Source organism: Stegodyphus dumicola, chromosome 7 (assembly GCF_044657685.1).
Source record: "Stegodyphus dumicola isolate Sdum_Otavi_A_Nest chromosome 7, ASM4465768v1".
Lineage (NCBI taxonomy): Eukaryota > Metazoa > Arthropoda > Arachnida > Araneae > Eresidae > Stegodyphus > Stegodyphus dumicola.
Window position 1 is genome coordinate 73,835,917 of NC_140774.1, and position 288,358 is coordinate 74,124,274.

The window sequence follows — 288,358 nt, forward strand, 5'->3', positions numbered from 1 at the left end:
GTCAGCAGAAATCCGTTTTAGTTTAAATTATTTTTCATTTCCGTGCTTTCCTTCTTTTTCCACTGGCCTTGAGACTTTTTTCCTGGATTGCTATTGAACTGTCGACGTTCGCCGGCTTTTTTTGAATGCTCGGGTTTCCTTGCCCACTGATTCGCTTTGCTTCCGTAGCCGTGTGCTTGAGTTTGCTGTAGTCTTGGCGCACCAAATTGGTTTCGCTGTTGATATTGGCATCTTCTTTCAATGTCCGCCGTTCTTCTACTTTCAAACTGGATTGCTGGCTCAAATAACTTTTCCAGTGTAGTCGGATTTCTTAATTCAATAAAGTCTTGCACTTGGGGCAGTAACCTCGGCAAAATCACTTGAATTATCTCAGGATCCGGACGGTTTCCATACAAGAGTTTGAAGACGTGAATTTTTCTTAAAATAAAGCTTGAGAGATTTTCGATTCTTTGCTGATACATGCTGAAAAGTTCCGTTTCTAATTTCGCACGATCCCTTACAACAGGGAAGGCTTTTACTAGGGCAGTCTTGAAATTTTCGTAAGTATAGGTGGGACTTCCTGCTTGACCCAAGAGACTTCTGCCTATACATTTGAGCCAGTTAAGCGCTTGGCCCCTCAAAGCGCTGGTAGCTAAGTTAACTTTTTGAAACTCGTGCACGGGGTAGAGCATGAAGTGGTCATCCAATTTTTCCAAAAAACTGGTTACCGGTGAGTTTCCATTAAATGTTGCTTCTGGTTTCATCGAAGTGCGCATGGTCTGGACGATGTAACCAAATCCTTCCAGGGCGGCAGCTGGCATTTCTGGATTCTGAGCCGCTTCTGCAGGCAGCACAGGTTCTTCTTGAAACTCGGCCATGGTTATTCTTCTTCGTTGGGCGCCACTATCAGGTTCAATGTTCCGTCTTACTTTCTTTGGGAACATGCAAGGACCTGACTCGGAACAGAGAGCTTACTAAAGCTATGTTCAATAACTGTGGGAAGTAGACAGGATACACAAGAAGGGTATAAAAAACCCTTTATTTTTCTCTTTTTACAATAATTTCCTTACTTCGGAATACAAAGAACCACTACTTGTGGTCTAACCGTAAGAATACAAAAATATAACTAAACTCTTAACTTTGAAATAATAAACGTGGAGGATTGGCCTTATATTAACAGGAAGCCGTATGTAGTCCAGAGAACTGTTAACACTACAATACGTTTAAAATTATCAAGAGGATTAAACCTCTGGCCTGGAAGGCAACCAGCAACTGAGTAAAACGTCTAAGATAAGCGGCCTGCTTCGACTAACTCCTTCCCCTCTCTCGCTTGGCAAAAAGCCACCACTTAAGTACTTGGCGTTCGCCAGACAAATTTTGCATAAATAAGTTAACGCTTTTAATTCTGGCCGGAAGTAGAAAATAAGAAGTGATAGTAAAGATTTAAAGTAAAATAAACGTTAATAAAACTTAAGATCCTTACAGACCTGTAGAACTTCGTTGATTTCTGGTTGCATTTTTTACGTCTTAAAAATTTTCTCCTTAAATACTCCTTCCTCTTATTAAGTAATTATAACAGAAAATGTATATTCTCTTGCAAAAGCTACTGTAAAAGTGTAAACAAAAAGTGACTGAAAACATATGTATTTCTATTTATAACCAATAATTAAAATAATAACGAACGATTTTAATAAATGAATAAATGCAATCAAGTAAGGTTTTGTACTCATCTAATCGTTCATTATTTTACATTTTCTTTCCAAGAATCCATCATCTGAGAACTCCGATAATTGCATTTTAAAATTTTGAAGAAATTGCTTTTAAATTCTGAATTTCACTGAATCTTTAAATAGCGCTGCGTGGACTAATATCGTAATAATTTGCATATTTGAATTTCTTATATTTACAATTCCTACAATAAATATTTTTATCATCATGTAATTTAAATAACCATATAGAAGTTTTTAAATACTGTGAAGTTGGCTTTGTAATCTAGGTGTATTTCACTAATTCTAAACTGCTCTTGTAACCTTATCGATTTATCTTTTGGAATGGGTTTGTAGAGACATTAGGTTATTTCGAGCCAGAGAGATGAAAAATGAGTAAACGCCTTCCCCGGGAATCGAACCACGGACCTCTGGAAATACGCGCTCAGCGTGCAGACCATCACACCATGAAGGCATGCTGGGATGACGGGAGAAATACCTTATAGATTAAACGGAAAGATGAAAGTAAAGGAAACATTAATCAGTTAAATAAACCAGTTAATAAATTAAAATCTTGCAACTTTAAAAAACAAGTGATTTCTATGTTTTGAAAAATATATCCTCTCGCAGTTATCTCGGCCAACTTTCCCAAATTTTGTTCCGCAAATATGCTCTAAGTGTTTCGCAAAAATTTATGAAACTGAGGTTAGAAAACGAAGACACAATATCTGCTTTTATATATTTTACGCAATTAAAAAAATCTTGAAAGACATTTAAAGAGAAAACATAAATTTTGCATCCGTTTGAGATAACGTATTTGTACAAGACAAGTTTTTGCATAACACTGAAACAAAATCCGAAAAATAGAAACTCACTCTCTGCTGCATTTAATATAAAAAATCAGGTTTCTAACATTATACCTGAAGTTAAATGGATTAGCAATTCGAAGACTCAAACACAACCAAGTCATTAAAGAATCTTTTTTTAATTCTAATTTTGTGTTCCTATTATTTGCTTTATTTATTCACTTTCATATCTAACATTTTAAAAAATAAAAAATGCAAATTTTATTACTTCCTAAAACATTATTCTACAAGTATGATATAAAAGTGGAATAAACGTTCGTTTTGTTCATCTAATACGTCTGCGTTATTGTTTCTTTTAACTAAAAGACCAAATTTATTCTTGTGTTCCTTAGGAATTTTAGAATTTAAAAAGTGTTCCTAATGAGAAAAGTTGGGAAACACTGGTCTAGACTATGGCAATGTAGCTGAAATATAGGTGAGGGATTTCATTAAGATAATTCTATAATTAAATCAACACATAGTCACGTGATGGGATACTGTTGTTGTCTGATGAAAAATTTAGTCCATTTTGCTACTTCAATAAATGGGCGTGGTTCCATTCCGATTTAACTTCGAACTCATTAAGCGTTTCCTTTCCTCCCAACGCAATTCAAAAGTTACTTGGTGTTAATATGTAATGAATTGCATTTATTGCATTTCGAAAAAGAAATGGCTCTGCCTATATTTTTGCTGGAAAAAAAAAATCCCGGTCTTTTTTTTTTTTTTTTTTTTTTTTCCCCTCCCCTCGAAATATAATGATTCTTTTAATTTCAATATAAGGTCAAAGAAATCTCAAATTCTGCAATCTGTTAACAACCAATAGAGGAACAGAGATTGCTAAATATTCGGAAAATTTAGGGAATGAAATTTAGGATGGGAGAAATAAATAAATTAAAATAAAAAGTATAAAAGACTGAAAACTATTTTTAAAATTTTCGCAAAATTTCATTTACTTAAGACATTTTTTCTCTTTTTTTGCTTTTTAACCCAAAGGGCCGTTAGCCCAGAAAGACTACTAATCTCGAAACCGCATTTTGCATTAAATCACTAAAAGCGTTCTATCACATTTTAAATTGTTGCCACCAAATATTATCGCCCTGTAGTGTATTGAAAGAAATTTAATGAAGAATCTGCCTGAATGTTTTATGTTTCGAGTACTGTAAAAAAAAAGGTACCTAGAGCCATCTAATTCTGAATAACCTAGTCCTCCACCCAAACATGAGCAGCTGGAATTGTTTTATTGTCTATTTCATATTCTGTAAAACTTTAAAACCAATTTTTGATTAACAAACTCAAGGATCTCAAAGCGAGCAATGGCAACACTGTATGGAAAAAAATATTTTATCTCCAGAGCACGAGACTGTCTATCGGAAATTCAAATATATGCTGTTTTTATATTTTTAGTCCAAAGGGATATTAGCCTATACCCTCGAAACTTGTATTTGCCTGTAAATGGAGAAAACGCCCTTTTTGAACATAATATAAAATCTGAAAGCATTCAGATTTTTTTTTGTTATCTTTGGATTCAGATAAATTTAAAGGGCCACCCCTGGTCAAGCAGTCGAAACCACAAAGCATCATCAGTATTTTATCCCTGATAGAAAGTACAGGCTGTATTGTTCTTTGCATGAGGTTTCGTTTTAAAAACTTTTAGTTTCTACCTTTGTAGAGCCTTTAAGTTATTTATTATTATTATTTTTTTAAAGCAGGTCCGAATTAAGACATTTAGAACCCTAAGCACTTAAAAGATTTTGGTGCCCTCAAGTATGATTACTCCAGTTTTTCCCTCATTCCTTCTCTCTCTCTCGGTTTTGGTTTATCTGCATCATTCATTTCATGGTAAAACGATAACAGAAAATTTTTCGGTATCCTATGCGTATGCTTATGCTTAATGCAGCCCTGCTTTGAAGTGAAAAATCAGCAAGGCCCTGGCCGATACTCGAACCACGGATATCCTATTTGGCAGCTAGACGTTTCTGCCTGTAACGCCGTGGTAGCACAGAAGATTACCTTATATTTCCATTTAAATATTCCTGCAGATATTTTTTGTAGTTAACCAACTGCATTCCGAGGTGTTTTTTAAAGACGTGTGATTATTAAACTCCGAGTCCGAGACATTTTGTCTGATTACTTTTAGCAATAATACAAATACTATTTTAACATCTTTGGATATTCTCCCCTCATTCAAAGAAGCAGAAATCATTCTGTGTTTGATTAATTATTTATGAAATTTTTGCACTCTATTGAGACCAAAAGTAATTACATAGCACACTGCAACAAAAGTTGCTATCGTCTCACTTCTGTTATTTCTCTTTCTGATCCCTCAAGGGGTACACAAAATAAAAGTATTCTTTCAGGCTGCTGATGCTTTCTGTTTCTATGCATAATCATTAACATTATAATCTTTTCCTGGATTTCTTATTTTCAGGCAAACAACACCTTTTATGATTTGTTCACGGAGTTTAAACTGTCAGTAATTTCTTTCCAAGGTCTATTTCTGTGACGGCTGGAGCTATGGCAATGGGCGTAGACAGCGGGGTGCGGGGAAGTGCAATTGCAGCCCTCCCAAAGAAGTTATCTCCCCTGCTTTTAAATATTAACCAACAGAAGGCTGTCCAAAAATTTGCTCTTTTTCTTGCTATTCTGTTAAGCTACTTCTCTATCTATGGAAAAGCTAGTGGACATGAAGTTTTAATCTTTTCTTAACTTCAAAGACTCTTTACAGCTTGCGTGCGAGTAACCAACAGATGGCCTATCATCTGGAGGCTAGATAAAGGGTAATTAGTTTAATTTCAATGTTTTCTATAGACAGCCTTGTCGACTTTTCACATCAACTGACAAATAAGTCAACACCCTTGAGGCCTAAAACAGCACCCCTCCTGGATTCTTTGTGAAAAACTAGTTATCCCCCTCTTGCATAGTGAGAAGAGGAAAGAAAATTCTTACACGACCAGTGTCCAGTGTCACCTGAACGTAGCGACTGGCACAGTGCTGCTTCCCAAGGACCGAGGCATTTTATTTATGGAATAAATTTGTAATAAAATTATGATTACCTTCACATCATCGAAATTAAAAATTGAAATAAATAAGTGAAGCGTTGGCTGAAGAGCTAGGCGAAAACCTTTAAGGGTTAAATATAGAATTAGATAAGTGGTAGTTAAAATATTCGCCTTGCAAACCACTGATCTGTTCATCCATTACCGGTCACCACGTTTGTATTTTTCAATGAGGATTTTACACGTATTCTTTAAGTTTCTACATTTTTGAAGCTTTTGTAAACTAATGCTCATTATTTCTGTTTTTCAATCAATCTAAAACAATCTTATTTATAATGCAGCTCACAACAATTTAGTATAATTAATGATTTTTGGCACTGCAAATGATCCGATAAATGTAGAAAATTTTTGGAGATGCTCTAATGCACGTTATTACTGTACTTCACTAAAGCCGGCGTAGTGCAAAAGACATCTGAGCGTTGTCCAGAATCACGCAGAATAATTTTCGCCAAGGCGCTAATAGAGGGTCAAGTGTCATAAATGGAGTATCCTTTAATAGGCCATCAATGTCCCTTTCTCTTATTCTTCGCGAAGCAGTGTCATGAAGGGTTACGGCATTGAGGCCCCTTAATATATGGGCCCATAGGCCTACGCTATAACGAAGACTTGCTGTTCGATTTGTTAAATTAGAGTTGAGCCTAAGTAAGGGAATAGTTCCAGAACTCTGTAATTTTGGCATAATTTTAAATGATTATGCATCCACAGCCATTTGTTGTTGTTATTATTAGTCTCACTTGCCTGACAAAGATCAGTACAAGCCCACGACATTCATCGTGGCAAGGCATCAAATGCGCCTGTCGTTGGCAAAAGCTCTGTTTCACCCCTAGTTTCGAGAGAGAGCATCCCAGGGGGGGGGGGTGAGCGTCCAAGGATCACCTTCTTCTCCTACCACTAACCTCTCGATTTTGGAAGGATATGGCTGGGTTGTTGGATATTCTCGTTTGTGGTTTTATTCATGGCAAGCCATATTTCATTTAAAATTTATATTTTGATAGAAATTTAAACGAAAATCCTAAATAATTAGAACATGATTTGAGAGGGAAAAAAAGAGAGATAATCAATAAACAAATGTTAATAAATTTATCGGTAAATTTTTTTTAAATATCAAATAAATACAGGAAGTTTATTATTAATATAGGAATGCTTAAATTTTTTATTTTTCCTAATTTTTCGTACTCTTTAAATTAAAAATTTTTGAAAATTAATTTTGTATTCTTAAAAAAGTTAGTTACAGCTGAGCCTTGCCCCACATGCTTTCTTAACTAATTAATTTACCCTAATTATTATAAATATCAATATTACAAAGGCATGTTCATCTTTTCACCCTCGGAATATTACTGTAACATAATTATTCGCTTGTGAATCATTGAATAAATGAAACTGTATTTACATTATTTTCTGTCGGATAGTAGTAGTCGCAAGTAGACGGAAAGTGTCATAAGTATACATGTACAGTAGTCACAATTAGAATTATGAGTTATCATAATTCTAACTATGAGTACATGTCATAAGTATGCATGCACAGTACTCATAGTTAGAATTATTATCATTTACACATAGTTCACACTTACAATGGTACAGTATGTAGCCTGTGTCCGATTTTATTACGAGACATTTATTTGGGTTATTAAAAAGTAACATTAATTTTCTACATTATTAAAGCTATTAAAAAAACATTTATTTATTAGTCCAAAGGGGCAATTTAACCAGAAGGAATATTAATTTCGTTTTGGCATTTTGCATTGAATCACGATAAGCATTGTTTCGCTTTTCAAATTGATGCCACCAAATATTATCGCCCTGTATTGCATTTAAAGAAATTAAATAATGAAGAAACTGCATGAATGTATGTATGTTTCTAGTAATGTTAATGATAAAAAAACGGTACCTAGAGCCATCAACATTTGAATAACGTAATCTTCCATAGAATATGGGCATGTGGAAGCCCTAATTTAAATTTGAAATTTGTTTTATTTTCGATTTCGTATTTTGTAACAATTCAACGAATTTTTGACTGACAAACTAAATGATTTCAAAGCGAGCAATGGCAACACTGCGCGAAAAAAAAAAAAAAAAAAAAATATCTCCAGCGTGCGAGACTCTGTATCGGAAATTCTAAATTCATGCTCATTTAAAAATTATTTTGCGATATTGCTGTTAAATTGAATTTTTTGGTTTAATTGCGAAGAACATGATATTTAATAAATAAAGGTAACACACAAAACGTTAAAAAAAACGCCATTTTGGACTTTCTTTTTTAATTTTAATTATTTTAATTAATATTTGTCTATATCGTAGCTAGGTCTCATTACGGGCCTTACTGTCTTATTTAGACATCTGTCAATTCCGCAATGTGTGACGAAATCTAAATAACACTTAAAACACAGAGGCAAAACTCAGGTCAGTAAACACCCATTTGGCAACTTTTCTCTCAATGAGACTTGGCGAAGCTTCGGATTACAACAACCCTGCCTCCGAGCTGTGCGAAGAAGCATCCGTTCATCATTTCAGTTACCGTTTCACCCTCATCATTCTTTCATTTCTGGCTTAAATTATTCCGCCGTCTGCGGTAATTCGCGTTAAAGAGACGGTGATTTCGGTGTTTTGAGACAGTTGCGATCCTGAGACTAGACTACTGTTTGTGTCTTTCTTTTATATATTAGGAGAGAGTTCTCATTTCATGTTCTAGCTCGAGGTACGTAATATTTATTTATTTCCTTAATGAATTTTAATCAAATTACCCGGGTAAAGTCGATGTTGAAGTCCTTTTATTATGCTGTAGAAATATTTTCATAGAAATAGAATTTTTTGACACTTGTGTATTTATTGCGAGGTTTCTATTTTGCTTATTTACTCTTATTATTATTCTATAAAAAAATAAATAATAAATACGAGTATGTATATTAATTTATTTAATTTTATTATTAAATACAGAATAAGATTTGTTGTTATTTATCGAAGTTTTATTTTCAAGCTGAAATGTTACTTTTGGATTTCTAAATCTTAATAGAATGCGGTGAGTGAGAAAATGTGGGCTTATTTATTTATCTGTTTTTGCATGTTCTGAGAGCTAGATGACAATAATTTTTATTTTTAGGCTAGCAGAATAAGTTTAAAACTTGAGAGCAATATTTTTTTTCCTTTGTGCGTTCTTGTTGCAAAAGAAAAAAAAAGATATTCGGTATTCAGGTTCTTTATATTCGTACATAGGCTTCCGCAAAATTTCAGAATTTTTTCAAAATTATTTTAAATATAACCAAAATCTCGGGATACCAATAACTGATGAATTATTTCAAAATGAAATGTACTAAAATTTACTTATAAGATGTATTCATATTTTAATTAATGATAAAATTGCCATCGTGAATAGTCCATGGACAGTCGAGGTCCTGCGGATAAAATAACAAACACGGGGAAACACCTCGGGTTCCAGTTTTCCGGTAACCTAATGGCTGTTTGTCTGTGTGTGATATAAAACCACTTCTCTTAAAAATCTTCCACGAAAGTATTCTTTTTTAAACGAGATAGCAATAATAATCTACTTTAAATTAACAACACCTGTTAATAAATTTGTCTCATTTTGCTTCTTAATTTTAAATTCGTTTCTTAAATGATTCTCATTTCTTTAAAAGGGTAAGCGATCTAATATTACCTTGAAATGCCATCAATATGATAGGACCTGATTAAAACGCATTCAGGCCTTGGAGCGCAGTTTTCTTTCGTTATTTGGAGCGCCTACTTTTCGTATTTTATGAGAAAAAAAAATCAGAGCTATGAAGAATAAAAATACGGTTTGGTGAACCTTTAAAATCTGATGCCTTAATAAAAATAGGTACGAAGTCTGATGGTCCCTGTTGAGGTCTTTTCATGTATTTTAGTTTTTCTCTTTATTTTATATTATTATTAAGGAACAGAAAATAAAGGAAGGAACGAATTAATTTTTATCTGTTAGAAAAGCCAAAGAAGTGTACAGTTCGCTAAACCTATTTCCAAAAGCGCGTTCTTGAAACCCCTGAGACATTCCCTTTCCTGTCTGACAGCTTTCTGTATGTGTTTAGGTGATCTCGCGCATTCGCACTTCATATGGTGGATAACTTCATGTTGTTCATCATATGATCTGTGCTTGGTGGTTGAGCTACATGGAGTTTCCGTGGTTTGTTTCATAAGTAATGTAAATACGAGTCGATTTCCTTTGGAAAACTTTTCATAAAAGGATCCGCCTTCCCTTAAAATGTCCTCCCTTTTCCGTTTGTCATGATTTCTTAATAGAATTCAGTGCTTTGTAATATTACCTTGAAAACCGAAGCAGGAAGTAAGAAAAATCTGCTATGCCCACAACGGCATTCGAAATCTGGATTTTTTAATTCCTAGCCAGACGTGTTATTAATTACACTACAGGATCGTTAATTTAGTGGGGAAAGAGATAATTCCTTATTATGTTTCTTGTATTTTTAAAAACTATGTTAATAATTTTGCTAATTGAAATGTCATGTAAATGATCCAAATAGAATAAAATTTAATATATTATGTAATTTAAAGCACTATATGACGTTACATAATGCAACGTGACAAAGATAAAAATACTGGACTGTGGACACTTAAATATACCTCCTTCCAAATCTGTAGAAAATAGCATTTCTTTGCGAACTTCAAAGCATTTTAAATAAACATCGTGTTACTTAAAAATTACACGTTTATTTACATGACCGTTTACAAGACAAGGTGTCATAATAAAGAAGAAGAATATTTTTCTACTCTTCTTCTTCACCTCTAATAGCTATTAATCCCTCATTTTGAATCATGAAAAAAACCATAGTAATGCCTTAGTAAAAGAATAGCAGTTTTGTAAGACTCGAAATATTTTGTCTAACTATAGCCACAGATTTTTTTACTTGTAGAGGAAAAAATGCATTCCGATACCTAAATATTTAAGTCGATGCAAAGTGAAAGACAACTATATATAGTCAGAATACAAAATGAAAAAAATGTTCTGATCTGGACACCAGATGACTTCCTTATAAGGCCTATTAAATTACACATATATGTTGCTGCACTTCATTTAAACTTATTTCCTCGAATTATTCGAATTTCATTAATCGATCCCTCAAGACAAGTTGAAAATTTCAAATTTTGAAATTATTTGAAATTTTGAAATCCCGGTCAATTTTTGTGGTACGGAAGTCAAATTTCCTATCATTTTATTTCTTCATGGCGAGTGTAAAACTTTCTCAGATATAAGAACCGGGAGGTCGCATTAAAAGTTATATTTTGCTATTTGTGGAAACTGATATTTTTAATTTGATTAATTCAAAAATATGAATATTTTCATCATTTAAAGCACTTTTGTAATTGGAAAGTACACTGACGAACCAAAAATTATGAGAATTCCCACATTTTTCAATGAACTCGTCTGGATGACGTAGAAGGCACGTTATAATGTATTTCTCTTGCCTTCTTGGTGCCTTCGTGGTGTAGTGGTCTGCACGCTGGGCGCGTAATCCAGAGGTTCGCGGTTCGATTCCCGTCGAAGACGTTGCTCATTTCACTTTCTCCTGCTTCCAAAAAAATATCTAATGTCTCTACAGTGGTGCCCAAACTAAAATTGTGGTGGATGTTGATTCTCCACACCCAGGATTTGGCGATTCGTCCCCTAAAAACCCCAGTCGCCCTTTAAAAGAGAGAGTATATAAAGTTTTTTTCCCCGCCTCCTTGGCATGCTTTCGTGGTGTGGTGGTCTGCACGCTGGGCGCGTATTCCAGAGGTCCGTGGTTCGATTCCCTGCGAAGGCGTTGCTCATTTTTCATCTCTACTGCTTCGAAATAACCTAATGTCGCTACAGCGTGATTAAGTGGGAATGGTATTTAACTGCTGCTGGAGAAGGTAAGGAATTATTCTTTCACTTTCTTTTGCTAGTAATGGGAAAGGCTGCTGATCTAAGCGAATTTGATAAAGGGCCTGGACACTCGGAACGAGTATCTTCGAAACTGTTTTTCACGATCGGCGGTTGTTAGTATTTATGTAAAGTGGATAAATGACAGTGAAATCAGAAATAGACGCCAAGACGTTGGACGTCGACGCGTCATCAAAGAAATAGGGCGTCAGGGATTGTCGCAGCTTGGTACAGCAAAACTGGCGCCAGATAGTAGCTCAACTGACAGTGCAATACAGTGCAAGTGCAAACAGGTCAACGTACACTGTTGGATATGGGACTGCACAGCAGACATCCCACTCGTGTGCCTCTTTTGGCGAACTATCATTGTCAACTACATCTACAGTGGGCCCTGAAACATCGAGACTGGACCATTGATAAGTGGAAGATAGTTACTGGCGCATGAATCACGATTTCTCATTCATCACTTCGATGGTCGTGTCATGGTATCGCGTCTTTTAAGCGAACTGTTACTCCCCTCCTCCACTGCAGGTGGTTGCGGCATTCTGCTTTGGGGGACGTTCTCATGGGCGGCTCTGGGACCCTTAGTTGTAATAGAACAGACCTTGAAAGGTGCGACAATCTGAACATAACTGTGGATCAGTTGCACCTTGACATGGCGCCTGTCTTCCGAAATGCAGGCGGAGTCTTTAAGCAGGGGAACCCCGTATGTCACCAAGCTCGAACTGTGTTGGAGTCGTTCGAGGAACATAAGGATGAAATCCGATTAATCTCTGCCCGCCTAACTCGCCGGATCTTAACTCGATAGAGCACATTTGGGATGTCATGGAGTGGCAGCTCAAACACCACATGTCAGAATATCTCGACTTTGCCTGACCGCTACTTAAACGTTTGGTACTATCTATCTCCAGTCATCTAGAAAGAACTTGTGACATCCATGCCAAGGCGAGTTGCAGCGAGTTTTTGCAAGCCAAAAGTCGCGCAACGCATTACTGAATGGGTGGTCATAATGTTTTGGCTCTTCAGTGTATATGATTATGATAATGATTGTGTAAATAAAGCCGGGTAAGGGCTTTTAGACAAAGTAAGGGGGCGATCATATGTATAGAGAAAGACATTCGGTACTGCCGATTGCCATAAAAAAGGGAGGTGCAGAGCTATATATTAAAGCAGTCCCGCGTTCTACAACTAATCTTTTTTGAGTTCTGCGAGGTACCTACATACACATGCATACGTTCATACAGACGTGACGAAAAACTCCCTTCTGAATCCATTTTAGAATTCGTTTTGGAAAAAGAGTCTTTTATTCTGTCCGTATGTACTTCCATCACGTGAAAAAAAAGAAACTTTCCAAATGGATTCGGGAACGGTCAAAATAAATATTTCCATTGAAATGTGATACCCGAAATTGTTCGCAATTACAATACTTCCTTTACTTCGTATAAGGAAGTAATAAAATGCTTTTGGGGGGGGGCTATGAAAACAAAATAGAAAGAACATATTTTCTCCTCCAAAGTAAAAGAAGTAAAACACTTAGTTGACGACATACTTACTATTTTACTTAACTCAAAAGGAGCAGTGGATTCGGAGTTCCGCATATTTAAATTTCGGGACATTTTAAGTCTCATCTGTTAAGTTACAAATATTGTTATCTAGGTGAAGATGAGAATAAAGAGTTGTAATAAATTATAAATTATTTTCAGTTGTATAAATGCCGCCGTATTGACCAAGGCTGCTCACATTCTTTTTCGTTCTGTTACAATAAAATTATCAATATAAAAGAGACCAAATTTTCTGCTGTTGTAACTCATATAGGATTCTGAGTGTTGCTTCCTCCTTGACATTTGTTTCAAATCGTTTTTGCACACATTTGAATGAAATGTGATTTATGCCTTGAATGAATTTAATGAATAATTTTTAAAGAACGCTTCTCCCAGACATCAAGTGCCCACAGAAATGCCTTACCACAGAAGAGGATTGTGTCAAAAAATAAAACTTTTTTTCATCTAACATTGCTTTTTACACCCCATTTTACGAAGTTTTATTGCCCGTTGCATTTTCTTTATGTAGCTGAGAATAAAGAATTTATAAATTACTCATCTGCTCATACCATACTCAAATGAAGCTCAAGGAGAATTATTTCAATTTAATGACACTTTGCGAGATAAGATTTTTTTTCCCGTCGCAATACAACACGCTTTGTCTCACAGACTATTCCAACTGAAAAGTTTTGGGCTACTTTTATTATAAAAATATGCAAAAACAAACATTTAAGAACTTTGCTTAACATAATTACTTGACGACATTACAGATGGGAAGTTCCTCTTCTTCGAGAAGAAAGAAGCATCTTCATCAAAATGTATACAATCCACATGTATTTCCATCAAAATGCGTAGAATTTATGAAAGCACCACCAATCTAAATTTGAATTTAGTTTACCTCAGGTAATTGTCCAAGAGATTTTCTCGAAAAGATAAGCTATTTTAGATTACCTTATTTTTAGAAAGCATTGTGTAAATAATGAAAGACGTTCCCGTTGTCATGTATAATGCATTACGGCTGTCTGGATGCGTTAACAACTATGTTGGCTAATAGGAGTTTTGCATTTTCTACGTTGCGTCTCCACGCAGGACAGTTATCTTTAATTAATTCCTACATCAAGCACTATAATTGTTACCGGTACTGTTTGGATGCGTCTTTGGATATGTATTCGAATTTCGAAGAGGCATGGATATTTGAAACTATAGAATCTTTGTGAACTGGAGACACTTAAAATCTATCCCTCAGAATGCCCTCTTGTGAAGTTGATGTTAAGGATGGAGGAAAGATAACCTTCGGATTTCATCTTTTTTCGTGCTCTCGGTTAAACTAGGCATGGGGTTTAGACAGATAGTCCGTATGCGATTGCCCAAGCTAAATTATAGAAGAAATTTTTGAGAAAGTTACACATAATCTCCTAAGGCAAATAAATAATAATAATATTATAATTCTTTCTCCTAGTAAACAACCTCACCTAAAATATTACCATGGCTCAATGATCGTTTAGGGGTTTTTTAGTAACGAATTATATATGATTTCAGTAATAGGAGTAGCCATGTGAGATTTACTAAAACATCTAGTTTTTGTATATAAAATATAGATTCTCCGTTCAACTTAGGTTATTTCTTCGGGAAAAGGGAGGGTTAATTTTCTTCTGTAATAAAAATGGTGACGAAATATGGAATGAAATACGAGTGCCTAAATTCAACTTCTATAAAACATTTTCATTGCCATATCGTCGCTGAAAATGAGATCTTCGTTATTTTTACTTAACCTTAGCTTAGTTTGTTTGAGCGCTCCACTGGGCGGGACGTAAGGCAACGCCTATTACGGAGAAGAGGCACGCGCTCAAAGCTGAAAATGCATTTGGGAACCGCATATTTTTTAATCTGAAATCGTCCTCAGAAGAAAAGCAATTCAGTGAAATATTTAAATAGCGACGAAAGGGGAGACAATGCGATTTAGGATTCAGTCTAACACCAGAAAGTGATTTTTCTTAATTATCTTTAGCACTGTATTTTATATTTTTACTCCCTTCTGTAATGCTGATTTCCAGCAACTAAAAAAGAACCAGAAAAACTGCCTAAAAATCAGGTAATCAGGAAACTGCCCACATAAATTTGAGATTTTTGTAAAACCCTTATGTACACCATAAAACAGATCAAAACATGTACCTCGAATTCCAAGTGTTTCCTACCTCTCTTCCTCTACCACCAAAACACTCGAGAGGACATTCGAATAGTCAATATTTTGAGTGACCTCATGCCACATAGACACTATACAGTTATAAAAATCTGTGCCTTTCTTTCTATTCGAACCTAGGGTCATCGGCACGGCAGTCAGCGTCGCTAACCGCTATACCGATTAGGGTGGCAATATCAGGTGTTGTTGTTGTCGAGTTCATATTTCATGGAAGATTGGTTGCCAGAGCCTCAAGGAAGTTAGACTTCTACTTCCACTCCAGTTTTGAGGAAGAGCACACTGAGGGGTGGTCCAGGGATCTCACACCCGTCTCTCCTACCAATAAACCACACGAGAGGACTGGCTCGCCATATGTTTAGATTTCCCTCTTGACGCAAAGACACTATACATTTACAAACATCCATGCCTTCCCCGGGATTCGAACCCAGGCCCTTCAGTGCCGCAGTAGACTTTCTTAACCACTCTACCGAATGGGCGGCGGCCACCTCATATAGCAGGAAAGAGTAATTCAATTAAATATGCAATCCCGTGAAATGGATATCAAAACAATGGATATGCATAGCAGATATTTGCTAAACAGCATTACTAAGCATTATGTGATGTGGTGAAAATCAGACACGGATATTACTCAGTACTTAGAAACATTACAAATGTGTAAAAGGTTTATATATTTGTTTGTACTGCATTCCTTTCCGTAGATGCACAAAGCTTTATACGCTGGTAGATAGGAATTTCAGAACTTTTATATGTAGGTGACATCTTGATTTTTGCGATTTGCGTATTTAAATCTTATTTCAATGTGACACCTCTCATTCATACTGAGCTAGAGGAACAATGTCTTCAGGATGGAAAGATTGTGCATGTAGCATGAGTAACTCGATTTAATTTTCTTAACAAGTCAAAATTTGATTTTTTTGAATAATTTTTTCAGCCCCAAGAAATTCGTGGTGCTGCAAGTTTACTGCATAGTATAAATAAAAATTTGTAACTATATTATACGTAAAACCGAAAAGCAATATCGAAAGTTCGTTTAACGCAGTAAAATAGAGAAAACTTTGAAACTACAATTTTGGATTTTTAAAAAATGAGAAATCTAAAGAACGAATGAAATTTGCAGCTGGTTTTCTGTTCACAAAAAAAAAAAAAAAAAAAAAAAAAAAAAAAAAAGGGGGGTGCAATCTGCATTCTCCCACTTCTTCTTTCCTCTGTTGTTTTATCCCGCGGGGGGAAAAGACGCTTAAGTTTGATGATGAATGACAAAAAGGATGTTCTTTGATAAGAAACAACCATTATTCACAACTTCTTCGGCGATGCAGAATTAGGCTAATCTAGCAGTCTCAGGATCTCGGCGTCGCCATGTGACGTCACAGATCAGAAACATTTGCTCGGCTTTTGCGCAATGGGTTTTTGAATAAACCTACTAGGCAGGTAAACAATTTTTCTAAGCGTTCATACATCATTTAATTGACTGATGACGAAAGGTGCAGCTCAAGGACGTCAAGACAAACGATGGCAATGTCTGGGGCAGACGATTTTCTCGTTTCTCTGAAAGAGGCATTGAAAAGAAGTCAGGTTACAGGACGGGTCAATGATTACACTAGTTCTTACCCCCCCCCTCACACAACCATAGGCCTTTAGAAACTATTTTCGATTTTTTTATACTCAATTAAAACTGGATGTCAAAAAAATTTTTTTAATCGAAAGAGACTTTAGGCACCAAAATTTTCTTTTGCCCTTCATGGAAAGTAACTTTTGTCCTTTCGCCTAACAGATAAATTGACCAGATCTCTTAATGCGGGACACTAAAAATAGAAATGAGAAAACTAAAAATTTTAAATTTAATTCAAATGATATTTCTAAGGTATTGGACTCATTTCGACTATTATGTTATAATAAAACTTGATAGCTGGCGGTTCTATTCCCAGTCAGGGCACAATTAACGTTTCATATCCCCATTTTGTTGCATAATAATCCTTAAAAGGAAATAACCCCTTACCACAGGAAAAAATAGGCGCTCAATCCCACTGGAAATTGAAATATATCAATATATATTTGGTTACATAATGTGTTTCAGGAATATATGTCCTTGTACTGAGGTGAAAATAAAAGGTTAGAAATAATAATGATAAGTGGTAGAAGAAATTCTAAGCAGATAAATAAAATCTTTTTTAATCGGCTTATACGAGAGTCTGGTAAAATTAAACACAATAATTTATTTGTTTTCACCGACATCTGGAAAATGGAAAAATCACAGAATGCAAATATGAAAATTGTTCAAAGGACTGTAACATAACCTGTTACCGATGCTTTTGGCCGTCATGACCAAAAGCATCGGTAACAGGTAGTTTCTGATGAATATTGTCTTAAATGCTGAATATCCCTACATTGCCACAAGTATTGGTAGTAGACAGCAGAAACATTGTAAAACTACCTAATCGATAGATTAACCTTAAGAAAACCTAAGCCTTCGCTAATCTGCATGCTTAAAATATCGAAACGCCCGTCTTCGTCCATCTCCCGTGCCGTCCGTTTCCACCCCTCCCCGTCCATTAACTCACAAAGAGGTGAGAAGATTTCAAATGAAATTGTTTCTAACATAGAAGCTTCCATTAGCCTTTTAGGACAAACTGTCTGCAATAAACTAATACAATGCATTATTTAGGAAACTGCACTGCTGCTGCATACCTTAGGGAGAAGAAAAAACATTACAATCTCGGCCGTTCGGGCGCTTGTGGTCGTCTGAATGAAAGGGCGTCTCGGGCGTTTTAGCCTTCAAAAGATTAAAGGAGCATCCGAATGTTGTGTTGATTGTTCTTCATTTGTGTCTCCTATCTCCCAACTTGTGTAAGTCAGTGATATCAGCGTTGGGAAGATCCTAACCTTGTTTGTATACTGACCTTAGGTCTTAAGTGTGTTGTGTGTGAGAACAGTTCCTATCCGACGAACTCTAAATCATCAGTTTACAGTATAGAGAAATTATTTAGTGTAACGCGATGAGATACTTATGTGGAGGAGCTGTATAAAAACATTTTTTTTATTTAATAAATAAAATCAAAATTATCATGATGCAAAAATAAATGAATAAATAAAACTATCAAAGAGCTGTATAATGATACATCGATAACAGATTTAGCATTTCTAATTAACTTGATCGAACATTTAAATGTTCTCATTTAAGAGCGGCAAAGAATAAACCTATCATTGACAGGAATTAAAATTTTTTATTGTTGAATTGGAATTACGCAAGTATTGCTTGAATCAAAATAACAAATGCTAGTAACTCGTTAGAAAATATACAAACGAAGCTAATCCCCTATCCATTATTATACAAATCTTATTCAAGGATTTGAAGATATAGATTTGATTAACTTTTTATCCATATTGTCAAAAGATAAATGCCCTAAGTTGAGAATTTTTGAAATAAGGATAATCGCTTTATTTGGGAATATATTTATATGTGAACAGTAATTTTCGCAGTTGAAAATTAATAATTCTGGAAAAAGATCCTGTCTGATGGATGAATATGTAGAATCCACGCTGAAGAGAGTTTCTAGTAGTTTTTTTTCCAAGGCTACAAATTTTATCAGAATCGAAATGCCATCAACGGTCAAACTGCAGTAAGAAATGAAGAAATTTATGGTTATTTAAGTATAAATATATGCATTTTATTTTCGCATTCGTCGAAGAAAAGTTTAATAAGTAAAACAAGGAGGGTTGACATTATTTATTATCACGTTTTGTCACACTTCGAAAGTTTTATCTGTAAATTTGGAAAATTTTCATAAAATTTGTTTATTTTTAGTTTAAAAATGTTGTTTAGCAACGTAAAATTGCAACGTGTTATTAAGTAAATATCGAATAACATGCTGCGAATGCCAGATAATATGTTCAAATAATTAGAATTATTTGAAATAAATGTCATTTTCAAAATTTAACATTTAGCTATTTGAACTGCGCAGCGTAACCAGAGAAATTTCTTACAAGTACCAAAATTTAGATTTCAGACAGAAAATAATTATAAATTTGTATTTCTTCCTTTGCGTTATTGTTATTATTGTTTATTATGATAAATATCTGTAAAGAATTAGGCAACTAAAAAAGTGAAAAAAGAATTTAACAGAAAGGAAGAATCTCATAAATTTAGCTAGGGAGAGGGGAAAAATAATTATGAGTTTCAGAAATAAAAAGCAAGTATAGAAAAAATTATTGTAGAAAACACATCTAAATCTTAATGAAATAAATTTTCAGTTAAACCCTATTTGAGAAAACGTAAATTTAAAAAATATAATTTTCAAACATATTATAGATTTACTGGCAGAATACCACACACACGCGTTACGCAAAACATCAGGTTATAAAGGGGTGATATCTATACATTAGGTGTATCTATGGCGCAATCTTTACATACACACACATATATATTCAATCTGATTTTGCGCGAAAAATTGCGACCTGTAAGCAAAAGTGCGACTGTCCAAAGCAATGAAATTTCGTTGATAGTGTAAATACAGTAAAAATATAAAAATAAATTGTTTAAATAACGTTAAATATATTGTACAATAAGATGACACAAGAGCGTAACATAAATTTGAATATATTTCACTTGTGGAATGTTCGACGTATAAAAAAACTTCGTATGATCAAGGTTTTTTAAATTTTTGAACTGAGTGTTGGAACGGTCGCCAATAGCCATCTTCCTTATAGGAAGTTCGCATCCTTACTTACCATAATGGCGTAGGCAACGATAACCTCTGACCTTCAAGCAAGGATTAAAACATCGTAAAAAATAAATTAACAAATGGGATATTATCGCTTGAAAAATGAACAGTGAAAAAAATAGTAATAAAAAAACCGTAAGCTTTCAGATTTTATATTACGCCCAAAGGGACTTTTTCAACGTTTTGTATGTTACCTATATTTATTAAATATTATATTCTTCGCAATTAACCACATAAAATTCAATTCAAGAGCAAGATCACAAAATCTTTGAAAACAACATACCTTTAGAATTTCCGATAGACAGTCTCGCGCGCTGAAGATAATTTTTTTCCCCGTGCAGTGTTACCACTATTCGCTTTGAAATCGTTGAGTTTGTTAATCAAAAATTCGTTAAAGGTTTACAAAATATGAAATCGATAATAAAACAAATTCCCAATTTCAAATTTGGGCTTCAGATGCCCATATTCGCAGCAGGATTAAGCCATTCAAAATTGAATGGCTCTAGGTACCGTCCTTCACAATGCGAGAAACATACATACATTCATGCAGGTTGTTCATTATTTAATTCCTTTAAATATAATCAGGGCGATAATATTTGGCGGCAACAATTTAAAAAGTGATTCGCCGTTTATAGTGAAACCTCAGAAAATGCCGTTTTGAGATAAATAACCCTTCTGTGCTACCTCCCCTTTGGGCTAATAAAGTACAAATAAAACTTACTCTTAAGTATTGTACTTAATAATAATCATGATTTCCTTCCTGCATATAATAAAAATTTGGAAAAAACGAAAGCGAAAAAAAAAATTTATTTTGTTTTGAAAAGTATCATCTTGTTGTGTTAAAATATTTCACTAAGAACTTCTGTTCTCGTATCTTTGGAGAAAATCGGTACGAATTAGCAGCACTAAAATGCAAAACTTATTATTTGTTATTTTTTAAGAATTATAACATTTTAATACATGAAATAAAACCGTTGCATGTAAAAAAAAAAAAAAAAAAAAACCACTTTAAAAAAATTAATGCAGATTTTATAACTCATATTTTAAATCTTGTTACGAAACTATAAATATACTCTTTAAAATTAATAATATAGTAACGCAGAGGCTAAAACTACAAAATCCTGGTGTCTTGCCACGGGTTTTTTTTTTTTCGGCGATTGAACGAAATAGCTGAAGCTTTTATAACTTTTCTCATCTGTAAGGGTCAAGTTCCCTTAAATGATCCTCCACGAAGGTATCCTTTTCTATACACGATCCTAGAACGCTTTACAGTAATTACTTATTCCAATTCAGTCTCAATTAATTAAAGATACGTTAAATTATCAAAAGGCTTCTCAGAAAGATAAAGAATAGACATTCAATTACAATAGTGAACAATGAGCTTTAGAACTCAAAATGGAAACCGATAATAAGAATAATCATAGAACTTATTATAAAATATATATATGTGTTAATAGATTAACTAGAAAATTCATAACCACCATTTTTATCCAGGATTGATTCTTTTAGGTGTTATTGTTTCAATTTCATTAACAATTAAGTTCCAGACTTAAACGTGAAACCGTTGCCTATCCACGCATTATAAAATTTTTCATTTACTTCCTGAATTATAAAAGCAGATTGTTTTACAGTGTAGAATAAAATGAATCATTAAAAAATATATCGGTAACGACGAAATTCTGTGGAGACATATTATTTATTTATTTAATCTCAGGATGTTAACCTTTTTGAAGCTTTTAAATCACGTATAGCTCAACAGAGATACGCCAGTGGGCTCACCGCTCGGCAAAAGTATGTCAACTATATAACTTATATTTAGATTACATCTATTTCTATATCTGGTTTAAGAGGCGAGGTAGCAATTGTGAAGTGCACATTCAAAATGTTCTTCTGAAATGTTGGTTCTTACCTTATTTTCGGGTGCTTCTTACGGGGGAAAATTTTATCTGATATATAGTACATGCTCTGAAACGAGATGTCAGTATCCAACAAGAAATAGAAATTTTTCTTTAGTTACCTACGAGTTTTTAAAGCTTCTTTGGCTTACTAATAGCCGTATAGAATAAACCGCTGAATACTGGTGTTTTGATCTGGTCTGGGATTGGGATTGGGATTATTCAATTGTGGCAAAGCACACCAGGGCTATCTGCCTAAAGGGAGGGAAGCCTTCGTGGAGGACTTTCTAAGGGAAACTGGCTCGTATACACATTACACATGGGGAAAACCACATTGATATGGTCTGGAATTAATATTTTTAATCAAAGTAATGAACTTAAGTAAATTTTCTTTTCGTCGCATATTTGATGGCAACTGTATACACACTTACGCGTAAGTAAGGTTGATGCCAACTAAGCAGAGCTTAAATTGCGCCTGAGCGCGCCAGAGCTCAACTCTGGTACTTCACATTTTTTGAGATAAATCGTAATTCCGGGCTTTTATGTAACTGAACTATAATTTCAATAGAAAATGTTTTCGATTTCGGAAATTTTGTTTTGGTAATAAATTAACCTTAAAAATCGATTTTTTCTCACCTCCAATATGTTTTATAACTAGAATTCTGTCGGTGGGGGATAGAGTTTTGAGAATGTTGGTCTCTTCTTCATTTGTTTTCATACCTACAAATCTCCTTTAAAATTTCCTTCCATAATGTCGTACTGTTTGTATCATTCTCTCTATTCTCTTTAAAGACGTTTAAAACTGTTTTAACTGTTTTCAATTGTGTGCAGGAAGAAAACGATCTTTGTTTAATAACACATTATACTGTATATTCAGGGCTTAAATTCAGCCGAAGCCTTAGTAAGCTATTTCTTAGCTTTTCAGTGAAATTATAACTTCAGCCGGATTTCCCAAAGAAGTCGAGGTCCAGTGTTTTATATTAATTTTTAACAATTTATCATTGATTTAATAATTTTTAAAATTGTTGTTTATTTCTTTAAACTTTATTCGATTTTAATTTTAATTTAATTATTTTACTTACTATATGATTCATTTATTTTTGTTCCCTTCTTCTGACTGCCTTTCACAAAGCTCCAGTATTTTTAATTTTAGAAATGAAGAAGCTTTGGATAAGAATAGAATAGCAGATACAATACCGTATTATCTCTTGATGACCACTTCCTTAAGATCATCTTCGAAAGTTGTAGGATTATTACTATTATTTTTCACTAACCAGTCATTTTATGTTTTTGGATATTTATTGTTACTAACCGTTTCCATACCAGAATGTATATGAGGTAACTTTTAATGGAAGGTTTCGGGAGTTGAATTCAGATATTCTTCTATTTCTCGAGGCCACATTACAAGGTTAGCTAGCTGAGATAAGGTTGTATTATTCGGCTTTGCATTGTAGTTGCCGATATTTAAATTGTTACACCGGTAAGAAGTTTCAGCCAACTTCGCGTTAAATCCTTTGTGTAGCCCTCGGCTACAAGATTTAGTTTTGATATGAAATTTGAATTTACGATTTCTTTAAGTTACATCGCCACGAGTGGTTGGCTGATTTGTAAGCACGAATCGTGCTCAAGTTCTGATTTAATAAAAAGGTTTTTTAAACCCTTTTAAGTCTCTGTCGTTAAGCTCAGTCGCAGCGATAATTCGCTCAGTCTGACAAAAATTCTGGATTTAGTTTATGCTACCAAAGCAAGTCGAACTTTAGAAAGTTTTCGTTATTTCTTACATCCTTAGTAATCATTGATGGGTACTGTTCGGTTTCGAGGGCCGTAAAAAAATTGCAACGAAAATGTATGCGTAAAAGCTCCAAATCTATTAAACGTGCCCATTTAACAGCGCGCCAAATCTAGCGTACGCGCTGATTTCAGATTGCGTAAGTTTATATAGTTCTATATTTCTTAAGACGCCATTGAAATACTAGTTTAATTTTTAAACCCTTTTTTTTGATTTTAAATGCTTTTTTGATATCCTATGGATTTAACAATTTGGGAATTGCCCACGACGAAAAGTCGGCAATAGAATTTTGGGTAAAGTGCAGAATCACCCACTGCTTGAGGCGTTTTTAAAAATTGCACATACTCGGTATCCATGTGCACATCGACCTATTTTCACTTAAAAAAAATCCTACAATTGCACAAAAATGGCACTGCGCACACCCTTGACTTTATCTATGTACACATCAACCTATTTTCACTTAAAAAGTAAAAGAAAATTAACAAAAATCCAATTGTTTTTACCCTTCTAAAAAGCGGCAAACAAATAAGGGAGCGATTCTGAACTTTACCGAGAATATTTTCAAAGAAAAGGCATCGTTCAATATAGAAAATTACGTTCGAACAACCAACGAGATGAAATTATGCTTTAGCGATAAGTCGGTAGCGAAATAGCGATGAAGGCATCCATTCAGTTATGCTTAGCAATTTTTACATAAATTATAATAATGATCTGAAATAGTTATTTACTCTTATGCTTCCATTCAGTCATGTTTAGCCTTTTTCATATAAATTATAATAATAAAAAAGCATTATATGAAATTAACCTTTCATCTAAATTAAAACATCAATATTAGATAGTTATTTACTATTATACTTCCTTTCTTGCCGCAATTATTAGGGTTACCGCAATTATTTTTGACAGCATTGGCATCAACAATAGTTTGGCGATTTTTTACAGCCCTCGAAACCGAATAGTACCCATTGATGTTGACCATCACCTCTTTAAGATGACCTCCTCTATAGAAAACTAAAATCTTTTGGAGCCACGAATTTCATTTTAAAGGCGGAATCATCTTGTATTCGGAAATACGGCTGGTGTTTTTAAAATCTTGAAATAGGCCCATTTATATTGTTACATAACAGTAACTTTGAAGTATGTAATTTTTCTTACTGTAACACTGGCACAATTTTGATTTAAATTCATATTCTGTCATTTTTTGAAACATTTTCACAAGACTGACTGACATCAACAAATTGACTTGCACAAGGATTCGCAGAAAGGCTGTATTGTTTAATAATATTTTGTACGCCAAAAAATATTGCATAATTATATGTTTTAAACCTTTTATTCCAAGTGATGTAAGTTTCCTCAAAGAAAAAAAAATCGTTCGTTTATTTTACCCTAGAAAATGCATCGAATTGTAATAGCTGATTATCTACGTTGACTCTATCAACTATGTAGAATCTAGTATTATTTAAATATGTTCCATAAATGAAAGAAGAGTTTGAAATTCATCTCTTCGACAGATTTTGCAGTCCGTTGTTTTGTATAATATGCTCTAATTCCTTGTTACTTTATCAAATATGCATTACGAAAATTTAAGTGTATTTCTAAGTTACGACAGACTGAAAAATAAGTTCTTTTTTTAATTGGAAGTGGTTCAATTTCATTTTCCTCCAACCTTTTGTAAGTTAATCGGGATTTGATTAGGTCTGGTTTTTAAATCTAACGAGTTAAATTTAAATTGCATTCGTTATACATAAATATCTTAATTTAAAATCTTAAATTCCTGGGTATTACATTTCCCCGCCTTTTCTCTGGTATAATCCCTTTTCCTTTAGCCAAAGTATGTCTAATAAACCCGCAAGGTCAGTTAATTTCTGTGGCGAGAGCTGCTCTAATTACATGCTACAGGTCGCGACCTCACGCAAGAGTGTGATGCCCACGGTGGAGGGAAAAAGCAAAAAAGGGGAGAGGAAATACAATCTTGGTGACTGAGCAAACCTGCTAATGTCTTCTGGCTATTCGCAACCTGTAATTTCTCAAAGATATGCTCCAGACCACAAAGCCTATTATTATCTCTAAGGGTCTTTTGTTTTTTTGGGGGAAAGGGGATGGGTTACCTCCTCTCCCCCGTTTTGATGGTGCAGTAGAGGTCACGAAAGGGACCTCAGAGGTTCAGCAGATAACATTAGTTACGCGTATTTACCATAAATTACGCTTATCAGCATGAAAGGGTAACGTGCTATAAAGGATATGATAAGAAATATTAATGTCTTGCTGATTAATAATAATATTATTAAATACCAAAAGAATGTAGCAGACTTTTAAAGATAGATTTTTTTAGAGATAACCATTGATTTATTGCCATATTTGTACGGGGTTTTTATTCGCTTATATTCATTTATTTTGTTTTCCTGAACAGTAGCTTTATAAACTAGTAAAGCGAGAATGAAGATGTAAATTTTGTTAATATTGGAAAATTTCTTTAAACGTTGGGTATCAGATAACCAAGATGTACTCAATGACACGATTCGTTTTAATAGTGGCTACGTAGTTGTTATAATTTAAATATATTTCTCGAAATTTTTTAAATGAATGTGTTGAAATCTAAGGGACAAGATATAATTTACCACTTCATTTGATTTAAATACGTTCAAATAGTATACTTTCTCTTTTACAGCGCTATAGCTGCGTAATATTTGTTTTGTTTGGGAATGACTCCAAAAGGAGCGTGAATTTAAGCAAATTTTATGATGTTACTTATTATGAATGTAAGTAGAATTTTGGTTTTCTCAATAAAATTGTTAAATCTGGACTTCCGAAGAGAGCGTATCATTCTTTGTTTGCGAAGAAATATGCTGTAATTAACCTAGTCATTGCGTACTTAACGTATGGTTTCTGTTTGAAGGCCCAGTGAGCATAAAAACTCAGAAAATAATAAACACTGTATCTTAGTAAAATTGTAAAGTTTGAGCTTTTAAACAGAAACAGCATTCCTGTATGGTGGACAGATATGCTATAGTTGCCATCTTAATATACAGGCACTGTCGGGGGTCCGCGAAAATAGAACTCTATATTCGGTAATAATGAATATGGGTTTGTATATCATTCATAACTTGTAATCGATTGATAACGACTATGGCTTGAATATCTACACCAACTTTTGGTGTATATAAGAGCTTCAGAGTACTGCAAAAGGTCGGGAAACATAATTCGTAAGTGCACATTGGATGGGAACCGAGGGAGGAGTTTCTAGAATTGACCATTGGGCCTCTAGTGGTATTCTCTCTAGTGTCATATGACTTTTAAAGCAAGTTCGTTGAAAATATTTTGCTACTGGGCTTCCTACATCTTGCATTTCTTGTGAACATTTATAGCGCTAAATTAGATTAAGTAATTGCGAAGATTTCATTGTCCGATTGAAGAAATTTGAAAAGAATGCATATACAGGCTACTGACTGCGGATAACTATACATACGAAATAAAATGTAAACAGCTTCAAAGTTGCAATATTAGTAAATGCCCATTGGACCGTACTCGAAGCCGCTCCTCTGATTGCGATACTGGATGTGCATTTAAGAATTATGCAGCGTTGGAACCCCAAAACTTACTAAAATGTATCTGGATGTACAGGAACCATGTAGTATGATTCTTAAAACTTCTTCTTTTTATCTTACATTCGATGTGTAAAACTTATATTCTTCCAAGCGAAAGAGCTGAACTTACCTTTCTGAAATCAATAGTATTTTTCCTTTCCTTTCAGGCTATTGACGGCTATCGAGTAATCTAAAAGCTTTTTACCACTGATCAGGAGAGGAGAAAAAAATGATAACTCGGCTATGAAATATAGTGCTGTTCTTGTCGAAGACTGCAATCCGTCTAGAACCTATAGAATCCACCCGAGGTAAGTGGAACATAAACAAGCCTACTCTTTATTTATCCAAATTCAGTGTTTCGAAATTTATGCCGAGCCCACCAGCGGCCGAGCGGTAAAGTCGCTGAACACTGGTAGTTCGGTCCGAGGTTCGAATCCCGCGAACGGGCTGGCTGCATGGGCGTTTTCGTGGTTTTCCCCATGTGTAATGTGTATACGAGCCAGTTTCCCTTAGAAAGTCCTCCACGAAGGCATCCCTCCCCTTAGGCAGATAGCCCTCGTGTACTTTGCCATAATTAAATACACCAACACCGAAATTTATGCCACCGGGAAATGTGTTCAATTAATTTATAAGTTATCAGCAAAATGTGTACAAGTTCTTTTAATAATGGATATTTAGCATAAGTAGTATAATTACATATAAATTCAGATAATGTATGGTGTAATGTTATGTGTAATATTGTAGGTAATATTGTAAATAAACTAAAAATTTTACATATGTGGGAGCATTCAAAAGGCCCTTTGGAATGCTCTGCCGTAATCTGAAGCAAAAGGTCGTTTAATGTCACTTGGAAACATTTTGATATCTATTTCCTTTAGTTTTTTTTTTTTCCATCTGCCTTCCTTATGAAAGCTTAATTAGTCATTTATTATTTGTTTAGCAACTGCCACATGTTTAGATGATATTCTTCTACATTACTTTAGCCCTAGCTGAAATTTAATTTTTTTCAAACAACGATGTTACGATTTTGTCTTTCCCTGATTGCTCAAAGCGATGCGTGTGATGCTGAATTCTTCTGCAAAGTACCCTACCATTGTTATCCAAATTCGAAGCTACATCCTGTTTAACTGACAACATAACACATACTCATCACACTGTCATAACCCTAGCATCTTCCGAAGAGTTCGCAGCTAAACTCCATATAGCTAATATCCCGGTCGGAGGCCAACCTGAGCGGTGACCAGTCATTGCTAATATCAAAAGATAAGGCATCTGCTATTGCAACATTTGTAGAAGTTATAGGTACTTGCGTGTTAACGGAGAAAAAGCCCAAACTGGGAAATAAAATATCTGAAAGGTTTCAGATTTTGAATTACGTCCAAAGGGCGGTTTTTTTTTTTTTTTTTTTTTTTTTTTAAATATTACTTTTATTAGTTCAAAGGGGTTTTGTCCCTGAGGGACTACTGTTGTCCTTTTGCGATTCTGCGTCTAATCACTCTGAATGTCCGTTTCACTTTTCAAACTGTTGCCACCAAGTATTATCGCCCTGTATTATATTTGAAGAAATTAAATATTGAAGAATCTGCATAAATGTATGTATGTTTCTTGCATTGTGATAAAACAACGCAGAGTCGTAGTAGGGTTTTCAGCGCCCAGGGACAACTGAAGATTTCGCGCCCCCTACTGCTTGCCAAGAATGGAAAACATTTAATTCTAAAATGTCGTAACATCAGTTTGGCGCCCCTTGGATTCTGCGCCCGGGAACAGATGCCCCCTCTAGTTACGCCCCTGAAACAACGGTAGCTAGAGCCATCAAATTATGAATAACGTAATCCTACTGAGAATATGGGCTTGTGGAAGCCCAAATTAGAAATTTGGAATTTGTTTTATTATCGATTTCATATTTTGTCAAACTTTGTAAACTTTTTCTATAAATTCAGAATAATAGACTAATTACCTGTGGAAACAATTCCCGAAATTTTCAATAATTATATAGAAAAGTGTTGAATAATGAAACTATCAGAAGGGCATGATTACTGAGAACTCTAACTGGCTTTTTCAAAAAGAACCCGTTTTTGTGCAAAGAAGGTTCCTTTTTCCTGACAAAAAAATCCTCGCCATCAATGAATAGAACACCTTAGCATTCAAATATATAAGTTCTGTATTCCACTGTCTTAAATATCGCGGCCCAGGCGGTATAATGGTAGTAACGCTGACTGCCGTACTGATGCGCACGAGTTCGATTCTCGGAGAAAGCATGGCTGTTTGTATGTGCATAGTGTCTATCTGAAAAGAGGCACTCGACCAGCCGAAAGTCTTCTAGGGTGGTTAGTGGTAGGGAGAAGGGTTTTGAAGATCCTCGGTCTGCCTCCGGGGAGTTCTCCATCAAAACTGGGGTGGAGCTTAACAGTTAGCAAGGCCCGAAGATGCCTAATATACCTTCGAGAGTGCATCAGTCTATACTTGTCGTCAAGTGAGACACGAAGCTCATTCACGCGGAGCTTATGTTTATGAAAACCGCTCCATTCGCACTGAGAATTTCTATGCCCACAGCAGTTCTAAGGTATTCTGACGATGGCTGAAAAGACCATTGGATTGTATTGCTTAGATTATGACACAGCATTCGCAAGCTATCTTACCTAAGGTTTAAGGGAAACTGGCTCGTATACACGTTACACATGGGGTAAACCATGAAAACACCCATGCAGCCAGCCGTTCGCGGGATTCGAACCTCGGACCAAACTACCAGTGTTCAGCGACGTTACCGCTCGGCCCCTGTGGGCTCCTTACCTAAGGGAAGGATTGCTTTCATGGAAGACTTTTTTAAGAGTATCTGGCTCGTTTTCACCTTACACAAGGGGTGAAAAACACGAAGACTCCTGCACAGTCAATCCCTTCGCCATGATTTGAATCTGAATACGATCATATAGTGTTCAGCGGCTGGTGGTAACTTAAAACGAGCAAGTTTCGTTTTCTATCCTCTATTTTTCTGTTGGACATTGGTTCCCGTATTTTTAAAAATGATTTCGCAGTTTTCAAATAAAACTTCTTCTAGGATCTGCAGTGATTTATTACTGACCCAACTTGCAACCTTGCTATGGTCCATCTACTTTCGTAATGTTACAAATCATATTAAAGGTGCATTGCTAAACACTACGCAAAGTAGAAATAATACCTATATGCAATACTGACAAGCCACCGAGAGTTAAAAATAAGCTTTACCAATTTACCTTTACCTAAAATAACCGTCTGCACAAGCAAAACTCGTTATAAACATAAATTTGTTTATTAACTGTAGCTTATCTTGTTTATTAACTGTTATTATATTTTCATTTTCATTAAGTTTTTTATGGTATTTCGATCTGTATTCCAGTTTAAGAGAATGAAGCAAGAGAGTATTTGTGGTTTTCCTCATGTGTAACGTGAAGACGAGCTACTTTCCTGCAAAAAGTTATAAAGGCATCCCTTCCTTTAGGCAGATAGTCCTCAAGTGCTTTTCCTACATGTCAATAACATAACTTAGTGGGCATGAGTAACGAAAAGTCAACTTTGCTTTCACAGGGAAACGAACCTGACTTTCTAAACGTTTGTTGTATATGCTGACCTTATCCAAGGTCATAAGGAAGAAATACCTCTTTGCATGTTTCCTTCATGGCTTTCTGTTTGTAATGCATTATCTCCTAATTTATAGAGAATGTATAATATTTAGTGTCTTAAAGATATGCGGGGTACGTTATTTTCGCGCTAAATTTGTGTTAAGTAATTTTGAGCGTTTTTCTTCTGCTTGTGCTCTTAACTACAAATTCCATTTGATTTTTTGAGTATTTCAATGGAATTTGAGACTACCTCGGCCGTGATGCCAACAAGAATAAAAACGTTGGTTGCGGTTTATCCTTGAAATATTTTGCGACTTTCTTTTACACCATTCATGAGTCAGAGTTAAGTCATTAATAAGCAAACTAAATCCAGACTATGGCGGATTCCAAGAATTATGGACGACCGCAGATGATGATTAAATACTGTAAGTCTATATCGCCAAAAGATTGCATTACTTTGAAAACAGCAAGAAGCAATGTTTAATGAGTTACAGATATGTAAACATTCTTTTTTCTCACTGCTTAAAGTTACATTTTAACGGAAATGTTTAAAAAAATCATCTCATTTAAAATAATTGCAGTATAAAACAGAAGTATACTTTTCTCCCCCTATTTAAAAACTGTAAAGTATAATTAGCAGTAATGCCGCGGATTCTAAAAATGCACTATTGAGCTTTCCCAGGAGTATTTTAAAAATCGGTATAATCGCACGCCAGAAAGGTAAAAGGAATTTTTTTAGTGAGGAACTAAGTGATAATAGAAATTTCTTATCATATGCTAATTCTATTTTACTACCCTAAATGGACCTTGGCCCAGAAGGGCTATTAGTCTGGAAACGGCATTTTGCGTCGAATCACTGTAAACGGCTGTATCATTTTTCAGATTGTTGCCACCAAATATTATCGTCCTGTATTATGTTTAAAGAAACTAAATAATAAAGAATCTACATGAATGTATGCATGTTTCTCGCATTGTGAAAAAACAAAGGTACCTAAAATCGTCAAATTTTGAATAGAAATTTTGAATAGAATCTTCCACACGAACATGGCACGAGGAAGCCCGAATTTGGAATTTGTTTTATTTTTATATTATTTTTATTCAATATAACACGGAACACATTACTAGGTTCAAACTGTTTGACTTGAAGTAGCAAAAGCGAACTTAATACAAAGTATAAATTTATTAAATTATTATTTTAAATTTATTAAAAAGTATTATTTTTTTAACTCGTTACTCAGGCTTTCTTGTAAAGGCTTTTAATAAAGTAACCAGTAGTGCCCCCTAATAACCTTATTGCGTCAATAAATCCAGCAGTTTTAAGGGTACTTACGGAAAATCCCGTCGACCGTTTTTGCCTATTAAAGAAAAGATGCTAAACTACGCGATTTTTCGCCAAAAATGGAAAAATGTTCTTCAAACACACTGGGTTTGGTGTAACCTTGATTACACGTGTTAGTTATTATTTCTTGAGTAAACACTCCTTTTTTCCTCCCCTCTATCACGCATTTCCGAAAAAAAAAAAAAAAAAAATGATTAAAATTTGGGACCTGTCTACTACAGAAGAACATGCTGTTGAATATTTCCAAAGTTTTGGAATCTTACCGGCCTCAAAAAAAATGTGTTAATGGCCACGAAATGGCGCCTAGCAAAAATAATTGCTTTTACAGTATATCTCCTTAATAAAAATTAATGGAAATTTTTAATGAAAAATTAAATATAAATAAATGATAATATAATAAATTTGAAAGAAAAATAAGAATAGAACGTTTTTTATTGTATTTAGTAAATGCGATTTTTTTTTTTTTTTTTTTTTTTTTTTTTGTTTGGCGCGATTGGCGCCGTCTTTTGTGGTCGACGGGATTTTCTGTAAGCACCGTTTTAAGAACTTTTGATATGAAAATTAATTTATGAAAAAAACAATTGATAAATTTCGATACAATGATTTAGTTTTGGGTAAAAATGTGATTAATTAGCAAAGATTTAAAATAAAGGGCTCAATTGCTTTCCTACCTGCTTCTTGTAAAACCATAGAAATATATTAAAGTACCTTAGTAATGCGTGAGTAAACCTTGAAGTGAGAAGACAATATTCCTACTGCACTAGAATGGCCTTGCAACAAAAAGGGGGAAATCATCTTTTTTCCCTAAAATTGGTGGGGCTCAATGTCAGAAAAACTGTTACCATTTCTATAATTCTTAAGTGGCTCCATTATTAGGAGTTTTATCTTACAATCTTCCAATTACAGTCAGCTGGTAGAAGTAATAAAGACGTCATAGATTGTGTAACTTCTAATTAATTATTTTTGTTGGATTTAATTATTTTTTTATGTTTAAATTACACTAACGAATGTAGCAAAAGTATAAAATGTTGCTTATCAATTAAGCAAAGCACGTTTCAGTGGTTTCAGTATCTGAGTTCTATTTTATAATGATTTTTTAAATATTTATCTTTCTTCTTTTATACCTTCTTCTGAACAAATTTTCTTTTTGAATATAATTACTCGAAACTTTAAAAATTCGTTCAGACATCTTTCTGCGCGGTAATGGCTTTTAAAATATTTGATAATTTTAACGCCTTGCTTTCCTTGCACTGGTTAATAGCTTCTTAAGTTAAGGATTATAATTTTTAACACCAAAATTTCTTTTTAATATTTTAAATCAAACTTACAAGAAAAACAAATTTCAGTCATTGTTTTTCTGTACCCAAAATAAGAAAATTTTTTAAATTAGCAAAGCAGAAAATCTTACTTTTGGCAAAGATTTGAATAAATCTCTATGAATTTTAAAGGCGATCCGACACAGCCCCCGACGGTTTTATTCAAAATCTAAGCCAAAATAAAGTTACCTTTTTGTCTAATTTTAAATTTTACATTAGCGCGTTTCTCTCCCAATTAGAAGGAAATATTTGTTTGAGTATTAGATACATATAATATAATCTAATTAAATTATGAATAATAATTTTTCTTGTTTTAAAGGAAAATCCGACTAATTTATTCTCAAAAATGGGCTGAAATCGAGGAGCGCAGTAGGGGCCTAATTGTTGTTCACATGCATAAATTAATTTTAATGCTGTTGAAAGTCGTTTCACAAATCATGTTTCTTTTGACCTAATCAATAAAATTCTGGAGAATCCAAATGCAGAAGCTGTTTGCAATTTTTTTTTTTTTTTTAGGATTTTCATTATATTGGCAGAAGTATTTTGCCTAAAATTTCTGTGTTTCAAATGTTTATTTGAAAACCCTTATTCTTTGTTATCTTTCTACACAGTAATTTTCAAGACAATAAAGCCTTTTGTAGTGTCAGAAGAGGTGTTTTATCCCACTCCTCTTGAATAGCTTTCCAAAGTCCAAGGAGGGTTATAGGTCGACGTTTGGACAATCTGCTATTTAGATGTCCAAAAGCACAAAATTCCATGAATGATACATCAGGAAATTTAGTTAGTTATTTTAACTGTTAAATATTTTATATGAAAACATTGACTCACTTCTATCGCTCATTTTGGGAAAATACTGGAAAAAATCGTGTTAAGGTGAAGGTTGCCTTGTTTTCTTTTTTCCTCATATTATTAAGACGTAGATTACAAAAACATTAATTTTTCTACTGGCGCCTTATAAAACTAATTAAAGTTCATAAATATTCAAACAATCAAGACTACAAAGCATATGCACTGAATCCAAATTTTTACAAACGATAAGCTTTTAACAAATCAATGAGGAAAAAAATTAAATAATAATAGTAAATAGTAAAATAAAAGTTATATGTATAACTAATTATATAATTTTCAATTCGTCATTTCCTCATTTAAACAAAAAATACTTAAGCTCAAATTTTTAGTCTATAACAGCAGTTTTTTTGCGTATTTTTAAAAAAGATTACGAGATTTTAAATGAACTGGAATCACAGAAATGAGCTGGAATAAATGCGGGCCGCAGAACAACTTAATATGGCCCGTGAAGACATTTCAATTATGGTGTTGTAAAGATATCATGATTTTAGTTATTTGCAGTCCGAGTTTACATTACTTTCATTTCCATTCAAAACGACTATGAATAGCGTACCAGAAAATCTATAAATAGAACTAACTACTTTACGTCGTGATATAAATATTATTCAAAGATGTGAAGATACAGGTTTTGTTACCTTTTATTCTTACCTGTCAAAAAATAAATAAGCTCAGTTATGAATTTTTGCGCTAAGAATAATCGCTTTGCTCGGGAATACATTTACATGTGAACAGCTTTTTTTCACAGTTGCAAAGCATATGCACTAATTAAATTTTAATTGAAAATTAATGGGAACAAAACCAGATGGACCGATGAGCATCTATAATTCGCGATGAAGATAATTTCTAGTAATTTCTTTCCAAGTTAATTCTAGTAATTTCTCACGTCATCAAAATCGAAATACTATCAAGTATCAAGATGTAGTAAGAAATAAAGTTTATAATTATCTACATACAAATTTTTGTATTTTTATTTATGCATGAAATAAAAATTTAATGAATAAGAGAAGAGATTAGGTTGTTATTATTTATTCTAAATTTTTGTCTCCGTTGGTACATTTTCTAAAAAGAACTTAAGAAAAAAATCTTTAAAATATTACATATGGATAACAAAAAGCAATTTTTCCCGAAGGAGAGCCTTGGTAAATTTTACAACGTATGAGCACTATAAGAAATTATTACTTGCACAGTTGAAAACTCTGGTTAGTCAAATATTTGAAGAATATAAAATTTTCAGTCTCAAAGTCTTTCGCGTGATCTCTTACCGGATCGTGACCTGTACTTTAATAAATTCTGCTTTGCGTCATTTAAAAATTTTGGCTTAATGGGGAGGGGAATATAGTATATCTGATAAGGAAGAATATATCTATAATTATATTGAGTGGCTAAGTAACTAAAAACTGCAAAACATAGATATTTCGTCTCAAATTGAATATCTGATTGTAGAACAAGCTGCTGGTGCGGAATTTTCATGGTTTTCCTTGTGTGTAATTTAAACAAAAATCAATATCCCTTAGCAAGTCGCCCATGAAGGTACAATTTCTGTTATAAGGACAGCCCTCTGGATCTTTACCGTTATAAAATAATCTAACGTTACCTCCAGTGAAAAAATCATTTTAAACTAAAAACGCTCGACAGAATCTCGATTATCTCAGATCTGGAGAGATTTCTGACTATCTCCGGTAACTAGAACAGCGTGTAAATTGGAAAGTAAAAGTAGTGTATATAAAACATTCCGTCCATTTGACTGGGTCTCCTTTCAAAATTTTACTGAATTAACTTTAGTGTTTAAAAACAAAGAAAAGTCCACCTCATTTTATACATCATTTACTATGCATATACTATTTCTAATAATAATAATAATAATAATAATTAAAGCCTTCCTCTTGGCAGGGTAGTAAGACAGTTGGCTGCCGTTGTTCTGGACCCAGAGAATATAGCCCTGGATCCTGAGTTTCAATGTCTGAGAAGAAAAGGATATTTATAAGTGTATAACACCTTTGCAGCCTGGGGGTACTTAAAATAGTGTCGAGCCGAAAGTTCTCTCGAAAGGTTTGGTGGGAAAGGAAAATGTATAGTAGACCCTCGGATGTCCCATTTCCTCCCAGGATGTATTGCCACAAAACTGAAATGGAGCTTCCTTTTCTCAAGGGTTTATGCGTTATATGCATATACAAGAAGAAATAATTGCAGTTATTTGAGGAATTCTGAAACAACGTACAATATCTTTTTAATCATCATAATAATCATAATTCAATTTTTATCATGACTAATTGATAAAATAAAAATATTTTGCTAACAATCAGTTAATTGGAAACCAAAGAAAATTTTTTAAAAAATGCTGAAAAGGTTATTTTTCGAAAGATCGAACTATTACAGATCAGAAGCAAAAGCAGAATTGTTCTTAACATTCAGTTTTGTTAAGTGGCGAGCGTGAACATGCTCGCTCTAAAATAACAGCTTGGCTGTCTGGTTCGTGATGACGGCAATCCTTGGGGCTGGCAGCGATTGGTCATTGCTCCTAGATGGAGATCAACAAATGCTCGTGCGCAAATTAATCATTGTCATTGGACAATGAAATGATGATTGCACACGGCTTGGGAATATTTTCCGGCATTTTTTGGTCTGGGAAAACTTGTTGTAATGCCGTTGCCGTCTTCAAACTTCACAAATGAAAGATAAAATTAATGTTTCATTGTATCTACTCAGCAAATTCAATGAAGCAGTGAATTTTTAATCAGAAAAATATGTAAGCAACTATCGAAATAAAAAAAGCAAATATATACCTTAAATGCTTATTTACTAAATTCAAGTGTAACGTATTAAATTTTATAAAATAAATTAATTTTTATGAAATTTTATTATAAAAATAATTAAAATTCGGAAATATTTTCGAAAATTGTAAATGTAGTTGAGATTTCGTAATTTTTTTTAATCAAAATTAAGTATGTGATCCCGAATTACTATACGAATCAAATGAAATACATTTTCTTAATTTTGATACAGATAGCTGTGTTTCTTCACCGCTGCATTATTCATAGGAATACCCCTTCTGGTTCTTAAAGAATTACTGTTTTGTTGACAGGAATTTATTACTGTTTCGGAACCGAATTATGTGTATGAGTTTTCGGGCGAGATAATAACTGAAACTATTGCACATCAAGGATTGTAAGCATGAGGAAGTATTTATAAGAAAGGGTAGTTAAACGTTTTGGAAAGAGTACCATTATCTGAAAAAAAAAAAGGAGTTATGCGTGCCATTTCCAACTTTCCATCTAATTAAAAAATGAAAAAAAAAGGTGAAAAATATTATTTATAATAATTATGGGATTTTTATGCAAACAGCATACTTTTTTACGAAAGTTAGTAGTGGACATTTAAAAAATAATAATAAAATGTAATAAATAAAATAAACGTACAAACTAGGGTTTTATTGTTAATAAAGATTTTAAAGGTTCAGTCAGTTAGGTGAAGTATTAAATAAAAAAGAATAATTTGGAACATTTAATTTCAAATAGCTATTAAACAGTCAGTATTTAATTAATGTGGTTTTTCTATATGTAATTTTTTTTACCATGTCATCTATATTAGGATTAATTCTTGAATATACTAACAAAATTTCTTATTTTAGGTGCACACCAGTTAATCTTAAACGATATTTTGATTTTATCATGTTCATAATAGAAAACATTTGTTCACAAACATATGATGATCCAAACCTATAACAGCGGTGTGACGAAGGGTCGCTATAGTGAAATACACCTAAACCACAGTTCAAAGAGTTAAAAAAATATTTATTCTAATGTGTTCATGTGTGTATCTATCGACGGAGTTAATACGGGGGATATTATTGTTTTTTCAGACTTTTTAATAAGTCTTCGCTTCCCACTCTTAAAATTCCGTGGCACCTGTGCCGCGGAGTGGCCATTCCTGGTTTATAAACATGTTTTTTTCGTAATGCTTATTATTTTCCTCTTTAACTGAAGTAATGAAATCGAAAAAGAATATTAATAGTGTTAATAAAAAATTACAATCTGATCTTCATATTCAGATTCCAGTTTATCACAAATACAGCTGTTACAATAGAGCTACTATGAATTTATGCCCAGAAATTCAGGATATAAAACAGATATGTTCAAAAAAATAATTATAGACAGTATGGTGAAAATTTATCCTCAGAAATTCAGGATATAAAACAGATCTGTTAAAAAAAATAATTATAGACAGTATGGTGAAACATTCTGTTGTATTATTCCATCATGAATTAATGCCACATAGAAAATTTTACATTTATTTAATAAAACAAAGAAAATTATTAAAAAGAGTTACTAAACATTTTCCACCAAGGGAATCAGTTATATTTTGCTAGGAATTCGCATAATGAAAAAGTTTCAGTTCTTCAAGTAATAGTTGTTAGATTTATTCAAATTCAGTTGCTATAAAAATTATCAAAATTCTTACTGCAATCGAAGTTAGGATACGTTTAATTAATTTTGAGTCCCCTTAGTTGTTTTCTATCAAATGTTCAAGAATTTGAGAAAAATCTGTCGAACAGTTCAAAGTAAAGAATCACTTTACTTTAAATTCTCCAGCATTGAAACTAGAAATAAAATTCTGTATGCGTCTATATATTCGTTTTTTTTTTTTTTTTTTCTTTCTTTCTTTTCTTTACTTCTGTTTCTAGATATCTACGTTAGGGCTCTGGAGTGTCATTGCACGCTATAACAACAGGCGGTTGCGACGCGTGTCGCTGCGCTGTCAAAAAAGGAGGGAGGTTGAGGCGATACATATTTTAAAAGCCATGTCTGCGGGTGGCAGTTCTACAGTCAGGCACTAGAAAGGGTGTGTAGGAAGACCGCGTTACTTATGTCACTTTCTTCCCACTCAGCTAATGCTTTATATGGCTTGCGGGAAGTTGCAACTTGTTTGGTGAAGTACTTGACAGCGATTTGGGGCCCTCAAGCACGCCCAGCCGAGTATTTCACAGGCACGGTTTTGGTGATAGCGGACAGAAGATGCGTAGCCTAATTGGATGGGATGTCTCATACGAAGATACATCATAAGCGCTCCTGAGCGATTCTCCGATAACATCTTAGCATCCATGTACTCCATCTTGTTGGACTTCTTGCTTGCGTTTGTAAATCGCAAGGACACCTCCTGGTGAGTGAAATGTAGGGCAACTTTGAACATGAATGGAATAAAATTATTGAAAATATTGTCTTCTGAAAATGTTGTGTGAAATTATATCAATGTCTCTCTTCATCTACTGACATTCAGAATTTTTCTAAAATAAATTTAAATATCTTAATTTTCGCGAATAGCAGTCAAATAGCTCATCAACGCATGTATCAGGCAATTTACTTAAATCAAATAATTAAACAAACTAAAACAAATTTTAACGTGCTAGGTACCTTTATGTAAAATTATCTTAATTGTAATTCATAACAATTTAAGGTAGTTAATATGTAAGGAATTAAATGTATTCCTCTCATACGTCTTTTAGATGCAGTGGTCTATACCACCAGCTAGTAACTGTGAAGAAAATGTGTGAAGATTTACTAAACCAGTCTGGATCGCGAGTAGTTATAAACAGAGAGCGTTTTCGATGCAACATTTATTAATGAACACACAAAGCCAGCTGGTCTAGAAACAACATATGACGTACAAAATTTCACAAATTGGTATCTATTAACAAGCTTAGAATGCAGAATCATTTATTTAAGACTCTTCCCATGCATCTGTAAGCAGATACATAATTGTTTTTCCAAGATTATAAAATCTTTCAACTGGTCTTCTATCAACAACTTTCTCCAATTTAATCTCACAAGATCTAATTATACCATCGTTTCCAGGAAATGATTCTTTAATCTGTTACAAATTTTGTATATATGTAAATAATTTTAGTGAAATTATATGTGAAATTGTAGTATCTTTTGTATAATGTAACATGAAAAGTTTGAAGAAAGCGAAGTTCTACCGAAAAGATAAGATTACAAGGGCAAGTCTATTTAACACAGAGGTATGTCTCTCTCTCACTAAATTGGCAAGATATCGTCAAGACGGCGATGGTTTCGGCGACTAATTTATTTATTTTTTTTTTTTCTTTTTTTTTTTTTTTTTTTTTTCAAATTTCGCGAGAAATTGTCCAAAGTCGCTAAACTTGAAATTTTGTTTCGATCCTTGTGTAACTGTAATTGATACTGCAATTGATCCCTATCTGTAACTGTAGCCGTATCCGACCCTTATATACCTTCCAAGTTGCTCTAGAACTTCTAAAGCTCCGAAATTTCGAAAGTACAGCTCCATCGTAGGTATTTTGAGATGAATTTCGAAATTAATGTAGTTCCAGTGCATTAGGTATTTCATTAATATGACAAAAATGCCAAACGCGATACTTGGATATTCAGCAAATCACGTAGCTTTATGCACCATTTGTTCTAATTTTCTTATTATTCCGCAGGAATAATTTCATCCCATTGAATGCCGTAAGCCGTAAATCGAAGTAGAATGTTTGCATGAAAAGTATGAAAATTCAAGAGGAAAGTTTTAGAAGCAGCTTTCAGAACAGCGTTTTGCTTGACCAAGTTGTAGGATAAAATTTACTATAATTTTTAACTATTAAAACAGAAAATATTCATATCTATAACCTACTGAAGTTCAAGAATCTTTGAGGAGGAATTCCAGTCAAGTAGTTAAAGGTGACAAAGTTGTTATTTGAATTTATATTGGTCCTTTAAATTGTTCAAATTAGAATTCCTCTCAGTCAGAATCATTGATACTTTTTTCATTATATCGTTTACTTCATGATATATCTGTACAACAACATCTTCTATGTCTGATCCGCAAATAAAGTCATCAGCGCATATGAAATTCGTCAACATTTCTAGAATTCTAAAACAGATATTTCTCAATTTCTTCAAATGATGCTTGATGCAAGCGCTCATTAAAATGGACTGACTTGATTTCACTTCAAAAATTACTGCAATATCCGATAAATTAGAATTTTACAATTCGTCAATCTTGAATTATCACAGATCCAAAAAAATTCACATAGCATCTCGATCTTCAGAAGGAACAGAAATTTTCAAAAACGTCTTCCGAATATCGGATGTAAATGTAATTCTATCGAATTGGCAGACTTTCAAAAGTTCAAGAAGTAGATTTAGTCTTTGAAGTGAATTATAATTTAGAAACTCATAATTCTTCCCTTGAGAAGAAACATTGTAAAATAACGCAAACGTTTTGTTGAATTGTGATCTTCACGGATGACAGCACGATAAAGAATATAATAAATTCATTTCTCAGAAGTATCAGGATTGGCTCTTTTTAATTACGCTTTCATTAATTTGACTGTCCATTACTTCTTTATGTTATATGTAAAAGCTCAAATTGGATTTAAGTCGTCCGATTATATTCAAAAATAGTGTAATTATCATATAGACAGATTTTCATGTTTCCACGAAGGTCTAACTTCATACTGATCTCCCTTTTGAGTTATTGAGTTTTGTAGTAGTTGTAAAGTCGTTTCCTTTTGTTCCTGATCAGAAATATTTTTATTTCCAATGAATTCTATCTCTCAACGATTCAACATATTTTAAACGTTTCTGTACTATTATTTAAATTTAAGCACATACTACGTAAAAAGAATGTCTTCCTTATATACACCTGCCAAACATTGTGTTCATCGCTATTTGGATTATTAAATCGTTGTTATTTAATCTTTTTAATTTCTCACTTGCAATATTCCATATATTATCCAGGCCAATTAAAAACCTAAATTCCATCGACACCACTTGGAGTCTGTCAGAATAATGCGAGTTAAAACTTTTATTTCCGTATCTGGTATCTTTATGTCCGTATTTGCCATGACTAGTGTTTCGTTAATTTTTAGAAATGTGCAGTTTTGTAGCGTAAAATCAAATACTCTTACCAGAACACAGATCCAAATATCTGCAAAATAAGGAGAAGGCGGTTTTTTTTTTTTTTTTTTTTTTTTTTTTTTTTTTTTGAGTAAGTTGTTTGGATTCTATGCAATAGATCCCAGTTTGACCTCAGGGTCATTCGACAAGACACTGGTGCTTCATACCTTAGATGGCCCTTTGAGAAAACTACAACACCGGACAACACCAGAAAGAAAGCAAACACCGGGACTGCCATGCAACTTCAGGATCATTAATATTTCTTAAATCAGTTTTCTTTTGTTACCACTGTTTCCGGTTCTTTTGACCAAAATCATGCAGATTTAAAATAACTTTCACTGATAATTTTAATTTTTTTTTGATAAACCTTGTTCTAGAAATGCTGAAGTTTGGCTACCTCCATCAACAAGACACTATGCGATTATTATTTTTACCTTCTACTGCAGGTATCGTTTGAAGCATAACATTTAGATCCCGTTTAAAAATTTTTAGCCATTATATCAGTGTTTCGATTTTTTTAATTCCTTACGCTGAAAATTTTGTGTGCAAGATTTACACAAACATTTTCATGGTATCTACTGTGGAAATTTATGTAGGAAATTTCGTTGCTCTTACAACTGATCGCTAAATGATTACATCAAAAGCATAAATTAACATTCCAGTACGGTTAAAAAAAACTCATTTTTTCCTGGGTTCACTTCTGTGTATTTGTATTTCTCATTGTTTTCTTTATCACAAAATATGCCTTTAGGCCGTTGTTCATGTTTAGACTCTCTGGTCAGTGATTTTCGCACATGACTTCTCTGGTGAGTGATTTTCGCATAGTTCCTTAAACTTTTTATGTAGCTCTCTGATGCTACTTAAAAATAGCATAGCTTTCAATAATTTTTAAGCTTCAGATCTGGATTTCGCGTTCATCTGATTCTGATACTTAAAATGAAACCAGAAATAGCAGTTAAAGCGTTACCGCTCTGTAAGGATTTGAGACTTTTTGAATAGATTTTAGAAATCATTTATATACATATATCTCAGCAATAAGTTCCGATCTGGTGACGTGGTAATTTGACTATTTCTGTCTCGTCTGTAGCTGTAAAACTCATCGTTCCAGTTTAGTGTATTGCATTCGAAAATTTGTTTCAAAAATCGCTGCATCTTTCTTCTCCATGTAAGTATTTCGTGACTGTAGATGACTTCATTCCAATGTCCTTCGAAGTAAATTCTTTCGATTTTTGATACAGGGCTTTCAGGTCCTTCATTTTCTCCTGTTCATATAAAATTTGGATTGTTTCAATTTTTTCATTTTGCGGAATATCATTTGCTCAATTGCGTTTAGTTAGTAGTTCAATAATCAACTGCTCTATAAAGAAGCGTTTCTTTATCAGATATTTAAGTACGCTCACCATTTTTGAAATTAAAGTTTAGTCTGACGATTAATAGTATATAGGGAGAGTTTTTAATACAATATTTATTAACGAATATTCAGAGATAGCTGATCTAGAAACAAAACATGACGAGGTCTGGAGACAGATTTCCGACGGCATTGATGTTTCCCTCTCCAAAGTAAAGCCCAATAAATAATTTGACAGACTGAAAATGTTAATCTAAAAGTAATTGTCATTGGTCGGTTTCTGTAGTTCAGGCTTATTTTGCCTATTTCGAGGAGACATATAAATAAAACTTTGTACGAAGAGAAAATTTTTAAATTTCACTTCTTTAATTTCCTTTTCGATTTTTTTAAAATTTATTTATTTCCTTTTTCTCTCGCTTTCAGGTAGATGCTTGAGTTTGCCTTCTATGATAAAATTTGGATTGTTTCAATTTTTTCATTTTGCGGAATATCATTTGCTCAATTGCGTTTAGTTAGTAGTTCAATAATCAACTGCTCTATAAAGAAGCGTTTCTTTATCAGATATTTAAGTACGCTCACCATTTTTGAAATTAAAGTTTAGTCTGACGATTAATAGTATATAGGGAGAGTTTTTAATACAATATTTATTAACGAATATTCAGAGATAGCTGATCTAGAAACAAAACATGACGAGGTCTGGAGACAGATTTCCGACGGCATTGATGTTTCCCTCTCCAAAGTAAAGCCCAATAAATAATTTGACAGACTGAAAATGTTAATCTAAAAGTAATTGTCATTGGTCGGTTTCTGTAGTTCAGGCTTATTTTGCCTATTTCGAGGAGACATATAAATAAAACTTTGTACGAAGAGAAAATTTTTAAATTTCACTTCTTTAATTTCCTTTTCGATTTTTTTAAAATTTATTTATTTCCTTTTTCTCTCGCTTTCAGGTAGATGCTTGAGTTTGCCTTCTATGATAAAATAGTCAAATCAAAACTTCTCTCTCGCTTTCTTTGTTGTTTTAACTTGCCCATGAAATCTTTAAGAAATTGAAGGAATTTGTAAAAGAAAGAGGTACTTTAAAAAAAGAAAATATAAGTAACTTTCTGTAAAACTGCTCTCAATTTTTCCATTAGCAAGGAAGATCTCTGATCTCGCAATTTTTTCTGAAATGTATGTATAAAAATCTACTCATCTTAACATATATAATAAGAACATATATAATAAGAAAAAATAAATGTTAATATTCTATAAATGGAGAGTTACAAAATCATAAAAAATAGCGAGATGATTTAGCGATACAGCGCTATTTGTTGACTTTCAAAATTTTCAAAATGCAGTTTTGACAATTTGGAGAAAGTCGCCAAGCTTATCGATTCACGCAACTGAAACATAAAATAATGAATGAAGAGTTAAAAATTGAAAGTAAACAAGTAGCCGTGTGGTTCAAGGGGAGGAGGATTAATACACACCAAAATCGCACGCGGTGCGGGATGCAACATGCAGCCACTTAACCGATAAGAGAAAGGACAACGATAGCGACATAAGAGAGACTTCACATCACAATTTAATAAAAGATCATCTTTTATTGTTTAAGAGGTAATTTCTTTTATTATCTTTATTTTAAATTTTAGAACTTTTAGCCTTTATATTTTTCTTCCTATTCCTACTATATTATTCTGTAATTTTTATTTATATTTTAGTTTCAAACTTTTAGTGCGCATTCGCAAGACCTTTACTTAATTTTACGAAGAGATGTAAAGCTTTAATTTCCTCTGCACAATTTAAACATTTTTAGTTTCGTATGTACTCTTTAATTTTAACTTATTTCGTGTATTTTCAGTTCAATATGACATATTTATTTTCCTTAATCTTAATACTTAACGTTACTTCGTTTTATTTCATTTTACTTAGAATATGTTTTCATATCTTTTTATTAATACCCAACAAACATTTAAACAAACAAATTATATTTTCTGACCTTATAAGACATTTATTTAATTTTAGATGTAATTTTTACCCCTTTTTTTTTTTTTTTTTTTTTTTTTTTTTTTTTTGCCTTTTTTAACGTTTAAAAAATTCTGAATTTTAGTTAATTTATTATATTTTCCGATCGTATGTATGAACTTTATCGCATTATTTAAAAGAAGTAATTTTCAAATCCTTTTATACGTTTAATATCTGTAAATTTTCTACACATTCTGATATTTTGTTACCATTTTAATTCTTTTTACTTTCTTGTACGAAGTAAAAGAAGTACTGTGATCGCGAAAATTTTCGAGTATCATATTTCAACTAAAATACCCATTGTGACCGCTATCGAATGCAATTTAACGATGTTTTATAGTGTAATGTGTACATAAGAACATAATAAAGGACTCTTTTTCTCAAAACAGGTTGCAAAAAAGATTTAAAATGGATTAAGAAAAGATTTTGTTTTCGTGACATCTGTACTTACCTTCGTATATGTATGTATGTATCTCGAATAATTCAAAAACGAGTAGCCTCAGAACGTTGAATTTTATATATAGGACTGCTATAACATGTAGTTGCGCACCTCTTTTTTTTGTTGCAATCAGCTGCACCAAAAGTATATGAGCTTGGTTTTTTTTTTTTATTCTTATATGTTGGTTAGTTGTTCATTTTTGCTTTAAAAATGATTGAATTACGTTGTTCATATCTTCCGGTTAAGGCTTTATGCCTTTAGTTAATCTACATGCAATAGTTGTAGAATTATCAAGAATTTAAAAGTTGTTAAATGCGGCTAAGCCTAATTTTTTTGTCATAGCAGCCATATTTGTTTACATTTGAAACTCAGCATTATAGTAAATTAAGTCAGTTTCTGCTTCGGTGTCTTTTTGCCGCATGGAACCAAAAGTGAACTTTCAATTTTGTGCACTGAAAAATCTGCCTTGTTGCCTGCTGGCTGAATTGCTTATTTTTACCTAGAAGCTCCAAGTAATTGTAAATTTTTTTAATTGTTTTAACTGTATTTGGTGTTTCATATTTTCATATATTCTTCAGTTTTTAATAAAGATAGTTTGGGGTTTTGTGTATTTTTGCGTTGCTGCGAAGTGAGAATTGTATCTCTAATGAAATTCGAGGCAATAAGTTTAAATGAAATGCAGCAAAAACGTGTAAATTTTAATATTCCGTACAAGGAACTCATGCGGTGTTATGTTAAGGCTATTACGAAATGAAAAATTGCTGAACATGAAAATTAAAATAGAACTACAAGATAAAGACTAAGTAGGGGTTTATATGAATAGTAATTAACGGCTGTAAAATAAAATGTTTAATTTAAAAATCTCGATATGCGGAAATCTCGGTGTCCGCCGAAAGATTTGTTTATAATTTTCGATCGTGATAATGCTTTTGATTTTATTATTTCAGTTAATTTTCCATGAGTGTTTTTCACATGTGTAAATTTCTTATAGCAAGGTTTTGGTTACAGCCGAAAACATCACGGAAGAAAATGCCGGGGAGAAAACAACGGAAGGCGAAAACGTCGCGGTAACAAAACATCGTGGGAGAAAAAAGCAAAGAGCAAAAAGAAAAAAAGTCGCAGTTCTAAAACATTGTGATACAATTTATCGTCGCCGAAAATAAAGCGGAAATCGAAGTTTAAAAATATAGCAGCCTTCGAAAATATCGTGGTAAAAAATAAAGCACCTACAAATCATCGCATGACGATAACATCGCACACATGCGTTTTTCAGGTTTTAAAAGTTGTAAATGCATATTTTCATAAAGATTTGGAAGCGCAAGAAATGTTAACGCTACTTTAAGAATAAAGGGAAGCAAAACAAGATATAATTTTCACCAATATAATATCAGATAAATAATCGTGAAAGAAAGTAATTTTGGTAATTAACTAAGCAATTTTTCATGCAATTATTTATCTTTCTTTTTCTAAACATTGATAGCCTGGATTTTTAATAAAAAATTATGAGTAAAACTTTATAAAAAAACATTAATTTATTAATGACCTTTGTAAGTTTACTATGTAAATTTAAAAAATTTATTAAGTGCTGTAAGTTGTATTAATTAATCGTTTTCAAATTTTAAATGCTTGAATTTCCTTCTTACTTTTCAGTAAAAATTTATTACTTCATTCAAAAATATGAAATATAAAAAAAATATCCCTCTTTTCTTCTTGCGTTCCCAATCATTATGCAAAAATGCATTTACAACTTTTAAAACCAGAAAAACGCATGTGTGCGATGTTATCGGCATGCTATGATTTGTAGATACTTTATTTTTTACTACGATATTTTCGACGACGATGTTTCTAAACTGCGAAGTTTTTTAATTGCTTTATTTTCGAGACGATATTTTGTACCATGATGTTTTAGGACTGCAATGTTTTCTCTGTGCTTTCTTTTCTCCAACGATGTTTTATAGCACGACGTTTTCGTCTTGCGTTGTTTTCTTCGCGACGTTTCGTCCCCAATGTTTTCGGCGGACACCGAGATTTTTGCATATCGAGATTTTTAAATTAAACATTTTATTTTACAGCGGTTAATTACTATTCATATAAACCCCTACTTAGTCTTTATTTTGTAGTTCTATTTTAATTTTCATGTTCAACGATTTTTCATTTCGTAATAGCCTTAATGTTACTGATTCTAGTATTTTACATCACATTCTTCATTCGCATTTTCAGCTTATATAATTTCATGCGTATTCATTCCTTATAATTTTTAATTTACTTATTATATTTTACCACTAAAACTAACCACCTACCTGATTTTATTTGATTTAACTATATACACAAGATTTCTTCTGCAATTTTAACGATAAGGTTTAATATCATTCACATTTAAATGCATATTTTTAAGGTCTTTGATGTTAGCAATGAATGTCGAAAACAAAAAAATGAATAAGATTTACAGAATGGCATAGTCAAAATACGAAGTAAAATATAAAGACTAAAAATCCTAAAATTTCACTTGAAGATAAAGGAATTCCTAGAAAGATAAAGGAAAATAAAGGACCTCTGAAAAATAAATAAAAGAAAATATCGAATTCTGACGTCAAATCTCTCTTCTGTCGCTCACGCTGTCCTTCCCCTTAGTTAACTGGCTGCGTGTTACACAGCATATCGCCTGCGGACTTGTCGCACATTGCGTCTCCCGCCCTTGAGCCCTCTGTTTCATACTATAGCAGCTTGAAAAAATAAAAACATTAAAAAAAAGGCAGTAATTTTAGTTTAAGTAGTGAATATATATAAAGAAAGCGTAAAGAATTTGATTATAATTAACCTCAAAGAACAAACTGCAATGTTTTGCAAGGCCATCGCCTAGCGGATGATCTCCTGACGTAATAAGAAAAATTCTTAACCCTCTGCGGCAAGCAATACATACGTAACACGAGTTCGGTAGCAATTTGTATATCACATTTCTTCATTTAAATTTGAAATAACGTGTAATTGTGCGTTTAATTTATTTAGAATAAAATTTTACTTGTAACGCGCTTTATTCTTTAGAGAAGTGAAATACAAAACTTCAACAACACACAAAATCAAAAATTAAAACAGAATTTATCGATAAATAGATGCAATGAATGCGTCGGATTGAATGTAAAATAAAGTATCTAATTAATAAGTTCCAAGGCTAAAATTATGCTTAGATTTATTTCCGGAATGTCTGAAGAGACAGCATTATACGGGGATGGGGGTTTTTTGAATACTATTGCAACGAATTATGTGAGAAAGTTTGCCTTTGGACAATAGAAGCCATTGTTTCTTTTTTGACACTTTATTTTTGTTACCATCTGTACGAATTTAGCACTTAATTTTATAGCTTTCTTTCTGAAGATGTAAAATTAACTATATTTTCTTTCTCTCGAAATCGAGTTTAGAGATGAAGTAAGTGCAGAATACAATTTTATTGAAAAACTGATTAAGCGTTTACAATTAAACATCAAAATTGCTGAAGAACAGCAAATGACAACAACAAAAACAATAACAAATTTAATATTTATTATTTTTGCTAATTTAGAAGAACATAATATTATAAAAATTAATTTCTACTTCAGTGTGAACGGGATATTGGAAAATGTACAAATCTCCTATACTTGGCGATGCTGCGCTGTATTGGAGATTTCACAAAAGCTTAAAATTTCGTCAGAAGTTTTGCCATAGGCGATGAAATTCGTCAGGAAGTTCGCTGTGGCGATCAAAAACTCTTTTAATATTTTTTTTGATTATCTATAAAATATTAGAAGCTAATATTTTTACTATTATGTATTTCTAGAAGAGTAAATTCACACATATACTATATAGTATATGTTACCGTTAAATATGAAACGCCGGCACTCTATATAATACCTTGGCATTTTATAGAATACCTAGGCTTCTCATAGAATGCCTGGCATTTTGAGGCAAAGTATGAAATATGAGAAGGCCTTGATAAAGGCTGCCACTCGACAGGCATAGATTCAGTGAGTTTGCGGATACACGGCAGTGGTTTGCCAGACATCGGCTAGAGCTGCTCATAATTCAGAAAAGTCGCTAATGTTGTGGGATGAGCTTTCATACCTTTCTTCGAAACATCCCAAAGATGCTCAACAGGCTATTTAAGTCAGGGCTTCTAGGGATCAAATTCAAGTCATAGAAGTCAGAGGAATGCTCATCCAACCAGGTAGTAACCAACCGGGACCTGTGAGAGGTGTAGTTATCTTGCTAGAATACTCTATTTCCGTATGAATGACAAGACAACGTAAATGGAAGGAGATAATCGACCAACAACTATACGCACCGAACCGCATTGAGAGAGGTTGGTATACAAATACAAAAGATCCAAACATCGTCAAGAGAAAACACCCCAGGCCATGATTCAGCCGCCATGGCCTTGTATAATTCCAACCTGACACGCAGGATCCATGGCTTCATGAACCTGATGTCATATTCTCAGCCTCCTGTCTGCATTTAAGTAGTCGGAATCCGGATTCATCACTCCATACTCCTCGTTTCCAGTCTTCTACAATCTCAGTGTTCTCTTGCCCAGGCAAGACGCGCAGCTCGATGGTATGCATTGAGCAATGGGGCTCTTGTGGGTCTACTGCTCCCTAAGCCCCTTACGGTGAGGCGAGCGTTGTGCGGTCTGTTTACTGAATGTACGACTAGTGTCTTGATTCCGCTTGGTGGTAATTTGAGCTAAAGTTTGGCTTCGATCACCACGCTCATTCAAGGCTAATTGCCCTATCGCTAGTTTTTTCCCATCGTTCAAGTATTCTCGGTGTACTCTTGATGCTGTCGCTCTTGCAAATCCCAGCTCTCTGACGCATAGCTTTGGAAAGCTTTTGGTTATTGAATGGCCCATGCTTCGAGCTCCTACTATTTGTCCGCTACCGAAGGCGTCTAAATCAGAGGTTTTATCTATACTGACAATTAAAACGACTGATTAACAATCCATACAATGGATTGTGGTTGACTAATTAATAATCCATTGTATGGATTGTTAATTAGTCAACCACAGTAGCTATACAAATATCATAGCTTTCTCTCGTGAACATAAATACGGCGCAGCACTACACAATTTTCAATGGCACTTAAATGTATATGTATTTGAGAAACACTATTCAAGCTTGGAAGACCTTCTTGTAAGTAGTGATATATACTCCTTTACGCTGCCTAAACGGGATAGTGGTTAGTGACTGTCGTACCGAACGGTCCGCTTTTGGGTCCTGGAGAAGGCATGGATGTTTGTAGATGTATAGTATCTTTGCGGTACGGGAGCATTCTAATTGTATGGCGAGCCGAAAGTCTTCTGGTGTAGTTTTGTGGAAGGGAAGAGGGGTTGTGATACCCCAAGACCCCCCTCTGAGGTGCTGTCCCTCAACATTCGGATGGAACTGGGTAAAATCGTACTGTCTCCTATATGATGCCCGGGGCTCTTGCCGACGACAGGCATAATATTGTATTCCTTGTCACGATGAATTTCGTGAGCTTGTTCTGATTCAGACAAGAGAGAATAATCATAACAGCAACAACTCCTTTAATGAGAAGTGTCCTGGTAATGATATGTGAAATCTCACCAAAAGAAGATCTTTTATTGGAAAACTCTGTGAATTAACCTACCAGGCGGTAGTTAGGTATGAAAGTTAAAAGTGTCAATGACTAACTTCTTAACACTTGGCAAAGTGACAGTTCTTTTCCCTTGGTGCGGTGCAAGCTTACTTGGAACAAAATGTTTGTACGAAAATTATCTAATTCGATCAGTCTAGTAAGAAAGGAGGATTCATTAACCTACGAAAAGAATTTCTGTACCTTACGATTTTACGTACCTTACGTAACGAATTTTCGTTTAAAGCCGTAATAACGTTTGTAAAATTAGTTTATTTAAATGCAGCAGAGGAATTAGATGTAGCAAATTAAAAGTACCAAAGAAAACGTGTATTATTAATTTTTATACTTATTCCGTTTTAGTTAGAAATGAGAACACAATCACGATTTACAGGAAATATGAATTATGAATTCCTTGCAAAATTAAAAATTCGTTAAACTAGCTTTCAGACTAAAAGAACCGTCATCCTCAGAACTCATTTGCATTTCGTATTTTATTTAATATTTCATGAAAATCGAAAGAAAAACCCCTGACTATATTATACATTTTTCGAGAAATCCTTTTTTTCCCCTGCATGGCTTTTATTACTGGCTATTTATAATCCATATCCCGGTGTATTACTTCTCTCTTCGTTTTTGATTCGTTTTATCAAACACAAATTTATGTACTTTACTGAAATTTAAATAATTCTGTGCTTTATTTTATACTAGAAAAGCTGTTAATTATTTAATTTCAAATAAGTTAATTTGGGTTTTCGGATTTTCTTTTATGGGAACTATTAGTCCATCACTTTATACAACAATAGAAAAAACTTCCTATGGAATAGAAATAAAATTAGCTGCGTACGGCTATATTTTAAACAAATAAATCTTTATTATAAAATAATTGTAGAAATCTTTACTTATTTAATAAAGGCGCCAATTTAGATTGGAATAATGTCATAAAAATTCCTCACCCCCTTCCTTCCGTTTGGAATTGCTATTTTGAAGATCTCAATTTGAAGTTCTCATTTCTGGATATTTGCTAAACTAGTAGCCTATTATAAGTACTTAGCTTAAAAGTATTTAACACGTTAAGTTGGTAATTATGTACGAATATCACATTGCAATTCCATGTAATATTTTTTTAATTTTAGCTGTTTAGTGGTCTTTTTGAGATGTTATCCTATAATCCGAAGTTTTCAGATTGTAGTAATTTCCTCTTCTCCATCCTTTAAAATTTTTTAGATGAAATTGAAAATTAAGATTCAGAGGAAAATATAAGAATTTGTTCCACTCGATGATTGACATAATACTTAGTCTTGCACGTGGCATTGAAAATACGGGAATAATAACTTTTCCTTTGCGCGAGTTCTGTCTTTTGTTCTCTGTTTGGAATAACTCCAATGAGGAAATGCTTATATTCTGAGAAGAAGGATGTTTGGCAGCTAAGCAAAGACTGTCGTAACACATCCAGAGTCTTTATCTGCAAATAAGCTCCAATTATCAAAAGCGTTTTCAGTTGAATAACATGGAGGGCAATTTATGAAACAGTTAAACATTTGGTAACACGTGAAGAACGAACTGGTAGCAGCTAAACAACATATAATATGATATCGAAGTCATGCAAAAGAAATATAATATAGTACCTGCATACTATATCTAGGTATTTGAATAAAACTTTAAAGTTTATCATGATGCTCATACGAAAGCGGCAAAAGTGCATGCATATGGAATGTGATCGATTCGCCAAAGATAAAATCGAATATCGATATGTATTTAAAAATGATCTCCAGAAATAATTTTTATACATTTCAGTTAATAAATATGGTGTAAATAAAAGTCGTACCATGTAAGTTTTGTAAAATTATTTTATAAAATTATTTTTTAAAATAAGTTTCCGAAATTTTCAATCGTCTTTTATCTACATACATTTTTTATATAAAATTAAATTTTTGAATGGGAGTAATTGCATGGTTTTAATTGATTCCATATTTAATTGAGCATTCAACACACGTATTTAGAGCTTCCAATGTTTGTTGGTTTGAAATATCATACTTTTGTGCGATTTCTTATTCTTTCTTTATTTTTAATTTCATTGGTCACTAAGACATTTCTAATGATGATTTAATGTATTTTGCTACTTGACGCGCTATTTCGGAATCGCATTATATACCTCTAGTTTCGAACAATACGCCAGGATAGGAGCGGTGCAGTCAGAAACGGATTAATTGGGATTAACTGTTCATTTAATCTGTTGAAAAGAAATTATACATAATAAAGAATATATAGAAGGTGAAACTGAAAAATTAAGTGTCCACCGAAAATATCACGAACCAAAACGGCATCGAAAATATTATGGTAAAAAATACAGCACCGACAAATCATCACATTAACAACGCAGAGATGCGTCTTCAGGCCTTAAAAAGAAAGCGCAAGAAGAATTGAGAAATATTTTTAATTTTATAATTCATATTTTTGAATTAACTAACCAATTTTTGCTGAAGATATAAGTATATTTAATGATTCAAAAACTGAAAATAAATAGAAAAATAATGCTAGGTACAGCAGTTAATAGAATTTTAATATATTTAGCTAATAAAGGTAATTAATTAATGAATCTCTTTTATAAAATTTTACTAGTAATTGTTTATGAAAAATATAATTAAAAAAGATTTAAAAAAAAGAAAGATGAGTAACTGGTTATCTCTAATAAAATTGTTTAATTAATTATCAGATTATAAAATTCTGTTAATTCCTACAAGTAACATGAATTTTCTACTCATTTTCAGTTTTTGAATGCTTAAATATACTTTTTAATTTATTAGCAAAAATTTATTAGTGAATTCAAAAATATAAGGTAAAATTTTCCTCATTCATCCGTGCTTTCAAATCATTATGCGAATGTGCATTTACAACTTTTAAAGCCTGAAAAAGACATGTCTGCGATGTTATCGTCATGCGACGATTTGCGGGTGCTTTATTTACCGCGATATTTTCAAAAACGATGTTTTTAAACTGAAAAGTTTTGATCCGCTTTATTTTCGACGATGATGCTTTAGAACTGCGATGTTTTCTCCTTGCTTTCTTTTCTACCACGATGTTTTGTACGACAACGTTTTACCTTGCGTTGCTTCCTTCGCAACGTTTTCGTATGATGGTTCCGCCTGTAACCAAAAAAATTAACTCTTTAAAAAAGATTTACCCGCAAGCGGAGGGGGGGGGGAACTAGGAATAATACGTATTTTTACGTAATAAATTTTATTTGCAACATTTTATGAAAAATAGTTATGAAAACAAATTTAAGATTTTATTAAATCTTATTTTTAGTTACAATATAAAATTATTGTTTAGCATATGTAAAACACAACAAAACAACTATCCAAGCAATGCGCAACCTTTCAATATACCCAACCATATTGTTAACAAACATTGATTTTTCTCATCTTTGCTAAGTACAGAAATCTATGCCTGTTCATTTTTCTTTCTTCCTACCGTCAAAAATGATTATTATCTTTCTGTACGAACATAATAGCACTTGACCAATCCCAAATGAATGAATCAGCTGAAACTCTTTGAAGTGCTTCCCTTTCATTTTTTTTTCATCACCATCACTATCATTTAGCAATCTACTCTGAAAGTTTCTTTTTTGTTTTTCAAGTTATCTACGAAAACTAAGTTAAGAGGAAATGTTTTAGCAGCTGAGTTCGAAGGAGTTGGTATGAGGAATCTTACTTAAATGCATAAAACAACATATATATATAAGTTAGAATTAAAACTTACTACACTCATGTCCAGAAATTAAGAGTTAGAAGCAAAACAAATTTGACTTACCGTATTTATGCGAATCTAATGCGCATTGTTTTTGGCCAAATGTAGTATTCAAAATTGGGGTGTGCATTAGATTCGATGGCGCATTAGATTCAAGTGCAAAGTTCGCCGATGACGTCAACCAAATTTCTCGACTACATATACCGTTACATTTATCGTTGACACATTATTGCATAGAGGATACAAACTGCAGAGTACGTAGTCACGAAATGGAGGTCAAACAGAGAAGAATGTCATATGACGCTACTTTCAAACGTAAAGTAATTCTTCATGCTGAAAAAAATGGCAATAGAAAGGCAGGGAGAGAGTTCAACGTAGCTGAGAGCAATGTTCGCTTGTGGCGGCAACAGAAATTGGCACTGTTTGCAACTAAAGCTAGTAGAAAGAAATTCACTAGCCCTCGCAAAGGAAGACACCCTAAAATTGAAGAAAAAGTTTTGTAATTTGTACGTGAAAGGAGGAAGAATGGACAACCTGTGACTAGTGACACCATAAGAAATAAAGCAAAAGAGGAGGCTGAAGTTCTTGGAATACCGAAACAAGAGTTTAGGATAGCCGTGGATGGGTGGATCGGTTTATGAAGAGGATGGGTTTATCTCTAAGACGCCGTACAACAATATGCCAAAAGCTTCCTGCAGATTTTGAGGGAAAACTACTAACATTTCAGCGGTATGTCATCACACTTTGGAAGGAAAAGAATTTTTCAATGGGGCAAATTGGCAACGCTGACGAGACGGCAATTTGGTTTGATATGCCTCGTAACTACACCATTACGGAGAAGGGGACTAAGGAAGTTATCATCAAAACTTCGGGATGTGAAAAACAACGCGTAACAGTGATGCTGGCAATAACAACAGACGGGTGCAAGCTTACCCCTTTCTTAATCTTCAAACGGAAAACATGCCCTAAAACCCCTAAGAATGAAAGGCTGTTCCCAGATGATGTCCTGATTCGAAACCAAGAGAAGGGGTGGATGACGGAATCATTAATGCTTGATTCGCTCCGAAATGTATGGAAACGCCGTCCCGGTGGGCTCTCTAATCCACCATCAATGCTTTGTTTGGACGCATTTCGTGGTCATCTCACCGAAGACGTAAAAAAGAAGATGCACAGCCTAGGCAGTGATCTTGTTATCATTCCTGGAGGGATGACGTCTGTGTTACAACCCCTGGACGTTAGTATAAATAAACCTTTTAAGGGGTACGTTCAGGCGGAGTACGAAAAATGGTTTTGTGAGCCAAACCGTGTATTGACCCCGACAGGAAAAATTAAGCGTGCTGCACCGCACATTGTTGCACACTGGGTTTCTGCTGCCTGGAAAAGCATCGAAGCACCAATGATTGTGAAATCTTTCAAGAAATGCTGCATTTCAAATTCATTGAATGGCAGTGACGATGACGTGCTCTGGAACGCCGAGGATGACGATGACCAGGGTTCGTAGCGGTCCTTATAAGTGCTTATAAGTCCTTATATTTGAAAATAAAATATAAAGGCCCTTATAGATGCTTACATTTTCTTTAAAGCCCTTATTTTTTTGCTTTTAGTGCTTATTTTTTGCTTTTAGTGCTTTTTTTTTTTAAATGAACGCGCAATTTCTCCCCGTACCAAAGCCGAAACTAAATAAACAACTTTTCTTCCTAATATGGAATATCAGATGGTGAATCATACTCCCGGAAATAGCTTTTCCCTCTTTCTCTGAATTAACATAACCTTTGGTGTGCGCGGAGAGTACAGACAGGTAGGTGCCCGTCGTTCTGTTGGTCAAAGAATTGCGAAAGCAATAGAAAACTCCGGTACATTCGGCGTTCTTTTCCTCACACCCAAATACTACACACTTTTGAATTTCTATCAAGATCTTAATAATTTGCATTCTCGTTCCGCTTGGTCAGTTCATATTCATGTTTATTATGATCGTTATACTTATATTATACTTATATTATGAGCATATGTATGAATGTTTATAATAACATAGTAGTTGCAGTAACTGTTGAAGTATAGTAAACTTCCAAAAATGGTTGTGTTTTAACACAGATTAGCTTTCTAAGGAATAATATTCGGAATGGCTTAAATAAAGGGAAAGTAATCGAATAGTCAAAATAATTTCATTTTTTTGGCCAATACATTATACAGTACGAAGGTTGGGAGGTTCTCCCCTTTCTCCGCAAAATCTCGAATAGTGAAACTGTTACAGTTCGCGTCAAAACAAGCAACGGACCTTTTTTTTTTTTTTTTTTTTCCTTTTTTTTGGTCACTTTCCAATCTGGATTGAATAGGACTAAAAGTTCTGCGGTCTACCAACCCAAGCGAAGAATGATTCTATTCCGGAAATTTACCGCAGTCTGTTGAAAATTAGAATGAAAAACACCCCAGGTTGGTAAGTCTCTTTCTTTTCCTTTATTTAGTTCTTTATTCTCCCAATACCGGCAGCAGCTGTTGAATCCGATTGCGTAATATCATGTAGGGAAGAATTACCGCGCACGTATTGCGCAATAACGTTTGCGATATTTTGCAGAGATAATTTTGATGTTCGGTCCGAGATTTGTTTATGTCTGTTCCGTTGGTTTGTTTTCATATGATGCACATATCAAAATGTCAAAAGCATTTATTTAGCAGAAAAATCTAAAGAACGGCTACAGTCTATCCCCCCTCCGCTCCTCTTTTTCAAGTTACGCTCGACTGTCCGAATGTTCGCCAATTTTCAAGTATGCGGGTAGTTAAGCTTTTACTGTTAAAGGATGACTGCATGAAGCAAATTTCTGTCTTCTGATTTCAGAAATGTTCCTCTTTTTACTTAAATTACTTTGCTTGCAATATCTGTTAAGGAAAAACTGATATACGATGGAAATTTAGAAAATGTTCAGAATTTAGATTTAAATTAGTTAAATATCAATATGAGTGGAAAAATAAATTGTATTAATTATTAAGTTCCAAGCGAATAGAATAAATATGCCTTATTATTATTTATTTCCTCTATTTTGAAGTGAAATTTCATCATTAAATCTTGTAATATAGTTTAGTTCTGCATAGTTTTTTTTTCTCTCATTGTAAACTAGTCCTGTAAATTGAACTGTTATTTAAAATTTAAAAAAAGTAATTATTTTCCATGGTTGAGGTAATACTTATTCTCTCTTAATAAATACTGCATTTCTCATATTTTAAATTACGAGTCTAATTTTTAAGGTTATGCATTTGTGTATAATGTAATTAGACAGGTGCTTATTTTTTTTTTCTTAAAATGTGCTTGAAAAGTGCTTATAGGTGCTTATTTTTTTAACTAAAATGTGGCTATGAACCCTGGATGACGATGATGAGGAAAGAAGAAATGAATCTGCTTCTGACGAAGAGAGCTGCGAGGATTCCAGTGATGAAAACATTAGTGAATAAAGACGTTTACTATTAATCACTGATTGTAGAAACTGTTAGCTAGATAGAAATGTTACGATTTATTTCATGTTCATATTTTACGATAGGTACCGTATATACGGTAGCGCTAATTAACAATGATTGTTTCACATGACAATAGCCCACTAATAGGTTAATTCTATGTTCTGCTACTTTATGTATAAATCCATTGTTGTATAAAATATGGTATCTAAATTTAAATAAAATTATCATACCATTAATTGATAGTTTATATACAAATCCATTTTTGTATAAAATAAGATTCAATAAATTCCTCATATCATTGATGCGCATTACATTCGCCGACAAATAATTTTTTTATTATTTAAAGTTTTAAAATGGTGATGTGCATTAGATTCGATGGCGCATTAGATTCGCATAAATACGGTATTTGTAAAGCTTATTTATTAAACAAAAGGTAAAGAGCAAAAAAAGATGCTATATGTTTGATATTATTAAAAAAATTAGCTATTTTTTCTCCCTGGAGGAAATTACAAAAAAAAAAAAAAAAAAAAACCTATTTACAAAAAAACCAATATTACATGGTTGGTATGATTGTTAATACATTGTATGTCTCCCAGACTATGCAATACAGTCCGTGCAACAACTAGGCATGCTGAGTATCAAATTATCGATCTGATCTTGGGAGATATTACACCACTCAAAAAGCAATGCTCACCGAAGTTCCAGTAGATATGTAGGAGGAGGTTTACGGGCTGCAACTCGTCGGCCAAGCATGTCCCACACGTGCTCTACTGGATTAAAGTCCGGTGAGAATGCTGGCCAGTCCATACGGGTGATATCCTCCGATTGAAGGCATTCGCTTACGATGTTTGCACGGTGAGGACGGGCGTTGTCATTCATAAACACAAATTGTGCGCCTATGGCGCCCCGAAACAAACGTACATGTTATTCTAGAATGACGTCCAATAGATTTGGCTTGTCATGGTTCCAATTTGAACATGCAGATCAGTTCTGGAACCTAGAATAATTCCACCCCAAACGAGCCCTCCTGCACCGTAACGGTGTCGTTAAATGATGTTTTCTTGGTGGTAACGGGTACCTGGAGTTCTCCATATGAAAGTCTGGCGAGAATCAGACTGCAAGCTAAACCTGGACTCGTCGGAAAACATCACACAAGCCCACTGTTGCGGTGTCCACAATACATGCTCTCTACTCCAGGCTAACCGCAGGCGACAGTGAGTTGCAGTAAGTGGAACGCATCTGACAGTCTACGAGCATATAGACCAATCTGCCCTAAGCGTCTGTACACGGTCTGCCTTGAAATTGTCGTACCAGTGGCTGAAGAGAGCTGACGAGACAGGTCTGAGGCTGTGCTCCGCCTGTTTCTTTTGGCAGTAACTGCCATATACCGGTCCTCATTCGGCGTTGTAACTCTGGGGCGACCTGTGCTGTAACGTCTACTCACATTACTCACTCACTTGGAATCGTTGCCAAAGCCTGGAGATGACACTCTGGGCAATTCCATGTTCGTCTGATACATCCAGTTGGGTACGCCCACATTCCAGACGGCCGATAATTCTACCACGTAAAAAATCATCCAAATGCGTCCTTTTTGTCATAACTATTCGGTTATTGCACTGAAATGCTTATAAAGCGCCTGCGAACAATTTTACTTCTTTGCCTGTATTCCTTATATATCACTCTCTTACACTTTCGTCATTGTGACGTACCATCGGTGTCATTTAGTTACTTCCTGAAATTTGCATATGATTCTTGAAGATGTGTGTAGTGATTTACAGGTGATATATTTATTTTAGAGTTCGATTTCCGCGTGACTCCGAATTATCCTTAATTTATGGACATGAGTGTATTTACTTGCTTTAAGTATTTTTTAAAATTTTTTATGTAGTATTTAAGTATTTTCTAAATATGAAAATATATTTTTTAAGTATATATTTGTTTTTTAAAAATTGTAAATTAGTTCTTTTTGTTTCTTATTGGATTTTATGGATTATGTCTAGTTCTTTTTTAGTTTCTTTTTATTGATATGCATATTCGTGTCGGGGAGGTTTCTGTAGACAAGGGTTTCTAAAATACATTGGTTTCTAGATTTTTTATTTTTTTTTAAATTAATTTTTTTAAATTTAATTTTTTAAAAAATTAAATTTTTTTTAAATTTAATTTTTTAAAAAAAGTTTAATTTAATACTTGACTTTACTTGTTTCTCAAAAGACTTCATTAGTATTTTCCTTTTAGAACTTTAATTCTTAAATGGTAATTTCTAAGGGTACCACTTTATTGGTATTTCTTTTTGGACATTCTTCAGCTTTTACTTTTGGTTTTGACTTTTACCCTTGCCTGCATGAATGTCGAAACACGAATTGAATGATTGGAGAGTTAGGTTTGGAGGCAACTTCCCCCTGATAAGTCTGTCTCCTGCCTACTCAACAGTTATTCTCTTATGCATTTTTGAAAAAACTGTTTGGATTAATTTTAATTTGCTAAATTAGTGAATTTGTTTTCATGGATTGTTTTAGCACTTGTTTTGCTTATGCTTCTGAATTTAAATGATATTGTAGATTAGTTCGAGAATTAAATCTTTTATATGTTTGCACATTTTTAAAAAAAATTATTTTGGCTTTTTTTTTCTTTAAATTTGCTTTTTTATTTTATACGTGTTTGTTAAAATTAAAATTAAAATTTGTTTAAATTTTTATATATATATATATATATATATATCAATACTCTGGAACACTTTTTCTCTCTTTATTTCTCGTATAAATATCTCTAAAATGGAATTTGCTTTAATACAGCAATGTTTTTCTCCTCAGATTTCCGCTTGTTCTTTTTGCGTGAACCAGTGTTTAGTGTTTTATGCACACGACTCCAGGTTTGATCCCTGTGACATTTTCAGTCCCTATTACAAAAGTAATGCAAGAATTTTCAACGCCTTCCAACCATGAAACAATCGTTATTTTAATGTAATTTAGAAATCTCTCATCGCAGTTCATCTTTAGACGTTTTGGTTTATCTTCAGAAATGAGAAGTTCATTTTCAATATTTTATTCACATTACATCTTTATATTGTTGCTTCCTACCGGTTCGTTGATTTAGAGTGATTGATGACAACACTTGATGAAGAATCAAAAAACACAATGTATTCGTCAGTGTTACACAGGAGAGTTCCAAAGACACATTTACAGCCGCCGAAAACTGCGATAAACACATTGAAACAATCAGCAACACAGCCTTCAGGCTATCAGACTATAACGGTGAAGACAGCTTCGCGGCAAAGCACTAAAGTACATCTTCCGACTCGGTCGACCGCTCTCGAGCTAATCTTAATCTCCGAAATCAAAGCACTGCTACTGAACTCAACGCAATCAAGATAGTGTTCACGGTAAACTGCTATTCTGCGTGCAGGCATATTTTATCTTTTCACTAGGCTTAGAGAATATTCTCGGGAAGACCGGTAAGAATTCATTCTAGAATGTTCTCGCTCCGTCTATGGCATATCGCCTATTTTGTCGCCGAACGGGTGATTTCGCACCAAATCAGGCAACCCAGCCTCTCCTTGCTATTTTCTGGCAACCCTAAACCCGCTTTGCGGGAAAGCTATCTTCTCGCAGCTGGGCATTTCCTAACACCAGTGACGCAGTGGGTACAGCAATCAGTACTGGCAGCTGACCTCGCTTGGGTTCGATCCCAGGCGAACGGGGCTGGCTGCATGGTTGGTTTTTGTGGTGTTTTCCATGCGTAAGGTGAATACGAGCCAGTTTTCTCAGAAGGTCCTCTACGAAGGCATCTTTCCTCTCAAACAAATCGCCGTTGTGACTTTGCCATTTTCAATTAACCTAACGGAACCAAAACTTACCTTTTTGCAGATCAAAATATCATCGAAAAGGTCGCGCTGCCCATCTGTTTTGAAACAAAAAATTTTAGCCGTATACAAAAGAACATGAAAACAGAGTTGCGTATGATTACCAAAGTAATGTTCATCGTTCGAGAAATGATCACAATTCGACGATTTCGAGGAAAGTAATAACCACATAACTGCTTCACAGAGCTAATAGCCAGAAATTGGCATAACATTTAATTTAACGAAGAAGGGGGGGAAAAAAAGAAAAAAGAAAAGAAAAGTTTATTGTTAAGTACCCAAAAATATTATACACTGGCAAAGCTTATGGAAGGTTGTTTAAATATTGTGGAGCATCTACATATTAGGTATCTTATTAGGCATTTCGAAGTTATTTTAGTTTAAAAATGTAAAGAAGAGTTTAAAAAAGATGGCATCATCAGTGCTGTCGGTACATTATGGTATTGCAAACATTTTCCGTAATCGCAGCTTTTAGCGCATTTTAATAAAAAAAATAATGGGTAATATTAATCTCTTAAATATTGTGATGCTGTTTATATAATAAAAATCAAAGAAAGAAATTGTGGTAACGGATTACACTTACCGATCATTCATGTAGGAAAGGCAAGGGCACGGAATGTCTACAGAACTGTATTTCATCTACAACCGCAGTTACACAATGAATTTCAGACAACGGTTACTAACGTATATTCAAGCGTATAAAACGCACCGGTGTATAACGTGCACCTATAATTTCAAACTACATTTTTTTAATTTCTAGGTATATTCGCCGTATAACGTTCACTCATTTCTTTACGAAGAAACGTGAAAGATACATGCGTGATGCTCTTATCTTTTGAAGTCATTCATTCGAAAAGTTTTACCAGGTTTTCGAGCAATGGTATACTGAATTGATAAGAGATAAGGGGAGCAATATATGTGTGGGGTAAATGCTTGATGGAGTAAATAAATCTGCAAAGAGAGTGGGTTGTATTCAGTGCAGGTGTGTACAAGAGTGTTATTCTAGGGTTTCGAGAAAAGGGGGCCATAATTTGGGATAAGACTACCGATTAGAATGAATTCGCGGTATTAGGAGTAAGACGCTTTCTCTTTCAGTAGTCGTTTGAAACCATAATTTTGAAGTGAACATCGAAAGCTTTAGTAAATCGCATTTGCTTTAGTTGAAATGTGTTTCTTTTAGTACTAAATAATGAAAAAAAACACATATTTTCAAATGCAGAGTCATTCAGTTTGAAAAAGAAAATGGAAATCGTACTTCAGCAAAGATGTTTGGTGTTTTTGATTGCTCCATACGTGAGTGGAAATCAAACTAATTATTATGCCAAAGAATAAAGGAATAACGAAATGCCCTATCCTAGAAGAAAGTGCTGCGAGGCGGGTCCTAGAAAATCACCAGAATGTATTAATTGTAAAAAGAAACAATGTACGTTTATTTGCCTTAAAAAGGGTATATGGTATTTCTCCCGCCTTCTTAACATACCTTCGTAGTGTAGTGGTCAGTACACTCGACGCGTATTGGAGAAGTCCGTGGTTTGAGTCCCGGCGGGGGCGTTGCTCATTTTTCATCTTTCCTGCTTCGAAAAAAATCCTAATGTCTCTGCAGTGGTGCCCGAACTAAAAGGTAGCGAATGATGATTCTTTTTGGCGATTGGGTTCCCTAAAATTCCAGTTGCCTTTTAAAAGGAGGAGTATATAAGGTATTTCTCCCGCCTCCTTATCATGCCTTCGTGGTGTTGTGGTCAGCACGCTCGACGCATATTCTAGAGGTCCGTGTTCGAGTCCCGGCGAGGACATTGTTCATTTTGCATTTTTCCTGTTTCGAAAAAAATCCTAATGACTCTACAAGGGCAAAAAAGAATGCAAGTAAAAGTGGAAACTATAAAATAGCTTTGAGTTGGTGTAGCCGATTTATGGTACAGAAAAATTTAGCTTTACGACAAAAAAACAAAAGTTTCGCAAAGGCTTGCGAAAGATTTATATAACAAATTGATATGTTTCCAGACGTATATTACTGACCTACGAAGGGGAAAAGATTATTTACTATCGTATATTATAAATATGGATGAAACTTCAGTAATGTTTTATATGGTAAGAAATAACATATTTGATGTGAAAGGAACAAAAACAACAGGCAAGAAAATTTTCACCTCACCATAGTGCTCTCCTCTTTAGCATACGGTAGAAAATTAAAACCAGTGGTTATTTTTAAAAGAAAGTTGATGCCGAGACGTAATTTTTAAATCGTGTATTAATTCACGTTCACGAGAAAGAGTGGATGGATGAAAAGGAAAACGAGATATTGGATAAGAAATGTGTTGTCAAAAAAGTTCTGTTACCTTAAAGAATCCAGAAAGTCTTTTAGTTTTCAGGCGGATTAGTTCAGTCTTTAGATGTGTGTTTCAGTAAAAGATTCAAAGAAAATTTAAAACAACCAGGTGAAATACGTAGATCTTAGAAGACGAAAAAACATTTAAAAATGGAAGCCAAATACGTCATGCCAGTCTAGAAATAGTGTGTGAGTGGTTAATAAAAGCATGGAATAAAGTTAACCCCGACATAATTCAAAGTCATTTAAAAATGTAGTATGTCTAACAATCTGGATGGAACAGAAGGTGATTATTTATTTGTGGATCAGCGTAACAGTGAGGCTGAAGATGAAACAGAACTCAACGATGTGCCTCAAGATATAAGGGAAGACGAATATGGCAAACTTTTCATATGATCCGATAATTAACATTTTTAAATTCATACGTTATGTCATTTCTCTTAAATAAATAACATTGAGGTATATCTAGAAATCTAATATTTGTATGTTCATCTTTTCGTTATTTTTAAATCTATCATTTTTATATCCGACGTATAACACGCACCTGTAAATTTCGGTCTTTTTTTGTTTGTTTGTTTGTTTGTTTTTGTTTACTAAAAGTGCGCTGTATAAGCCATAACATACTGTATATTGCTTTGAAATGGTTTATCTATTTACAGAAATGTAAAAAGAGAATTTTGCATTGCAAAACAAAGAGAAGGATGATTTCCTAGCATACAAACTTGCAAACTCTTAATGCTATTAAAACTGAAAACTTGTGGTGTATGTTTGCAAAAAGATATGAAAATAAAAGGAAGACATATATACATTACAGTAAGCAGAAAATAACAACAGCGAGTATGAAGTTTAATTTAACGCAAAACGTTTTGTAGATCTTTCCCAAACATTAAATAACTGCGTTCAAACAATTGCAGAGATGCTGCGTTTTCGCAATAGCCCAAAGCTTACATTTGTTTTTTTACAGAATAGGTACACTGCGTTATTTGGACATACAGTAAAACACAAAATCAGTTTCATGTTAATTTTTCAGTTATTTCATTTTGGCAGAAAATGGTTTAAACACATGCATATGCAATGTGCTGAAATTATGGGTTCTCGTCCAATGACCTAAGTCAGAGCTATATCCTATGTGATAGGACGGAATACTTCGGAGCGCCATTCGATACTAAACGCTGTCTTTCCCCTTGCAAATGTGTGTTCACACATTCGTAATTGCGGTTTTATATGGGCTACTTTGTTTAAAAATGAGCAATCTAAAGGAAAAGAATTGTTCAGACATGAATGATTTTTCATTTTCTTATTCTTGTCTACTTTCTTATATGCCATATAGAGATTAATTTTTCGTTTATCGGGGTTATTTTGCGACCAATTGGGCAAGAGAAAAAATGAGAACCAGGTTAGAGTTCATCTCTGCGTACACTTCATTCAGCAGCAATTAAGTAATTATGCATACTGGATTATCTCTTGATCCCTATTTAAAAGTATTGGATATTTTAACACGTTTAGATTTACTTTACATAGCTGTCTACTGTATATCTGGAGGAAGTTGTAACGTCAATAAATGAGTGTTTAAATTCTTAAAAAAGATCAGTGCAGATCTTGAATGGAGGAAGTGAAGCATACCGGGAGTTAAAAACTAGAATGATTACACTGTATTCAGAATGAAATATTAAGGAAGAATAAAAAATTAATATAACCCTGAACACGCGTATGGGCTCATGTTTCAAGTTTTCTGTAATGAACCGGACCATTTATATCGGGGTTTAAAAAATATCGAGTATGGTTTATCACAAACATTCGGTGAAATAACATGAATCTTCTCCCAATCAAAGCGTGCTCTGTTAGGCAAATCATCCGCATGCCTCCATTTTTGTTGACCGTTCCTGGAAGGACATCTTAATCGCACGAATATGTCATCCGGCTCGTAAAACTTTCTGCGGTTCTCCTTCTTGAATTAATATTTACATTTTGGTTTCTTTTCAGATGTGTCATTTTGGCCTTCACCGTTGGAATTGTGTTCTATTGCGTCTACACTGTCTCCAGAGCCCCAGTCAGTGGAATTACATCCGGCCATTTGGAATCTGGCAACGCACGTGAGTAGCATTCTGTTGACTCCGCCCATCGTCGACGGCATCCATCATTCCGTTGTTATAAAGTTATTTTTCTTTTCCTTTCACAATATCTGCTAAATTCTTATTTTTTTTCCTTTTTTGGCTTGCCGTACCACATCTGGGCATTATTTTCGTGAAGTCTCAACTCAAGTGGTATTTTTTTATCTGGAGCGACTTTTTCGCATGTATCTCAAGACAAGTTCCATGAGCCTTGATTTACTCATATTTTATTTGTTTTAAGCATTTTCTTGAGAAATGTTTTCCGTAACTAGCAGTTCAAACCCAGTACATCAGAAGATTTGGAAAGAAATCTAGAATTAAGATACAGGTGTGACGAGCGAAATTCTTCGAAATTTTCCAACATTTCTTACCTTGATACTTGATTTTGCAATCACAGTTCCTTCATTCACCTATCCTACTCTGTGGTCTCTCTTATCCCCCCCCAAAACTTTTTAATTCAGCTTGCTGTTTTTTGGATGCTTGAAAGAAGGAATGTTTTTACGTGAGTGCATGTTTTCTAACTATGGCATCTGCACTGCTTTGAACTAAAAAAAAATTTAAATTACCTTCTGTTATTTAAAAATAAACTAAGCAGCAAGTGCACTAACAACTAATTATAGAATTTAAAATTCAAGATCTGAAAATTGGTTTCGTGTACTGCATTTATTTAAAGATACTATTCGCTTCGGGTATTACTTTTATCTAAAATAAACACAACATATGATTTTATTAGGTGAATTTTCAAGTCCTGCAAAACAGAAATTGTTCCACTTGTAGGTTTGATTTGGTTTGGTTTATTGAGATTACGGCAAAGCGCACTAGGGCTATCTGCCTAAGGGAAGGGATGCCTTCGTGGAGAACTTTGTATGGAAAACTGGGTCGTATATACGTTACACATGTTGTAGACCACGAAAACGTCCATGCAGCCAGCCCGTTCGCCTGGAATCGAACCCATGTCTGAACTACCAGTGTTCAGCGAGTTAACGTCTCGGCGGTGTTTAACCTTGCTTTGCTTGCAGGAAATATTTGTTGCAAGCTTCAGAGCAAAGAATCCATTAAAAAATGCACAATAATTAATAGAAGTTGTTCCCAATTTTTTCCTGGGAAATATTTATTGCAATTTCATCAGTAAGCAACCCAAGGAAGAAAATAAATATACATTTACATGGGAATAATCAAGCCTTTTTTTTTGTTAAATAAATGCAAAAGACTCTGTGGAGTATTATTTTATGACGGAAGAGCAAGCCTTTTGTCTTTAAAAAAATTATATAAAGTATATAAATAAAGAACACCGTTTGGCACAACAGTTTTCAACTACAGTTTTAATCTTGAATATCTGAAGATTAATTATTAAACTGAATACACCTCACCTAACTGTGCCGGTTAAATGCCCTATGGGCTAAATTTCCGTGTCGGCTAAATGCCTGCTTGGCTAAATGTCCTGTCGGTGAAATGTCCTGTCGACTAAATGTCCCTGTCGGCTAAGTGTCCTATCAGCTAAATGCCCGTACCGGTTAAATGTCCTGCCCGCTATATGTCGATGTTAGCTAAATGTAACTATCGGCTAAATGCGTCCTGTTGGCCAACTGCCCGTGTCGGCTAAATGTCTTGTCGGCTGATTGTCCTGTTCGCTAACTGTCTGTGTCTGTTAAAAATTAATTTACCAATACAATTTAGTAAATATGCAACTGACCTTTAAGTGGAAGTGATTAATTTCCAATTTAATGATTTTTCTCGAAAGAAAATATAAGAGAAGTATATAACAAGAATTTTACTAAACTGCCTTACAAGCGATTGAAAGTTTGTGAATTTATTTAGCAATGCTGTATCTGCATAAAGTTTTTTCAAAGTTGATGCATACTGAATCGGACCATCGATTGGCAACAGAGAGGTGAATATTTGTACTCGATTTTGATTATATGAAAAGTAAATTTTGTTTTCAAGTGAAGGAAAATATTATCTTTTCTCTACTAAATAATTCCATTCACCTCATTAATGAAGAATAAGGCAACAAATAATTGCACTTACTACAATGAGATTTTGAATTTTTTTAATTAAAATTATGTAGAAAACCTATTTGTTTAATCAGTATCACCTAGGTAGTAATTTCACTTTTAACTTCGAGCTCGCCAAGCCCAATGATATATGATACATGATCATTTAAAAAAGGTTTAGCTACATTGTTCTAGACTGAATTTTCATGTCTATGAACGCTTAGCGTGCAGCGGAATCTTGATTGTCTAGCTCAGTGGTCGGCAAAATGTGGCTGAATTGGCTCCTTGAGTATGCTCTTCAGCACACGCGGACGCGCGTGCGTAAGAGCAAGAAAATCTTGAAAATACAACACAAAGGCCGTCAAATTTTTCCCAAGCATGAAAACAATTGAAAACATATCCGCCAATGTCATTCCTAGGAAATTTTTTCACACCGATCTTAGCGTTCTGATTGTACTTATTATACATCAAATTGTGCTTTCATAAAAATTATCACATGCCAAATTTTAACTAATGAAATGCTTTGAATTAATATACTATTCAATGGCAATTTTATCTTAAATGAGAAGCCAAAAAACTTAAAATCAGGATTTCGAGCTTCTGGACATTTTAAATTTGAAGCTCTTTTCAGTGTCTGAACCAAAATGTTTCTAGCAACTACAATTAGGACACATAAAATACATTGACGATATCTGGGTTGCATATAATATGAAAACAACTTCAAATTGGAAATGTCTAAAAACTAAAAATTGAGATTTTTTGACACGAAATTAATTTTTACGTTATTTGGTGTATCAAGTTAAAATTACCATTGTACTGATTCTAGTAAGATTTTTAGATTTTAGTACTAGTAGATAAATGGGCCATTATACTGATTTCAGTACAATGGCTCATTTATCAGTTGACGTGGTACTTGTTTACCATTGTATCATTTACCAAGAAGAGCTTTGTGCGCAAACATTTCCAGAAGAAATTGGCAAAATTATAGAATTGATTATAAAGATTATCGACTCCATTTTTATAGTTAAAACTCTTAATCATAGCCAGTTTAAAGAATTTTTAATTGAAATGGAAAGTGAGTACGCAAATCTTCTGCTGCAAAAAAAGTGCGTTGGTTATCAAGAGGAAACGCTTTGAAATGTTTCGCGTCCTTATTAAAAGAAATTAAGCATTTCTACTTCAAAAGGGTGTTTATTATACAGAATTAACGAATGATCAGTGGGTCCAAAAAATTCATTTCATGGTACACGTTACATCTTATCTAAATCAGCTTAATCAAAAACTACAGGTAAAAGGGAACACAATTTTTTCGATGTTAGAAGTTATTTCATTTGAAAACAAATTTTTTCTTTGTGGTCAAGATTTTGAAAAAGGAACTTTAATTCACTTTCCTAGCCTGTTGAAACATCGCCAAGAAAATAATTCTGATGTTGACATTTGCTATTTCATGACATCGGCAACTTTGAAATCCCTTTGCTGGATTTAAAAAACAAAAATTTGCGGAACTCGAAATTTAAACGTCTTAGCGCTGATATAAAAAACATTGGAGAAAAACAAATGTGAGCTTAGTTCACAGCACAAATGGTCTGCTCTTTGAAAGTGGTTCAAGCTTTTTATCTGCTGGAGAAAGAAGATATGTTGATTTTTAACATAAAGAAGAGTATTCCTGATTAATATAATCAGTTGAAAAAAACTAGCTTTAGCTGTTCTTTCCTTATTTGTGTCTACATATTCATGCGAAGAATCATTTTCAAGCATGAACCTTATAAAGAATTAATTGAGAAGTCATCTTATTGATGAAAACTTGGAATCATGCTTAAAATTAAAAACAAAAACATACAAACCTGAGTTACACAAACTTTCCAAGGAGATGTGAGGCTTGTTCACATAAGTATTTATTTGTCATTATCATGATCTAAGTTTTGAATATCTTACAGTTTTATTTTGTCTATAAATAGTATCTTTGTTAACTTAACATCAAGTTTCATTCGACATACCTATATAGTTTAATTCATACTTAAATATTAAAGTATTAAGCTAATTTTATGGAGTGCTGTGGAGTGAAAAAGAATGTAGTGTTTAGAACTGAGAAAGGTATGTTAAGAGGGTTTGGATATATATAGAGGATGAACGAAAGAAGATACACGAAACGAGTATACAAGACAAGTGTGTATGGGAAAGTTGAAAGAGGGTCGACCTCAGAAAACATAACGTTGAATCAGATTGAGGACGTTCTTAGTAAAGGGCAGCCTAAGAATACCCTAATTAAGTGAATAACAATATACCTACCTATATAATTTAAGTTTAAAAAATGGGACTCTCAAAAGAGATTTCAGTCGTTGAACTGTTGATAATTGGTTCTGTTAACTAATGAGTTCGCCGACCACTGGTCTAGATGATGCGTTGTGTGAACTCTCTTAAATTGTTTGTACATATTCTGTTGACAAACTGAAGCCAAGATGCTCATGTGTCAGGTAAAATTCTTTGAAAACTTCTGATCGTGTTCGATAGTTTAGATCTTGGATGTCTAAGACTGCTTTTAATCACTCTTCTATTCGCTTGTCTTACCGTTCCTTTCTCTTTCAATATAGACTTATTTATTATTCAATCTGCTTCTGTTTTGGGGGTCTGGATGGAAAAGTATATTTTGTGGATATATTATTTCCATTTATGTTATCCAAAAGCGAACGAACTCTATTCTCATTCAAATTAAAAATCTGATGTAGACACCACATGACTTCTTGATAAATGTTTAAATGAAACATTTATCATCTTAAGACACAATAACACGCCGAATAAATACTAATTCAGAAATCAAACAACAAAAATCAGCGTTATATTTACAAAGTTTTCACAGGACTAGTTTCGATGGTTTTACCGAACCACCATCTTCAGCTGCGATGATTAGCCGTAGGTTTAAGTTATGCGGGTTTTGTTTGAGACTGAGTATGTATCTATGAATATACAGATATCACGAAAAAACTCCTTCTGAATTCATTTTTAAATCCATTTTACAGTCCGTTTGGGGGGCAAAAATCTTTTATTCTGCATCACGCAAAAAAATCATCCAAATGGATTCGGGAACGATCAAAATGAATATTTCTGTTGGTCTATGATACTCGAAATTTTTCACGATTACAATAATTTCTTTACTTTGTACATGAAAATAAAACTGATGATCAACAAGGTTTTTTTTCTATTTGTTACGAGCATTACTTTTACTTTTCAGGTTTATTTTGCCGAAAAAAAAATAATGTGAAAAAAAGGCATGCAATACTAAAAAATAGTTTTCTGTTTGCAGGAAAACCCCACTTAACGCGAATTCGCAAAGTGGGATTTTCAGTTAACGCCACTGAGGTAAGTTATATTGTTCCCTACTTGACACTGACTGAATGAATAATGAGGCTTTTATGCTGTGCAAAATTTTTTTGTTTCAATGTGCAGTGAAAAATTTGTTTTAAAACAAGAATATCAATAACGTTGAAGAAATAGTATGTTGATGATACTTTGATATGTTATGAACATATTTATTTGACTTTTTGGATCGTAATTAGTAAATAAGCGTCTGTGGCCAAATAACTTTATCTGAGCAGTAAAGTGAAATTTTCCATGAAGTGAAATTTCCTGAGACGAAAATCGAAAGTAGGAACGGAATACTATGAAGGCGTCGATCGTCGATATTCCTGATGTTTAACCAAAATTTTTTAATCAAATTTGGGAAAGCCTTCAATATATTTCACGAAAAAGATTTATTAAACATCTCATCAGATAATAAATAATAAAACACTCCTTTTTCTCCGTTAATAATTTCAGTAAAAGCTAGAGGCAACGCATTAGGCGGGTTCACTTCTTTTGTTACAAATAAAAATAATTTTCATTCAGATTCTCTAACTTCAAATCTGAAATTATACGAAAGACTAAAGTTAATTTCTAAAGAACCTGAGTAGTTTTCAATTAGACTGAGCGTGATAAGAAAATTTGCCAACTCTGCCATGCAGTGGAACTTCAACTAAAGTTCAACGAAATATGAATAAAACAATTGTCGGCTGTCATAAATGGGATACAAAATGAAGTAACTTTCAGTCCTAGTTAAAAATACTTATAAAATATTTTAATGAAATGTTTAGACATTCATTAAAATTGAAATAAAATCCCCCCAATATTTACGTTAAATGATGGAAGAATTATAATTATTCTCACTGTTTATTCACTTACCGCGCTAGAAGTGGCAAATAAATTTCCTCCTTCTTTTTATTTATAATTCATTAGAAGGTCCAGTTAATGTTCCAGTAATAATAATAACAAGCATACTTTTTAGTAAGGCATTAAACTAAAAAAATAAAGTTATGTTTTTATAGAGGAAGAATGAGCAAAAGCGGAAACCTTTGTAGTTGTTGTAAATGGTAGGCGTTGCCAATTTATGGGATAATGACTTAAAAAGAACTTCCAAGAAGAACAAATTCTACCACTCAACATTAATTCATCCTTGAAACTTAAGAAAGAAAATTAATTTATGTTAGCTATCTCATTATGTATAAAGAAATACTTCATTAAAGCCGCAATAACACTTATTAACTGCTTTCTTAATTGAGTACTCACACAAAAATCGTCCTGAGCTGTAACAGATCCCAAATTCTTCGAAGTAACCATTAGATGGCGCTTCAAGGCGAGTTAGGAAAAAAGAAATTTTACGAATGTGGCTCATCCATCATAATTTCGCTTTTGCAAAGTGCTTTAAACTTAATAGCTTTGTTAATTAAAAAAATTCTAAGTAATTAGTAATATTTCACTTGAGTAAGAAAAAGGAGATGTAACATTCTGACCCCATCCTAACCTTTATCGTACTTTCACATTATGAAATTTCATCTGTAAACTTTTCTTTCCCTCTCTGTTCCATAATAAGTTTGTTTCGTATTTGCTGTTAATTACAGTTTCAGTTTTGTTGTTTTAGCGTTAGAAATGCCCTTAGAAAAGCCTTTTATAAATTCTTGACAATTATGTTGCATTCGTTACACTAGCATGCATATATCTTGGCGAATACTGTCACTGCAAGGAAGATAAGATATTTAATTTATCTTCCTGTGGCCTTTCGTGTAGCCAGTTTCTTTCGGTAAAGCATAAGATCTTCGATTAATTCTTCAAATTTAATAATTTTTAAGTATTTAAAAGCAATAAACGTATTACTTCTAATATTTATTTATTTATCTTTAAATTTTCAAAGGCAAGGCAAATAAACTACAAAATTAGAATATCACGCATAACAGTTATAGAGACAGAAGTCATTGCCTCAGAACAGGTTCTTTAGTTAACCAGTACGATGTTATCTCAGAGTCACTACGAAATAATCCACAGCAACGTAGTTGGCCGTATTTGTAAGTTCCTTACATTGCAAAGAGGAAAATATAAATGGTCCAGTGCCAGTGAGACAAAAGTGTTCTCTCATACTATTCATGACTCCTCAATAATCAAAATAGGGCTGCAATTCCACGTCTTGCAATTCCACGTCGTCACGTATAAGGGATATTCGCAAAATTCTCATCCGTACAGCGTATTGTCTTGATTCTGTTCTGCAACTGTATTTATCTAATTCAAAATCTGGTTGATATGCAACATGTCGATTGTAGCAATTCGGGCGAGAAAACTGATTTCTTTGTTTCCACGCTTACTGCAATGCACAGTTTGTTTAAATTTTAATTCTAACAACCAAAGAAATTCCCAAAACATGGAATTTTCAGTCGTTGTAGGAGGCTGCGTTGAGTTAATGCCTAAATTATTGCACGAGACCCCGAACGCAAAACCACTTCATAAAGTTTGGTTTAATTTGCGGTCATCAGTTAGCGTCTGAACTCTTGGTAGACGTTAAGTGAATTATCGATAATAAAATAACAACTGAAACTCGAGAAGGGTGCAAAAGACACTTTTATTTAAAACTAAGTATGACAGAAAGCACACCTCATGCTCACAAATTAGCCAACCGCTTCTGACGATGTAACTTAAAGTAACAGTCAAATGTAAAAGTTTAGATTCAAGTAGTCGAGTGGCCGAAGGCTACCCAAATCAGTTTAACGCGAAATGGGCTCACAAATCTAACCGACGTGAGCTAGCGACCTAATAACGTGACCCAGATAGGCAGAATAGTTCTATTCTACAATGTAAAAATTATTTGCATGTATTTAAAAAACCTCATCTTAAATACATGCAGCTAATTTGTATTCTGTTGTGGAAACGGAAAGAGGAAGGGACAGTAAAGGTTTAAATTATAAAATAACTAGTTAATTGACATAAAGGAAACCTACAACTTCCTCAGATTTGTGATTTTAAAATTAGTTGTTTCAATACAATTCAGATGATCTCACCTCTCCATCGAAAGCCCTTTGGCATTTGCTTGCAAGAATCAACAGAAAATAAAAAGGTTGCGAAAACTCCTAAACTTGTCGAATCCCACCAGCCGCCGAGAGGTAAAGTCGCCGAACACTGGTAGTTTGGTACGGGGTTCGCATCCCGAGATGGCTGCTTGGGCGTCTTCGTGGTTTTCCCTATGCGTCATGTGTATTCGAACCATTTTCCGTTAGAAAGTCCTCCATCCTCCCTTAGAAAGGCATCCGTTCTCATAGACAAATAGTCCTCGAGTGCTTTACTGCAATCAAATAAATCAAATCACAGAAGCAGGATACTCGCTGCATATACATACTCATCCGAATGTACATATAATCAATCATATACGGGGTTTTCAGAATCAGTATTCTCCAAAGTATACCCCCAAACATATGGGGCGGTATTTTTCTTGAACACCTTATCTACAAAATAATTAAAATTTTTCTTTTGTTTTTAATAATATATCTGATTGATATGAAATATCTTTTATTTATGCTATGTCCGAATGATAGTAATATGAACATTAGCAGCATTATTACGATAATAAAAAGAATTTTTAAAGACATATATTATGTATTCGGTACATAATATTTTATTATTATTGCTATTATTTATATTAACATTAAGATAAAGTATGATTTTCAAAGGTTCCTCGTAGTGCAAAATTTTAAATATCCGCATTTGTGATTCATTTCAAGCATCTCTTTTAATTTTCCTTTTAATACTAGCCTCTGAATCTTCTCAGCAGTGTGACACATTTTTCCTTTTTGAGTAGTATTTTTTTTTGGCAATATTAGCTGCTACGACCACTCCTTCAAAATATGCTTCCAGCTGTGCGTGCATAATAATGAGTTGCTTTGTCTGGTTTTACCTTGCTGCATGAAGTTTCAATAAGCAAGTAATTATTTTTTCGAACGGGTTAACAACCGTGAAAGTGGAAAATATTTCTGCTATCTTCGAATAAATCTCCAACTTTTTTCCATTTTCTTTTATCAAACAGCAAGCCATGAATATATTGTGTGAAAATAAATGGTGCCTAGCAAGTGCGTACAGATATATATCCACACCCACACTCTGAGGGCGGGCCAACTCGGTTAAGGCAATTTTTAACTGATTTCACGCGACCTACGATTTCCTGAGCAAAATTCGTGGCGCGTGGGTGTCTCTCCAGCGCGAAGCGGAAAAACAAACACAATAAAACACCCTCAAAAAGTTGTCTTCTTTTTAATGAATTATGCGATTTTAATCTTTTTTTGAAATGTTGTTTTCTATCGAAATAACAACGAAAGCCTATCATATGACGTCTGGGCGACGATGTCTCGGTCATTGAAAGAAAAAATTATGTTTGTCGCCCTAATTTATAAAAACATAAGAAAGACGGATGGTGGCAGCAACTTCAATTAAAGGGCCTGAGATGGAAGATGAGCTACTGGATAAATAATGTGCCAGAGATCTTCAAAATCATGTCAGAATTTTAATAGATCAGACCTACTGGATAGGTAACATGCCAGAGATTTTCAAAATGATGTCACAATTTTAATAGCTCAAAGAAGAATATAAGGTATTTTCTCCTTCCTTTCCCCACGCCTTCGTGATGCAGCACATTCGACGCGTATTCGGGAAGCCCAGTGTTCGAATCCCGGTGAGGGCAGTGTATGTTTTTCATATTCCTGCTAATGACTGTACACTAGCGCCCGAACTAAAAAGGTATTCGACAATAATTCGTCACCACCAGGTTTCGGCGATCGGGTCCTCTAATCCCCAGTCGTCCTTTAAAAGGGGAAGTATATATATCTCTCCTTTCCGCTCGCCTTCGTGGTGTAACTGGAAGCATACCCGACACTTATTCCAGAGACCTAGTGTTCATATACCGGCGGGCGCAATGCGTCTTTCACGTTCCTGCATCAATATAACCTTAATGACTCTACAAAAATGCTAATATAACAATTCGTCTTCCTGAGTCTAATTCGTGAAGGTGTAAAATAATGGATGCTGTGGTTTTTAAACTACTACCCATATGCATCTCATCTATAACCATTCCAGATGGCATTTCCTAGTCTGAAATCATTTTCCGAAATATTGTTGGGTGCCACTATCACAGTCTGTTGGATATAAATTAAGAAGAATTCCTTCCTTTAGCACGCCTTTAAATTTTGGATGGGATCAGAAATTGTAGGAAGCTAAGTCCAGTGAAAAGGTAGAATGATTTAATTGTTTAGCTGCTTTGTTGCTCACAAAGTCTATCATAAGCAGCGCATTGTAATCATATGTGTGAGCCACAAACTTTAATGAAATTTTTAGCATATTTTTCGCATACACTATTCTTCAGTTAAAATTAGCTTGCCTCTCGATTACTGTGTTGACTCTTCAGCTGCTAGTCGCACATTGAATGATTTGTTGAATCGTATTGTATCTTGCATACGCTAATATCTTCAATTTTTTTTTGTTTGTTTGTTTGCCTGCATTTGTTTTTCTTTCCAATGTTTAAATCTCATATGCCACTCAAGCAAACTGGAACGTAGCTCATTTTCTGATTTTTCACATTTTTGACTCAAAAGGGACGTTAGTCCCGAATGGGATATTAGTCCGAAACTGCATTTTCCGTTGAATCACTGTTAAAGTTGTTACCATCAGATGTTATCTCCCTATATTATATTTAAAGAAATTAAATAAAGAAGAATATGCATAAATGCTTGCGTGTTTCTCGCATTGTGAAAAACCAACGGTACCTAAAGCCATCAAGTTTTGAATAGCGTAGTTGTCCACCTGAGCATGGGCATCTGGAAGCCCGAATTTTAAATTTCGAATTCTGTATTTCATATTTTGTAAAACTTTGAACTAATTAACTTTTGATCAACAAACTCAACGATATAAAAACGAACAGTGGCAATACTAAACGGAATAAAGCATTTATCTCCAGCTCACGAGGCTCTCTATCAGAAATTCTAAAGACACGCTGTTTTCAACTATATTTTGTGATTTTGCTGTTGAACTGAATTTTATGTGGCGTAAGTGCGACGATCGCGATATTTAATAACAAAGCAAACACACAAATTGTTAATGGTAAAGAGACAAAAAAAAAGTTTTGTGAAGCCATTTTAGTAAGAAAACTGAAATTTGATACAATGAACTGAGAAAAGATTGAAAAAACGGAAAAATGCGGGCCAACACTTAGCGTTGCATCGGGAACTGTAAACGTGTAGTGCTGTGCTGCTTTAAAATTTTGTAATTTTGCTGTTTAATTAATTGTATATGATATGGCGTAAGTGCGATGAAAATAATGCATAATAATAAAGCTAAAAAGACGAAAAAAATGGGTTGGTAGAATTAAGAATCAGCGTAAATTTTTAAAAATTTCCTTTGATTCTTAATGTTGGACTTCGTTTTTCGTTGTTATTCAGCGTGATATTCAAACTAAATTATAGGGAGACATTTATTGAAGAAATTATTTAGCACCTGAAAGACTGCAATGAGGATTTTAAGCAGTTTTTCAAATGAACAGCAGATTAAATATTGAAATGAATTGTGTATTCAAAACCTATTTTATTCTTAACGCGTGACCTTCGACCATGTCAACAAAAGAATGACATCTGATTCATCGTTACAAGAAATATTTAAATTAACACCCTTAGTGAAATTCTAGTGCACTTTTAAAGGTGAATATCCTCAACTGTCCCAAAAGGTCATGTTGGCACCATTTGCAACTATATATATGTGAGAAAAGAGGTTTCTTAACTTATGTGTGCTTTACAAGCTTTTAACATTGCAGAACATTTCCATCTCTCAATTTCTGCTAATTCATAATCAGCATTCATGCAGTTTGCATGTTCCCATTGGCTTGAAATCTCTCTCGCACGTAGTTTGCCATTTTCCAAGTCTTGAACCGTAGTAAAAAACCTTTGTTCTTCTCTTAGTTTCCTCTAATGCTTGAAGTTTTCTGAAATGCAACACGAAACATTAACCATTTATTTTTCATTTCTCCATATTTCGTTCACTTAAACCAAGAGAGAACAGACAAAATATGCTCGAATTTACTGATTGCATGGGTATTTTCGTTATTTTGCTCAAGTGAAACATTAAATATGAGCCTGTTTTCCTTGAAAAGACATCTCTCCACCACGAAGGCAACCCTATGTTTAGGGAAATAGCTTTTGTACTTTTGGCATATTGAATTAAACAAACAAGCATAACAGAAGAATTATCTCTTTCATTACGGAAAATGAGGGAAAATGTTCTTGAGAAATGTGAAAATTTAAAGATGATAATATCAACAAAATACGACGAGAAATTAAAAAGAACGATTAATAGATCAGCTTTTCAAAAATCACTTGATAAAAGAATCAGTTTTTCATTGTAGAAATGATATATATTTTAATCACACAACTAAAACGAAGATATCATAAATTATACGAGAAAGCTTCCGATTAAAGAAATTAATATCATTGGATTTAGATATTTTAAAAATTAGGTTAGTTTCAGTTTGGCAACGCACGAAGACTATCCACCTAAGTTGAAGAATGTTTAGGTATTTAAAATGGACCAGCTTAGCATTCAAATATCCAAATGATATAAATGCTTCAGATATTTCAACAGAAATATCTAGTTTAGAAATTGCGCTACTTCACTAAATCTAGTCGCTGAATGAAAATTGGATTTTTTATAGAGAATTCAGGAACACATTTTACTTTAATCATATATGAATTCTTAAACTGTATTCAAACTATTTTTGACAGATAACTAATGACTAAAAACAATAAATGTTTCTTAATAACATAAAAACAATAAACGTTTTCTTAATAACTTAATTCATATTTTATTTTTTAATAATGTATCTGATTGGTATAATTTGAAATAGGCTTAGTTTATAACATATAGGGTGATAATTACGAGCATCTGCAGCATAATTGTAACTAAAAAAAGATGTTTCTAATGGCCATATATTTTTGTACTTTGGTAGAGAATTGTTAGGATTTTTTCCCACCATTCATATTTTACCGATTATAATTCAAAAGTTCTCTTCCCCTCTTTTCCTAATATCCTTGCAGTTGTATTTTTCAAAAAATAAGTGCAGCGATAAGCAGTGTAGGTTGCCAATGTCATCACATGTCGAGCAAAAAATAAAAAAGCCATTAAGATGCCATTACTTTAAGCAATTAAGAACAAACATGAGACAGTTATGACGAGTAAGAATGTAAATGACATGATGTCACGGTGCTGACTAAATTATTTAGCATAAAGATGACCTTGTATAGAATCTGACATACTTGGAGATCATTAAAGTTAGAATGAAGGTCAAAAAATGCATAATCACTGCGATTCATTCTAGACTTTAGCTGAAATCTCACCGTACTTAATAAACAGTTCTTTTTCTTGTGCGAAAATACGGAATAGAATATAAAGATTTCACTTCTAATTGTTTGATTTTTGAAATGATTATTCAGATTTGTATCAGAAATACTACTCTAATATTTTACTAAGCATATATGTGCCATACCATCAGTAATTTCATAGTATTAGACAAATAGTAATTATTTTTCTTATAAACTGCATCAAATTAAATTTTCATTATCAAATGTCAATTGGCATACTCTTCAAATGCATTTTATTAATAAAATGAGTGCACTGATTTTTGTTTTTGACTTCAGTATTGCTCACATATTAAACGAATTAAACAGCTTCATTTTCCGACTTCAAAAAATCCATAGATCTCAGAAACAGATAGAACACAAAACTGCTCTAAACTAATGCTTTCAAGGGGACACAAGGACAAACGCCTTACTAAGATACTATATATTGTTTTGATCGATATAGCGTAGTTAAAATGCAGACAGCGTCAACTTTTTTCAGAAGTGTTTATGATAGAAGCCTCGGTTTATCTCTCCTGTATCTAATTAATAATTACAGTCTAGCTCATTAAAAAGAAGAAAGATTCTCGCGGATCATTGAACGTATAGAAGGACAGAATTTCAAATCAAGCCGACCGCTGGAAGCCATAAACGGGTCTTCGCTGCTGTTAATCCCTTCCGACGGGTATCTGATATCCTGCTGCTTCGAGTTTCCTACACGGTTTATGTCAAGTCGAATTTCTTCAGAGCTCTGAACACTCCCAGATCGAGTTTCCGTTGTGCATAAATGTTATCGATAAAAATGATGTTTCGTAAAAGTGAATGGCTATTAAAGTGGGTGTAACTGCAACCTTGAAAGCATGAGCATTTTTATAGCGCCCATTCATCTGATAAAACTAAAGTAATAGCTATTAACGTAGTTAGGATAGATCTCTTCAGTCACGTACTTTCATCAGACTTATCTAATGAGGAATACAGTTACAGTGAAGGAGGATATAAAAATTAATAATGTAGATGGGCGAATCTTGTAGAAGCCTGCGACAATGAAAACTATGTGAGCATGAAAAAGGTTGTATAATCCAAACGAGGGGGGATAAAGTAGCGGGCTGATTGTAACTATATGGTCGCAAACGTGCCATATAATTGACGATATTGACAAACCTGTGAATATACATTAGATTTCAGATTAATCGGCTTCTACGGGACCGGATTTTCGGCACAAACGAGTAGGCAGTTAATTCAAAAAAGGAAATAAAGCGACATTTATAGGCTATAATAAGAAATCATATGATTCCATACCAAGTACGCTATATATAGCATTAGAAATATCTTCTGTTAATTTCGGTGCTAGTCCAAATGCATTTTATTAATAAAATGAGTGCACTGATTTTTGTTTTTGACTTCAGTATTGCTCACATATTAAACGAATTAAACAGCTTCATTTTCCGACTTCAAAAAATCCATAGATCTCAGAAACAGATAGATTATATTATTATTATTTATAAATGTTATCAGCTGAATAAAGCATAAATGTATTGAAAATTATATCAGTTAAGTAGATTGTTAAAATAAAATGAAACCGAAGATAGGCCATTGGACCATTGGTCACCGGTAATCTGAAAGTTTCCGCTGAGGATGTTTTTAACAAATGTATGCATGTGTATTGTATATAACTATTTACTTATTTAAGTTAAAATAATCAGTTATAGAAGTAAATGTAAATAATAACAAACTAACGAAATTAAATATACGAAGTTATTGCGATCCAGAATGAGCAGATAATAGGTATACAAACCAATGCCTAAGCTTTAAAAATTTGGGAACTATTTTTAACAGTCTCTTATTTTAGCTTACTTTATGAACTAAATAATACGCATTTTCTGAATACGGTACACTAGAATTTCCTATGAAAATTTTTTTCGTCGAAAAGCACTTCGACAAAAATAGCCGGTTGAAGCAAGACCGGATAAGAAGGAGGCTCAAATTCTAAAGAAATACTAAATGCTTATTATCATCTTTCCTTCGGTTAACAGTATATGTGGTTGAAATTATCAGAAGAGTGTAAGTAGAAAAGCTATTACGGTTTACTCAAAAACTTTTACTATTTCATATTTTCCTATGTGAAAATATTGTTTACTTTGTGTTAAAATGGGGAATGATATATAATACTAGCGATAAACTGTGTATGTGTGTACACCCAATGCAGCTGAGTAAATCAACACAGTTTATAGTTTAATAACATTACACAGCATTTATCAAATTAATAATAATAATAGACCATGGCTTTATGGCCTGTTATTCAAATGATACTTACAAAGATACCGCAGTCTTTTTTTTAAATAGTTTATGATTACTATATTGTTGCAATAGATTTTATTCTGATATATGATTAAAGTACATACGATATTTGGCAAAAAGGTATCATCAAAATATGTTATTCATTGTAGCTTTCCCAAGATACTCCTTATATTACTTCTCTGAGCCAAAAATATTGGTTTAAAGTAATGTTTCCAAACGTAGGCTTTTATTGTCGATTGGTTAAAGCTGAGATCTGGGTAGGGCGTTACTACTCCGAAGAACATTTCGCGACACTAAGAAGCAAGCAATGAAAAAACACTTAACATTCAATTATTGTATAAATATCTTTACAAAAAAATCAAATTACACCAGTTAACCCTTAATATGTATTGGTGAACCTCGCATGTAATTTCATTTTTCTGTTCCAAAGGCTGGGAACTTTAAACATTTTCAGACAAATATTATAAAAAATAAGCGTAAATCCTTTCTTGTAGTAATATTCAATACACTCAAGTAGAGCATTCTTTTAAAAAATACCACTGTATATGCTATGGCAGGAATTTTCGTATATTTTGCGAGTTCTGAGAAATCATTAATCATTGCTATTTTATTTCCGTATCGTATTATAAATTCCGGGCCGGCGCTAGATGTTTAACCGCCGATGCAATCTCTTTGGCCTTGTATTCTGCCGCCTATAGTTTCTTTAAATTTTAAAAATTTCCCGGCTGGCGCTGGAAGTTTTACTTAACAATTTAATGCTGCATAATTTCAATAAATATCTAGAATTCTTAAAGCATTTACAATGGCTACGTACTATATTGAAAAGACATCTAATATATCATTGTTGAAATTCAGAATGACGCTGAGCAAAATATAAACCTCGAAATGGGGGTAATAAACTGTAAAGAGGGTAATAAACTAAAAACAATAGTTTAAAAGATTTCTCACAAATTTTTATGGATATGTACCGCAAAATTAATGGCTGACTATCACCATGTTTTCGCTTTTTATATAAAATATAATACTAAGCATCCAATAATGAACAAAATAGTACGAAAATATTAACATACTTCATGCCTGAAAATGTGTGAACAGAAATATTTAAATTAATAAAATTATGGCGTACACATTTCTTGTCTCTTCAAATGAAAGGCCTTGAATTATTTCTAACGCCAAATGGAGATAAAATTTTGCAATCATTTATTTTTGAGATTTATATGCTACTGTTACATTTTTGTAAACATATTACTCTTGAATTTCAGTGTTCCGTAATTTAAATTAAATACTAAAAATTGCTGGTGCTATTTAAGGAGCAAGGCAATGAATGATTTTAAAAATATACTGAGATAGTTGGTTATTTGATAGATAGACTCCACCAGGGGCGAAGTGGTTAAGTTCACTGAATACTGGTTGTTTGACTGGTGTTTCGTGGTTTTCTTTATGTGTAACTTAAATACGAGCCAGTTTCCTTTTGAAAGTCGTCCACAAAGTCATCCCTTTTCTTAAGCAGTCATCCCTCTGTACTTTGCCTTATTCCAAATAACCCCATAGCTATAATTATGTTTTTGCTGTAACTTAATCTTGTCTTACTCTCTGCTGATCTTTATATGAATAGTTCAACGACTTTTTCAAAAAAATAGTAAAATTCATTTCATTAATTCCATGGAACGGAAAGTAAAACCCATGAAATTAAAGAGCATTTCAGTAGAATAAAGCAATTAACTGGCTTGACCGTAAATGTATAATTTTTAATATCTTTGGGGCGGCACTGTATCTAATGATGTAATTTCTCTTCCAGCTTGCGACTGTGTCCCAGGTAGCTACCATTCCCAACCAGAACAAGTGATAGACCGACAGCGGTTATTCTACAACCGCGTGCCAAAATGCGGCAGTACAACACTTTACACACTCATTCGTAAACTCTCTACCATGCACAACTACAACCACTTCAACTCGAAAGTTTATGACAGAAAAAATGTAGATGAAGAGGAACAAGTAAGTAGCAGTCTGTGTAGTCTGATTATATACTCTTTAAAGGAATTTCTTAATATACATTTGACCTTTCGTATGACTGATTCTCTCGTTTAAGACAACACCGAGAGTAATTTCTTTAAATGGCCTGATTTCGGGAGAAATTTCACGATCCAAAAGCATTTGATTAAATCCACCTCTTAATATTGCAAGTGAGGGACAACTTTCACCAAGCTCTTTTTGTAGAAGATCATAAAGAGCGACAAAGAATCGGACTTTGCGCTGCAGACAGACCTGCAATAGAAACTGCGTGTAGTATTTATATATTGTTGCATGCTTACGGTTTAGTAAAAGATTGAATGCACACAAGTCCGATGAGAGGTTGATAAAATTTATTTTATTAAAAGAAACACCTTAGAGTTCTTGAAGTTTCCACAGAAGTACTTACACAGGTGTTCACAGTATCAGAGTACGATCAGTACTTGCACTTCAAAATATTAATAATGTTAAACACAATGCAATGCAAAGCAGATCTAAACGGCGAAGCTTTCGCGGGTATTAATACTCCGAGGTAGCTCTGAACTAACGACTCACAACTGAGAAATTGATGCTGTCTCCGGTCTTATATAGTTTTCTACAATACCTATTACGGTAATATAAGAACCGGATTAAAATGTCGCCAAATAATCACCTTTTGGCGACGTTTTGCGATTTCTCGCCAAATTCGGCAATAAAAATCAGATGCTAAAATTATCGCCAACTTGATGATATCTGCCCAATTCAGTGAGATAGCCATTTATTCAATATTGAATAAATTTGCCTAGTATTTTTTTTTCCGGAAGAGAGTCGTTTCTTTATATTTTTCTGTTAGGTTCCACAGAAAAAAATTACAACAAATTCACTTTTCATTTCCCTAAAATAATGTACTGTGATACTTCTTTGGCAATATGAAGCAACTCCAATGATGGAACACAGAAAAAGCTTTATTTAACACTCAAAATGGCGAAGTACAAACAAGAAGAGAAAATATATTCTAACATTTAAAAATAAATTACATTCTTCGTGCGAGAGTCGCACGAGGCACTCGAGTCTGGTTTCAAATATTGCCATTCACAAATACCTTAATGTTCATCTATTTAAATTAATTAAACTACAAGATTTTAATATTATTTAAAGCTGTTACAACCTCTCCCCCAACGGAGAGACTTTTACCAAAGGGAAAAGGTCTGTAAATTTTGAAAGTTTATAAGCTCGGCTTGCTCAATTGCTTAAAGAGAAAAGATAACTTCTCTCATAAGTTTCCGAATTTCAGGTCAAAAATTTAAAGTTTTAAACAAATACTTTTACATCACATTTAAAAAGAAAAAAAATGGAGAACGTTCAAATACATCAGTTGAGCATACATTAAATAATAAAATAAATTCTGAACGTGGTTACATACACTAAGAGTTATTACATTACTTAATTCTACTCAGAACATCTACGTTCTTGTGCAAAGATCCTTTGCGATGAATGACCTTAAAATTATAAGGTTGTAATGAGAGTGCCCAGCGCATCAATCTAGAGTTACATTTGGCGTTGGATTGTAGCCAGACCAAAGGATTATGATCAGTTTGAATCAAGAATTCTTGCTGACCATCCAGATAAAAATGCAGTTTCTTGATAGCGTAGATGATAGCAGCGCACTCCTTTTCAGTAGTACAATAATTCTTTTCAAACTTAGTAAATTTTTTGCTTATATACAAGATAGGATGTTCACGTTGTTCACGTTGTTCATCTAATTGGCATAGTACTATACCCATGCCATTGTCTGAGGCATCGGTTTGTATAATAAACCTTTTATCAAAGTCGGGAGCATACAGAATTGGTTTCTTGCATAGCAACTCTTTTAATTTTTTAAAAGCTTTGTCACATATTTCAGACCATTGTATATTCCCTTTTTTTGTTACCCCCTTCAAAGCGTCCGTGAGGGGTGAAGCAATTTCCGAAAATCTCGGTATGTACTGGCGATAATACCCTACCAGTCCTAAGAAAGCACGTACTTCTGTTTTGGTTTTAGGTGTAGGATACTCCTTTACAGCCAGGATCTTTACTTCATCCGGGGTTCGTTGTCCTTGTCCCACAACATGGCCTAGGTATCTCACTTGATCTTGTGCAAATTTACATTTTGATGGTTTTAGTCGTAAATTTGCTTTCTGTATTCTCTCTAGAACAGAAGTTAAGTTTTTAAGGTGCTCTTCCTAGTTTTCTGAGTAAATGGCAATGTCATCCAGGTATGGTACAGCGAAACCTTCGCATCCAGCCAGGACTTTAGTCATAACTTTGCTAAAAAAATATGGGGCATTTTTTAATCCAAAGGGTAAACGTAGAGGCCTGAAACTTCCAAAACTAGTTACAAATGTTGCATATCTTTGGGCTCTTTCTGTTAACGGAATTTGCCAGTAGCCTCTATATAAATCTAATAGGGTAATATATTTTGCTTTTGCTACAGTTTCGATACGTTCTTCAATATTAGGCAAAGGATAGTATTCAGTTTTAGTAACAGCATTGAGTTTACGATAATCAATACAAGGCCGAGGATCCTTTGATGAAGATTCTATCAAATGGGAGATGTATTGGGATCATGGGAGATGTATTGTCCGATTCTCCCGGCTCTATAATTTTAAGATCGAGCATTTTCTGGATTTCCCTTTTGAGAATTTCAGTCTGTCGGGGTGACAGTCTGTATGGCTTTATTTGTATTGGTTCGTTATTTAATAGCTCAATATCGTGACAAACTAAGTTTGTTAGTCCAGGATTATTTGAAAAACAACCAGAATATTTCCATAAAATCTTTCGTAAATCTTCTATTTGCTCGGATTTCAACCTTTTCTCGAGTTCATTCTCCTCTACGATGTCCGAGAAATTTAATATACTTGGATTGGAAGGTAAACGAGGAATGTCCATTTCTAAATCTCCTTCCACTTCAGTTATCATATTAATCATTTCTGGTCTTTTGTAATATGGTTTAAGCATGTTAATGTGATATACTTGATTTGGCTCATTTTGTTCCTCGAAACTTACAATATAATTGGTTTCTGAAATTTTCTGCTCTATTTTTCCAGGTCCTTTCCACTGTACTTCTAGTTTATTTTGACGATTCGTTGATAAAACAAGAACTAAATCTCCTCTAGAAAATTCTCTTTTCACTGCGTTTCGATCGTACCATGTTTTCCTCCGTTGTTGAGCTTCTTTCATGTTTTCCACGGCAAGTTCTTGGCATTTCTTCATTCGATTAATAAGTTCGAAAACGTAACTGACAACATTATTACTTTCTTCAATCGGTTCTAGCCACTGCTCATAAAGTAAAGTGACTGGCGTTCGTAGGTTTTTGCCATGAACTAATTTTGCTGGTGTAAAACCAGTGCTTTCGTGTGTGACTGTTCTGAGAGCAAAAAGATCTGATGGTAGATAATTCTCCCAATCCGAAGTCGCTCCTATACATACGACTCTTAACACCCTTTTTAGCGTTCTATGGAATCGCTCAACGGGATTACTCTGCGGATGATACACAGAGCTTCTTACATGTTTAATGCCGAAACGCTCCAAAAATTCCTCTGTCAAAGCACTGACGAAAGAGGTCCCCTGATCTGTTTGGATCACTTTTGGGAAACCCATACGACTGAAAATCTGTAGGAAAGCATCAATCACAGATGGCGAAGAAATGTCTGTCACCGCAACAGCATCTGGATATTTGGACGACATACACAGAGCTGTAATAATATATTTTTTTCCAGTCTTTGAAATAGGTAGCGGACCGACGGCATCGACATTTATTTTAGTGAATATTTCGGAAATTACTGGTACTAATGTCATTGGAGCCTTCTTTTTGTCATTTCCTTTTCCAGCGCGCTGTTAAGCATCACAGGTTCTTAGAAAATCTTCAGTTTCTTTGTAACACCTCGTCCAGTAAAAATATCTAGGAAGTCGGTCTTTGGTCTTTTTGACACCTAAATGACCAGAAGTTCCTTCGTGGCACATCTTTATAATTGACGGCTTCAGTTTTTCAGGTATAACGACAAGCTGTCTTTCAAAGCCCATTTTATCCGTCGTTTTTTTAACTAAAAGCTCTTTTCTTGTCAGACTATAGTTCTCATTTTTGCATGTTCCTTCCTTAACTTCTTGGATGATTTTAGACAGTTCCTCATCAGCAAGCTGAAGTTGTGCAATTTCTTCTGAGTCAATGTTTACCAGTTTCATGAGAGTTTCATCTTCCGAATTTAGCTCCGGTAAATTATTTTCTTCTTCAAAAACATCGCTGGATGCTTTATTTTCTTCCTTCATCGGTTCCAAGATCTTCTCTTCAGTTATTTCTCTTTTCTTTTGAGCTCTAGTAGAGACAGCATTAACCTGGTGAGGACAACTATCAGGTTCCTTTCCTTGTTTATTCAACAGTGCAAAAGTTCGATTGCCTAATAAATGCCTTCCTTTGTCGAGTTCATTTCTAATAATGGCAGCCTTAGTTATTACTCGCCCAAGATCGCAATTTAGTTCGATCTCAGCCAATGGTAAACAGGTTGGATTCAAATCTAATGGCTATTGCACCCACACATTTTCACCTGTCAGCATTTCCGGCGTGATGTATTTGCGACAAGCTATATGAATACTAGCACCTGACTCCCTTAATATAGGAATTTTATGACCATTTACGTAACCCATACTAGTATAAGGTAATAGAAATTTATCCTCTGGTTTTGCGCTAATTCTGTTAAGATTAGAGGAGATTCAGTACTATTCTTAAGTTTTGGACATTGGGGTCTTAAATGTTGATAGGACCCACACTGATAGCATTGTGGCGTTTTTCGTTTTTCATATTTATCATCTGGACGTGGACTTCTAGGTCTATGAAACCAGCTTTGCGTATTAAATCCTGATGACATTTTTTTTTCAGTTTTATTTTTATTATCTGAACTCCATTTACCTTGAGTTAACGCATTGTATCTTTCTTTCTGCCTATCCACTAAAGGCTTTTCTTTAAAGTTTCCGAAAACGTTTTCATAGGCATCAAGTTTTTCAGCTAATTTTTTAGATGAAATCATCTCTACCCACTCATCAAGAAAATGATCTCGAATTTCAGAAGGAACTCGACGCTTAAGTTGGTCAATCACCATCAAATCTAGCAACTGATCAAAAGTCTTAACTCCTAGACTAGTCACCCATTCTTTGCAATAATTTTCTATTTCATAATTGAAATCCACCCTTGTGTAATCGGCACTCTTTTGATGTTTCATAAATTTCTGCCTAAACTTTTCCGGGCTTAGTTTAAACCGTCTTAACAATAAATTTTTCACGTGTTTTTAGTCTTTAGCTTTATCGGAGGGTTCTCTAGCTATTAACTGGGTTACTTCGTAAGGAAGTAGTCCTAGTAAATGAGATACAATTTCTTCTTTATCAATTTTAGCCCATTCTGCTTGCCTTTCAAACAATAGCAAATATAGACTGATATCTCCTTTCTTGTCATCGAATTTCTGCATAAGGTGACGCAGCTCCGTTTTTGGCCGGATCTGTCCGGTATTTTGAGACTTTGTCTCTGCTTCAAGTCTTAATCTCTCTAATTCATACTGTTCGTTCCTTCTCCGCTCTTCTGCTTCTTCCTGTCTCCTACGTTCTTCTCTTTCCCTTTCCTCCCTCTCTTTCCGTTCTTCTCTTTCCTCCCTCTCTTTCCGTTCTTCTCTTTCCTCCCTCTCTTTCCTTTCTTCTCTTTCCCTTTCCTCCCTCTCTTTCCTTTCTACTCTTTCCCTTTCCTCCCTCTCTTTCCGTTCTTCTATTATTGTGTCTAAGACTCCTTTGACGAAGACTTCATCATAATCTCTACTTTCAACAATTTTCTGTTTTAAATCAACTATTTTCAAATCTGCGGTCACATGAACTCCCATTTCAGCCGCGAGATTTTGCAAATTTTCCTTACGAGCTCTTCCTAAGTAAGACATTGTTTCTATGTTTAAAATTAGCAAACACTGTGTTCCTTATATTTCCTCAAAATAGCTCAAAAATGAAATATTTAAATTATATGAAGTTCATTCTCTCTACCACATTAATTGTGATTAAAATAAGAATAATAACATAGAGCAATATATATATCTATCGTCTGGACAATTAAATTGAATATTAAATATAATATCAAATACGGTAATAAAATAAGACAATTTATTATTAACAGGAAGTAATAATCTGGTATCACTAATATTGCGCTTAGTGATGAACTAATAAAATAAAATAAAGCAATTCTATATGAATAGGAAGTAATAATCTGGTATCACTAATATTATGTTCAGTGATGAACTAATAAAATAAAAATATGCACGATTATTCGATCTCGGTCGGTGCCTCCAAAATAATTAAGACTGTGATACTTCTTTGGCAATATGAAGCAACTCCAATGATGGAACACAGAAAAAGCTTTATTTAACACTCAAAATGGCGAAGTACAAACAAGAAGAGAAAATATATTCTAACATTTAAAAATAAATTACATTCTTCGTGCGAGAGTCGCACGAGGCACTCGAGTCTGGTTTTCAAATATTGCCATTCACAAATACCTTAATGTTCATCTATTTAAATTAATTAAACTACAAGATTTTAATATTATTTAAAGCTGTTACAGTACATATGTACAAAGTTCGTAACATTGTCCCTTTCTTAAAGACTGCACGTCCCGGGCATTACAATCTCTGGGCAAGAATCACTAGATACAACTAAGGAATAAGTGCAATACTAAAACAATCATTTCAATAAATAATTAATGTCACTAAGTTAAAAAATAATTTACAAATTTATATGCAAATAGTACTACATTACATTACATACACTAAGGAGACTATGTACTGCGGCCATAGGAAAGGACTAGTCCATCTTAATGAACGACTTTAGGCTTAGAATTTGATAGCTTACGGATCCGAACTACGATGTCGTTCAGCCTATTTAGGACTGTGTAAGGACTGTGACTGCAATTTACAAGAAAGGGTCCTTTCCGACGAATCGGATTCCATAACCATACCTTGTCGCCTTTGTTAAATCAATGTCCTGTAGCTCTCGTGTCGTATCGGGTCTTCATCTTCTCCGTCGCGAAGTTGACTCGCTCTCGTGTCGTATCGGGTCTTCATCTTCTCCGGCGCGAAGTTGACTCGCTCTCGTGGAAAATTGTGCATTTTGCAAAATTGTGCATCACGTCCGGGTCACCATCACTTCAAACCGTGATTGTTTTTTTTTCTCAGTTGATAGATGTTTTCGGGGCGGGTCTAGTCTTTAACTGCTGATATTTTTTCTGGATCCGTACACACACCTTCGGCAGTGATGACGTGTCCGATGTAAGTTAAGTCCTGTCTGAACAATTTACATTTGGTGAGTATTTTAGATTAGCTTCCTTTAGTTTTTGAAGTACCTTTCCAACATTTTCTAGTTGTTCTTCAAAGCTCTTCCCGAAGATGATGTCACTGAAGTACATCAGACAAGCTTCGTGGTAAAGACTTCTCAACATGATCTCCATGAGGCGTTCGAACGTTGCCGGCGAATTATATTTTCCAAACGGCATCACCTTGAACTGCCAATGTCCTTGTCCGGTAGGAAATGCCGTCTTTTCTCAAATCAGTATGTATCTCTGTTTGTCAAAATTAAGCGTCGAAAACCACTTGCTCCCAGAAAAAGTGTCCAGAATGTAGTTGGTTCTAGGAAGAGAGGAGTTATATTTCTTCGTAATATTGTTCAAGTGGTGATTATTGACGCAAAATCCAGTTGAACTGACTATCTTTCGGACAGAAGGTAGAAGAGTCCCAAGCACTTGCGATGTCCTTTAGAAGTGTTTCTGCCAGTTGTTGAGACAAATCTTTTCGGATGATGGTAACATTGGCTCCTGTATCAGAGTCATATTGCAAGGAACTCCATAAATGTTACGAACTTTGTACATAAGTAGATAACTTAGTGAAATTGTAGCATTTTTTTTTCTATATAATGAAGATGAAAAATCTTAAGAGACGATGCTCTGCCGGTAAAACAAGAATGCAGGCGCAAGTCTGTTTAACATTGAGTAAATGGCTATCTCGCTAAATCGGCCAGATATCGCCAAGTCGGTCAGGGTTTTAGCGACTAATTGTTGTCGCCAAATTTGGTGATAAATCGCCAAACTCGATGACATTTTGTCCCGTCATTGTATCACTGTAATAGGTATTGTAACTGAATAACTGTAATTGATCCAATATGCAACTGTAACCGTATCCGGCCCATTTATGCCTTCCAGAAATTTCAAGAAGTGCTAGAAATTTCTCGGCCGTCAGGGAAAATTACGCAGGGCCGGAAAGAGCATCAGTTTCTTAGTTGTGAGTTGTTAGTTCAGAGCCACTTCGGAGTACTGAGACACCTGTGAAAGCTTCACCTTTTAGATGCATTTGCATTGCCTTGTGTGTAACGTTCTTAGTAGTTTGAAGTGCAACTACTGATTATACTCTGTGATACTGTGAACATCTATCAGTATTTCTGTGGAAAGTTCGAGAAGTGTTTCTTTTGATAAAATATATTTTATCAACCATTCGATGTATTACGTATGACGCTCCTGAGATCAAAAATTGTATGCGCACGGATTCGTAATACCCGTATGCATACAGCATATAATGTGGTGTGTGCTTCTTGTATAATGAATAAATCTTAAAATGATTATCATATTCCCAACATTTTATTTTTACAGTTTCAGTCTTATCGTCCATTGTTCCCATTTTTTAAAACAATAAATCTCGATACTAGTGTAGTCTTTATTCCCATTAGTATTCCACTTACAACCTGTCTCTTCTATTCCATGCAGAATAAACTATATCCCTTCAATTTTCTCAAAGTTTCATTAGTGGCGTGAGCTTCGACCAGAGAGACGGTATCGACATTCCTTTCACGACAAATATTGTCAACTTCTACCTACTTTACCTGTGACATTCCGCCAGGATTCCATTGCAAAACACATAAGCTTTCATACCTGTAATTATAGCTTCAATCTCGCAAGAATTGTTACTCATTTAGTACTAAATAGGGGGCACGTGTAGCTTAAAGAATGATAGGACACGAGTAACATTACCGCTTTTTTAAATAAAAGTTGCAAATTTACTGCAAATTTTTTGTATGATTTTTATAATAATATTTTCTTTATGATTAAAGTTGCGCAAACTAAAATTTCATTTTTCTGAAAATTCCTGCCAATGGACATTTTAAATAATAAATGAAAACTAAATAAAATGTAAATTATTAAATAAAAATTAATAAATTAATTACAATTAGTTAAACAGTAAATTAAAATACTGCAACTCATCTTAGTTAAGTCTGAGAACTACTGGGAGTAGTTTAAGTCTGAGAAGTACTGAAACCTTGCTTCGGCTGAATCTAAGCCCTGATAAGCAGTGAGTATTTTAGAAATTATTAAAAATTTACAATGTAAAGTTTTATTTAGTTTTTCTATAGTTTTTGTCACGAAAGATCTATTTTTCCTACTTAAAAATATTATTTACATATTCTGTATACAGTGAGTTTTAGAAAATTATATTTAGAATAATTTGTTATTTCTTTATTCATTTAATTGGTTTTGCTAGATTATTCGGTATTTATCTTGTATTCTGTAATTAGCTGTTAATTTTATTCATGTAAGATTACTAATGAATCAATATACCACATTTCTACTCGGATATTTTTCTTCGGCTGATTTCAAAAGCCTTTAATTAGATAATCCGGTGTGTTGCCATCTGCCGGTTTCTATGTAGTTACCGGTTCCACAGAAGACCGAAACTGTCCGGAGGCGTTTTAGAGAAGGTTAGGTTAGGTTATTTAACCACGGCAAAGTCTCGAGGGCTATCTGCCTAAGGGGAGGGACGCCTTCGTGGAGGACTTTCTAAGGGAAACTGGCTCGTATACACGTTACACATGGGGAAAACCACGAAAACACCCATGCAGCCAGCCCGTTCGCGGGATTCGAACCTCAGACCGAACTACCAGTGTTCAGCGACTTTACCACTCGGCCGCTGGTGGGCCCTTCGTTTTAGAGAAGGTTCATCTACTTCTTAAAAATAAAATTACCATAAAGCGAACTATCGTAAAGCGGGGAATACTTGTTTGATACTTATTGCAATGTCTGTGTATATGACTTTATGTGTGTGGAGGTTACTTCGAAGACTTCTGTTTGGATAACCTGCGTATTTTTATGTGTGTAAGTGACAACTAAAGTACAATATTCCAGTAGTAATTTGAAAAGGAGGTTGAAAAAGCAGAGTTAGTGCAAATTCCCTTTCTCTCTCGCTCCTTTTTTTTAATGCCAACTGTTGCCAATATGTCCCACACTCCACATCTGTGACGCCAAACTTTCCTAGCTGTGCTTTAAAAGATGTTTCGATATTCAGAGGCTGTGCTTGGATGCCTTCTAAACTTTCTCTGCTGTTTGACGCTCAGTTTTGTGGAGGGGGGAGACGGCGTGTTTATCGAATCATCCATCCTAAAATAAACCACTGCACTGCAACTCCCGTTTCGCTTTTGCAAATGATGTTTATGCAGCTACTCATCCTCCGTATTTTGTTTCGTTATGCTAGGGCTTCGTAAAGTGTCGGTGCCACTGAACCGTGGATTCGGAGCTTGTTGTCAAAACATGAGCGCTCGTTCATCTTTCTCCTCAGCTAATGATGAGGGAAGAAGGAAAGGAAAACAGCGGAAGTATGATAGTTTCTTTTTCAGAGATGGGACATGATGGTTTCTTTTTCAGGAATGGTATAAAAGAAATTCTCGGTAGAAAAAAAAAGAATCACTTCTCTAGAAAAAAAAAAAAAAAAACATTAATCGCATGTTGATGAAAATCTTTCTAAATAACAGATGCCTGACAAATATGAATTGGGTTACTAGCTTGGCGAAAAACCTTAGCCTTCTATCCTTAAGCAATTTCCAAATGATTTCCAAATAAAATACTAGATAAATCCTTTAAGTATCATCCAATGAAGGCATTACTGACATAATATTGCACTGACACATGGGGACATTTAGTGATCCAATCGATGCACATAACCAATGAAGTTTTTAAGAGATAAATAGCACTTTTCATCATTGAAGATGGTTTCGGAACATTTGTAGTGCGCTACTCGATCAAAAAGTTATAGAGCTCGAACTTTGACTTCCTCAGCACTGAAGGCTGAATAAAAGCTCTTAGGCCTGTAAGACAGAATCATTTTTTTCAAAATTATTGAATTAATATCTGTTTCTCAACTCGCTAAAATCAGCCATCATATTGTTCCGTGCGTGCGATTCATAATGGGTTGAATGCACGCAGAACCGATGAAAGCTTGATGAAATTTATTTTCCAAAAACACTTAATAGTTCTGGAACTTCACACAAAAGTACTTCTACAGCTCCTCTCAGTATGACAGAACACAATCAGAAGTTATTACTTCAAACTGTTAAGAACATTGAACACAAAACAATGTAAAGAGCTTCAAAGCGAAAGCTGTCACGGTGATCTCTCAATACGCTGTGCTGAACGGAAAGTCTCCAGTCTCGCCAAACTTGGCGTTAATATTCTGAGCTAAACTGAAATTTTCCAAAAGTGACTAATCTTAGCGATTTTTGGAGATTCTTTCCAAATTTGGCTGCAGAAATTAGTCTCCAAAAGCAGCACCAACTTGACACTATCTCCGCAAGATAACCATTTACTTCAGTGTTACGTGAACTTCACCCTGAACGCCTATTTTTCCGGCGATGCTTTGCATTCTGAGGCCTTTCACGCAAGAGATAGTACAATTTACATACAATTTCGCTAAAATTATTTACATTTTTACAAAGTTCATAACAATATTGAACTGACTGGTCAAGTTCTGATAAGATTTGATGTTTCTCACCTTGGGTATAGTATTTTTGTGGAATGGACCTCTTTAAAAATCTGCTGATCCGAAAGTCTTCTTCAAAGATTAGTGATTGCAAAGAAAGAAAGTATTTAACTCTGGGAGTGTATTCTTAAGGTGCTTTTGAACAAAACCGGAATATAACTAACATAAACTTTTGTGTGCTTTGCTATGGAATATGTGACTTAATAGTTAATGATGTAGGTTTATCCTACGGCGTTATTTTCTTCAACTCAAATAATACGGCGCACGAGAACATTTAGCGATTTATGAGGACTTGGGGGGAACTACGCTGGAAAAAAATGGCGAATTTAGTAGGGGGCAAAACCATAAAAGGAAACTGTTCATGTTTTGAGACACAACATTTTCCACTACGTTCAAGTTTCGCTAAGACATCATAGATCTCCAGATTTACTCGTAAGCATGAAATGGAAATACGTATCCCGGAGACAGAAAGATTCCGATGCACGGATATTTTCAAGGTTTACCATATGTAATAATTTGTAATGGAATCTCTTCACATAGGTGTCTCAAGGCAGATCACTTTTAAGAGATAAAACAGTTCTATTTATTTCACATCTACCAACATCATCTCTAGTAAATACTGAAAGGTTTACTTTGAAACAAAGTTATAGCTGTAGTTAATATATCTTATACATTCAGAATTAAGCCTTAATAGTTTAACTTCTGCTGCACTGTCTTATAGCAATTATTTACAAAAATTTATCATATGTTATCAATATGCATTGTCTTCATGATTAAGTATACAGACTTTTCTTCTACTTTAACTTGTCTGTCTTATTTCTGAACAGTACATAATTACAAGAATGGCTTTTAACAGGCAAGAATCTCCCTGTATATCACCCTCATGGTTCCGCGTTAAGAGAAAAAAATTCTTTACATACATTATTAAGTTGAAAAATCACCTTCATTATTTTAACTATTAAACTCCTTTAATATGTCACATCATTGTATTATGCTTCATATTTTATTCATGCAGTCTAAGTAAATTTTTTATCTTTTTGCTAGCGCAGACTGGTGAAACTGGTGAAATATACTCCAGCTCCTTGCAGTTTCGATCGGCATGTCTTTTTCATCAACTTCACCAAGTAAGTAGTTTACAAAATATTTTGTAAGCTTAGTATAACTAAGATCAGTGGAAAAATAGAATGAATGTACCGTGAAAAAAAGTACTTTTTAGAAGAAAAGCTGGAGACAGATAAGAATACAACATACATACGTATGTACTGATGTGAATTGGTGGTTAATTGAATTGATTGGCAAAAACGCACTAAAACTATCTGCCTATGGGAAGCAATTTGAAAACTTTTAAACGGATGTTAGGAATTTTTGTTATGCAAAGTAAGGTTATTTATTATGAGATGAGATTATCATTATGAGATCATTCAAAAGGAATTTATGTGCCCAATGAGATTTATGTATGCATTATGAGATTAATCTAAGGTAATTTATGTTATACATGAGGAAAACCTTGAAAGATCTCATGCAACCAACCTGTTCAACCACTCAAAATACAACTCGGGGAGGGGGAGGGGCAAACTGCCAGTGTTTTGTAACTTTAGTCACTAAACTGCTGGTCAGCTCCAAGCTGTTAAATACTAAAAAAGTGTACAATCAAGTGCATCTGTAATTACACTTTACATCGTATTGGCTAGAAATTTCCATATTCCGAAGGCTATGGAAATGCTTGAATAGCACAATACGCTTACAAATTTATATGTTTCGGGAATGACTATTAAGTGTTGGAAATTACATTATTATTGGAATTTTTATGCACAGACGGCCTGAGCTACATATCGTCAAGAATACAAAAGTCATATTAGAACGATTCAAACTTTGATCATAGGAGTCTCCGGAGAACTGCAATATATTGAGATTGAAGATTACCTATCCGAAAAATTAGTGCTCGTGTTGAATAGAATTCGGCCACAGTTATGCGAATACGAACTCATTGACTTGAAGGATCCTATTTGTTCTGTCCATGAAGGAAGGAAGGAGCTATTCCTGCTTCCATGGTCCTGTCATACCATCGAAGGAATGGATAAATTTCTTATGCGGATAGTTATTGTTTATCGTACAGGTACACTATAAATCCTTGTTCAAGAGTTAAGGCATGTTGCACAGAACCAGTCTTCTCACATGCAGTTCGATGTGGTTTGCAGCATCGGGAATTCAAAATCGGAGTCATGAGAGGCATAAACTAAGTATTAAAGAATATTAGCCATATCTTGATGGGGATAATGAATCCATAAGATGTATAAGAAGAGAGGCTTTCGAAAATTCCAAAGAGATGGACCCTCCATTTTGCCAAAAGCATTACAAATGAAAGTAGCAAAACTAATTAATAGGATCAACAGTCAGTTAAGTTAGTGCGAACATATCATACAACTGTAAATGTTTTTACTACGATATATTTGTAACGTTCTGAAATCCACGCCTTTCTCTTGTTTATAATTTCCCATTAATTATTTTTATATGATCAAATTTAATTGATCCAGTGTAGTGGCGTTACTTATATTTTTATATTATATCAATGCTCGAGTAAGTATTTTGTGTGCGTTCCTTTCTCTTTAAATACACCAGTATCATCGTTGAGATAAATTATAAAATTCGCTCCAAATCCAGTTTAAGTTCTGAATGATAGCAAAATGGCAATATGTTTTTCATACCATCCTTCTGTCAAAGCTTCTGTAATGCTCTGAAAAATGCTAGGAGAGATAGCAGGAGTTCGTTCAATCTTCCCAAGCAAACCGGAAAGGTTCAATGATGTTTGTGTCTCAAGGTTATGCAGGCTAGGGGAAATGTGTAATTTCATGTAATACAAACAACGATTGAACGATCTGATTTTGGTGAATGGGAAGAGTTATCATTTTGAAAAAAATGCACTTACCCGAAGAGAATAATGTCTGCGTCACTGAATGGGGATGGTCACTTAACATAATTACATAGACGCAGTTATTTAATTTACCTTATAAAGTTATAATTGGGTTTATTCAATACATAACTGAACCACTACCATATTTTACTGTAAGAAATTGACAATCTGGATAGTAATCCTCCGCTGTTTTTTTCTATTCATCAACATTTACCGTTTCATATCCTTAAAACTAGTGTAATTTCTGTTTCGCCCTTTTTTTCATAAAACAAGAGATTTTAACATAATAGCTTTACTATAGATATTTTGATTATGCAGCTCCTTTCGTACTGCATTTTCTGAAAATGTGTTTTGTGCACACATATTAATTTCGTACCTAACAGCCAGACACAAATACTGCCAAACAACCACAACTGATAGTCAGCTAGCCCGTTCAGATATCGGAATTCGAACTAAGGATAAACTATTAGAGTCATGTGGCTGACCATTTGTAACTCAATCAAATTACTAATTTGAATTGATTCCGAACTAACTTTGAAAGCCATAAGTGAAATTTTCAATTTTACACAACCTTCAGAATATATGTAAAATAATCATTCAAAAAACGAAGTCACTTTTACGGGTTCTCATGTAATCGCTAGAAACAAAATTAACTTTTTTAATCATAGTGCTTCCAATAGTTCGGCAGTCCCTATACGGGGAGAAGAGTTTAAGAAATACTTTTTAAACTCTTACATGATAAATGTATTGTATTTGCTAGGTATTGATGAAATTTAAATTTAGGCAAAATCTCAGATTTATGTAGTTCTTATCTATGATTAATCTTAAATTTTATTTATACGAGCTGGCATAGCGGAACAATGGTATCGCGTGTAATTCACAGTCAAGAGGACTGTGGTTCAAATTCAGAGAAATGCGCCCTTGTACTGATTGTTTTTATAAACAAAGTAGACAATATGCAGATCGTGCACAATCCCGTCGCAAAACACATCGACTCAACGTAACTTTAGCTTGGTGTGCGAAATTCGTGCATTATGCAAAAAGTGTATGAAATGTGACACTAGTTCACCTGAGACAGCTATAAAAGAGATACCTCCTTGGGATTGTATATAGTTCAAGGTCATAGAGCGTTTTTCCAAAAATGATTATTGTGAGATGATTCCACGTCCCGTTGAATGTGGACGCGAGGCACAATCGGTAACGCGGTTGTGTGAGCAATTTTTTCCTGCAGGACTGCATCCTTCGCACAAAAACCATTCTACAGGTTGTGAAACGTTAAAGGGAGACATGTGGTGTGACTAGCCGATCCAGCAGACCAACTAAGGTAGGGATGAGAGTACAACCGGAAGATCTATTATCATACACAGTTCACATATCCGAACAGCAGCAGAAGAGAAATAAGTAAAAACTGTAGCCTGTCAAAAAGTCGCGCTTGGAAATCTTAAGCTAATTGGGTGTTCATCCATACCGGCCAACACCTCATCAGGCATTACGAAACGGGGATGCCGAAAGACGTTACGCATTGTACAACTTCGTCACGAAACAAATAGAGCTCCAGCTAACATTCTTGGCAGATATAGTGTGGACGGATGAGCATGCTTTTCGCGGAATTAAATGTACAACAGGCAGAATACCGCTGGGCACTGGAAAGTCGATCATGTTCTGCCGACGTTCGACATCAAATAACGATTTTCGATAAATATTTTGTGAGGAATTTACAATAACAGGCTATTTGGCCTAATATTTTTCCAGACTACGTTAACGGTCACACAATATTTAGAACTTCTGCAAGACGTAATATTCGATTTTGTTGAGAACCTGCCGTTGCTTCAGCTTGGGAATAGATGGTTCCAACATGATGGCGCGCATGCGCACAAGACATCGTCAGTGAAGCGGTACTTGCCGGAGGAATTCAGAGAATAAATAATCCGTTATGGTGACTTTGAAGAGTGACCTCCACGTTCACCCGACCTAACCGTAATGAACTTTCTCCTGTGGGGATACATCAAACAGCAGAGGTATGCGACCCCTCCACATATATTATAGGACCTTCAACGCCGTATTGCAGGTGCTTGTGAAAACGTGTCACCCGCTATACTACAACGGGCGTAATGTGAAGTTTTCACAAATGTCCAAATGTGCTGACGAAAAGAAGTTTGAACATCGAAAATAAAGGTATATTTTGATAAGTGTTTTTTTTTTTTTATTATTTATTTATTTTTGCTTATACTTTCATCACGTCACAGCAAAAGAAATCGCGAACAAGTATATACGCGTTTAAAACGTCCTATTCTTTACATTCATGTCCACGAGGTGTTTTTTCGTACTACAACTTTGTAAATCACTCTTTCCTTTTATCTCGTACTGTTTTTAAGGTAGGAACTGGGCCGTTTTCTACCAGGTTGCTTTGTAAATGGTCTCATCTAGTAGCTCACAGTGACTTATATGATTATAGCTAGATACCACTTTTATGATTATAGCTGCAGACAGTCGGCAGTTCAACGGATGGTTCCGGACTTTAGTGGATCCCTTGTATATACGGTATGCGATGATAATATATTAAGGATATATGATGTCTGAATTAGTGATTCATGACAGTTTATGCTTAACAGAGCATCTATATATTTACAGGTTTGGTGAAACTCCCCCAATTTACATCAACATTATTCGTGAGCCTGTAGAAAGAATCATATCTTCATACTTCTATCGTCGAATGGTAGCCAGGCAAAATAAGACTAAAATTCGACCTAGTGCTTATTGGCTAAACAAAGTAAGTAACGCATTTCGTAAATAATATTCAAATAATTACTTCGTATTCATTTTGGCAAATCTTTAATTGCAGCCTTTAAAAATTAAAAAATAATAATAAATAAAATTGGATTAACTTAAAAATTAATTAAAATTGGGTGTGAGGAATTTTATAAAACTATTTTAGACCAGTGGTCGTAAACTTAATTTATATACGGCCCGAGTCCACGATCTGAAAGCAGCTGACGGTCCAGAAATTTTTGAACAAAATTCTTTTTTTTAACAGAATAGCACTTTTTAACTATATTCTTGTTTACTAAATATTTATCAAAACAAATAAAAACAGTAACAATAAAGAAAGAAGAATTGAAATTTACACTTATTTTCTGTCTGAAATTTAAAAGCTCTTAATCTCCAAGAAATTTCTGTTTGTGACTCTTTGTAATTCAAACGTATTGACAGCTAAATAATAAGTATTCAGATTAACATGAATTTCAAATAATTCTGAGATATTAAATTGACCACTAAATAACTTACTTGAACTAAAAATTAACAAATTACGAAAATTTTTCAAATTGAATAAATCTTGAGAATAAATAATGACAACACAATCTCCTTTATTTATTAAATATTTCTTCGACGCATACAGAAAAAAATACATACATTTGTATGTAAACAAGCTTCCTTATTTCTTACTACAATTTTTAGCTGTAGCACCTCATGGCATTTAGATTTTGATCAAGTTTGTAACCTCGGAAAAAAATTACTAGAAGCTACTTCATCCAGATTTGTAGGTGCTCATTTGTCAGTTGAGCTTTTTCATTTTCAGCTGCAGAAAAAACTATTCGCATATTAATGTACTCAAGCAAAGCGTTTATTCGTATTGCAAAAATTCGTAACTGAAGGTTTTATACATGTACGAGTAAAAATCAAATCTGTATCTTCAAATCGTTGAATAAGATTTGTATCACATTGTAAATTAGTTAGATCCATTTCTAAATCTTCTGGGGCGTTTAATCTTCGTTTTTGGTAACTAAAATAATATAAATTTCACCTCCAAACTATTATAATTTTAAACTTTTTCTTCAACTTCTTGCCATAATAGCCTTGATTATTTACGAAAAGTATATTCGCGGTTCATGTAAATTTGCCTCGGGACTGTCAGTTTGGGTTGTTTTAATTTGGTTTATTTAATTATGGCAAAGCATTCGAGGGTTATGTGTGTAAGGGAAAGGATGTCTTCGTGGAGGAATTTCTAAGCCGACAATTTGAGACCAATTACTTACGGACTGTTAAAGGAAATTAAGATTTGTCATTAAGCTTACCATGAAAAATATGCAAGGGAAGAGCGTTAAGAATGGACTCATTACATTATTTTAGTAGAATTTATTAAAATTTCGTGCGTTCTTTGTGAACTCTTATGAGATGAATCAAAATGATGATGTTTAGAAATAAAGAACACAAAACTCGGACTTACTAATATAGATCAATCTGTAAGATAACTTTTGCTATAAATGTTCTTGTAAATATCAAAATGTTCACATAATCACGGAAGCAAAGTGGTTAAAAACATAAATCACAGGTACCTTCTCAGTTTCTGTTCCTGTCACGAGAATAGAATGACTACAAAATAATTTTGTTGACAAATGTGTTGATTAGAAAGTCTTTTAAGAAAGCTACCCTCCATGGAGCAAATATTCTCAGTGCTATTATAACAAAAGGCCTTTCGTAAAACTAAAACATTTATAAATCATACATGAATGTAAAGTAAAGAAATTTTTCTTTAGCTTCAAGAGGTAAACTAAAATCATGGCAACTTGGGATGAATTCTACTCTTTTATAACGAAGACTAAAAGTTTCTTATTAAGTCATTAAAAAGTTAACTCATTTTCTAAAAAAAATTCAGAAATGCCTGTATTTATATATTTATGAACCTTTAATAAATAAATCGTTAATATAAATAATATCGGAGACACAAAGTGTATAGATTTGTGTTGAATAATTAATTTTTGCTTTCAAAAACAAGTATCTAATAATATGAAATGGACCCAAGTGATGCTTTTATAACAAATTTAACACATGTATCAAATACTGATCTGCATATACGTTTAAGAGGAATGTGAATTAATTTTGTGTGCACTACAACTATTTTTATGCGCACTTTGAAAGAGATATTACAAAAATATTCAAACTAAACCCAAAATGAAGCATTATTAAAATACTGCATTATCTGTAACAATAAAAACTGCTTCAGTCATAAAAAAAGATCCTAGGAATTTTTATCATTTGCATTTTAGTATTTATTTATTTTTTTTAATTATACAAACCTAGTTTAAGCTTGTTTTTTGCTCTTAGTATGTTTTACATAGGTATGGTTCTCTTCCAAATGCATGTTTTATTTCGGTTTAAAAAATTAAAACCTGCAGTTAAAAAAAATATCAATATTAAAATGGTTTAATTCTGAGATTATTTTACCTCCATTTGCAGCATGCCTATCTATACTAAACTAATGCATTGTGTTGCAACTGCCTTTCTGATATTAGATCACAGATATGTCTGTTTCATAGAGAAAACATTTGTTTTCAGAAATTTGAACACTGTGTTCTGACACCAGATCCTGAGTGCACTTTTCTGGAGGGAAGAAATTACAGTGTGTTACAAGTGCCTTACTTTTGTGGTCAAGAATATCAGTGCCAGTAAGTTAATTTTGCTGATTTTTTTAAATAAATTTAGTATTTAATTCAGAAAAACTGTCAAGGGCATTTGAACTATCAAAACGTCTAATCTAAAGCATAGATTTAAATTCTAAGCATTAAAACTATTTAAAATTAATTTTAACTTCTCAGTGTTTTGACATTTTTGTTGTTTTTCACTAGTGCAAAAGAAATTAATAGGTATATCTTTTTATTTGTTACTTATTGCAGGACAATTATTTTTATCGAATGCAGAGCAATGTCGACTGATGATTGTATCAAATTTTATATTATTTTCCTTCATACCGATGTCCCATGACGTTCGTTGATCCCGCCGGTTTACCAACAATTGTAGACGGAAGTGTTATTTCAATTTCGCCTTCTTGTTAATTTCTTTTTAAATAAGTTCTAAACTTACTCATAAACTGTATCACTACACATACAGAAATCTACTTTAAATCCTTTAGCATCCCTGAATTTTGACTGAAGTTTTCTAAAGCTGCAGAATCAAGGTCACTAATACAAAGTAACCATGTGTTACCGATTTAAAATTATGCAGTGTCTCTAAAGCTGAAAGGAAAATGCTAGAATTGCTATTATCATAATAAAGAAATCTAGACCAAAGTTTCGATCACAGAAAGCTAAAAAAGTGATTTATCTCTTAAAAATAAAGTATATAGCGTCCGGGTTTTCTTCGGCAGCATAAACTAAATCGAACCCTAACAGACGTTAAGTGAATTATCACTGTATCTGAAGCACCTACAAAGACTTGAAAAGGTTAAAATAACTTTTTTATTAAAATTAGAAGTTGAATAAAAAAATGCACGTCATGTGCTCACATAAACAGCCACCACTTGTGGCGATGCAACTTAAAGTAACAGTCAGATTTAAAATTTAAAATGTAATCTAGAAGTCAAGGCTACACAATTTATCTCTAACACTAAGTTGGCTCAGAACTTCAACCTACGTAACGATTTAAATGACGGCAGCTAAAACGCAAACCCGAATAATTTCAGTCTTATCAGAACTAGTGAAACCTAGTAACGTGGCCTTGAGAAGCAGAAACACGCTGTGTCTTGCAATCCAAAATCTCCTCTTAAATACTCATTTACGTTTCTAGTGCGGAAATGGAAAAGAAAAGTTATAGTAAAGACTGAAATTATAAATACGTGGTTAATTCAAAATAATATTAACTTTATAAGTATTTAAAATGTGTAAGTTATCCATAGAAATGCAATACTCCATTTAATAGATCATAAAAGATGTGACGCAAAACAATCATCCAGATGCAAGTTATGTCACTACATTTGAATTATTGAAAAGACCAGAAAAGTGGGGGGCGGGGTGAATGTTCCACTTAACATAATATTCCAGCTTCATTATTTATTTATTTATTTATTTATTTATTGCTGTTCCCACTAAATCAGACGAGAAGATGCTCAGTCAGATGAGTATTTTGAGATGGGTCTGCTGGAGAAAATTGTGACAGGAATTGCATATTCACAATCCAGTATAAATTATGCGGGTGTCAGTAGGGTCGCTAGATGAGGGTGGAGGGACGACATTTTTCACGTGAGATATAACCTTACTGAGAGTCATGGATCGGTGGGTCAGAAAGAAGAAACTAATCCTGATTTAGGAATCAAGACCCAATAATTGTCTTTCGAAACTGAAATCGAGGAGGGAAATGTTTCTTATGCTGGCAGAATTTTCGAAGAAATCACAACGAGAATGGAAAAGCTTTCTGTTCTTGCTATGCCTTCTTTAATCAATCGAAATGTGTGAATCAAAAATACGAATGTCCTAAATTATGATTCTGAAGATATTATTTAGGAAGAATTTGTAGAAAGAAATATTTTGGGGTTTTATTTCTGTTACCGCTAACAAAGACAAAACAGGAAAATGGAAATTAGCTTTTTTTAACTCTTCCGCACAGTTCTAATTATCACGCTAGTACTCACAATTACTGCAAGTAATGCTAGTTGTTATGAGATCTTTCTAAACAAAAATCGATTAAGAAGTAACTAATAACTACAAACCTTCCCTTTTAGAAATCTTACTGTACTGCCTGCCGAACAGCAAATAGAGTTTTCTACAATCTCACAGACAAGCTTTTCTCAATCTGTGGACCTGGAAACCTGCCTTTGTGGACCTTCTAGATTTCCGAAAAAGACAAAATAAAATTTTCATTAACTGGGTGTACCATACTAAAGCTGAAAATCTCAGTGTTTCGAAAATACTCTGGGCAATATTTGTCACTTTTTCTCCCAAGACTGACATTATATGAATTTTTTTTCTGGCTGCTCTACCTATGAACTTCCTGCTTTAGTCTTAGCAACAAAAGAGGAGTGTAAAGAATCATAACTGTGTTGTTTCTTGACATCCTTTTGCTGCACATTTTGCGTCATACCTGTAACTTAGCCAGCCATTCCGTTTCATCATAATGCACTGAAATATCAAACCGTCCTTCCATAAGTTTACGACTTTTGGTGTAGACAAAAATAGATTTTCCTCTCATTTGGGATTCGTGGGTTTCTGCACAGTGTAGCGTGAATATTTCATCTAACTTCTTCCAATTGATTTCGTCTTGAGAGAATACATTTGGTGGGTGCGGGTTTACATCGTTGGCTCCTCCAACGGGCTTTCCTCTGCTATTTTCCTGGGTAACTGGAATCGATTCTCTTGCGGTATTTCCATAGGTACTGGCTTTTCTTGTATTTTTGCAGTCTTCTTGGGGAAAATTCAATTACTATCCTTTCAAGGAAGAGTAGCGTTTTGTTTTGTTCGCTTTCTTTTGCTGGTAAGCTTGAAGTTTTCCTTGTAAAATCCATCGCGAGATTGCCCACTTCTTCAGGAGTTTTAGCTGCCTTTAGTTATTTTTCGAATTTCCTGTGGCGCGTCAAGTGTTCAGTTCCGAATTCTTGTAAAAGAATCTGTATTTTTTCTTCTCCGTAATCCTGCATTAATTTCTGTATTTTTTCTTCTCTGGTTCCTTCCTCGTTCGCAACTTCCTTCTCCAAAACAGCGTTATCCTTTTTGGCTTTATCTTTTTTCCTGAGTCTGGGGTCCCTCACAAATTCTTCACGCTTTGAAGTAAATGGCAGAGACAAAGTCGAAAGAATCCGTACAGCTGCTGGCTTCATCATCCGTATTAACTGCCCTAAAAAAAGGACATGCTTACCGTGAAACCCTCATGTATCACTCACTGTTCTGAGAAGTACTCAGAATAACTAACCAAGTAAACACACTGACCGCCTACGGGACTGGGTCAGTTCGTAGCAAAATGAGCAGTAAGCCAAAGTGCGTCCAACACGCTCGGAGTCACAGCTCGGAATGATGTCTTAAGAACTGAATAAAGAAATCAAAGTTGTTATATTTTATTTTGTCTTTTACTTATATTTTATATATCTGTTATTTTTATTCATTTATTTTCCAGTAATTTTTTCTCCACTTGCACATTTGCTTATTTATTTTGTTAGTGCTGTAACTACTTGTGTAAGCCTCATGGTATACTTTATAGAATACGAGAAGTTAAAAAAATTACATTTTTTGCCACTATAAGCGCCTTAAACGCTTTCTATATTGTAAATTTTTACATCATGAACAATGGGACATCCAGTCTGTAAGTGAGAACCTTAATACTTCTAGTAACAAACAATATAGTTAAAACAATGATTAGTGAAAATTACACGAGGTCATTGATTTAATACCACTCTCACACTATACTGTTACACGCTGAATCAGTTACAAGGCTAATAACGTAAAATCTGGACTTATCTATGGAATAAAAGAAATTATGTTTTATTCACTTCATACGAGACAACAGAAGTCTCAAATGATGCATTCTTGATTTGTTATGTTAGGTACTAGTTTGTCAGTGACATTCATGAAGATATGTTATTTTCAAAGACTCTGCCCAATCTTACAACTGGATAACAAATTTTTAAATTCCTAAATGAGTACATGCAACAGCATGAAACTGACTGCAACAGCATATAGATGCAGTCAGTTTCATCAGTACACGCAACGGCATGTAGATTTTTGATTGATGGGGCTCACCATTAGACATAGTGGCATTGTAATAAGGCAGTACTTAGGTAACCAAATCTCTTAAGACAAAACCTCTGAAAGTAACGAATATTGTACATCATTTCTTGCTGATAACATGCAGTTAAGTATATTGGCATATACATTGCTTTCCAAAAGTTAGGAACAGCATGTTTCTCAAAGTTCACCATTACAAAAATGTCAGTAACGTTTAAATTCACAGTTCATATGCATGACAGTAACGAAGTTTAAGGAAATATATGCAAAAACAATAGCTTTCACTTTTATTTTATAGAAATGAATACTTATATAGGAGTTGGAGAAAAAATGCAAAAATTATAATTTTTGTTCACTAGTGTTGATCTTCAGTTGTTATTACAGTTTCGTGGACAATATCCAGAAGAATTTATCCATGTCCAGGAGAAGTCCTATTTGTTGAGGTGGTTGGCGATCGGGTAGATGGAAATGTCGCAAGCTTATGCTGCTAGATGTCTCAATGCCTCTCGTAGTGTGGTCCAACGACTATGGAATTAGTTTGAATCCAAGAATTATGTGTCTAGAAGACATGTTCCAGGCAGACCTAGAGTTACAACAGCTGCGGGAGACTGTTATTTAGCTCTTTCGACCCAAAGGAGGAGTAACGTTACTGCGCCTCAGCTCATGGCAGATCATTTAGTGGCAACAGGAACAAGAATCTCAGCTACTATAGTGCGCAGAGGCCTGCACAATACAGGTTTGTTTGCAAGACGACCAGTTGTTTGTATAAACCTTGACTCGAGGACACAGAGGTGCCAATTTATGTTCGGCAAGCGAACACGTCTCCTGGACCAGTCAACAATGGACGTCTGTTCTCTTCACAGACGAGTCCAGGTAACAACCAATCAGAGACGAGATCCTTGATCAGTATGTCTGTCCATATGCTGCTGCTGTTGGTCCTGGATTGCTTCTGATGGACGACAATACACGACCGCACCGAGCTGAGACGTTACAGAACATTTTGAGGGTCATGGTATGGAGCGGATAGAATGGCCAGCTCAATCCCCAGACCTGAATCCGATAGATCATCTTTGGGACTACCTTGGGAGATAGGTTGCTGCTTTAAGGCCTCCTCCAAGGTCGTTAGATGAGCTTGAACAAGGATTACTCTGTGTCTGGTCTATGCTTCCCATTTAACTTGTAGAGACATTAGGTTAATTGGAAAGCCGGAGAGATGAAAAATGAGCAAACGCCTTAGCCGGGAATCGGACCGAGGATTTCTGGAATACGCGCCCAGCGTGCAGACCACCACACCACGAAGGCACGCCATGAAGGCGGGAGGAATACCTTACATACTCCCCCCTTTTAAAGGACGACTGGGGTTTTTAGGGGATCCAATCGCCAAATCCTGGGTGAGGAGAATCATCATCCAACACCCTTTTAAATCGGGCGCCATTGTAGAGACATTAAGTTAATTGGAAAAGCCGAAGAAATGAAAAATGAGCAAACGCCTTCGCCGAAAATCGAACCACGGACTTCTGGAATACGCGCCCAGCGTGCAGACCACCACACCACGAAGGCACGCCATGAAGGCGGGAGAAATACCTTATACACTGACCGACAACTTAATTGACAGCATGGAACGTCGCTGCCGCCGATGTATTGCAGCTAGGGGTGGATACATCCTTATAAGAACTCATTTTTGTAATGTTAGCACCCCATTTTTCCTCAAAATACTGTGATATAATGTTTCTCCAAGACTGAATTTCTCTGGCAGGAGGGAAATTTTTTATTGTAATTCATGTTTGTGTTGAACTTTAGAAGCATTCTATGTCACATTTATTAAAGAACTGTTGTGTCGTTTTTGAAATTACCAATAAGGTAACCTACTAGTTGACCACAACACTAAAAATACTCATTACTACCGTAAAATACTAGTATCAATAACCTGTTCTATTGCGTTGTGTTGACCGGATTAACCCTAAAATCAATTTGAGAAATAAACTGGTGAAAATCATGAGCACACAAAATAAATTAACCATTGATTGATCTAGAAAAAAATTAACTGATTTATTTAATTCTTATTGCAATTTATATATATATATATATATATATATCCATTACTTGGAAAATCAAAATGTATTCAACAATTCTGTACTATTGATTTACAAATCATACAATTACTGAGTAATTATTTCTTTAACTTTAGTCTTTAGAATCTCTATTATAGTTACTTTGCAATCATGTAAACATGCCAGAAATAAACTATGAATTTATGAACAGTACCCTCCCCGGGGAGAAAAAAAAATATAAATTTTAACAAGTTACACCTTCCACTTCACACAGAATAATCAATACAGGGAAAAAAACTATTGCACTCCATACCATCAAACAAAATAAAATAGTTATTGCACATAACAATTTTCTGTTTTTTTTTTTTCTTTTGATTATTAAAGTATTGTTTAACCGGATAAAAGTTAAGTAGTTACACTATTACAGGTCTACAAACAAGTTACTCCTGAGAGAAGCAAAAATGCTCAGATACTGGTACTATTACAAATCAATCTTACCATGAAGGAACTCCAAAAAAATTCAATTAAATAATTTCATGAAGAACTTATTTTCCTTTTACAATTAAGTTAAGTTACAATAATTAAATAAAGTTATAAATCTTTGTTCAATCTAATGCTTTTACTTAATCGACACACACAAAAAAAAATTATTTCTATAAAGTTAGGTTATATTTATTAACTACAAAAAAAAAAATTAAGGTTCAACAAATTAAATTAATTCAATCCTTTTAACTGCAAAAATCTATTTCCTCGAATAGTTAAGCAAAGAAAAATAACTTAGCTTTACATCCAGACGGACAACCATCCCGAACAAATGGACGTCGTTTTTCTGATGAAGTCGCAATCCTCTGTTATTACGAATCAGGCGATGTATCTTGTAAACGGCAGTTCACCATGCAAGATGAATGTCCAAACTGGTAAGCAAGGCAACGATGAAAGCAGGAAACCATAATAATTTTGTTAAATTCGACTCAGAATAGGGTTAAGATGAAATTCCATCCATTTGCAAGTTAAAGGAAGCAATAAGGCATTAAATGTGGATCCACGTTACTCTCTGGTTACGGTGCATTAGCAGATTCTTCACGACGGTTACCCCAGGGTTGGAAGCACTTGATTACTTATTACAAAAAACATGAGTACTACGATGAAAAATGTAGCTAATATCGAGGTGAAGGTATTTGGTAATATAATTTAATTCATTCCATTTTTACACATAAGAGAGATGCCGAGAATTTCTCGCGCCGAAGGCCACGAGAGTCGGCTACTGGAGCAATATCATTAGGTAAGTTTCGAGAAGCAACGGCCTAACAATGGCCCTTCCGAAATTTTCATTCTCTCGAACATGATTCCAAAAACAAAATCAGCTGTCGGCTAGCACAACTTCCAGCTGCCAGTGAAAAGTTCAAAAAGTGTCCTTGTCCCACAAAACAGCCCGTTAAAAGGGAGAGCGCCGGAATACCAACTTGGCACAACTCACTCCTCGCCAAAAATTAAACCAGTTGCAACTTCAGCATTCCTTCGTGTTAACAAACTCGCCAAAGCCACCACTTTGAAACCCCAACGGAAATTCCAAATCGCCAAACAACCACGCCTAGCGAAGGGGAAAACTTGGAATTTCAACAACCTTGTAAGCAGTCCCAACGAAGGAACGCTGAAAACTCGAAAAAACGACTATTTTACCGGAAAAAGGGCACTTCTTCCCCCAAAGGAGAAATCACAATGACAACGGAAAAAAAAACTATTAATTAAAGCTCATAACTAAAATGCAATTAAAGTTAGGGAAACGAAAGTTATGTCAAATTAAAGAGCTAATTTTTCTGCAACTAATGATATTAAATACTAAGAAATCAAATTAATTTTTATCATGAAAAACTGAGTTTATTACATGAAAATTCACGTATATCCATTGTCTGAGTGTCCAAGATTGAAGACGCAGTTCGCGTAAACTCGAATTGCCGAAATATATTACACTAGAATTAATAAGCCAAATAAAAGAATATATCCAAACTTGTTGTGTAGCTAAAATTTTGAATATTTACAAATTAAAATTTTGATTTTTTATGATTCACTTAATTATATTAAATTCGCTACATAACAGAACTGTTTAAGAGCATGTCCTGTAAATTTCTTGTTTTTATGCTGTGTCTCAAATTCTGCATTCTCAAATTAGGCACAAAAAACATGTTGTACCTTAACTTATGGAGGGAAGTGTATTTCAGATGTATTCTCGAAATTAAATATCTGTCTACAAGGTTTTTCTTAGACTGTTCTCAATGCCGATGCGAAAATAATGATGTCTGAGAGAAAACTTAGTTTGAGAGCTAATTATGTGAAACAGGACATTGTCACCATTTCCACTTTAGAATCATTTTAATAGAGAATTATATGGTTACAGTAAACACTTGCGGAACGCGAGGCTTACGTTATTAACCCATTGTGACAGTATTTCCAACCTCAGAATCGTTCTTAATAGAAAGTTATATCATGTCCAACGAGGGGGTAAAGTCATGCCTGTACGGTAAAATCGCTTTCCGCAAAGTTCTATGGAAAAAACGCGATACGTATAGTTAAGAAACTATGTATAATTTATACAAACCTAAATATTTTTGTATTTAAAAAGGAAAAAATGAAATAAAATTATAATTGAAAAGACTGCTATTACTCTTTGAATTAACTCCTTGAAAGTGGTAGTGAATTTTCTGGCGCACAGTCTGAAAGGTTAGGTTATATGCGACCCTAAAAAACGTATGTATATGATACAGTTGTTTTTTAAAATAGCTGGTAATTTTTTATTGAGACAATACCTGAGGCAACTCATTAAATGTTTCCGGTAAGGAGTGCAAAGTTTTTAACTAAATCTCATAAACTGACCTCTTCTTTCTTCATTTCACTCAATATCCATTACAAAATCAGACAGCTCCTGTGCCCTATTTTCATCAGTTCATTTAACTTCTTTTGTACGTTAAAGGCTCTTTATTTTCTTCTCCATCGCTGCTTTCACTATTGGCGGGTATTACAAAATCATCCAATATTACATTTATCATTTTACAGTCGTAATTCTCGACTAATTCTTTAATTTCTCCTTCTTCCGTATATAAAAATCTTTCGTCGCGTGTTGCTTTTGTAATTTATACAACTTCCTTCGCATTATTTTCAATCGATGAAAATCCTTTAAAATTGTTGACAACCTATGGTTAGCTCTGATCCAGCAAGCATTCATAATTGATGAATTTACTTATTGCCATGCGAGTTGAATCATTCCTAAGCAGTGCCTTATATCAAATAGCTTCCAAAATGAAAGTAGTCTAATGTGCTTTCCTACGCCTGTTACTTTATTTGCAGAGATACAAACATGCGTGACGTAATAGGCTTTGAATGCTTTAATGATTCCTTGATCCATTGGCTGGATTAAGAAAGTGGTGTTCGGTGGAAGGAATAAAACCTCTACATTTGGATGCAATGCTGGGAGGGATTCAGTACCGTGCCTTGAAGTATTATCGAGAATTAGGAGAACTGCAAAGCTCAGGTTTAGTTATCTAAGTAATATTTCTTTAATGAATGAATTTTCAAATCAATCATTAAAGAGAATTATGGCAATGCGGCCATCTCTCTGCAGCATACCGTGTATAATTGAAATTCTCGCGTTGGCAAATTAAATGGAGACAACTAAGGAAACGCGTATGCGCTAAATCGCTTTCCGAAAGTCCGTGTTCGGCAAGAGATTACTGTATTGAAAAAGAATTATGCAATGACGTATGTTCGCATTTCGAAACTCTGAGATCACAGTTTGAAACTTATTTTAAATGATAAATATAACGAATTTTTCTCGGTCCGTAGTCTTTTCCACTGAATTCCACCAATTTTTGGACCTCATTACCTGTGAAAACTGAATACAGTGAACTGTACAATAATGATTCAGAAGTCAAACAACAAAAATATAACGAATTAATAACATAAAATTAAATGGATTTTAATTCATTGTAATAAAAAAAATTTAGTATGCTAGTAACATAAGCTAAAAAATGACTTTAGAAGAGGATACATGTAAGATGATCTGCAGAACATTCTGATTTATAAAAGTAGTCCCCACTTGAAAATGTTTAAGAAAAGCTGTCTCAGACAATTTTGTTAATAGAAAATACGCAGAATAACATTTGATTTAACACATAAACACATTACAAGCTGTTGATTTTGAAAATAACAAACTATCATTGAATGAAAGAAAACAGTTAATTGAATTCTTGAATAACACCGGACTTAAAATAAAATTCTAGGCAGAAAGTATGGTTAATTTTTGGACCTCATTACCTGTGAAAACTGAATACGGTGAACTGTACAATAATGATTCAGAAGTCAAACAACAAAAATATAACGAATTAATAACATAAAATTAAATGGATTTTAATTCATTGTAATAAAAAAATTTAGTATGCTAGTAACATAAGCTAAAAAATGACTTTAGAAGAGGATACATGTAAGATGATCTGCAGAACATTCTGATTTATAAAAGCAGTCCCCACTTGAAAATGTTTGAGAAAAGCTGTCTCAGACAATTTTGTTAATAGAAAATACGCAGAATAACATTTGATTTAACACATAAACACATTACAAGCTGTTGATTATAATATGTGTTGGCTATTATAATAAAGCAGGATACATTCCATAGCATAGTTGGTGTGTATTGGAAGTTGTGTAGTTTAGAGGCAGCAAAAGCTCTGACACTGCCAGTTATCAATTCCCCCCCCCATTTACTTCAGAAGTACTTAATATTACAGAAATATTTGTGAAATATTCTCTCTTCATTTACCTAACTACTGGTTTTTTGGGAGAAGGGTCATTTATTTATATCTACATAATTTACATGTAAAAAGCATGTCTTTACATGCTAAATGCAGACTAAATCTTTGAAACTAAAAACTATTGGTTTTATACCATTTCTATGGCAAGAACTTTAAATTTCAAAAGGGGTTGTAAATATTTCAAACCAATAATATATCTGCTTGTTTACTTGTACAACAATTTAGTCAAGAGTTCAGCTTATAATGGGGATTCTATTGTATGCATAAGTTCCTTTTTTGTTTTAAAAATTTCTTATTTAATATCTATTTCACAAATGAAACATTCTCTGTATTTCATTCAAAATTACTCTAAAGTTATTTAAAATGTGCTGCATATGAAATAATTAACGATTCTAAAAACTTCAGCTTCAGGAAGTTAAAATATTTCTTATTTTGAATTAATTTATACAAAGATTAACTGAAATTCAGTGGTATCTCTGAAAAACTGCTTTGTTAAATGTTTGCAAAATATAGACTTTATATGAAAAAAAAATTATAGTTTTCTTCAAAAATCAAGATAATTATACTATATTGTTCACATTATATATCATTATTCTCATATTTATTCTTCAGACTACTTAATGATCCTGGAGCACTAAACAAGGCCAAACGGAATATAGAACAGTATTATGCAGTAGTTGGTACACTAGAACAAATGAATGTGACGCTGCAAGTACTAGAAACAGTTCTGCCTCAATTTTTTGGAGGAGCATTTAAAATTTACCATAGCCTAGGTAAGTTTACCTAAATCTCCTAAAATACAGCTTCAGACTTATTCCTCTGAAAGTCTTATGCAACGTATATCTATGCTAACCAATGCGCGGATACGAATAGAAATTCAAATTACTACTGAATAATGAGTATAATGAAAAATAAACTCTTTAAAGGATTTAAATGAATGATGCATAGCATATTATTTAAATAAGGTCTTTTTGTAGGTAACATTCTTTGGTTTCTCCCTGGAGAATCACAATTAAATATACATTTTGGGAAGAGAAACATTTTGAAATTTTTTCAGATTTTATTCTAAGCACAGCCCAAACTGTGATATTCTAAATTAAAATACACTTTTATTGACCCATGTAGTCGAGTAATATTTCTAAATGCAGTAAGGCTGTTGTTCCTCCTTACTCTTTTCTGCTTCGTCCTTTCCTATTCTCACGTCTCTACTCTTATCAAATTAATCTAATAATTTCCATTATCTTTCTGCCACCACTCTGTATTTTCATATATATTTTTTAAACTTTGAATATCAAAAATAACTTTTACTAGACTCAAAACTGTCACCTATTCATTGGCAGGACATTTTTACTTTCTTGTAAGGAGTAAACGAAGTGTTGTAATCGCGAAAAATTTCAGGAATCGTATTTCAAAAAAATATTCCTTCTTATTTTTATTTTTATTTATTTATTTTTGCGTGACATCTGTTTGTACCGACAAAATAAAGGACTCTTTTTTTTCCAAAATGTATCGTAAAATAGACTCAAAAAGATATTTTCGTGACATCTGTACGTATGTATGTGTGCATGTATGTATATATGTATGCAAGTATGGACTGATTCTCCAAAGTCTGTGGCTGAAGACTATTGAAATAAAGCAATGTTTATTTTAGAGAACTGATTTGAGGAAACTAATATGAAAACATAACCTAAATAAGACATTTGCGCAGTCTTTTTCTCTATCACATAGCCTTTCTATCCACAGGTAATTTACAAAAACTGTAATATCCCGACTTCAGAAAAGATCAAATATTTAGGTGTAACCTTGGACAGAAAACTTTCGTGGAATTCGCATATTAAAGACGTCATCAGTTGGGTATAAAAAAGACTCTCATCTGGATCCAAATGAGGTTGATCCAGATCTACCTTAAATTAAACTTATAATGCTTATATATTGCCTGTCATAACTTAATGCTAAGAAAATAATTGATTCACTTGAAAAATTTCAAAATCAAGCCTTGCGCCTCGTTACTGGAGCAGTTAAATCCACTTCTATTGATTATTTATTGTCATGCTCAAATAAAAGGCCTCTCGGTCTAGGTATTAAGAAACGTGCTCTGCTGTTATAGAAGAAAATTATTAGATAGAAACTCCTGGTCTGATCATGTGGATCATATCTCTACTGAGACTGATCGTAATCTAAAGACTTCGAGAGGAACTATGAATAATCATTACCCGGTTTCACATTAGCTCAGGGTCTACACAAGTGGTTCTAGGGTAGGGTGGAAGATTGCGCCAAAGCAGGAGCCGGTGTTTTTTTTTTTTTTTTTTTTTTTTTGCGAGCTTTTTCTCAGTTTACTTACCTGTTGGTGCTCACATGTAAGCTTTCGACGGAGGAATCTCTGCTATCCGATTAGCTTCCTCAACTGCAAAATTGATTGGAATGTTTTTCTAAAGTGGTGATTTTCTCGGACTCAAGAGCAGCTCTTCAGGCCATAGACTCTGCTATAGCCCATCGCGTACGAAAGATGTTGACGACTGTATCAGTCTTTTGGCATGTTTACCAGATTGTAATAAAACAGTTCTTTTGCAGTAGCTCCCGTCCCACTGCGGAATCGAGGTGAATGAGACCGCTGACTTTCTGGTAAAAAAAAAAAAAAAAAAAAAAAAAAAAAAAAAAAAAAGGAGTTTCTGTTTTACAGTTAAATAGTTTTACAGTTAATACAAAATAGCCACAAACTGGTCAACCAATCTATTGAGACAATAATTTAAAGGACACTAATGAGTTCTTTTTCTCGGAACGTTTCCGCTGGAAGTGGTCAAAAGCCCTGGTTCAGTCATATTCAAGATATTCCTGAATGACCTCGTAATAAATCGGTGGCACTGTTACGGCTATTTTCTGGCCATTATTGTCTCCGAAAACACCTTTATAAAATTAATTTGAATATGGATCCTGCTTGTGCGACTCTGGAAAGGATTTTGATGTTTCTGAGTGTGCCTCATGTTCTGCTCTACCTCATGCTTTCTTATGGGAGCGATATTGGATTGCCAGACTTAAGGTGACGGATTAACCGATGTCTATCTATCTTTATGCTCATTCTTTTTGTTTTAAAGATATCTGTTGTCCTTTGCACTTGCTATTGGAAATAAAAAAGATGTATATATAGACTCTGCTATAGCCTATATCTATATAAAAAGAGTATGTATGTATATATGTATGTATGAGTATCTCGCGTAACTCAAAAGCGATCAGCTGTAGAACATTGAAATTTCGTATATGGAACTGCTATAACATCTAGCTGTGCAACTTTCTTTTTCTTGCAATCGACAGTACCAAACGTATATATATACCCAATCCCATACCTGCTTAAAAGTCCTTATCCGCTCTTATTTTCGCGATCTTTGGTTGTATAGTTATGCACTCCAATTACAGAATTTAGATGTAAAAGTGTTTTAAATGACGAAAATATTCATGTTTTGGCGATGCCAAATTAAAAAGATAATGATAATTTCAGACAAATAACGAAATCTAACTTTTAATGCGGTCTACCGGTTCCTGTACTTATAGTACTTATATTTGGGAAAGTTTTATACTCGTTATGAAAAAATACGAGTAAAATTATAAGAAATTTGACCCCTTAACGATAAAAATGGACCGGGATATTTAATTTCAAAATTTGCAATTTTTGATGTAATATTCAACTTTCCATGAGTGATCGGTTAATTAAGTTAGAATAATTCGAACAAATAAGTTTAAATGAAGTTCAACAAAATATGTGTGTATTTAATAGGCCGTACAAAGAACTGATGTGGTATTCTCATCAGACATATTTAATATCAGGAATCAGTTCTTTCCACCCATGATTTAGTGTTAAATTTTTAGACCATGACTTAGCATTAAACTGAAACTCTTGTCGCAAAAGTTAAACGTTTCTCCAAATCTTATAAGTTTTCTATCGTTTTATATTAGAATTACTTTTTTGAAAGGCACAGTGGCAATGTACTAATCAGCATATGCATGATAAAGTGTTCAGTGTTCAATATGCTATGCAATGCAGGATCGATCACACATTTTTTTTAAATATAAAAGTATAAAAATGCTGAAAATAAGGCAATTATCATTCTCTCTAGACGTATATACAGCAATATAGCATATTTTTCTCATAGATTTTTACAAAACTTCTATATTAGAAATTGTAGCATGAAAGATATCAACAAATAATTAAACATCTGAGTTTTTCCTTTAAGTCAAAACACCTTCTTAAAAACAAATAATAAATCTCAAGTTTCTTACTTTCACTTTAGAAATTTAATTTCAATAATTAAGAAGTGATTAAAATATATAATGATGACTCCAAATCTTAAATAAAATACGTAAATTTCAACTACCTAAGTATTCATAAAACTTGTTATTCATCTCTACATGCATGATAGTTCTTTTCATAAATTCCTTCATCATTTAATAGAGATCAAAGCATTGAGTATTGTTGCGAATTTTGTGCATATACGGCTAATTTTAATGAAAATGCTGTATTTTTCTGTATAATGTAACATGAATATCTACAGGAAGGATGCTCTACCGGAAAAATAAGAATACATGGGTAAGTCTATTTAACATTGAGTAAATGGCTATCTCCCTAATTTGGCGATATAGCGCCAAACTGGCAACGGTTTTGGCGATTAATTTTTGTGGCTAAATTTTGCGAGAAGTTACTAAAAGTCCCCACACTTGGCGACATTTTCGTCCGGTCCCTGTATTACCGTAATAGGTATTGTAAGTTAATAGCTGATTACATGTGTAAATGTATTCCGCCCTCGTATGCCTTCCATTAATCTCGAGAAGCAGAAAGTACTAGAAATATCTCTGTGGCCGGGTGAAAACTATATAAGACCGGAGAGAGAGCATCCAGAGCTAAGCCGGTGTTCCACATGGAAGTATGCTTAGGCCCTTCTTTTCAATGTGTACACTCATGACATCCCTCGCGATCCCAGGATTCAGCTTGCTCTTTTTGCGAATGATACTGTCATCTTGACTCAAGCAGCCAACTTCAAATACGTTAGAAATCTCCTCCAAAGCTGCTTCTTGCTCTTGAAGATTGGTATACTGAATGGCGCATAGCTGTCAACAAATAACAATCTGCCGCAATTATCTTCCGAAAAGAAAATTCCAATAGAATTCTAAGTACCCTCCTCCTCTTTCGCGAAACAATAGAATGGACTAGCAGTACTACCTGTCTTAGAGTAAATCTCGACAACAAGCTTGCTTTCAAAAACATTTCGAGAAAGTTCATAAAAAATGTAATTGTACTGTTTGCAATATGTTCTCCCTTCTTGGACGCAAAGCAAGCTCTCCATCAAAAACAAGGTTGCACAAGTCTGTCCTTCGTTCTGCTCTCCTCTATGCATCTTCTATTTGAGGCCAATCTGTAATCAAAAACACAGTCACTTTCCACTGGAAAAATGCACTTATCCTGCAAATTTTTTACTCGGATCATTTAATTATCTTTTCCACATCTATCTTTCCTACCTAATTTTCCAGACTTCGGATCCACATCTCTAATCTGTTTCAAGTTTTTTTTTTTTTTCCTGACATTGCCTTTGCTTGAATATCACAAATTTTAAAGTAGACCTCCTTAGAGAATTTTCTCCACTTTTGAGAATTTTCTCTTTCTTCTAATTGGATTTTGAAGGTGTTTGACTGAAAGATAGAACTTAATGGCGTAATGAATGTCTAAATAATGAATTTTAAGGTCTAATGGATGACAGAGTTCCAGATATACCAAGAAGCGTTAACAATCATTCGAAAAGTCTTGTTTTGAAGAATCTGTAGCTGGTGAAGTTTGGATTTAGCAGCTTGGCCTCAAATAAAAGATGCGCAGAGGAGACCAAGAACAATTTAGAAAATCAGGTAAAAATTAATTTATAAACGTAACATTAATTTAAGTTTGAATTCTGTCTTTTATTCAAAGTTGAATTTTAAATTTCGGTTGATGATATAAGACTTTTCTATATAAAAATTTCCGGATTTTACTTGAAAAATTTAAGTTAGAGAAGGTTTAATTTCATTAAATTTATTTATTTAGGTGTACATCGTAACCAGAATTTGAACAAAGAACATGTGAAAGAAGAAGTAAAAGCCCTATTGCGTGCCAATTTAACTGGTGAATATGAACTGTACCATTTTGTTCAACAGCGTCTGTATCGTCAGTTCCAGTTACTAGTACAGGATAGAAATAATAATGAAGAGGACATCAACCAAGAGACATCTACTGATGGGGATAAATTTATAGAATATGCATGATTCCCACCATTTAGAATTATTTTTTCTAACAAAATAGTGATTAACATTAATGACAACAAAAAGTGTTTAATTTTAATCATGGAAATCGGTTTTAAATGAATAATAGTTATTATAAAGACACTTAATTTAAATATCCATTGAAGCATATTTACATTTATAACAGCCTTTTTAAAAAAATATAAAAACATTAAAATGCTGAAAATAAGGCAACAACATTCCTCTGAAACCTATATACAGCAATGTAGTACATTTTTTCTCACCGATTTTTATAAAACATCTACATCCGAAATTGTAGCATGAAAGATATCAACAATTAACTGGACTTCTCAGGTTTTTTCTATAATTCAAAACACCTTGTTAAAAACCAATAATAAATCTCAGTTATCTTATCTTTAGAAATTTAATTTAAACAATTGAAAAAGGGATTAAAATATACAATGACGACTCTAAATGATAAGTAAAATACATAAATTTCAAATTCCTGCGTTACTCAGGTACTTAACCTTTTAATTTGAACACAGGTACTTGATTTTTTTTTTTAAATTTTACCATACAGATATTGGAGAGTGCATGAATTTTTGACATTTTGCGATATTCAAAACTGTTGCCTACTCACTATCAATATATCACAAGAGTGCACTTCAAATGTTTTGCATTAACCATACAGCTATATTTTCTCTTACATAACCATTTTGCTTACAGCAGAAACATTCATTTTTAGATTACAAGCAAGTTATATTTGCCTACATTAAATTTTTTAAATTCTTATAGAATTCATAAAATTTATGCTATTCATCTCTACATGCATGCTAATTATTTTCAAAAATTCCTTCATCATTTAAAAAAATCAAAGCATTTAGTATATGTGTTGTGTAATACACAGATTTTGGGACCAAGCTGTTTCACTAACAGTAAATTCACTTATAATGCATTTTAGAGGAGTTCACTGAAAATGTTTTCCTAACTTCAGAAGCACAATGATATAATTTTTTTGAAAAAAAATGAGTAATTTATTTATTTATTAAATAGCGTTCTGACATAAGCATTATTTTTTATAAAAACCATGTAATCAGGACATTCTAACCATAAATTCAATATATAAGATTTAATTCAATATAATATTCTGGGTAACTTTTTAAGTTATTTTTAATATAATTTCAATATTTTAAATTGAAATTCAGTGAATACAAATTAACATTCTCGCTAAGCAGCCCGGTGACTAAATATTTATTGAATCAGTATTTTATATATTGATGAATATTATGAAGTGTTGATGACAGATGTGTATATTTTTTACAAGAGCATTATTTTTGCAGTGAATTATAGTGAAGTTTGCATGAAAAATCAACGTTTTAAGTTGGTTTGCACCGTTATTCATTTAAGCATAATACATTACTATGTAATGATTATCTTATGCTGAAGTAATGAGCTATATTGAATGCAAGAGTACATTACAAAATTATTTTGTATTATTTGTTGAGAAATAAACGATTGTTTTTTTAATATGTGTATTATTTTATTAAACATAACGCCACAGCATTTTTCAGTAAAGCTAATCTTGTTTACTTGAATTAATTTAAAATTTAAATAATTCAGATTAAATTATAATAGTTTTGAGTATAAAAGCCACATATTTCTTAGCAAAAACTGTCATTATGAATTACAGATGTTTTGATGTAATAAAAGAATTTGATTTCCTTCTTAAAAAATTTTGATTTAACAATAGAGGAAAATGGATGTAATATTAATCAAATTATGAGAGTTTGCAATATGATCCTAAAGGCTAATTAACGAAACTTTATGGTCAAATTTCTTGAAATTTTTTCAAATACACTACAGCATTTTATTCGTTGCATATGATACATAGGTGTATTTAGGTGCTCTCTCATAATGCTTAAAATTTCAGCAACATTATTCATTTTGACTAACACATATTTTTCTTTTCCTAATGCCAAAAGTATTTTTGTGAATAAAATAAACCTTAATAAAACTAACACATGTAACAAGACAGCAAACTATGCTCCAAATGTTCAAAGCAACTACGAGATGTTCTACTTCGGCGATTCTGGAGTTTAGATCATCAGTTTAACTCCAGTAAGATGACATGTAGAAATTATAAAATTAGAAATATGAAATAGTTATTTATGAAACATTGAAGCATTTATGATGTTTGTTCAATATTTATTTTATTAAACATGCCTTTCAATATAGGTTGTTTAAGTTTCTTCATTTTCTGTGTTAATACTTTGTGTTTAATTTTAAATAGACAACTTCTTGTTCAGTTACAAAATTCCATTGTTGAAGTCCTGTAGTTGCCATGTTGATAATTCTAAGAAAACCATCAACTGAAGTTTTTTTCATTCTCAGCAATCTCTCTTATCACTTTCTTCCCTATTGGCAGTGATATTTTCTTGATTCAGAACCATATTTTGCATCTAATGGTTCTGTGAGACTAAAGGTGCATCCAAGAGATAATAAGAGGTTTTGTTAACAATAACAACATTTATTTACAAGAAAATATACGAAAATTTCAATCAATTAGAGATATATTATTAGGCATCTCTGCCTTCCACGTCTTACAGCTTTAGTATCCTGCCTGCCACTGACTATTAGGACGAACGCAGCGCCCTCTAGTCAGAATGACTCCGGAAATACGTAATACTCCCCACCTGAACTCACTTGAGTTCACTTACCATTGAATTTCAACTAAATTTACATTCAGGAACCATTTAAAATTACAAGAATAAAAATATAAGTAGCATATTATATCAAATACAAAGCTTCAAAATTATTCAGTGACTTAACATACAAAAACCAATTACACTTTTAACTTCCAAAGAAAATTGTTCAAATATCAAGCATTAAAATATAAGCACAATTAAACTATAATTAATACACAGATAGAACATTAACAGGTTGCAACTCAATTAAACTAACACAATTAAGGATTAATTTCCAAATTATACACAAGTTGTACTGAGCGTCTTATTTGTCCTTTAGGAGTCTGAATAAGAAGAGAACGAACTTTTCCATCTCTTCCTGGATATAGCTCTAAAATTTTTCCCATCATCTACATATTTCTGGGATAACGCTCATCATTAATCAAAACAATATCATTCACTTTAAATGAAACTATTTTACCTGGTTGTGGAGAAATATAAGCTGATCTTGGATTAAGTAAATATTCCTTTCTCCACCTGTTCCAGAAGTGATTCAAAAGTGTTTGCTGATATTTATATTTCTTTACCAAAGAATTCCTACTAACATTTAAATTTTCCTTTTTATGTTTTATTACAGGTAAAGACACCAATCTTTTACCAATAAGAAAATGAGATGGGGTGAGTGGAGAGGGTTCTGAGGGTTCGTTGTACAGATACGTGATAGGCCTGGAATTAACCAGAGCTTCAATTTCCGAAAAAACAGTTTCCAATTCCTTCAAAGAGAGAGAGGATCGTCCAACAATTTTCTTTAAGCAGGTTTTAACCGTCCGTATCTGTCTCTCCCAGAAACCTCCCCACCATGGACTTTTTTCAACTATAAAATTCCAAACTATACCTTTAGAAGCAAACAAATTTTTAACTTGATCATTATCTATCTGATTCCACCATTTTTTCAATTCACTATTTGCTTTTTTAAAAGCTTTGGCGTTATCAGAATATATAGTGGAACATAATCCTCGACGAGAAACAAATCGTCGGAATCCTAACAAAAAGGAATCAGCACTTATGTTAAGAACTACTTCTAAGTGGATAGCTCTTGTCACTGCACAGCTGAATATAAGTAAATAACACTTTGAATTAAAATCACGAACAAAAAATGGTCCGGGAAAATCCACACCGCATACATCAAATGGTGGATGCTCTTGAATTCTATCAGGCGGTAAAGGGGCAACCACCTGCATTCCAGATTTCACTCTGAATCGTCTACAAATCAGACAGTTATTTAACACTTTTTTCACAAATTGACGACCTTTAACAATCCAGAATTGTTCTCGTAAATGTGTTAAAGTTGCATCAACACCTAAATGGCACATTTTAGTATGAGAATCACAGATAAGTAGTTCCACAAATTTATCATTAGATGGAAGAAGCCAAGGATGTTTAGCTCGCATATCGTTACATGAAAACTGTAAACGTCCCTTTAAACAAAGTAAGTTATTATCATCAAGTTCAGCATTCAAATTAAATATGCGTGAACTCTTATCGATAGTTCCTTTCGAAAGAAGTTGGGTAACTTCTGTACTATAATGTTTGAATTGAGTAGCTTTGATCCAAAAACGCAAAGCTTGCTCGAGTTCTGGAGCACATATAGGTCCATTTAATTTTGTAGAATTAGGTTTAGAATTGTGCACAAACCTTTTAATCCAAGCAGTAACACGCAGTAATCTACTTAATTCGCTATAGTCATTAACGTCCAGTAACGACGACATAAGTAAGTTTCCATTAGCTGAACTGGTTACCATGGAAATAACCAGTGCAGTCCGTCGCTCTTTCACTATAACGCGTTCATCACAGATGTCATTAAAATCATGTAGCGATTCTTGAAGAGGCCACGAGTAAAGTGGTTTAGACAACCAAACAGGGCCTGACCACCACAGAGAACTTGTAAGAATCCTCCTAGCCGATTCTCCTCTAGTAGTAAGGTCTGCGGGATTGTCGGAGCCACTGCAATGGTTCCAACACTCTGGTAGAGTCAGCGACTGCACTTGAGCTACTCTGTTGGCGACAAATGGTTTCCATTGTTTAGAAGATCCTTTCAACCAATGAAGGACGTTTTGAGAGTCGCTCCAAAAGAAAATTTGTTTCGCGAAATTAGGAAATAGACCTTGTAAATAATTTCCTAAACGTGCAGCGAGGAGAGCTGCCATTAACTCTAATCTTGCAAGAGTCAAAGTTTTTAAAGGAGCAACTTTACTTTTTGACATTATAAAGCTCACTTTGATTTGGCCATTGTAATTCACGTACCTTAGGAACGCAACAGCCCCATATGCCTTGGGACTGGCGTCACAAAACACATGAAGAGAAACTTCACTTATTTCTACACTTTCAAAAAACCTTCTTTCAATAGATACTGATTCAAGTTCACAAAGTTCAGAACACCAGGTTCTCCATTTATTTTGTAGGTCACTTGGCAAATCTTCATCCCACTGTAGACCACGTTCCCACATCTCTTGCAGAAGAATTTTCACAGTGATTACAAAGGGACTGATCAGTCCACATGGATCAAATATCTTTGAAATAACTCTCAAAACGTGACGCTTGGTGATTCTAGCATCAATGGAATCCCTAACATCTCTTAAATCTAATTTAATTTTATCCTCAATCGGATCCCACTTCAATCCCAAGAAACCTGTTCCTTGCCCGAGGTCAGTATTTTCCTCATATCCGTTTTCATTCCAAAGTTTATACAATTCCGGACAATTAGTTTTTAATTTCCTCAAATGAAATCCCGCTGCTTTTAATATCTCTATTGCCGTAGATGTTAAATGATAAGCATCTTGAACGGTATTGGCTCCATAGCAGAGATCATCAACATAAAGAAAAGAATTTAACATGTCAACATTTTGGATGAAGTTCCTTAAATTTCTTTATGTGAAATTTCAAAACACAAGCCAAGGAAAATGGCGAAGTAGTTAAACCGAATGGGAGACGATTTAAATGGAGAGATTCGGTTGAATGACCTACCTCTTCGGAAAACCACAAAAATTTAAGGTATTTTCTATCTTCCTCCGCAATCTCTATCATAAGAAAAGCTTTCTCTAAATCTCCGCAAAATGCAACTTGATATTCTCGGAATTTAAGAATTATGTCCAATAAATTTGCATAAAGATTTACTCCTGATTCTAGAGACTCATTAAGAGATTTATTATTTTCATTAGCTTTACTGCTACAGTCATAAACAATTCTAACTCGAGTTGTTTCCTTGTCATCCCTAATTACCGCTCTGTGAGGCATATAATATCCTAAATTTTTATCTTCATTAACACATTTTCCCACAATCTGACATTCTAACTGATCCGATATAATTTGTTTATACTGGTCATAAATTTCTTGATTTTTATTTAGTTTGTGCTTTAACGAATCAAAACGCTTTTTCGCAACCTCATAATTAGAATTCAACCCAACTGCAGGTCCCAAGTTTTCCTTCCACATCAATCTACAAACGTACCTTTCCCCATTAAATTCCAGAGAATTTTCAAATTTTTCAATCAATTGCTTGTCCCATTCAGAAAAGTTTTGTTTGTCTGACTGAAATTCTTCTATTTCCCAAAATTTTTTTAAATCGCACAAAATGGAAGAAGAGTCCATGACTAAACATACATTTTCATAATTATTAGTTAATTTATTACTTCCTTCCACTCCCGCTAGTAACCAACCGAAACAAGAATTTATCGCAGTAATGTTTTCGTTTAACTTTACTCTCTCGTCATAAACAATATCCCAAAATGAATCGCATTTCCGTCTGGCAGTCGCCAGAAAATGAATCAGCCAAAGGTAAACCTCTTTCCTTCAACGCATTGCGAATAGATACATCAGGAATTTTCAAGGACAAATTAGATATATATTCCGTTATGACAACTTCTAACTCGTACGATTTCGAACTTTGATCCCTATTGCGCAACGTCAATGAAACGATACCGTATTCCTTCTCACGTGCTATTTTGTTTCCGAAAGCAAAAATAGCTATTCTTTCGTAGCGTATTGGCTTTAATTTTAATTCTTTAACTAATCGAGATGAAATAAAACTTCGATGACTACCATTGTCTAAAATAACATTAGTTAAGACTGAATTTTTATCCGAACAAGCTAAAACTGTACATGTTTGTAAAAAGGGCTTATTTTTGGTACATATATTACTATGAGACACAGAAATATTCTCGGCGCTTTTATTAGATTTAGATTGTGAGTCATTCAAAACAGTTTCGCTTTCCACTTGCTTCTCACAACCTTTCAAAGTAACATTAACGGGTTTATTTTTTCTACACACTGACTCATGATGAAAACTGCTTAAACAATTTTTACACCATATTTTTTCCCTGCATACGCGAGACCTGTGATATTTCTGGAAACAACACCAGCATCTAGCTTCAGTCCTAAGCTTATTTATTTTTTGTTCTACATCCAATTTTTTACAACTTACGGAATCGTGATGACCGTCACAGAATAAACAAGCATTTTTTATTTGTGTATTTAACGCTGAAGCGGTTGATAAATTTTTAGGCTTTGAATAGTTTTTCTGATAAGTTTGACCACTTTGATAATTTTGGGAAAAGGATCGTTTTGTTTCGTAACCTTTTAGGGGGCTCATCACAGTTTCGACAATTTCCCTAGATTCGACTTCATTCCTCAAAAACGTAATAATTTCCGAAACCTCACAATTCACTTCCCTGTTTCGTTTTCGGTGAAAATCTAACACCAAATCTTGTGGTAGCAACTTCAATAATATTGGATTCAATAAATGCCCATATGAACCCTCCGTTACATTTAATGAACGCAAATTTCTTATATTAACTTCTATTTCATCGTATAATTTACGCAAACCCTTAACATTAGACGAACTTCTCACGGGTTCTAAGCTTAATAATTTAGTCATATAAGAATTTATAATAGAATCAGTTCTACCATATCTTTGTTTTAAAAGCTCAAGACATGAGTCATAGTTTTTCTCATTCAATTCAAAACCCGCAACTACGTTATATGCAGGACCAGAAAGAAAAGATTTTAAATATTGGAATTTTTCAATTTTCGTAAGTGAATTGTTTGAACCGATTGCGCTATCAAAACAGTTTAAGAATTCCATAAATTTGCCAGAATCACCAGAGAATCGCGAAATTTCTAACTTTGGTAATTTTAAAGCCGTAACAGTGTTTTCCGAAACACTAGATGTGTTAAGAACTGAAGAAGTCCGCTGAACATTTTCTGCTGCTAATTCTTTAATTTTGCTTTTTAGTTTAATCTTAGCCAACAATATTTTGTCATCGTATTCTTCCGAAGCTTTTAATTCGCTTTTAAATTTTTCCGGATCGTCTATGAGTGCTTCCACCTCTAAATCATGGCTTTTCAAGATCTGCTCTTTCGTTTCTAATAGTTCCAGTAGTTCTGATAATGAACTTACGTCTTCATCAAGCTTCTGCACTCTTTTAACTAGTTTAGTAACACTAGCGCGAACGTTACTTCTTTTTTCAATTATTTTCGAAAGCTTATCCATATTAACTCCGAATTTGTGAGTTCAAAAGGTCTTACCCCCACAGTCCAGTATGCAATGTTACGTATCCAAAAGCGTGCGCAAAGTATCCAAACTTCTCAGAAATATAATCCAGTAATGATGACTAATTGCTTCCGATATTCCACATTCGCGGACAAGATGCACCAATTTTGCATCTAATGGTTCTGTGAGACTAAAGGTGCATCCAAGAGATAATAAGAGGTTTTGTTAACAATAACAACATTTATTTACAAGAAAATATACGAAAATTTCAATCAATTAGAGATATATTATTAGGCATCTCTGCCTTCCACGTCTTACAGCTTTAGTATCCTGCCTGCCACTGACTATTAGGACGAACGCAGCGCCCCCTAGTCAGAATGACTCCGGAAATACGTAATACCATACTACAGATTTTGCTGTCTGTTAGTTAACTAATTATTGAAGCACTGTCATCACAATGGACACCACTTCTGTTATATCATCTTTATTTATTACCACTTCACCACATTCCTTGACAAATTCAATTAATTGGAAAATTTCACTTTCTTAGTGATATCGGAAAAGCTTCAGAGTAGCCGCTGTCATCATAAAGTTTAAATAGCATCTGCTATACACTATTGGCAATATATCATAAAATTGGCAACTAAAGGCATGTTGTTCCTTTAAATTTTGTCTGCTTTCTATCACGTATTGAGGAAATTGGGCCAGAATTATATTAGTTTAGTTATTTTTTGTACTTGCATCTACTTCCTGCATATGCTTAAGGCTTATCAGAGTCCCAAATAAATAACTTCCTGCATATACATAAGGCACATCCAGAGACAGCACTAGACATTTTCTACCTGATGCAATCTCTGCAAATCCTGATTCCACTGCCTAATGCTTCCTTAAATTCTAAAAATTTTGCATCCCAGTGCCTTCCCTAAAGATTTTGCCATCCCTTTTGTTGCTTGGTATATCTCTAAATTCTAAAAATTTTGCTGCCTGATGGGCTACACTGACTCTGGCACAGACCCTAAGCTTACCTGAATAGCAAGTTAGTTATTCTGAATATGCTATTTGGTATTCAATGACTACTATTTAAAAAAAAGTGTTTTAGACATTGCTGTATGAGTCATTTCTCAAGTTGCCATGTGTTGATAGTCATGGGGTAATGAAAACAAAAAATATTAAAAATGCTTTGTGAGGTTGGCATCATGGATTTTTAGTTGGTTAAAATAGCAGTGTTTCATAAAAAAATGTTTCGGTTTGAGATTTATGCCAAATTATTGGTCATACAGATTTATAGTAATAAATAATTGCATTTATTCAATATGGGGGTGTTTTATTTAGTATTGAAGAGAAATCAAAAGTCAGAACCCTCCACATGGTTTATTATGAAAAATATCAACTGCATATTCATGAAGCATTAAGCACACAAAAAAGTTCTAGAAAAGAAGAAAGTTGCTGGTGGTCTTGATTTTAGATCAATCTGGATATTGCAAGTCCAGATTTTGAACTTTGTACGGTATCACATTTCTTACCCTCCCCCCCAAAAGAAATATACCATTATATTAGAAAAACTGCATATCAGAGTTAATTTCTTCTTTCAGCAAATAATATAAACTATTATAAACCAATTACTTGAAAATATTTTAGAAGGGGGGGGGGAGTTTATCAGAAATGGATTTAATTTGCATACTAGTAGATGTTCGTAAAGAATGAGCACATGAAAATTAACTGAAATTAGACACTTTTATTCTGTTACATATTACATGGTAATAAAGCATTAAAAAATTAAAAGCTGTAATTTACATAAAATCAGAAATGAAATTACAATTGCACTTATTTTAATAAATAAAATAAGGAATAGAAAATTTATTTCATGGAAATAAAGCATTAAAATTTACAAGGAATGTAAGAATTACATAATTTTTTTTTTTTTTTTTTCTAAATTCTTCAGATCAAATCTATTCATCCTTCAAAATATAATTCTTTGCCTAATTACAATTGCATTTTACAAGTCCTTCTTGCTTGAACACATTATGGCTTTTGCTGAAAAGAGTAAATATGCATATTTTAATATACAAAAAAGAGATATATATGTTTAAGGCAAAATGCTACTTTTTTATTAAATGCATAATTGAATTTGCAATAAACTGATTTTAAGAAAGATATGATCAAACAGAATTTAATATGTATGTTATCTGTAGATACAGGGAAAAGTGGTTCATTTCTTTTTAATATAAAATAGCATCTCCATACCTATAACTAATATGACTATGACTCTATACCTATGACATAAAGACAGACAATGGAAAAAGGGCTGACAATGGAAATTATAAAGAACAGTAAATGTTAGATAAAACATAATATTTATAGTTTGGTTTGAAATATTTGATTATGGAAGCACTCAAGGAATGGATGTCATTGTGAAGGGAAGGGCTTAAGGGAGGATGGAGGATGCCATTGTGGAGTATTTTCTAAGGGAAACTGATTTGTATATACAAGACACATGGAGAACACCATGAATTTGCCCATGCAGCCAATTCATCCACTGGAATTCGAACCCTGCACTAAACTTCTAGTTTAGTGCAGGTTTAGTTTAGTGTTCAGTGACTTTTCCACTCGGCTGCCAGCTGCCATGATATTTATAGTGTATATATAATTACAGTCAAGTTTAACTCATAAATAGCTCATTGCAAGATGTTAGCAACATTATACAAGCATACTGTACTACTTAAAAAGGTACTGCAAATGTACTACACACTACATTAAGTCTCATACATTTGAAAATAAAAGATTCTGGCAATTTAGAATAATCCACAAAAGATCAGCAAGAAAGTTACTATTTCTAGTGAAACTAGTTCAAAAGCAAAAACCATTTTTCTTTGGGAGGGGATAAAACAGTGGAAAATGGCCAATGATACATTAATGAAAATAAAAGAAATGCTAGAAGACAGTTATAGGCAATTTTAATTGTAAAGTCTGTGTATGGAGGCAAGGTGAAATTTTCAAAATGACCATTAATAACTGCAGTCTTCTAACACTATAATTAAATTAACAATATAATTAATAATTAAATTAATAATTAACAATATAATTAAATGATAATCTATCAAACAAGATACGAGTGATAAATCTGGGGAATCTGCAGAACATAACAGGACATGGTTAACAAAAGAAAAAATAATTGAACACATCTGAGTAATGTATTTCACTGTATTATTTTAATGTGTTCTGTCATTACTTTACATGCATTTCAAAAAACTTTTTTTAGGCAGTGGAAAAAACAGAAAAATGAAGTACACTTTGTAAGTATGTGTAAGAAAAATATGCAAAAGATAAATTATAATTCTAATTAGCAGTAGCTCTTTGATGCTTAATTATAATTTGGTATACCAACTTTGTATTCTAAAATAATCTTTTTCTGCATTGCATCATTTTGAGACTAATCCATGTGAAGAATAAAATGACGTCTTCCACACACATGACAAACATTTATTTAAACTACGAAGACGTTGAACAGCAGAGTAGAAACATGATATTACACAGCGCTTAGCCCTTCTCGCTTACATGCAATACTCACCATTGACTTTGGCTAACTACCTATTAACTAAGTATAAGTGTTACGCAGCAGAGAACTTGCTTATCATGCGCATGCGCTAGGGAAATCAACGGCGGTTGCCAACATACCCCTTTTCGACGTTGATTCTCCTATTCCTGAAAAGTAAAACAAAATACATATTAAACAGTATTCAATCCTATAATTGTACAACAGTTTTAATGTTTAACAGGAGTCAGGGGTTTGGTTAACACATCAGCTCCCATTTCACTGGTAGGTATGTGCTTCATATTTAATTCATCGCGTTCATAGACTTCACGCACAAAATGATGGCGAATGTCTATGTGCTTTGTATGGGAGTGAAACACAGAGTTCTTCATAATTTTCTGAGCTCCTTGATTGTCACAGTATATTGTTGTTGGGTGTTCTATGTTGTAGCCCAGCTCCTTCAGGAAACGACGTAGGTAGACGGTTTCTTTGGCGGCCTCAGACAAAGCCATATATTCCACCTCCGTTGAAGACAGAGCTACACTGTGTTGTTTTCGTGATTCCCAGGTCATGGCTGAACCACTTAATATATATACAAAACCGGTGTAGGAATTTCTATCATCGACATTTGATGCCCAATCTGCATCCACAAAGGCGATGAGTGGTTTTCCTGTTTTCGTATAAATTAGTCCTTGATCTTGTGTTCCCTTTAGATATCGAAGTATTCTTTTCGCAGCATGCCAATGTTCTTTTCCCGGATTGTTGTTAAATTGACTTCAGAAATTCACGGCGTATGTGATATCTGGCCTAGTAGCTACTGAAAGGTACATTAGTGATCCGATCAGATTTCTAAATGGAACATTTTTCATGTCAGCGATTTCGTTTTCGTTTTTAGGACTCATCTCTTTTGACAATTTTTTGCTGTTATCTATAGGTGAAGACACAGATTTAGCATTTTGCATATTATACCGATTTAAAATATCATCAATGTATTTCTTTTGAGAAATTTTAATTGAATTCTCATTTTGGTGAAATTCTATGCCTAAGCAATAATGTAACTTCCCCAAGTCTTTCATTTTGAAAGCAGAAGCTAAACTATTGCGAATTGTTTCATACGTTTGCTTAGAATCGGTAAAAACGATAAGATCGTCTACATAAACGATTATAATAGTTTCACTGTCAGGCGTCTTTTTAATATAAACACAATTATCTGAATTAAGAGATTTAAATTTCATAGATTTCAATTTTTCATCCAACTTTTTGTACCACTGATGTCTTGACTGTTTAAGACCGTATAATGATCTCTTTAAAAGACACACTTTATCTGAATTAGTTTCATCGCGAAAACCTTCGGGAATTTCCATGTAGATTTCTTCATCTAAATTTCCATTTACATAGGCCATTATAAAATCTAATTGGTAACCTTTGAGATTGTGTTCTACTGCGTAGGCTAAAACTGTTCTTATGGAACTTAATCTAGCAACAGGGGAAAAGTTTTCAGTGAAATCGAGACCAGGGATTTGAGCGCACCCTTTAGCAACTAGCCTAGCTTTGTATTTTTCGATAGTGCCGTCGTGATTATATTTTAATTTAAGAACCCATTTGCTACCAATAACTTTCTTGTTTTCAGGTCTGTTTACTAATTCCCAAGCCTTTTCTTGAACAAGCGAGTTACATTCTAACAGCATGGCATTATGCCAATTTTCAGCATATGGTCCATTTAATGCTTCTTGCACCGTAGGATTAATGCTTTCCTCAACAACATTTTGAGTTTGTTCATTTTTATTTACAACTGTATAGTGATATTCCTTTTTAGGCCTTCCTAGCAAACCTGTTTTTAGTTTCTTGGGTCGACCAGGCCCTCTTTTAATCAGGATAGGATGCATTGATTCGCTATCTAAATCACTTCCGCTTTCCAGTTCAGCTTCAGATTTAAGTGGCGACTCGCTACCGTCCAGAGGTGACAATTTTTCACAACATGTTTTATTTATAATTTTTTCCTCTGGAGTGAAAGGCAGATTTATTTCTTGCTTCGAGTCATAACTACAGCAGTTTTCAAACTCATTAATAAATTTTACATCTCTGCTTATTATCACTTTACATGCCTCGGGATCCCAAAGTCTATATGCTTTTGATTCATCAGAATAGACAATAAAAATACATTCTTTAGATCGAATATCAAATTTGCCTATTCCTGGCCTTTTATTTAACGAAAATGCTTTTTGGCCAAAGGTTCTGAAGTGAGAGACAGCAGGTACTCTGCCAAACATCACTTCGTAAGGTGTTTTTATTTTGTGTTTTAAACATCGGGTTGGGCAGCGATTTCGAATGTAAGCAGCCGTATTGACGGCTTCGGCCCAGAATTTCTGAGGCAGATTGGATTGCAATAACAAACATCGCGCCTTTGAAACCAAAGTGCGATTTAATCTTTCGGCGACGCCATTCTGGGCTGGCGTGTAAGGAGTGCTTATTTCGTGTTTTATTCCTGCATTATTAAGAATTTTATTAAAGTCTTTCCCTAAATATTCTAGCCCATTATCGATTCGCAGGATTCTGATTTTAGAGTTAACTTTATTTTCAAAAGATGCTTTAATATTTCTGAAAGCTTCTTTAACCTCATCCTTAGATTTCAGAAAATAAACACGAACATATTGAGATTTATCATCGATAAATGTTGCGAAATAAAATGATCCACCGATTGATTCAGTTCTCATGGGACCACACAAATCAGAATGAATTAGATTCAACAATTCAGTACTTCTATATTCAGATTCTTTGGTAAGAGGGGTTGCGGTTTGTTTACCCTGAATGCATACCTTACAAGTAGAAAGAGAGTCATTTTGAGAAAAAGAAAGACCTCTAACCATGTTATTTATTTGAAGTTTTTTAAGATCGTTTTCATTTAAATGGCCAAATCTTATATGCCACTGATCTATTTCTTTAGCAATTGATACAGATTCAAATATTGGCATGACAAAATAAAGATCATTTATGCGTTTAGCTAAAATTACTGTTTCGTTATTAGAATTGATTATTTGAGCACATTTTTCTTTGAAAATTACTGAAAGATTATTTTCAGTTACTTTAGACACTGAGATTAAATTATTTTTCAAATCAGGTACACACAATACATTTTTTCGTTCGATATTTTCAGTTTTAGAACCTATGCGAAATTTAAATTTAACAGTTCCTTTTCGAATAGCTTTAACAGTTTTATCAGCAGCTAATTTAACATAAGTATCACCTACTTCGTGAATTTCTTGAAACAGTTCCTTGCTGTTACAGATATGCGATGTTGCACCACTATCCAGACAAAAAATGTCTTTAGAATTACTATTAGTGCATGCTACGGCTTTTTCTCGCTCCAAAGAATTCCGAATTTCTGTAGACATCGCAGTTTCACTGAGGTATTTGCTTTTAGTTTCTTTACTTTTCTTCCTACATTCCGATGCTCTATGCCCATAGATATGGTAGAAGTTGCATCTGTAGTTAACTGGATACTGTCTTCGGTTTGCAGACTTATCTGCTTTCGGTTTAGGAACCGGTCGTTGAGTATACTTTCGATCTTTCGAATAGAATGCATGTTGTTGTTCAGAAAACGATGAATCTTTATTTTTGCGAGTGGTAGCTTCTTCCAACAGTTTAATTTTCAGCATTTCTGGAGAAGGCAGTTCATCACGAGATTCGATTGCTATTCGAAAGCTTTCATAAGAGTCCGGTATGCTATATAAAAGCAATATTGTAAGCAAATCATCCGGAATGTTTATTTCCATTTCTTTAAGTTTGTCCACAAGAATGAAAAAATCATTTAGATGAACAGTCATTTGTTTAGAATCACTCATTTTTGTAAAAAGCAATTTTTTTTAGAATTGTGGCCTTTCTAGCTGGTCCCTTCGATTCGTAAATAGAATGCAATTTACGCCACAGTTCGTGAGATGTTACACAATTCTTTACTTGTGGAAGTTCACTGGGTAAGATGGATAGGATTATATCCGCTCGTGCTTTTTGGTCAGTAGTTTTCCATTTAGCAAATTCTTCATCACCAGGTTCTGGTTTTGGAATTTTCCCAGTTATATAGTCCCAATGATCATTTTTAATCAGTATTGCTTCCATTTGCAACTTCCACGTATCAAAGTTGTCCTTGTTTAGCTTTTCAATTGACACTGTATTAGTCGTCACCATTTTCATTTCAGTCGACGCAGCTTGACTTGCCGAAATTTAACAATGGTAGTTGCACTGCACAGTTAAGCGCTATCTGGGCCCATAACCTATGAAGAATAAAATGACGTCTTCCACACACATGACAAACATTTATTTAAACTACGAAGACGTTGAACAGCAGAATAGAAACATGATATTACACAGCGCTTAGCCCTTCTCGCTTACATGCAATACTCACCATTGACTTTGGCTAACTACCTATTAACTAAGTATAAGTGTTACGCAGCAGAGAACTCGCTTATCATGCGCATGTGCTAGGGAAATCAACGGCGGTTGCCAACACCATGTCATATGACTCTTGAATAACACTGGTGACATAACTGGAACTAAAATTCAAACAGCCAATAATAATTTTACAGCAGTACTGATTATTCAATCAGATGCATGGGGAACCAAAACTAACTCATTCTAAATTAAGATTTCATTCTGATCACAACTGTTTTTCCTTTCTATACTTTGACCTAGCTGGATTGCTGCTCTCTTCTTACTGTAAAGCCATTAAAAATGCAAACATTTTGAAACAGGTGCCAAATTGTTTATGGCCTCAATATGTTTACTGAAATAAAAATTATGATTTAATCTACCTTGGCTGCCAATTTCCTATTAATTATGGATAAACTTTCCATGCAAACACATTCTTGTTGTTCACTACAAATTCAAAAGTCTACTTTTATGCTATCTACGTGCCATCAGTATTTCTCTGTATCTTTATGATCAATTTTTCTACAAGATAAATATTTTCAAGTCTTTTTATTATATATATATATATATTGCTACGTTTTACTTCTTCTTTACGTTCGTAAGTACGAGTTCGTGCGAATTTGGAGTGAATAACAACACTTGATGAAGTACCGAAACAGACTTTATTGGCCAGTATTAATCAGGACAGCTCCAAAATCACATCACAGTCGTCAAAGAACTACTATAAACTGACACAATCAGTGACACAGCCTCCAGGTTATCATGCTATAACGGTGGAGACAGCTTCACTGCAAAGCAACCGAGTACAGCTCCTGACTCTGATCAGTTGTTCTCGGAACTCCATGTACTCTCGAGACTCTCCACGCTACAACTCGCGATGCACTTGATACACTAGAGTACAGCTCCTGACTCCTCAGTTCAGTCGTTCCCAGAGCTCAACACACTCTCTCGACGATGCACTAACTGCGATACACTAAGAGGCTCTTTCTTTGCTATCGAAGACCCACTTGGCACTTGCTGACCGACCTGCCTTCCCTTGCCATTTTATGGAAACCCTAAACCTGCTTTGCGGGGAAGCTATCTTACCGCTCTGTACAATTCGTAACAATACATATAAATGCATGTATGTATGTAAGTACATGTGCGTGTGTGTGTCACACAGACATGTATTTGGACTTTGCTTAATGTCAGTATCTTTTGTGTGCAAATTATGAATTAACTTTCAGCATATTTATGCTGAAATCTTGCTATATTACCTGAGAAAATAAGAGAACAGCTGTATAATGCAAAGCACACGCTGTAACCTTGGCGTAAAAAAAAGGATAATGGCAAAAAAGTAGACTACATACTAAGAGATCAGTGAAATAAAAATGCTATTAAGCACCCATTTTTCAGTTTTTGAGCTCAATAAAGACATTATACTGCAAAATTTATGAATGTATAAGTTAACTGAACTCACAGAATACTAAAGCAAAAAATACAGTCTAATAGTTTACAAAAATGAGAGGGAGAAAATTAGAAACCAGGCACTCACCGATTTTTGTAAAGCTTGATTCAAATCTGCAATAAGATCAGTCTCTTCTTCAATACCTACTGACAGTCTCACCAAATTGTCACTTATTCCTAACTGTTCTCTTTGTTCCTTAGGAACAGATGCATGAGTCATCAATGACCTGGGGGAAAAAATCATATTTTTAAAATATACACTTAACTATTCTAACATAAAATGTTTATCAAACAAAAGCTAGGAAACTGCACAGATTATGACAATTTTTTACCTACAAGTTTCTAAATACAGTCAAAAGTCGTTAATCCGGACTCGTCTGGACTTCGGCGATTCCGGATTATCGATTTTTCCGGATTATAGATCATCAGTTTAAATCTCGTAAGATCGCATGCAGAAATACTAAAATTAAAAATATGAAACCGTAATTTATGAAATAAAGAACAATTATGATCTAAAGGGTATCAAAATTTACAAAAAGAAAAAACTTAATATTTATTTGTTTACTTTATTAAACATTTCCTTCAATGTAAGTTGCTTCATTTCATGTGATAATACTTTCTCTTTAATTCTATTAAACAGACATAATTTCTTGTTTAGTTACAAAGTTCCGCTGTTCAAGTTCTATAATTGCTGTGTTGAGAATACCGACTAATTTGTCAATCGAAATGTTTTCGTTTTCAATAACCTCTGGGTCACTTTCTTCACTATCGGAAGCGAATTATAATGACGAGGAACTTGATTTAAATCATATCAAAGACGGAGTACATCGAGATGAAATACTAAACTTAGTACGGAATTATAATCCAGATAAAATAAAAACACCTGCTCTGAAGATAAGGATAGTGTTGACAGATCAACTTCCAATCCGCGGCGTGAAATTGATAAACAGATTTCGGATTTCAAAACATACTTTCGCTTTGTAGATACAAATTACATATTAGTAAATATATATTGGAAATTCTATTTGACATAATCTTTCTAATCTATCATAATCTAATACTGACGTTTCTGCCCCCCCCCCTCTGCCGCAGAGCAGCGTGAAATTGATAAACAGATTTCGGATTTCAAAACATACTTTCGCTTTGTAGTAAATATATATCCGAAATTCTATTTGACATAATCGAAAGTTCAAGCTTACTTTTATAAAATTGCTCTAACAGTCTGCAAAAAATAATAAGCCGGATCCAATTCGAAGATTAAGGAACAACGCAATCTGCAACATTAACTGAATTAGATAACTTTAGCTTAGCGTATAACTCCGTTACACATTAAACGCGCATGCGCACAAACATATTCGCAGCCATAAGGGTCTTACGCGCTCTCGTAAACGCCTGTGCGCATGCGTGAAAGCGACGCATGCGCAGAAAGTTTGTAGCTTTGAGGTCCGGATTATAGATCATTCCGGATTATGGGTGTCCGAATTAACGACTTTTGACTGTACTAAATTCTGAGCAGAATTTAAAAAAAATAAAATAATGTTTTACTTTTCCAGTGTGAGTTCTCTAATTCAAAAAGTTTGCTTTGCTAATACATTAAAGTGCCACTGAATTAGGGATAAACATGGTTATGTAAATTGTGTAGCAATGCATTGCATTTATGCTTACATGAAGTAATTGTAGTAACTGCATATATAGCTAGTACTATGGCTGCTGTTAATATGAGGTAAAGCTTCTGATTTAGACACCTTCAATCGTGAACAAATAGTAGGCACTTGATGCATGGGCCATTCAGTTTCCAAAATTGTCAGAGGACTAGTATTTTCAATGTTGACAGTATCGAGAGTATACTGAGAATATAATATGGATGGTGAGAAAAAAACTAACAGTCAGAAAAATTACAAACATCAGTTAGCCTTGAATGGGCACGATGTGAGGCGGCTCAGGTGTATTATACATAGGCTGAGAAGCCAAACATCAGCTCAAATTACCACCCAACTGAATCGGGGCAGCAGTCACATAGCGAATAAATGGACCGTGCAATGCTTGCTTCACCAAATTGGCTTCAAGAGCTTTTGAGAGTACCATTTCTCAATGCATGCCATCGAACTGCATGTCTCGTCCGGGCAAGAAAACACAGAGAATCGACTTTAGGGGATTAGAAACAAGTAGCATGGAGTGATTGATCAGTCTCGATTCCAACTGCTTAACATATATGGAAGGCTGACAATATGGCATCAGGCTCATGAAGCCATGGATCCTGCATGCCAGGTTGGAAATGTGCAAGGCCATGATGGTTCAATCATGGTCTGGGGTGTTTTCTCCTGGCAATGCTTAGGATCTTTGGTACCTGTACCAACCTTCCTAAACATGATTTGGTACATAGAGTTGCTAAGCGATCATCTCCATTCATTTATGCTGTCCTATTGTTAAACACGGAAATGCAGTATTCTAGCAAGATAGCTGCACCTCTCACACGTTCCGGTTGGCTACTGAATTCATCCAACTTCTCTGTCATAAATCGGCTACCCAGAAGCCTTGATTTAAATCCTACTCAACATCGGTTACAGTAGAGAGAAGAGTACCCTTTGTATTATCGCGAAGTTGTAGTTTCATTTATCACCAAGTTGTTGTTTCATTTATGGTAGCCCAAGTAGTTGAATGTTATGGAAACCCTATGACGTAACCGTTTGCATGATTGCGGTAAATTCGTAAGGGCTTGTGGTGTGTGTGTGTGGATTAGGAAGTACAGTCGAATCCGGTTAATTGGACCACCGGATAATCGGACCAGCCACTTTTTTGGACTGAATCCAAAAGAACCGAAACAAATCCTATGTACATAAGCCTAACATTACTCGCTTATTTCAACCAAAATTCCGTTTAATCGGTCCAAAAAACGTGAGAGCGAATAAGAAACAGAAGCCACAAGTCGCCCGCATACAGCGGATGTACAGGTGGTCCGCGACATATAGGAGGATCTGTAGCTGCGCTCCCCAAGAAGTCAGGAAATTCCTATCAAAAGTCAGGAATTCCTTAAAGTGCATGACAAGAGCAAAACCAGACGAAGGTGAACACGTGCACCATTTTCTTTGACCTTTCTTAAAACAGAGCCACCAGTAGCCGCCAGCGAGGTTATTGGTCCCACTGCGTCTCCGATTTTCGAGGAAATGAACAGTAGAGTGTCCGGCTTCATCTGAAAGGAATTCCCGTCTGTCGATCATGATTTTAAAGTTTACATGAGAAAGCTATCAATTCACCACACTTTTGGGATGATTTTAGTAACAAAAGCTTTGAATGGCAAGCATTTTATCTGGCTCTTGACCTCAACATCTTGACCCTGAAACCACGGTTTCTTCAGACCATTTTAGTCAGTGAACTGTGCGCGTGTCTTGTCTTCCCTGCCAAAATGCCACGGTGGGACTTGACGTTAGCTGAAAAAATTGGTTTCCTGGATAAGATGAAGCAACAACCACAAAACACTAGTCAGCGTCGGTTGGTGGAAATTATTGGATTGGCAAAGACTACAATTTCGCGCTTGATAAAACAAGAGAATGAGCTGCCAGAAGAATGGGCACAATGTAAAGGACGAAGAGTTCCATTTTCCAAAAAATGGAAGCGTGAAGGCAAGGATTCAAACGTCGATGAGGCCCTTAATGAATGGTTTGCCATTGTTACTGGACAAGCTGTGAGAGTAAGCGACCCAATGTTAAAATGCAAAGCTGAAGAACTCGCTAAAACGCTGGGCCACGATGACTTTAAAGCTATGGATGGTTGGTTGTCTCGATGGAAATCTAGACATAACATAAATTTCAAGAAAGAACATGGCGAGAAAGAAAGTGCTGATAGTACAGATGCTGAAGAATGGAAATCAACAAAACTGCCCGAGCTTCTTGAAAATTTTTCAGCAGATGATATCTACATTGTTGATGAAACTGGGCTGCATTATCATGCTACACAGGACGGCTCATTAAGGTACAAATATGTTGCACGCTCTGGCTCCAAAATAGCGATGGATTGCGTAACTGTCTTATGCTGCTCAAAAATGTCAGGAATGGACGAGAGGAAGCTGTTGGTTATACTAAAAAAGCACTAAGCCTCGCTGCTTTAAAAGCCTTAGGATGGACAGTTTACTAGTTCTGTATCGTGCGAACAGAAATGCGTGAATGACCTCTGAACTTTTTAAAGAATGGCTGAAGGATTGGGACAGAGAGCTATAACGCCAGTCGGGAAAATTGCTGCTGCTTCTTCACAATTGTGCAGCACATCCTCATTTAGGTTGCTTGAAGAACATCCAAATGGAATTTCTACCTCCCAGGACCACAACTTTGGTCCAGCCAATGAACATGGGCATCATCAAAAATTTGAAGACCCTTTTATCGTGCAACGTTGGCAAGGTACATCCTTGAAGCAATTGAAGAAAGTTTGCTGACTTCATGGTCAAAAGCCAGCGAAGTCAGTGCAAAGGTACATGTACGATGTAGTTACATTGCTGTCGGCCGCAAATGTAACTGCATCGTACAAGCAGTTACATTTGCGGCCGACAGCTGGCGAAAAGTGAGCAGTGAGACAACTCAGAACAGTTTTTCTCACTGTGGCTTTAAGCACTTGGTTTTGGAGATAGATGTGGACATGCTCATTTAAAGTGAAAATGATGACGGATATGTGGAACTTCAACAGTACAAAATTGCGAAGACTTTTTATCCATCGAAAACGAGCTTCAATGCTACGATGAAAATGAAAATTACGACGCTGCAATCGTTGCTCGAGTTACAGCAAAACACACGACAGCATCGGAAGACCAAGTGATAGTGATGATGATGATGAGTAGATGATGCCACTAATAAGTCGGTGCAAGTGGCAACACAGGATGCGAGGAAATGCATTGAAACTTTGCGTCGGTATTTCATGGAGGAGGGAAATGGAGGCAGTTCTATCGCTGCGTTAAGATACACATTTATAATTATGAATAATTATTTTATGCATAAAAATGAAAAATCACAAAAAAATGAATGACAGAAAAAAATCTTACAAATTTAGCTTTTATTTAATATTCAAGTACAAAGATAATTTTTTGCTGGAGTTGATGATACAATTACAATAACCATATTTTTGTATCATATTTTTATTCATACTTTTGTAGAAGCACTCAAACGACTACCACTTTTGGTTCTAGCATTTCGCATTTCTATGATTAAAATCTTATCAATGACATGCATCGCAGCTTTAGCATCTGCTGTGGTAGGGGTTCATTTTTCATGTGTTGCGTTTCTTCAATATTTTCATCAACATCAGAAGTATCTTCAATGTCAACATTTCTCATCTTAATAATTTGTTTTTATATCTTCAGAGCTAAATCTTTGAATGCAACATCAACATTTGTAAAAACTTCACACCACATTCTAAAATACTGTAATGCCATTTTTTAAGCCTCTTAGTGACAAGCAAATCCTTGTTTTTATCATTTTCCTCATCAACACTCTTTGCTAGACCAGCATGATAAAAACAATACTGGAAAGTTAATAAGTTGCCATGGCCATTTTTAGCAGTAGCATTGCATCAAAAAATGAAGTGGTGTAATCTACATTTATTATACTTCTTCAAAACAAAATTCTGAAATCTTCAAATCTTTAAAACAGGCTATTGTCTATAATGATACTTCACACTTTTGATTATGCTTTGAATCCACAGTTTACAAGTCCAAACATGCGACAAAAAAACAAAGGAGTAAATCAAGACTATAAGGTGCTATGGGAGTGGACGAAAATTCTTCATCCAACTTTCATAGCTCTTCTTCAAACAGTTCTCCATTAGCTTTATAGGAAATAGAATTTTAACATTGGCTTTTAAGATTTTTTCAGTCACCAAAAGCCTGCAACACTCATTGCCAATCATGTTGGCCCACACAAGAACAGCGATTTGCACTTTTGACAATTTTACACCAATGAATCTTTAAATTTTAATATCTGGCTTGGTATTACCTTGTAGAACCTTCCAGTTTCATCAGTGTTGAAATCCTTTCCTCTGTAATAGTGAGAAATTTCATCACTTTTTTTTTAATTTATTTATTTCTTACATCAAATTTTCAAACACTCTCTTATTCTTTTTCCTAGAGAAATGTTGCTTCATTTCTTGCAAACAACCATTTGTAGCAGTCTGATGTTCAACTGTATACGCCGCTAGACCACGTCATGCTGCGTTTGTGTTAAAAATGCTAGTGCTGCAGTGAACTCGCCCCTTTCACCCTTAGCTCGAGCGCAGAATGTACGAATTTTAGTTTGTTGGTTTGTGCATTAGCATTGAAGGCGTAAAGAGTAAGTTTCCTCAGGCTCAGTTTTCATTAAAGAATCATAAGTCAAAAAATTAACTACGAAATCTTTATTTAATAAAATAGGATAATTTTGCTTAACTTAAGCATAACAAAAAGTAATCATCTTCACAGACATTAAAACACTGAATTATCGAAAAGGAGATAACATACATAGAATCATCATCAGTCCTAAATATCATCAGGCTTACCTATTTAGGCAATAAGAAAAAACAGAAACAGGAACATACTTTGACACAGTACCTGAAAAAAGAAAGTACTAACTCAATTAGACCTTTGGCCCAAGTACAAGTAGCTAAGGTGAGAATCAAATACACTGCATTGCACACGAACTTTACTTTCTCTCGCCAATATATATCTTGGCGCACGTTCGTTTCGTATGCCTTTTGAGTTTCATTATGCAAAATACCTAAATTTATGCTAAGAAGTTTTCTGTTATGTTATTTCGTTGTGTTATGTTAATTGTGTTAAAATATGGTGTGTGAAAATAAAGTTATGTTTAACGAAATGGAATCATGACTTTGAAGGATATACACCGAGCTATAAGCACCATAAAATGGTGACCCGGCTACTTGCGTAAAGCTGCATTCTGGTTGTTTGTTCAAGAGCTTGGTTCCAGGACTTTCGTATTTTTTCCCTTTAGCTACTATCATGGAGGAGTCTGCTGCTGTTAAGATACCAATTTACAATCCTATTGACCTGGCATTGCAGTTTTCTATGTGCGAATCAACTTTTGCTTTAGCCGCATCTAAACCTGTTACGGAGCCGAAGATGAAATTCAACTACTGTGTTGCTCATTTGCCGCCGGTATGGTGTATTTAATTATGGCAAAGCACACTAGGGCTATCTGCCTAAGGGAAGGGATGCCTTCGTGGAGGACTTTCTAAGGGAAAATGGCTCATATACCCGTTACACATGGGGAAAACCATGAAAACACCTTTAAAGTTCAATAATGGCTCATAACAACCCAAAATGGACTGAAATTCTGTTGGGTATCAGATCTGCCATTAAGAAAGATATAAATACTACTTCTGTGGAACTGGTCTACGGTACCACACTTAGATTACCCTCAGATGTGCTGAATGCTACTAATTTTGTATCTCCTTCCGAATCTTATGTGTCATAACTTCGATCAATCATGCATTTAGTTAGACCTATTCCAACCTCTAGGCATTTTCAATCATCAATTAATGTACACCTGACACTTCAAACCTGTTCTCATGTATTTCTGCACAACGATTCTGTTAAACTGCTCTAACTCCACCTTACACTGGTCCTCATGCCGTGGTTAAACGTATGGACAATTTTATTATTGAGGTAAATAACAAAAAGATGACAGTTTCAATCGATCGTTTAAAACCAGCATATATGTGTCAGAACGTATAGATTCACCTGTAATTCTTCAGCTTCCACAGGAAGTCTACGAAGACTCAAAAATTGCTCCAAAACAAGTAGTTACGTGCAATGGACGTCGTGTTCATTTTCCATAAAAACTAATCACTGTAATATAATTGTAAATTTCTACTGTGGTTTGCTGCAAAAGTCATAGTGTATAAATACTTGATTAATTTTTTTTTCTTTTATGTGTATTGGAAGTTATATAAAATCCTTATTAACTTTTTATTATTTCTGTTTAACTAAGTTATGCATTGTATGGGTATATATATTTCAATCAGAATTTAAGTGCATTACTACTATTTATATATATTGTGTATTTCTTTACTTTTAAGTATAACTTTTATGTGAAAGTGTATATCTTGCCTGGAAATTTACAGCCAACCCCTTTCGTGTCGTGACTGTGTCACTGAAGGGATACTCTGTGGCAGTCTGATGTTTGGTTGCATGAGCTGCTAGACCACGTCATGCCGTGTTTGTAAAAACTGCTAACGCTGCAGTGAATTCACCCACTTCGCCCTTAGTTCGAATATAGGATGTACGAATTTTAGTTTAGTAGTTTTCTGTTATTTATTTTGTTGTGTTATGTTAATAGTGTTAAAATATGGTGTGTCAAAATAAAGTTATGTTTAACGAAATGGAATCATAACTTTGAAGGATATACACCGAGCCATAACCACCCTGCACCATACATTTAAACACATAAATTATGCAACTAACCAACTGAGCACAAAAATTCAGTCTCGCTAAAATGTTAGCCAAATCATTAGCTTTTGCCTGAAGCATTTGTTCATATATTAACATAATGAGATTTCTACATGTGGTGAATCATTTCAGCAATATTTCTTTAAAATCTTTATGCTTTCCTTTCTTGACTTTTTCCTCATACCCAGATTTTTTAATTCCTTATACGAAGTAAAAAGAAAGTACTACAATCTTGGAAAATTTCAGGTATCATATTTCAACAAAAATATTCATTTTGACTGCTATTGAATGCAATTTAACAATGTTTTTGCATACATCTTACGTAAGAACAGAATAAAGGACTCTTTTCCCCAAACAAATTACAAAAATAATTTAAAATGGATTCAAAAAGAGATTTTTTCATGGCATCTGTACATACATATGTATCTTGCATAACTCAAAAATGAGTAGCCTCAGAACGTTAAAATTGTGTACATAGGACTGCTAAAACATGTAGATATGCACCTCTTATTTTGGTTGCAATTGGCTGCACCAGAAGTATATAAATATATGTATATAATATGTCCACTCTGTTACTCGGCTGAGCTACTTAGCAGAATAGTGGATTTGTTGCCAATCTAGAGAAACAAAGCTTCATAACAACAAAGTAACCTCTTCTTTTATTATTGCAAATTAAATTTAATTTATTCTGGAATTATCCTTCAAGTTATTAAATTATCTCACATATTGACTCAGCATAGCATCCACAACAAATTCAGTCAGTTTCTAAGTCTTCGGTGTCTTTTTGCCGAGTGAGACCAAAAGTAAACTTTCAGTTTCGTGCAACGAAAAATCTATTTTCTTGTGTGCTGGCCAAATTGCTTGTTTTGATGAAGAAACTGTAATTGTATGTCTAAAAAAATTGTTTTTAATTGTTTTAACTGTATTTGGTGTTTTATGTTTTTATATATCTTTCAATTTTTAATATAGATATTTTGAGTTATGTATTTTTGCCTTGTTGCAAAGTGAGAACCGAATTAATTGAATAAGAAATATACCTCTAATGAATTTCAAGGAAATAAGTTTAAATGAAAAGCAGGAAAAAATGTGTACAATTTAATATTCCATACAAGGAAGTTATGTGGTGTACGCATAAAATTTTTTCTATAGGCAGCTCATCTTATTTTCAAAGCAGAAAGCTTTGTGTTTCCAATGAACCATACGGAAAAATTTTCGAGTCAGAAAATTTTCTTCAATACAAAAACTAGGTCAAGTCAAACAATATGTAAAGTTTTGCCCATCTGGAAAAGATCAAAAAAGATAATTTCATCACAATTTTGTCCTATCTGATGTCCAATGAGAAAAATGATCAGTTTGCCTAAAATACATTTTTGCTGCAAAGCAAAGATGAAGTCTTTATGAAGATTATTTTAATTTTGCAAAAAGACTTAAATAATGAAACCCCCTCAGTCTAAGAGCATGGAAAACAGCATCTCAGAACAGAGTTCTGACTTACACCACTAACATGAAAGGCATCGAGGCATCTGCATAAGTTCATTATCTCAGTGGTCACTGAATGACACAATGTGGTATTTTGTGTATTCTGATTTTCCCAAAACTGTATACCTGCTCTACATAGCTATTGTTTACAGCATAGAGAAAAATGGGAGGTGAGTATAAAAGAAGAATAACAAACAAAAAGTATTTTCCACTGTTTCAGTAGCCTACAGAATGATTTCAAAGGTAATTTCAGTTTAAATTTGCTGAAATTCCAGAAAAAATTATGAAAAACACAGATAAAAGAATTTTTCGCTCAGAGGAACTGATGATCTATGTTACACTCAATTTCTATACATACAGAGATTCTCTACAGCAGTGTTGTAGCTACAGAGGGTGGTCTACTCTGGAGGGCAGCATTTTTCATATGAAAAATTATTTTATAGGAGTTAGTCATAAGATCATTGAAACAGGTGAAGAATAATGTGATTTTAAATTGCATACTGAATTCAATCGAGGGAGGAAAAAGTTTTTACTCAAAGTAACATATTCAAAGAAATTACAAGGTTTCAACAACTACATATTCTTGTTGTACCTTTTTTATGCCATTGAAACTTTTGAATGAAAATTCTGGATATCAGCTAAATTATGATCATGGTGACAGTAACAAGGAAGAACTCCTCATTAAGAAAGAAGTACATCAGGAGTTTTATTTTCATTATTGTTAGGGAAAATGAGACAGGTTAGGTTATTTAATTACGGCAAAGCCTCGAGACTTATCTGCCTAAGGGAAGGGATGCCTTCGTGGAGGACTTTCTAAGGAAAACTGACTCATATACATGTTACACATGGAGAAAACCACGAAAACAACCATGCAGCCAGCCCGTTTGCAGGATTCGAACCTCGGACCGAACTACCAGTGTTCAGCGACTTAACCGTTCGGCCGCTGGTGGGGCCAAATGAGACAGGAATGTAAAAAAGCAGTCCATTTGAATTTTTGCAGTTTATTCTAAAATACACACTAAAGTTGCAACTATTATAATACTACTGAAAACTTTTAAGAAAAGAAACTGAGCATGACTTAAAAGTCTATCTGTTGTATCCAGGGATTCATTAATAAACAGGTTGCGCTATGTGGGGGTTTGAGTATAATTTAATTACCAGTTGGTAAACAGGTTTTTAAATTTAATCAAAATTCAGTTATAGGATTTGATTGTAATTTAATTGCCAGTTAATAAATTGGTTTTTAAATTTAATTTAGATTTAATTATTTAAAACCAGAAACACAAAACTAACTTTTAAATTTAATTGAGACTTGTTTAATTAAAGTAAACCTAATAACTTAATTATGTTAAAACAAAAGTGTAAGTATTTAAAAGAGCTTGAGGGTGATTCTGCAAACATGTTTTTGCATGTATGCAGCTTATCAATTTATACAACTGCATATGTTTAAAAATTTAAAGTCAAATGCAGTTGAAATTATATAACACATACCTTAAAACCTGAAACACTTTCTGGAATTCTCAGAATTATTAATACTACACACACAAAAAAAAAGGGGGGGAAAGAAAGAAAGACTACTTACGGTATTTCTGCAAGGCTTTCAACTGAACCAAGACTCTCTGCCAAAAGGAAAACTTTAAGATTTCCAACAAAAATCTTAGCTTCTTTCAAACTACCTTTTAAATAAAATGAAACCATTCCACTAAATCCTGTACACTGTTTCTTTGCAAGTTCATATTGAGGATAACTTTTAAGGCCTATATATATGAAAACAAGTGAATGTATAATCTCAACACATAATCACAATTCAAAAGCAATAAATGAAAAGTACTTTTGCACAGTTATAATTTAAAAATGCACAATAGCTACACTATTTACGTTAAAATACATACAGCATAATAGAGTAATAAAAATATGACAAGTCTCCACTTTATAAAATCTTCCAAGTATTAGTAATACTAACCAATCCAGGTCAATATTAGATAGATTTAAATTCGCCTTTCAAATTTTAATTCTTAAACCTGGGTTCAAATCTACAGCAATAAAACAGATTTTGCTAAATGCCTGCATTCGGAGATGGGAGATAGTTATGAAGATGTTGATCTACAGCTAAGAAAATGTTGATCAAAAATGAAAGTTTGCATCTAGAAGCAATTTTTTCAAAATTTGTTTCATTAAGTATCAAAATATTTTTTATTTTACACACATATATTAATTTATTGAATGGATTATTAATACCAGAATTTTCCTGTTTACATCATCAGTTAGAGCAGGAAAAAAAAACAGCAGAGAAAAAATCTTTTAAGAGATGTTTATTCTAAGTCTTTAACTTGGAAAATTTATTAAAAACTGCTCAGTATTTTTGACCATTTCGCATCCTTTATTTTAAAATTTGAACATTTAAAAAATAATCAGTAATAATTTTTGGTACTTATGTATTACCCATTGACTGTGAAACTGTTGCCAAGGCATGCAATTTAGCGCTAGTTATAGGTAAGCATGATGTAACACATTCATAACATTTGCACTTTCATTTCATGAACTTTGACAGATTCACAATAAATCACGTTTTGTTTTTATGAAAAAAAATATAAATTTATTGTTACAGCTGTACTATTTATCTTCTTGCTTTTCGTAAAAAATGATTAAATCTTGTATCCTACCTTTTACGGAACAGTAAGCAGTGGACTATTTTCAAAGTTAACGGGATTCTACATAAAAAAATAAGTGTATTAATAAACATGATATGGTCAGCTGAATATGGCCAAAGACACTGCTGTTATTGTTGCTGCTTATGCTCACTTGTCTTACGTAGCTAGCCCAAGTGCATGAAATTCCTCCTGGCAAGGAGTGTTAGGTTACGTCTGCCATTGGCAAAAGCCTTGAGCACTATTCAGGTGACAGTGCGATTTAGCTCAGTTCCACCTCCAATTTTCATGGACAGCATCCCGGGAAGGGCTCTGAGGGCTCCCACCCCTCTCCCCTTCCACCAAGCCACACTAGTGGACTTTTGACTGGTCGCATATTTAGAATGCACCATGGTGCACTGACACTATACATTAACAAACATCCATGCCTTCTCCAGGATTCGAACCCAGGCCCTTCGGCATGGCAGTCAGCGATGCTAGCCACTCAATCAGTTGGGATACAGATTGAAACAATTACCACTAACAGATTGAAACAATTACCTATGTGCTCCTAACTTCCTAAATAGAGTCCTGTAAAATTTGAGTGTGCAACATAGTAATAGAAATCAACAAAAGCCTTTTTACGAAGCACAGAAACAAAGCAGGTTGAGTAGTAATTGTTTCTTGGATGCAAAAGCATCATTTTATTGAGTATTCAGCAGAAATAACTGGCCCAACTTTAACGAGATCTCAGCTAACATTAATGATTTAATGGTAGCCAACTTTCACTGTTGATGGGATAATACGCAAGTACATAATTTAAAAAAAAAAAAAAGAGTCTGAGTATTATGAGAGATGACATTCTGATTCATGGTGAGATGGAGGAAACATAGCAATAAAACTTGGAGCAACTGGTTCAAGAAATTCAAAATGACAAAATATAAATTAAATGCTAAAATGAGTGTGTAAGATAGGCATCTAAGGAAATTATTTGGAGAGCAAATGTAACACCTCAATACATCAACAAGTAAAAACTACTTAAAGCATTTTTTTTTTTTTGAGAACATAAAACATAGAATAAAAATTAAAGAATTTTTTTTAGAAATGTTTAAATTGAAATATAAATATTTTATATTCGAAAATTTATGAGCAAGTCTATAAATTTAATATACAGGTAAATGAATAAATACAATATAAAAAATTTCTCATAATGTAAACTGGATAAGAATTGGGGAATGAGATACAAGAGAATAATAACCATTCGCAAACGAATGCCAGCATTTTCGCAGTTAAAAAAATTATTTTCACACATACGTTACAAGTGGAGCTGCACCATTATATTCATGCTTTAAATATATACAGTCAAAAGTCGTTAATCCGGAATGATCTAAAATCCAGACCTCAAAGCTACAAACTTTCTGTGCATGCGTCAACGCATAATGCATCCACGCATGCATGCAATACTTTTACGCATGCGCATACGCATGTGCGTTTAATGTATAACGGACGGTATACAGTGGTGGCTAAAATTGTGGACACTTTTGGAAATTTTTATGTTTTTGAACTTTGTATGCTTATAGAAAACGTTATGTTTAACAAAATGCAAACTTGTACATATCATTTTAAAGAGAATTTATTACTGAATTCAATACAAAACACAAAATTCAATTATTTGCAATACAAAAAGAGTTAAACGATAATAGTTATCGATATACATTAGATAGTGATGATTGCAGTGAGTTATCAGTACTTAGTAGGGTACCCTTAATTTTTTATTACAGCTTCACATCAACGTTTCATTGAGCTGACAAGAGTTTTAAGCTCTTCTTTCGCTATTACATGATGCCAGGAAACAATTATAGCCTCAATTAGTTCCCTTTCATTTGATGGGCGCCTCATTCGGATAAGAGCCGAATGAGGCGCCCATCAAACGGTGCCACAAATTTTCAATAGGATTGATGTCAGGACTGTTTCCTGGCCATAACAACAATTTAATGCTCTTTGTATGAAACCACTCTTTCGATATTTTGGCCGTGTAGCAAGGAGCAGAATCCTGCTGAAAAATAAACGAAGCATTGTTGGGAAAGAGATCTCAGATGGAAGGTAGAAGTTTTGGTTCAAGAATAGTGTCAATGTATTTTCTGGCATTCAGTGTCCCATCGATGACATGAAGGCGACCAATACCATATGCTGACATGCATGACCAAATCATAACACTAACTGGGTTCTTCACAGTTGCTTGAATGCAGTGAGGATGTAGCTCTTCTCCTATTCTAAGTCTTACATATTTTAGCCCACTACCGAATAACGATATCTTAGTTTCATAACTCCATATAACTTATGACCACTGATCATCTGTCCAATTAATGTGTTCCTTTGCCCACTGTAGTCTTTTTTTTTTTTTTTCGCTGCTGAAAATTGAAAATTAAGATAATGGTTTTTTCATGGAATTCTACCTCTCAGTCCAACATCTGTTAATCTTCTCCTGATTGTTCTTGAACTGACAGAAACACCAGCATCACTCAGATCACTTCTGATGGGCGCTGATGACATTTTCCTATCTTGGAGACATAGTCTTTTTATTCTTCTGTCATCAATAGATGTGGTGCACCTTTTTCAGCCTTTTCCTTCTTTGTTTTTTTATTGAATTTGTCTCCTGATATCGTAAACAAAACTTTCGGACTCCAGATGTAGTCACTAAACCACCCACCTGTCTTGCAATTTCAACACAGGAAAGACCACTTTCTCGTATCACAATAATATTACATCTCTTTCTAGGTGTCCAATCTACTCTTTTATTTGATGTCATTGCTTCTTGACTAAATATTAAAAATTTTACAAAAATTCCTACTTGTAATTGCAGTATATAAGAAAAAGGTTCTCCTTCTACAGAACAAAGCAAAATAATGAATTGTTTCAAGTGTAAACATGATGTCAGCTTCTACTGGCAGTTACTAACATTTGATTGGTTCTCAGAACAAGAACAGTGATTGGCCAGGAAAGCTAGACATTACTAACCACTTCATAACTGTGTTTTTTATTTATATTAAAGTACATATAACTTTTTTTTTGTATTGCAAATAATTGAATTTTGTGTTTTGCATTGAATTCAGTAATAAATTTTCTTTAAAATGATATATACAAGTTTGCATTTTGCGAAACGTAACATTTTCTATAAGCATACAAAGTTCAAAAACACAAAAATTTCCAAAAGTGTCCACAATTTTGGCCACCACTGTAAGCTAAGCTAAAATTATCTAATTACAGTCAAAAGTCGTTAATTCGGACACCCATAATACGGACCTCAAAGCTACAAACTTTCTGCGCATGCGTCGCTTTGACGCATACGTGTAAGACCTTTATGGCTGCGAATATGTGTGTGCACATGCACATAATACGTTTACGCATGCACATTTAACGTATAATGGACGGTATAAGCTAAGCTAAAATTATCTAATTCAGTTAATGTTGCAGATTGCGTTGTTCCTTAATCTTCGAATTAGATCCGGCTTATTAATTTTTGCAGACTGTTAGAGCAATTTTATAACAGTAAGCTTGAACTTTCGATTATGCCAAATAGAATTTTCAATATATGTTTACTAATATGTAAAGGAGCTACAAAGCGAAAGTATGTTTCGAAGTCCATTAAACAAAAAGTGGGATTCCTGCAAAAAATGGATAAATGCATATCCTTTGTTTCTCTAACCATTCCAAAATCTGTTTATCAATTTTACACTGCTCTGCGGGGGGGGGGGGGACGTCGTGGCGCGCAATGAATTGGAAGTTGATCTGTCAACACTATCCTTATCTTCAGGGCAGATGTTTTTATTTTATTTAGTTTATAATTCCTTACTAAATGTAGTATTTCATATCGATGTACTCCGTCTTTGATATGATTTAAATCAATCTTTGATATGATTTAAATCAAATTCCTCGTCATTATAATTCGCTTTCGATAGTGAAGAAAGTGACACAGAGGTTATTGAAAACGAAAAAATTTTGATTGACAAATTAGTCGGTATTCTCGACACAGACACAGCAATTATAGGACTTCAACAGCGAAGTTTTGTAACTGAACAGGAAATTATGTCTGTTTATAGAATTAAAGAGAAAGTATTATCACATAAAACTAAGCAACTTAAACAACTTACATTGAAAGAAATGTTTAATAAAGTAAACAAATAAATATTAAGCTTTTTTTGTAAATTTTGATACCCTTTAGATCATAATTGCTCTTTCTTTCATAAATTACGTTTTCATATTTTTAATTTTATAATTTCTGCATGCCATCTTACCAGATTTAAACTGATGATCTATAATCTGGAAAAATCGATAATCCAGAATCGCCGAAGTCCCGATGAGTTCGGATTAACGACTTTTGACTGTATGTATAAAAAATAATAGCTGATACCTGGATAGATAACCTTCTCAACAGCTGGGTGTTTTTCTAAAAATTCAGCTATAGCCATTGCATTTTGCATGTGTCTTTCCATTCGCAGGTGAAGTGTTTTTAATCCCCTGTTCACCAAGAAACAATCAAAAGGTGAAGGCACAGTTCCTAGAGCTTAAAAATATAATAAATTTAACATTTTTATAGTTGTCAGAGGTTTAGAAAAAAATATTCAACATATGTGACAAAGTAAAAAATATATAAAGAAATCTCAACATTGATCTATCTCAATAAAAACATTTACAATTTATTTTAAATACTTTTTTTTTTTTTTTTTCATTTCATGCTTAGAAATACATTTCATGATTAAGCAATTACTTAAATATTTATTACAACCTGAACACACACATACACAGACACACCTAAAAAAAAAAAAAAAAAAAAAAATCAAAATACTTCATGTTCATCATGCCAGAATCTCACTGTAATATTTGTACATAGTTTAATTTGGCACATACATTTGTTACTTTATAATGTTCTGATTTGAAAGCACACTATTTATTTTAAATACAGTGGAATACTATTAAATACATCAATCATGATATTTCTTACAATCAAATAAAAACACAAATTAATAAATTACAGTCTGCAAATTATGCCCATATACTTCATTGCACTTACTCAAATCAACTTTTTTAACATGCAAAGTTATTGATTACTTATTGTTATTCTCTTACAAGTTAAATCATCAAATTCCTGTGTGCAACAGATACTTAAGATTATCAAGCATTACTCATTCTACTATTTTTTTTATTTAAATACTATTTAAACCATTGCAAAAACATACATAAACATACACAATGTTATGTAATAAGATCTTTGTACCTTGCAAAGCTAACAATTGTGTTTTCATCTTTAAAACATTTTTTAGATCTTTTTTCAATTCAAATTCCTTCGTACAGTGATCTGTATTTTCATTAGTCCTTCACATGAGGGTATACTGAGAAGATGTTCAATATGAAAATATGAATTAAGTTTTCTGCATTTCCAATTTTCGCTTACAAATTGCATTTATCATCAATAAAATTTTCAGCATTCTAAAATTTAATAAAATGCACATCTATGATTTCAACAAATATCTATTACTCAAAACAAAAACTGACAGCAACAGAAGTAATTAAACTCATGTGCAGATGATTAAAAATTATGCTATTTTAATTATTTGGTAAAAAAAAAAAAATAAGCATTGATAATAAAAGTTAAAACCCCATAAATGAACTATTTACCAATATAAAAACCAAAATTTCAAAACAAAATATAATGAAAAGCTACTTTTACCATTAAACCTAAATTACTTCCTTTGATTTTACATATCAGTGTCTAAAATTAAAAGTATATGAGAAAATTCTAGTCACTGCCACCTCATAAAAAATGACTTTGCATTATAAAATACAAACAATTAGTGTTACATAACAGATATTAAATTCAAGAAATGTTTTCACAAAATTTAAAAGTGACATACGGCCAGTATAGGATAACGAAAAAATTACAAATAACTTTTTAATACTGCCTACCACTTTAAATTTTAATATTTATCCTAATATCTAATACACTGACTGAAAGTGAAGATCAATGCTTTAAATTGCACAATGAAAAGCAGATCAGTGACCACAGAAACTGCTTATAAAGGGAAAAGATTGAATCTTTGAAACAAAAAGATGGTTCTTTTCAGTTCTTAATGAGGAAACGTAAACACACTCATTAGTTTTCTGACTAAACATAGTTCTGGATATCTTTCCATCCATAACCTTAGTGCAAACAAAGCTCCAAGTTTAGACCAATACAATGCTTATGAACATTCCTGATAAAATGATTGGCACACTAAGTATAAGTAGCCCTTTTTAATGCATGTCTAATGTCTCTATAACTAATGTTTCCATCAGGCTTGGAAGAAAGCAAATATATTTGTCATTCAAAAACAAGGCAAGAATCCCGAGAATACAGGAAGCTATAAGCCAATTAGTCTACTTTCATCTGTGGTAAAATCTATGAAAAGATCACACTGAACAGACCAGAGAAACATATGTATAACCAAATTGGCTTCCAAAAAGGATTATAAACAATGATGCAAGTTTGTGCACATAGTTAAATTTATTAATGCTGATATTCACAACAAACAAAGTGTTACTCTCCTTATACTAAAAGTGGCGAAAGTTTTAGACAGTGTTTCGCATAAGATTTATGAAGCTAATTCAGCTTCATCTCAAAAGATAGCTGATTATCATTATCTATTCATTTATACTTAATAGATTACTCCCTCTCATACAATGAAACTAACTCACTTGATAGCACACAATTCATAGCAGCGTGATACAATCGTTAATTCTTGAACTTATTTAAGAATCCTTGTCTATGACATTCCAGACATGCAGATGACACCACATTTTAATCTAAATGTTGAAGACCTAGTCATGCAGTAGAAAGGATACACGATAAAATGTCTGAAGCTGAAGCATGGGGTAAAAGAATGAAGATTAAATCAATCCAAAATAATCAAAAGTATTCATAATTTATAAATACAAGCAAAAAGATACTATTACAGTAAGTGTCTCAATTTTTGACAAAAAAAAAAAGGTAATTTCGTTAAGTTGGGCAAAGTACTTCAGAGTAATGCTTATTAACAATTTCTTCCAGCAGAAGCATTAAGAAGATTGCTGCTATGCTAAAGCATTTAGTGTAATTTTAAAGCTCAAGCCTGTTCTTGCCAATAACTTCAAATTAGATCATAACTGCAAGAGGTATCTTTACATCTCCTTAATTAGGCCTCATTAATGAGACATCATTAATTAGGCCAATAATTATGTATGCTTCTCCTGCCCGAGCAAATTTTCTTGATAGGTTCATTCTCACTCTTCGAAAAAATTTCATTAGGATTATTACTGTCATATCAAACTACATTAGACAAATGCCTGAAAGTGCCTGCTATTTGTAAACATATTAATAGTGAAATTGAAAATTTCTAGAATAAAAAATAGTCAAGTAACTTGTCCATCTTTGCAAAAAATTTGGACTATGTAATTTCAGAAGGTTTACAATACAGCTTGCACCCTGCTAAACTCTATTCTGAGACAAAAAAAAAAAAAAAAAAAAAAAAATCTCCTAGTATTTTATGCTATCATGATAAGTTTTATTATGCTACGTTTTAGAGCAAATTTTTCATCAAAGTTTCTGTGTTTCATTATGCACAGGTTCTTATGTAATTATTCTAATCACATTTCTTTGCACTGATCAAGTAATACTGTATTTAGTGACTTTTGTTCAACTTAACTAGCAGCATTGTCTATATATAAAACTGTACTGTACAATTTGTTATGAAATTTCTGTTCTTTCACACACTGGGAACTCTGGCATTCTGGACAGCTTTCCTGTAGATGTTTTATATTTACAAAGCTCTCACCCACAGCTCAGAATTCTACAAAGTTAGGCCAGCCCACTGAGGCTCTAAATTTAGAAAGCTAGAAAATGGCAAAAAGGCAATCTAAGAAACAACCTTAAGTATGCAAGTCCAAGTCAATATATTGACTATCAATAATAGTAATTTTCGTCTAAATCAGGATCATGCATTTGAAAGAAGTATTAATTGATGCAGTTAAAACATTTTTAGAACTTCAATGTAGCCATATGAAGAACGATACTTTTAGAAACGAAAAATGATATTTTTAAATCACATCAATTGAATTAAATACCTCAAAACTTGATAGAAGAATATGGATTGAAGAAAGGTGATTAGTAACCTGAAAAAGAAGAGATGAAAAATAAATAAGTAAACAAAATCATTACTGTAGTGGGTGAAAAGAATTGGTACCAATAACTGAATTCTCTGACATTGCAAATTCGTTTAAAGTCTTACATACAAACAAGCCATTAAGCTGTCAAATAAGATATGTATTAAAGAAAAACTGCTTTAAAAACATAAATATATCACCACAGCAATAAGTCTGTGAAATTTTAAAAAGTGAGGATACAGCATCTATAGTTTCTCTGCACATTTCTATTGAAACACCAGAAAACATAACTTCATAATAACAGATGAGCCTTGGTTCTGTCTTTACAATTCAAGCCAAGTTCAGTACATCAGTTATGACTAAAATAGGAAAGGTTTATTTGTTCAGACTTCAGATACACATTCTAAAAGTGCTGTGGTTTCAATAAATATTCATCTGAAGAGAGTAACTAACCTTTGTTCTTCTCATGAGAGACAAATATACTCAGAATCAGGCTCGGCTCCAACATTTTCAGTTAACTAAGCAATCAGCATAGTTGGTACCCATAAAAATTGAATAAAGCATCAAAAGTACCTTTTTTTTATTAACCTGCAAGTGTCAGATTCATTTGCAAATAAGAGCAGAGGGTTCAAAATAGAGAACCAAGAAACTAGTTTTATACAACAAGTGATAAAATTGCTAATTGGTGATAAAACTGTTATTCAGTTATGGCAAAGTATACTAAAGTTATTTCCCTATAAAGAACTATGTGGATGACTCCAAAGGAAAGTAATAGTTCATAGTTACCTATGCAGAAGGAAAAATCACAGCAACCTATTTCTGCCAGTTATATGGCAGAATTTGCAGAAGTTACCAGTGCATCATGATTTTATCCCTTGGTCAGTCAATAAAATTGTTTAAAATGCACTTGGATGAATAAATATTATGAACAACCATGAGAAAAACCTAACACGAACATATTACACTATTTTCTTGTTTATAAGCTGCACTTTTTCACAAAAAAGCAGATGAAAGTTAGGAGTGTGGCTTATACATGGAAATGATTTGAAATTAGCACATAACAAACACTGGGTAAACATTAAATAGGATTATATTAGTTGTGGTAGCAGATCTTGGTGACCAACTATGGGACACTGATACCAGTGATAGTGACACTGGTATTGCAAGCCACTACTCTAAACTCTACTAAAATCAAAACAGTGCTATCAATAGCAACAATAACATAAAGGTGCTGAAACAGAAACATGTTCCTTTTGACAAATAATAAAAATTTTGCCTCCTTTGTGTGGTAAGCAATGTTTTCCTTTTAGCACCTCCAAATGAAAAAATATTCTAGATCGTAATCAGGCTATTCAAGCCTTATCCACAAAAAAGTGTTTTTTTTTTTTTTTTTTTTTTTTTTTTTTTTTTTTTTTAATTACATGTAAAAACTAAGGGTGTTGTTTATACACATGAAATTATGGCAATTCTCACTCTCTGTTAAAAGAAGTTTTAATTTATTCATAGTGATGTCTTTCAAGACATTTAGGAGACACTGGAGGATATATCATTTAATAAAAGACATTTAAAACAAAAGTTTAATGTCAAAAATATATCATTACTAACTACACTTTGTTTATTTGGGATTTATGCAAATTAGAGAGAGAGTTAATATTTAAGTCAGAAACTACAGAATTAAAAATTAACTAAAATTCATTTAAAGACTATATGAATTAGTATAGTAGCTAGCAGTGAGTAGATATGCAACTATCAATAGGTACAGACTTAACTGATTGCATTAGACATGCTGTCTCTCCTATCTGAGGTGGATACAGTTTAGTTTTGCAGTAAATACCCCATGGCATTAGTGATGATAAATTACAGAAATGATTCCTAGATTTTACCAACTGATATAGAAAGTCAATTAGCAAATGCTCACCCATGAAGGGAAGAGATATTCACTTTGAAGACTAGATAGGATCTTGACTAGAAAAATTTTCAATATAATTCAGATAGTTCAAATTCAAAATAATGCAAAATGATTTACATTAAATTCCAGATAATAATAAACGAACAATGCTTTGTGAAGACTGATGCAAACCTGCATTTATACATATGGTCTAGCTCCATGAAAAACATAAGAAGAAAAGAGTAATATCTCAATAACACATAAATGAAACTTTATACAGTCAAAAGTCGTTAATTCGGACACCCATAAGCCGGAATGATCTATAATCCGGACCTCAAAGCTAAAAACTTTCTGCACACGAGCTGCATTGACAAATGTGCATAGGCGTTTACGCGTGCGCGTAAGACCTTTACGACTGTGCATATGCATGTGCGCAAGTGCAGAATATGTTTTCGTGTGCGCGTTTAATGTATAACGGACGGTATATGCTAAAATTATCCAATTATCAATTTCAGTTAATGTTGATGATTGCGTTGTTCCTTAATCTTTGAACTGAATCCCGCTTATTACTTTTTTCAGACTGTAAGAGCAATACTATAAAAGTAAACTTGAACTTTCGATTATGTCAAATAGAATTTCCGATGCTGGAGCGCCCAAAGGATCTACAAAACAAAAGTATGTTTCGATGTCCATCAAACCAAAAGTGGAATTGCTGCAAAAAAATGGATAAAGACATGAAGAAGGTGACAGAGAGGATAGTGAAAACGAAAAAATTTCGATTGACAAGTTAATCGGTATTCTCGGCACAGCAATTACGGGACTTGAACAGCAGAACTTTGTAACTGAACAAGAAATTATGTCTGTTTATAGAATTAAAGAGAAAGTATTATCACACAAAACGGAGCAACTTAAACAACTTACCTTGAAAGAAATGTTTAATAAAGTAAACAAATATTAATTTTTTTTTTTTTTTTTTTTGTAAATTTTGATACCCTTTAGATCATAATTGTTCTTTATTTCATAAATTACGGTTTCATATTTTTAATTTTAGAATTTCTGCATGCCAACTTACGAGATTTAAACTGATGGTCTATAATCCGGAAAAATCGATAATCCGGAATCGACGAAGTCCCGACGAGTCCGGATTAACGACTTTTGACTGTATGATTATTCTAAAAACTGACAGCGTGCAGAACTAATAAAGGTTTCTGCAAATAACTGGTTTATGTTGGATAATAAGGCCTAATAGAGATATCGCAAATTTATAAATTTACGTTATTTTTCACAATAAATATAATAATTAAAAAAGAAATAAACTAGTTTCATTTAGAAAATATTCTATAGCGTTTCTTCTACAATAGCCAGTTCTACAATGCTTTGCTTTAAATCAGAGTTTCTTAAAGTGTGGGTTGCGGAACATGCAGCAGGGGGGGGGGAGGTCGCTAAAAATTTCAGCAGTTTTGATATTTCTTTAACTTATTATAATAATTTTACAATTTACCAAATATTTTTACACAGTGTATCTGAAAATAGATAAAGATAAGATAATACAGACAAAGAAAAAATGAAAACGTTTCGATGCATTCTTCTTATACTATAAACGTTCATTTTACTTGCTTTGCATGTGACGCTGTCATTTCGTCTGTTACTTATTTAGAATTTTCACATTTTTCTATACCTTAATATTAGAAATTAAAGTTAATGACCTAAAACTTATTTTAGATTCTTTTCTATTTTTGACAGCTGTTTGTAAAAAAAAAAATATATATATATGTAAACAAGTCATGATTAGATATGATCTACATACTAGAAATAATTTGCTTCTAGCCACCTCAATTTATAATGTCATAATCAATTTTTACATGCAAATAACAATGTACTGCTAGACAATAATGTAATTTCTCAAAATCAATTAACACAAAAACATACGTTACAGCACATAATGAATCGTCAAAATTGAGCTGGCAAAGTTTCAGCACAACTTCACAACAGTGCTTAAATGTAAGCTTTGTAAACAATTTTATAGTTCTTAACTAATTCTGATAGTAAACAGATCATGTTTACAAAAATGATTTGTAACATGGGAACATCCCGCCTGCTTCTAATGCAATATATAATGTCCTGAAACATGTTGCCTGTACCCACTACAATAGATAATACCTTCAAACTATGCACCTGCACAACTATGTATTTCGCAATGTATGTCATGTAATTTAATCCCTTTTACTTGAGCTAATTTAATGCTGAAAGGTAGGAATACTGTTGATGCCACAACTGGTGGCAGTACTTATAGCACTGAAGTCACATTTTCCCTCACGACTCGAGGAATAATGCCAGAATTTTGTAAGTTTTCTAGCTAGTGTGGGGGGCTAATGCCTGCTTACTTAGGGTAAATATTAGGTGGTCCCCTCACTTCTACATATCATAACAATAGTATATTACAGTAAAAGTGAAAAAATTGACAGTTTCATTCGCACATGTGTTGGATTTGCGCAATGCTTATGGGTTGCCACAAAATTTTCGTAAATATTATGGGGTCCCGGGATAGCGATAAAATCTCAGTGATAAAAAGGGTTTGCGACTGAAAAAAGTTTAAGAAGTCCTGCTTTAAATAAACTAGGTTTGCTACGTCAATACTTACAATTTTGGAAATATTTCATTTGCTTGTAGATTTCTTCATTGTTTGTAGCAATAGCACCCATTACAACATCAGAATGGCCTACAAATTATAAAAAAGAAGGGCTTTTAAGTTTAACAATTCATGTTTTTAATAAAACAATTCACTCATAATGTTCCAGAAATTGTAATTTTAAAATTAAATTACCATTCATATATTTTGTCAAAGAATGCATCACAATATCAGCTCCCAGAGTAAGAGGTTTCTTAAAAAATAAGGAAAATATTATACACAGAAAAATTATATATATATATATAAAATATAAAAGAATTATACACAGAAAATGTACCTATGAATTATTAACAGAAAATGTATATAGGAATTATAAACAGAAAATGTTCCACTGGAACTACAGCTAAAGAGTATAATTTTAAAAACTGTTCATAAAATTTCACAAAAATGGCAAATTTTCAAGAAAACTTCTAGTACTCAAAAATTTGAATGCAATATTAATGAATTTTCATCAAGATTATATTTTCTTTTCAAGTGCTGATAATCCATTAGTAGGAAATCAGAAAATTATAACATAGATCATAATTTCTTCCAAACACGCAAATTTAAATAAAGCCTGAACTTTTTCTTACATCATCTATTCTTTAAAATTTTTATTTAATAAATTAAAAAAATTGCATCCCTTTATGGCATTCAGTTTAACTCAAAGGAGTGAGTATTTAAGAAGAACCAAATCAAAATATTCTATCAACAGTAAAATGTTTTTAGAAAATAATATGGTTAACATAATAAAAATTAAAGTCCTAATTTTGAGTGTTTCCACAGTTTAAATCTACAAAAGAACTAAGATGCTGGTCTCAAATTGGCAGCCCATGAGAATTGTGTACACAGCTCAGAGAATCATGCATGCAGCCCATGGGAGGCTGGTTAGCTTTACGGGGCCACTGAAGCAATTTTACACGGCCCATGAATATGATTCAAATATGAATTTGCTGTATATAAGGTACTTATAATTTTAGACACAGAGACACAGATTGACTTTAAGTGCATGACTGCTGTTGAATGGAAGAGATAAAATGAATAGGTTGAGGCATTTTATGCTCGTATACCAGGTTATGTGATTGGGATAAAGTAAACCTTCCAATATCAGTGTAATCAGTAAATTTTGTTGGTCAGCCAACAACTGGTAGTGCTTCAGTATTCTGGTGTTTCCAATTTTTTTCAATGGAGTTGGTACATCTATTGTATACTTTTCTTTCACTAGTTGGCTGGGTGGTTGCAAGTTATACAGATCATATTACTATACTGATGATAAAGACAAATTAACACATGGATTTTAAATCCTGTTTATTTGTGCTTTTCATTAGATCTACCTTATACAAATACCTATGCTAGGAATTATCCATAATTTCTGAATACTGCTTTTGAACAAATTAAAAATATAGGCAACAGCAATTTCTTACAGGCTTTAGATTTCAGGTAGAAAATAAATACAATTTTGCATTTTTCCTTTGTGTTATAATTTATATTTTTTATGTAATTCCTGATAAATGTTTAATAAGTGGAATTTAAAACTTTGCTAATTATTTTTATTTTGTTCAGGAAAATATTCATTAAAAAAAATCAGACCCATCAGCTGCTTTCAGATCACGCATTTGGCCTGCATGAAATTTGAGTTTGAGACCACTGGACTAAGGTATAATAATCTTTAAAAAGTAATTATTTTTTACGATGACAAGGATTTAAAGCAGAATTTTATTTAAAATACTTATTAAACATCTCCCACTCCTCCCAGAAAAAATTTCATTTTTAAAAACTTTACTAAATTAAATTTGGCTTCCACCCCCTTCAAAACAGCCCACTCATAGATTTAGGCCCAGATCCCAGCACTTTGGCTATGACTGTTAGAACATTTATTGAAAGTTATAATCAAAATAAATCTTATTTCTTGTGGTGGTTTAAATGCACTTTATAGAATTCAAACAGTGAGTCTTCCATTAGGATTTCAGCCTAGGAAATGAAAAGAAAAAAAAAAAAAAAAAAAATTCATACAGTATCAACTAAACATGAAACATACCTGAAAGTAAGATGACATAAATGTATTATCTACCACTGAAATAATGCCGGGATAATGCTTCAGCAATTTACAAACTTCTTCAATGTCAACCATTTTCATTGTGGGATTTGTGGGTGTTTCAATCCAAATCATCTACATATTAAATGGAAAATAATGCAATGCAATTCAAGCAATAAAGTACTTAAATACATATAAAACAGAAAAACATGTATGACAACTTAATAAATGAAGTAGCAATCTTGGTCCTAACTAATCACAAAAAGATAAAAAGCAATTTCGGCCAGTTTAAAATTACTTGCCACGTTAGCTATAATACAAAAGATGAAGTAATAAAATAAGAATTTTCCTTTTTATTATAATTGTCATTAATTTAATATGATACTTGAAATTTGATATTAATTTATATAAATATTAGATTTTGAATTTATATACATATTAATTTTTGGCAAACAGATTGTCAGCATTTCATTATGAATGCATAATCTTCCAGGTGCATCTAATGCAAGACATTTCAATTATATCAAATCATAATGATAGTCCCTCGACCAACAAACATAACAAATAAAAATAACTGCAGATATAAATAATTTATAAATTCTCATAAATGGCTGTTTTGAAAACACAATCTTTATGAAAATTATCACATTAAAAAGATATTTTTCAGTTTCAAGAACTGGTATTTGGCAATGTTTACAACCATACAAATTTTAGAATTTCTAATATATTTTGGTACTATGATAATTTGGTCCTCAAATATTTATTTCTTTAAACTAGCACTAAGATTAATTCAGAAGGGGAAAATGTTTTAATTTTAGAACTGAACAGATTTTCGAATGACTATCACATACTTACGTATTAATGTATTCCAGTGCATTTTTAACTTAGTTTTTGCAAATAACAAAAGTTAATTATGGTAAGTCATTTAATTACTAAAACTAAAATAATTTAAATGTCACCTAAATTTTTTTACTCCAAAGCATTTCTTTTTAATCTAAATATATTTAGAAAACGCAAAATAACTAATAAGTCTCAGCTGTTGAATTTTAGTATAAAATTAGTTTTTTAATACATATACATATAATTAATAGATATATACACAAAAAAAATTTACAGCTCTAACATTTTGGCATTCAGTTGGTAGCTAGCATTTGGTAAATCTGCCCTGGAGTATGTTGGTATATTTTAATTTTCAAGTAGATACTAATTGAATTTCACGACTTAAATTAGAATTCTGCAAATTACAGTTTTATAATTTTAATTGTTACTATCATTCTCAAATCAATGTAAATGCTATCTAAACAAATAATTATTTCCCTATTAAACAAATTCCAAAAAAGTCCGGATATTAGATTGAATTTTTTCAATATAATCTAGGCATTAAATTTGAGAAAATCCTCTTCCAGGAACTCACAAATAGCATACAACAGCCATAACTTAAAAAGAATATAAATACTTATATATAATTAATATAAAATAATAATAAAAAAAATTTAAACAATTAAAAAATTAAAAGAGTTCTATATCATTTACAACAAATTTACAAAATTAACCTGCTGAGGCATACTTTTATCAAGAAAAAACATAACATACTGAGATAAAAGATTAAATAAAAAAATTATAAATTTACAAAATTTCTAAATTTTTATATATTTCAGCAATTTACTATAATGCAGAATTTTGTATTTTTGAAGTGTCTGATTGTTGAAGAGAACTTTGAAACAAATTTCTTTTCTAAGAATACTTGCCAAAGAGTTAATTAGCAATCCTTGTTAACACTAATGAAAAAAAGGTTTATGAAGAGATAAGGTAATACAAAGGAAGAAAACATAAAGGAAATGCATTCCATTACTATATGATAAAACTAGATATGAAATCCCATATATGATGCACTTAATAAACAATCAAAGCATACCCACAAGTTCATATTTAAAACTAAAATATCAATTTTCCGTTTTCTTAGTAAGATAGCTTGAAAAAATTTATTAACATTTTGCGTCTTAACTTTATTTATTAAATATGATGTTCTTCGGACGTGCACCACTTAGAATTCAATTCAACAACAAAATCATAAACTATTTAAAAAAGTATATCTTTAGAATTTCTGATTGACAGTTTTTGTGTGCTGAAAATAAAAATATTTTATTTCGTACAATGTTGCCACTGATGATTTTGAAATGATTGAGTATGTCAAGCAATTTTACAAAATATGAAAGAGATTTGAAAGACTTCATGTTCTCATGTTTGAGTGTAGGACTACATTATTCAAAATTGAAGGGCTCTAGGTGCCACTGTTTTCTCACAATACATACATTTATGAAGATTCTTCATTATTTAATTTTCTTAAAAATAAAACAGAGTGATAACATTTGGTGGCAAAAATTTGAAAAATGATGCAGCTTTTTATAGTGATTCAACACTAAACCTCTTTTCGAGATTAACAGCCCATCCAGGCTGATGCCCCTTTTGGGCTTTAAAAAGGGGGGAAAAAAGATGACTGAGATAGAGTAAATGCATGTACACAAAATGCATATTACCAAAAAAGTTAACAAATCTTGAACTAAAATATCTTTCTAAATTAAGAACAATTCTCTTACCAAAAAATAATAGCTGCAGCATAATTTTCCCATTTCTTTTCATTTCCCATTCCTTTTCCATTTTTTTTTTTGCAGCAGAATTGATATTTATTCGAATGCACAAAAAGTTAAAATTTTTACTATGAAAAATACATATTATTCCTTTCTTCAGATAGCTGAAACTCAAGCTCCAAGGGGTGGGGAACCATAAAATAATCCTTTTACAAAAGTATCACTTAATTGTATCACTTCATTAATGTGCATAAATTAAGATTAATTAAGGCCTTTCTGTTCACATGTCTTCATGAAAGACATCAGAGCTTAATTAACTAATTAATTATAATAAAGCATATAAGAGCTCTTTCTGCTTGAAAAAATTTATGCCTTCATAAAAAATGTTCAAAAAGACACAACTCATGTTACATGTGAAAAAAAATCATAAAAATACCCATGCAGCCATCCCTGTCTCGAGGATGCAAACTTGGATAAAATTTCTGGAGTTCAGAAAGCAGTGGTTCCAGATCAAAGTATTTCTTTTTCTGATTTGATTCTCTGAATAGTACAGGTTTTTTACATTATTGAATATGATTAAAACTTATTTATTTACTAGATTTGTATATTTTTTTATTCTTTGTTTTCTTTATCTTTCAGTTATTAAGATTATAGTTAAATCATTGAAGAAAATAAGAAAAAATATTTTAAACAACAATGTTTATGTACCAAGTGAAAACAAATCTCATAACTAGATCAAAGCAGATACATTGTAGGATTCTCCACTGAGTATTTCCAAGTCACAGTTGAAAAAGAACCTTAAGAACTAGTAAGAGAATAATCGCTTGAGTTTGTGAGATAGAAAACAACAAGTAAGAAGGGTGAAATAACCCTTTATTATTCTAACTAAAATTTAACAAAAGTCCATCTTGGAGTTGTACAATAAAGCCGACACTTGGGCTTGAACTTAAGAGACTAGGAATTAAACCAAACTAATCTTAACTAAAGAGATATAGAAGAAGCCATCAAGATTCTAACAGAGTTCGCCCCTTAACGCTTACTGACTGCGAAGCTATCAAGGGCCTAAAGTACGGCCAAACGTAATAACAGCTTATGAGAGAGTAGCCTAAAAAGGTGAACACGTGCAGCCAGAGTATCTGGTATCTCTCTCACTATGACAGAACTTTCTGGTTAAATAACGCTTTTCCTCATTAGCATTCAGACATGATTCTAAAACTACGTTCTGGCTGGAAGTGATAAGTTGAAATTAAGAATCAATAGGAAAGGAAGTTTAACTCAAAATTTAACTGTTAATAAAATTAACATAACATAATCCTTACAACACCATTCTGAATATTAAATTGACAAATATGTGAACTAAGTTCTGGAATTAGATATTGTGCAATTGTTGGTGCTGTTAATAAAGTTATTCTTCTCTGGTAAGGAGTACTATTGACAGCATTTCAACATCAGGAGTTTGTTATATTTATTGAGTACTGTCCCTATATATTCTGCTAATATTTTATACAAATATATATATATATATATATATATAGAAAGGAATAGAGACTTTTAAACACAAAATTCTGAAATGATATAAAATTCATTTTAAATTATGTTGATTTCACAGAAAACCTTTTATTCATTTAGAAGAAGATAAGATACCAGTCCTTCAAGAACCAAAGATATTCTTCTCTAACAAAATATTTTCTTTCTTTAACATGCTGACCAATTTATCAGCCAATAAAAGTCATTCGTCAATATTGTATGTCAGCAAAGTGCTCAGCATTTACAGAAGATATTGATTTATGGGTATCAGTGTAAACCCATAAAATGTAAGGTGCTTTTTTTAATTCAAAATTATTATCAATCTAAAACTGCTTCCCATGAATATGTTTAACTTAAATTAGAATTCAAATTCTAGGTATTAAGATTTGTTTCAGGATTCAATAAGACTTTTTCCTTTTTATTCCTTACCTCCCTCTTGCCCACCAGCGGCCGAGCGGTAAAGTCGCTGAACACTGGTAGTTCGGTCCGAGGTTCGAATCCCGCGAACGGGCTGGCTGCATGGGTGTTTTCGTGGTTTTCCCCATGTGTAACGTGTATACGAGCCAGTTTCCCTTAGAAAGTCCTCCACGAAAGGCATCCCTCCTCTTAGGCAGATAGCCCTAGTGTGCTTTGCCATAATTAAATACACCACACCACCTTACCTCCCTCAGAATTCTTCCATTAATAGAGTCAGTTGTAATTGCACATTAAACAATAAACCAGTTAATTTTGCCTCACAAGCAGCTATGCTAAGATGTCATTATGAATAAGCAGCAAGAATTAACAATATTTAAATAACTTTCCCTTTGATATTTTCAGAACTTTTTGTTAAATACTGGCTTCTGTCCCAGTCTTTTTTTTTTTTTTTTATTTATTTTTTTTTTTTTTAATCAATGTGGATTATGCAGTTCGGCAGTTATCAAATAATGAAGCATCATGATTCAATTTTTCAGAGACAAAGGTATCATCCATAATAGTTCATAAAACCATGAAATGAAATTGCATTTGATTATTACCACAGCACAGAAACAGAGCTGGAATGAAAGATCGTATTGCAAAAAGAAAGGTTTACAGCACTGATTCTGGTTAAAAAATTTATGCATTCTTTTTCTGACAGCTATTTGATTTATTTACTTCTGGTGCCAAAACCTCATGTTAGCGGAACTCTATCAACTGCAATTAGAAATGAATTACTGAACAACTATCAAATGAAATAGTTACATGCATTTGTATTTGTGAATTTCTGTATTTGCTTTCTGGAAATTATAAACTGACCCTTCTTTTCATTAAGCTGTATACATTTTTAGAGTTGCCTAATGATAATGTTTTCTCAAAAATTCACAATCCTGATATAGAGATAATAATCCTACCTCCCATCAATATCACATAACATTTGGCACCAAGTGGTGCCCTGTTAACTGAGAAATTACTCTTCCCTCTAATATATTTAATATAACAAGTCATTAAACTAACATCCTTTGTTTTTAAAATTTTTAAACACAACCAATATTCACAATCTTTTTAGTTTCACAGATTCTAGATATAAATGTTATAGGTTACAAATAACGAAATCTTTTGATAGTTCAATTACACATCAGGTATGCTGCTGGTAATTAATTAAGTAATGGTTGTTATAAAATAAAAAAAGACATGCATTAATTCAATCGTTTCTGGATTACGAGTTTTGCAATAAATAAAAGCATTAAAGTATTAGCACATCATGTTTTTGAACTACTCACAAAAAACACAACAGATGTTCTATAGTTCATATTTTTTTCAGATATACCATCTTTGTTTCAGACTTTCTATGGTGTAAAGTTAGTAAATCTACGCTGAAAAATAAGTAACTCCTTATTACAAAATAAATCTGCATTAACTAGGAATAAAAATAACTTTTTTTCCATAAATAAAATCAAAACATCTTAAGGACTACAATTATTTGTCATAAATACATAAATTTGTGGTAAGCTCTTAATAATCAGCTGTAATTCATTTAAACAACATATTTAATGATATGTAAATGTTAAATTTTCATTTTGAAAATTTAAAACCTTCCACAGTAAGCATTAAATGAGTTTATACATCATCCTCTATGATATTTCTCAGTGTTACCCAGTTAGCAGGAAGAAACATAAGCAGCTGTCGTAAATTGTCCAATGAAAAAATGCACTAAAACATTTTTCAAAATATTAATATAAAAAAATAAGCAATTCCAGTACATGGAAAAACACAAAATTCTTTAAAATAGCTAAGTGTATCAAATAGTTAATTTTTCTACATAAGTTAAATATTTAAAAAATTAATTCAAACCTTCCAGAAGTAAAATTATGCAATAAGAGATTGCAATATTAAAAAGCTGATACACACAAATTAAACTTTTGACTTTGAACATGCCCAAATAGTATTAACCACAATTAAAAAAAAAAAAAAAAAAAAAAAAAAAAAAAAAAAAATTCCTATAAGATAAATTATGACAAATCACAGAAAATTTTAATTCTAATTTCAAAAATAAAACTCATGTTGAAAAATACCTTAGTATTGTGCTGTATAGCATTTTCGACACTTTTAACATCACGCATATCTACAAATGTTACTTCAATTCCCATTTTGGAAGCACAAGTTCTAAAATACCTATTCGTTCCTGAAATATAAGAACCTTTTTAGAATTATTTTTTAACAGTTTCTACTAACTGGCATACACAAGCTCCTCATTTATTAGCCTGATAATTTAACATATTCCTAAATGAAACAAAATAGTATAAAACTGTAGATATTATGTACTATTATTCAGTATAAAACTGTAGATATTATTATCTATTTTACAAATAGATAAGAGTAATCCAACAGTAATATTCCAATAATGAATCAGTTAAGGTAGATAATTTTACATTAAAGTACAAAAATTCAATAGACATGTAAATTATATTACACAAGGAATATTAAATTGTAGTCACACAAACATAATCTTATTTTCTTCCGCTGAGCAATTTTTATATACTTTTCTGAATTTACTGCTATTTACTTAAGAAAATGCAGAACTAATAACCATTACTATATTTTATTAAAATTTAGAGCTAATATGCTGCTCTTTCTAAAGCACTTTCTCCAAAAGACAATATGTTAGTGTACTTGTATGTACTAGCATTGGCAGGATATCACTAGGTAACTGGTACAGCCAGAAGTGAACTTGAAAACAACAACACAGAAGTTCTTAAAAATTTACCTTGCTAGTAACAAATAAATCTGCATATTGTATCAAATATATTAAGAACAATGATAACATCTAAACTGGGACTATGTTTGAGCTGGCATATGCCATAAACTGATATTTTAATAAATTTAATACCTTATACAATATTTATTTGAAATCGTGATGATAATTTGTTTAAATGCTTAAATAATATTTCATATTAAATGTATTGTACTCAAGGCCCAATTAATTTACTATTTTAAACTAGAAAATTATATATTTTAAATGCTGAATACTGGTAGTTCAATTCAGATTCTAATTCCAGAAAACAGGATATCTTCTTGAGGAATTTTATTGCTTTTTGCACATGTAACATGAGCCAGTTTCCCAAAAAAGTTAGGCAAAAAAGATCCCTCCTATAGTTGCTAAGATCAACTAAATGCAGTGATTTATTTTGTTACTCTTCTGTTTTCTAACATATTACGAAGTCCACAATCTGGGTATCCAATATCCAGAAAGATCTAATATCTGAACCTCTGGATCATAAGCAACTAAAAAAAAGGGGGCAAGAAAATTAGAAATAATTATATTTTAAGAGTAGCATCTGGCTTTAACATATGCTTAATGCTTCACACGTGCTCAGCAGAACTATTTCTCAGGTTAAGAATGCAGAGGGTCTTGACAATTTCATTTTGGCACTATATGAAACACTCCATGTTGAAGAAACAATCATTTATTAGCATAAATGCTATGAAATGCAAAAATGGCTATGAAGCCAAATTGTTCATCATACGATGAACAATTTGGCTTCATAGCCACTTTTGCTTTGCATGCATCTGAAAAACAAAACATTTTATCTGATTGCGTCTGCCATCATTGATTTTACACCTAATGCATAACTTATATCTCCGACACCTACAATAAATAATTTGGTAAATAATAATAGTAAATAATTTTTTGCTCTCATCACCACATGAATTACTATCAGCTCACTGTAGCAATAAAAAATAAATCATGCAAGTAATGTCTAAAACAATTTTTACTTAGCAAACAGCAACTTAGTACTTTTCTGTTATTGGGACCAGAATCAGAAATGCATATATATATGCACATGTGTATATATGTATGTGCATATACACACATACATGTATGTACATACATATAAATACATGAATACACACATGCAAAATTTTTAGAGCTCATTTTTTAAAAACTACTCGCACGCTTTTTACAAAACTTGGCAATTTGGCATAATTTGAGTCGTAGAATCGAAATATGGAAAAAAAAAAAATCGGCATGTCATTTCAGAAAAAGTCCGATTTTGTGTCAAAATACCTATATTAGAACAATGCTATACATAAATCTAATTCATATCCTAAATCGCACTTTCGAGACATGAAAAATGCAATTTGAGTTTCGTCAATCGGCCCAGTAGAATGGGAGATATAGAACTGCCTCTTTTTTTTTTTTTTTTGGTGTGTGTGTGTGTGTGTGTCTGTGTGTAGTGTACATTCCTGAGAAGCGCAAACAGTTTCATTTCTGCTGTGCTCACAGCTATATTAATTTTAAAGCAAATGATGGCCACCAGGATAACACAAAACACATTATATGAAAGCAGTTTAAAAGTAATGCTCTAAATTTTATTTCAGCCAGTTGTTGCTTACATTCTTTCTGTGTAAATTCCTTGCTTCCCAACGACAAGTTGGGATCCATTGTCTTGGAAGATTTGCTATTTTTCCTAGAATACTAGTTTTATTCAGTCTTTGGACAGCTTGGGTAACTACTGAAACTTTTTTATGGACGAAAAATGCTGTCCATGTTGTGTTCTTTAAATTTGGAGAAGAATTTGAAATCGAGATTTTATAGTCCTTTTACATATGAGCTTTAAAGTTTTTTCTTCATCCTGAAACATATCGGATCATTTTTGAGTAATTTTCTTCCCATTTTCTGCCACTACTCACACTAAAATACTTCAGTTAAACTTTCTGCACATGAAACCCACTTATTCACATTCCACATCTTTTGCAATAATGCCTTGGTAATCCGAGGGAGAGATCATCATTGACTTAACCAATGGTTGAAGATGTTGAAATTTTTGGGGTCATGGAGAAGATGGACTCCACTTGATTGACAATGATTTCAATTCTGTAAAAATTTTTAATTCAAGTTTTGTTAATAGCTGTTATTCCCAATAGAAATCTTTCAGGTTTATAATCCAATCTTTGTTTCAGTAACATTGCATCAAGCAATAAGTGACTAACTAAGCACAAACCTTTTTCTTCTGATACACAGCTTCTGTCAAAATATTGATTCTAGTGAAATCCCATTAGCTCATGATTTTTCTCGCATGTTACTTGAACTCTTTTCTTTCTAGTCCTACACAAATATCGCATTAAGTTAGAGCTTATGCTAGGCTTTCTGGCTCCTGATGGTTCTAAAATTTTTTGTCTCTTTATTCTGTCATCTAATGCAGCTTCACCAGTTGTCCCAGTTCTAATACCTACACTACAATTCTTAATCTGTTGATATTTTGTTATTTCTTAATCTCTAATTATCTTATATGCCTAGCATGTTCTTCACAGAAGCTTAGTAGCCCAAAGGAATGTTGTACGATTATTCACTTCCTGATTAAAATTTCACATAATGTACTGTGCAATTCTGATCGATTTTAGCCCCATAAACATTTCATATTGAACAATGATCTTTCATTTTCTAAAGTTTCCCCATACGTCTTTAGACTTCATTAATAGAATTATCGCTTTAAACTGCTTAAAAAAGTTAAGTATACCTTTACTTTTAGCCTCATAACTTGAGTTTCAAATAATACAAATAATGCGATCTCTTTCACAGTTTTCCTACATAGAGTGCAGAGCACATTTACCAAACATGAATGGAAGATTTGAAGGCATTGCCATCAAATCTGGAACCCAGAGCTAGCTGGTCTTTTATCACATGTGCTCACACTAAAAATATTACATAATTTATGAAAGGTACACTGTGCAAAAAAAAGGGGGGGACAGTTCTATATCTACCGTTCTACTGAGCCAATTGACGAAATTCAAACTGCACTTTTTCATGTCTCGAAAGTGCGACTTAGGATATATATAAGATATATTACATAGCACTGTTCTAACATAGGTATTTTGACACAAAATCGGATTTTTTCTGAAATAACATGCCATTTTTATTTCATATATCGATTCTACGACTCAAATTATTCCTAAATATTAAATTTTATAAAATTTAGTGTGGAACTTAAGGACAAATTCAAAAACTTATCTTGCCACATTTTTTTCAGTTAGTGCCAAGAATAGTTTACTTGGTGAACTTCTTAATATATGGCAACCTATTTTCCTTTTGCTTCCATCGTGCAGGAGTGGGAAAAAAGTCACACCATTCCTAGCATTTTAATTGGCATGAGCTGAAAAAAATCACATTGTTCCTACTTTCAAATAGTTTTAACAAAATGCCTAAACCACATTTGATGTTATTATCACTTTCAACAAATATGCCAAATTTCAAAACATGCCAATATATAAATTCATGTATATCATCGGAAATTTTGAATAAAAAAACTGTTATTTTTTGCAGGTATGCTTAGAAATACATCTACTTTAAAATGACGGTAAAAATTTTATACGTTATAACTCAAAATTTGTTCAAAAAAAATTATAAAAATTACTTAAAAATAGAAATTTTAAAAATAAATCATCAAAAATGGGCGAATTTTATTTGGAATGAACCTAAATTTTGAAATTTGAAAGGAAGAATCAAATAAGTTTAATACAAATAATAATAATAATAAATATATACCAAATTCAATTAACACTGAGAAGCTAAAATTTTGAGAGGTAATTTTTTTAATCTGCTCGAGCGGGTTTTTACAAAATTTGGCAGTTTAGCATAATTTGAGTGGTATAATCGAAATATGGGGAAAAAAAAAAAAAAGGAAGCATCCCATTTCAGAAAAAGTCCAATTTTCTGTTACATATCCTAAGCCGCACTTTCGAGACATGAAAAATGCAAGTTGAATTTCATCAATCGTCCCAGTAGAACGGGAGATATAAAGTTGTCCAATTTCCCCCCAAAAAAAGTCCAATTTTCTGTTACATATCCTAAGCCGCACTTTCGAGACATGAAAAATGCAAGTTGAATTTCATCAATCGTCCCAGTAGAACGGGAGATATAAAGTTGTCCAATTCCCCCCCCCCTGCAGTGTACATAAGAAAAAACAAGCTGAAATTAAAAAAAAAAAAAAAAAATGCATGTATTCTGTACAAACGTCAGAACTCTTCATTCTTCAACGAATATGTAGCCTTCAAGAATAGCTAGATACTTAACACTTTTAAAGCTCACTTTCCTGGCATAATTTGGCAAACACATAAGGTAATTACAGAAGAATAGTGCAAAAAGAAATCATGTTTGTGATCCCTATCATAAATTTATTTCACAAATAAAAATATGAAATGAAAGGTTAACTCTTCAATTTTCGTTTGACAATATTGCAAGCTCATTAGAGGTGATGATATTCAAAAGAGTGGCTTCAGCCAAAAAAATTCATTCTGGGTTAGAAAATGCAAAATCTACAACAGATTAGAAACATTTTTTAATGAAATTTTTGAAAAAAGCACTTCACTGTCACAATATCACAAAGCAGATGAGATGGTTTGAGGGCAAGAGTTGCTTATGCAAGAAAAAAGCATGGATATTCTGATGTTTATCCAAGTCAACAATCAAGCAGCGTTCAATAATGGAATGGCTAAAAATATTCAAGCAATTAGCCCCAGTAAAGTAGAAGTTTCAGTAATGTAATGAAAAGTAAATGAAGCCCCAGTAAAGGGTTTATGATATACACAGGATTCTTTTAGAATACAAAATTAAAATAAGAAGAGTGAAAAAATGTTAAAATCATCACAATGTACTGGCAAGAGAAAATTTTACATCCAATATTTACAGAAATAGTTCCATTTCTTTATCCCAATGACTTTCAAAGAGTGAAACTTCACCAAGACAAAGTAACAAATCATACTTTGTAAAGTACCATTGCATTCCATGAGAAAATGAAGGCTGTTACTGGTATTGCATATATACATTTTCAATGTATTCCTGCAAAGTTCCGATGTTTCACCTATGGACTATTGTGCCTTTAATGTCTAGAAAAGAACTCCTTCTAAGCACAAACCCACCATTATTGATGGACTAAAAAAGAAAGAAAAGAAAGATAAAAAGAAAGCAGATGAAAAGTCCTTTTATCATGGAAACTACGATGCAGACTTATAATCCAGAAAAAAGAGCATTTAAGAAGAGTAGTCTTTTAAACGTTAATTAAACGTTAATTAAATGGCCCCAAAATCATTCTAAAAGTGTGTAAACACCCTCTGTATATCAAAACATGAGTTGCCAGATTTATTAGTAGCTGGCTACCTACACTATATAACAAAAAAATTGATGTACCAAAAAGGAATCATCTGATTGATTTGAAATTTCATATGCATAAATGTTTTGACCAAATATGCAAATTATTAAAATTTGGTGTCCAATGAAAGCATACTGCAATCTCAGCGTATCGGAACTACACATCCAGCAGATGTATATAAGGTTTTAACTGTTGTTAAAAATTTCTGTTGCATTGCGATTCAGGATACCTTTCAATGACTGAAAATTGCCTTGCCACAGGATTCAACTCATTACAAACAAATGTCAGAGTCTGAAAGAGGTCGCATCATTAGATTGAAAGAAACAGGTTGGGCAAATTGGAGAATCGCTCATCATCCGAGTCAAAGCGATTTGGTGATTAGAAGATACTGGCAAGAATGGGTGGACAATGGCAGATTTTGGCATCATGATGGTAGCAGGTTAGCTAGGGCCACAATAGATTGGGAGAACAGAGTGATTGTCAGGTCAGCTGTCACAGTGCCTGATTCACCACTGTCAACTATCAGACATGCGACTTACACACGAATATCCACCATGACCATTCACAGATGGCTGATAGAGTGAAATCTACGCTCGTACTGACAGTTAAGCCACCTGTCACAAATGCCTGCAACTCTCCAGTCAGATTACAATGGTTTTAAGCATCACTTAGCTCGATCAGGTTGGAATGATGCTGACTGAAGACATATAGTCTTTAGCAACGAATCCCACTTCCAGCTGTGTCGTGCAGAACAGCATACCGATCCTGCTTTCACTATTGCACAACACACACGCCCTCAACCAGGAGTGATGATCTGGAGTGCCATTTCCCTTGATAGCCGGACCCCTTTGGTCGTCATCAAAATGAATACACTTACAGAACAGCAATAGGTTGACAACATTCCGAGACCTGTTTTTCTACTGTTCCTTTTGCAGTACCCTGGCCTTATTTTTTAGTAATATGATGCCAGACCACATATGACACGTCTTGCTAGGAACTGTCTTACAGCTTGTCAAACACTTCCTTGGCCAGCCAGATCACCAGATCTCTCTCCCATCGAACATACCTGGAATACGATGGGAAGGCGACTGTATCTACTAGAGAATGCTGATGACCTAGCCTGACAAGTGGAGCAAATTTGGCAAGAAATACTGCAGGTGACCATCTAGGAGTCTATGCCATGACATGTAGCAGCTTTTTCTGTTTTTGCTAGAGGTGGGTCACCACCTTATTGAGCTCGTTACTTTGTAACTATGTAACTCTGAAAAAAATCATTCAATTGTTCTGAAATTTTAATCATTTTCTATTTTGTACATAATCTTCCTATTCACCAATTTTTGTATGCATTGGGCAACTCCTTTTTTGTGAATCGATTTTTTTTTTTTTTTTAAATTATAGAGTGTATATTTAGAATTATCAAGCCAATTCAAGAAATTCAAAATTTTTAAATAATGCATAGAGAAATATCTGGCAAATTAGGCTGAAAATTTCTGAAATAATGCAAAATTCAGGGCTGTCATGAGTGGAAATGATGATTCTGACACCAATGAAGATGCAGTCACCTTCTGTTTTCAGTGAATTCTTTTATACTAGTCATCAATAAAACTTTTCGTTTCACAGTTTTAACTTAACACGTTGACACCAGCCTGACCCACCGGTGAGTCATACTTCTCTACGTGGCCATACTACATGGGCCGGCCTGACCCACCAGTGGGTCATACTTGTCTATTCCGTAGAGTGACTCACCGTTGGGTCATGCTTGTATATCAAAAACTACTAAAATATGCTTGTATATAAAAAAATACAACAAAATAATTTATAGTATATTATAAAATATATAATTTTATACTGTAATATAATAATTTAAATTTATAATTTTAACTTATAATTTTTTTATTTTTTTATTTTATAATTTGGCACTGCTCCGCCCCACAAAACTGACCATTAATTTAAGCTCTGCCGCATGAAAAGAACAATGCATATTTGCATTGCCATCAACATGTTAAAGTGTTTAACATATTTTTAGCTTAGGGTTCAAAAGATTCAAATGGTGAAAACAGTTCAAAGATTTGAGACTTGGAACTTAAAATCTTTCTGAAGCTTTGAAAGATATGTCAATTCTTTCAAAAAGTACCATTAGCCTTAGAAAAAATTTAACTTATAATCCAGTTCGCATCTAAGGAATTAATTCAGTTATTTCAAGTTATATTTGATCTGTGTGTGTTGGTTGTTAATGTTAATTTTATGGGAAAATAAAGTTATTAATTTTCATGCAAAAGCCTAAAAAGTTAATATTATTTTTAAATAATTTTTATTTCTCTAATAACAGTTTCTCTGCTACACACACTATCCCGTACAACTTATTTTTTTTCCCTAAAACACTGTCACACATATTAACACAATCAACTTACTTAGCGGGCACACACAGCTGCTATTTATCAAGTGCAAGTTTGTGATTTTTGCGACTTTTTTAAAAATGATTCCCAAATTTTTTATATTTATCAAAAGCTGACAAACATTATCAGCATATGAAAAGAAAACATACTTCAGCAACTTAAAATAGAGATTTTAATTGTTAAATAAGGATTATGTGGTATGTTAAAAAAGTAAAACTCTTACATTCTTTCTGAAAAGTTTTTGTGTTATTCTCCCTAAATACACATCAATCTGTTTTTGCTTAAAAAAATGGCTGAGAACTGCAGATACTCAGCAACAGGTAAAACCTTGGTAACACAGGCTATCTGCCAAATGCATTTCCTCATTATTTTCATCAGAGCTTTTGTGACAAAATTAGTCTATATTTCTAAGGAAATTTTACCAAAGTTTCTACCACTGCTGGCAAATTCTATTAGTGCATATTTTAAAATTAAGGCAAAAAAAAAAAAAAAAAAAAAAAAAAAAAAAAATCATGATTTGTATATAAAAACCATTGGAACTTAGAATACAACAAATAGAACACATATGAAAATGGTGACATGCTTGATTAAAGGACTGTTATGAGAATGGTTGCTAGAGTTGGACACATTCTGAAAATTTATAGACTTCTACTAAGGTAATAATAAGGCTATTAAGGTGATAACTCATAAGTACCAAACACTGTATAGGAGCTCAAATTTAAGAAAAAACATTCAGCTTGTTTTTAAAAGGAGTGATTTATTTATATGAAAGAAAATGCTTGTTTTTATCTGAAAACACTCAAATGCATCATACAGTGGTTTCAAATTTTGACTTGTTGGAATGCCGAAGAGAAATAAAATTTCACATTTTTATGCACTCATTAATTATCAAACACAATTCTCATTAATTTGTTTCAAATATTTCATTATTTTAAAAATGATATAAATATGAATTTGAGGCTCTTGGAAACTCTAGCTGTGGCTCTTGAGCTTTCATGAAATCTACCATGCAACTCCTACTGTCATAAAATTTGGACACCCCTCTTATACAGCAAAAATTCTCTTTTATGACATCAATACCCCAATCATCATTCAACTAACAGACAATGAAATCAGTAGTACGGTTTTATATCCGAAAATATTGCTACAGATAGGGTAGAAAATGACAGAGAAATTGTTAAGAACAAAGAAATTTTGATTTACAGTTTACTGGAAATTCTCAACATGGCATTTACAGGATTTGAGCAGTGGAATTTTGGAATTGAACAAAAAAATTATGTCTTGTCTATAAAATTAAACAGAAAGTTTAGCAGAAGAAATGAAGAAACTTAAACTACTTATATTAAAAGAAATGTTTAATAAAACAAACAAATGGAATTTTTTTGTAAATTTTGATTCTCTTAAAGTCATAAATGCTTTAGTATTTCATAAATGACTAATTTATTCTTTTAATTTCATAATTTCTACATAATAAAAAAATAATAAGCTTGCTGGTTAAGATAACTTATTAAATACAGGTAGCCCTCCTACAACATGGTTTCGCTATAATACAATTCATAAATTGTGAAAACCCTCTACAACACGGTTTTCCTTTCCTATAACACGGTTTCGCTTTAACAATGTAAGAAAATTGCCCAAGCACTCAAAGAAATTTAATGAACTCCGCGTGAAGTTTTTCCATATTGTGCAAAGCTTTCATATAGTCATTTAACACATAAGAATTCTTGTTTTGTAAAATCTGCCAGCTGTCTTCCGAGATTCGCTACCTGTGTGGTGTCTAAAAATTGTCTAACGCTACTTTTGTGCAGTATGACTTTGGACTTTATGACAAAACCCTTGTTAGTTTATAGATCTTTAAATACTCGTGCACTTAAAGGCATAAAAAAAAACACCTTACCGGTTATATTGGAAAGCAAATCCAAGAGCTTGGGTAGCTGGGAATATATTTAAAGACTGGTTTTTAATTATTTTGTGCCAGACACTGAACGTTATTTAACCCTTTCTGGCACTCTACCTTTTAAAGTTGGGAGTTTTGATTAAAAAAAAAAAAGGTAGGCAGTCTAATTAGGCCTAGAGGAGTACACAAGTAAAATTCTGTGAAGATAGTGCTTATCATTTTAATTCTGTGATTGTGCCCAAAGTGGGCAAACTGATTGAATAGAGCTTCAAAAAGAGTGATGAAACGAGCATTGTTGTCAATGAACTGACCGATGAGATGCGGAGAAACATAGAATACAGACTCTCAGTTGTCCTAGATTATTGATGAGCCCGGTCTGGGCACACCTAGGGTTTCCCGTTTGATTTTAAGCAAGATTTCAAGGTAAAAATTTAAAACTAATAATAGAATAAGGAGATTAGCATACAGCCAAAAAAATAACATGGAAATTTCTTTTCAAATAATTCCTTTTATACCCTAAAAAAATCTGGAAGATTTCTTTGAAAAATGAGGGTCTTAAAAACTAAACATGGCTAAAATATATGGACTGATTTGTGTTGAGCTGCCATCTACTATAAATAAAGAAGGTTCAGAGTAACCTATAGTAACCTATAAATCCTTTCTCAAACAATTTTTCTGCACATAAAGATGAAAATTTTTAGGCGTATCCAAACCGGACACACTGTGCCGCAAAGGGTTAAGGCAGAAAAATTTGAGCTTCGAGGCGCTTACTACTATTAGATAATGCTCCATGTCACCCACAAGATTTTAATCATCCCAATGTCAAAAAACTATTCCTACCATCTAACACTACTTTGTTATTCCAACCATTGGAACAAGGCATTATTTATACCTTTAAAATATATTACGTAAGAAGAGCATTAGAGTAAATTTTAGACGTAATGATTCAAAATCATTTAATTTAATGGAAGCTTGGAAGACATTTTCAATCAAGAACTGAATCAGAATCTTTGTCACTGAAAGCATCAATGTTAAATGTATGGTAGAAGAAGATATGGTCCTCTTTAGTTGAAATAGAAAACATGCACGAATTGTCAGAAAATGAAATTGGTGGCATATTAAAACTTGCTAAATCAATTGGAGGCAAAGGTTTTGTGAACATGGCTATAGATGGCATTCAAGATTTATTAGCAAAAGAAGAAGATTTGATAGAAATGGCATCCGAAGCTGTAAATCAAATCAATTCTGAGATACTACCACTGATGAAGATTGTGGAGTTAATAATTTAACATTAAAAAAATTAAACCAAGCCCTATGCTTAGCTGAAAATCTCGAGTTATTTTTCTTGAGTGCAGACCTTTCCACAGAAATAATCAGAAAATTCAAAAGGGAGCAGCAAAACTGTCTAGCTCTGTATCGAGAAATTTATAATGGCCCGGTAAGAACTAGTAAGCAAAGTAAAATTACAGATTTTTTAAAGAGGGAAGAAAATGGCAGAACTTTAAATGAAGAAAGAAATTTTGAAAGTAAAAGCAATCTCGTTCCACCGAAGAAATGTTCTCTGTTGATTATAGTGACCAATGACAACGAAGAAATTTATTAAACTAAAGTTGTGTTATATTAAAATATGTAATATTTCATGTTTTGTATTGTACATACATATATAATTTTAATAAAAATTAAGTTGTTTATGTATAATTTTAAAAAATATTTTTAATAAGTTCTTGGAACATAACCCCTCTTTTTATACTAGCTCTGGGTATCGTACAACACAGTTTGACACAACACAGCATTTTGTAGGAACCTGTCTACCATGCTATATGAGGGTTACTTGTACTTGTTAGTTCTACGATAAAACCTTATTGGGCTAATCTTTGGAATATGGTAACAGGTAGTTTGGTGACATTTTGGTAAGGCGATAAAGGTTACTAGCTAGAACTTTAGCAGTGTACATGGATAAAGTCAAGAGTGTGCGCAATGCCATTTTTGTGCAATTCTGGGATATTTTTTTTAAGTGAAAATAGGTCGACATGCACATGGATACCGTGTGTGTGAAATTCTTTAAAACGCCGCAAGCAGTGGGCGATTCTGCACTTTCTCCGAATTTCGCACCTAATCTTCGTCATGATTAAGCATTTTTGTTCCATAAAAGTTCTAGCATAAGCGTAATTCGGCTAGCAGATTGTTGAGAAAAAATGTTGAGTAAAAAAAAAATGCCTTTACTTCGTGAAAACAAAATGGAGTCAAAAAAAAAAAAAAAACTAGCAGGGTGCTGTAACAGGGTTGGTCACCAAATTTTCGCCAAAAAATCGTTAAGTTACCATAATCCAAAGATTAACCACATTATTGTTTATATCCCTGCTGACCGATCCAAAACTTATCAAGTTTCACGTGTACTATTTGACAACTTATCAGCATATGCTGATAAAAAACTACAAATTGCATTTAAATTTAAATCGGCTTTTTAATTTATAATTATTACTGTTTGCTATTAAAAAATTATTAACATCACATTAAATGAAAATCAGTATCATGTAATAAAGAAATTTAGGTACTTTTCTGTTTCGCCGGTGCGAGTCTCGCCAAGCAGACTTTATTGGCGACAACACACAGTATACATATAAAAAATTTTAACAAATGTTAGTTCTAAAAAATTTTTATTTTGAAGACATAAACTTTCTAATATCATTTAAAATTTAGTAAAAAGACAATAAATAAAGACCATAAATTTGTAAAAAGACATTAATTTAAGAATAACTGCGCTTTAATGGTACAACATCCTGATTCGCCATTTCATATCACCCGACCCCAAGTGATCTCATCTCGTGTAAACTATGCTACAAAAGTCTAATTCTGTCAGTAATTATCTACATCAATTTCAAGTTAAATCTTGATTTGGAATACAAGTTTATATGCAAGAATCATTTCAATTCGTACGAATAGCTTACTCAGAAATTATGTAAAACCACAGTGCTTTACTTTGATAGTGCATTCTCATTAGAAATGATGAATTTAACCCTTGACTTCGCCTTTTCTATATTTTCACCTTTGGATGAGCAGTGGGATTGCATCCTAATTGACTTAATTACCGCGAATGGTCTTAGGGCATAAAATTGCTGAGGCATAATTGAGATCTTAAGCCATAATTGAGCTATCTGGTAAAAATTCTATGTAACTGTATGCCAGTATTGAAAGAAGCAAACAATCTGATATGAAATGGCTGTGACTTGTTTTGAAAATGAGGCACAAAAGGTTACCAACAAGGATTTCTGTTTGGTATCGGTTGTAGCATTTTTGGCGACTTTATCGCTTGCGCCGGCAAAATGGAAAAGTACCCAAATTTATTTATAATGACAAACATTTTAGTTAAATTTTTTCTTTGTGTGATTGAATTATGAAATATAATTATGAAATAGATGACCGACTTCAAGTATCAAATTGCACAAAAACAAACAATTTAGGTACAATTCCTGTTATAATGGCCGTAAAAAATCGCCAAACTACTGTTGATGCCAATGCTGCCAAAAATAATTACGTTAACCCTAATGCAAGAAAGGACACATAATAGTAAATAACTATCTAAGATTATTGTTTTAGTTTACATGAAAGGTTAATTTCATGAAAATACATTTTTTGTTATTATAATTTATAAACAAAAGGCTAAACATAAAAAAATTATATATCCAATTTAATTTCAGTTATGTCTTCCATCATAGCAGAGAATATTTCAGTTTTTTTGTGTGAGCATCTGTACATAAACTCGGACAAATAATAATTGAAATGCTGTCGAGCAGTGCAACTTATTATGCCATTTAGCACTGCCCCACAGCCACTCTACTGTTTGTCTATGACACTCACTTTCGGGGTTCACAAAATTGTAGTTGTGATTGACAGTAAAATGTTCAAAACCAAGATTTTGCAGTTCATCCGACTTGTATAATTTCCAGCAGTCAGACTTGTATAATTTCCAGCAGTCAGGATAAAAAATATGCTTCCTTCTGCAATATTTTCTTTTATGACATTCAATAAAGTTTTCGTCAATCATTCTGAACAGCGATTAAGAAGAAACATTCATTCAATTGTCTGCATAATCCACCGATAACAAAATTGTGGCGGAAAAACCCGTCCAGCGTTATTCTTTCTTAAATTGAAAAGGCTTTCATCTACTTCAATAATTTTGCCCCATCCGCTGATTTTCAAGTTAGGCCGAGTAAATAAAGTTGCGGCACACACCTCAAGCATGTAACTGTTCCAGTCTACAGTTGTATTGTGGTTCATCTTCAACTGGAGTTCACAAAATTCAACAGATGTCATCTCCTGATAATAAAAATAAATGAACCTAATGGTTGTAAGGAAGGGGATTTTCGATCCTTCGAACCAATTTTGACTTCTTAATCCTTTCTTCTCATTACTGGTTTCTTTCCTGCACAGCCATTTCACTACTGAGTTACCACTAAAGCATTATTTCATCTTGTGGTTGTTTGAACATAATTTTCTGTCATGAATGATGCCTGTTCTTTGAAAAAATTCTACTGTAGACTTTTCGTCATTGGGCAATTCCCAAATTCTTAAATCCATATCGTTGTTAGAAAAAAATTTAAAAATTAAATGGCAACTTATAAATATAGAACTATCTAAATTTACACACTTCGGCATGTTAGTTAGATTTGGCACCTCTCGTGCATATATTTTTGCTGCAATTTTTTACTGTCCCTAAAATGGTATAGTACCACAATTTATTTACTTTATCAGCAAAGTGTGAATATCCTAGGTTACTAACTAAATTAACAATGTGCAAGGAATCTAAATAGTAAACTGAGTTTTAACCAGTAGTCACTCTTCTACCAATAACTATGTTAACATTTAAAATAAAACTAAGAAAATCAGTTTCTTTACTACATATAACATATTCTACTTGAATAGCATGAAAAAAAATCAAGATGTGATTGCATATTACCTCCATAAAGATCATCAAAACATACAACATGTTCCCCAGACTGTAACAGATGTATTAGACTTAATGTTGTTGCTAATCCCGAAGCAAAGCATAGAGCTGAAAAGAAAAAAAAATAGTAATAATAATTCTAAATATTAATAACAATAATTCTAAATATTAATAACAATAATTCTAAAGACTGACAACTTACAGCTAAATAAAACAATTTTGGAAAACACCTATAAAAAACTTAACTGGTAAGGTACAAAAATATAAGTTATACAGTCAAAAGTCGTTAATTTGGACACCCATAATCCGGAATGATCTATAATCCGGACCTCAAAGCTACAAACTTTCTGCGCATGCGTCGCTTTGACGCATACGTGTAAGACCTTTACGGCCGCAAATATGCTTGTGCACATGCGCAAAATACGTTTACGAGTGCGCGTTTAATGTATAACGGACGGTATAAGCTAAGCTAAAATTATCTAATTATCTATTTCAGTTAATGTTGCAGATTGCGTTGTTCCTTAATCTTCGAATTGGATCCGGCTTATTATTTTTTGCAGACTGTTAGAGCAATTTTATAAAAGTAAGCTTGAACTTTCGATTATGTCAAATAGAATTTCTGATATATATTTACTAATATGTAAAGGATTTATAAAGCGAAAGTATATTTCGAAGTTCATTAAACAAAAAGTGGAATTGCTGCAAAAAAATGGATAAAGGAATATCCTTTGTTTATCTAAACTTTAACGTTTGTTTATCTTTAATGCCGCGGCGAGCGCACAATGAATTGGAACTTGATCTGTCAGCACTATCCTTATCTTCAGGGCAGATGTTTTTATTTTATTTGGCTTATAATTCCTTACTAAATGTAGTATTTCATCTCGATGTACTCCGTCTTTGATATGATTTAAATCAAATTCCTTGTCATTATAATTTGCTTCCGATAGCGAAGAAAGTGACAGAGGTTATTGAAAATGAAAAAATTTCGATTGGCAAATTAGTCGGTATTCTAGACACAGCAATTATAGGACTTGAACAGCAGAACTTTGTAACTGAACAAGAAATTATGTCTGTTTATAGAATTAAAGAGAATGTATTATCACATAAAAAACGAAGCAACTTAAACAACTTACATTGAAAGAAATGTTTAATAAAGTAAACAAATAAATATTAAGCTTTTTTTTTTTTTTTTTTTGTAAATTTTGATACCCTTCAGTTCATAAATTACGGTTTCATATTTTTAATTTTATAATTTCTGCATGCCATCTTACCAGATTTAAACTGATGATCTATAATCCGGAAAAATCGATAATCCGGAAACGCTGAAGTCCCGACGAGTCCGGATTAACGACTTTTGACTGTATATAAAGAATTAACAAACTAGAATTTTATACATCTTGAAAGTTGCAGCATACTCAGTTATATGAAAGTAATTTTTGGTTTAGCAGACCCAAGGCAGATGGTTTCACTAACACCATGGTAACAGGGTGACTCAATAAATATGTCTAGTTTTTTTCAATACTTTATAATTTTTTCAACTAACTTTACTTTTGAGCTGATCTTCGACATAAAAAAATTTCTCTGTAGAAATACAACAGTAATTTATGCTTCCGAGGTAAAAAGTAACTAGACAACCTAAGTTTGCCCAAAAACTAACAAAATAAGGCTTGACAAAGTTTTGTATCGACAAATGCCTACAACTAGTAATATGTTCAAATTAACATGTGCGAACTTCCATTAAGTGATTAAGACACAATAACACGCCGAATAAATACTGATTCAGAAGTCAAACAACAAAAATCAGCGTTAATTCACAAAATTTTCACAGGACTAGTTTCGATGGTTTTACCGAACCATCATCTTCAGCTGCAAAACCGCAAATGAACAAGATAGGAAATAATGTTTAGATAAGATAAGAAAGCCTGGACAAGAATAAGCAAGTGGCGCCATCTGTTGGCGAAACCAGAACTAAAACATAATTTCTCTAAAAGCCGAAGGCAAATTTGGATTGGAATTAGGATCGTTAACTAGAACAGAAAGATTTTTATGAATGTGAAATGCCTCTAGAAAATCCAGTTCTCCAATGGAAGATGTTTTTTGAATAATTTTGGCAGCAGAAAAATTGAAAGTGTGATTTTCGGACCAACAATGTTGAGCAACAGAAGACTTCTGTGTTTCCTTTTTTCTAACATATGCCTCATGTTCTTTGACGCGAAATTTTAAGGCTCTCTTAGTTTGGCCAATGTAAATTAAACCGCACTGGCAAGGAATCCTATAAATACCCCAGGAATTCATATCCGGAATGGGGTCCTTGAGTATAGAAGTTGGAATTTTATTGATGGGAGAGTAAACAACCCGAAAGTTAAATTTCTGCAAAATATGTGCAACTTTATAGCTAATTGATGGAAAGAAGGGAATGACAACAGAATTTTTATAATCTCCTAAAATAAGAGTGTGGCTTTTAGTGTGTTGAGATGAGAATTTTCTAACTGCTTGATTAATAATGTTGGGTGAAAAGCCCCTGTCAATAGCTATTGCTTTTAAATAATTTAGTTCTTCATCAAGGGCTAGTTTGGAGGAGCAAACTTAAAGAGCACGGAAAACATAGGAATAAAATGAAGCTAACTTTTGTTTAGTCGGATGACATGATTTAAAGTGTGGTGGAAGGCAAACCGATGAAGGTTTACGGTAAACTGTAGTACTGAAGTTGGATGTGTTACGTGTGACCAGAATGTCGAGAAACGGAAGAGAATTGCAAGTCTCAAGTTCAAAAGTGAACTGAATAGCAGGATCAATAGAATTCATTGTTGAAAGAACTCTATTTAAATCATCTTTATTACCTTCAAACAGGGTAAAAGTATCGTCTACGTAGCGGAACTATGCCGGGAAGTTTAAAGTTTCAAACAATTTTGATTCATAATAATGCATGTAGATATCAGCCAGGATGGGACTGAGGGGGCTTCCCATGGCTAATCCCTCAGTTTGCTTGTAATATTTATTTTGGAAAACAAAATGTGTTTGTTTCAAACAGAGTTGAGTGAGAGAAATTAGCTCATCAATTTCGATGCAAGAGAAATGAAATTCGCGAAGTCTGGTTTCTTGCAAACTTGCCTTACTTCGGTCCGTGATAAGGGATACACGTCAACAGTTGTCCAAAATTGAACATGAACTCTATAAGCTTCATCTGGAACTCGCTAAAACATATCCAAAATTCACTGCCCTTGAACAAAAGTCTTGGTCTAGAACGGAGAATGCAGTTAACCGTCATAAAAACACCCTTGCAGTTAAATTCGAAAAACTTCTTTTACAGTCTTCCAGTTCAAGTAGTTCAAAAAATCTTCCCATTGTAAACATCAAGCCAATAGTTAATATTTCTAATGTTAGTCTTTCAGAAGAACAAGAGAGAATTCTAAAATATAATTTTAACTTCTCACAAACCTGTAAACCCTCGATTCCAAAGATTTTGGCTCCTATCGAAAAAGCTTTCAAGTTCAGTAAAGTTTCAGATTCACAGAAAGAAATGATTAGGCATCTTATCGCTCATAATGTGAAATTCAATAATAAACCTTTGAAACCAAATCTAACTGCGAGAGAAAGAGCTACAATGCGCGAGATTCATTCTAACCCGGATATTGTCATTTCAAAGGCCGACAAAGGTGGCCAGATAGTCGTCATGGATAAGAACACTTACATCGATGGTGTCACTAAACTCTTAAACGAAGGACCATATAATCCGATCCCTAAAGATCCTTCACCTTCGGACTTATCCAAAATAAAAACTGCGATCAAATCTTCGCAAATCATTTCAAGCAACTTAAAACATTCGCTTATCCCATCTGTTGCGAATTGTGCCAGATTATATGCTCTTCCCAAAATTCATAAAAGTGGTATTCCTTTCCGCCCTATTGTATCAAATTTAGGTACTGCCTCGTATCCATTAGCTAAATATTTAGTTTCTAGATTTTCCACTCTATTAGACAATAACATTTACACCATAAAAAATTCAATAGAGTTTGTAAAAAAGGTTAAAAACATTTCTCCTCGTAATTTACTCATGGTTTCTTTTGATGTAAAATCATTATTCACCAATGTCCCAGTGGAGGGTGCATTAAGATGTCTAGAAACCAGACTTCGCGAATTTCATTTCTCTTGCATCGAAATTGATGAGCTAATTTCTCTCACTCAACTCTGTTTGAAACAAACACATTTTGTTTTCCAAAATAAATATTACAAGCAAACTGAGGGATTAGCCATGGGAAGCCCCCTCAGTCCCATCCTGGCTGATATCTACATGCATTATTATGAATCAAAATTGTTTGAAACTTTAAACTTCCCGGCATGGTTCCGCTACGTAGACGATACTTTTACCCTGTTTGAAGGTAATAAAGATGATTTAAATAGAGTTCTTTCAACAATGAATTCTATTGATCCTGCTATTCAGTTCACTTTTGAACTTGAGACTTGCAATTCTCTTCCGTTTCTCGACATTCTGGTCACACGTAACACATCCAACTTCAGTACTACAGTTTACCGTAAACCTTCATCGGTTTGCCTTCCACCACACTTTAAATCATGTCATCCGACTAAACAAAAGTTAGCTTCATTTTATTCCTATGTTTTCCGTGCTCTTCAAGTTTGCTCCTCCAAACTAGCCCTTGATGAAGAACTAAATTATTTAAAAGCAATAGCTATTGACAGGGGCTTTTCACCCAACATTATTAATCAAGCAGTTAAAAAATTCTCATCTCAACACACTAAAAGCCACACTCTTATTTTAGGAGATTATAAAAATTCTGTTGTCATTCCCTTCTTTCCATCAATTAGCTATAAAGTTGCACATATTTTGCAGAAATTTAACTTTCGGGTTGTTTACTCTCCCATCAATAAAATTCCAACTTCTATACTCAAGGACCCCATTCCGGATATGAATTCCTGGGGTATTTATAGGATTCCTTGCCAGTGCGGTTTAATTTACATTGGCCAAACTAAGAGAGCCTTAAAATTTCGCGTCAAAGAACATGAGGCATATGTTAGAAAAAAGGAAACACAGAAGTCTTCTGTTGCTCAACATTGTTGGTCCGAAAATCACACTTTCAATTTTTCTGCTGCCAAAATTATTCAAAAAACATCTTCCATTGGAGAACTGGATTTTCTAGAGGCATTTCACATTCATAAAAATCTTTCTGTTCTAGTTAACGATCCTAATTCCAATCCAAATTTGCCTTCGGCTTTTAGAGAAATTATGTTTTAGTTCTGGTTTCGCCAACAGATGGCGCCACTTGCTTATTCTTGTCCAGGCTTTCTTATCTTATCTAAACATTATTTCCTATCTTGTTCATTTGCGGTTTTGCAGCTGAAGATGATGGTTCGGTAAAACCATCGAAACTAGTCCTGTGAAAATTTTGTGAATTAACGCTGATTTTTGTTGTTTGACTTCTGAATTCCATTAAGTGATTCAGTAAAAAATAATAATTGCATTAGATATTGATAATATTAATAATTCTTAGTAAAGAGTGATACTAATTAGATATTAATAATGCTTAGTAAACAGTGGTACTTTTCTGCAGTGTTGTCTTATAGATAATAATATAATATATAAGACAGATATTAATAATTCTTAGTAAAGAGTGGTACTTTTCCATTACGCACTTGCCACACAGACACGGACAGAGTCCCCACATGGTGCTATCTTGGGCATGTGTTTGACTTCTCTTTCAGAAAGGCCCAAAAAGCGAGGCAGGCGCATAACAGAAAAGTACCTAAAAAGCTTGTATGGAAAATTGCTTAGTGATCACTCTCTTAGGTCAATGGTTCTCAACCTGTTTTATCATATCCATGCCTTTTAGCATTGCTAGAAGATCCTCCTTTCCAAAATCTGAGAAACACATATTTACATTTATTCAGATTTATATTATTTTCTTAAAATGTTTTAAAAATTGAACAACAAAAAATTATAGAAAATGTTGGATAAATACCAAAACTTGAATAAAAATAGTTTTATAGTCACGAATTAAAACTAAATAAATAAATAACTACATTTTCCTCTTGAAACTATGAAGTTCTTCTCTTAACTAAGAGCCTCTTAGGTAGTGTAGCTGATAAAAGTATTACAGGATGGAGAAAAAGGTCACACACATTTTGAATCCCAATATCATAAAAGACAAAAATATTTCACTAGAAATAATTTTTTATTTACATCCCTTAAGGAATCACAGTTGCAGGTGTACTTGAATACATTAAAATCTATTATAAATGATTAATTTGAGATATCTAACAGTCAAATCCCACACTAAACAGTCAAATTTCATATCCACTGACTCAAGCATGGCAGTTTAAAGGTGCAAAGAAATAAAATGCCTAAAGTTTTGCAAATTTCAAAATACAAGCAAAGTGACAACAGTCTGTAGCGCAGCCAAAATATAGCATCTCAAACATGGCCAACACTGTTCCACTGTACTAAATATGTCTCATTACAAAAACTTTTGTATATTGCAAGAAATCCCTCAAACTATGAATGTACTCTCCAATATGAAGGTCATAAAGATGTAAGTAAGCAGTCTCAGCTATCAGTGGTCTGAGGGAATTTGATTATTTTCTCCACTAACAATTCTTTTTAACATTTCTTTCACTCTTGGTTTTAGAGTTTAGTGTATTTTATTAGGATGCAACATCATAGTTCTCTTCCCCTTAAAGTTTTAATTTATCTAAGTAAGGTCTCCCAAATGTATGCCCAATGATGCTACAAAAGGTTTGGAAACTAATAGTGTTCTATATTTAGTAGGAAAACGAATGATTCTGACTTCTATTGTGTTTTAAAACAATATATTTTATTGTACAATATAAATTCTATATTTCCAAATTTCATTCTTATGTTTTGCAGATCAAGTTAAAATGTCAGAATCCCTTAGTTTCAGAGGTACAAAAGACAGCATATTCTCTTTTGTCACATATTTTACATACCTATATTTTATAGCATACAATATAATATATCATAATGTGCTGAATACTTTATTTAACATTGATAATGTTTTACTTACATAATTTATCCATTCAACTTAGGCATAATTTTATCATTAAATCTTGTTTAATATATGCAGTAAAAAGCACAAAATGACAGCATCCAATAATTACACCTCCAGACCACCAAATTTTTTTGTGAAAAGGGAGAAAGAATTAGATTTTGAGAATAGCACATCTCTTTAGCACATGCTTAATGCTTCACGAATGTGCAGTACACAATTTTTCATAATGAAGTATCTTAATGGATTCTTAATTTCCCTTTGGCACTAAATAAAACACAATCATGTTGAAAAAAAACAGTCATTTATTAGCCTAAATCTGTAGGATTAATAATTTGGTACCATAGCTGCCACTTTGTTTGGCATGTGTCTCAAACCAAAACACTATCAGTTCATCACTGATTTTAAACCTACGGCAGAACTTATACCTCCGGTGTCAACCTGATAACTCATTGTTTGCTTTTGTCAAACACTGGCCATATACCACACGACTACCCATTTATGGCAGCTTGTGAAATAACTTACAACTGATGATATAAAAACCAGGAAACTGATGATCTAAAATCAAGAAAATTCTGAAGTCTGGAATCACCAAACCCCCAACGAATCTAGATTCAGACTTCGTACCATATAACATTTGCCATTATCCACAGTTTCACATAACCAGGATAATTCTTGGAACACATAACCTGCTAATAAAAAGATTTTATTATGTGGTCAAAAATGTGATAAGCAACAAGAACGTGTTAATATAATTAATCTCACCATATTTTGCACTTTCTAGTGATGCCAAACATTCTTCTAAGGATTGTCTAGTTGGATTTCCACTTCTAGAGTACTCAAAACCCTATGAAAAATAAACTGTTAGCTAAAACCACATCTTTGTTAAATGGCAAAAGAACAGATCACTTGAGAATCCAGGAGAAAAATTTCAGACAAAAATGTAAATATAGAACATGACAGAAGAAATTTTATATTACATGAATCGCAGCTTGAGTTCCGAAATATATTTCAGATCTATTAAAGAGCATCTGAAATATATTTAAATTTAATAAATTTTATGAGAATTAGATATTATGCACGCTGTCTATTTACTGTTTCTATAAACAAACCCTAACTTTAAATGAATTTCCAATTCACATCCCAAACATATCAAATTACAACATATAATCCATCTGTTAAAATCCTGGAAGCTTTCTAGTCAAAGAAAACAAATCACGAAATCTCTTTTGCAAAAAAATTGAAGCACCACGACTTTAGCGATCGTGACAAAATTTGGTTTACAAAAACATCTTGATCGAATACGCAAATGATCAAAAAATTTCAAGGCAAATGAACAGGAACTGCGATCATAGCACGCATTTCTAGTGCACAATTTGAAAAGTATAAAACCAGTAACAGAGGCAGAAACTTTATCTTTTTTGTTGCTGTCAAAGTAATTCCGTAAAGAAGCAATTAAAGATGACATTATAGCGATATTGAAGACCTTACAGACAACTAAGTGACTTCAAAAATGGTCGCGCTGTAGAGTTGCACGAAGCTGGGTGGTCACACCGAGCAATAGGCCGCCACCTGCAGCGTACAGATACTGCGATGCAAAGATGTTGGCAGCGATGGTTGCTACAAGGAAATTGCTGATGAAATAAAGACTCTGGAAGGCCAAGGAGCACAAATGCGAGGCAAGATAGGATGATTGATCGCCAGGCCCAAACTGCCCCAACGGTATCATTGTCAACTATTCAATGCACTACAGCCATGTCTATACCTCCCATGGTACCGTCCACCATCTCACAACGCTTGTCTGAGGTGGAGTTACGCTCGCAGAGGCCTTTAAGACATTTGCCTTTAATGCCACAACCTCAATGGAGTCATCTGGAGTGGTGTCACAGCTGTTCCTCATGGCTGCTATCAGACTGGTACTGTCCACCATCTCCCTGCACTTCTGAGGTGGGATTACGCTCACAGAGACCTTTAAGATGTTTGCCTCTGACCCCACAAGATCGGCGTAGTCGTCTGGAGTGGTGTTGCAGCCTATCATTTTGGCTGTCATCAAACTGGCATTGTGTAGTGTTCAGCGATGAATCCCGCTTCACTCTTGAAGCAGATGACCACCGTATTCGTGTCTGGAGAGGACGGGACCAGCGGTAAGCCATAAGCTCTGGTGTGATGGTGTGGGGCGCTATTTCTTATGACAGCAGGTCATCTTTAGTCATCCTGCGTACACTTTTAACTGCTCAACGATATGTTGATACCATCCTGCGGCCGGTTGTATTAACATTCATGGCACTTCATCCTGGGGCCATTTTTCAACAAGATAATGCCAGGCCACATACCACTCGCATATGTCTGGACTGTCTCCGTGCAGTTGATACTCTTCCTTGGTCAGCAAGGTCACCACACCTTTCACCAATCCAGCATGTCTGGGACATGCTAAGCCAACAGATTTGGACACCATAAAATATAGCAGATCTGGAGTGACAACTGATGAATGCCTGGCAGAAAGTGTCTCAGGATGACATTAGGAACCTCTACCACTCCTTGCTTCGATGAATGCATTGCATTGCTGCTAGGGGCAATTCGACCAACTAATTTGAACACTCATAGGTTAGTTGTGAGTCGTGAACAGGTACTATGACCTTGATTTTTTAATCATTTTATTATCTGTGTATACACATATTCAATTTCATCAAAAACAACCACTTCCTTCATGGTGCTTTGATTTTTTTGCAAAGGGCGTATTTATAAGCATATATTTAAATTTACTACTGATTGGTGAATAATTTTTAATATACAAATTCAAAAAAAAAAAAACTAATTTTGACATCATGACTTCCTTGTACGGCCTATTAAATTATTACACATTTTTGTCTGCACTTCAATTACACTTATTTCCTCCATTATTCTAACTTTATTAGCTGACTCTTCAAACTAAGTTGAAAATGAAATAAAAAACTGCAAATTTTGAAACTGAATATCCAAGTTAATTTCTCTCGCATGAAAGTCAAACTTCTTGCATTTATATTTTTTTCATAATGAGTATCAAATATTCCCAGTTATAAGTACAGGAACCAGGAAACTACATTTGAAGTTAAATTTCATTATTTGTTTTTAAAATTAATAATTTTTTTTTTAAATTTTTGTAATTTGACATTGCCAAAACATGAATATTTTCATCATTTAAACTTTATAATTGGAGGTACAGTCAAAAGTCTTTAATCCGGACTCGTCGGGACTTCGACGATTCCGGATTATAGATCATCAGTTTAAATCTGGTAAGATGGCATGCAGAAATCATAAAATTAAAAATATGAAACCGTAATTTATGAAATAAAGAGCAATTATGATCTAAAGGGTATCAAAATTTAACAAAAAAAAAAGCTTAATATTTATTTGTTTACTTTATCAAACATTTCTTTCAATGTAAGTTGTTTTAAGTTGCTTTGTTTTATGTGCTAATACTTTCTCTTTAATTCTATAAACAGACATAATTTCTTCTTCAGTTACAAAGTTCCGCTGTTCAAGTCCTATAATTGCTGTGTTGAGAATACCGACTAATTTGTCAATCGAAATTTTTTTGTTTTCAATAACCTCTCTGTCACTTTCTTCACTATCGGAAGCGGTACATCAAAACATGCTCTCGCTTTGTAGATGCTTTGGCAGCTCCAGAATCGGAAACTCTTTTTGATATAATCGAAAGTTCAAGCTTACTTTTTATAAAATTGCTCTAACAGTCTGCAAAAAATAATAAGCCGGATCCAATTAGAAGATTAAGAAACAACGCAATCTGCAACATTAACTGAAATAGATAATTAGATCATTTTAGCCTAGCTTATACCGTTCGTTATACATTAAACATGCAAGCGTAAATGTATTATGTGTATGCGTAAATGCATGATGCATTTACGCATGTGCAAAGAAAGTTTGTAGCTTTGAGGTTCGGATTATGGATGTCCGCATTAAAGACTTTTGACTGCATATGATTATGACCAATGATCACAAAAATAAAGGCTGGGGAAATATGTTTAAGTCAGGTGAGGGAAGTGGATGTATTTATATATATATATATTTGATACATTTATACACATTTGGTGATTGCAATAAAAAAGTGAGGTGTGCAACTACATGTTAAAACAGTTCCATATACATAATTTCAGTATTCTATGGCCAATCGTTTTTGAGTTACGCGAGATACATATCCACTACGTATGTTTGCAAAGACATCATGAAAACATGAATCATTCAATTTTGAATCCATTTTACAATCTTTTTCGGAATACAGTCATTTATTTTCTGCATATGTATAGACATCATGCCAAAAAATAGTCAAAATAGATATTTCCACTGGAATCTGATAACCAAAATTTTTCGCGATTACGATACTTCCTTTGTTTTGTACAAGGAGATAAATAGCTAATTGTTTGCAGATTTTTTTATTAATTTATTTTGCTTACTGCACTTCCACGTATTTCCATGTAAAGACACTTCTCCTAAGCCAAAGAAGCAAAAAATGAGCATCTGTCTGTAAGCTACTAGCAAAAGTTTGAATGATGCTTCCACAACCACCACTTGCAGAATTTGGGATTCAATCAAGGGCAATTCTCTTCTCCACATATGATATCATAAATGTTTTATAATCGCACAAAATGTTATTCAATTATATTGAAGATAGCCTTCATTAATCATATATTAACATTGATAGACCAATAAATATTTAAAATGAAGCATTCGATATAAATTTGAATATTTCTTTTGAATTACTAGCTGTCTATAATAGTTATCATTAAAAAAAATCTGTATAATGATTTTAACCATCTCAGCATTACAGACCGAAAATTCCATACAGAAGGCTGGAGTTCTAATTCATTATACATAATTTCTGCCAGCTTTTGATGTACCCAATTTTAATTTAGATGTATATTGGAAGAAAAGGAATAAGATTACAGAGTGGGAGAGTCTTTTTGTTAATTATAATCTAGAAAATATCATTTATCCATGACATTATGAGGAACTTTGAAATTTGAGCCAATAATGCTCAGAAGGTTAATGTGCCTAGATGGTGTAATTTCATGGGAGCCATTCAGTTATTAATACAAACAGATATAAAGAACAGCATTTGTTGCTTTTAAATAGTTTCTTAATCAATAACAGGCAAATAAAATTTGAAAGAAAAAATTAAATATCTTATGCTTTACTGAATGGCAATACACCTGGCACATGAAAGATAAAAATATTTTATTTCAACTACAGGCAATGCATTTCTTTTAAATTGTTGAGTTCACTGATTAAATCTGAAAGATAAATATCTCATACTTTGTCAAATGGTAACACACTGCTTTTAAATCCCTGTTATTGTACACGTCTGCATTTTTTCAGAGCCATCATTGCCCACTTTCCTACTTAAAAAAAAAAAAAAAAAAAAACCCTCTCTTCTTGATATCTGTCATTTTACTCGTATAAAGGAAATAATTCCTTAATTACTGCTGAATTTTATGGCTGATTTTTACTTATTTAACAAAAAAATAATAATATAACACAATTATTTACAATCCTAAATAATAATACTGTATTTAAAATTCATGAGGAAATAAAGTTTTTGTAATTTCACTTAAAATTTAAATATCAGTAAAATTTCAGGATTCTTTTAAGCAGGACTTACAACAGCTAAATGCATGGTTACTAAACGAGAAAAATCACTAGTTATCTCATTATGAAGATCAGTTCTAATCTTATTAGAAGTTTTTAAGATTATAAAAAGAAATTTAAAAATGTCTGTAACAAAACAGTCATACAAAAAAGGAAAACAGGAAAGAAATCAGATTATCAATGAATTTGAATTTTTGCTAATTCCACTAAATACATACTTAATTTTAACACTTATTCAACTTTGTAAGATGATTTCATCAAAGACCAAATTTAATACAAATGCCTGATAAACAGATGAGGGCAATACACATAAAACAGCAATCTCAGTTATTTTTTAACATAAATTTAAAATATATATTTATGTTTTTCATATTTATCAACTCATTTCAATAGTACTTTAAAACTAGTATTTTATTAAATTCCTTGATTAAAAAATATTAAATAAAATAAATACTTAAGTTTTTATTTTTACAGATCTTATTCATTAAAATAATTACGAAACTAAACTTCTTACTTATTCACCAGTTATAAGTATCTTCTTTGAACATCTAACATTAAAAAAAAAAAAGAAATTACAATAGGATTCAGAAATTAACGTATGTACCATATGTATACACACACTCATATACGCAAATATATACACACACACGTGTAAACACGCTTACATTTCTGAAACCGGTGTCGTTAACAGAACAGTACCACAAATACATTTAGTTAATTTTAAATCCGAAAAAAAAAAATTTGCATGGTTAACGCAAGCAAACGATTAATACACAGAGATAAATTAGCACAGTGGTAGCATGAAAATTTTAATTTTTGAAAGTAACATATGCTAATGTATTAAGTAAATAGCACTTACAGCATGTTGGGCTGGCGCAAATTGCTGAAATGTAGTTGCTAATGATATGGGTGGAATGACAGCCCTGTGATTCCATTTTTCTGGGTTTTGTCCAGCATGAATAGCTCGAGTGCCAAATTCAGACATAGTGAAATAAATGATCTTTTGACAAATCACTATACGAAGCAACGTACGTATACACACCGACACTTTCCGCGAGAAGAACGTTATCCGTTCACATCTGGGTATTTAAATAACACGATATCAGTAAACTGCAGACGCACGTGCTTTTCCACCCTCTTCTTTTCGAACATCATGCTGAAATATATCTTATTATTATCTATGATTCGAAAACAAAAAAAAAAAAAAAAAAAAAAAAAAAACCTGAAAACTGGAACTGTTTAGAGAAAATTGTTGGAACGAAACAGTTTCAATTCCAGTATAATAACCATTTATAATTTCACCGCCACACAGAAGGGCAGATTAGGCCATTCAGTATTTAAAAACTTCCTTTCAGATTCTTAGCTGTAGTTGCATCTAATCAACTTCACCTCAGGAAGACATATGCATATAGACATATAAAGATACCTTTTAGCCCTGCAGACACTCATGTTCATAGTAATACAGCCAAAAGTGCTTTTAGAGAAACCTTGATCAATCAAGTGTTCATCCACTGAAATGCAACTTTAGCCTTGGCATTCTGCCATAGCTATTTCTTCAGAATTACAGTTTCGAAACACTATAGTTAATCAGAATTAAGGTGTTTCGGCTATTCGGGCGTAGATTCGTCTAGTAGAATTATTAAATAGGATATTGCGCGGGTAAGAGGTAAGCTGGGAGTCTTGAGGATGTTATTTTCCCGCAATGATGACACTCAACCATTTTATTTCGTAATTGCAGTATTCCGTTTATCATTGCAGAGATGTGCAACTCTTCCCTCCATATATGTGTGCAATTAAACAACGATCCCTACGCGCTCTGCGTCAAGCTCCAAAAATATTAAGTAAAAAGACGGAAACAACAAATAAGATGAAAAACAATAAAATTATTCGTAGTTTTAACCCGAAAAATGCACAACGGCAAATCACAAACACAGACGCAAAATCGGAAGCAATTACTACATATTGTAGAAATCGCCATACTACAGGTCCGTAATGATTCAGTAATTCGTAATGATATCAGTAATAATTAATATGTAATAATAAAAGCGCAATTTAAATGCTATGAACAAAAAGAAATACTGGCAGTAGATTAACTTTTATTTGTATTACAAAGAGTGCGGAAGCAAGGGCCATTATCAAAAGTCACCTTATTTTTGTCTCGCTGCTTAGAAATTTTAATTTAGGGAATAAGGTTTACTTAGTAGATATAATTCACTTTTTGTTGTTTTTAATGTGAAAAGATAATGTGAAAAAAGAATTGATTTTATGCATTTTACTGCAGTACTTTCATCGTGTTCCGCTATTTTTCGAAATTATTCACAAAATAATTACTTCCATGCGTGGTACTTAGCGCCACATTATAAATGATACCATACTTCCATAACCACGTTTTAGTTATATAGAACATTTTTTAAAATTATTATAACTTTACAAATGGTCTATTACTTCAAAACACTGAACTTTTCTACATGTTTCCTATATGTAAATTTCTGAGATTAGTTTTAAAATTTATTATATCATCTTTTGTTTTCGAATATGATCTTTTGTTTTCGAAAATTATGTCACACTTTTACGTATAATATATTTAAGTTGTTTTGTTAAAGTAACACAATTTCCTTACTAAGAGATTTAGTTAGAGAAAAATATTTCCTAGTTTAGGTCAAATTATGTGAATACGGTAAAATATACGAGGGCTGCCAACTTAAGAGAAGGGATGCCTTTGTGGAGGACTCTCTAAGGAAACTAACTCGTATTCACTTTATATATTAAGAAAAACATGAAAAAAACCTGTTCAAAAGTATTTGTTACTTAAAAGATTAAGAGTATATATTTATGGTATTAATTTTTTAAATAGATACATAAATTATTTAAACGAAAGCAATATAAAAATAGGTTAGGTTAGGTTATTTAATTAAGGCACAGCCTCGAGGGATATCTGATTAAGGGGAGGGATGCCTTCGTGGAGGACATTCTAAAAGAAACTGACTCGTATACACGTTACACATGGGGAAACCAACGAAAACACCCATGCAGCCAGCCCGTTCGCGGGATTCGAACCTCGGACCGAACTACCAGGGTGTTCAGCGACTTCCGCTGGTGGGTCCCCCGGGCCCTCGATGAAATAAGGAAATTACATTTCATCGTTACTTATATATGAAGGAAGTTAAAATTTCACTTGTGACAAAAGAGTATAAATTAATATTAATTTTTCTCTTAAAGTACATGTTACTTCATGTTATAAAGAAACTGAGTACTTTAAGAAAATGTAGCCTATTGCAGACAATTTTATAAATGCTATGAAAATTATCATAAATCGAAATGTTTATTTAAGCTTCACCGATAAACTTTATTTGAAATAATAATTGTATTTAAATTAATATATTTCACTTCTGCAAACAAGATAGTTTATTTTCTTATTATAAACTTAAAAATTACATCTAACCTTTTAATTACGTTTATTTTTATTATCTAAGCTTATCACATCTAGTTTTGCTTTAACGTATCATTTGCAGAAATAGACATCGAAGAGATACTAATTTCTGCAATCGTATTAAAAAAGCTTAGAAAAATTAAGAAAGCAATCTTTCACAAAGGAATTTAAAAATTTCATTGTGATAACTTGAAAATTCGCATATTATAAAACACTGATGAATTAAAGTAAAGTCTTTCCCGAACAGGGGAAGAAAAACTGATTTTAAGATAAAATATAACTTCATGGAATTCTTTTTATTGAGACAGACCTCAGTTCTTTGCCGCATTTAAATAAGTAAATAAATTTGTTTGGAAATTTTATAATAGAAAGTCAATTCCAGGAAAGTCAGTCGAAGTTTCTAAAAACTCATTGCGGTGCATTATACTGTGGGACAAACAAATATTTCTTTCAATGTAAGAGAAGGAGTTTTATATTGTAGTTATTTTTTAATTTTAACAAAAGTCGTAAAGTTATTCTTACAAATTAAGTAGTGGAATTACTTTTATTTTCATAAATACAGCCTATTTCAATATTTGAACTTAAGTAAATAACTAAAATTCAGTTTTAACTGCGTAGTTCCTAAAATGAAAGGCATAAACGTGTTTTCATGTTTCATTTCACATTGTGTTTTCCTTTTTTTTATATTCAAGAAATCAAATAATCTATTTCTCTTCATTTAAAAGTATACTAAGGAAACTGTTTGTTTAATTCCCGCCTAGTAAAAAAACTATAACATTGTAGGGTTTATATTTATTTTAACTAACATTTATTTTAAGTTTAAACTATCTTTCCTGTCAAGCCTTACTTTCCCCTGGAACTGCCAATGCCAGAATATGTAAATTTGAGTAGAACGCGCAAGCATTCAAATTATCAGCGGAAGTAGTATGATTTAAATAGAAGGAAACGAGTTCGGTGAGAGAGTTATTCTTACTTCGCGAGCGCGGAGGTAGAAATCGAGAATTAAAGAACCCCGCGTTGCGGCCTATGTGCTTGGCGGGAAGTAGTTGCAATTGTTCCAGTGAGCTTCAAGTCTGCTGAATTAGCTGCGGTATTTGTAAAACGCGGTGAGTTAGTTATTTTAGAGAGCCTCGTAGTTAGAATCTTGTCTTTATTTTCTTTTCAGGTTATTATTTTATTTTGACTGCCTAGTTGGCAAAGTTTGTAAGCGTCAAGAGGACGCAATTGTAAATTAGTACGTTGAATAAAAAGGGACTTAGACCCTTTATAAGACTCTGTGGTTTATACAAGCTTTCACAGTCACCTCTTGGTTGCGTGCTAGTTAGAGGCGCGCAACGTTATATTGGCGCCCGAACACTTATCGAACTGAAATGGCCGAAAATTGGATGGAAGCCGCTGGACAACACCAAGAAATGACAACGCAGTTAGAAGGATTTGGATACCTGGTCCAGACTTTGAGAGCATCAATCAAGCCAAACGTCTATTTCGACGGAAAAAATTCGGTGTCCGTATTTTTAGAAGGTATAGAAAACCACTTTCAGCTCTATCCTGTGCCTGAAAGACAAAAAGTTGCTATCGCCACATCAGCACTAAGAGGACAGGCCGCGTTATGGTGGAAAAATATAGGCAAATTTCTTCTAGGTGAATTTGGAAGCCCGACGTATACATTTGAAAATTTCAAAAAATCGTTAGTAAAGGCCTTCCCCATAGTGAAAGATCGCGCACGGCTGGAAGCCGAGCTATATAGTTTCTATCAACGGGATACAGCACAATTGACGGACTTTATTTTACGAAAAATCAAGCTAACGGATATGCTGTATGGCAAGAAACCCGATGCGGAGATTATTGAAATAATATTACCAAAATTGTTACCCGCTGTCCAAGACTACTTTGAAATTAGAAACCCAAGAACATTGCAGGAACTCTTCAAATTGGCGGTGAAGTTTCAAAATCGCAGAATCGCGGAAAGAGCGAGAGGGGAAACATATTCTCAAAGTACCAGAAGGAAGGAGGAAACAAGAAATGGAAATCGCTCATATGGGGGAAAGAACTATCAAGCTAACGCATCGAAACTTGAAGGGCAAGGCCCAAAAAGAAAATTTGAAAATAAGCATCCGCGTACCCAGAAGACACAGATTGAAAGGAAAGCTTTAAACGACTAGAGGGGCCTGTGAAAGGGAGGGTCCAGACCCCGGAAGTTTTAGAAAAACCCTCAAATAGACATCTAAATACAGTCATCGTAAAAAACTCACAGCTACCAATTATACAAGTCCTGGTTGGTGATGTACCAGTAGAAGCCCTCATCGATACAGGAGCAGAAGGAAATTTCATGAGTGAAAAGTTCTTCAAAAAGAATTTTTATAGGATACGACTCTTTAAAACCAGAAATACGGAAATTATAGCGGCGCAAGGAAAAACATGTCACTGCATCGGGAAAGTATCATTAAACATACAGGTAAAAGAGGAAAATCTCAAAGTATTAATTTTTGTGGTGAAACACCTCCAACACTCTCTTATTTTAGGTATGGACTTTTTAAGGGCCGCGAGGGCCAAATTGGATTTTCAGGATAGTTCCGTGGTGCTGGAGATGGACCAGAGGGTGGTGGAACCTGCGGAGACACCTGAATTGGACCTTAGCCATTTGAATGACCAGGAAAGTAAAGAAATACAGAAAGTGGTGAGTAATTTTTCTCATTTGTTTTCAGAAAAACCGGGAAACTGTCAGATCGTGACTCACAAGATTCAATTAAATGCCGAAAAACCTTGTAGGACTAAACCTTACCGCTATGACAAACAAAAAGACGTAATCATCGAAGAACATATTCAGGAGATGTTAAAGAATAAAATAATAACGCCCATAAATAGTGAATACGCGAGTCCAGTCGTACTATGTAGGAAAAAGAACGAGTTTCCTCCTTCGGATAAAAGGGCTTGGAGGTTTGCTATCGATTATAGAAAACTAAATAGCATAACTAAATTCCCAGTTTACCCTTTGCCGGTTATAGACGAGATCATTAGACAGATCAAATCGACGAGATATATGTCTACTTTGGACTTAACGTCTGGCTACTATCAAATAGCTGTGAGACCCGAAGATATACATAAAACCGCGTTTATAACAAAATCGGGCACTTATGCATTTTTACGCATGCCTTTTGGGTTGTGTGGGGCCCCATCAACATTCCAGAGAGCTATGGACATTGTTCTAAAGCCTGTCCTAGGAAAATCAACTTTAATTTATCTAGATGATATAATTATAACGAGTAGTACGTTGGAACAACACGTTAATGACCTCGAACAAGTTTTTAAATTATTAAAAGAGGCCGGTCTTACAATTAACGCCTCAAAATGCAAGTTCGCAACTAAAGAACTTAAATATCTCGGTTATAAAATTTCGCAAAAGGGTATAGAAACGCAAGATTCAAAAATAAAAGCTATTAAGAATTTCCCACCGCCCAACACCGCCAAGAAACTTTCGTCTTTCCTTGGACTATGTTCTTACTATCGATCTTTCATAAAAGATTTCGCTAATATTGTTGAACCACTCTTAGTAATCAAAAGAAAAAAGAGTAAATTTACGTGGACAGCGGAAGCGAACACAGCTTTTGAAAGATTAAAAGAAGCGCTTATTAATGCCCCTGTTTTAAAATTCCCTGAGGGGGACGAAAACCTGGAAATTGCGGCAGATGCATCAGACTATGCGGTGGGTGCGGTTCTTATGCAAAATAACCATCCGCTGGCATTTTTTAGTAAAACATTGAATTAAACACAAAGGAATTATACAGCTACAGAAAGAGAAACATTAGCCGTATTAATGGCTGTACACAAATTTCGAGTTTATTTCGGCAAATCGCCAGTAACAGTCTTTTCGGATCATGCGGCTGTTGGTAGACTTTACTCGGGAAAAAACCTAACGCCCAGGTTAATAAGATGGGCTTTAAAACTCCAAGAATATAATATCACAATAAAATATAAACCGGGTAAGGAAAACAATGTAGCTGACGCACTTTCTCGTATAAAACTGGACGATGAAGGTAATGAACTTAAATGCGCTGTGTTGACTTCAAAAATTTTAGATTCTAGAGATACGGTTATTACTGAACTGAAAGCTGATCCTGAATTTGGTAATATCTATGCTTATTTGAAAGACCCCGAAGGCTTTGAGCATACAGATATCGATGCGATAAGAAATAGAGCAAAAAACTATGAAATAATAGATAATTTATTATTCTATACGAAAACAACAAACGAAAATCTTGAGTATAAGCCAGTCATCCCAGCCTCGCTTCGATTAAGCATTTTGAAGGAGTTGCACGAAAAAAAAACAGCGGGCCACCTCGGGGTCAGAAAGACTTTATAAAGGGTACGCGAGGCGGTATATTTTCCGCAATTATACAAAATAGTAACGGCGTATGTCAGGTCCTGCAATCAATGTCAGTTAATAAATGATATTAATTACAGCCCGGCCGGGTACTTAAATAGCATTCGCGCTACATTTCCGAATGAAATTTTAGGCATAGATCTCCTTGGTCCCTTCCCCCAGAGCGAGTTAAATAAAAATCGTTTTCTTTTAGTAATAGTAGATCATTTTTCAAAATGGATAGAAATTGTTCCACTTAAACGCGCGTCAGCCAAAACAGTCGCAGATGCATTCTTACACAGATACATTTTAAAATACGGTGCACCGATAAAAGTCATTAGCGATAACGGAAAACAATTCATTAGTCAAATATTTGAAAACATATGCAATGGACTTGATATACGCCATATCAAAATGGTTCCGTATAGACCACAGGCTAACATAGCAGAAAGAGTTAATAAAAACATTGTAAAAATAATTCGCAGTTACGTTAGCACACATCACAAGCGCTGGGATGGCTACATAAATGAATTAGCTTATGCTTTAAGAACGGCACATCATGATACTACGGGAAAAACTCCAGCAGAATTATTTTTAGGCAGAAAGTTAATTACGCCTTTAGATAAATTATTCTTTGTGCAACAAAGAGAGCAGGAATTTAGACAAAAGGACGTGCAAAAACTAATTGATCAGGCGCTTAAAACTTCGGATACGGCAAGAAATAGACAAAAGTTATATTACGATAGAAAACGCCGTGAAGCAGATTTTAAAGTTGGGGATAAAGTATTGAAACGGAAATTTTCTTTATCAAGTGCCCCAGACAATTTTATGGCAAAGCTAGCTCCAAAGTTTGAAGGCCCCTATGTAATTCAGGAAATCAAAGGAGTAGTCTTATATCTTAAAAACGAGAGAGGGGAAATCTGTAAAGCAAGTCCCGACCAGGTGAAAAAATATTATAATCCAAATGATTTTGAAATCCTTAAAAGTTTCTTGCAGGACTCAAGTCTAAACGAAATAGAAGGGCCAGAGACTGCAACAACTATTCCACCACCCAAGAAACGGAGAACTGAAGAGAGACCTAGCACTTCTACAACCCGGACGTCGGTATCAAAAAGAAAAAATGAGTTTCAAACTCCGGCGTTTAAGAAAAACAAAAATACAGATGAACCGGGTAAAGAAACCGTGGTAAAGACGAAAACATGACCTACAAAAGATGGCAGGAGAAATTACACATCAAGGAGAACGCGCACACGGCCACAGAGTCAGGTGCCAGCAAGGCCGCCGTTCCGGAAACTGAAACGCCAACAGGAGGCACATAAGTACGAGGAACAGAAGAAATTCAAGGACTCCAGACCGCAGGACGTCAAGACCAGCCGTCCCAGGCAGAAACGCAAAGGACAACAACCAGACGATTACTCCGTCAAGAGGCCAGCATGTAGAGGACGCAAAAGAAAGAACAACGGGGACGACAATTGGAGATCAACAAGGAGAAGATTGACGTCCATGACACCTCTGACTTGGGATCAATTTTGTCAAAAACGGATGACGGAATTTCAAGCATCGAAAACTCAAAGATAAGTTAAAACCTTCTATAAATTTTTTTTTTCTCTTTTGTTCCGAAATGTTATGCATAAGTACGAAGTTCTATGTTTTGACGAAAGTCAATATGTCTCGGTTGAGACTTAGTTTTGTTTTACTTTATTTAGCTAAGGCAAAAGTATTATTTTCTTTAAGTGTAAAAGATAAAAACAAGCATTTTATGTTGGTCGAAAGACTAATTTTGTTATGTTAAAGCCAAAATTTGGCCGGAGATAAAAATAACTTCGTATTCTTGTACTAATAAGAATTTTAGTTCCAGTGCCGCCAGCTTGGCGAAGAAAGAGTAAAGTAAAAATTTATTTTCTCTTATTCATTTTATGGTAAATTGTAAAAAGCATATGTATTAAACTTTTGTAAATGTATGTAAATACTTGCATGTTATGTAAAAGTAGAATTTAGTCTAGAAGCATAAAATTCTAGATGCTAAAAGTGAATGCTTAAAAGCAATGAAGTCAAAATTTAAGTATTAAACTGTAAAGTCATGCTTTAGAGCGAAAGCCTGCATGTTTAAAGATGAATGAGGGGGAAGTTAGAATGAATGTGTTTTGTAGGGTTCTCCACCTACATTTGAATTTTTAAGAATATTAAAGTAGCTCATTGAGTTGTAGAATGTCGAGTAAGGTGTATCTATTTGGTTGTTGAATTCTAACAAATCATGGTGGTTAGGGGAAAAGTTGTAAGACTAAAACACGAATATTCCCGTTTGACACCACACACGGTGGAGAGCCAGGGTAAAGTTAAATTAATGCTTGAAAAATTGAATGAATGTGAAGTAAGCAATAACTAAGAAAAACGAATCGTTAAAAACAAAAATTTATTGTGTCAAGAAAGTGTAAATTATAATGTATGTAGAAAGATACTGATACTTATTCCTTCCAGATGCTGGAAGGAAAGACCAAGATTGATTGATGAAGTCCAGGAAAAGTTGCTGTAAGAAGAAAGCTTTGTAACGACTAACAGAATTTTAATTGTTACATAAGATTTTTTTTGTGTAAACGAGGCTTTCGCCAGTTAGTTCAGAATTAGATAAACTTACAACAGGTCGTTTGTAGGACCTGCTTCCAAGTTTTGCAAATTCTGGCAGCGGCAAATGTAGGGTTTATATTTATTTTAACTAACATTTATTTTAAGTTTAAACTATCTTTCCTGTCAAGCCTTACTTTCCCCTGGAACTGCCAATGCCAGAATATGTAAATTTGAGTAGAACGCGCAAGCATTCAAATTATCAGCGGAAGTAGTATGATTTAAATAGAAGGAAACGAGTTCGGTGAGAGAGTTATTCTTACTTCGCGAGCGCGGAGGTAGAAATCGAGAATTAAAGAACCCCGCGTTGCGGCCTATGTGCTTGGCGGGAAGTAGTTGCAATTGTTCCAGTGAGCTTCAAGTCTGCTGAATTAGCTGCGGTATTTGTAAAACGCGGTGAGTTAGTTATTTTAGAGAGCCTCGTAGTTAGAATCTTGTCTTTATTTTCTTTTCAGGTTATTATTTTATTTTGACTGCCTAGTTGGCAAAGTTTGTAAGCGTCAAGAGGACGCAATTGTAAATTAGTACGTTGAATAAAAAGGGACTTAGACCCTTTATAAGACTCTGTGGTTTATACAAGCTTTCACAGTCACCTCTTGGTTGCGTGCTAGTTAGAGGCGCGCAACGTTATAACATCATTGCTAAAACATGTACTGATGCCTTTTTGACATCTTAACAGTGTGAAATCCTTTCTGATTTCAATAAGGGAATCAAATGAAAACTTTAAAGAAAGTCCAGTTTAAAGACAAATGAAGTACTTTAAAGGAAGTAAAGCATCAGGGCCTTATCAGATTTTAATATCTGTAACTAATCTCATAACTGCTTCTCTTAAACATTTTTATTACGTTCTAAATTCTTATTTATACAGTATATGTTCCCCATTACTGATTTACCCCAAATGCCTGATTTACCCCAAAACGTGACGTGTGTTGTACAGATTCAATTAGATGAAATTAATAACTTTTTGAATGTATGCATTGTAAAATATGATATCTTCATATTATTTAAATTAAGTAAAAAACTGAATCGTGTTTATATTAAAGGAGAAGGATAACAAGAATGCCTATATCTCATATTTACCTCAAAACACATTTTCCAAATCCTCATCTTTGCTCTGAAAAATCGTATTAAAATAATTCCAAATGCCCTGATTTTATTGTATGTTTGCAGAAATTTGTGGATAGCAAAAATCTTCATTAATTTTTCTCGCGCTTCTATAAAGTTCATGCATCTCTGGTACTTTTTCTCGAGGATATTCGCTTTATTCTTAATAATAATTTTAAAATTTATTTTCAATTATTATATATTAATTATTACCGCTATCGTTCTAGTCAGTATACAATATGTGTTTACCTCCCATATGTGTTGATTAAATAAAGGAACTTGCGAACTTCAACGAATGAGGAGAAAAAAGGTATTAAGAAATATAGTTATTATAAACATTGCAAGCCAAAGAATATTTTTTTTTGAAATATTTCTATTTTGAAAGAGGGGGGAAGAATGTGTTAAATTAAGAAATAAAATAAAATTTTTAATAAGTTATAAGAACTCAGATTTTTAATACAATTTAGAAATTTTGGAAAAATATGAATTGTCTTTAAATATTAAATTCTAAAGAATGAAAGCAAAATTATGTAGCTTCTGGACAGCTCATACTCAAAAGTATTAGCAATGTAATACGGTTAGAAAATGAACATATGATCACTTTTGCATCATATATATTGTAATACGTTCTGCATTTTCTGTACACTCTAGTTTACAGTTATATAACCTTAATAGGGTGAGATACAACCTCAGTAAGATGAGAAAATTTCAAATGATTATATTGGATATTTTCAATTATTTAAAGATTTCGAATATTATGGAAGTATTTTAATACCTTGAAAAGTATAATACCTTACTGGATTATTAAACATTGTTGTAGTTACCTGTTCTCTAAAATATAAGTTCATCACTCTAAACATTTAGAAAGTAATCCAGAGTTGCGTGACATCCATTTAAATCTTTAGTGACATTATATTCATGGCACTTTATTACGCTGCATTCATGCCACTCTATGGCTTTATATTAAAGTCGAAATGAGTTGTTACATGAATGTCGCAGTGTGAATTCACATCAGCTTCGCAATGTGACGTCTCAAAAAGCGGACATTAAGCCATCCCTACAACGTTACTGCGACGTTGAGGTCGTCACAATGCGACACGTTTGCAATGTTCCAGCGACGTGCCGTGCTGTTGGGGTTTACATTGAAGACTTACTGGAGGAATGCAAAGATGTAGTTGAAGGCTTAGGTTGTTTGAATGGAGAATATAAAATCCAGTTAAAACAAGGTTCAACACCAATAATTCATCCTCCAAGAAAAATACCCATAGCTGTACGAGATAAAGTGAAGAAAGAATTACAAAGAATGGAAAATTTAAATGTTATTGAGAAAGTAAGAGAACCAATTGAATGCGTAAATTCAATGGTCATAGTGGTCAAACCTAATAAAATAAGAATATGTTTATATCCTAGAGGTTTAAATATAGCTATAAAACGAGAACATGATCCTATGTTAACCATTGACGAAGTTGCCACTAGAATGTCAAATGCAAAAATATTTTCTGTTCTAGATGCTAATAGTGCTTTTTGGCAAATCCAGCTTGACGAAGAAAGTAGTAATTTGTGCACATTCAATATACCTTTTGCAGATACAAACTTAAAAAATTACCTTTTGGCATATGCTCAGCTCCAGAAATTTGCCAAAGAAAATTAAGCCAAATGATAGAAGGTCTAGAAGGCGTTGAATGTATTATAGATGATATTTTAATATGGGGAGCTAATGAAAAGGAACATGAGCTACGACTTAAAAAAGTACTCCAGAGAGCACAAGAAAATAATTTGAAGTTCAATAAGGCTAAATGTAAAATAAAAGTTCATCGTATAAATTATATAGGGCAGGAATTAAGTGAAAATGGACTAAAACCTGATTTTTCTAAAGTGGAAGTAATTGTTAAAATGCCAGAACCTACAGATGTGCCTTCGCTACAAAGATTTTTGGGAATGATTAATTATTTCCCCAAATTTATTCTTAACTTAACTACTATTACTGTACCATTAAGACAGTTACTTGAGAAAAATTTTCTCTGGCACTGGACTGAAAAACATCAAAAAACTTTCGAAACACTTAAAAGACTGCTTGTAAAAGCTCCCGTATTAAAATTCTATTTTGTTAATAAGGATATAACTCTTTCAGTAGATGCAAGTTCTGAAGTGCTTACTGCAAGAAAATGAACAAATTGCTTATGCTTCCAGAGCTCTAACAAAAAGTCAGAAAAATTATGCTCAGATAGAAAAAGAGCTTTTAGCTATTACTTTTGGATGTTCTAAATTTCATCAATATATACATGGCAAGCGTATTACAATTGAAACTGATCATCGACCATTAGAAAGCATAACCAAGAAACCTCTTTTTAAAGCACCACAGCGATTGCAAAGAATGCTGTTAAATTTACAAAAATATGATCTAGATGTACGTTACAAAAAGGGGAAAGACTTATTGATAGCAGACACTTTGAGCAGAACGTATTTGAATACAACAGAAGAAGATAATAATGAAGATCCAGAAATTTGTACGCTGATTCCAGCATCTGATGACAAAATTTATGAACTGAAGAAAGAAAGTGAATGTGATGCTACATTACAGTGCTATTCTGAGAGGTTGGCCAGAAAGGAAACATCAGGTAGAACCTCAAGTCAAAGTATTTTGGGACTACAGAGATGAGTTGACAATGGAAAATGACTTATTTTTCAAAGGAGGAAGGGAAATTGTTCCTTTATCTATGCAAAAAGAGATGTTTTAATTCATGAGGGTCATATTGGTATAGAAAAATGTAAGAAAAGAGCTAGAGATGTTTTGTTTTGGCCACTTATGAACAAGCAGATAAAAGATAAAATTTCAAAATGCCCTATACCAGTCCTATATGATATAATGAATACCAGTCCTATATGTTAATGAATTATACTCTTTGCATTATATACACCACTTACTATGGCCATAGTAAGGAGCTAGCCTGTCGTAATGAACGACTTGGGCTTAGAATTCGGACACTTAAACGGATCCGAACAACGAAGTCTCTTTCTGAATGTGTAATGACCATCCCAAGGTGACTGTAATTTAGGAGAGAGTATTTTCCATCGACTCGCATTCCACAATCACACCTTGTCTCTTTCGTTGAATCGATGTCCAGTAGCTCTCATGTTGTATCGGGTCTTCTTCTCCGCCGCCGAGTTGACTTGCTCTTGCTCAAAACTGTGCATCACTTCAAACCGTAACTGGAGATCTTGAATGTACACCTCAGGCGATGAAGGCGCATCCAGAGAGCAACCAAACATAAGATCACAAGGCAGAAGAAGGTCACGACACAGAGCGTCTGGGATGGGGAATAGCCGGTTGTCTTGTGGACAGCTCTGCGATAAGCCACTATAGAAAGGTAATTTCTTGTCCCAGACCTGTTGGTTTCTGGAAACCACCATAGGGAGGTTATTAAGTGTGGTTCGATTAAACTTCTCTACCATGCGATCTGACTGGGAATGTAAAGGCGTCGTTTGGGTTATGTCAGCACCAAGTAGCTTGCAGAGTTCTTTAATTACAGTTGATGCAAAATTTCTTCCTTGATGGAAATGTAATTGAAAAGGCACTCCGAACCTGGAAATCTAATGCTGTATCATTACCTCTGCTACTGTGACAGCCTCTTGATCAGGAACAGGATACGCTTCAGGCCACTTGGTGAAGTAATCAATGACAACAAGGATATATTTGTTGCTATCAGCAGCTCGTGACAGAGGTCCCAAAATGTCATAGGCGATACGTTCAAAAGGCGCGCTCCTAAATTGTAACTTTGTATCTTCCCTCAGCTGCGTTTTTTCAGTCTTTTCCGACCGGCAGAGGCATCGCAAGATTGGCACCACTTTTGCACGTCATCCTTTGCATTACTCCAGTAAAAATCCCGCATAAAATTCAGCTCCCTGACCACTTACGGCCTGCGGAAAATTATAGGTAAATTCGAAGAGACCGATTCATTTGACATGAAACGAGGTAGAGGAGAAAACCTAGTTTCGGCGGTGGCAGTGGAACCACATCGTTACAAGAAGAGACGAACAGAGATGCAGGAATGAGCAGTGCATAGAGAATTGGACGAATATTGGATACGCCTATCAGACGGTGCGTAATGTCCTACGGAACATCTTGCGCTATTATCCGTGCAATATAACTCTTGTGCAGCATTTGCTACTCGCTGACCTGGAAACACGTGAATCGTTTGCTCAACGATTTTTTTCCTGGATGGTAGTGGACCATGGATCCTGGATGGTAGTGGACCAGGGAACATTCTGTCGTCTGGAAAAGCCCATTTCCATTTGCAAGGTTCTCTAAATACACAAAATTGCGGGATATCAGTGATCGAGAATCAGTTCCCGCTACAGCCGTTACCTCTTCAGTCTAAAAACGTCACTATGTAGTGCGGAATAGTGGCAGTGTTTGTCATCGGCTCGTTTTTCTTCGAGATCATACCTTCGGGTCCCGCTAACTGCACCATTACTGTCAAGCAGTATGAAGCACTTTTGCTTAACCATGTCCTTCCGGAAATTCAGCAGCGTCAGTGTGTGGATCGTATAATAGTCATGCAAGATGACGCTTCTCCGGACATTGCTACTTACGTGAAGCAGCTGCTGATCGCTCATAAAATCATAAACCGCAATTTTCCAACAAGGTAGCTGCCACGTTCCTCCGACTAAACACGTGCGATTTTTGGCTTTGGGGATACCTGAGGAATGTTGTTTGCAGTGGGTGGTTTGGGAATGTGGCCGACTTGAAGGGAAGCATTACGCACCACAACCATAGCATCATCACAAAGACCCTCCGAAACTGCTGTGTGGAACATGCCGTTTTGCGCTTCCAACTAGTAGTGGAACAAGGCGGAGGCCATATCGAACAACTTATGAGTTAATCATCCGTAAGGAATTTTTTTCATGAAGCTCGTCTTTTTCTCTTGTCACTATCATTGTTTCCGCTGTAAACACGTATTCTTTAAACTGTTCGCTGTTAACACGTCTTTTCATCTGTCGTAAATCCATGATGTCTAATGTTTCCTTCCCGATAACAATAGTCCTGTGTTTAACGAATCTATTTAGCCACTGATATCTATCTTACCACTGATAGCGACATCTGTCGGCACATTTTGGAACCAGTTTTTCCTTCTCCAAACAAAATTCCATTGTTTCACAATTGTTTTGTTAAAATATCAAGGCATTCTGACCGGTAGTTTTAAAGTTAGAGTGTTTTGAAATCGCTACTTTGATTATAATCATCCTGAATAAGAGAAGGAAATCAAAGCGCTTAAAATTGAACTGAGCCATTTTCCGAAGGAAGAAGGTTAAACTAGAAAAACTTCAACATTCGATTCTAAGCCCAGTTACATAGTGAGCCACGAAATAGATACAGGAAATGCTCCCTCTGTAAGAGCTAAGCCCTATAGATATGATAAAATTAAGGAGGATATAATCGAAAAACACATTGAAGAAATATTAGAAAATAAAATTATAATCCCCACAAGCAATCCATAGGCGAGCCCTATAGTCTTATAAAGTAAGAAAAATAATCCCTCATCTTCGCATCATAAATCGTAATTTCCCTTCGATTATCGTACACTCAATATTATTACTAAATACCGAATATACCCGCTGCTAATAATAGAAAAAATCACAAGGAAAATAAAATACACAAAGAAGAAAATCACTGTAGTTTTAACTTCCAGTTATTTTCAAATCGGCGAAAAGCCCGAGGAAAATGGCTTTCATCACTAAATCAGGCGTCAGGCATATATGCCTTTTCAAAGATGTCATTTGGACTATTTGGAGCTGCGGCAACATTCCAGAGGAAATGGATATATTTTTAAGGCCCGTTCTAGGAAAGAGTACTTTCATATACTTGGACGAGATAATTATTACTAACGAAATAAGTGAAGAACACGTTGAATATTTAAATGAAGTATTTTCACTGTTAAAAGAAGCTGGTCTCAAAGTAAAAGCCTCGAAATGTAAATTAGCCGCAAAAGAACTTCGTTACTTAAGGTGTAATTTCCCAAAAAGGTATTGAAATAGAGAATTTAAGAATAGTAGCCATTATAAATGATCTCTCACCAAACACTGCAAAGAAATTATTATCTTATCTCTCATTTTTTTTATTATCGATCATATATAAAGGGTTCTCGAAAATAGCTAAATCCTTATTAATTTTGAAAAGAAAAAAGAGAGAGAGAGAGATTTAGGTGGACTGCAGAAATCACTACGGCATCTGAACCACTTAAACAAGTGCTAATTCAGGCTCCCATGTTGAAATTCTCGGAGGGGGATCAGAACTTGGAAATCGCTCGCTGCAGATGCTTCTATCTATGCAGTTCCCGCCGTTCTGTCTCAAAACGGTTAATCAGTGGCGTTCTTTAGCAAGACGCTAAACTCAACGCAAAGAAATTATTCAGCCACAGAAAGGGAAACTTTAGCTGTTTTATTAGCAGTTCAAAAGGTTTGAGTATATTGTGGAAAGGCGGCAATAGCAGTGTTCTTAGACCATGCTGCTGTCGGTCGGTTATATTCAGATGACAAGGTTTGACAGGTGAGAGCAGGATCCGGAGATCTGGGCGACACAGACTATCCGGGTATTGTCCGAATCCCGCAGATGTCCAGAACAACGTCCTCCCGGTGTCCCATGAGAATCCCATCGGAGGTTTATTTCAAAACAGAAAGATTGAACATTGCCATACAAAAGCTGGTTACATCATACATAAAAACTTTTGTTGATACTTCCTTACATACATGAGACGAAGGATAACTGATCAACATACTAGATAAACATACTGATTCATAACAGATAAATCGACATACATGATGCAATATCACACATCTGAATCGTTCCGTGTCATCCATACGATTACTGATACGGATTCATAGTAGAAAAACATATGTGATACATAATCATATTACTGAATTGTTCCATGAGACACATAAAGTTACTATCTTACACGATTACTGAATTACATACAAATACTGAATTATACAAATCAAGCTTAGTGTGTTGGGCGTGTGATTTGATCTCTTTGCGTGTAACTTGGACATGACGTGTGTTAGCTTACACTGATGAGGTCATCCTTTACTTACATATACATGATACATATGATAATTGATAAACATAATAGATAAACATGCATAATCGTACAACTAGATTGTTCCCATACAATTACTGATACTGATCCCTAGTAGAATAACATACAGGATACATAATCATGCTTCTGAACTGTTCCGTGCCATGCGTACATTTACTGAACTGGTTATATTTAGGCAAGAACTTATCCCTAAGATTTATCAGGTGGCCCCATCCCGGCCCACCTGATAAGAGCCTGAAGAGATAGCCTGAACTAAGAGCCGTCTACCTGAACACAGAAAATCCATTCTGGAGAAAGTTCAAGAGCAAAGCTAGCCAGAGACAGCGACGAGGGCTCCGCAGGTCAGGGAGAGGGGTCAGTAATTCCAATTTCCGCAACGTCGAAGGGAGGTTGGGAAATTCCTCAACAGAGGAACTTTTTTCGACATATAATTTTGGAGAGGTAGTTACTCTGCTGCTTAAAATGTCTTCAGACGAATCTGCTTTTTGCTTTTTCTTTGGAGTTGTGTTTTCTTGCCTGTTTCTTAAGTGATTTGTGATTTCCCCTGGATTACTATTATGGAAGAAAGTTCATATACTGATTTAATTTCGGGTGTTAGAAGTGATTGTACGCTGAAAGTTACGACCTAGTGTGATAACGTCGCTAACCCTAACTCATGGGGCGATACTATGGATGCGCTAGATACTCAGGCTTCGCTACCTGCTATTAGTCCAAGTTGTGTTTCTAATGTTCAAGCTGACATGGAGTTATTAGAGAATGTACAAACGTCTAATCTCAGTGATGTGGAAATTTTACGTAAATTATGCGAAATTGATATCTCGGCAATCCAGCGGCTCGATGATGCACGTGTTGAGCATGTGATTCAGTGCTTTGGTGTTATCGTAAAAAAATGCAGTTCTTAGCGGATAGCAATCAAAAAACGCTGACGCGTTATATTCGGGAATTGCCTAGTGAAATCTCAAAGGATGCGCGGTCATTACTTCAAAAAATCATGGATGATATTGAACTTGAAAAGGAATGTGCAACTTCATTAGAAGGTAAATGCGCAATTTTAATTGCTACTAGAGTTGATATCAAGGTTAAAACTAATGCTAATGTAAAAGCCAACTTAAACAAACGTAAAAATGACAGGAATCTTAGCGATTCTAGTGTTGAGGAAGTTTCCTTTAAAAAGCCGACCAAAACCAGTAAAGGCTTGAAACGTCTCACCTCAAAAACAAATATTGCTTTGCAAAATAGACTTGCCGTACTGGCTGTTAATGATAATGAAATTAATAGTAATTTGGCTGATAAAAATGCTGTTAATGTGAATGATGTTTTTAATTGTAATATGAATGCAAAATGTTAATTCTAGTAATACTTCTGTAAGCAATGTTAATGTAAATAATGTTGATCCTAATGTAACTCCAGCAGGCGTAGGCGTGCCTCAGCAGCCTAGGGTCCCCCCTATTATGGTTAGACCTAAGGAAGGGGTAAACTATTATGATTTCTTAAAATCTAATCTACCTGATTGTGTATTCCATGGCCGCGTTAGCGGCGAGTTTTCGAAAGTGGAGCCTGGCTCTCCCGATGATCATTGAACCCTAAGCTCTTTCTTCCTTGGAAAAAAGATGGTGCACTGTGTTGTCCACCCAAAAAATAAGAACCCCATAAAAGTGTTAATTAGAGGTCTACCCATAGACGCTGACAAAGAAATTATTAAAAGCTCCCTTCAGGAGTATGGATATGAGGTGCTTAAAGTCGTCCAGTTATCCAGGTTTAAGGAAGGTGTTAATGTTGTGAACGAGTTCCAAAATGAAATTGGTTCAAATATTTCTATTATTATTCAAATATTTAAAAACCACATGCCCCAGCTCAAGCAAGCTTGCACCTATATGGAAAAAATTATGTACTGTATTTAATCCTTGAAGAGGTCAACGGGTTAGGAAAGCATAGCTAATTATGTACAGTACGCTTAAAATTCTAACATGGAACGCAAATGGTCTCTTGTCAAAGTTACATTGTAAGGATCCTAAGTTTTACTAACGTTTATTTTATTTTAAAACTGTACTATCACTTCTTATTTTCTACTTCCGGCCAGAATTAAATGCTTTAACTTGTTTATGCAAATTGTCTTGTTAACGCCCAAGTATTTAAGTTGTGGCTTTTTGCCAAGAGGGAGAGAGAAGGAGATTTAGGAAGCAAGCCGCTTGCCACTGCAGTTTTACGAGTTTTCACTCGGTTGCTGGTTGCCTTTAAGGCCAGAAGTTTAGCCCTCTTGATATTTGAAAAAGTATTGTAGTTTCAGCAGCTCGGCGTATTACATACGTACCCTTTTAAATAAAGGCCAGTCTTAGTGCTAGGCATTTGTATACTAATTCAAAGTTAGCTTTTAGTTAGAGTTTCAGTTAGTAGTTTTATATTCTTACGTTCAGACCACAAGTGGTTGGTCTCTGTATCCCGAAGTTCGGGAGTACTTGCAAAAGTATAGAAAATAAAGGGTTTCGTATACCCTTCCTGCTTGTGTCGTCTGTTACACACAAATCTTGAACATAGCTTGAGTAAGCCTCCTTTTCCTTTCAGGACACATCATGTTTCCAAAGCAAATCAAGAGAAACACAAGTCCTAACAGTCGCCACTTTTAGAGTCATTAGGTTAATTGGAAGCAGAAAAGATGAAAAATATGCAACCGCCTTCGCCGGGAATCGAACCACGGACCTCTGGAATACCGGCCCAGCGTGCTACACCACGCTGCTACACCATGCTTATACCACGAAGGCACGCTAGGGAAGTGGGAGAAATACCTTATAACATGAATTTCAAATTTTTTAAATCAGTACAGTCCTGATGTTTTTGCTCCTACAGGAACACAAGCTTAGTCGTACTTTTACTACTGTCAACTATGCACAATACCGGTTGGATAGAAGCAGAATCAGCCAAAGTCCCAGAGGGGGCCTAATTATTCTAATTAAGCGCTCCTTCACTCATTGCCACAGCTTTTAGCCCTAGAGGCCTATCACTGTCACTCTACTCACCTCATACTCTACTCACTATTATCTCCTCCTATGTACCATCAGCGCATAGATCACGAGGGATTGTTTTGAAAGACTTTGAAGTCTTATCCCATATCAACAACAGAATCATCTTCGGAGGGGATTTCAGTGCCCACCATCGCGAGTAAAACTGTCCTGATGTCACTGCCTTTTGACGTGTAATATCCAACTTTGCCCACGCGGCCCGTATTACCATTGCAGCTCTACAAAATCCAACACGTTACGACAGTGCTTCTGCGCATATTCTGGATTTCTTCATATTAAGAGGCTGTGCATCAAGACATGTGGAAAGTCTGAGTGAACTTTCCTCAGATCATAAACCAGCTATAATGGAGCTTGATGTCTCTGTTCGTAACACACCGTTATCACTAATTGGACCGTTATACCAAAGCCTTAAACAGCACAGCACTATTCATTCTAACACCTCATACGAGTGATGAGTTAGATGGCTACATTAGAAACTTCACTATAAATATGTAAAATGCAGTGAAGCAGAATAGTATATGTGTTGCTGACCTACCTAAAAATGCAGCAAAGAAATTACTAATTTGATAAAACGAAGGAATGCTGCTCGAAGATAGTGGCAACTATCATGCTACCCTCCGGACAAAACTCTGCTTAACCAACTCAATCGGCAAGTCAGGTTCCTCCCACAACAACATGCAGACAAAGACTGGGCTAGTTATCTATCCTCCTTATCAGAGGAAGTTAACTCGGTTTGGAAAGCAAAATCCAAACTCAAAAGATGCTACACAAACACTCCGTCCCTAAATGGCCCCAAAGGAATCACCTGCACAGAGGCTGAGAAAGCTGAGTCACTGACCGATCACTACGCTACTCAGTTCTGCACTAACAATATACCACACCCACCCACAGAAGATCTTGTTATGCACCCACTTTCCAACTTCCGAGCACAACCATGCACTAACAACTTTCCTCCAGTCCAGCTTGAGGAGGTCTGTGACTACATCGAGAAACTGAAGGCCAGAAATAGCTCTGACCTTGACCAAATCTCCAATAATATGCTAAAGAATATGGGTCTGCACATGTTACTTAAGCTTACCAAAATTCTAAATTATATGCTGAAGCTGGGTCACTTTTCTGCAGCCTGGAAGACTGCAGTGATTTCACTCCTATTGAAATAAGGTAAGCCTACAGATGACCCTGTATCATACAGGCCTATAAGCCTTCTGCCATCGCTCAGCAAAGTCGCTAAGCATATTATACTGGAAAGACTTCTCAATTACGTGGAAGAAAACAACATTATAATCAACGCACAGCACTGTTTTCGAAAGAAACATTCCACAGTTCATCAACTATACCAAGTTACAGAGCTCATTTCTAGAGGCCTGCAGGAAAAATCCATTACCGCTGCTCTATTTCTCGATGTAGCCAAGGCGTTCGATCGTATCTGGCTGGAAGGCCTACCCCACAAACTCATCACCCTGGGAATACCAGGCTACTGGGGTTCCCCAGGGTGATGGTCCCAGGCCCTTCTTGGACCTCTATTATTTAATCTATACACGAACGACATCCCACAGACACTTCACACCACTCTTGCACTATATGCAGAAGACAATGCGATTCTTTCACAAAATGCATCTTTTAGCTTAGTTGTTTCAACACAACAAAATCACATATACTCATGGAATTCTGGCTAACTGCCTGAAAAATTGCCATAAATGTTCAAAATCAGATGCCATCCTTTTCACAAGAAAAAGGAACATTAACAGAAATGCGCAGCTCAATGTTTATCGCATCTATTCCCTGGACTAAGCAGACCCAATACCTAGGCGTTATCCTAGATCACTGGCTTACATGGACCCCACACACATTACACATATTTTATCCAAGTTCCGAGTGCGTAAACATATACTTTTCCCCTTAATTGCTCCGAACTCCGTTTTATCTCTAGACAATAAGTTACTGATTTACAAAACTATTTTGCGTCCCATACTTACTTACGCCTGCCCTGTCTGGGGATATGCCTATAATAGATTTCTAAATAAAATTCAAATTGTTCAGAATAATGTGCTTTGTGAAGCGGCCAAATGCCCCTGATTTATAAGAAACTCGGCCATCCACCGAGACCGGAATATCCCCGAATTTTAGGTCTATATTGTAAAATTGGCAAAAGATTTCTTTGATAATCTCAACAATGTTCAGAATCCAACTAGTCCCATACTGTATTATGACTCTGTTAGCAATAAAAATACGAAAAGTCCTCGCGCGGTGCTTAAACACCTCCCCTAGTAGTTGTATGTGCTGTAAATAATTTTATTTAATAAAAGATTATTGTGTATTTCTTGACCTTGTTTATCTGTATCCTTGTGCTTGTATGTATTGTTTCATTATATGTAATCACCCATTTGTAATATGTATTAGTATCTTGTATGTACATGGTTCATGTACATGTCTAAGAGGTGTTCTTTTTTATTATTGACATATCTTTAAAATTTTTGCGCCCTTACCTTTGCACGCATTTCTACCTTCGAAGCGACAGCCAGGTATAGCCATGGACTCGATCCTCTCCAATCTCTATTATAATATTTGTGTAATTTCACGAACTCTCACATGTGAAATTCTGCAATTTTATCTTCACTGGGTTTTTTCTTCCTGATGCATTATGGACCACTTTAATTTATTAGAACTCTTACATGTTAGAAAATCGGCTATAATGTTATCCACGGGGTAGCGCACCTGCGCAGGAACCTGATCTGCATGAAAACGTCTTGCCTGAGCCGAGGAACTAAAAGGAAGGCAGCCAGACTTCAGAATTACCAGCCAGACTTCAGAAGGTCGTCCCCAAAGGAGGCTTAGGACTCAGCAGTTGAACAGATATCGAACTTAGGACCTATTATGGCCAAGAGTATATCGGACTTCGAAAGAAAAAAAAGGTAAGTATAAAATGTGTTTTCAAATTCGCAAAGTCAGCTTGATTTTATATCATGTGCAGAATTTGCTATGTAATTTTTATTTTACCTCAAGGGAGGTCGTCATTGTTAAGTTTTGTTTATAAGAAAGAAGCTTTGAAATTGTTTTCGTAAAAATTTGCAATATTTTTAATTTATTGGAAATGCTGATTTTAGTCTAAAAGACTAACATTTTGAGAAGGAAATTTAGAATTGTTGGCGAAATATTGTAAAAGAATGTTAAAGCAGCTACGTACGGTTGATGTAAAGTGTAACTGAACATTTAAAATTTCTTAGGGTATTGCGTTGTTAAATATGCATTAAGTATTATAAGTGCAACGATATTACGTTTCAAGATTGGAAGTTTTCATTTTAATGGTAAAAGCAAAATATCTGAAGTTAGGAGGAATGGGAAATGTTTAGAAGTTTAGCCAACAATTTCAGAGCAATTTAAATGAATTTATTATAAAGCAAGCTAGGAGTATGTTTGAAGTTTTAAGTCGCGCTCTCTAAATTATACTAAAGTTTTAAATCACCTACGTTGTTAGCACATTAGATGTAGATTAAACTTAAGGCGTTATTGAGGTCTGGTGTGTCTAAGTTTTTAACGCTTAGGAAGATGTTTAGAAGGTAGTGTGTTTGAAACATTATACATTCAGAGGCACTCTCGAAAGGTTTTCAGAACATTTTTCTGGAGAGTGTTGGGGAAATTAAATTTAACCTTCGAATAAATGAAACTGAATGAAAGTTTAAGTTAAATAATATGAAAAGTCAAAAGACTTGTTTAAAAAAAATGTTAGGTAATTAAGAATCACTGTGAACGATGTTGAGCAGAAATGCTAATGTGTTTTCCTTCCAGATGATTGGAAGGAGAGCAGCTGTTTCAAGAAATTATATATTGATGTTCTTGCCAGAAGACTGTAATGTGTGATACTTTTAATTTAAGTTTAAATTTAACTTTTGGAATGTAAAAGTTGGCTTCTTAAACTTGTAGGGTTGCGCGCCTCCAACTTGCACGCAACCAAGAGGTGACTGTTGAAACTGGAAAAATGACAGAGTCTTGCTAAGGGTTTAAGTCCCTTTTTATTCAACGTAATAAATTACAAGTGCGTGCTCTTGACGCTCACAAACTACGCCGACTCGGCGGTAAAATAAAAATAAGAACCTGAAAAGAAAATAATAACAAGACTCTAATTACGAGGCTCTCTAAAAGTAACTAACCTCACCGCGTTTTACAATACCGCTGCTAATTCAGCAAACTTTGAATATCACTATGAACGATTAACAATTCTCCAAGGCAAGCACACAGGCCGAAACGCGGGGTTCTTCAATTTCTGGCTAACTACCTCCGCGCTCGTGAAGTAAGAACAGCACACTTCGAACTCGTTTCCTTTCTATTTAACTCAGAATACTTCCGCTGATAATTTGAATCCTTGCGCGTTCTACTAAAATTTACATACTCTGGCATTGGCAGTTCCAGGGGAAAGTAAGGCTTGACAGGAAAGACAGTTTAAACTTAAAATAAATGTTAGTTAAAATAAATATAAACCCTACAAACTCATAATTTAAAATCTCAGCAAAGTCATTTAAGACATTGGTTACGTTTATTTAAATTCTAGCAGGGAAGATTGTAAGGTATGATTTAGTTTTAAACTAATCAGGAATTTTTTTTCAATTACTTATCTTTTCTATCTTCTCTCATTTCTATTGCCTTCCAGAATGATACTAGTATTTCAGTTTCTCGTATTATGTAAAGTAAGGCAGACAGATGCCATTCAAGTTGGTGCCTGAGTTACTTCAGACAGAGCGTGTTCTACTGTTTGGCCACGGTGTTAGCTTGCTGTTTAAAGCTTGCTGTTTTATGGTCGTGCATATTAATTCCCGGTTTGTGTATGTTGGTGGCAAGACTAAAAGACAACTAGCGTTAATTATCTCTGAGCAATTTCTTCTGATTATTTAACTTAGTTTGAATTTTATATTTTTGTTTCTATTTGCAACCAAAAGTATTGGCTAAGTTTGTAAGCATCAGGAATGCCATCTGTAAATTCCTTCTTGAGTTGAATAAAAGGGTCTTTTCACCCTTCTTTCGTCTTGTCATTGAAACAGATTGAACTTAGCTACCTGCTTCAATGAAAGCTCATTAGTTTTGAAGATTCGATTTAATGGATTTTGATATCAGAAATTTTTTTAACTTACGAATTTAAAAAAGTGCAATTTTTATCGCAATTATATAGAAAATGCAGCAAATATTTATGTTGCACCTTAGTCATCAACCAGATAAGAAATATCTATGTTGCACCTTAGTCATCAACCAGATAAGAAATATTTATCATAAGGCAAATGAAGAGTATATTATCGGGTGATATAGTTATCATTGGCTGCAGCTGTGACTAAAAGAAATTAAGACTGTATATGACCCAAAGGGCTGAAGGTTTCTCCTTTTTCACTTTTAAGATGTAGTATCCAGCATTTTGCTTCGAACAATCGAAGTTCAACTGTATTAAGTTTACAAATTACTGTGAACAATTGCTATTAACTATTGTAACAATACTATTAACTATTGTTTATCATACATAGTAGAACTACCCAGATCTCTTATTCTTTTAGGCCAAGTAAACTGAACCCCGATGCTAATTTAATTGCTGCACTAATTTTTTCATTGATATATAAAATATAAAAAAATATTCAATATATTATTTTTTAAGAAACTGTGAATCCTGTTTTGATGAATAAGTACGATACGAAAGCTCGACTACACTATTCAACAAATATGCAGTCTATAAATTTTAATGGAAAACCATCTATGTATAATATGCAAAGCGTAGTTGTTTTTGCATTAACACTTACAGACTGCATATTTTACACATTTTCTGAATATTATAGGCCAACTTTATTAACATTCCATGTCTACTGATATTTAAAAATTATTTTGTGAGGAGAGATATGTGCTTCTAGCCCATGCACATATCCAAAATTTTTGGATGATTGGATTATCGTTTCGTGTTGGCCAGATGCGGATTTATTGTGATGAAAACCTAGAAAATGCAGGTGAAGAAATCTTTTTATTCCTCTATTATTTTTATTCCAATAAAAATTGTACGGTTTAAAAAAAATGAAATGTTCCATAACATAAAATTTTTTTTTAAATGCTATTATGAATAAACACGATGGTATGGATAACAAAATTCACCATTTTTGACAAAATCAAACAATCAATAAAAATAATATATCCTGAAAACGCATACAAAATAAATAATATCAGTGAACAAAAAATAAATTTAAATAAAGTAAAAGTACGAGAAAATAAATGAAAACAAAAAAGTAAATAATAATCTTTTCTCTGTTATATTAGGGAGTAATTTGTAGTACAGTTTCTGTTGAATTCGAAATTTGAGCTGTTTTAGACTTAAATAGCCATGCTGATTTCAAAAGTGTAGTTAGTTTTCTATCACGCGAAGTTTACGAGATGCATGGAGTTAACTATATTAGTACTCTTTTTTTTAAATAGGAGGAGCAAAACAACGCATCAGTCATTGTTTTGTAACAGAAAATAGTCGTTTTCTAAAAATAGGCTAAGAAAACGTGGTAGATTTATAACTCTTTCTCTAACGGACATTACATGAGAAATTCATCCACCAAATGTCTACTTTTTCAGTCCTCTAAATTCATTTCAGCTTCACTCTTCTTTTGAAATCTTTGCAAGATAAGATGATTCTCTTTTTCCTCCCAGTTACTTCTTTCTTTTGCTTCCCTTCACCTACAGAAAAATACACCTAATTTTTTACCTAAAAGTCTTTATAAGAATAACGACAACGAAATTGGCAAATAATGATCCTGTTAGTAACACGAACCACAAGTACACCTAAGATTATCTTAAAGTCTTAATCCTCTCTCTATTCAGAGAATATTTTGCATTTTAAAATCCACTGTAGTCAGTTTCGGTCAGCTTTTTGACATATGTTACAAACAGGTATGCTCCATCGAAAAAATATGACGCAATGAAATTCGAGTAGATGAGAGTGGAATAAATAATTTTGCAAAAATTTGTGTAATTTATATTATTTTTAGTAACACTTATTTTAATTTGTTAACCTTTTCTTGTTTGTCTTTCGTTTCCTTTCCAGGATGTACATGAGTTAGGGTAAACCAGAGTGTATTTAAACTGTAATGAAAAGGTTATGAACTGTAATGAAAAGCTTAGTCAGACCATGTTTCGCTATTGAGCATGTTTCGCGCATTGTTGTTTCTGCCATGGAACATGTACGCAACGAGTGATGGTGTACCACCGGGGTGCCTGGGTCAAAGGACCCTACTCCCAATCGAAAATACGCTAGTTCGAACAGAAAGCAAACTAAAAATATGCCTAAAATTTCTAATACACATTTTTTTTTAAATTTTTATTTTTACATATTTTTTTTTTTAAAAATTTTTTAATAAGAATTTATATATATATATATATATATATGGGCTTAATAATGAAGTTAGGATGATTAATAATGAACAATGAGAGCGTACATAATCACATAGAGAAAAAATGCCGTCCAGGAAAGCCACTAGCAGGAACAGAAACAACAGTACATAGCAAGAAATAATGCAAAAATATTGGTAAGGGTAAGACCCAGTGTTCAATATTAAAAGAAAACATGAATACATCCATAGAACAATTTACAAATACACTACAGGTAAGAAGTAACATTAATGCACAACACAAAACTTGCCATACAGAAGTTAGTCAGCAGCATCACTAAGAATGGCCATAGGCCTTTTGATGTTGTACTGATTATAGACATCATAATCATAAATTTTAATCGCGGGGTTACCAATGGACTCCAGGTCTTCGTGAAATTTTTTGGTCAGTCGATAGTAAAATTTCTAATATGATCTATTTTCAGTTCAGTATGTAGTCTGCGATTTCGAACATACCATGGGGCGTTGGCAATTTGTCTCAAAACCCCGTTCTGTGCAGTTTGCAGCCTTTTCCTTAAGGATCTACTAGAATAAGCCCACACAAGGCAAGCATAACACAATAATGGACGTAGAAGGGACTTGTAAATGAGTAACTTGTTGTCTATAGAAAGAACGCTGTTCCGAGCAATTAAGAGGAATAGTGTATGTTTACGTACTCGAAACTTTCTGATAATAGATGTAATGTGTGGAGCCCATGAGAGAGTTTTACTGAGGATCCCCTTAAGATAAAGGACTTGCCTAGACCAGGGAATTGACACTCCATAGAACTGCAGGTTTTTGGTGAATTTCTTCTTTTTTGTGAACAGGATAGCCTGAGTTTTTTTCACATTAACCTTAATTTTCCATCTTATGAGCCAAGTCTCTAATCCGTGGATGTGGTTTGGTAGCCGTTGTATAACTGGACTCAAAAATGCACTTTGTGTAAGGATCGCAGTGTCATCAGCATACATTGCGAGTGTTGTGTTGTTCAGAGTAGGTATGTCGTTCACGTAGATATTAAAAAGTAAGGGTCCTAGAAGACTTCCCTGCGGAACGCCCGCAAGGATAGGCCTAGGTGCAGAAAGTGTTCCTGTGACGCGAACGACAAAGTGTCTACCTGCCAGGTAGGATTTAATTATGTGTGTACTGTACTCTGGGAGCCCCAGAGTATGTAACTTGTAAATGAGAGCATTCAACCAGACACGATCGAAAGCCTTAGCTATGTCGCGGAAAAGGCCACCAGTGACCTTTTTACATTGCAAGCCTTCACTAATTAGTTCCACAACTCTATACAGTTGATGGGTCGTTGAGTGATGACTTCGAAATCCAAATTGATACGGAATGAGTATATCGTTGCTTTCAATATGCTGTTTCAGTCTTGTAAAGATGACAGCCTCCACTATCTTGCTTAGTGCAGACAGCAGACAATAGTCTATAGGATTCCGGAACGTTCGCAGGTTTTTGAGGCTTAAGAATTGGTGTGATCACTGCAACCTTCCAGCATTCAGGAAAATGCTGCCATTTGATGATAATATTGATAATCTTGGTGAAACGTAGTATAATCTTCCTGGAGAAATTCTTGATCATCTGGTTCGTAATTTTGTCATATCCAGGACTTTTATTTTTCTTCAGATTTTTGATGTAGCTACAGACTTCCGACGGTAAGACTGGAATGAAGTTGTCTGTACGTGGGTTTGCTATGTAATTGGTGTGAAAGTTATTAATTAACTGTTCTGCAGGAGTGTCGTGAATGTTGTTAGTGCGAAACTGAGATTCCAGATGCTAAGCTAAAAGTTCTACCTTCTCAGTTTCAGTATAGTGGATCCGTTGTGGGCCTTTAAGGGGCGGAATGGAATTGTGGCATTTTGTATACCTTTTAATAGTTTTCCACAGAGAATTGTCATCTGTGGAGAGTGATTCAAGGTACTGAGTCCAGCGGCGTTGTGCACAATAATTTGTGTGGACTTGACTGCCTCGTAGAGTCTATTGAACGTGGCTTTATCCATTGGGTGTCCCGTTCTTTGACACTGCCTTCTGGCGGCATTCCTCCTCTTAATTAACTGACTCAGCTCTTGAGACCTCTTAACTCTTTGGTTTTTAATTTCTTTTTGAGCACTACTGTGCGCATTCTGAATTGCTGTGGTGAATTTCTTGGCCAAGCTTTCAATATCATTCCTCGATTGAATTGTTGGAAGCGTGTACTGAATGTTGTCTAAAGCTTTGGCGAAAACACGCCAGTCAGTTCTGAAGGCTCTTTTGTCTGATGTGGTATAGCTACTGATATCCAAAATTAGTCTAACTGGGTTATGGTCAGAAGACAACTCATCTAACACCGTAACATCCAATGGAACACTGGTGTTTTTGAGTAGATAGAAGTCTATAATTCCAGTGGAACCAGCAGTATACCGTGTTGGGGTGTTAGGAGTTCTACCATGGAACCTCCATGGTTTCTACTAGCTAAGCTATTTGAATTCTGAATGTGGGTTTCGCATTTTGCTCCCGAGGCTTAATATCGTAGGATTCTGAATCAACCTACTAGGTTAAATCAATTGTGTAGCTTTGAACTACTAGCTTATCTTTAAATTTAGTTTAACATTATCTTTAGTTTTATCGCCACAAATGGATGGTGGATTTGAAAGCACAAAGACTGTGCTGTCTATAAATACGAGTAATTTAGTTCAATATCAGCGATCTTTTTTTTAACAACAAAGAATAAAAAGATCTCCATTTAAAAGTTTGTCATCATATCATAATTTAGTTCAATAAAAAGATCTCTTACACCCTAGCCCTGTTATATTCATCTTTCAGTTTTAGCTGTAATTCGCTGCAAATATTTAAGTATGTTTAGTAGCAGTTTATGCTAGTTAAGAAAACTAGACGTTACAAATTAAAGTAATCAGATACTAATTTTAACAAATTAGGAATTTCTGTTTAAGGTGTTTTTGACTCTCATATTTACCAATTACGTTAAAAAGCTGAACTATTATCTTAATTATTAAAAAATTGGAAATTATGGAAAAAAGAGCACTAGGATCGAGGAAGAGAGAGGAGAGAAATGGTGAGCACACGTATCTTCTAAAACATTATGCATACAAACAATGCAATTTATTACGTTTCCGATGTAAATGTATAAAGATTAAATAATATTGTAACATACCTATTTAAGTGTAATTGAACTATTTTATTCACGCCATGAACTCATGAACTGTAACCGAACTATTTTATTTAAACGCCATCTCGTGGCGATATGAAAAAACGTCAGTCGAACTCCAGCCGCCATGATGTTAGTTTACTATGTCTCTGTTATTCAACTGTTTGATGTTCCATTTGCTATATGCTTCATTTTTATGTATATTTCTTTTGTTTGTAACCGTTCCTGTGTGCTCTGTTAATAAATCCTTTTAAAGCTAGCCGGCATTAGTGTCTATTGAGGAACGGCTACATCACAATATATAATTTATGTTATAAGAATGGCTCATATTTACCAACTGCATATATCTGAATAATTCATATTTCAAGCAAAGAAAATTATGACATATTATTAGAGGAATTTCTTTTTATATATTTGCTTAATACATCTTCGAGTCAGTAACTTACCAGTTATTTATTCATTTTTAAAAAGAGTAAATAATAATAATAAAAATAGTAATAATATAGTGGTAAATAACCATAAAAGAGATTGTCAAAAATTTCATATAAACTCAAAATACACTTTTAAATAAAATCTCCACCAGTCCAGGGTTCCCTTCCTCTTTAAGTTTACATTTTTACACATTTCTTCTTAACACTGCATTTTACAAGGCATATTCCTTTCCTATATAAATTATAAATTTATTTATATGTCACCATAATACAGCGTAGTGAAAGAAAATTTTCATTAAGAAAACATATCCAATGACAATAAAGCCTGATTAAGACCAAATAATGCCTTACGCTCATGCCATGATCGAGGCCTAAATTTTTACCCTTATTAAATCTTTTTAACCTACACTTAAAAAGTACAGAAAGAGGGAAAAGTGAAGGAGTGACATAAACAATGTTTTCAGTAAGCATATAAGGTATTTCTCCCACTTCCCTAGCGTGCCTTCGTGGTGTAGTGGTTCTGCACACTGGGTCGGTATTCCAGAGGTCCGAGGTTCGATTCCTGGCGAAGGCGGTTGCATATTTTTCATCTTTTCTGCTTCCAATTAACCTAATGACTCTACAAGTGGCGTCCGAACTAAAAGGGTTGTGGATGATGATTCTCTGCACCCAAGATTTGGCGACTAGGTCCCCTAAAACCCTAGTCGCCCTTTAAAAAGGGGAGTATATAAGGTATTTCTCCCACTTCCCTAGCGTGCCTTCGTGGTGTAGTGGTTCTGCACACTGGGCTGGTATTCCAGGGGTCCATAATTCGATTCCCGGCGAAGGCGGTTGCATATTTTTCATCTTTCTGCTTCCAGTTAACCTAATGACTCTACAAGCAAAGTATTATTTTGCCCTTTACACCTTAGTGTACATGCTTACATTTCTAAATATATCATCATTATTCAAGAAGACTAATAAAAATCATCATTATTCAAGAAGTTCATTAAAGCCACATTTTTATGTTAGTAGTTTAAGCGTTAAAAATTATGAATAACGAGGTCCAGAATTTTTCTTTCTTTTTTCATAACGGCCCCAAAGCTCTAGTTACCCACTGGCTGTGACTGAAATAGTCTATATATCTGAATTTCTACTGTACTAATGAAATATTTTAACTTAAACTTATTTTTAAGCATATTTTTATAATGTAAGGCTTGATTTTGAGAATTTTCTTCCGCAATCTACAGATTCTTTTCTCTGAAAAGTGAAGCTTCGTTATTTGATATGTTGTTCAGAAGAAATTGGTAGATCTTCCAATTTCATTTTCGAACAAAAAAAATTTCAAAATTTAGAAAGAAATTTCCAGCAATCATCCATGATGTCTCAGCAAACATAAGACTGATAACGATTAGGAAAAGATAAGTGATTAGAATTTCCCATTGTATTATTTCAAGAGGAAGCATTTGCCACAAAGGGCTTTATCTTCGACAGAGGAATAAAAGATAGTTTATCTTGATATAACGGCTTAGGAAATGACTTATTATTGCATGCAGTGTCTCAGATTTTTAAAGTGATAACTAATCTCACCTGAAATTTTGGAGACTTCCTCACCTAAAGAAGCAGAGAATGTTTACTATTTTTTATTCTGCGTTCCTTTTTTTAATCCGGAAAATGATTTCGATAGTCGTTCCCGCGATTGCGACTTGCATCGCCTGTAAATCTACCTGTCTATAGACGGCGAAAGAGGATTACGGGAAATGTCAAGGAATGTGCTGCGGGTTTCTCAAATTTTACGAAAGTAGAGTGTTCTAGTAAAATCTTTCAGAAACCGAGATGACATAAAACGCGAAAGTAATTACATTCCATTAATTTTCATCGAATGTAGCTTTGAGGTTCATGCTTTCAGGAAACTGATAAAGGACATAAAAAATAATACAAAATGGACGACTACTATGATAACTGCATAACTGCATATCCTTAAGAAGCCAAATAAATGCGCAAAATGAAGTTTCATCTTTCCAAACATGGAAAACAGAAAGCTTCGTGGAAGCTTAAGAGGTAGTGACTTCAGTACTTGTGTTAAGCTGCTGTTATTAGAAATCGGAATTGGAAAACATAGAAGTTTGCTACAAAGGAGAGAGAAAAGATAAAGAACCCTTATTAAAATTTCACCAACATTTTTATTCATCTGGCAATATGACTATAGTTTCTCAACACACTTGCTATATTCTTTATGCAAAGATTTATCGTATGCGCTGACTGGGAGTTTCATCTGCAACCAGCAAGGAGAAAAAAACGAGAATACGAACAGTAGCCTGCCCTTTAAAGAGCAGAGACAAAGATGGTAAAGACATCGGAAAAAGTCTGTTAGGGGAACACAGTAGCGAGACGTACAATTTGGATATTTTCGAGGCTGCGTTAATTAAAGCATTTTCCGCAGAAAAGCGTAGGATTTTGGTTGATATAGGAATTATATGAGAAATATCACTTGGTAGGCAAAGATCTGACGTTGTTTGTATTGCGAAAAGTTGAAATCGTAAAGTTATTGTAGTCAAGGAAGAGTGATATTGAAGTAATATCGGTAATTATGTTCGAATTGCCACCGCAGGTCTAGGACTTCGTTGGATTGCCGAGTTCTAGAACATCAGAGAAATTCTTGGAACACTTAGCGAAGTCGTAGCTTAATAGGTACAGGTGAAGCAAGGTCGGCACCTCTGCATTCCCGTAGGTATATATTAAGTATCGCCTGGCTTTGATAAAATTTTAAGCTTCCGCCCCAGTTCTGAGGAAGGACCAAGACTCTTCCGCCCACTCTTCCCTTACCGAGAGGGATTTTCGGTTCGCAGTGTATTTTGAGTGCCCTCTTGCCTTACAGACGCTATTCTCTAACATATATCCATGCCTTCTTCTGCACTCAAACCCTGTCCATCGGTAGGACAGTCAGAGTCACTTAATCATTGGTTTCAAAGTTTTGCCTTAGAATATGATGGATTGGATCTCCAGATCATTTTGTTTGTCATTTGCAGGAAAGATGTCATCCGAGAAATATTTAGCCACATCCATAGTTGAAGTTTCGGTTGGATGGATCCTTCTAGACAAAGAGGCAGGCCTAAAGACAAGCAGCAGGATACAGAACCGTTCCCTTCTAAAGTCGAAATAAGCAGAAAACTGGCTCGGATGGAACTGATAATGTTCTGATCAAATTCATCTTCCAGGAGTTTCCAGAGCTTACCTTGCCTTACCTCATAGCATGCTGGCATTTTAGGCATTTCTCTACACCAGTACCATACTGCCCTCTTCTTACAAGAAAGACAGTGTGTATTTTGTCGGCACTGGGAAAGCTACTGGAGAAAATGGCGCGTAAGAAAATTCTCTATTACTTTGACAATTCCAGTGCATGGACCGGCACCAGTACGCACAAGCAGGCACTCTATAAATGTTTAGATGTGTAATTCACATTAACAGATCAGAAAACAGGCATATAATATTTAGTGTCCTGGACATTAAGGGAGCCTTTGACTCGCTGTGGTGGCCTAATGTCACTAACAGATCTCGAAGCCTGAAGAAAATTGAGAGACGATGCCTAAATACTTCCTGATTCGTGAGATTCCCCGGCACAATGCATTCTTCATTTTAGAAGGATGCTTATATGTTTGTTATTACAGTATAATTCCGATTACCCAAGGCCCACCAGCGGCCGAGCGATAAAGACGCTGAACAGTGGTAGTTCGGTCCGAGGTTCGAATCCCGCGAACAGGCTGGCCGCATGAGCGTTTTCGTGGTTTTTCCCATGTGTAACGTGTATACGAGCCAGTTTCCCCTAGAAAGCCCTCCACGAAGGCATCCCTCCCTTTAGGCAGATAGCCCTCGTGGGCTTTGCCATAATTAAATGATCCAATCCGATTACCCAACTGAATGGATTCGTGTTATCAGAGGTAAACTTAACTGTTTTATTCTTTTTACATTTCATAAATTTTTGCAATGAATAGTAGATGGAAAACAAGAAAAATGTCCAAATTTCTAATACGGATGGTCTAAATCTGAATTAGTTGCTTAATTACTCTCCACAGTCTTTGGGGGGTGACAGATTTTGTAAAATGACCACTAGTAATTTTACAACAACAACAAACTGAAAGCTTTCAGCTTTTATATTACGCCTAAAGGGCTTTTTTTAACGTTTTGTGTATTACCTTTATTTATTAAACAGCATGTTCCTCGCACTTAAATCACAAAATTCAATTCAGCAGCAATATCACAAAATATTTAAAAAGAGCATATTTTTAGAATTTCACACAGTCTCGCGCGCTGAAGGGAAAAAAAAGTTTTTTCCCCCCTGTACAGTGTTGCTATGGCTCGCTTTGAAATCTTTGTTAATCAAATATTCGTTAAAGTTTTACAAAGTATGAAATAGCTAATAAAACGAATTCCAGATTTGGGCTACCAGATGTCCATATTCGAATGGAAAATATGTTTTTCAAAGTGTGATAACTCTCGGTACCGTTGTTTTTTCACAATGCGAGAAACATACATTCAGGCAGATTCTTCATTATTTAATTTTTTTAATTATAATTAATGCAGGGCTCTGATATTTGGTGGCTATAATTTGAAGAGTGAAACGCCGTTTTATAGTGGACGACGCAAAATGCCCTAACGAAATTAATAACTCTTCTGGTCAAACTGCCCCTTTGGGCCCAAAAAAAAAAAAAAAATCACATAAGTTTATGATTAAAGCAAGCTTCATATCACTTGAAATTTCCTCACACTTTATAAAATTTAGAAATAGCTGATCTAAATGTTATTGAAAAGCGAAAAGAACTCTAAATAACCAAAAGGAAATTTTTAAGGAAGTTCTAAACAATAAATGTGTTATAAAATGATATATTTTCGTTGTTGTGCTTGGGTTTTTCTGGATAACAGAGTCACGGAGTGTAATGTTAAATAAAAATGTGATACAGTCCTAAATGAGTGACCTTATTTTTACATCAAACTATTCCCTTTGAGTAATGTTACATGAACTATCGAGCAATACAGAATTTTGTACAAAAAATCCTGCATTTATCAATTGCGTAATAATTGGTGTACCAAGAAATAAATATAATAATTGGTATACCAAGAAATAAATGTTAATACAAATTTTTTATTAATTTTTATGCAATATGTAATTAATTAAATCAGTGCTTCTCGATCTTTTCAGGTCATGACATTGTCTACAAGCATAAATTCATGGCGAAATATGAAAAAAAAAACATTTTTTTCTTAACATGATTGATAATTTCCATATCATACTAGGGATTCGTTTAATATTATCTTTCCTTCAAACATTTTTTCATTGTAATATATAAATATTCGAATTAGATATATCGTCTTACGTAGTCATAAACACAAAATGGATAAAACAAATGGAATGAAACAAACCTATTCCATTCATTGTCAGTGATTCATATCTGCTATAGTTTTTTAAGAATTAAATTGCCAGATTTGTCTTTAAAAAATGTCATAAAATTTTTAAAAAAATATTTTATTAAAAAAAAATTAAATCTGAACTTTTCAGATTTTATATTACGTCCAAAGGGACTTTTTTAATTTTTTTTTTTTTTTTTTTTTTTTTTTTGTGTTACCTTTATTTATTAAATATCATGTTCTTCGCACAAACCATAAAATTCAGTTTAGCAGCCATATCGCAAAATATTTTTGAAATGAGCATATCTTTAGAATTTCTGATACACATTCTCGCGCGCTAGAGACAAAAACTTTTTTTTTCCTGGTACAGTGTTGCTATTTCTCGCTTTGAAATATTTGAGTTTGAATAATTCGCTTTGAATAATTCGTTAAAGTGTTATAAAATATGAAATCGATAATAAAACAAATTTCAAATTCGGGCTTCCAGAGGCCCATATTCGGGTCTAGACGTACGTAATTAAAAATTTGATGGCTATAGGTACCTTTGTTTCATCACAATGCGAGAAATGGACATACATTTATGCAGATTCTTCATTATTTAATTTCTTTAAATATAACACAGGGCGATAATATTTGGTGGCAACAATTTGAAAAGTGAATCAACGCAAAATGCCAAAACGAAATTAATAGCCCTTCTCGGCTAACGTCCTTTGGGCTAATGGTTTGATGTGAAAATAGAAAGCAAAAAATTTTATACACAGTTATACTACATTTAACTATACATAAATATGCTAATAATTATATTTTGCTGAGAAAATAAAACATTTTTAAGTATTAATCTAAACATCTACAATATTTTGCCACAGTTAATACACACTGTGATAAGGTCGCATAAATGAAGAAGAAACTGAAGATTAATATGGACATGGAAGTCTCGAGAGCATAAGGATGAATACGAGTATTATTATTATTTAACTTTCATACGTTTTCAATAATTAAGACATAATAACACGCCAAACAAATACTAATTCAGAAGTCAAACAACAAAAATCAGCGTTATATTTTCAAATTTTCACAGTGAAATTTGAAAATATAACGAATTCTGATGAATAAGCACTAATTCCCACTTCAGTTTTGTGCTGCCATCTATGTTCAATAGACTGGAACAGAATTAGCACATTTCTTCTGAAAGTTCGAATACGTTGGGTGAGATCTATTCTACGGTGACATCTGCTTTGATATGACATTTGTACTGCTCAACGATTCTACTGCAGATGTGAGTAAAACATTATTATAATAACACTTATCTTATTTTGCATATTTCTGTACATTTTGTGCCAGTAAATACCTAATATTCAATAGCGAATAATGGGTGAAATGTGAAAATGCTGTTGCATTGTACACAAAAGCCATATGCAATTTGTACGTTTGAAAAATTAGAATATTTACAAATGACAAACTACAAAGAGGTAAATCAATTCAAAAGTCAAGCAACAAAAATCAGCGTTAATTTTCAAAATTTTCACAGGACTAGCTTCGATGGTTTTACCGAACCACCATCCTCACCTGCAAAACCGCAAATGAATAAGATAGGAAATAATGATTAGATAAGAAAGCCTGGACAAGAATAAGCAAGTGGCGCCATCTGTTGGTGAATTCAGAACTAAAACATAATTTCCTTAAAGGCCAAAGGCAAAGATGGATTGGAATTAGGATCGTTAACAAGAACAGAAAGATTTTTTTGAATGTTAAATGCCTCTAGAAAATCCAGTTCTCCAATGGAAGATGTTTTTTGAAAAATTTTGGCAGCAGAAAAATTGAAAGTGTGATTTTCGGACCAACAATGTTGAGCAACAGAAGACTTCTGTGTTTCCTTTTTTCTAACATATGCCTCATGATCCTTGACGCGAAATTTTAAGGCTCTCTTCGTTTGGCCAATGTAAATTAAACCACACTGGCAAGGAATTATATAAATACCCCAAGAATTCATATCCGGAATGGGGTCCTTGAGTATGGAACTCGGAATTTTGTTGATGGGAGAATAAACAACCCGAAAGTTAAATTCTGCAAATTATGTGCAACTTTATAGCTAATTGATGGAAAGAAAGGAATGACAACAGAATTTTTATAATCTCCTAAAACAAGAGTGTGCCTTTTAGTTTGTTGAGATGAGAATTTTTTAACTGCTTGTTTAATAATGTTGGGTGAAAAGCCCCTGTCAATAGCTATTGCTTTGAAATAATTTAGTTCTTCATCAAGGGCTAGTTTGGAGGAGCAAACTTGAAGAGCACGGAAAACATAGGAATAAAATGAAGCTAACTTTTGTTTAGTCAGATGACATTATGATGTTGAGAGGCCCAACTTGTCAGCAATAGTAGTAGTGACTGCTATGAACTGGAAATTACACAGACTCTTAAGAAGGGTTTAACTCCCTTTTTATTTCACTTTAGAAGTCACAGTTGCTTTCACTCGACGCTCACAAACTACGCCAACCCGGCGGTTAAACAAAAATAGGAAAGTACAACTAAAAATAAATAACAGGATCAATAAATAAAGAGGTCACTACCTAGGAGGCTCTATAAGCGTGACTAACTTAACCACGTTCTAATATACAGCTGAGATTCAGCAAGCTTTCTGATTAAGAAGTTGAAAGATTCAACTGACTGCCGAAGTAGGCACACAGGCCGAAACGCGCGGTTCTTAAATTTCTACCTAGCAACCTTCACGCTCGTGATTCAAGAAGTACACACTTACAAATCTCGTTTCCCTTCTATTTAACTCAAATTACTTCTGCTAAAAATTTGAATACTCTGCGCGTTCTACTAAAATTTACATACTCTGGCATTGGCAATTCCAGGGGAAAGTAAAGGCTTGACAGGAAAGATAGCTTAAACTTAAAATAAATGTTAGTTAAAATAAATATAAACCCTACATTTGCCGCTGCCGGAATTTGGTAAACTTGGAAGCAGGTCCTAGAAACGACCTGTTGAAAAAGTTTCCACATTCTGATCTAAAACTCAAGAGCTCCGTTTACATAAAACAAACTGTTTCGTATAAGATTACAATCATTTCTGGAGCTGAATAAAATTACCATCTCTTCTTACAGGATCCTTTCTGGTCTTCAGCAATCAATCTTTTCTCTTCCATCCAGCATCTGGAAGGAATAAGTATCAGTATCTTCTAAATGCATTATGATTTACACTTTCTTAACACTGGATAAAGTTTTCGTTTTCGATCGTTTTATTTTCCTTAATTAACTGCTTAATTCACATTCATTCAAGTATTCAAACATGAATTTAACTTTACCCTGGTTCTCCACCATGTGTGGTGTCAAACGGAAATATTCGTGTTTTTGTATTACAACACTTCCCCTAACCACAATGATTTGTTAGAATTCAACGACCAAAAGACACACCTTAATCGACATACTGAAACTCGATGAGCTAAGTTTAACATTCTTAAAATTCAAGTGTAGGTGGAGAACCCTACAAAACACATTCATTCTAATTCCCCGTCATTCATCTTTAGACATGCAGGCTTTCGCTCTAAAGCATGATTTTATCTACAGTTTAATACTTAAATTTGAATTAATTTCTTTCGAGTATTTACTTTTAGCATCTAAAATTTATGCTTCTAGACTAAATTCTACTTTTACATAACTTTCAAGTATTTACGTATATTTACAAAATTCTAAAACATATGATTTTTACAATTTACCATAAAATGAATAAGGTAAAAATAAAATTTTACTTCACGCTTTCTTCGCCAAGCTGGCGGCACTGAAACTAAATTTTTCATTAATACAAGAATACGAAGTTATTTTACTTTCGGCCAAATTTTGGCTTTAACATAACAGAATTAGTCTTTCGACCAACAGGAACTGCTTGCTCTTAGATTTTACACTTAAAGAAAATAATACTTTTGCCTTGGCTAAATAAAGTAAAACAAAACTAAGTTTCAACCGAGACAACTTGACTTTCGTCGAAACATAGAACTTCGTATTTACGCATAACATTTCGGAACAAAAGAAAAAATTTATAGAAGCTTTTAACTTATCTTTGAGTTTTCGATGCTTGGAACTCCGACATCCTCTTCTGGCAGAATTGGTCCCAAGTTATGGAATTCATAGAAGTCAATCTTCGCCTTTGGGTTCTTCGAGTTTCGTCCATGGTGACTTTTCATTTTCGCCCTCTGTACGCCGGCCTCTTGGAGTGGTAGTCTTCGGGTTCCTGTCTTTTCCATTTTGCTCCTGGACGGCTGGTCTTGGCGGCCTCCGGTCGGGAATCTTGCTTGAATTTCTTCTGTTGGTGCCAATCTTTTCGTTCCTCCTTCTGTCTTTTTCTTGTCGTGAACGGCGGCCTTGTTTGCTCCTGACTATCTGACCCTGGAAGTGGTTTCCTCGTCTCAGGTTCCCTACTGCGGGACGTTGTAACTGGTCTTTTTCTATTTACCAAAGATTCTTTACGCGGTGGAGTTGATTTCTTGCATTTCTTGAATGCTGGAGTCTGACCATTTTCCTTCCTTCTTTTCGGGACCCTATAATGACTTATAGAAGGGCTAGGTTCCTCTTCTGTTCTCTGCTTCTTGGGTGGTGGAGCGGGTGGCGTTACTTCTGGACCTTCCACTTCTTTTGCGCTTGAATCCTGCAAGAAACTTTTAAGGACTTCAAAATCATTTTGATTATAATATTTTTTCACCTGGTCTTAACTTGCTTTACAGATTTCCCCTCTCTCGTTCTTAAGGTACAATACGACTCCCTTGATTTCCTGAATTACATAGGGGCCTTCAAATTTTTGAGCCAACTTTGCAGTGAAATTGTCTGGGGCACTTAATAAAGAAAATTTCCGCTTTAACACTTTATCCCCAACTTTAAAATCTGCTTCACTTCGTTTTCGATCATAGTACAGTTTCTGTCTATTTCTTGCCGTATCCGAACTTTTAACCGCCTGATCAATGAGTTTTTGTATATCTTTTTGTTTGAATTCTTCCTCTCTTTCTTCCACAAAGAATAATTTATCTAGTGGCGTAATTAACTTCCGTCCTAAAAATAATTCTGCTGGAGTTTTTCCCGTAGTATCATGATTTGCTGTTCTTAAAGCATAAGCTAGCTCATTTATGTAGCCATCCCAGCGCTTGTGATGTGTGCTAACATAACTGCGAATTATTTTTACAATATTTTTATTAACTCTTTCTGCGATGTTTGCCTGTGGTCTATACCGAACCATTTTGATATGGCGTATGCCAAGTCCAGTGCAAATGTTTTCAAAAATTTGGCTAACGAATTGTTTACCGTTATCGCTAATGACTTTTATCGGTGCACCGTATTTTAAAATGTATCTGTGTAAGAATGCATCTGCGACTGTTTTGGCTGACGCGCGTTTAAGTGGAACGATTTCTGTCATTTTGAAAAATGATCTACAATTACTAAAAGAAAACGATTTTTATTTAACTCACTCTGGGGAAAAGGACCAAGAAGATCTATGCCTAAAATTTCATTCGGAAATGTAGCGCGAATGCTATTTAAGTACCCGGCCGGGCTGTAATTAATATCATTTATTAACTGACATTGATTGCAGGACCTCGCATACGCAGTTACTATTTTGTATAATTGCGGGAAATATACCGCCTCGCGTACCCTTTTTAAAATCTTTCTGACCCCTAAATGACCCGATGTTTTCGCGTCGTGTAATTCCTTCAAAATACTTAATCGAAGCGAGGCTGGGATGACTGGTTTATATTCGAAATTTTCGTTTGTTGCTTTCGTATGAAACAATAAATTATCTATTATTTCATAGTTTTCTGCTCTATTTTTTATTGCATCGATATCTGTGTGTTCAAAGCTTTCGAGGTCTTTCAAATACGTATAGATACTTCCAAATTCAGGATTAGCTTTCAATTCAGCAATAATTGTTTCTCTAGAAGCTAAAATTTTTGAAGTCAACATAGCGCATTTGAGTTCATTGCTTTCCTCATCCAGTTTTATTCGAGATAGTGCGTCAGCAACTTTGTTTTCCTTACCCGGTTTATATTTAATTATTAGGTTGTACTCTTGAAGTTTTAAAGCCCATCTTATTAACCTGGGCGTTAGGTTTTTCTCCGAGTAAAGTCTACCAACAGCCGCATGATCCGAAAAGACTGTTACTGGCGCTTTGCCGAAATAAACTCGAAATTTGTGTACAGCCATTAATACGGCTAATGTTTCTCTCTCTGTAGCTGTATAATTCTTTTGCGTAGAGTTTAAAGTTTTACTAAAAAATGCCAAAGGATGGCCATTTTGCGTGAGAACGCACCTACGGCATAGTCCGACGCATCTGCTGCAATTTCCAGGTTTTCGTCCCCGTCCGGGAATTTCAAAACAGGAGCATTGATGAGCGCTTCTTTTAACCTTTCAAATGCAGTATTTGCCTCTGCTGTCCACGTAAACTTGCTTTTCTTTCTTTTAATTATTAACAACGGTTCAACAATGTTCGCAAAATCTTTTATGAACGACCGATAATAAGAACATAACACAAGGAAAGAAGAAAGTTTCTTGGCGGTGTTGAGAGGTGGGAAATTCTTGATGGCTTTTATTTTTGAATCTTGAGTTTCTATACCCTTTTGCGAAATTTTATAACCCAGATATTTAAGTTCTTTAGTCGCGAACTTGCATTTTGATGCGTTAATTGTAAGACCGGCCTCTTTTAATAATTTAAAAAGCTCTTCCAAATCTTTCATATGTTTTCCAACGTACTACTCGTTATAATTATATCATCTAGATAGATTAAAGTCGATTTTTCTAGGACAGGCTTTAGAACAATGTCCATAGCTCTCTGGAATGTTGACGGGTCCCCACACAACCCAAAGGGCATGCGTAAAAATGCATAAGTGCCCGATTTTGTTATAAACGCGGTTTTATGTATATCTTCGGGTCTCACAGCTATTTGATAGTAGCCAGACGTTAAGTCCAAAGTAGACATATATCTCGTAGACTTAATCTTTCTAATAATTTCCTCTATAACCGGCAAAGGGTAAACTGGGAACTTAGTAACACTATTAAGCTTTCTGTAATCGATAGCAAACCTCCAAGCCCTTTTATCCGAGGGAGGGAAATCATTCTTTTTCCTACATAGTACGACTGGACTCGCATACTCACTATTTATGGGCGTTATTATCTGGTTCTTCAACATTTCCTGAATGTGTTCTTCAATTATTTGTTCTTTCTGTTTATCATACCGGTAAGGTTTAGTCCTACAGGGTTTGTCAGCAGTTAATTGTATATCATGCGTAACAATTTGACAATTACCAGGCCGTTCTGAAAACAAGTTCGAAAAAGTACTCACAACTTGCTGGATGGCTTGGCTTTCATGGTCATTCAAATGGCTAAGGTCCACTTGCGGTTGTTTCACTGTTTCCACCACCCTCCGATCCATTTCCAGCATAATCGAATTTTCCTGAAAATTCAGTTTGGCCTTCGCAGCCTTTAAAAACTCCATGCTTAAAATGACCGGACTCTGCAAATTTTTGACAACAAAAATTAATATTTTGAGGCTTTCATCTTTTACCTGTATTTGTAATGATAATTTCCCAATGCATTGACAGGTTTTCCCTTGCGCTGCTATAATTTCTGTGTTTTTATTTTTAAATAATCGTAACCTATTAAAATACTTCTTAAAAAATGTATCACTCATAAAATTTACCTTCTGCCCCTGTATCGATGAGGGCTTCTACTGGTACATCGCCAACCAGGACTTGTATAATCGGTAATTGTGAGTTCTTTACCACAACCGTATTTAGGTATCTTCTTGAGGGTTTTTTCGAAACTTCCGGGGTCTGGACCCTCGCTTTTACAGGCCCCTCTACTCGTTTAAAGCTTTCCTTTCAACTTCTGTTATCTGGGTACGCGGATGGTTGTTTACAAATTTCTTTTTTGGGCCTTGACCTTCGACCTTCGATGAGTTGGCTTGATAGCTCTTTCCCCCATAAGAGCGATTTGTGTTTCCGGTCTGTTGATTTGAGGATTGCCTTCGGAGACTTTGAGAATACGATGCCCCTCTAGCTTTTTCCGCTATTCTGCGGTTTTGGAACTTAACCGCCAACTCGAAGAGTTCCTGCAAGGTGCTGGGGTTTCGGATTTCGACGTAATCTTGGACAGCAGGTAGCAATCTTGGTAAGATTACTTCAATAATCTCTGCGTCGGGTTTCTTCCCATACAGCATGTCCATCAGTTTAACTTTTCGCAGAATAAAGTCCGTCAACTCTTCTATATTTCGTTGATAAAAACTATATAGCTCGGCTTCTAGCTTTGCTCAGTCTTTCACTATGGCGAAGGCCTTTAATAATGATCTTTTGAAATTTTCAAAGGTATATGTTTGGCCTCCGAATTCCCCTAATAAAAATTTCCCTATATTCTTCCACCATAGTGAGGCCTGTCCTCTTAGTGCAGACGTGGCAATGGCAACTTTTTGTATTTCAGGCACAGGGTATAGCTGGAAATGATTTTCGAGGCCTTCTAAGAATATCGCCACCGAATTTTTTCCGTCGAAATTGACGTTTGGCTTGATTGATGCTCTCATCGTCTGGACCAGGTATCCAAATCCTTCTAATTGGTTCGCCATTTCTTGTTGTTGGAGTTGTACAGGAGCTTTCATCCAGTTTTCGGCCATTTCAGTTCGTAAAGTGTTCGGGAGCCAATATGATGTTGAAAAGCCCCAACTTGTCAGCAATAGTAGTAGTGACTGCTATGAACTGGAAATTACACAGACACTTAAGAAGGGTTTAACTCCCTTTTATTTCACTTTAGAAGTCACAGCTGCTTTCACTCGACGCTCACAAGCTACGCCGACCCGGCGGTTAAACAAAAATAGAAAAGAACAACTAAAAATAAATAACAAGATGAATAAATGACGAGGTCACTACCTACAAGGCTCTATAAGCGTGACTAACTTAACCGCGTTCTAATGTACAGCTGAGATTCAGCAAACTTTCTGATTAAGAAGTTGAAAGATTCAACTAACTGCCGAAGTAGGCACACAGGCCGAAACGCGCGGTTCTTAAATTTCTACCTAGCAACCTTCACGCCCGTGATTCAAGAGTCACACACTTACAAATCTCGTTCCCCTTCTATTTATCTCAAATGAGTTCTGCTAAAAATTTGAATACTCTGAGCGTTCTACTAAAATTTACATACTCTGGCATTGGTAATTCCAGGGGAAAGTAAAGGCTTGACAGGAAAGATAGCTTAAAATAAATGTTAGTTAATATAAATATAAACCCTACAACATGATTTAAAGTGTGGTGGAAGGCAAACCGATGAAGGTTTACGGTAAGCCGTAGTACTGAAGTTGGATGTGTTACGTGTGACCAGAATGTCGAGAAACGGAAGAGAATTACAAGTCTCAAGTTCAAAAGTGAACTGAATAGCAGGATCAATAGAATTCATTGTTGAAAGAACTGTATTTAAATCATTTTTATTACCTTCAAACAGGGTAAAAGTATCGTCTACGTAGCGGAACCACGCCGGCAAGTTTAAAGTTTCAAACAATTTTGATTCATAATAATGCATGTAGATATCAGCCAGGATGGGACTGAGGGGGCTTCCCATGGCTAATCCCTCAGTTTGCTTGTAATATTTATTTTGGAAAACAAAATGTGTTTGTTTCAAACAGAGTTGAGTAAGAGAAATTAGCTCATCAATTTCGATGCAAGAGAAATGAAATTGGCGAAGTCTGCTTTCTAGACATCTTAATGCACCCTCCACTCGAACATTGGTGAATAATGATTTTACATCAAAAGAAACCATGAGTAAATTTCTAGGAGAAATGTTTTTCACTTTTTTTACAAACTCTATTGATATTTTATGGTGTAAATGTTATTGTCCAATAGAGTTGAAAATCTAGAAACTAAATATTTAGCTAAGGGATACGAGGCAGTACCTAAATTTGATACAATAGGGCGGAAAGGAATACCACTTTTATGAATTTTGGGAAGAGCATATAATCTGGCACAATTCGCAACAGATGGGGTAAGCGAATGTTTTAAGTTGCTTGAAACGATTTGCGAAGATTTGATCGCAGTTTTTATTTTTGACAAGTCCGAAGGTGAAGGATCTTTAGGAATCGCATTATATGGTCCTTCGTTTAAGAGTTTAGTGACGCCATCGATGTAAGTGTTCTTATCCATGACGACTATCTGGCCACCTTTGTCGGCCTTTGAAATGATAATATCCGGGTTAGAATGAATTTCGCGCATTGTAGCTCTTTCTCTCGCAGTTAGATTTCGTTTCAAAGGTTTTTTTTATTGAATTTCACATTATGTGCGATAAGATGCCTAATCATTTCTTTCTGTGAATCTGAAACTTTACTGAACTTGAAAGCTTTTTCGATAGGAGCCAAAATCTTTGGAATCGAGGGTTTACAGGTTTGTGAGAAGTTAAAATTATATTTTAGAATTCTCTCTTGTTCTTCTGAAAGTAGAACTTAGCTAAATATTTAGTTTCTAGATTTTCAACTCTATTAGATAATAACATTTACACCATAAAAAATTCAATAGAGTTTGTAAAAAAAAGTTAAAAACATTTCTCCTAGAAATTTACTCATGGTTTCTTTTGATGTAAAATCATTATTCACCAATGTTCGAAAGGAGGGTGCATTAAGATGTCTAGAAAGCAGACTTTGCCAATTTCATTTCTCTTGCATCGAAATTGATGAGCTAATTTCTCTCCCTCAACTCTATTTGAAACAAACACATTTTGTTTTCCAAAATAAATATTACAAGCAAACTGAGGGATTAGCCATGGGAAGCCCCCTCAGTCCGATTCTGGCTGATATCTACAACTTAGCTAAATATTTAGTTTCTAGATTTTCAACTCTATTAGACAATAACATTTACACCATAAAAAATTCAATAGAGTTTGTAAAAAAAGGTTAAAAACATTTCTCCTAGAAATTTACTCATGGTTTCTTTTGATGTAAAATCATTATTCACCAATGTTCCAGTGGAAGGTGCATTAAGATGTCTAGAAAGCAGACTTCGCCAATTTCATTTCTCTTGCATCGAAATTGATGAGCTAATTTCTCTCCCTCAACTCTGTTTGAAACAAACACATTTTGTTTTCCAAAATAAATATTACAAGCAAACCCTGAGGGATTAGCCATGGGAAGCCCCCTCAGTCCCATCCTGTCTGATATCTACATGCATTATTATGAACCAAAATTGTTTGAAACTTTAAACTTCCCGGCATGGTTCCGCTACGTAGATGATAATTTTACCCTGTTTAAAGGTAATAAGGATGATTTACATAAAGTTCTTTCAACAATGAATTCTATTGATCCTGCTATTCAGTTCACTTTTGAACTTGAGACTTGCAATTCTCTTCCGTTTCTCGACATTCTGGTCACACGTAACACATCCAACTTCAGTGTTAAGGTTTACCGTAAACCTTCATCGGTTTGCCTTCCACCACACTTTAAATCATGTCATCCGACTAAACAAAAGTTAGCTTCATTTTATTCCTATGTTTTCCGTGCTCTTCAAGTTTGCTCTTCCAAACTAGCCCTTGATGAAGAACTAAATTATTTCAAAGCAATAGCTATTGACATCCAACATTATTAAACAAGCAGGTAAAAAATTCTCATCTCAACACACTAAAAGGCACACTCTTGTTTTAGGAGATTATAAAAATTCTGTTGTCATTCCTTTCTTTCCATCAATTAGCTATAAAGTTGCACATAATTTGCAGAATTTAACTTTCGGGTTGTTTATTCTCCCATCAACAAAATTCCGAGTTCCATACTCAAGGACCCCATTCCGGATATGAATTCTTGGGGTATTTATATAATTCCTTGCCAGTGTGGTTTAATTTACATTGGCCTAACTAAGAGAGCTTTAAAATTTCGCGTCAAGGATCATGAGGCATATGTTAGAAAAAAGGAAACACAGAAGTCTTCTGTTGCTCAACATTGTTGGTCCGAAAATCACACTTTCAATTTTTCTGCTGCCAAAATTTTTCAAAAAACATCTTCCATTGGAGAACTGGATTTTCTAGAGGCATTTAGCATTCAAAAAAATCTTTCTGTTCTTGTTAACAATCCTAATTCCAATCCATCTTTGCCTTTGGCCTTTAAGGAAATTGTGTTTTAGTTCTGGTTTCACCAACAGATGGCGCCACTTGCTTATTCTTGTCCAATCTTTCTTATCTTATCTAATCATTATTTCCTATCTTGTTCATTTGCGGTTTTGCAGCTGAGGATACTGGTTCGGTAAAACCACCGAAACTATTCCTGTGAAAATTTTGAAAATTAACGCTGATTTTTTTTTGTTTGACTTCTGAATTAGTATTTATTCCCCGTGTTATTGTGTCTTAATTAGGTAAATCAATGTTTTTAACTAAGGAAATCACATTACATTCGTATGGATGACACTAAAAGGATGGTACTACAACAGAAGTAGCTTGCCCTAAAGCTGTCACTGTATATATATATATATATATACATAAGGGTTCAAATGCGATTTAGTCTACTGCTTGGCGATTGTTTTTCAACGGGCAATAAATGCGCCAACATGGTTTACGCGATGTTTTGAATCTGTGTTGTTATTCTGTTGCCATCAAATGTTATAGCCCTGTATTATATTTAAAGAAATTAAATATTGAAAAATCTGCATAAACGTTTCTCGCATTGTGATAAAACAACGGTAGCAAGAGTCATCAAGTTTTGAATAACGTACGTTTTCAACCTAATATGGGCATCTGGAAGCCCAAACTTGGAATTTGGAAACTTTTTCTATTATTTGATTCATATTTTGTAAAACTTGAACGAATTTTTGATTAACAAACTCAAAGATTTCAAAGCGAGCAACGGCAACACAGTACGGGAAAAAAAAAAAAATAATAACCATTTTATGTGCAGAGTGCATGCTCATTTTAAAATTATTTTGCGATATTGCTGTTGAACTGAATTTTACGGTTTAAGTGTAAAGAACATATTTGGTACAGAAAGGTAGCACACAAAACGTTAAAAAAAAAAACGCTCCTTTGGGAGTAATGTAAAATCTGAAAGCTTTCACTTTTTTTTTTAATTTTTACTTGCTAATTTGAGCAGTTAATTCTGTTGCGGTTTGACTGTTCGTATGTGGTGGTTCTTTTTTTAATCGAGGGATTTTTCCTGCCTGTGGGTTTTTGCCATTTTTCTGCATATAGTATTACGGAAACGGCGTATAAAACGTTAGTAAATTTATTTAAAGATGAGGGGGGCAAAAGAGTTTCCCCTGAGATAAATTCAATATATATATATATATATATATATATATATATATATACATATATAAAACCCGTCAAAAAGACTTTACATTTTTCCTGAAAAGGGTACATGAAAAACTTTTTCTTGTATGCTTCGTTTTAAAATTGCTTATTTTTAATATTTTGTATTTCTTTTTGACTCAATCCTAGAAGATTGGAAAAGCTGAGGTTGTGCAATTCTCAGATGTTTTTCATGTGAAAATAGATCGATGTGTACATGGACAAAGCCAATGCAGTGCGCAATGCCGAGGTTGTCCGCGATGCCGAGTTTGTGCAATTCTCTGATGTTTTTTAAGTGAAAATAGATCGATGTGTACATGGGCAAAGCCAATTCAGTGCGCAATGACTAGATTTTACGCGATGCCGAGTTTGTGCAATTCTCTGGTGTTTTTAAGTGAAAATAGATCGATGTGTACATGGGCAAAGCCAATGCAGTGCGCAATGCCGAGGTTGTGCGCAATGCAGAGGTTGTGCGATTCTCTGATTTTTTTTAAGTGAAAATAGATCGATGTGTACATGGGCAAAGCCAATGCAGTGCGCAATGTGCCGAGGTTGTGCGCGATCCCGAGTTTGTGCAATTCTCTGATGTTTTTTAAGTGAAAATAGATGGATGTGCACATGGGAAAAGCCAATGTAGCGCGCAATGCCGAGTTTGTGCAATTCTCTAATGTTTTCTAAGTAAAAATAGATCGATTTGCACATGGACAAAGCCAAGGCAGAGCGCAATGCCAAGTTTGTGCAATCCTCTAATTTTTTTTTTTTTTTTTTTTTTTTTTTGTTTTTTTTGTTTTTAGTGAAAATAGATGGATGTGTACCAGGAGCGTAGCTAGAGGGGGGCATCTGTCCCCGGGCGTAGAATCCAAGGGACGCCAAACTGATGTTACGACATTTTAGAATTAAAAGTTTTCCATCTTTGGCAACCAGTAGGGGGCGCGAAATCTTCAGTTGTCCCTGGGCGCTGAAAACCCTAGCTACGACTCTGATGTGTACATCGACACCAAGTTTTTGCAATTCCTTAAAGTTTTTCGAGCGAATACAGATCGTTGTGCACATGAACAAAGCGAGGCTGTATGTTATACCGAACTGTAATGTAACGTATTTTATATGCAATGTTTAATGTGTCCTTTGTGTATTTTAATTTTGCAATGTTGTTTTAATTGCAAGTTATACTTTAGACATCATTTTTTATTGTATTTTTAATTGTTTGGTTTTGATATGTTGATAATGCTTTCCGAAAAATAGCGATAATCCGACGATCTACTCAATAGTAGCAAAACTGTTAACTTTGACCCTATAAATAACTTATACTTTTTTTTAAATTTTAATACGCAGTATTTGCTATCGCAATTGCACTTATAATATGAGCTCATTAATAATATGTGTGTGTGTGAAGCATTGCTTAGTGTTCCAAATTTGTAGTGTTTATTTTCTTTCATTGTGAGAAATTAAGATTTTTTTTTATTTGTAGAATGTATTGAATTCTAGTATGACTATAGAATATGACGTGATTTTAGAACTTAAGAAACAGTGATATGGAAGCTGTGTATGACGTTGATCTGCAATAAAAATATTTATTATTCTTTTATTAATGTAAAGTTTAAAATTTTTAGAAAATAATGAAGATTGTCTACTTACTGGTCCCTAAGGGATTGTGTCGTTACGTAGCAACAAGGTAATTTGTAAAAATGATAAAATTAAAATGTTCGATAATATGAATTTAAATTTGTTGGCATCTACTCCAGTTAAAAAAAAGAAAAAAAAAAAAAAAAAAAAAGAAGAAGAGGGAAATAGTTATTGATTTGAGCGTATTGGCAACAGAGAGAAACCAGACGAAAACCGTAGAGCTAGCATTTTTTTTTTTAGAACTTGAACTCGATTTTCGGTAGTTTTTGAATCGGCTGTAATCGGATATTGTTCTTTAAATGTTCCTTTTAAACTAAAAATGTAAATAATATTATGCCAATAAAAAAAAATCAAAATCATGTGTATGATTTATTTTACGTTGAATCATTCACAAAAGAAGAAGTTAGTATTTTTCTAGTAGCTAAGCGGAATATAATCCAGCATCAAAAAAGTCATCAAAGGGGTAAGGCTTGAAATTTATTAAGCCTTTATATTAATAGATTTAACGCAAACTGGAGTATATACTATTTTATTTAGAAGACACGCAATAATTTGCAACTTTCTGATATAATTGCCGAAATAAATTTAATAATAAAAATCTTTTTTTATTTGTATAAATTCTAAAGCTTAAAAATCTTTGAAAATACTGAAGCTGTATGGAAATGCAAATATGAGAGACTGCGACGTTGTTTACATTTTAATAACTGGTACAATACACTTTCTGCATTATTATAACTTAAAATATAAAGAATTTATTATACTTATTTCTATATCTATAGAGAATACCACAGCCAACTCTATAATGGCCTTGAAGTGCAAAAGTCACGTGATCAAGATGGTCGATGTATTTTTTGTGGTAGTGTGTGGTTGTGAACTCGTGGTCGTGGATTTTTTGGATGTATATTTTGCTATTAAGTGATTTTAAATCACTTATGCTAAGGTAAATAATATTTTTATCTATACTTCGTTTTATACTTTTTTAATTTTTAGATTTATTTGGGAACATTTGTAGCTGTTCTCAATCCTATTCAAGTATTTCGTTTTAACATAACATCGAATACATTAGTTTGGACGTTTCGCGTAGTTTTGTTTTGAATATTTGTTTGGAATAGTAAATTAGGAATTCCTTGTTTTGATTATTTCTTTCTAATAGCATATTTGACATTCTGTCCCAATAAAAGAAACTTTATCACCACAAACTTTTCAGTCATTAATAACAATTACAGATGCATTCAATTGATTCCATGTTTGTTTCAAAAGTATGAAGCTGAATACATATTGTTAGGAAAATTTCAATGCTCCTGAATCACGTTTTGAAATGTATCGGCAAATGTCAGGTTCAGATTATTAAATAAATGACCTACAATTATTAGAAAATGAGAAGAAGCTTCGTTTTAAAAACAATATTATAATTTCAATCAAATATGAATGTCCCTTTTACCAGATTATGATAAGGATTCTATCTTTACTTTTGCGAATATTAATTGATTATTCAAATTTACTAATTAATGATTTTTTTATAGAAAATGTTTCTTCTGATATTTTAGCAGTGCTAGTTTATGTTTCAGGTTATGATGCCATGAAAAAATTAAGGGTGATAAAATGCAATATTTGACAGGACTGGTTGCAAAGTATTCATTCAGTAGATACAGCAGATGATATTTTTGGTTTTCTTGAAGAATTAGATAAGGGGAAAATTTAAAATTTTCCATCTGAAGTTACTCTATTAAAATCTTCAATTGTATATTTCTTGTTTGGTGAAATTCTTAAAAACATGGAAAATACATTTCTTATGCCAGGAAAGCAAATGGATATTTTATATAAGTTATCTTGGATACGGTTAGTACACCATACAGTTACTTTAATTTAACAGATTCTTGCACTTGTGGAATGACTTTACAAACTCGGTTAGAAAATATGTTTGATAACTTGTAAAATAATGTTAAATAATTATGCAAAATATAAAAATGACAAAATCAATATAAAATGTTCATATAAAAATGTTAAAAAATTTAATCAATTTAATTTAATAACTCAATTGTTTATTTTGATTTATGCTTTGTTTCTGCATAGATTATGTATAATATGTAGCATGTATGTATATGGTACAGCTTCAAGTTTTATGAATTAATTTTTAATAGTGGAATAGACCTGTAATTTGGAGAAATCACTTTAAAAAAAAACCAAGCCTAATCACTTACCTCTTGGATGGTTTGGAAAAAGTGATTTTGATTGGAATTTGATTTAAATTGGAACTAGTACAAATAGATGGCTGTCCTTTTTTATGAATGCAATTAGCATTTAGTTCTTTGATATTATCTTGAAAGATTTATTTATAGTATAACATGCATGTAAGTTCATCTTTATATTCAAATTTTCTAGCATTTAAGGAATTTTAATTCATTTCACTGTTTTGATAAAATTGAGATATGCAAATTTTATTAGTGAATGGAGTGAAGAGAGATGACTATGGGTATTTGTCTTTTAAAAATTTATATAGCTGATGCGATGGTAGCGGCATGGAGTTTTACAAAATAATTCTTCCCTTAATATTTATTTTACTAGTATGAAAATCTAAATTTTACATTCATAAATCTATTGAATTCCCCCCCCCTTATGTGGATTTTATATTAGTTTGACAATAAATTTGATTCAGATTAAGTAAATGGATTTCATTTTTATCAAAATTACATAAATGAAGTTCGCATGTGGTGATTCTCAATGATATTTTTAGTTACATAAACGAAGTACAAATTGTTTTAAAAATTATTGAAGATATACATTTTTACCGCCTTTAAAAATACAGTATGAAAAATTTAATGTAAATCATACGACCTACTCACGTTTATTAATTTATATTTATTTTAAGACAAACTATTATTTCGGTAAACTTTAACTCCGGGATTAGGGTAAAGAGACAGAGATCGACTATTTCGATCACGTGACCTTCCGAAACTGATTTCGCTTCAAGGCCATGATACAGTCAGCTGTGAGAGAATACATTGTGACGTCACAATTTTAGTCCCACCCATTTATGGACGCCACTTAGCTCCGCCTTCGCAACTTTGTTTATGCAACGTATTATGAGATTTTACTGGCGATTTTCAAAAAATCGTCACTACTGAAAACCGCCAAGCAGTGGGCTAAAGCACATTTTCACCATACATAAGATATACCAAAATGTGATAGCTGTTTTAAAAAAATAATTGATTACCTCAAAATTCTAAATTTTCTAAATTTGGTAATCACATTCTAAATTTGGTAATCTGCCCCTAAATTCATCTCTTCTCACAAGTTTCAGATTTTTCTATCTTACGTAACGTTTTAATGTAGATGCCTCTTGTCCAATCAAATTAATTGTAAACCAAAATTCTGAACTGAAGACTCTGAACGCCAGTTGCCTCTATCGAAGGAACGAAGGGCTTTTCTACAGTAACTCCTAATTTGCGAATCTTTTGGCCACTGGTGAAGAATAAACACCAATTTGCTCAACTGATAAACCAATATGATGGAAATGCTAGTATTTAGAGAAAGTTGTGGAGTCTTCAAGTTTTGTAAAGAATAAGTAAATTTTAAATGTCTTAGTAATAGTGAAAAGTTTTAAATTTGCTGTGTTTATGAATGATGTGTTACAAAATTTGGTACTATTCGGTTTCGAGGACCGTAAAAAATCGCCAAACTATTGTTTATGCCAATGCTGCCAAAAAGAATTGCGGCAACCCTAATAATTGCCGCAAGAAAGGAAGTATAATAGTAAATAATTATTTAAGATTGATGTTTTAATTTAGATGAAAGGTTAATTTCATATAATACTTTCCTATTATTATAATTTATATGAAAAAGACTAAACAAGACTGAATGGAAGCATAAGAGTAAATAACTATTTTAGATCATTATTATAATTTATATAAAAATTGCTAAATATAACTGAATGGATACCTGCATTTCGCTACCGACTTATTGCTAAAGCATAATTTCATCTCGTTGGTTGTTCAAACGTAATTTTCTATAAGGAATGATGCCTTTTCTTCGAGAATATTCTCGGTAAAGTGCAGAATCGCTCACTTACTTGTTTGCCGCTTTTTACAGGGGTAAAAACAATTGGATTTTTGTCAATTTTCTTTTACTTTTTAAGTGAAAATAGGTCGATGGGTACATAGATAAAGTCAAGGGCGCAGTGCCATTTTTGTGCAATTCTAGGATTTTTTCTTTTTAAGTGAAAATAGGTCGATGTGCACATGGATACCGAGTATGTGCAATTCTTAAAAATGCGTCAAGCAGTGGGTGATTCTGCACTTTACCCAAAATTCTATTGCCGAGCTTTCGTCATGGGCAATTTCCAAATTGTTAAATCCATAGGATATCAAAAAAGGATTTAAAATCAAAAAAGGATTTAAAAATTAAACTAGTATTTCAATGGCGTCTTAAGAAATATAGAACTATATTAACTTACGCAATCTGAAATCAGCGCGTACGCTAGATTTGGCGTGCTGTTAAATGGGCGCGTTTGCTAGATTTGGCGCTTTTGCGCGTACATTTTCGCTGCAATTTTTTTACGGCCCTCGAAACCGAATAGTACCCAAAATTTTTATATTTTAAAATGCCTTTCCTAAAAAACATAATTAAATAATATGAAAGTTGGAATTTTATTATAATAGAAATATTTTCATCAACAAAAATTGGAAATACTTTTATTTGAACATTTAGTTTTTGAAAAAATTTGAACTTTTCCCGTGTGGAACTATCAAGAACTTTACAAAATTTCATTGGACATTCTTGTTTCAGGACTCTAAAATATGCAATTGTTTTAAAAGAATACAGTGCTGAAATTCATTATTGAATTCAAAATTTTATGACTTCCAGTGAAATGTCAAAGTATCGGTCAAACTTTAATGACAATGATTTTTTGTTTAAAAGTTAATAGGTTTTTTTAATGTGTTTTGTATTTTTAAAATCATATCTTTCATATTTTGCTGCTCTAATGCTTGTTCTGCCACCCTGCTCACCCAAACTTCTTTTGAAGGGGGAGGGAATATGTAAGATATAGCAAAATATTATAACTGTTTCAAAAAAAATTGGAAACCTCAAAATTAGCATTCTAAATTTGGTGAACTGCCCCTAAATTCATCTATTCTCACAGGTTCCAGATTGATTTTTCTATCTTACGGAGCGTTTTAATGCAGATGCCTCTTGTCCAATCAAATTAATTGTAAGCCAAAACTCTGAACTGAAACTTTCCCACTCCCAACCTTCTTCCTCGGAAAGTATTACAACTCTGCCCCTTTTCCGCATAAGCTCTCTTGCTGGCAAGATGTTTTTTATGTATGCTGCTGCCGCTTACTTGCTTAAAACAACGTCGTTCTTTAAAATGCAACTTACTGTATTCAAATATAATTAGGAAGCATCTTGTCTGAAAAAGTATGATTTGATATACGTAAAAAAAAATAAAGATTGTGATTTTTCAAGATAAGTTGTGCTAAATTGCGTCATCATGCTTTCCAGTCTTCCACACTACGGTCTTCTCGGTCATCTACGCAGTATCGTAAGCTGTTAAAAGTTCCACTGATTTCATCTACGCATTTTAAATCATTATATATGCAACCTATTTCTTTTGGCTAATGAATATAAATTCCAACTTAGTTTGAATAAGAATGAATTAAAGTTATTTGCAAATGCATTCAGATACATTGATGATATTATAACTTTCAATAATAATTCTGCTTTTAAACAATTTAAAATTTACCCAGATAGTTTAACGTTTAATAGAACTAATACGAATCAAGCTAATATTGAATACCTAGACCTGCTCATAATTAAACACAACAAAATTAAATTATATGATAAAAGTAGGACATTCCAGTTTGAAACTATTAAACTAATTAATTGGAACTCTAATATCTTTAAAAAAGTGATGTAACTCTTTTATATAGCATAATAATTAGAATAAAAATTTATGTACTGAAATAGAAGATTTAAAGGAAGAAATTATAAAACTAATTAATGTTCAAGTTAATAACCAGGTTCCAAAGTCTATATTAAAAAGGCAGGCATTAACTTTTCTTTTTAATTTTTTAACTCTTTATGGTATGATAATATTAGCTTAAACCTTAACTTGAGGGTAATGGAGGATTTTTAAGAGTTAAGGGATTACTTGTAAATATTTTGTAAAAATGTGTATTATCAATACTGAATTCTCTCCTTTTGCTAATGAAGTGCCAACTCTTTTCAAAAGTCTCAATGATAGCCCGAACTGAATGAAGATTTTTATCTAATTTTCTAATTTCCTTACCTTTGGCCAATATTTAGTGTTGGATATGTGATACTTCCGCCTGTGCGCGCGCATAAAGGATTGAACAGATTACGTAAGTTTTAACAGCGCGCTCAACGATTTATGATGTAATCAGTATTTTATTTTTAGTTTAGTTTGTTAATGAATGACTTAGGAAATGGATGCGTAGTTTTTTATCTCTTGTGATAACCTCTCTTTTATAACTTGTGTACAGATTTAAAAAGCTGAACCTGTACGTATTTTTTGGATACACCTGAATGAAGCACCCGGTGATTCACGCAAGTGCTATTTTGCTTACCTACTGTTGGAATGCTTTACGCATTGATTAATATTGTCTATTGAATTGACGTAATATTTAGTTAAGTTTTGATTGAACTTGTAACTTCAGTTTTAAATAGTGTAGTACAAAAAATTTCTTATAATAATTCTTTATTTCAATTCGTAATATTCTTTTCCATTGCATTGAAACTTATTCAATGAAATTATTTTTTCGAAATTTTATTTACTGACTCTTTAGTTATTTGCAACATCTATTTTCACATACAGTAGTAGTGCATTTTTGCATATTTTGCTTTTACACGTTTTACAATACTCATAGTTGGCAACATTTTTGCCCTGACTCTTTAGTTATTTGCAACATCTATTTTCACATACAGTAGTAGTGCATTTTTGCATATTTTGCTTTTACACTTTTTACAATACTCATAGTTGGCAACATTTTTGCCCACTAACAAGCATTTTACTTTTTACTTTTTTGGGATTTACAACATGGTTTTTACAATAGCTCTCACAAGCTTTACACTCAACTTACATCATATTAGAGACCTGATTTTTACAGTCAGTAGTACAAACTACTCAACTGAACTTGTTTAGCAAATGCTATTGCGAAAGGTGGTTCTAATTCTAAACGAAGTGAAATACTTCAACAATCTACAAAAATAATCATTTTATTTACAAAGCAACTTGGATTGCATCGAAGGTTCACTGCTAACTAACTACGTCGCAAACTAAAAACCAACATTTCTTTTCAGAAGCGAAGCGCCCTCTAACGGCGATACATAAATCATTTGGGGGATTTTTCCACACTCCCCACCTGATATCACTATTTCAGCATACAAATAATAAAATATAAGAAAGCAACTTACATATCAAATACATTCAACTGATGTAAATATAAACTGCAAAAGGAAATTCTATAAAATAAACAAATATAGTTAACTGCATCAACTCAAATGTTACTCAATACGTAAATATTAATTCAAATTACAAACAGTAAATTATTAGTAATAACTAAACTAATTATCTAAAATTAATGTTAGTGAATATGAAATACAAGAAGTAAAATTTAATTTAGTGAATATGAAATACAAGAAGTAAAATTAAAAGGTTACAAATTTAGTTCATTTTCAGTCTGATAGTTCAAAGGGGTATATCAATTGCACAGGTCTCTTAAAGTCCCCTTTTTTAGTTTTTACCACACATGATCGTACAAGACCATCACGTCCTTTGAAGACTTGAATTACTCGACCTAAATCCCAGAGGAACTTAGATTTAGTTGTTCCTTCAAGTAAAACTATATCACCAATTTTAAGATTTTTCTTGGCTTCTGGTGTACCGAAGAAGTGAGCACTTCTTAACTCAAGAAGATACTGATTTTTCCATTTTTTCCAGAACTGTTTTATAAGTGTTGTCTGATATTCTTTTCGTTTTATTAGACTCTTTCTTGTTGGAGAGTTATTCAGGATCTCAGCAAAGTTGTATGGATATTCATCCTTATGTCCGATCAATAGAAAATCAGCTGGTGCAAGCGGTTCAGGTTCATGTAAATCGTTGTAAACGTAGGTCAAAGGACGTCTATTCACAATATTTTCGACCTCTGTCAACACAGTAATAAATTCTTCAAAATTCAGTTGAGCTCTGCCTAATATCTTTTTCAACGGTTCCTTTATGGTTTTCATAAGGCGTTCATAAAAAGCTCCCCACGATGGAGCGAGCTCGACGATAAATTTCCAAGTCAAGCCTTCATTTGCTAGAAAATTTTGAAAGTCTGTACCTTTAATTATGCTGTAAAAATACTGTAAATCTTTGGCAGCATATTTGAAAGTTTTCGCGTTATCTGAATAAAAAGTGCGACAGTTTCCTCTTCTCGAAATGAAACGTCTGAGAGCCAAAATGAATTTGTTTGCAGACATGTTGGAAATGAGTTCTAGATGTAACGCTCGTGTAACAGCGCACGTAAACAATACGATGTATGATTTCTGAATGTCATTTCCAGACCTGATGTAAACTGGACCTGTGAAATCCACGCCTGTAACATAGAAAGGTGAAGTTTCAACAATTCGATCTTTAGGTAACTGAGCTGTCATTTGTTTCGCTGGTTTTACTGCGTATTTCCGACAAATTAAACAGTTCCCTAAGACTTTCTTTACCAACTGACGGCCTTTAGGAATCCAAAATTTCTGCCTTAGTTTGGCTAAAGTTGCTGCAACTCCCGCATGCAGAACGTTATTATGTTCCCTTTTTACAATTAATTCAGTAAATTTGGAATCTTTAGGAAGAAGAACTGGATGCTTCTCGTCAACTGTATATTCGGTTTCTTCTAATCTTCCCTTAATTCGAAGAATTTTATTTTCATCAAGAAACGGTGCCAAGCTGAATATATCAGAGCTTGGAGAAATTGACTTGTTAGATTGAAGAGCCTTCATTTCAGGTGTGAAGAAATCCATCTGGGATTTACGAACACAAAAAATTTCAGTGTCCTGAATTTCAAAAGCACTTAATGTTCCACTATTAGCAGGCAGTTTTCTTGCCTTAGCAAAGAAACGTCTAACACATGCCATAATTCTGAGATATTTCAGCACATTACTGAATTTTGTTATATCCAATAGTTGATCATCTCTTTTTACAACAACGTCATAAACAGATATCTTACTACTGAGTTCTATAATTAAGACACAATAACACGCCGAATAAATACTAATTCAGAAGTCAAACAACAAAAATCAGCGTTAATTTACAAAATTTTCACAGGACTAGTTTCGATGGTTTTACCGAACCATCATCTTCATCTGCAAAACCGCAAATGAACAAGATAGGAAATAATGATTAGATAAGATAAGAAAGCCTGGACAAGTGCACTCAATCTAGCGGATAAAAGCGCACCCAAAAGCTCCAATCTAGGAAGTGTAAGGGATTTCAGAGGAGCAACTCTACTCTTGGAAGCAACAAAAACTGTTTGAAAAGTTCCATTGTTCAAAACTATTCTCAGATATACCACGCATCTATAAGCTTTCAAACTAGCATCAGAAAAGCTATGGAGTTCTATTTGTTTCACATCTGCATCTAATATTCCTTCTAAATAGTAGCGGGGAATTCTGAGGTGGTTCAGTTCTTCAATTTCTTCGTACCAGGCTTTCCATTTATAACTAAGATCAGGTGGCAGTTCATCGTCCCGATCAATTTTGGCAGACCAGATTTCCTGAATCAGACACTTTATTCTTATAGTGAAAGGGCCATAAAATCCGACAGGATCAAAAATACGGCCTGCGGTTTGCAATAGAAAACGTTTTGAGTTGATTGACGAGGAAATGAAATTTGTCAAGTGCTGAGTGTCAAAATAAAAATTATCATTATCCGTATCCCAATTAATTCCTAACACTTTGATCGGGACAACTTCAGGAGATTCTTGCATCGAAAATTCTTTGCGATGCCAAATATCTTTGAGTTCTTTTTGAATTAGTATGCCACTTATGTAGTGACATGCTAACTTCATTAAAAATGTTCACAATTTCTAAACTTGTTTTCAGGGCTTGTTCTAAATTTTGTTGATCACCAATAATGTCATCAACATACAGGCAGTTCTTTAAGAGTTCTACTGTTTCAGGATATATTTCTGAATATTTTTTAAGGTGATGCTTAATAGTAGCAGCTAGAAGAAAGGGACTAGATTTTACTCCAAACAAAATTCTTGTAAATCTAAAGGTTTTCAAACTTTCATTGTTATCACCAGGATCATCTTTCCAAAAGAATCGTGTAACGTCCCTGTTTTCTTCATTTAACTCTATCTGTAAGAATGCTTGTGTAATGTCCGCTGTAAAGGCTATCGAATTTTGTCTAAATTTTATCAATAAATCAAAAATATCAGGATATACGTTCGGACCAGTATATAAACAGTCATTTAGAGAGAGTGTTTTTGGTTTATGGGCTGAAGCATCATAAACTATTCTTAGTTTGCTTGTTGCTCTATCATTTCTGATGACTGCTCTATGAGGTAAATAAAATAGGGTTTTATCATTTTGATTGTCTTCTTGAACTGGTTCAATAATATGTTTTAACTCGTAATCCTTTAAAACCTCTGTGTATTGAACAAACAAAGAGTTATCAATTTTAAATTTGTTACTCAATTTCTTAAATCTTTCAAGTGCTATATCCCTATTATCTTCCATTAAATGTTTTGAATTCGGTTTCCAAGGTAATTTTACTTGGTATCTGCAGTTCTTGTACCTGATATCAGATTCGAAAGATTTCATAATTTCTAAATCAACAGTTTTGTCGTTTTGAGTATTACTTTCCAAACCCAAGTTTTCTAGCTTCCAAAACTGTTGTAACTGATCTGATATCAAGTTTTCATTTACAATTACTTTCATAGTTAATAATTCACTATGATCATTATTTACTTTACCCTGCAAACACCACCCAAATAAAGATTCTGTGGCTACTACATTTCTTGAAATTCTTTTAATTTTACCAGTAGTTATAGAATAGTAGAAATCTACCCCTATGAGAATATCAATTTTGTCACTTTTTCTACAACAATCTGCTAATTGTAAATTTTGTAAAATTTTATTTTTCGTAGCAAAGTTCAAATCTGGAGGAGAGATAACAGTATTGGATATATTTTCGGTTTCAAGAAGCTCAATATATATATTAAGATTAGGATCGTTTACATTTTCTAGTTTTGCTCTAACAACATTAAAGGTTTTTTCTAACGCACTTTTATCACCAAAGGAATAAACAGAAAGTGATTCTTTTCTAACAATCGGAAGTTCCATTTTAGTAGATACATCTTTAGTTATGAAAGATCTCATTGAGCCATTATCAAAAAGAATTCTGACATTTTCAGATTTATCATTATTTCGGATCAATGCAGAAGCCGTTTGTAATAATATTTTATTAGATCTATTTTCATCGGAATTATATGACGAAACAGCGGAAATAACGCTCGAATCCGACGTTTCCTTTTCAGGTTTTTCATTATCTTTTTTCTGATGGAATGAATAACAAATGGCTTTCGAGTGTTTATTAAAGCAGAAGGCACAGTTTATTTTTTGTTTACAATTTTGGATCCGGTGAAACCGACCCAAACATAAAAAACACCGCGATTCACTTTTTAAGATCTCTTTTTTCTTTTCTACACTTAAAATTTCGCAATCCGCAGATTTATGATTTGTGTTCCCGCAGAACAGACACTGCGATTTGGTTGACGCCGCTAATAACTCAACTGTAGACGGCTTGCTCGTTATGGCTGGAGAATGTTTATGTTTGAAGGGCAAATGCTTTTCCAATCGTGAATATTTTTCTCTAGAATTATAATTAACAGAAGCCGCGCGTTCTCTACTGAATACTTCGTTCCTCAAAAAGGCTAACAAACCTTTTAAATCCCAATTTTCGTCTTGAATTTTTCGGCTATAATCAAGAACGAATTCATTAGGAAGTAATTTCAAAATTAAAGGCGTTAAGAGATTTCCGTAGGTATCAGAGTCTATTTTTAATGCTTCATGATTTCTTATCTGTACTTCGGCGTGATCTAAAAGTTTTCTTAATCCGTTTATATCATTAGGATTTCTAACAGGTGAAGTACTTAAGAGTTGTCCTAAATGCGAATTAATTAAGATGTTCTTTTGACCAAATCTGGAACGTAACAGTTCAAGAGCAGCTTCGTAATTATTTTCGATGAGAGCGAAACCAGAAATAGCTTTGGCGGCTGAGCCACCAAGAAAGCTTTTTAAGTAAATTAATTTTTCTATTTTTGATAAATTCAGATTTTTATCAATCGCATTTTCGAACTGACCTATGAATTCTAACCAATCCGAAGAATCACCATAAAATTTAGAGATCGTTAATTTTGGAAGACGAGTGAATTTGTTACTTTCGTTTTGGGATTCTGTAACGGTTTCATTAGAAATGTCTCTACTTGCATTGTCCGAATTTTCGAACTTACTCAACTCTTTCAACTTTTTCTTTCCTCTAAACTGCCACACTTGAACTTTCTCTTCATATTCCAAAGCGGATGAGATTTCAAGTTCAAATTCGTCTTCTTCGACTTTTAATTCTCGTTCTATTTCAGCGTCTAAATTGTTCAAGGATTTTGATTTTTCGTTTAACTGGTCTAAAATTTCTTCTAATACATTTACATTTATACTACTATCATCTTTATTCAGTTCGGTTTCAATTTTCTTTAATATCTTGGACACTCCAGTCCTCAATACCTTTCGTTTCGATTTCAGTTTAGCAATAAGATCTTCCATATTATATAAAAATAGAAAATACAGGCTTACCTTGGCTGTCTTCGCATAAAATGATATCCAAAATTAAAAAACACAAACTTTTAAATTGGCCAAAGGTTCTCGGCACCGATGCGCCATAATGCGAAAGGTGATTCTAATTCTAAACGAAGTGAAATACTTCAACAATCTACAAAAATAATCATTTTATTTACAAAGCAACTTGGATTGCATCGAAGGTTCACTGTTAACTAACTACGTCGCAAACTAAAAACCAACATTCCTTTTCAGAAGCGAAGCGCCCTCTAACGGCGATACATAAATCATTTGGGGGATTTTTCCACAAATGCTGGTATAGCTCAGAAACTGAAATATGTAACTAGGTAAGTTAAATTTAAACTTGCTATTTACTTGCCTTTTTATTTATTATTTTTAAATTATTTTTATTACTTTTTATTATGTTTATTTTTATTTTAATTGTTGTATATAATTTATTTTAGGTTTACATGCATAATTCGTGTAGGGCAGGGGTCGGCAACCTATTGAAACGGAGGAGCCAAAAGTTGCAATTTACCAAATTTCCCCGTTTTTAAAGAGCCACTAGAAAGGTTTCGGTACTATTCGGTTTCGAGGGCCGTAAAAAATCGCCAAACTATTGTTGATGCCAATGCTGCCAAAAATAATTGCGGTAACCCTAATAATTGCGGCAAGAAAGGTTAGGTTAGGTTATTTAATTACGGCAAAGCCTCGAGGGCTATCTGCCTAAGAGGAGGGATGCCTTCGTGGAGGACTTTCTAAGGGAAACTGGCTCGTATACACGTTACACATGGGAAAAACCACGAGGTGCTACTTTGGTAGACGGTTGCACGGATTTTTGGCGATTTACGTTGGCGCGATTTCTACAAACGTCAGCCATCTTGAAAAACGCTGTTTTTACGCATAGTAAAGTATTCGAAACTTAAAAAAATAAATAAATATCGTTAGAAATAATGGATTAATTTTTTTGTTGAAAATGTCGTTTTTTAAGATGGCAGGCAAGTGTAAATAAATACATTTACTATGAGTATAAAATACTAAAGTAAGGTTATTATTACTTTCATATAGCAAAGAAGAGAATAAAAATACCACTATAAAAACATTGCGCCAACGTTTAATTGGATTAAAATATTACATAAATTGAATATCGAATTAAAAACCATCATACCAACGTTTAAAAGAATTAAAATGTTACTTAAATTAAATACTTTAAAATAAGTAAATAAGAACGCTTCGTACACTAGAGCTAAAGTGACAGCAATTAGTTTATTGTCGGTAAAAAAGGAGGAATGTCTAATAATTTTCTTACCGTTACAGCGGTTATTTCTTCCAACATGACCCCAATATCATATACGGCCGTCTCAGAATCGGCTTTTCTAACGGTCTTCATCTGTGATCTACATTTTCGCACTTCATTGAAGAAACAATTAGCGACGTTTCCTCCAAAAATTTAAAATAAATTTCCTCTGACCCTTGTAAGAATTTATAAATAAATCTTTGATTTGGAAAGCCAGGCTGGCGAAAATAAGGTCTCAAAGGACAATTTTTTGATTCCGAAACCAAAAATTCTTGGTACTTATCAAAAACAACATTCATCTTTGAAGGAGACATTTTTGAAGGAATTCGAAGATATGAATTAAATTTTAAAATCGCGCGGTAATGCACAAATTTTCAGCAACCTATCAGGGAGCTGATTACAGCTCATTAATGCACAAATATTCTATAACCAATCAGAGAGCTGATTACATCACGCCTAGAATTAAAATTATTTAAATAATCATACATAATAAAATCATTTTAAAAAAGAAATGCAAAATTAAATTGTATTTTAATATTTAACAGCCATAAATAATGTTTAAAACATTAGATTAAGTTTATAGATATTAAAACCAATTACTTTTAAAGTAAGGTACGTAACTGATTACATCATCCACAGCATAAAATTTCATAAAATATGATAAAGAATAAAATTTTTATTTCAAATAAAAATGCAAAATTAAATTGATTTTTAATATTTAGAAGCCATAAATACTATTTAAAACACGGAATTTATGCATAATAACACGCATTATTTTTTAAATAAAATGTCAACAAAGTATCGGTTACCATAAATAACTTATTCAGCAATTGGTTTACCATAAGTCGTATTACTCGCCAAAAGAAAAATTGCCCAAAACTCGCCAAAATCCGTGCAACCGTCTACCAGAGTAGCACCAACCACGAAAACACCCATGCGGCCAGCCCGTTCGCGGGATTCGAACCTCGGACCGAACTACCACTGTTCAGCGTCTTTATCGCTCGGCCGCTGGTGGGCCTTGGGTAATCGGAATTATACTGTAATTACAAACATTTTCTTCTATTCTCCTTTAGAATCACGCTTTTCGAACTCTCAATTAAATAATTCTCATGTTTCTATTCCCTTTTGCAAATGCGCTCTTCTTTCGTGCGTTACGCTTAACTTTACTCCACTTCTGTTTTCAACGCACTAAGCTTCCTCTCTGATGATCTCGTAAGAGAGCGTGTTGTGATTGCTTCGCGGTTTAATAAGGCACCATTTAGCAAGACGAAACAAACATTTATTAAATATGTGATTCAAAGCATAATAGTGAACTCAGAGCAGTACGTCGCTCCTACAGCATAGTACAATCCACAACCTTCCTCTCCCGAGGCTAACATGCAACTCTCAATAAATACATTAACCCTTCTTGGAGAAGAGCTGCATGCGCCAAGCACGCTCTGTTGATCGCTTGACAGTCGCCAGATATCACATTGACTATGGAATTTTATTATTACAAAATATTCCCCCCATCTGAAAAGGCTTGAAGCCGGGCGCCTCGACTACATGACATTTCAGATAGTGGGAAAAAAAAAAAAAAAAAAAAAAAAAAACGCGACAACAGCTAGAAAAATTATTTAAAAATAATTGCTTAATTTGTTTGAAGAACTCGCATCCAGAATTCGAGTTACAATAATATTAATCTTAAATAGACACTCTCACTATAACACAGTCAATAATAATATCAATATATAAATTGTAAATAATATACCTTAATATATTGACATTTATAGAAAATAAAGAAAAATAACATTATGCGTGCAGTATTGGGAAAACATTTCTCGAGAACAGTTTCAGTTCTGGATCCAGGTCTTTAGAGATTACTGCAAAACATTAGAGCAGTTCTTATTTTACAAATCCTTCATTTCCAGTTCGCCGTGGCTTTAATATTAAAAATTTCTATTTGAGGTGAGGTATTTCTCTATTTTTTACTTCAGATCATTGACAATTGCAATACTTGACTAATTTCTTAACATTTCCTTTTGACTTTTAGTTTGTTTACGGTATTTCATTTTGACTACTTATTCATATGAAACACTTATTTTGATAATAATCATTTTACACAATAATTTTACTCGTATTTTACCTTTTACTATCGACAATGACAATTATGTCATATACTGCATTGTCATTCAACACAATTTTCAACTTCAATAGTATTTTATAATTACCAAAAACGTCATTGCCAAAAAATTGACATATAAATACAAAATAAATACAAGATTAAGATACAAAACAACACACCAAAAATTTACAACACAGAAAATTAGACATTAAATAATTAGAGGTGCTCTAATTACCTTTAGTAGCAACCCCAGTTGAGCGTTTACCAAAAGGACGGTGTGTCTACCTATTGGTGATGTAGTTAAAAATTTTCTGGGTCTTGGTAGTGTCGTAGTCTGGAAACATGGACAATATCAATATATTTCTTTGTGTGGTAATTTTTTTTATCAATTTCATAATTAAACTCAGATAATTTTTTGACAATTTGGTATGGTCCAGAATAGGAAGGTGTCAATTTACGTGTATTCGGAAATTCAAATTCATCAAATAAAACTAGATCACCAGGTTGAAAACCTACATCTGCAAATTTTGTGTCGTAACGACTTTTATTCCTTTTATGATATTCAATAGTTCTCTCTTTAGCTAATTTTCTCGCTATGTCAACAGGAGGGTAAGTATTTTGATCTAGGGGAGAATCGAAAGGAAGTTTTCCGAATAAAAGATATACAGGGGTGAATTTAGTTACCGAATGAGGGGAATTATTATATTCACTAATAACTTGATCCAAAATCTTCGTCCATGGAATTTTCGATGATGTCGAATTTACTTTACATCTTAAACGGGTTACTAGGGTTTGGTTCACACGCTCTACTTTACCATTTGTCTGGGAGTGATGGAAGAAGAAGTTTGAAAGAAGAAGTTGTTTTACATTATAATTTCTAAGAAATTTTTTGAATCTATTGCAGGTGAATGCGGCATTGCGGTCACTAAGGATTTTTTCGGGGACTTGAATTTGGAAAATTTGTTTCAAAATATTAGCATAAGTTTCTGTAGTTGCACTTTTAGATGGAAAAGCCCACACATATCTTGTGGCGTGATCGATCACAAGATGTAAATATTTTTTTCTAGAATTATAATAATTAAAACTGCCGACTGTATCAATAGAAAGACATTCAAAAGGTCTATCAGTTGGGGGTACTTCTTGCATAAGTCCAAAGGTTTTGATTTTTTTCTTTTTATTAATTTGACAAACATGGCAATGTTTCACGAAATTTCCAATATCTTTACTAATGTAGTGCCAATAATATTGTGGGATAATTAAATTTAATATAGCATGAATACCTGGGTGTCCGAATTTTTCATGTGTTTCAGTTAATAATTTTAATCTTAAGGATTTTGGTACCACAATTTTATAACCTTTTTTCTTCTTAATTACCATCAAATCATTTAGTTCTACATATTTTTTATCACACACATTGTCACTTTTTTGCTGTTGTATAATTTCATCACGATTAACTAAATACACAGAATGTTGGAGCTAGTGAGAAACAGGTTGTCCAGAAAGCATATCAGCTTCAACGTTTGTAGAGCTTTTTTGATATTTAACTTAATCAATATACTGAGTACATAAGTATGTATGAGTACATGAGTATATAAGTAATCAAACATACTGAGTCGGAGTGACCAACGGAATAATCTGCCTCTTAAATTCTTAAAATTTTTAAGGCAAACAAGGGCTGCATGATCGGTATGGATTGTAAATTTTTGACCGTGAAGATAGTAATAAAATTTATCTAATGCATCAACAATAGCTAAAAATTCAAGTTCTGTAATTGCATAATTTTTTTCGTAATCTTTTAAAACTCTAGAATGGTAGGAAACTGGGTGTAATACATTACTTTCACTTGGCTGCTTCAAAACAGCTCCCACAGCAATCTGTGATGCATCAACAAAAACATGACAAGAATTATTTGGATCATACAATTGTAAGTCTGGTTTTGAAATAAGAATATTTTTCAGTTCGTCAAAAGCAGTTTGACATTGATCATCCTAATGCCATGTTACATCTTTTTTCAATAATTTATTTAGAGGAGATCTTAATTTAGCATAACTAGGTATGAATCTATGATAAACATTTACACTGCCTAACACTCTTTGTAGTTCTTTTACATTACTTGGATATTTCAAATTTTTAATACTTTCAATATTTTGGTTACCTGGGGTAACTTTACCCTTTCTAATTTCATAACCTAGAAATAATGATATTATCTTTGACAAAGACACATTTACTCTGGTTCAATTTAATACCTTCTTGAATAAATATTTCAAATAATTCACTCAAATGCTTTAGATGTTGTTTTTTCGAAGAAGAGTAAACAATTATGTCATCAAAATAACTACAAGCAAATTGGATTTTATTTTTAGTGAGGATGCGTTTAAGAACTCTGTTAAAGATAGCCGGTGCGTTTTTGAAGCCAAAAGGGAGTCTTAGCCATTCATACAGTCCAAAATTTGTTATAAAAGCCAATTTTTCGGTGTCATCAGAGTGAATAGGAAGGTGCCAAAACCCTGATCTTAGATCTATTGTAGAAAAAACATTTGCATTACTTAATTTGTCTAATAAAAAGTCTATCCGGGGCAGGGAATGAGCATCAGTCTTTGCTAAAGCATTCTATTTACGATAATCAATACACATTCTGGTTTTTTTGCCTTCATCGCGTTTTAATACTAAAGTTACTGGGGATGCATAAGGACTACTACTTTCTTTAATAATTCCATTTTTTAATAATTGATCAATTTGTCGTCTAATTTCTTCTTCTTCCTTAGGGGAAGTTCGATAAGGTCTTAAAGTGACAGGCAAATCAGAAGCCAAGTTAATTCGTTGTGGTTCAATGTTAATTTTACCTACATCATATTTATTTTTGGAAAACACATTCTTATATTTATTTAACAATTTAATTAATTCAGGGTTTTCTTCCTCCATACTCTCTGAATCTGTTGTTATTTCACTACTTTGTTTTTTCACATCACTTTTTTGAATTTTTAGTTTTACATTACTTTCATTATTTACATTAACTCTTGTTACCTTAGACATCTTATTATCATTAAACTTCATAATGTTAGACTTATTACCTTCGTTAACTATTATACCTTTAAACACATTATTTTCATTAGATATATTATTTTCATCAACACTTATTACCTCAGAGATATTACTTCTAGGTTTTGTCTTAACTGATGACATTACATTACTGTTTTTTCAAGTACTTAATCAAGTTGTACATGCAAAGAAACTCTGTTATTTACATTCACAGAATTTGAAATGTTTTCATTTCTTTGAGTTATCACTAAATTACTACAATCAATTTTTAATTAAAATAATTTACATTCATTTAAACCCAAAAGAACATAATCTAAATTAGTATCTAACACTAACAAGTTAATTAGTTTAATAATATTTCCAATTTTCATTTGCAATCTACACATTTTATCAATAGAAAAATTTCCTTTAGTTTGCCTAATTTTAATACCTTTTACCTTTTGAATTTTTAATTGTAAATTGTTTGCAGATTTTTCTGAGATGGTAGACAATGTCGCGCCAATGTCCACGACACAGTCGACTAATCTGCCATGGGATAAAAATCCCTTAATTCTTAGTTGTCAAATTCCGGAAGAATCAGACCCCGAATTTTTGTTTTCCATATTAGAATTAGTTTCAGTTTCGTTGTTCTTATTTCGGAATGGGCAGATTTGAGCCCAGTGATAACAATTTGGTATCCCTTTTTTGGTACATATTCTGCAAGGTGATGGGGCTATACCGTTAAAATTACTATTAGTATAGTGACTTACAACTTTCTTTTCGTTGTTGATATTGCTATTAGATTTATTTCCAATTTGTTGAAAACTATGAGGTTTGTAATTAGATGCATTGGGTCGATTATCAACAAACTGACGATTATTATTTCAAAAATTAGCTTGTCTGAATTGTTGACTATTCCTATCTCTGTTATAATTTTGTGAATTTTCATCTTTAAATTCATGAATTTGTTGAAGTTTGTGGGCTTTTTCTAGCCAAGTTATCGGATCAGCGGGACTTTGAACAATCATCAAAGACTTTAAGTTCGTTGGCAAACCATCTGTCAAACCTTCTAAAATAATTGATTTATCCAAATTAAGCCGCTTACCCACTTCAATTTTCTTTCGAAAGTAATTTGTGATGTCTTCTCTGGCGTTATATTTTAAATTAGCGCCAGAGTAGTTAAGGTAGCGCCAGAGTAGTTAAGTCGCCGAAAGTAGTTAAGGTGGGATCGATAAAGTTTTCTTTTAATATTTGTTCAAATTCTGAGTAAGTTTTTAGCTCATGGCAATTTTTAATATAGAGCCAGAGGGCTTTTCCCTTAATGTAACGAGAAATATTTTGAAGTTTCCCATTTTCGTCCTTATTTTGGCAGACGTTGTTAAAATAACCTAACCAAGAAATTATGTCACTGTCCTTAGAATCTTCAAATAGAATAATATTTAAATCTATTGTATCTTGATTCACGTTCAGTGAATCGTCAAGATTAACGGGTTCCTGATTTGTCGACATTGTAACTGAAACTTTAAAATTTTCTTGAGAACAAAAATGTGCACTTTTCTCAAAATATTTTTACAATAGCTAAAATACTCTTTTAAACCAAAAACTCTTTAGAGTATTATCAACACTTCATAGAATAATAGATTTAAATAAAAATTTTGTATCTCAAATTTTATGATTATCACTACACATTTCAGGATAATATCAAATCTTACTTAGAATACTATTAATTAGAATAAGACTTGAAATTTAAATAAACTCGTAATTACTTTAACATAATATATTTAAACCAAACTATTGTCGTTGCAACGTAGTTCACACACCGAGAAAAAATAATTTCTTAAAATCTGTTCTTACTTGGCTGTTGAGAACACTATTTAATCCTGCTCGTTTGTGTGCTGTTAAAAAAAAACACGGCATAAATGATTGAAATTCTTCAGCTTCTTTTCAGCAGACGATATCCAAATCATGCGGTTCTAACTATGAGAAACGCGCTCAAAATGCGAAGACAAAGCTGTATCACAATTCACAATTCTTCAATTGAGGAAAAAAAAAAAAAAAAAGACACAACTTGCAATTAAAACGTTCTTTCACTTCCATTGGAATTACTTTCCTCTTTGGGTACACCGATCCTTCCGACTCCTTGTGATGTACCAGATTTTGTCCGGAATAAATAGATTGGTGAAGAATCATAGATGTAGTCGTAGCTTAAATTATCAGACGATAAGTTAAAAAAACAGGATACATTTATTATTGGTCAGGAGAAATAGCAGTTACAAAAATCATATTTCCGGGGTAAATAAAAATGAATTACTAATAATTTTTTGTATGAAGTTTACTGCATCGTTTCATTAAAGAAAAGACCCCGATATTCCTTTGCGAGTCCTTTTATAACCTCTGGAAAGGCAGAGCTTCCAAGAAATGACGTCAGCCATTCCAGTTCGCTTTAAATATCTCCAGAACATTCTATAACTGTACGTGTAGAAAAGGCGGGAAAAACAACTTGACTACGGGGCTGTGGATTTAATTCCACATACTTTCAAATAAGAGACCCTCGCCATTAAAAAAGAAAAGAACCATACAGTTAGAATTTTAAGTGTATTTTTGACTATTTAATTTTATTATTGCATATATATATATAAACACAAATATAGATAGTTACATCAATTGGAGCATTGGCTTTGCACGCCTTTTGAATGATTGACTAAATCTGGCTTATAACCTGTTGTTTTAAGTTTCAAGCACAACTCTAGACTTTTATTTGCTAGTTGATTTCAAGCGTTACATTTTATTATATTCATGCAAGAGGACGCTTGCTCGCACGAATACATCGACCCGAAGATCGCCAGTACTCCGTATGCCAACTTCTTCACCTCACTGTATCATTCTGGAAGACTATTCCATGCTCCGAATGGGAGGGCCTCAACTCGCGGAATGTTTCTTTAGAGCTGCCCTCTTGTGCTGCTCGATGTGCATGCATTTCAGGACCTCCAACTCTTCCAACTTGCTCTTGAGTTCTGTAAACTTGCCACTCCACAAGTCTTTGGTTTTCAAATATAGCAGTTGCATTTGAAGCGATCCATCATCAATTCCAAATGTCTCATTGTTGATATCATTTGTATTTGCGTTGAGAGGATTTACTATGAACGCAAGAGTACTTTTGTTTGTTTTGAATTGCTCGAATCTCTCAGCGAATCCATCCTTCATGTTATTTAAAACTATGTTGAAATAATTCATGTTAGTAGTCGCATTGGTTAAAATGAATTAATTTACTGCTCTCCATGTCTTAAACAAAAATAAGTAATTAAGACACAATAACACGCCGAATAAATACTAATTCAGAAGTCAAACAACAAAAATCAGATCCTTCACCTTCGGACTTATCCAAAATAAAAACTGCGATCAAATCTTCGCAAATCATTTCAAGCAACTTAAAACATTCGCTTATCCCATCTGTTGCGAATTGTGCCAGATTATATGCTCTTCCCAAAATTCATAAAAGTGGTATTCCTTTCCGCCCTATTGTATCAAATTTAGGTACTGCCTCGTATCCATTAGCTAAATATTTAGTTTCTAGATTTTCCACTCTATTAGACAATAATACTTACACCATAAAAAATTCAATAGAGTTTGTAAAAAAGGTTAAAAACATTTCTCCTAGTAATTTACTCATGGTTTCTTTTGATGTAAAATCATTATTGACCAGTGTCCCAGTGGAGGGTGCATTAAGATGTCTAGAAACCAGACTTCGCGAATTTCATTTCTCTTGCATCGAAATTGATGAGCTAATTTCTCTCACTCAACTCTGTTTGAAACAAACACATTTTGTTTTCCAAAATAAATATTACAAGCAAACTGAGGGATTAGCCATGGGAAGCCCCCTCAGTCCCATCCTGGCTGATATCTACATGCATTATTATGAATCAAAATTGTTTGAAACTTTAAACTTCCCGGCATGGTTCCGCTACGTAGACGATACTTTTACCCTGTTTGAAGGTAATAAAGATGATTTAAATAAAGTTCTTTCAACAATGAATTCTATTGATCCTGCTATTCAGTTCACTTTTGAACTTGAGACTTGCAATTCTCTTCCGTTTCTCGACATTCTGGTCACACGTAACACATCCAACTTCAGTACTACAGTTTACCGTAAACCTTCATCGGTTTGCCTTCCACCACACTTTAAATCATGTCATCCGACTAAACAAAAGTTAGCTTCATTTTATTCCTATGTTTTCCGTGCTCTTCAAGTTTGCTCCTCCAAACTAGCCCTTGATGAAGAACTAAATTATTTAAAAGCAATAGCTATTGACAGGGGCTTTTCACCCAACATTATTAATCAAGCAGTTAAAAAATTCTCATCTCAACACACTAAAAGCCACACTCTTATTTTAGGAGATTATAAAAATTCTGTTGTCATTCCCTTCTTTCCATCAATTAGCTATAAAGTTGCACATATTTTGCAGAAATTTAACTTTCGGGTTGTTTATTCTCCCATCAATAAAATGCCAACTTCTATACTCAAGGACCCCATTCCGGATATGAATTCCTGGGGTATTTATAGGATTCCTTGCCAGTGTGGTTTAATTTACATTAGCCAAACTAAGAGAGCCTTAAAATTTCGCGTCAAAGAACATGAGGCATATGTTAGAAAAAAGGAAACACAGAAGTCTTCTGTTGCTCAACATTGTTGGTACGAAAATCACACTTTCAATTTTTCTGCTGCCAAAATTATTCAAAAAACATCTTCCATTGGAGAAGTGGATTTTCTAGAGGCATTTCACATTCATAAAAATCTTTCTGTTCTAGTTAACGATCCTAATTCCAATCCAAATTTGCCTTCGGCTTTTAGAGAAATTATGTTTTAGTTCTGGTTTCGCCAACAGATGGCGCCACTTGCTTATTCTTGTCCAGGCTTTCTTATCTTATCTAATCATTATTTCCTATCTTGTTCATTTGCGGTTTTGCAGCTGAAGATGATGGTTCGGTAAAACCATCGAAACTAGTCCTGTGAAAATTTTGTAAATATAACGCTGATTTTTGTTGTTTGACTTCTGAATTAGCAAAAATAAGTAATTTGTTTTCGAAATATACTAAAAACTACTTTCGAAATATACTAAACTACTTCTTCAAGAAAGGCGTAGACTGGGTTCCCCTTTTCTTGCAGTTTTAGATTTAGTTCATTTAGTTTCATTGTGGTATCTACCATGAAGTAGAAGTTCTGCAGCCGTTTGTCTTTTTCCAATTCGGGATGGTCAATGCTTTTTTCATTGAGGAATGTTTTTATTTCACTCAAGCACAAAGTGAAACGTTGCAACAAATTACCTCTGGAATGCCATCACACTTTATCGTGCAGAAGTTGATCAGAAAACTGGTTATCTGTCAAGGAAATCTTTGAACTAATGATGGTAGAATGCTTTTGCAAAATGCTGTTAATAATCTTAATTATCAAGTTCATGATCTGAACTATTTCGGCCGGAAATGTTTGGGCACAAAGCGCTTCTTTGTGAATTACACAGTGAAACGTTAGAATTTCATGGTTTACTTTTTTCTGAAGAATTGATGTTACCTCTATATGTATTCCTGTCATACTTCTAGCTCTTATCAGTTGCTATCGAAACGATTTTATTTGTATCGATTCCATTGTCTTGCATTTTTGCACAAGCATTTGCTATATGTTCTCCACGAGAATTTGTCCTGAGAGCGATAGCAATCCTACAGTTCTTCGTTTGGACCTTGAGAGGACATATACCCTACGAAAAGGGTAACTTGTGTCGTGTCTTTTATGTCACAAGACTCATCTATAGCAAGTGATAAGGCAGAAGCCGGCTGAATGTCTTCGACTTGCATTTGTGTTACATTTGAGAACATCTTAGCAGTTCTTGTACTGCTTTTGCAGATAATGGCAAATCTTTGATTTTTTCCCCTGATTTCTGCTTTGATTTTAATATCACGAAACAGTTATTCAGATGCACATATAAAACAATCTTTGACGTATTTAACGTGCGTTTTTCCGTATGGAACTGGAGGGACGCAAGTTTACATCGAAAGAGCCGCAGGTTGCCGACCACTAGTGTAGGGAAAGTTTCCTGTAGGCAAGAGTTTTTCTAAATTACTTTGGTTTTCTAAAGACTTTCTAAATTACTTTGGTTTTCTAGTCTTAATTGACTTTTAATTAATTTAATTTTAGCTCTAGTCATTTACTTGCTATTTTTTCAAAAGTTCACCTGTTTAATTTTTTTTTTTTTTTTTTTTAATTCACAACATTTGAATTTGCTTTTGGTTTTGAATTTTACTTTTACCCTTGCCTATGTGGATGGCGAAACACGAATTGAGTAATTGAAGAGTTAGGTATGGTGGCAACTTATCCTTGAATAAGTCTGTCTCCTGCCTGCTCAACAATTATTCACTTATGCAATTTTTAGGAATAATAAATTTAATTTTTTGGAATAATATATTTTTTCATGGTTTTAGATAAGTGCAATTAATTTACTTATGTTCTTAGAATTTAAATGATATTGTAAATTAGTTCACAGCAATAATAATAATTTTTTATTATTTCTTTGCAATTAAAATTTTTTAATTAAATTTTTATTTTAATTTTATATTTGTTTTATACGAATAGAGAATATTTATTATATATATATTAATTAACAATATCATACAGGGGATGATCGCTTCGATGAAAGAAAAAAATCTGATGTGTACACCACATGACTTCCTTGTACGGAATATTAAATTATACGCATTTTTTCTTGCATTTTATTTAAACTTATTAGATTGAATTAAACCTACTTCGCCGACAGCGCATAAACCACAATAGAATAAATGCATTCTTTAAAATTCACTTTGTTTACCATAGCGACAGGCGCTAGGTTTACTTAACAGTATTATATTTCATTCATATTATAACTCAGAATGCACAAAATGTATATCATTTAAAGAATTATCTAATCGTTGCCACATGTTCTATTCAAATACTATAATAAAGCTAGAACTATGTATAAAAGAAATTAAGCAAACAAAACAAAACAGAAACAGTTTTTCGCAGACGATTGAATATTTCTCATTTAATTAATTCAGTTCTCACTTCGCGAGAAGGCAAAAATACATAAAAACTCAAAATATCTATATTAATAATTACGAAGTAAATCTCAAACGCTTATTTCCTCGAAAAAATTCCAGAAAGAATTAAGCATGATTTAATTGGCAATAATAAATGAATGCGTTATCTTTGTTGTTGCGAAGCTAAGTTTCTCTAGATTGGCAACAAATCCACTAGTCTCCTGCTTCAAATGTAAACATCAATGGCCGCTATTAAAAACAGGCTTAGCGGTAATTAAACAACTTTAAAATTGCTGATAATTCTAAAAATATTGCACACAGATTTACTAAAGGCATAAAATCCTTAACCGGAAGATAAAAACAACATAATTCAATCATTTTTAAAGTAAAAAATGTACAATTTACAAACATATAAGAGTAAAGAAACTGAGATCACTGAGCCGGGTAATAGAGTGGATATATATATAAATATATTTATATACGTTTGGTGCGGCCGATTGCAACCAAAATACGAGGTGCACATCTACATGTTATAGCAGTCCTATATACAAAAATTCAACGTTCTGAGGCTACTCGTTTTTGAGTTATGCGAGATACGTACGTACGCACGAACGTACGTACATACGTTCGTACAGACGCCACGAAAAATTCTCTTCAGAATTAATTTGAAAGCAGTTTTATAATTTTTTGAAGGAAAAGAGTATTTTATTCTGTCCTTACGTACAGATATGACGCAAAAATATCGTTAAATTGCATTCGATAGCGGTCAAAATGGATATTTTCGTTGAAATATGCTGCCTGAAACTTTTCGCGATTACAATACTTCCTTTTTACTTCGTACAAGGAAGTAAAAAAGATACCAAATATAAAGATGATCTGTAAAATGGTGGTATCGTATTTTTTATTTTCTTATTGTCCTTGGCATCGTAAATAGTTTTATGTTGTGACAAGTAAACAAAAAAAGTTTAGACAAGCTAATATTCCGCATAGCATTAGCTCGTCAGCTAATAGACGGATATCCCTCGAGAAAAAGGAAAGACCGTCCTGTTAGCTTCCAAGCAAAGAACCAGATGTGCGCTTAGCCAGTATGAGAAATCATATGCCAAAGATGGTTTCCACCTATAGACGATGTAGGAAATGTAGCTTAAACGCCCGAGAAAAGAGGACCCGCTGTATGTGTGTAGAATGCGATGGAAAAAAAAAAAAAAAAAATTGCGACAGTGACAGTTTGATATCTCCCGTTCTACTGGGCCAATTGACGAAATGAAAATTGCGTTTTTCATGTCTCGGAAGCGCGACTTAAGATATATATTATATTTATATATAGCATTGTTCTAACATAGGTATTTTGACACAAAATCGGACTTTTTTCTGAAATAACATGCCAATTTTTTTGCATATTTCGGTTCTATGACTCAAATTATGCCTAAATATTAAATTTTGTAAAATTTGGTGTGAAATTTACGGAGAAATTCAAAAAATTTATCTTGGCGAAATTTTTTCAATTTGGCCAAGAATAATTCACTTGGCGAACTTCTTAAAATATGGCAACCAATTTTCCTTTCTCTTCCAATATGCCGAAGCGGAAAAAAATTCAACTCGTTCCTACTTTTTTACTTTGTGTATGAGCGGAAAAGAAGCCACATCGTTTCTACTTCCAAATAATTTTAGCAAATTGTTCAAACCACATCTGATGTTTTTTCGCTTTCAATAAATATGCCAAATTTCAAAGCGCGCTAATATATAAATTCACGTATATTTTCGGAAATTTTGAATAAAAAATTGTAATTTTTTGCAGGTATGCTTAGAAATGCGTTTACTTTAATATGATAGTAAAAATTTTATAGATTACAATTCAAAATATTTTTGAAAAATTTATAAAAATTATTTAAAAATACAAATTTTTAAAATAAATCATAAAAATGGATGACTTTTATTTGTAAAGAACTTGAATTTTGAAATATGAAAGGAAGAATCAAATAAGTTTAATAAAAAAGGAGAGATTAATAAACATATACCAAACTGAATTAACATCGAGTAGCTAAAATTTTGAGAGCTAATTTTTTAAAAACTACTCGTGCGATTTTTACAAAACTTGCTAAGTTGGCGTAATTGAGTCGTAGATTTGAAATATGGAAAATATGGTATGCTCTTTCAGAAAAATTCCGATTTTGTGTCCAAATACCTATATTCGAACAATAATAATGTATTTACTAAGGACATATTGATTATATTATCTCCTAATATAAATTTAGTAGAATGTATCAAACTGAGGTAACCCAGAAGTATGAAATTTAATTCCGATTTTTTTTTTAAAGGAACTTGAATGTAAATCAGGAAAATTTTTTAAGGGGAATTGAATTTAAATCATGAAAAAAATTTTGAAAGGTATTTGAATTAAAATCATGAATAACAACAATTCAAACTTTGAAAAAGCAAATTAATGAACCAAATAATTATCATCATTGATCAGAAATTAGCTGACTTTTCAAAGGGAACAAACTCCCCTTCAACGAACAATAATTAATAAATGCGAAGGTGTTTCGTCTTTTACTCAAGTAAGAAAGAAGATGCCAAACTGGCAAATTTAGTAAAGGCTAAAATTGTAGTTCTATTAAGTTATTGGATTGTTAGAAATCTAATACACATCCTAAGTCGCGCTTTCAAGACATGAAAAATGCAAGTTGAATATCGTCAATCGGCGCAGTAGAACGGAAGATATAGAACTGTCCCCCCTTTTTTTATGCGCTGTATACTTTTGTGCATTGCGACATGTTTCTTCCGTGGCAAATATTCGCTATTAAATTGCATTTTCTTCATGACTGTAAAGGCGTGAGAAGTATACTTCCTACCCGAAGAATTTAAATATAAACGAACAAAGTTTACTTAGAATCGAAATATGGAAAAACATTGCCCTGTCATTTCAGAAAAGTCCGATTTTTGCCTCGAAATATCTGTATTAGAACAATGCTATATATAAATCTTATACATATCCTAAGTCGCGCTTTCGAGACATTAAAAGAGCAAGCTGAATTTCGACAATCGGCCAAAAGAATTGGGAGATATAGAACTGTCTCACCTTTTTTTTTTTCGCAGTGTATATATAAAATATGATGTTAAAAGTGCGTATGTACAGTGTACGAGTATGTATAATATTAAAAATATGTAGAATATATATATATATATCATATATGTAGAATATATATATATATATATATATATATTAAAAATATGTAGAATGTATATATATATATATCACAAATTTTCATTTTAAAACAAATTATATTATTTCTGCGCAATTTGCTGCTGAAAATTGATCATTGAAAGATAAAAAGTAAGGAATGTAGAACCAAATCGCCAAAGACTTAAAAGAAATGAAATTCAAAATCAAGAAAATCCAAAATTCTCGATAAATATTCAAAGTTAACGTTGAATCAGATATTGATTGCATTAATCTACCTATATATTTTTTGTTATTTTTGCATTTCCATTCTCTGTAATGCTGCTGGTCTGACAACTATTGGATGATTTTTTACGTATTTATAGGAAAATTTTCAAAATTCTTGGTTTTGAATTTCCTTTGTTTCAAATCTCTGTGGATTTGGTTCTAAATTTCTTATTTTTTGTTTATAAAATATATGTTATTTCTTTTTGATAGACTGACGTTCTAGTACAGCAAACGTTACAATAAGGTATCTTCTTTGTTAACAATCATATAAAAGCTATTCCATCATTTACTTGCCGTAATGATTGCTACTTAACATTTAGATTACAAGCTGTACGAAAACGTAAATTAAAAGTACTATTTAACAAATACGACGTTTAAAGTCTTCGTAAAATCTTATTGAGGAACATAAATTCCTGTTTCGAATTTTGAAGGTGTTTATGAAGCAACTGGAATTAGAGTAACCCTTAGAAATTAAAAAATAACACTTAAAGATTTTGTAAGTATAATATTCCTTCATATATAAGTGACGATCTCTGGCAACATTTGAAGATAAAAACATTACCATTGTCTCTCAGCGTTGAACAATCAAATATACATCGCAGTGAATATGAAAGAAGAAAAAATTAGCTTTAAATATCGCACTGGTAATACAAATCCTAGAGCATTTTTTGTTTTGCGTGCCGTTCATGCTTGAAATATAGTATTAAAAGGTAAATCAAAGTATTTATTATCAATTCATTTGGAATCTAATACACTGCTCGACATTGAAAATGTAACACCAAGAAGGAGTGGTCAGAAAGTGATGAAATTTGGAAAAAAGACAGAGACAGCAAGCAGCAATAAGTTATTATTATTTCAAAATAATAGTCAGAATACAGAGCGAGAACGACGTCGGCTCAGCAGGATGTAGAACCACCGCGGACAGCGATGCACGAAGAAACACGTCTAAACATAGAGTCAATAAGAGTGCGGATGGCGTCCTGAGGGATGGCTCTCCATTCCCTTTCAACCAGTTACCACAGTTCGTCTCTTGAACGAGGCAGGGGCAGAGTCTGCAAACGGCGTCCAATCATATCCCACACATGTTCGATTGGTGACAGGTCAGGAGAGTACGGTGGCCAGGGAAGCATCTGTATGCCTTGCAGAGCATGTTGGCAGATACGAGCACTGTGTGGTCGGGTGTTATCTTGCTGAAAAATTGCATTAGGCAGCCCCTGAAGGTAGGGGATTGCCACCGGCCGCAGTACCTTATCCAAGTATTGTTGGGCCGACATAGTGCGCTGAATACGAACTAGAGGTGACCTGGAATCGTAGGCAATAGCGCCCCAAACCATTATGCCACGTTGTCGCCCAGTGTGGCGTTCCACATTTACTGCCGGATTAGATCTGTCTTCATGTCGACGCCACACACGTATGCGGCGACTGTCCCTGGATAAATAGAAGCGTGACTCATCTGAGAACACGACGTATCGCCATTCTGTCATCCATATCGCTCCAGTCCGGCACCATTCTAAACGTTGGCGTCTATGCTCTGGGGTCAATTGCAGTCTTCTTAACGGACGCCGTGAGTGCAGGCCACGTTCAACCAATCGACCGGAAATGGTTCTTGTCGACACGGGAACATCCAGGGTATCTTGCACATGCTGCAGAATCGCGGTGCAAGTGACTTGCGGGACGGCCACAGCTTGTCGGCGGATGCGTCGGTCCACTCGTGCTGACATCACTCTGGCTGCACCTGCACCCCTCCTTCTCCCCACATTTCCTTGTTCCAACCATGTTCGCCATAGCCGATGCACCGTGCTCGCATCCATGTGGGTATCAGCTGCGATTTGACGTGAAGACCAACCTGCCCTTCTCAGTCCGATCACCATACCCCTCGTAAAATCGTCTATCAACTGGAAAAGCCTTCATTGACGGCGGCCTGGCATTCTATTCTATTACACGTATTCTCCGAGACAAAACCAAACTTTCTTCGATAATTCGTCTGGCAGAAATAATGACACGAATATTGTTCATTCTGCACGTTCCTTCTCTTATACCTTACTTCACGTGCGTCGGAGAGCTGCGCATTTCACATCATTCGCATAACTCAGTGACGTGCGTCTTCTCTAAAATTTGCATAAATTTCTGACCACTCCTTCTTGGTGTTGCATTTTCAATGCCGAGCAGTGTATATCCAAATAAGTAACCATTAACTCCATTGTAAAGCAAAACTGGGGTAGTCAGACACTCGCGATTTCATCTAGGAGTAATTTATAGTGCATTTGTGAAATTATATTGTTGTTTCAAGCGGCCGCATATGACACAACTTAATGCATTCGTCGGGGATCGCCCATACATATCCGTCATTCCCTCATCACTAACAGTGTTATCCAGTATGCACCACAGGGCGTGAACGATTTTACAACGCAAAGAACAAAAAGTCCTCTTCACGTTTTGATGCAGAACATCCCGGGGAATGGATCTGAGGATCTTCTCCCTTTTGTGAAATTATGAATTATGATAAGTTTACTCAATAATGTTATAGAGTTTGACTCGTTTTGGAAACATAAACTATTTTCAAACTCTTAACCGACATAGAGCGAATTATCGCTGCATCTGAAGTAACTCTAGAAACTTGAAAAGTTTTACAACATGCTTTTTTGTTTTACTTTCTTGCACGAAATGAAAAGAAAGTATTGTAATCGCGAAAAATTTCGGGTATCATATTTCAACGAAAATGTCCATTTTGACCTCTATCGATTGCAATTTAAAGACAGTTTTGCGTGACATCTGTACGTAAGGACAGAATAAAGGACCCTTTTCCCAAAAAAAATTTTAAAACTGATGTAAAATGGATTCTGGAGACATTTTTTCATGGCGTGTGTAGTACGTACATACGTATGTATGTATGTATCTCGCATAGATCAAAAACGAGTAGCCCCAGAAAGAAACATTCCGCAAGAAAAGAAGAAGAAAAATGTGGTCACGTGTTTAAGAACAACATCCGCATGTGCTATGTTTACAATGGAGTCGATAGCAGACATTTCAATGAAATTAATTGATTTTTTGAATTTAGAAATTTATGAATGTTGCGAGAAATTAAAAAAATATGCTAAGAAATGCTTTCTCTTTTCTTGATGTCAACAAGTAGGGTCTTTTGTTATTCAAGAAAAAACACGTGAACAATACTTGTTTCAAAGTATTGTCGTATATCACGGTACTTATAACAAGCAGTGTTAAGGCCGAAATGAAGAAATCAATTAATTATGAAACATCTGTGCAAATTTCTGCGAAAAACGAGGTAAGATTTATAAATGTTTCTTATGCGTGAGGCTTACCAGTATTAATAATGTTTTTATTAAGAATTTTAAGTGTATATCGGTTAATTGAAAACTATTCCCAAGACCTTGAGTAACGTTTTCCAAACTTTTAGATGTAAGTGTAATAATAGTATATTCATAGTTCTTGAATAGTTGTTCTAAATTACTGAAATAGTCGAATTCGCGAAAGATCTGTTTATCTGCAAGAACATAAATACGAATTCTCTCTGAATTAATATTAATAAGAGTCATAGAACATTTTATGCTGCTAAAATTTTATTAATTTAATCAGGCTATGTTTTAATATTTTAGCTGTCGTAATCGATTTTTAATGAATAGATATAAATATAGGAATGTTCATTTTTTTTAATACCTTCCATTGTAGATATTAAGGATACCAACAGCTGTAATATTAG

The 288,358-nt window shown here is 33.7% G+C and overlaps 2 protein-coding genes across 2 annotated transcripts; one reads left to right on the top strand and one right to left on the bottom strand.

Annotated features, from left to right (window-relative positions):
- Positions 1–8,084: 8,084 nt before the first annotated feature.
- LOC118191142 (uronyl 2-sulfotransferase homolog pip-like) lies at positions 8,085–124,003 on the top strand. The gene is made up of 9 exons (XM_035361942.2): positions 8,085–8,281; positions 27,368–27,508; positions 66,995–67,104; positions 84,933–85,129; positions 98,020–98,099; positions 102,518–102,656; positions 105,221–105,330; positions 116,834–116,994; positions 122,283–124,003. The coding sequence occupies exons 2-9, from the start codon at positions 27,444–27,446 to the stop codon at positions 122,498–122,500; spliced, it is 1,080 nt and encodes a 359-aa protein (XP_035217833.1). The 5' UTR covers positions 8,085–8,281; positions 27,368–27,443; the 3' UTR covers positions 122,501–124,003.
- An 8,420-nt stretch (positions 124,004–132,423) lies between these two features.
- On the bottom strand, positions 132,424–203,162 carry Cth (Cystathionine gamma-lyase). The gene is made up of 11 exons (XM_035361944.2): positions 202,883–203,162; positions 197,146–197,227; positions 189,374–189,469; positions 174,049–174,158; positions 167,406–167,537; positions 165,524–165,581; positions 165,341–165,418; positions 157,048–157,200; positions 151,592–151,766; positions 140,197–140,335; positions 132,424–132,742 (listed from the first exon to the last, which is right to left on the bottom strand). Exons 1-11 carry the CDS (start codon positions 203,006–203,008, stop codon positions 132,731–132,733), a joined length of 1,161 nt encoding a protein of 386 aa, XP_035217835.1. The 5' UTR covers positions 203,009–203,162; the 3' UTR covers positions 132,424–132,730.
- Positions 203,163–288,358: the final 85,196 nt, after the last annotated feature.

Bases quoted from the DNA above. Each gene is read 5' to 3' on its own strand.
- LOC118191142 (XM_035361942.2), top strand. From the start codon at position 27,444: ATGAAATATAGTGCTGTTCTTGTCGAAGACTGCAATCCGTCTAGAACC. The intron at 27,509-66,994 runs GTAAGTGGAACA...GTTTCTTTTCAG, and splicing joins ACCTATAGAATCCACCCGAG to ATGTGTCATTTTGGCCTTCA. The intron at 102,657-105,220 runs GTAAGTAACGCA...ATTTGTTTTCAG, and splicing joins GTGCTTATTGGCTAAACAAA to AAATTTGAACACTGTGTTCT.
- Cth (XM_035361944.2), bottom strand. From the start codon at position 203,008: ATGTCTGAATTTGGCACTCGAGCTATTCATGCTGGACAAAACCCAGAA. The intron at 197,228-202,882 runs GTAAGTGCTATT...TATTTTTCATAG, and splicing joins TTGCGCCAGCCCAACATGCT to GGTTTTGAGTACTCTAGAAG. The intron at 151,767-157,047 runs GTATCAGCTATT...TCATATATATAG, and splicing joins TGAGAAGGTTATCTATCCAG to GCCTTAAAAGTTATCCTCAA.